Here is a 250762-nt window from a genome sequence, read left to right on the forward strand (position 1 = left end):
TACACGGACGTCCGTTTCTTGAGACATATACCCATATTTACAAAGATTCCAAAATTGTAAGCGCATGTTTCGGATATGATTCTGTTCACAAATATAGCATGGAACGTAATTAACAGTATCATGGTGATGACCAGCATCATGATGATGACCATTATCACTCATTACACTCAAAAAAATTAATCAGTTCATTTTAACAGAAAGCCTGTTGTCTGAGCGATGTTAGAATATATTCTGTATTGCAGTAGATTATTCTGTTAAATATGACACACAAATTCAACATAGGAGTCTATTAAACTAACAGGATATTATGTTGAATATGAAAATATATTATGTTATAATAACAGCATACATTCCAGTATCACTCAGATAACAAACTTTCTGTTAAAATTAACAGGTTAACTTTTGGAGTGTGTTGTCACACCCTTCGACATTTTCATTTTAGTTTTCATTTAGTTGTCATAACTTCACAAAGGCTGACCATAATAATAACTCCTCTATTTATTTATGTATTTATGTATTTATTTATTTATTTGATTAGCGGTTTGCGAAGTACTTAGTTTTACTTTTTCACTAATGCTATGCAGCGGTCAATTTTATGGGTGGGGGAAAACTGTCAGACATAGAAGTACAATACCTAACGTCTTCATTTAGAACCTGTATAAGCGGGCGTGTTTATTTCAACAACGGATATTATCGGTTAGGAGCAACTCGTCTTCCCAGAGAACCTTTTAAGCGGAACGGAGTGCCAAGATATATTAGCGTTGCCAAGGGATCAAGAGCTCTCGCCTATGTCACAAAAAATTCTTTTGCCTCGGTCCCGTATAAAAGAAACAGAAATTGACCTTTAGAATTATATTTATTAGACATAAAAGGCTCCAGAAAGTATACAGTTCCATAAAAACTACTGGCTAATTCAGTGGAATCAGCGAACTCTGAAGCATATCATTCAGCCTGAAAGCTTTGTGAATTAGCATCTTTTCTTTTACCATCTTTCCTTAGTATTTGAGAAACTGGGTTAACTTTTATTCTATAAAATAATTCTTTGTTTCCTGTTAACGTTGCAACTATGATGTAGTCATAGACTGACTCATGCCGTGAAAAGTTGATTTAAAACATATTTATTTTATTACTGGTAGAAAGATAAACGGGGTTAAAACAAACGTTAAGGTGGGTGTGTGAAATGTACATGCAGGATCTAGTCGTAAACTGTTAAAATTGTTCCCGTTGCGAAACTACCATCATCACCATTTAATAACCATGATGTTTTTTTGCTTCACGATTAACATGTTTTGTCTAAAATCTAATGGACACATCAGTTTTCACCTGTGTATTGGGAAGGTTTGGGAAAATTGGTGGAACAGCGGGAAGCGGTTGAGGCTAGGGCCTGGCCAATAATCATCTATGTTGTCCACGATTACGGTCGTGTTGCGGCAGTAACAGAATCTCTTCAGTGTGACATAAATCACAAGCCATATTATAACAAAGTTACATATATATTTAAAAATTAGTGACACTCTTGCATTGCAATGGTTACTGTAATTTGTTACTTTTGGTTTGACAAGTGTACCATCTTTGACTCACTTACAATGCGTTGGTTAGTCTAAAGTATTGTTTTCTTTGACAGATGTTCGGAGAGTTTGGATTTTGCAGGGGATCTAACATGAAGATGAGGGAGCATGAAATGGACACGCTCACAACAGCGCAGAATCAGTGCCTTAGCATTCACACTGCCTAGTGTCCAAACAGATCGAGGAGAACGGAAAAGGAGTGCTGCAAACTAGGAGTTACCGATTTCCCTCACGTATTCAGTTTGTGCAACGAAACGAGACGGAGTAAGGGCTATGTGAAATGTTCGAGGAAGAGGATTTTTCGGCCTTAGACTATATACAGTTGTTATAGTGATCTTATAACAATAATCATGACCATGCTTCGTGAAACGTCAAAGAAAAACCCTTTTAACCTGGGACTTAATTCACATAAGTGCCTAGTTTCCATCACAGAATACGTTGAGACTTCGCTTGTGCCGAGCTAAAAGTGCTTCTTCTCTAACCGGAAGCCATGTTTGCACGGATGGTGTGTGGGAATGGTCGGTTACAGATGGTACCGTCTTACAAAAGAGGCTGTCGTGGATTTTACAGTAGAAAGACGATGATCTTACAGTCCCATTATGACTGCTGTCTCTGGGAAAACCTGTGATAATCTCTCACTGTATATATAAGAAATATATCTCTTCTACTGTGATTTTTTGGGGATATCCGATAAAGAATGCTTTTCACCCCAGTGAACAATGTGTCATAACGCGAAAAACGCGTACATCCTGCATTAGTGTGTTGTTCTTTGTATTGGCGTGAGTCGCTTACCCCGCAACCCTGTGATAAATATTTATGCGCATTGTACCCGCAGAAAATGTTTACCTGTGTAAGGGCTTGCACCAGCATGGCTGAACTGCTTATTGCCCTACACATGCATGACTCAACTGTGCCATATGGATACATCGCCCTGCACCTACATGGCTGAACAACGTATTGCCTTACATCTATATGGCTGAACAATGTATTGCAAGACATCTGTATGACATAACAACGTGTGACGTTACATCTATGTAGCTGAACTGCGTATTTCACGACATTTGTTTGCCTGATTTACTTCCTGACCGACACTTTCTTGGCTGAAATGAAAACCTGACCCTTTTATTTCGTCTTTACCTCATTGTGTATTCTAACTGCATTTTAACCTCAAATCTTAACACACAAGAATTTTGTTGGGCAGTATCCAAAAACTTTGGTCTATAACTAATTAAGGTTTTTGTTAAATTGTTATTGTAATTTTCTGGATACATAGTTACCTGTAATGACCATAGCTGTATATAATAAATAGATTTTATACTCGTAAGACAACGCAAACGGAGAATTTAGTAATACACCCATTCTAATGTATTGCACATATTTTTATGAAATGTATTGCTCAACAATTGTGGAAATTTGATATTTACATGTATTAAGATAAGGGTTTTTTTGTGTAAAGGAGTTCAGGTCCAAGGTGTGCATTCTACAGTTCATTTCTCATTTCTAGTTTCTACACATAACTTAGTTTGTTGGTTAAGTGTTTAACCAAAAGAAAAATTCATAGCTTGTACCTGAATCCCTTTGAGGTAGGAAGACCGTATTGCATGTCGTGTATGTCATGTCCAGTGCGTAACCATCGATGAATGCCTTTCATTAAATTATTCCCATTCCTATTTCAGTACGTATTTGTTTTCTGTTTCTTTTGGTTTTCTGTTGTTGTTTTTTTTTGTTATTGTTGTTGTTTTTTGGATGCTTGTTTTGTTTTGTTTTGTTGTTGTTGTTTTTACATTCTAATGGAATACAAACACATTTTAACCTGTCATTGCGGTATATATTTAATGGCCATATTACAGAATACATTCTGCAAGTTTCGCCGTTGTAAACTGACCATATCAATATAACCGTTTTACAAATTTGTCATAAATGCATTAAAAGGATTAAAGGTACGTTACTATCAATGACTTGGGCAGCTGGCGCCGATTTCACAATTTCAAACTTCAGTTATAATATTTTGCACAATTTTAGACTTTTAATATCTACTTGCCCTAAAATAGTACTTATTTCTATATGTACGGCGTTCAGAAACAATCAAATAAAAAAATAAATGCCGTACTAAATAAAATAACACTTGTTTACGTCAAAGCCGGTTTTGTAGAATAAACCCTTCACACTTACCAACATGAGAAGTGTGAGCCATGAGACATCTAACATTATAACTGGTGACCCTGGTGCCCTTCCATTTGTGTAGGCTTAGATGTGAGATCTGTTTTATTTTTTCCATCTTAACTTTAAAAAATGTAGATATGTTCTCTTCCATTCATTAACCTGGAACCCAAACTTTTCGGGTGTGCTGTCCTCGATATGTCAAAGCTGGACGCTGCAAAAACATGTTTTCTCTAACCCTGCCATAATCTTAATCATTCGGGAAAGATAAAACCATAACCTTTTATCACAGCTGTACCGGTTACATCAGTAGTAAACAAAACTTCATTAACCGCCATTTTCTATTCGAAAATGTCGTCCGGAAAAGAACTCGTGGAATGATTGGATTGAAACCAGTGATCTTTCTGTATCATTCTGTAACGTTGAATTCAACGATCCGTCTGATCTCCATAATTCAACATAGATTTGGTGTAACATATACTGAAAGGCAAGTGTTGATATTTTGCTTCAAGCATGCACTGTCTGCGATATTTCAATCACTTCATATAAAAATACTTCATTGTATGAGAAATTGTATTTCGAACCAAGAATGTGTCTCATGTTATATTATGTCTTGTGCTGTTTACTTGGCTACTGTTTGACTATTACTTCGCCAGTACAACGTAGGCTTTTACCTTGTGTTATGATATGGAGATTGTATCACATTAGATGATAAATCTGACGCAAGCTGTTTAGGCCTACACATTTTGTCTATTCTTCTACCATGTAATGTATTAGTATTATTGAGTGTTACAACTAGATCATAAAGTAGAACACATTTTGTCGGATTTGCTCAACAAACATTGAACCTATTCGCAAACGATCGTCCATATTATACACAACGTACAATCTTTTCACTACGAAACAAGGAGAATTTACTCTCAACTCAATTTTCACTTGAATCATATTAAAATCAACGAGTGTCATAATTAACTATTTTAAACTACTTTGGGGGTGTTTCCTTATGGTACATGTTCTGTACAGTTTCATACAATATATCAAGAGAATGCTTTAACGTTGTTTTAGACTTATTTTTATCGTGCATATGTCAGGACATCCGGGTTTATAAGCTGTTCGAACATTTTACAACACGCTTTGCCCTTTAAAACATATAATATTATCATAACGATGTTTTTGTCATGTCTTTAGTTTTTGATCTGGAGTTTAGAATAATGATTCTTCAACTTTTCAGACACCTGTCATGTGGTCAGAGTGTAAAAGACCCAGATGACACACTGTATAACGTTCACATGGCTTTATTCTGAAGAAGAATGAAAAGGGAATTTCGTTAGGACATAATCAAAACGTGGCGATCGTCTCAAGCATGGTAAATGAGTGCACGATTTAAATAACAACAAATCATAATTAATTTTCATGGAACACTGTAAATTAAGTGAAATAAAGTAATACAGTGTGTTTAAATGAATTGTGACATGAGTTTGCTTTACACCAATATGAACTAAATGAAATAAATCTATATATACTTATACAAGTTCACTCTACAAAACCCCTATACAACAAAAATATAGAAAGTTACAATATATTACACTTTCCAGACACATATTGTCCTTTGACATTAAGAGTTAAGCCCCTTATTTCCATTATTCCAAAAGTAGTCACCCCTGTTGAAAGTATTCCATCAGGAGTTATCCCCCTTGTTTACATACTTTTGACGTCGTACACATTCGTGGATTTCTACTACGAAATATGTAAAGAAATATTCCTCTAAGCCACTCAGGCTTTCTATCTAGCTTTACTGGAGTTACAAACTATTAAAAGACACAACTATCGTTAAATATATTGAACTAAAACTACTGTTATTTCAATCCGAAATCTAGCGAATGCGAAGCGTAACATTACGTAATGTTAATTAAATGGAAACAACAACGACGTCTGAAGGTGACCGATAGACAACTATTTTTTAAGTTTATCTTCTAATTAATACAACGATGTGCTCATACAGGAATCTGCATGATTACATACCTGAAGAAGAATAAAAAGGGAATTTCGTTAGGACATAATCAAAACGTGGCGATCGTCTCAAGGATGGTAAATGAGTGCACGATCCCACAATCCTTTGCGTCTGAAGTCACGCTGTCCTAAACACACGAACACTCATTCCTTATGTTATTCATTACAGGTTATGAAAAATGCTAACAGAAAATTGTGCCACAATGATAGTTAACAAAAAATGTTACAAAAGATGGTTACTTCACTGTGGTGAGATTGCACATGTATATGGGGCCTCACAAGAGCACATTGGCAGTTTCAGAACACGGTGTGGAGACGTCTCCTGGAAAAATTGTCAGTGATTTGCTCCTTAACGTTCTTCAGACCTTATTCATACCCTTCTGACCAGCCTTAATGATTGTACTCAGTGGTAGTTTGCACAGCATCAGAGTAATAGTCCGGAAATAATACATCTTGTAGTGGCAATTTTACCTAATACTTAGCCTGACCAATTACGCTAAAAAAACGACCAACGTTGTGGTTTGCTCCTGGACAAAATGAATGTGTCTGGGCCCAGTTATCAGTGAATTCCGGTTCAATTAGATAAAAGATGTCATACCAATAAAAAAAAAAACGCACTGGGCCGCCTGATTTATCTAATGCTCATTCAATTATAAGGAGAGTATATGGATAACTGTACCACTCAAGTGGTTAATCATCTAATCCTAACATAAGCTGCCAAACTTCACAGAATTCATATCACATTTCACAAGAAAATGTGATCCATTTGAGGTAACAAGCTGCGGGGAATGCAGATTTCAAAAACGCACCCCCACAATCAAGAACAATGACAACAACAGCAGCGTGTCTTATCGTCAAACAACAAATTTATCATGCTTAAACGCTTGTTGTGACGTCACTCTATTCAGAAACTGTACTCTCTCTCTCAGCCATACTTGTCTAAATTCATCTGGCAGATTAGGTAATACATGTCGCCATACATAAAGAATAACAACTACAACTTATAGGTCACGAACTATCTGCGCACTTCGTATTTCCACTCCCATCGCTAAACAAAGGAACTGTTTTTATGTAGCACTTATGCAATTGGTTAATGCGCCTCTTACTTATCCAGGATTGTACACTTACTCGGCCTTTCTCCACGCCAGAATTACCTATAATTTACGCAGTTATTCCACTTCATTATAGCCTAGCTATCCTCTAGTGTATTTAACAAGACAAAGGCAAAGGGTTTTAAAAATATCTTACCACAAGATACCACCAGATGAAGTTGTCCTGACCAATTCTCCTGTATCTTCAGCATAGGTGTGTGCTTATATATAGATAACATGTAACTTATCTAAGGGTAAAGTTCCTATTCAGCATCAGGCATATACATAGACAAATTCATCATCGGCAGTGTTTCCATAATATTGGAATTATATACACTAATTTTCTCATATTATTATTATTAATAATATTATTTTTCTCATATTATTATTAATAAGTTGTAGTAACACAAATGCAACCAAGGACAAAGTGAGACAAAAAGATTATCGATTACATTTACAATTGTTCTTTTTTTTCCCAGGCAGAGGAAAGTTCTGCTGGGAATCGTCGCCCTGACATTCACGTATTTCATTAGTATGGCGCCCTACACTGTTGTGGCGTTGTTGTGCACCGCTGGATTCTCTGACCCCCAAGGCTCGCTCACGGTGGAGATCCCATCGACATTCGCTAAAACTGGCGTCTTCTGGAACCGGATTATATACATCGTCGTCAACTCTACATTCAGGAAGAAAGTCAAAAAGGTTGAGATTTCCACAGTAAAATGCTGGTTTGAGTTGTTTAATTTTAAATGTACATGTAGATAAATCGCGCTTGTGCTCTCCATGTGGACAGTGCCGTTATTATGATAATCACAGTTAATGATATCTAAAGCATTAGGTGAGACAAGACCAGGAACTGAATTGAGGCCTGAATAGCTAGAAGCGGACGATTTGAGTATTTTTCAACGTTATGGTGATTAAAAAGAAGTTCTGAGTCTCGGGCCCACATGCTACAAAGCTGATTGTGCCGTCTTAGGCAAATCTTTGTACAAAGTCCATGATGACAACCTGTTTATATGCAGGGCTAATACAATATTCATAAGTAAGTAAGTAAGTAAGTATGTGTGTGTGTGTGTGTGTGTGTGTGTGTGTGCGTGTGCGTGTGCGCGTGCGCGTGCGGGTGCGTGTGTGTGTGTGAAAGGCCGAGTGAAAATCTGACTTTGCAGAAGTATTCTTTGCAATTTTTTACACCTAGTTATTTAAATCCAAACGCACAGCACTCGACACGTTATGGCTGCACTAAAGTTGAAGTGGCACTAAGCCATAATCGTGCACTGAATCCCATCCCTTTGCCATCAGGGATTCTAACGGAACAGATAATTTCGTCCAAGCAGAACAATCCAAGTTTCTACCAATTGTAGTTTTCTATGGACATGACGTGAAAAGGTCTTAGAATTCTATATAGTTCCCACTGAGTGACAAATGTGATCTTGTTTTACAGTGTTGATATGAGTGCAAATATTGCTGCCATAACGTGGCTATAATTTCCTTGAATTGTTAATTAAACAGCGCAGAGGTCAGACTACAGCAGAAAACCCTATGCATACTCCTTATAGCACCACGGCCGCTCGTTCTACATCACTGCCACCAATTGACAAGCATGACCTTTGGAGCCGGTGGCGGGCTTGTTTAAACTTAACCTCATCACTGGTGTCATCAGCATTCATTAATAAAATTGTTCAGAAGTTGATTTGAATCATGTTGTACACACTTTAGATAGAGAGAATACATGTGTATATTGTATTATCTTATTATATTACCTAAGGCTGAGACAGAGTTTTTATGTTTTCTGACATAATTTGCTGCCAATATCCCTGTGACCCCATGCAGTGACCTCGGCGTTGTTCAAGATTTCAGTACAAAATTTGCTTTTGGTGGGAGTGTTGTAAAATGAACGTAGAAAGCAACGCATGCACTGTAAAAAGTATGAACCCTATGCTTGTGGTGGTCCATTTCACGTTAAAGGATTAGCGTCCAGATTATTTATTCATACTAAACTACCACTGTATATATTGTTAAATTGAGTGCAAAAATATACTGGAACAAAATAGAGTAATCTGAGCAATATGGCATTAAAATCATTAGATAATGAGGCTGGGTTTATGCATTTTTCCGCCAACACTCGGTAATCTCCTCCGAATGACGTCATACAAGTCCAACCTTAACGAGATGTCAGAGCTTCGTTCACTGTTAAAAAGCCATGCACGTGACAACAAGTATGTCTAATTTCTCCACTAAATGGTTTGCCGTTCGCCAAAGAACCTTAGAGATAGTTTTTCCAAGTTTCCAGACGATTTGACCCTCAGGAAAGAGTGGACTCACGGCACAAGAAGGGTTTTATACCCACCAAACACAGCCAAGTCTTTGCCAAATCTTTTAACAGCATGGGCGGGGGTGGGGGGATTAGGCTGTAAATATATGTATATAAACTCTGGTGACAGGGCTTGGTAGGTCTAAAGCAAAGCAGGAGCGCATTTTTCATTAGTTTGATCAATCTTGGGTGTACCGGTAAAGTGAAAGAAAAGTAAACACAACTAAGCGATGGCTTCCAATAAATGTTGCTTTGATACACGCTATCCCATTGGATGTGTCTCTTCTGTGAACCAGTGAGTGAGCTTCTAAAAAAAAATTGTGGACTGGGTACAATAACGCAATGGTCGTTTGACAGCTACGTCACTGATAGCAGTTTCCGACCGGCTACAGACGACGATTAAAACCGAAAACAATGCAAAACTGATCATGTTGCTGGACTGCGTTAATCAAGAGTCAATGGCTAGGGTTGAAAAACTGGTTGTTGATAAATTATTCATGAATGGTGTTTTAATCTCTGATGCAGAATACAAATATTAACCACACTGCATGAAACAAAAAAGGATTAAAGCTACCTTTCATAATTCCTGTTTGACGTGCTTGAGTAAATCTGGCCATAATATGACTAGGAAAATTAAACAGTTGTAAGAATTTGTTTTCAGTATTGCCTTGATTAAATGTATGAAATTTATACCAGCAGACCCATTTTCGAAGTAAATCCACTCCCTGAATAGAATGATATTTATTGCGAAGCGGACAGAAGTAAACAAAAGCAAATATTAAATCTGATATACACAAGAAATGTAGACATACAGTGTAACACCGGATAAGCTATAGCTTACCAGTCCGCATTGCCAGTGTGGTTGGACAAAAATCAAATTAAACTTCTGAAAAGTCTGATGAGATGTCAGTGTTATAAATCGGAACTTCAAAGTCATCCACTATGGGCTCAGATTGATACGGCAGTATATTTGCTTCTATGTAACTAGAATCCAATTCGAAAATGACATCATTTTGATACGAATTCAGAGGTTATAAAGGTCAGCTAGACTTGGGTTGGCCATCTTTGACTTCACCCGTTCAGTTTTACCTGGGGGTCGGCTGGAGTCTAGGGTAGTAATTATTTGAAGATTTAAAAGCTTGAATCCATCGCATGTTCACCTTGCTTAGGTTTCTATACTTGTCTGCACATCTCCTTTAAATGTTGTAAGCATTAGAACATTCAAGAGCCACTTGCCTTCATCTAGCTTCTGAAGCTGGGAAATAGTTCCATTGAGGTGACTTTATCCGTTAATGTATAAAATACTTTGTCATCATTGTGTATACATTCCATTTATTTTAATTAAATCAAAATGTGTAGTTTCTTTGGTTGATAGTTGTACTAATACATACACTGAAATGCTTGAATACCTGCATTAAATGAATGCTTTCGTTTTGTATTAAACAATGCTTTTCCCAATACATCGTATGAGGGCGGCCAGATTTAAGGTGTGAAAACGGAACAAATAGCAGTACCTGAAGAAGTACCTGACAATTGTTCCGACATAAAATTTTCATTTATTGTTTACATAAAGTGATTGTAAATGTAAGATAATATTTATTGACGTTTCTCTTTGAAATGATTAATAAATAAAGTTTGACTTGCCTGTTAAAATGCATTCTTATTATCATTTCAGTCCACACTTCTTGCCACACTTGAAACACCATGACTATATTTCTGTATAACACCGCCCATCTCAGCCAAATTTTGATGACGAGATTCTTTATGACATCTGATTAAATCCAGTTTAGCTGAATGACATTGACAAGTACTCAAAAACTATCGATAACGAATAGAAAATGTCGCAGTTAGATACAAGCTTTCATCGGGATAATTATTACTCCTTTTATTTATTTATTTGATAAATGTTTACTCCGTACTCAAGAGTATTGCACTGGACGGCGGTCGGCATTAATGTGGGAGGAAACCGAGCAAAGCCGGGGGAAAATCCACGACCGACCACAGGTTACAGGCAGGACCTTCCCACATATGACCTGACAGGAAGACAGCCCTAGCTCTAAAACTATATATACTGCACAAGCAAAGAAACGAGACTTGGTAAGGTTTCTTGACCTTTAAGTGTTTGTGACAGAGATTATTTATTTATTTATTTATTTATTTGGAGTTCACCCACGACCATCCACAGGCAGACCTTCCCACGTACTATGATACAGATGATCATTGTATACTAACAGAAATTTTAAATATTATGGCATGCATCGTATAGTTAACGACTGGTTACAGAGTTATCTCACTAACTTAGCGCAATGTATCTCCTTTAATAATTAATAATTTTTAGATGAACTTACTAGTATTAACAACAAAGTAAATGACTCGGAGAACGCTGTGAAATCCACTTGCGAATTTGCGGATAAAGTTGGCTCAATAGGTGAAAGTTTGAAGGTTATGGCCTCCCAGTTGACTGAAGTCCGTGCCGAAAACAATCCCCTTCGTGATAACCTCGATGACATAACAATTCATTCCATGAGGGAGAACCTGCTGTTTCATCGCATCGTCGAACAGTCGGAGGAAAACTGTGAAACCCTCGTGCAGGAGTTTATTACAAAACATCTTGAAATACCAAATGCATGTTACATCAGTGTTGACAGAGACCATCGCATAGATATAAAGAGAAATGACAGATTTAGGCCAGTTGTTACAAAATTCACCTATCATAAAGACAAAGAAGCTGTCAAAAATAAGTCCTTTGCTCGGAGATTTTATTTGAAAGAAGATAAACTTGGGGTTAGCGATCAACTTCCTGGCGAAGTTCACTTCGACGTAAAATGCTCATGCCGGAGTACATCAAGGCCAAGGAACGTAATCTGCATGTACGGTAGCAAGGGAGAAGACTATTCGTACAAAGTCTCGAGATACAACTACCTGGTACGGCAAACAACGGTGGAGAGCGTCATATGAATATGGGGCGAGATCGGAACAGAACAGAGGGACTGTGGGAATAGACTGAAAATTCGTAACTGGAATGTAGATGGACTGACACAAAGAGTTAAAAGGGAATATTGAGTTTTGTGATTTTATAACAGATAATGATGTGTTGTTTTTTTTTTCTAGAAACATGGACAGCTAAAAATAGCAAAGTTGAACTTCAAGGTTACAAACATTTCCATTCGTACCATTAAATATGTACACAAGTGTGCAAAAAGTCACAGTGGTGGCATTGTGGCATACGGTAGAAACGAAATAGCAAGTGGGGTAAAACGTGCGAAGAAACAGGACTGGTGTATCTGGCTGAAGTTTGACAGAATCTCCTAGTTTAAGAATGACGTATATATGTGTGCTTTATATATATCCCCGGAGAATTCAGCTGATTATAATATAGATTGTAATAATCTGTTCGACCTTTTACAAACTGATATAGATCATTTCTCATGTCTAGGTGTGCTAATAGCCGGAGGCCTCAATGCAAGGACAGGTGGTTGCGCGGATCATGTAAACGACGATTGTGTAACATTATTTGATGACATCACCTTGTTGCATAACACGTGTTATCCACCGTCATCTCAAGACCACAAAGTTAACTCATTTGGGACGCAATTAACTGACTTGTGTGAGGCAACCGGTTTTCACATTTCTAGTGGCCGTTTTGGCAGTGATAAAGATATAAATATGTTTACATTTGTGAACTCGTCAGGTCGAAGTGTTATCGACTATTTATCATTTAATCCGAACATTTTTTTCTATGGCGAGTCAATTCAAAATATGCGAAATAACAGAATTGTCACCACAAGCTCCTCTTCATTTTTTCGAATTGCCAGTGGAAGGCCGTATCAATTATAATGATAATGCTGATCATTTAGAAAAAAATTATTTGGAATGATGACCTGCGTGATGGATTTATTTTAAAATTAGGGTCTGTCAGTGATGAGCTTTTGACATATGTAAACTTTACTAACGAAACTGTTACTCTGGACAGTGCAAAACTTAACTTCGCTCTTGTAACATGTTGCAACGCCTCTGTTTAAGAAACGGTTTACCATACGATCCAGTCAAGTAAGTTTCCATAGTTGTGTTTCGACGGACAGTCGCTGGTTTCATTTGAAGTGTAAAATTTGTAAGCCTGATTTTAAAAATGCTCTCCAATAGTATACCAGATCACACACGGATATCGACAGAATTTTGATGTATGGGAAGAAAAGAATATACTGATTAATATGAATGGTTATTTGTCAGGAGATTGTATAGTGGAAGAATTAGTCTTGCCCTGTAACGTACGCTGAGACTGAAATAAGTATACACAACCTTAAGTGTAACAAATCACATGGAAGCGATTTGCTTTTGAATCTGTTTTTCAAGACCAACTCCAATATACTTATATCCGTGTCTGAAAATCTATTTAATAATATTTTTGACACAGGGCAATTTCCCAGTTTATGGCCCGAGGGTATTATTCTCCCGATACATAAGAAAGGTGATACTGAAAACGTAAGTAATTATCGGGCAATAACTCTTACAAGTTGCCTATCTAAACTGTTCACAAATTTTTTGAATACGAGACTAATTAAATGCTCAAATGAGTATAACATTATATCCGATGCACAGTTTGGTTTTATAAAAGGTGCAGGCACAATAGATGCAATATTTGCTCCCCGTGTATTATTGTCATCCTATATTCAACACAATATTTATTTATTTATTTATTTGATTGGTGTTTTACGCCGTACTCAAGAATATTTCACTTATACGACGGCGGCCAGCATTATGGTGGGTGGAAACCGGGCACAGCCCGGGGGAAACCCACGACCGTCCGCAGGTTGCTGCCAGACCTTCCCACATACGGCCGAAGAGGAAGCCAGCATGAGCTGGACTTGAACTCACATCGACCGCATTTGTGAGAGGCTTCTGGGTCATTACGCTGCGCTAGCGCGCTAACCGACTGAGCCACGGAGGCCCCTTCAACACAATAAGCGTGCTTACTGTGCCTTCATCGATTAAAAAAAAGCCTTTGATTCGATTATTAGACAAAAGTTATAGTACAAACTGTTTAAAAGTGGTGCCAGAGGTACATTATCAAATATAATGAAGTCATTGTATAATGACGTAAAGTCTTGTGTTCAACACAATGATATAGTTACAAGCAGCTTTATCTGTGATACAGAGCTAAGACAGGGAGAAGTTCAGTCTCCCATTTTATTTACACTATTTATAGATTTATTTATTTATTTATTTGATTGGTGTTTTACGCCGTACTCAAGAATATTTCACTTACACGACGGTGGCCAGCATTATTTTGAGTGGAAACCGGGCACAGCCCGGGGAAACCCACGACCATCCGCAGGTTGCTGGCTGACCTTCCCACGTGCGGTCAGAGAGGAAGACAGCATGAGCTGGACTTGAACTCACAGCGACCGCTTGGTGAGAGACTCCTGGGTCATTACGCTGCGCTAGCGCGCTAACCAACTGAGCCACTACTATTTATAGACGACTTAGAATTGTATTTACTAGATGGATACAACAGCTACATTGAACTCAGTGAATTGTCTACTTTTCTACGTTTGTGTGCAGATGATTTGATTTTATTTTCTGATTCAGTAGCTGGCCTTCAAAGTTCCTTGAATTATCCACATACTGCAAAGACTGGATAAAAGTAAGGTCATGGTGTTTCGCAAAAGAGGTGGGCTCAGATCTGATGAAAAGTGGACATTTAAAGAATAAAGATTCTAGATTTGCATACTTAGGGTTGATATTTACACCGAATTGTAAGTTCTGTTCTGCACTGTAAACACTAGCAGACAAGGGCATACGAGCATTGTATGTACTTACAAATCAAGTGTGTAGGTTAAAATTAGATTGTAACATTAAATGTGATTTATTCGTTTTACACATTTGTAGGATCCAATTTGAATTACTCTGTGACCTTTGGGGCTTCCATTCAGCTTCTTCTATTAAACGTATATATCGTAAGTTCTGCAAAAGTACTTCAGGAGTAAATGTGTCCACACCAAAGGCCGCAGTGTTCGGGGAATTGGGTAGAATACCACTATCTTATTCGCGAATTTATAGAATTGTGAAGTATTGGTTTAAATTGCTAGCAACATATAATGGTATATTGGCTAATGTGTACAAAAAATTACATTATTTATCGGTTAATGGGTTTGATAATCTTAATGCGAAATGTTGAACAGGTTGGGTTTTACCCAGATATTTTTGTTCCCGCATTCTGTTTGTGTTAACGCTTTTTCTTCCAAAGCTCAAACAGAAACTGATAGATACATACAATGCCGAATGGCACGTACAAATACAAATACCTCAAAAATGATTTTGTCTTTGAACCTTGTTTGAAGAATATATATCAAACTCTAATCACAAAAAGCGCTAACTAGAATCAGAACTTCATCGTACAAGTTAAAAGTAGAGCCTGGGAGACATGGTAGAAATAGAGTTGAGCGTAAGGTAACAAAATATGAGAAATGCAATTTAAATGACATTGAGGATCAATTTCATTTTATATTAGTATGTCCGATCTACACCGATCTCCGGAGATGTTATATCCCGAAGTATGATCTAAAAGCCTCAAGTGTGTTCAAATGTACTGAATTCCTATCGTGTAGTTCCAAACGGGTTCAAAATAACCTTGCAAAGTATATTTATCTTTCAGTTGCATTAAGGGGCGAGTTGTGTTGAGTGAAAAAATATTTCATGTTCATTTAAGTTGTTATACAACAGTCAATCCTCACTTTTGTGTTTAAATAGTTTGCTGTCATTTCTAATGTATCCTGTTCCGCACTAATATTGCTGAAGATGTTTTGGCGAGAAGGATGTCTGCCTAAGCCTGAATAAAATCTATCTATATAATAAAATGCTTTCTATAATCCGGCTTTGGTTCACTGTGGTGTGCTTCAAGGGTACGTATACAGACCTTGTTACCGAGGAATGTAATCGAAGAGGTAAAATAAATTCTAGACTTATGTTTGACAAGATCTCTCATATTATTGTGAAAATACCTCACACAATATTGGTATTCTAAATAATCGTATCACTACATTGTATAAGTGAAATATTCTTGAGTACGACGTAAAACACCAATCAAATAAATAAATATATCAAAACGCTTAAATCACGCGTCGAAAATTTCGCTGTCTGGCGGTCCTGCCACCATACACTCGAAGTTTTCCATTGTCCTCGTTACACATATCTTCATTATGCATATTTTCGTAAGTCTTCTCTTAGTATGTGTTGCTGTGTATGACGTTCCTGATTACCTGAACGGCGTTATTTCTGAAAACAGTTAAACAGGAAATTAGGTTTACAAAATGTTAGGACAGTATGCCCTGATCCTTTACCCGATTACTTGGCCGCAACTGTAAAGTAAGTAGTCACTTTCGTAAAAAAAATCTTGCAGTCATGCAAGCACCTAAAGTTCTGAAGAACATAACACAACAGTGGGGGAAAAATTTCCAAAAGTATTACTTGTAATAAAGAGAGAATTGCACAACTCACATCTCGCACCGCCATTTAAAATGCTGAATTGTCACCATTAACTGTCATATCGAGTGATAGTGAAGTTTCATGTCTGTATTTCTCTTGGATGATCCTCACTTTTTAAAAAGTATGGTAGATTGTCGCATGTAAGTTACACCCTCCGTCTGTATGAATCTTAACAGAAATAGCAAAGGGATGGACACCTGGAATCACTAATTGTCACGTTGTGTGCCCGGTGATGTGACTAATCAGCCTTCAGTAAGGTTCAGGTTTCGAGGTTACTAGAATGATTGACATGTCTATCGTTTGTTACAAAACATGTACCATCATCAGGTGTGGCACAAGCCAAGGCATCTCTAAACAAACACTCCCATTGAAGAGCCTTTGGAACTGTCAAGTTCGGTTTTCTATGTAACGGGCTTTAAGCCGGTAGTTTGGGTATATATATATATATATATGACGCCAATTCTGCCTTGATCGTTTGTCAGTGTGCTACTGCCACTGAAGTAACATGCCGAAGACACCACATTACACTGACACCAGGCCAACCAGTTCTCTTCCCTTGCTCTAACCTTTCATTGTAGAGCGCCACGCGAGGCAGCAAAAAGTACCATTTTTAAAGTTTTTGGTATGACCGAACCCGATTTGATCCAATGTCTCCCGACTTCGAGGCGGACTGTCTAATAATTAGGCCACCGAAGCGGTATTACTCCAATGTCTCTTGTAACATTTGCAAAGGAGATACGATCACTTCTGGTTTTGATGACGCAAATTTCGGTGCAAAAATTAGTTTCGCGACGTAAGTCTATCGCATATTGCAAATTGCAGGTCATTTCATTGTGTGATCGAATATATAACGGAATGACTCTTGTGAAATAAATGACTGTTGAACTTGTATTAAAGCAATGGACTTTTAGTCTACGAATTTAAGTTAGCATCATTCAAAAATCTGTAAAAAAAAAAAAAAAAACCTAAAGACCAAATCAAGGGCAATAATTTGGTTGAGACACCATCATTTTACCTTTTATAGTTTTCATTCGACAAGGCAAAATGTGGCGTCTTCAAAATGGCGGATATCCGGAAATAGATTGAAAACTATGTATTTTAGAGACAATTACATATAAAAGGCTTTTCTATCTGTAAGTTTCGTCCATCTTTCATTTTCTTTTCACTTCAGGTGAAATTCTGATACTTCCGGTAAAAAATACAAACACATGTGGACGAAATTACATTTTATCCAAAGATCAAATTTGGAGCATTTTAGGATAAAGCTGCGGAAATAATTACAAGTGATGCTGCTGACTGCAAAGACCATGAAAATAACTTCATTACACATGCATCACACCCTATTTTACAACATTGTGATGCCAAGACGATATATACCAAGAGGTGGTGCCAAATACCAACCATACGAAATATTTCCAATGGCCTTTCTCCTAAAAGAAAAAATCGACAAAATTTTGAGGACCATATTTGCAATTAAGTTTTCACTTTCTTTCATCTGGTTTTGACGTCATTTTTGTGTTCTTCTCCTTTGAGGTAACGAGTTTATATTGGTACCAGCGTATTCCAAGTTCACACCAAATGAAGGATTATTTTCTACACGGTAACATGCACTAAGGGAAATAACTTACCAATAAATGGAAATAGCCTACTCCGATATCAAGAAAGTGCACGGATCACGTAAATTTCTAGGGCTCATCGCGTCACAATATAGCTAATTCAGATACAGCTAGGTCAAAGCCACATCATGAGATTGTATATTATTTCATGTGCAAGTTTGTTTTTATAATATCGAGACGTCCCTCTCAATGTCGAAGGTACCGGCACCGTAGCCTGTGAAGACTGGGAATGAAAGGTCAACATGCACTCCATGCAACATAGACAATATTTATATATATTGTAGCATTTATTTTTGCGCATTTGCACATTGTCAGATAGAGAATTAATTTACAAGGCTTTATGATAAAGAGGGAAATAATCATGCCTGTGATGTCAGGTGACTGGCTTACGACCTTTCCAACTGGAACAATTTTAAAGCTATACTCGAGCCAAAGTGCTTAGCTCAGAGAAATACAGCAATCATATATGTGACCTGACCGAGATTCAAGATGTTCACTAATAAAAGACTTATACATATCTCCACAAAATACCTCAGGTGCTTCTCTTCTCTTTAATACTAATAACCTAATGTTACCATCAATTGCAAAAGATTGGGAGGAAAGTCAATCCGCCTTCTCCACGGAAATGACAGTCACTTTCAAGAAAATCAAGAAACTGTACTGCTTGACAGTAATTGGCTTATGGCCTTTGCAAACGGCTTTTAGTTGGGTTATACCTTTCTTCTGTGACCTACATCTCGACCTTGAGATACTAACACATCAACGTGATTTATTTATTTGATGGGTGTGTTACGGCCGAAGTCAAGAATATTTCACCTATATGACGGTGGCAAGCATTATGATGGGTGGAAACCAGGCAGAGACCGCGTGGAGAGGGGGGGGGGGGAGCGCTAAACGAGCGTCCACGTCAGGGTGCTGGCAGACTTTCTGCGCGGTGCCCAGAAGATTTTATCATTTACATCCTACGCAGCCACTTAGACGCCTTGTAAGATAAGCGCCTGTAGCTTGTAATGCCTTAGTTTTTACGTTCCCTCAAATGGCTACAGGGTTGTAGTTCTGAAGTTTAATTCAGAAATGGGAGTGAGAAATCAAGTAATGCGAATATTCTCTGAACACATATGAGCCTGCATCATCACATTGTAGAACATCCCTCATGTGATGTTGTTTGTATCAAAATAAATCAGATGGACATGAGCTTTTTTTAGTAGAACCACTTCCAAGCTATAATTTGGGCCAGATTGAAAAGTCATCTCTACCATGTAGTAAATCTTTTATAAGAGGCATAAAATTCATTAAAAGATGTTGTTGAATATTTCCGTTTCTCACAGTTCTGTGACGCACTATTACCCTTTGTCATGGTAGGAGCAAAACAGGAAATGGAACCTAATAATACCCAGTGAGAAAATATCCCATTGAAATTCCACGCGCTTTTTTTGCTTTTAAAACATATCATCGGAAATTTTTGTATTAGCATCCTTTTGAAAATACTTAAGTCAACAGAGGTCGGAAAAAAATAAATGTAGTCTTGCAGGATTCTATTTAAAATTCAATGCACTCATCAAAATCCTCTGAAGTCTAATTTCAGTTTTTCGCTGTCCTGCCTACTTTACTAATGAACCAAAGTCTACAAAACATCAGGGTGTAGTTGATATGAAGGCCTAAGAAATTTCCAATGTCTAAGACAAGATTATTTATTCTTCCATCCAGTTGTCCAGGTCTCCATGGGAATCATTATACCACTCTTGACTGGATGACTCTCTGTCCTCCTAAACCCCAAAACAGATGAAGCGTTAGAAAAAATATGTTCACAAAGTTTTCACATCAGTATTATTGAGATACATTTCGTGCAAGTCCGAATAAGTCAATCGGGAATATTGTCACCAAAGTATGATACACACAACTGTCAAAAAGTGAGAGGGTACCGTTTCAGTGATTTTGGCCTACAATTTTAGTCCAGCAGTCAGTTCAGAAATTATTAACATACACCCTGCAGTCGTGACGTAGCATGTATGCATGAATTTAGGTATACATGCTTGGGGTTATACACCGTATTTAACAATTTTTCAGTCATATCACGAGTCGTTTGATGAGTGTACAAATACTGTGTCTTCTTGTGGCAGGGTGAGTCCATTCTGCCAAATTCATGCCAAAGGCACCACCCAGTAGCATTACGCTGACACCCGACCAATATAATCATTGAACGCTAGGCGAGGCAGCTTATTCTTAAAGTCTTTGATATGAGCCGACCCGGGGCTTCATCCCAGGTCTCCAGACTAGTGGTCGAAATAACTTTATACCAGTAAGAGTGTGAATGGAGAGCGCTAAGCTTATTTCTGTTGACGTCATTTCGAAAATTCTCGACATATGACCGAAAATGTGTATAAAATATAGGGGTAATTTTGATACATAAATTATACCATAATTATTGAACATTTTTGACGGTACAACTGTCTGAATTCTCCAAGCAACCATAAATTTCGTTATAGAACAAATAAAACACAATTATAAAGGAAGAGGACTATGGGTTATAGAGGACAGAAACAAATCATTACCTTGCCTGTAACCTACAAGAATTACACTCACAAGTCTTTAAAACTGACATCAACAATCAAAACTGTGACGTTAAAGAGAATGCAGTTTAGAACATTTACCTTCGCATTTGTGTCTTTTGTATCCAGGTTATTATGCTGCTCAGTGTACAATAGATAGTCTGTCCACGGTTCAGGTTCCACACTACCTGTGCAGTCAGAATTTCCATAAAATTCAATGTTAGAAGATTCCCAGTTCGTATCGGCCTTTGTCTCGATCCCTTCCTCATGAACGCCAAGATCATCAAAACTGTCTTGATCATGGCTCTGGCGAAACAAAATGTCAGAATAGCCCTTGTAGTTCGTCCTTAAACCCATGTAGGTCTATATTCATGAAATTGTCACATTTAGTAAACATCCAATTGAGTTTGTAGCACATTTGGGAAAAGGAACTGACAGGATTTTTAGATCCTAAAACTGGCAATCAAATACAATAATTTTATAAATCTTTAATACTTTGAACATCTAATGAACTGTATATGTAGTTACCTTTTGTGACGGACTGTCCTGGCAGTGGGGCTCGGAGTCTGCATTACATTGATATTTATCAGTGGCTAACGTAAACAGTTTTTCGGAGAGTAACCTGCGCAAGTCACGGGCATTGTTAACCTGAAAAACAAAACAACAAAGTTTTTACATGTGTTCATACGCAAACACTAAGACGAGGATACGGCTGTCGGTACAGAAATTAGCCCGTGCCTGTAAACGACAATGGCGTTTCCGTACACAGTATGTTGTACTAGCAAGCCATTTGTTTCATTTGTGATAACAATCTAAGAGAGTGGTTGCGATTTACTGATTTATTTGACTGCTGTTTAACGTCATATTTGAAAGGACAAGAAAACTCAGGGATTTAGCCTTGTACTATTAAGTCAAAGACATACTGTTTCCTGTTGATCGACAACAGTGTCTTCAAGGGAGTCACATGTAGACGGCCATATCTCAGTTCGCTTTTTATTTTAGGCCAATCATATTTCTTCAGTGTTCAATCTTCCAACTTATAGCTCGTATGTTTCTTGTTTTTACTACTTGGGCCACAAGTAAATGAATTATAAATTTCTTGGACCTCATCAGTTTTTACCTTCAAAATTAGGTAGATTGCAATTTTCATTTAGAGGACCCTTTTTTACCAGATTTTCAAGACTAGATCGATGTTGTTTTTCTTTTCACAAATTTTTCTCTCGTATTCCTTCACATGATCCTCGGCATGCAGTCTATGTCCTTCGGCGACGTCGAAAGCAGACGATATTCCGCTAGCTGGATGAAAAAAAAAACCCATCATCTTCGTAACAACACGCCATCGCAAGCGTAAATCGTCCTCCTATAGTGTACTGGAACACTCGTAGTTCATGGGTAACCCCCTCGCTCAGCACGGCTATCAAATGCACCTATCAAAACAGACTGATTTTCCTTCCAGGGTGACTGGAATGAAAACTTTTGATAAAGGCGTAGAAAACTTTTTAAAAAAGCTCAGATCAAGAGGAGCGAAAAGTCAATGTTTTCTTCAATCTTACTTTAATTGAAAAAAAAAAGAGACTTGAAAATAATGTTTGTACGGTGGATATTTGGTAATAATTAATACCTCTTGGTACTTGTGATCGTAAAGGTATCACGACAATACTGTCTGCGTGTTCACCCAGTTTTTTTTTGCACTCCGTTGAGTACCAGTATTAATGGTTTGCATCGCTTAGACAGATTGATTGTAACATACAAAGAAATAGTGTTGCATCAGTGACATAGTCATACAGGAAATAATAACACGGATTGAGGTCTGCCAGCAACCTGCGGATGGTCGTGGGTTTCCCCCGGGCTCTGCCCGGTTTCCACCCACCATAATGCTGGCCGCCGTCGTATAAGTGAAATATTCTTGAGTACGGCGTAAAACACCAATCAAAAAAAAAAAAAAAAAAAAAAAAAAAAAAAACACGGATTGATTGATGTACTTTCAGAACATATTCTAGAGCGTTACATGATATTGCTTTACTATTTATATGACTAGAACATCAAATTACCCGTTCTATGTACCGTGAACTGTGAACTTATGAACTGTGGCACATCTCGCTAATATAGATTCACTATCTGTTTACATTACAAAAGGATGCGGGCCACGTGGCTTTGCTTCATGTACCGAAATAACACAAATATCGAAACTAAACGAAGCAATAGAAAACAGATATGCAGATTTCTGCTTACTGTTTATAATGACAATAAACACATTATACAACGTACCGATTGATATTTTTCCCACGATCGCTAACAGAGAGTAGAGGAATGATGAACTCGTTATCGCATGGAGGCCGCCATATTGTGAAAAAGGTAGATAACTGTGCGTTAACACTAGAAGCTCAGAACGGAGTTACCTTTCATTCGAGTGCATAAAGTACATAACACTACTTGCTTACGTTTGGCCGTTACAGTAATAATGTTATAAATGAAGATGCATATGTTTAATGAATATATATGCATTAGAATTTGGTATTTTCAGCTAGTAAATGTGTTCAACCTGGATTTGTATCATATTTATATTTGTAATATGTTCATAAATATTATCATAATTCAGATTAAATTCTTGTTTGGAACAACAAACTTTCATTCAAATAAATTTATTAGATATGCATCACATGCTTATTTAGAGCATTGTTATGCTTAGACCATATATACCAACAGGTGATTCCAAATACCGACCATACAAAATTATTTCCCTTTTTCTCCTGAAAGAAAAAAATCCAAAAAAAAAAAAAAAAATTGCCATTAAATTTTCACACTCTTTCATCTGATTTTGGCATGGTTTTTCATCACCTTTAAACAAACGTTTGACACATATACCAGGTTGCATTGTGAAGAAATTACTGGCACGTATTTTCTGTAGCGACATTTTCTGGCAAGTTATCTTTTAAGTATAAATCTGAGCCTGATTTTTATCCCTGAAGGCTTCCGCAATTAGGAAAATGAAGAGAGCGTCCATTTGGATCAAGCTCAGGTAGCAAGTCTCATAGAGAACGCCAACTCCTCCAGACAATGGCGAGAAACTCAGTCAAGCACAGGCTGAAGAAAAGACGGAATATAAGACAGTTAATAAACACGTTATTTGAGAATGTCAATTTCTCAAAGGGTCGCAATGTATATAGCACTGATTAATAGACCACTAGTTCTGAAGGAACCTGACTAAGGTTATGCTTTTGCGTGTCTATGATGGCCCAGCCCTCTTTCAGTAGTTCAAAAAGTGGCTTCAGAAATATGTATCTCGCGATGTTAAGAAGGATTTGTTCTTTCTGTGCAAATTTGACAATATTCTGAAATCCACCCTCAGCTCGGCTTTGTGCTCTATAGGGACAGATGAATATATTGCATGTCTCACATCATGTGATATTCGACGTCCTTCGAAAATTGAATTTATCAACAGAAATTTGAGAATGAGTGTACCGAGAATGATGAATGGTAACAGATCTGTAGTCACTGCCAAGTTACAAGAATTAGAACGAAAACTCATCTCACTATCACTATCATCCTCACTATCTTGCGTGCAACGACGCCACCACACAAGTGAAAGTTGTCAAAGACTCTCTAAGAAGTACCCACCCAGATGTGAACCAATGTTTTACAATTTTAAACCTACAGTACACGTATATAGACTGATAAACCCGGAGGCTTTTGTCCAAACATGTTGCACTGTGAGAAATCTCTCAAGCATACTCGATAACAATGAGCCTCTGATTAATCTTTGGGAAAAGACACCACGGTGTGTCAAACAACATGTATGAATACATGTTTGGGGATTGACATTGTACTCCGAGAAACTGATGCCAAGCATCCATTACAAGTGTGCACAAATATTCCCCTCTCCCCCAGGGAATATCATTCTCACATCTCGTTCTGAAACATGGCCCTCGGCTTAATCTCAGTAAAACACTCTGTGGTCGAAATTTGCCAGCATCAGAGCAAGAAATCGCCGTTTTAAAAGTTAAAACCCTTCTGAAAATTTCTTCTGACGAAGATTTTCTGTCTGTATTTAGAAAAAACCATGCCACAACACTCGATGCGGATGAAACCGGGCTCCGACACTAAAGAGCGCTCATGAGCTGTTTGTAACTGTTTGTAACAGTAAAGACTAATTCCAACAACTTGAGACCGTCACGTTCTTTATCGATTGGGGGTCGATTCCACAGGGGTGCATTTTTTTACACCACATGTTACATATGTCAACACTCAACAAGTGCTATGTTAAATCAAATATACCAAAATTTTACACTCTGAGGCCATAAACTCGAAATTTTAAGCTTTGACTTCAAAGATACATAAATAGGTACTATAAAACGATGAGTGTGGTTTTAATTAAAGAAATATATGGCCAAAAAATATTCATTTTTGAGGCATACTTTTTTATTTCTTAATAACCTAAAAATCGGTTGGTATAATCGGTCCCTGACAATTATAGACGGCTGAGAATACAGTGAGATACACTTTCTGATAACTTGGCAGAAAGCCCAAACTCGCCTGTCGAGGTATAGTGTCTGATTTCCATCTTTTCCTATATGTCACTGATACTTGAGAATGTTGGTGGGTTTTTTTCTGAGCTCATGCAGATGTACGGTATTCTTGTAATGTAATCCACTTTTCCTACCAGCAAAAGGTCATCATCGGCTATTCCAAGTCTCAAGACATACCTGCGGTCCATCACGACCAGCCAAACTAAATGACCTGATGATATTATATTTCCGCACATATTAAGCTACCAGCTTTGCTATCAAGTTCGGATAGACAATAACTCTTTGACAAAGGACCTGTTATCACAAGGCAGGGAATTGGTCTCGGCGCAAAAAAAACTGTCCACTTTAAGGAACGAAGTTGAGTATGGATGTGAATCACAGCTACTAACATACTCACAAGGCCACTACATTTTTGAGTTCTGTTTTACTCCTCTTTTTCTGTTATATAAAAAGCTCCACAGCTCAAAGCTCCAAACATATACTGAAGGGGTGAAACATTTGTGTCAGCGCTGAATAAATGTAAGTCATAAATCGAAAATGGGAAGCCTTTTCCAAAACAATATATATTTTCCAAATATATCTTTGTCTGTGTGGGGTGAAAAAATCTCTGTACCACAAACTTCTTGCGCACGGCGTTTTACAACAATCAAGTAAACAAATAAATAAGAAACATAACTTTCCGCCTATATATTTCCACTACGTATCAGCAGTTAGTGATAAACGATTGCGCGTACTCTCGAACTCATTCGCGCCTAATTTGCCGCGTGTTACATATTAGCATACCTTTAAAATTATCGATTCTAATTCATATGGGGGCCTCTGTGGTTAGCGTGCCAGCACGGAGCAATGACCCAGTGGCCTCTCACAAACGCGGGCGTTGTGAGACTTCCTCTCTGGTCGTACGTAGGAAGGTCTAACAGCAACATTCAGATGGTCGCGGGATTCCCGGGGTTCTGCCGGTTTTCCTCCCACCATCATGCTGGGAAATATTTTCGTGGGTGGCGTAAAATACCAATCAAATCAATAAATAGAACTAATTCATAGTAACAATTATTTAATACAATTAGGCTTATATCTTTACTCATACAAAAGTATGTTTCAATGATGCAAAAGCAGAGCCACCAAGATTTGAAATCTTTCTCAAAGTGCTACTTGTTTTGCACGGTGACTCACTGAATACTATCAAGGGAGTCTTCCCAACTCAAAATAGTTAAAAAATACTTACCTAAAACTTGCCAGAATATGAGAAATCTGTTCACCTTATAATGTTTATGTTTTGCATCGTTCAGTGAAATACTCGTTTCAGCCGAAAAATATCTTTTTAGATCAAGAGTGCATTTTTGGTGGGTTATTACCAAGCAACTATCTCTTCTATGATCACGAGCCATGGGCGCTTCCTTTTATACTTCTGAAATTTACAGAATTGTGCTGTGATTTGTTAAATTTGCACTTTCTTTAATATCTTGCGTAACACAAGACATCTCTGAGTGGCATTTTACCTGCAAAGAAGCAAAACAAGCTTGCCTGAAGTTCTCGTCAGTGCTGGATGTGACAATGGAGAGGATGGAGTCTGTGGTGACTGGAACAGCCTGAGACAAGGTCCGCTCAAACTAAAAATGTGTAGAAAACACGATTTACTGGACAGATTGATTCTCTATTTTAACCACATATCATTCTCATAACCGGTATAAGATTAAACTGAATATCACGGCATTTGCGTAATAATAAAAGTATATGCGAGTGGGTGCTTTCGTTGACTGCGTCCTTTAATTGTTAGATTAAATTCATAGATTAACAAGAAAGAATGTCCTCTTCACAGTTAAGTCGACCATTATACATAAGGTTTAGTTCAAGAGATATAGTATTGGCAGTCCTAAACTATCAATACAGTTCAACTAGCCCAGCATAGAAGACCAGCCCCACGTAACTGTACGTATTATTTACCCACAGAAACTGATCCTTGGGTATTTAGTTTTGCTTACAGGTATCTTGTTTCTGACCATGAACTGTGGACACCAAATGGATTTCACAGCAGAGTCAATTGCCAGCTGAAGCTCATCCTTCCAGAATCTGAACAAGTCAAACAACAAGGCTCTGTGCCCGTTCAGTAAATCTACAAGAGAGTATCATACTAGACACCAAAGATAGCCAAAAAACAGTAACAGATGGTATGTTAATCTGCCCGAATACATTTATCTGTTCCAGTTTTCCAATATTGCATCCTTCCAACCACATCCGGATGCTAGTGTGTTACGAAGTGGAAAATACAAAAAGACAGCAATGCCATAAAGAATTTAACAAATTAAGATCCTTCAATCCAGTGGTAATGAGAACAAATTGTGATACACCAACTTGGTGGTAAGTTTACCCTATCTACACTATCTTTTCTAAGGATTGGTGTCATGATTTATTATTTATTCATAATTAGATACCCTAGTATATATTGTCAATTTGAGGTACGAAGACAAGGTGTATTAACTTGAACAAAATGATATTTAAAATCACTTGATAATTTTATAGTTACATACATGTATATTATACCAATCCGTATTGCCCCTTCAGCTGGAAATGCCTAAACAAAGGTCAAATTCATCGTCCTAACCCAGAACTTGAAATCTGGCCAGGGATGTCATGCGATATCATAAATCGAAACTGCATAGTCGTCCACTAATGGCTCATTTGATACATGTAGATTTCTATCTGCATAGCTAGAATCCATCTCGAAAATGACCGTTTTCATGCAAATATGATGCTCTATAGCCCGGCCAGCCTTGGCTTGGTCAGCTGTGACGTCACCTCTGAGCCCTACTAGGCGGCGGGCTGAAGATCGGCTATGGCAGTAAATATATTTTGAGTGGATTTAAAATCAATTTTTGGTTTTCTCAGATGCCCTATCAGACATATACTGTTTAAACTGGTTACAATCTTTGTAATTACGACAAATACTTAAATATAGACACTAAATTAATCCTTAATGGTAAAAAAACATAAACATCCCAAACTCCACGACTTGCCAAGATCATTTCATAATAACTGAAGGAGTGGAAGTATTTGAATTTTTGAACGTTTATCCGATTAACCTACAAGTAAAAAATGCAAAACCACGTCCACAATATTACCACAGATTAATAATGACGTGAGTTTCCCAGAAACGTTGAAACCATGTATAATCTACCTCATAACTCAGAACAATTTTTGGCTCACATAGTTTGTTTATGCTTTCTTGGGATATGTGTTCATCATTCTTTATATCCAAGACAACGTATATCACGTATGAGTTGCGCTGCATGATGAAGTTGTGTTCTGTGCAAACTACATGAAGCTGTATTGGAGACTGGAATGGACCTGGAAAAATAAAAAAAATGAAAGCTAATAAAGGTTGTTTGACTACAATTTCCATCTCAGATATGCTGTAACTTCTTTGGTCAATTCTATAATTCTCAGAAATTACGTCATCTTATTCCAGTGAACTTGTTATGCATATTTTCCAACAAAGCACTCAGCTTGAATTTACCTAACTTGAAACAAACATGGAAACCAAGTTGTTGCTAATCTTTACAAACATTATTCGGGCTGCCATATACCGCCATATAGGGTGAAGTTTTCTACATGTCGACACTTAAAAGATGACAAATTTTAATATCCTAGGTTGCCGAAATTAGTTAACCATATTATAAATTTTAATGAATAAACATTACATTATAGTTTCCAAATTTTACAATGAAATTAGAACAGAATTTTGTCCATGCACATATGAATAAACAAGGTACAGCTTGTTTCTGGTATCCAGTCGGGTCATAGGTTTAGATGAGGCCATTAGGTAAAGACTATGAACATATGTTCAGACAGCTTTTTCAAAACACATGTATATTGAGACGGGTTCTATAGCAATCAGTTCAGCAACACATTTGACCAACAGAACAATGCTGATTATTAAGCAATATCTGGGTCGACTTACAACCTGCACGTCTCTTCGGCTAAACCCTACTGAGTCTAACCACAAAGATGTGAACAGTCTACAACTAACCCGGATTTTCACAGTTTTGACATTCACAAGAGTGGAAAATGTCTCCCACAACATCAGGCTTCCAGGAGGGTATTGATGTACTGCCAACAGGGATATATCCTGAATAGGTAAACATCAGGTTCAAACAGTCAAGGCCAACAATCACTGACCAGAACGCGTTTCGTATGATTTTTCCAATTTTTAAAGCAGATAAATATCACTTGTGCTGAAGGCCAAAAAATACATTTCTCTCTCAGAAATGTAAAGATGTAAATACGTTTTTCTATAAATGGATTAACCATGTGAGAAAAGAGAAACTGTGTATACATGTTAGAATTACATGTATATTAGCTGAAAAGAGCAGATCAGATGTCCCACATCTTTACCAACATGTTGTTACATATACGGTATGAAATTCTGCTAGACCGCAATCATGATAAAAATAAATGACGGGATAATAAAATTTTTGATTATTTATTTACTATTTATTTACTTATTAATTACACACTTATAGGACGGCGGTTCTTGGCCGAGGAAACCGCGCTAAACTTTCATGTAATGTGCACACAGATTTTCATCCAGAGACATATTTCCATGCAAGAAAACTGCGCAAACAAATACATGGTGTGATATCTGTACTTCTAGCATCAAGACAAGATGTAAACTGTAAAGATCAAGAATGAAGAGCTCTTTGAGTAATGCTCTACCTAAGAATCAAAGGGTGCAATGCTTTTAAAGGAAGGGGCGGTTTAGGAAAGGATATGTTGATGAATCCATGGCTTTGGTCCTGAGCCCGCTGTCTGTGGGGCACCAAAATAGCTGTGGCCTGCAGTTTTGGTGAGGCAAAATCTGTTTGGGCTAGATGCTTCAGTGGTACACAGACACCATGCTTCACATGTACAGGGGAACATGGAACTTCTTTATTCCTGATATCAACATGATGCACAACAAATGATTTACGCATTAGTATCAGCCAAATACTTCACTATATGTGCCACTCTGGAAACGGAATTCATACACACCCTAATGTTAATGGTTTTAAAAGTCTAATGTATGTATCTCGAAAAACATTTACACTGTATTAGAACAATAGTTGAAGTGTACTTCTTTCATTTTATTTTCAATGTTTCAAGCATATAACTGAAAACTAGTATTGGAAATATACAATTTTTCTTTCTTCCTTTCTGTTTTTTTTTTTTTGGTGTGTTGGGGGGAGGTATTAAATTATATAACTCATCATACTGGGCTACTGACATGTACAACTTCAAAGATCACCTTAAAAAATATGATGGTGTGATGACAAGAGCAGGTGGCATCTCCTTCTCGCAGACAGGATCTGTCAAATATTCCACATCTGAACTATATGGGGATAAAAAAAAAGAGGACTTAATGCTTTATGTCGTGTGAACAATTACAGTAATGACAGTATTAAATTCAAAATTTTGGGGTGATTTACTTATTTATTTCATTGTTATTTGTTGTCACATTCAAGAATTTTCCCCTTACATTACGGTCAGTTTTATTGGTACAAAATGGTCGTACGCCGCAGCGGCAAGTAGCTCGTGGGGTGAAATATAACATGGACAGCTCGGTAGGGCAGTGATTACGTATACTATCACAGCCCTGTCTTGTTCCATAAGCTTACCTTGAACACCTCTGTATTTCCCTTGCTGGCTTCATTATACTACTGCTGGGCACCAAAAAATGTATCTGTCCGTAGTGAGTCGTCTGAGCTATCAATTCCAGACAGGTGTTCCCATATGTCATCACTGGTAACAGCACACAAGCATGAAACTATAGTGGAAACAGGATAAATTCAAACGGCCATGTTTGAAAACATACTACTCGCAGTGCGGGGAATCATGAATACAATTATCACTGCTACTACAATTACACAAGACTGACTTTTTCACACATATGGCTAATTCACTAGTAATGACCTAGAGGGAAGCCATAATGAACAGTGATCACTAAAGAGATTTCTCAAATAAATGAAATAAAACTGAAGAAAAGATAAAACAAGTACAAAAAATGCTAGAACTGTCAGTAGTTATTTCCCTTGTGTGGGCTGTGAGGCGTATGTGTTGGAACATGGCGGTTGGAGTTGAAATTTATCCAGTTTCCACTATAATTTCCTGCCTGTGTGGACTTGCTAGTGATGACACATGAGAACACCTATTTGGAATTTATGGCTGAGACGACTGTGGCTAAGTACAGACAAATTATTAGGTGCCCAGCAGTGGTATACTGAAGCCAGCAAGGAAAGTACAGAGGTGTGCAAGTTAATCTTACGGAATAAGACACGGCTGTGATAGTATACGTAATCATGGCCCTACAGAGCTAAGGGGGAAATGCAGCTTGAAAACGCGGTCTAAGAATGGATTATATTTACTGATCCTTAGCCCCGACGGTGTGTGCAACCTTTTATGACGTATCTGTATTCAGCTACCCCATCGGCAATGCTGAGTGGTTACGCAATACTTACTCCCAAATCCACTTAATACATGGTCTGTCCGCAAGCTAAAACATTTACGCGCCCCACCACTGACCCTGACCTTTATCGGATATTTCCTCAGAAAATCTCAATCGAACTCGAAAATAAGGTCTGTGTTGAGCTACTCACCGCGTGATGCCGTCTATCCGATTGACCTAAATGGAGACCTGTCACACGCATGGCAGCGGGGGACCTTGACGTTATTTTATTGACGTTAAATGTTCCTTTCCCATGTAATCATGATGACGTCATATTAATGACAGTACGAAGTCACAACAGAAACCGATACACTGCAACGGCCTACACGTTAAGCTACAATCCATTTTTGACATAACAATGGCTCCACGCCCCTCTTCACACTAGTCACTTAAGATTTAAAAAATAACAAGAACGTTGTTTAAGTATTCCAATCCATGGAACAAAAAAATAGACAACGATGTTGTTTTGAAAGCTTATTGTATGGTCACGTATGATACGCTAAATGCTTTCAAAAAAGATTTTTTTGTCAATAGCTGCACGTGTTATATGACGACGTGGTAAGATTTGTTAGTAGGACTCAAAAAGCGAGATATTATGGAATTACCACTCGGATATGCCACGGAATGAGAAAAAATTGTCAAGAAGACCACGACGCCGTCGGCGATTTTAAAAAATTGTCAAGAAGGCCATGAAGCCTTCGGGGAATTTAATTCATTAGACTATTGTCGATGACATGTGAGTGTTTTGTCGTAACGCGGAAGGCTCTTTTCCCATATACATATTTTATTATGGATAGCCTCTGCGAACTAGACCTTACCCAAAACCTTATAGCTTCTGCGAACTAGACCTTACCCACTTTTAAAATTTCACAGCCGATTTCTTGGCTTTAAAGGGAAATGAAATGTAAACCTTCATGTGCTGAGAAGCCGTGGACAACAATGACACTGTTCAGTTAGCCAGCACAGCCGCGTGCGCATGCTGTATGCTTGGAAGCACGTGACAAATACTAGTCACTCTGCATAATATTTATCAGAAATGTTAAGTCTAAAATTAATTTCCGAAAAAGTCAGGGCTGAATCCAAATGGAGAGACTGTGGTAATCCTCTTCGCGTAGGAAACACAACGCTCACACCAGGAGGTCTCACATGAGTAAACGCTCATGTGCTGAGAGATTTATCAGAACTAATAAACCCAAAATTAACACAGGCAAAAGGTAGTGATCGCGTTCAAATATCGATATGACAGTAATCGTATTCTCGCGACAGCATTACGGCGGCTCTCGTGAGCTAGCAAGGCCTAAAGGCATTTTTGTGTTGATCGCCGCCAAAGTTTGCACCAGCATATATCTTTAAGTGTTAGGCAATTATTCCTTGTTTCATACAGCGGATATGTTTAAAATTACCTTAGATGTATGACTGAACTGCCATGCAGTTGAATGGACGGAATAATCAAAAGAGTGGCTGGGAAGTCGAAAGGTTTAGACAACGGACGAAAGCGAAACTCCAGTCTTCCTAGAAGTGTAATTCATTTACATTTTGAAACACTTTATAAATAAATTATTTGACACCAATACTGTAGCACCCGCAGATGATGCACACCATGCGGTAAAGTGTATAGATATAGATAAATGCGAGATTGTTGTCATACTACATGCATTGCAAATTATGGTTTCCTATGGAAATAATTAGAATTTCTGGAACTTGACCTGGAATAAAGGAAAGCTTTTTAATCTCACTGTCTGATAACAATCCAGTTTTGCTCAACAAAAATATTTAATTTGCTAAGATTTGACTAAGCCATAAACATATGGTATTGATTAAACAACCCATAGCTACATATGCAACTAAAAGCTAAGAAGCATGCAAAGAAACCATTTTTAAAACAATGATTTATGGGATAACACCAATGCAATAATAATGCCAAATGGACCATCAATCAATAATTATAATCCCCTTTAAAAATAACTGTGAGTGAGCTGTCCACCAATAGACAACAGATATGAAGTCCCTTGCCTGTCAACCATCCACAGCCATAATAATGCTGGGTGCGCTACCTTCCAGCATTAGAAATCACTGAATGTTTTCACTGGATGGGCTTCATAATAACCACCCACAATACTGGGTTTGCTGTTAGATGTGGTGTCCATGAACAGTGCTTAGCTACTATGTTCGTGGGCTGCCCATTAACCTTGTACATTTCTTCTGAGGGATTGTTATCTAACAATCAGTTGTACTAAAGATGATGGATAGGCTTTCCATCAACCATTTCCAGCTAAGATGATCATGATACCAATGTTGGTGAGCTGCTTATGGATCATACAATCTATACTAACTCTGACTGGGCTGCAATGTGAGATATCTAGATCTATCAACAATCCATAACTGTGATATTTTGTGAGCTGTCCCATAATGCATTGCTATATAATCATGTTTGTGGCATTAGTTCTCATGAATTACTGACTGCTGGTAGATTATAACTCAGCAATCTGCAACTGATAGTTACTAGGGTAATGTTACTGATAATATTGACTGAAAGATGAACAGTATAACTCTGACGATACCTGGTGGGATACATTGTTACTGATGTAGGAAAAAACAACAAAATAGTCCAAACTTTATACTCATTCTATGAACATATATGTTTTCATTCAGTTCCAAGACAACAGTAATGGTGTTACAAATGAACACTGTGCCTTCCTCGAAGTTGGGAAGCCCTGTGATCAAACCTCGTTCAGGTTATACCAAAGACTTTTAAAATGGTACTTGCTGCTGCTTGCTTGGCGCTCAGTACTCAGGGGTTAGAGAAAGCAAACATGGCTGGTTGCCCCGGTGTCAGTATAATGTGACTGGGTGGGTGTCATGTCTGGTGTCTTCGGCAATGGCAGCAGCACTTTGGCGGCATGGACTCGCCCTGCCACAAGAAGACACTATATATGTAAACACACCGAATGACTCCTTGCCATCATATAACTGAAAAATTGTTAAGTATCACATTAAACCCCCAGCATACATACATACATACAAAACAACATTACACCGTAGCTCATAAAAACATCCCTGACTGGCTATATATTTGAAATTAACAAACTATTCGAAAGTACATTTAAAACATTTCCCCATAAAGCACATGGAACATACCAAACTCTTTGTCCTCCATTACTCATATCACTTACCAAATATCAGTATGATCACAGTATATACCAAATAGATGTAGATGAAATGAAATGTTGTCCTGAAACAATCAAAATACAGTTGGATGTCAGTTACTTATTGTAGCCTTGTGAGTTGTAACAGCAAACAGACCATTGAAACGTGACCTTATTACAGATCATACACAATGGTTAACATTCATACACTGTGCTATGTGATGATGACCTGTTGTTGCAGTTAACAGTTTGAGACTGAGTTTTGCTTCAATAAAATGCAATAAATTCACTATAGTTAACCCTACCTGTGGATTGAACATTTTTACTCTGAGAAGAAAAGAATGAAGCTTTTGGCACTCTCTAGCCATTTGTTCTTTTCCTTGCACAACCTGTTGAAGAGCAATAAAGAATTATCATATCCTGTTGGATACTTCTTCCTTTGGGAAGAATGATAAAAATAAAACAGAAATATTTTGAAAGTTAAGTAAACATGCTTATTTCAAAAATTAAAATTCCACTATACTGCATAACACATTATTCTTGGTAGAAACCCATTATTTTTAGACAACAATGTCAAAGAACTTAAGAGTATAAGTATTTTTCATTGTAAAAATTAAAAGTAAATCTGGAACAGTTTGCAATGGGCCTTACCAACTCGTAAAAATTTCTCTTACTGTCTCTTAAAGTAAACATTTTCATATATCATTTTAAAATGCATTCACATACTTGAAAGCAAATCTTCAAGTAAGCTGAAGGTTTCGTTGGTAGCACTTTAGATTCAAAACACTGTAAATTGCCACTTTCATGAACTTGGAACATCTCCTTTGTCCTATTATGGCTGCCAACTTGGCTCACAACACACAAACAACCATCACCAAACTGTTTCTGATTCTCCTTTATAACAGCGGTCAGGTTTTTGAAGTATCCTATAAAAATAATTTCACAAAACATATAGTAGCTAACATTGTTTGTTAATAAGCCAAACTGAACTTGCAATATATTTAGGCTTTTTCAGCCATAAACAAATACAACAGCTAAAACTCATGTTTAATAATGATTATTAAATATTGCTGGTGAAATCAAAGCAACTACATGTACATCAAGATGACTTCATTGAAAGGTATATAACAAAATGACATAAGAAATCAAGATTAGCATCATTAAAGCCAGAGAGCAAATGATTTTTAATAACAAATACCTTCTGTAAGTTCCTTAAAATCCAAGCCTCTGTTACCAGTAACTATAAAGAGAAACAAGCTAGAAACTGATCAGATGATTAATGTTTTGCTGGAATGAAATTATACAAAAGTATGGGTCTGTCAGCACATATTTTTTTTCCTCTTATCAGTTAATAAATAGGCACTAGTTATGTTAAAATTAAAGGGAATCAAATTTTCATACAATACAATTTATTTTTTAATAAAAAGATGAAATTTTACCTACATTAACACTAGATGTACATGTACATTAATTTTTGCATCTTTATACTGGGATAATATGAATTACGTGAATTATATGTTGTTTTTTTTATTTTTCCGTCCCAGTTTGTTCACATGAAGCTAATAACATTACAATAACTTTTTTTTTTGTTTCTTATTGAGCAGTGACCAACCCCTTATCTCCTTACCTGTAGACAGAACAGGCTAAAAATCAGAAATATTCCGTAAGTGAGTTTCATAGTGAGCAAAACTATTCTTTTCAGTATTGGGTTATTATATTACCTTTAATGCTGTATAGTTGAAGCCTGTCTTCAATTTCATCATCTACACTAGAGATATAAACTTTGATGTATCTACCATTATGGGAATATTTAGATTGGGAATCACACAATAAAATAGCTTGTAGAACCTACAAATTGAACAGAAGTTAAGATCTTGTTAATAGAAAAGATATTAACTTAAACACTGTCAACTGTGTAAACTCGAGTCAATCATTTCTAAAACATTAATATTATGTGCAAGTTTTTACAGTTGTTATGAGATTAAAGTTATCTAGGTATGAGAATAAAATTAATACATGAAGCTTACTCAAGTTACTGTAAATTCGCCTCAGTTTGAGCAAGCTCAACGGACTCAGCCTCAAGCAGATATTCCTACTACAGTATATGACAATGATACCGGTACCTAAAACAGAGTAGACTTGTTGACTTTCAGCTTCACAAACCTCTGTTATTCCATGAAACAAAATCTCTGATTCATCTTCCATCCTGATGGCTACAACCAAAGACGAAATATCTTACGTTTGACCCTCTTTGCATTAAAATGATTCAATGTCAAATCGAGAGATCCTCGCTAATGAAACTTGTTTGTCTGTCTATCGTCTGTTTTCGTCTGGCACAGGAACACAGCGCCGCGTATTGGGAGACGGAATACCAAATCAGGGGACATCACTCTAACAGTAGCTCCAATGTAGATTGCGCATTTGTAAACATGATGTGTACATTGTATTCAGAAGAATCGTTGTTGAATAATACGTATCCGTAAAAACCGTAAATGCACGAAGGCGTAACATACAATTAAAACATACATTTTTTGAAAGTTTCAAAGTTTGAATGCGTTAGGTTCCTGAAAATTTCCAAAAGTGGAATTTGAATACACCTGCACATAAGGTGGGGAATATCTTTTTAGGTGGCCAGTTGTTGCTACACACAATTACTGTAGGGGAGATCACTCTCATTGTACGAGAATTATAAAGGTTTGCTCAATTTACTCCCCTTGAATCGTAAACATAAAAGTTGATGAAGTCTGCCAACAGAGATTAAACTGTTAGCGTCGCGGTAGGCCTGCTCATCCCACCACAGACAACTTTACTAAAGTACTGCAAGAAACCATCATCTGAAGTTTTTATTCTTTTCTTAACTGAATTCCATATTAGGAATTTATAATGTCCATGCCCTACCACTATACAAATTTAAATAAATTAATGTCATATATGTGTTCGAACACTCAAAGATCAAATTATTTGTAGTCGGTAAAAGAAAATAACAAATTCATTTTTATGCACACTTTGTTCCAATATAGTATTCATTCATTAACACAAATCGATGTACTAGAGTTATCTCCAGTTTTTAGTACTTGGATCAGCCATGCAGGCTGCAACCACCTAGACATACTTCAGTCAGTTGCCTCCATCAATATATGTAAATAAATGTAGTTAGCATAATACATGCACAAGCCAGCGGAATTTCAGAACATAGTGTATGAAGTAAATTGTACAATGACAATTTAAAAGACAACTAAAATATAACAGTTTAAAGGCACCAGGTCCCGATTTCAAGTAACTTTTAATAAACTAAAGTGTTTTGCTTGGGCTTAGCAAAAAAACTACCGATTCCAGCAATTTACTGATTGATTGATTGATTGATTGATTTATTCACCATACAAATAATATATAATAATATATAACAGATATATATTCATTACAGAAAGACGGATAACGGCGAGATTAAAGTCATTCAGACTTGTTCTATCCCAAAATATAGAAACATGGAAAATTTCATACAAATAATCAAGGTGTTACATTATAAGATATTATTTTTCTATTAAAGAAACAGACAAAGACAAAAAACTAGAGAAAAGAAAAGAAAATCAAGAAATGTTTGCATAAGCAGACAAATTAGAGGAATGGAAGACAAAAGCAATTGTGGAGATCAATGCGTGTGTACAAAAGTTAACCTGCTGGCAAATATTATTGATGAGCGGATTTAAATAATGATATATAAATTCAATGTTTTTAATATAATAAGGGAGTTTATTCCATTCCCTTTGGCGCTCTTATGATTGCGATAGCTATGAGTGGTAGATTGTAGAGTGAAAAACTGTAAAGATGGATGAGGTAAAAGATATGGGTGTTGCATAGTTTTATGGGCAATCAGAAGAGAAGCATAACGATTTAATTTCGTCAAAGGGATGATCTTCAGGGACTTAAAGAGATGGGAAGTATATGATCTAGTCTGTGCGAAAATGACTTCCATGACACGTTTTTGAAGCTGAACAGCTGGCTGTAAGTGATCGTAGTGTGTACTTCCTCAAAGAGCATGGCCATAGTTGAGAAGTAGAGAAACATTAAAGAAGAGTAATGTATTGATAATGTCCTCTTGTTAACATACTGTCTCACATGTTTTGCCACTCCAATATTTTAGACACCTTCTTGCACAAGAAATTAATATGAACGTGTCACGAAAGTTTGTAGTTGAATGATAAGGCCAAGGAATTTGAGCTCGCCCACTGTAGTCCGAATAGACCCGTCTATGAGATAGCAAATTATGAGGGGCCAAATTAAAATTTAATCGAGAATTATCGATATTGATAAATCATTTAAATGATTTATCAATATCGTTAAATGATTTATCGATATCGATAATCCTCGATTAAATGTTAATTTGGCCGCTGATACCCATCAAGCATGATTGAATCTTACGACGCTTTGTGAAATCAGGCACAGGACTAAGTAATACCTGTATATATGTGGACTATCTGCAGGAAGTTCTCAGCACACATTTGTTGTGCCTTAATTATCATTTACTTGTATTCATGTATCTGAAGAATACGACTGGGGTCAGGTTTGAATCGCTGAACTCAGTGGTCACCGTTGCATATAGCCGGAATCCATCAGTTTGCTCGTCCAGCGCGGGTTAGCTCACGTCTCCATAAATACTACTGAGTTGTTTTGGTACAGCTGTCGTGCCACGGACTATGTTTTGGATCGTGTATATGCCCTTCCTTAATCACTCTTAATTAATATTGCGCTAATCGACTGCGTCAAAGAAGCCTTTGTATAACCAATTCTTATAATTAAAGTTTTCAGCGTATCATGCATATACATCTTTATTTTCGGATGTTTGATTGCTAGTACATAGGTGTGTTGTTAATTTTTTGAGCTCCCGATAAACCTAGCTCCTAACGCATATATACCATATGGTACCAGAACCAATATATCTGCATGCACCTATGCTGGGGCACGCAATTAACCTCATCAAGTAGATCAGGGTTATATTGGCCTTACGTATTCTACATAGCACTCGGTCAGCGAGGGTCAAAGTTATCTAACAATAGAAGCATATATGTTCCCGAAATACATCGAGGTAGTTTATATACAGATCAGATATGTAGTAAATGCATGTCTCCAGTTGGAGAGTATATACATGCCCAAACACCTATACCGGTACCCATATATAAGGTTTGTCGGCATTTATATAGGACCTACACAATCTGTATTTTTAATTCTGTAATTCAGATTGTGAGAATTTGATTCTGCTTTACCATAAGAATAAAATTGAATCCAATTTAGCTCAGTTCACTTTATTTTGCACTGTTATAGGCTATGCCATTTGACCACAGACAAAGACACAGAAAAGACCAAACTATTTATGCCGTACAGGCTTACAATACAGTATTATACATATTTATTTAACTCATTGGTGTTTAACGCCATGCTCAAGAATTATTCGCATGAATATGACGACGGTATATGTATATATATTCCAATAGCTTTGTACACCATGTGACAGCATGCATGGATTATATTCCGGCACTCGATGGTTAAACGTATATCTGTATACGTTGTGTAATGTTATGCACGGAAAGGCGTCCACCAAGGTAAACTGTAAACTATATACATGTACACACAGTTCTGTTTAAGTGGTTTAGAATTCTAGCCATTGACCTTCCAATCGCTGAACATGCAGATTTATAACTGGCACTACTATCATGTTTGTTTTCTGATTCAAGGCTTCATGAATGTCTACATTGTAGACATATACAACTATATTTACAATGCATGAGGCCATTTTTTCTTTTCGAACTTACAGACCTACACAATGCATTATATACCGGTAACGATAATAATTCAAACATTTGTAACTAAATAAGGCCATATATTGTATATTAAGATTTAAAATCTTATTGAACATAAGGCCAGTATTCAAAACAGTAAACAAGCAAAAGCCTAAGAACAATAAAGGAATGTACGTAGTGGTATATCAGCATTTGATATTAACTCTTCATGCAAGCTTATGGATCAAAACAACGTTCTGAATAATATGCGACTATTACATTAGCCTCCCTGGACACTTTTGGGAAGTTTGAAAAATTTATTGTGGGCAGGCCTATATATCTTGACATAATGTAATATGCCTATGACAACATATTTAAAGACTACAGTATATATAACGCAATAAATGATATACCGGTAGGCCTATGACTATTACATTAGCCGCATTTAAGAACACTTTGGAAAGTTGGAATAATTTATTGTCAGCGTATATTTTTTTGAAATGTAAAATGTTTATTAGAACGACTTTAGATTTATGTCTTCTAGCTATAGGCTAATCAAAAACACTTTTTATTTCTATGCAGATCTAATTTAACGCTTGACTAATTGTGGCTACAATGAGCGTTATAAGGTGTCTTTGACATTTCCAGGCGTGAATCACCGGCTATGGTTTAAGCCTACATTTTTGTACCTGTACCAGCACTGCGCCTATATTATGATTTGTCAGTAAGCCCACTGGTATTTATATGCACAGTACCATATTCCTAATATGTCATACATAAATGATTATCAAGGAATAGCTGTTTATGGCTGTAATAAACATAGGGTATGGTGTGATTATTATGACATTTACGGCGTAATAAACTTATCGCCCCAAGGTTTATTTCCGCAGTTACCTGCCCCTAATTACAGGTAAATATTTAGGGGGGTGCACAAATGGGCTTCTCCTATTAAACTTCGAACGTTTTTAATCTTCAATACCTAAGATTTTAAACTAATTTAATGGACAGGCATATTTTCGAGTAATTCGATGCAAAAGCGATGACTTCTGTTTACTACCGGTGATTGACGGACTACTTTTTCTCGCTGGTTGACAGAAACGGAAGTAGGTGTCTCTGTCGGTAGTGAGCCAACAGCAGGTTTACATTTTCATCGGTAGGGTTTTGTCGTCTGTCTCTCCAACTTGAGTAGGCAACCCTTGGTTGTTATAGACTTTCTAAATGAAATATTATGGAAGACCACAGATCCGGACTATACAGAAAGATTGAGAACTGTTTTCGATCTTTGTGACGAGCATAACGAAGGATATATTACTGTGGATCATTTCAAGAACCAAGTGAAGGAACATTTCGGAGATTTTGGGGGCGAGGTAGGTGTTATTAATGATAACACACCTGTCATTTTAACACCTGGCCCGTAATATTTGACATTCATGGGCCTCCAAGTACATGGAAAAGGGGTATCATTGAGATGAAGTGGAATGTGTACCTTTCAATTTGGATATAATGATTGGGTTGCCTTTAATTTTAATTCAAGCTAACTGTGGCTTCATAAAAAAAGAGGTCAGTAACATCGTGGTTTGTATGATGGGCGGATGACTCATGACAGGGATTTACCTGGTGTGTTGATAAGTACACAAGTATTGATCATGGGACGGATCTCTCAAAATGTTACAAATTTAAGAAGGTAACATGTCTGACAGACTAACAACGACATTATTTCATAATATGTCTGCCAGAAGAGAGATATTTCAGAACAGGTACAGTATATGGCAGACTCGGAATGGGCTTTATTTTTCATTGCATATTTATCATTATGGTACTGTTATGAAAGCATGTACATGCATTTAAATTATATGTTTATGGGATAATCTTATATTAAAAACATTGCAGCATTTGCAGTGTGCTGTTCGTATCAAACTGCATTGGGGTTTTGGGGTATGGGTGGGGATGTGGTACTCATTAGTGTACATGTATCTATTCTCATCTCTGAGGCAATATATTTCAACACAGAAAGAAAACAGTTATTTTGTGATATAATTTGTTAATATTATTGCTTGTTTGGGTGTCTAAATTAGTAACGCACTAAATCTATCTGTGGGACCTTTCAAAATTGTCCCAGATCAGACCCTGACTAGGTTTTATTAATATGGATATGGGGGAATACAAATGCATGCAGAGTACAAGCGCATGTTGTCATTACTCTGTAAAGCAGTATCCAAACAGGGAAGTTTTCAATGAAAACTTATTCCCACTTTCAATATTAGAATACTTTGTATGTCTAAGTAAAATTTATGCATACATTGTACCAATAATTGTATGATATAAATACATGCATCTCAGTACATAATGCTGTAAGTCTCACTTTGTTTGTATAATTTCGGTTTTTACCTCATACTGACTTGTGTTTGTGTTCAGCTGTGTCATAATGATATCACCTCAGTAGTTGCACACAAATTTTTTTGAGGACATTTGGCATTTAGCTACGCACTTATTTTTGAGATATATACAATATGTGTAACCTGGGGCCGATTCCACAAAACCATTTCTGACTTAAGTCAAAATTTAAAACGTCTTCACACTGCTGGGTTCTTGGTACTGAAAGTTGAACTTAGGAAACATTTGTATGAAGATAATATTGATAAGCCCAAAAATAAGCTCTAAGATTGTATTTCAAAGTTAAAAATGGCTTCATGAAATTGATCCCAGGCCTATAAGCCTCATCATTTTTGTGAGATTTGAAGCTTTATTTATCAGCAGTATTATTTAACACAAGAAACACTGCTACGGACAGAAAACATGTAATTGTCATATGAGGACATTTTCCATTTCTAACCCAAATTTGACCATATTTCTAAATATTCTATTAGGAGTCTTGCGTAAATCAAGTAATTACTCATACAGTACCTCATTGTTTTTAGGAATTCTTTTAGTCGTCACATTAGCACACAAGTATTTGCAAGACTTACTAAAGTTGCATGAAACTACAAATATAGTACCCCATGATTATGTAAATATATGGAGATAATGTGAATGTACATATAATATACTTTACGGTATAAATTATGATGCAGAGCTTGGTATAAAAATAAGTCAAGTGTGACATTTAAACATCAGCACATGTAATCTATGCCTTCCTTGCTCTTGCCTGGTGAGATTCCTATCTGATTTGACAGATGCGTTGTGATATTTATAAATAAACCAGACAAAACAATAAAAGGTTTGTGAAGAAGTTTGGCAGGGAAAGGTTAAGCCATTGTGGGTGTCATGTAGAGAGCTGATATGATGTACAAATACGCACATCAACATATACAGCGACAGAAGAGTTTCACTTTTGTAGTCATAGGTAAATATTCTGGGTTTGGCTTCTTAAAAACAAAAATCAACCAAGACAAGAAAAAATTTACACAAAGCAGGTTGTCTGGTTTTAAGATCATCATCTTGATATGTACCCATATCTCAATAGCTGAGTCATATATAATAAAGAATCTTAAACACTCAAGCCTTTTAGGCCTTAATAGATTAGTACATGGGGCAAATGCTTAGACATGAAGCTTTCACTTTACCTTTTTAAAACTATCCTCATAAAATGGAGATGATGAAAACTGTGTATGCTACATATACATGTAAAGTATGCCAGACTAGGGAACTGGAAAGATGTTTTGTGGATTTTGTTTCCACTTTTTGACACCCTTTGCCTTCTGTTTGGCAGGGACATCAATGGCCCACAACACCCTGTATGGATTTAAAGTAGATACTTACTAAGATAACTAGTGAAAAGTCTTCTAGACACAATTGTGAATTACATATTAGGCAGTTATATAACGGAAATTTGAGTCAGAGAGGGTAAAAGTGTGACGATTCTTTATGCACAGTATCCTGATTCCTCAAAGCAATCTGGCTGCTACCATATGATTCAAGTGTTAATTAATATGCCACAATCAAGTAAATCTATCTTGTATTCTGCAGTAGTATCATCTGTATGAATTATTGTTGATGGATGAATCTTGCTCAGGAATGGTTCTGTCATCTTGTTACCTTATGCCTTAAAAGATGAACAATTCAACCTTCTGCCAAATTACATGTGCTTGTAATATAATAAGCTCAAGGGGCACTTTTGCCAAAAAGTACTAGTATAATGACAGTGCCTATATATAATAGCAGGGTTTGTTTACTGAGCTAATTGTTACATTTGTATATTGATGCAATTTCTTTTCTTATTTCAATGTTAAATTCTTCAGTATCCCTGTCTCTTGCATAAGCCAAAGAAAAAAATCCCTAATGACCAGCCAAACCTATTTTTTTTTTTTGCTGATTATGTTGTTTTACCCCAACAAATTTTTGGGGTATTTTTAAAGTATGGCCCAATGTTGTACCTGCAACATATGTCATAGCACATCATGACGTGTTATCAATTGGGTACTTTGTCTGATGTTGTTTGATGTCCTGATACATGCTGAATTTTACTGTATGTCTCCTTGTCATCTTATGCAATTTACACGATGTTGTGTCTGAGCACAACACTTTGTGAAAAGCACATAAATCCAATGTCCAGCCTTTACTTCATTGTTAATTCAAACCTAGCCCCTTGGTGCACAGAGTTGTGGTTGTGAAGTGGAGCAATTTTTGAATGACATCTGAGGGAATTTGCATAAGAAAAATTGTCTACATTCTTTCACTGTAAGTTGGCTAGTCAGCTTTATTTTATGATTTGCTCAAATTCTAATGTAAGCAACAAACAATCGACATATCGTGCCATTTGTTTCTGTTTGTTTTTTCCCCTCGGTTGTTCAAGTAGAGTGAACAGTGACTCATATAAGCAGATATGCATCCTGTGCCCTTTCCACAGCATGCAAATGTCAAATTAATTGATATGAAACCAACATCAGGTAATAATTACGTAAAATTAGGCTCAAAGCAGGAGGTGATGAAAGGGCCAACTTGCATGCTTCACCATCATCCAAAGCCAGACTGCATGCGGAGAAAGTACGTGTACTTACACATGTACATGCTAGAAGCCTAGAGTAGATACTGGGTGTGTTAATATTCTTTTTCCATTATTGTATCCTTTTTAATGGAGACAAGTAAACAATGATTGTTCCAGCTTGTTTCAGTGTTCTCGTAGCTTCTACCATTTCGGTAGCTAGTGCTAAAGGGTGTAATTTACTGATGTGGATGTTATGTTAGGGTATTGATCCTATGTATCAAAAAGAGGGAGGAAAGTCAAAAGTTCACATGTGTGTGCACAATAAGCTGAGAGCCATAGGCATTGCCAAGATAAATTTCACACAACGCTTGTTTTCTACACATAACAACCATAATTTAGCTGGGAAATAAGTTTCAGGTGTGTTCAGAGCGATATATCTGTGCCCATGACATGTGAACAGGTATAGTGGTAAGTTGAATCTGTAATGTCATCTTGCAAATGTATAGCTACATGTATACTGGTAGCATGCATCATAATTTCAGGTTATCTGATTTCATTTATTTGACAGATCATGTGTAAATACATTGTAATACATGTACCGGTAGTGCATTTAAATCATAGAATGCTGAATATACATGTGTCTTTTTTATTATTGCATGCATCTAGGACAGGTGTCAAACAAGTACATGTATCCCTATGATGTGATCATCAATCTCTTAACTTAAAAGTTTTCACAGTTTCTTAAATCAATGAAAATATTTCTTGGTGAATGTATAAGCTTTACAATTGTACATTATTGTAATTTAATAATACATGTACTGTCCACGTTATTGAAGTGCAAAGAAAAACAATTGGTACCTGTAGGTTTGCAATTTCATGCATGGTTAAAGTGACAGGAGGTACATCAAGAACAGTTGAATTAATTTGTTTGCCATATTTCACTTTAGATGCATATATCCATATACTTCTTCGTAGTTAAATTGTATATAAATGCTGTACTGCATTGTTGTAATGTTGTAAAGTAGATGTAAAACATTTGTACAGTTTTGCGTATTTGATGTTGAGCTTATGAACAAGAATATCTTTGAACATCATTTGTGTACATGTTGAGAAAAGGAAGTGCATACACTAGTCCACAGTAAAGCAAGTACATGTATGTATCCTGACAAAAAAGTAATTTTCCGAGATCATTTTGTGGTTTTGTGAACAGGATATTATCATGGTTTTAATAGGACATGTGTACATACCTAGTCGTTGTGAACTTATCAGCTCACCTTTCCTTATTACATACATGTATATTTGAAGAGAAAAAACCAGTTTTGTTTTCCATTCCTCTTTGTACTACATGTGTTGTCATTAGATGATGTTATACATGTATGGTATGGCTATTTTGTCAGTTTTTGTTTGTTTCATGATTATTTTTCATTTCCTGAATGATATGTTATCCATAAGGTATTTTTGTGTTTTAAAATATTAGAATTATTATATCCTATGCATACACACACACACACACACACACATATTACATATTCTTAAAGTCAATTTCATCCATTTGTAGTGTAACATGCACTGTACAATGTATGTATGCATACACTGACTAACAGAGTGCCTTTGTTACATCCATAGTAAATATGTGTACTTTGTTTATAATAGAAATTAGACAACATTATTTTTTGACATATATCAGGCAGATGCTGTAGTAGTGAATGACTTGAAAATGAAAAGCTTTGGTACTTAGTTTAAAGCACTTCTATTATTATTTAGAGTAACTTTTGTGTATTCTGTGTCTTTTCAGGAAATAGTTGGAATCGTACAAATTTTAGATCCAGAAGGGAAGGGGAAAATAAATTTTGAAGAATTTTGCTCTGGTGTACAACAGATATCAGAAATACATGCAGGTGAGTCTTTATCAGGTAGTCATATTTTGTTTGCCATCTACATGTACATCAAGTCAACGATGAAATAATAGGAAAAAATTACAATGATAAATATAACTAATGACATATACATTTTTGTGTGTTAAGGATAGGTTTTACAGTTAACTTTTCTTATATATTATCTCATTGTATAAACAGACAAGATCACTTGGCTGCTATTGTGACAGATGTACTGCAATGTTGAGTGCCATAATAACCTGTTATGCATGGTCTGAGTTGGACTTGCTGGAGGATATCGGACACATTTCAAGTACATTCACTCAGTGGGGTCTGTCTTACTTCTGGTTTAAGAGTTTTCTTCCAGTGTGAGATCGATCATAAAACAGAGAGTGTTCCGTTCAAACAGTATTGATTGATTTAATGTACATATGTACTTCTGTCCATCCAGCAAAAGGCATGAATGGTCCTGCCTGATCCAAAATTTTGGCTTGTTTCTATAGTGAACACAATTCACCTCTGATGTCACTTTTTTAAAAATCTTGAGAGCTGATGGAAAATATGCAGAAATGGACATTGTAAATTACAACATAGGAAATACGTTTACTCCAGTAATAAGAAATAACTGTGCTGAACTTGTTTTAATTTCTGTATTATCTTAAGTATTGAATATCACTATTAAACAGTTACATTTCATGAGTCCTTTATTAAAACTAAATGATTGTGACATGGTTTACTATATTTTCCATTACAGTTTGTGGTAAATTTAAGTCTGTAATATGCTGGCTTTTTTCTCCGATGACCAACTGAACACCTCTATTAGTAAAACTAGCTCATGTATATATCCGTCGACCAATTACTTCACAGGGTTCCTGACTGGCCCCTCCTCCCCTGTGCAGCTAAAACCGGGGTGGTTTAGGTCACAATCATCAGAGGACAGCAGTGAGTTCTCTACAGGACTGCTTTCTAACCCTCACCTCACCTGGAGTGTGTTAACACCTAACCGTTTTGAAATGTCTATTAATCTCTCCCCTTTCCAGGAGCTCCGCTGAATGCACTCTCACTTGTACTGACTCAGCATTTGTAATGATCAAGTGACCAGTGCTTGAATCCTTCAGAATTTATAATCATCAGATGATCTGCATCAGTTCGCCATTAATCATTTCAATTTTTAACTACCTACATGTACTGCTAACTTTGTTTTTGAAATAATGCTCCTCTTTAGCATTATACATGTATGTAGTTCTTTATCGGTGTTCAATCATTCAACATTTGTTTGACATTATGTAGATGAATAATTTATCGCTTTGTCTCAGTGTTAATAAAGCATTTTGATTCATAAAATTCATACATATACGTATACATGTATATATTTTACAATAAGGGTGATATAATGATCAAAATTCATTCTGAAATTCTTAATTTTGGTCCATAAAGTAATTTATAAACATCCCCATTTTGGAATATCATATTGCACTACCTGTGTGTATATATATACCATGTGGACTTAAGGTCCCAAGTTGTTTGATGCTGCTTTAAACATGGCCACAGAGGAATGGCAATCAGCATTATGATGTGATGTACTTTGAATGCATTTGTCTCTTTGGATTAGTGTCACACCTGTGTCATGTCCTGGTGTGACTCCGTTCTTGTGCGCTGTTACCTGTACATGTAACTTCTGTTCCATTTTACTGATTAGCATGAAGGAGTATGACATAACTGGTGAAGTTCCGCATGAATCCAAGTTTGAACTCATTAGAATTGACTTGAGATTTGAAATCCACCTTTATGTAATTGAGGAGATTGCATGATAATGGTATTGGAGTGCTTGATCCAATTTCATAACCATTTTTCCAGTGGTTCAGCACCTGGTGATATTGGTGCATGTTGCCTGTCTGTGTTTTCCAATTTACTGTTATGTTTAGCCCTTGAGATAGGAATGATTACGATACATGTACATGTATGCGTGATTATGCCTGCAGAAGGTCTCTTTGAAGTTGAGTGACAACTGTTACATTATTCTTGGATTATTGCCTGTGATAAAAATATAAGACCAGTTTAACCTTCAAGTGTGACAGTGTGTGTGCTGGATATGCAGTTGTTCAGAGTGTAAGCTGCACACATGTTCTTTCAGATAATAAAAGCAGACAGAGTGGAGTTGGCAGTTGTTGACATTGTAGTTGGTAGTTACAGGAAGTACATCAGTCAGTACATGTTCATACAAGGCTCCTTCTGCCCTGGACCTCTTCGTCATACATGTACACTGTACATCTGGTTTGTTCCTGTTATGTTACATGTTTACGCATTATAGAAGGGTAAATGTGATCAAAACAGTAATGTGTTGAAACCAAGTCAAGAAAATAGTACAAAGAACCAAACATTGGAAATAATTTCAGACTCAACTACTAGGAAAACATATTTTAATGTTGCTATTGCTAGGAAGTTTAAATGCAGGACGTAAAAGTGAATATGGTTTGTGATGTTGACTCTCGACTTTGTATATTAGGCTCCCAGACATTCTTGGTGATTTTAAAGGTAACTCTTAACACTGGATCCAGTTTTAGCTTTTATTTAAATAGTGGTTTAGTTTGCAGTAGTACATTTTTGTGATTGTAAACGTAGCATCTTATGACAGTTGGCCTAATATCTGTCCTGTACAATTGTATATAACAAGGATTGAAGAAAAATGTTGCGATGTAATGTAAGTGTAACAAACATGACCCTGTCTTAATTTGTTACACATGTATTGCATGAAAAACTCGTCCAACAGTTGCCTAATGCACAGTTAAAGGGATTTTTTTTTTATATCTGTTGGTGTGTAACAGCTAGACATTTACATGTAGTCATCATATGAGCTATTATCTTTATATAGTCATGTACACAAATAAATTGACCTGCTGGTGTACTTATCCTATAAATTTATCATCTGTGGTAGGCCTACTGCACCAATTTAAATTGATATTATTCATGTGGTGTAATAAGACAGACACCAGTCCTGGATATTTTACACGGTTCAGTGACCTCTTCATTTAATTAAACAAATTCATATCACCATGTACATGTAAGTGTTGAATATGTATGATGAATAGATGAGGATTAATTTACAGGTTTTGAATGGATAATAAGACTAATCGGCAAAATAGAATAGATCATTGACTTTGATGTGTTTGTGTATGGGACAACACTAACACACTATTTACATTATCATATACATATCTCCATACTTACTTCAATGAGATGTATATTCACGAGTTAACAGGAGTAGATATGTATGCAAGTCAACTTACTATAATAAAGCATTAAACACTGAGCACCATGGCTTGTTCAAATGTTTTCACCGTGGTGTCCCTGTGCAAACAAAGCAATTTGACGCTTACATTACACACGCTTCCTGATGTAACACAGTTTAACTTGTGAATTTCCATAAAAATGCAATTCCATATCTTTTTTTGATAACTTTTTATTAAATAAACTGTTATAGACAGATGTCAGTGAAGCTTAACATGCATGTAAAGCTCCATTGGTGTTTGGGTAGTATGTATATACTTAATTTTTTGACCTACATGTACTTGTAAATGCCATGTGGCAGTGCCCAGGGCAACTGTGCACATGCATCTTCTTTCAGCTTTGTCTGATTGCTTTAGACCGAATGATCAGAGTGTTCTTGTGTTAACACCAATTTAACCAAATGTACATGTAATGTGTGTGCAATGTTTATGCACATTGTGCATTCTGTTACAAATTATGAGATTTGTGTACTGTACATTTGTACCTGTGTGTAAACGGTGTCACACAAATTCTTCTCAGCCCCTTATTGTGTGCTCTCTTTTAAAAATGGCAGGCAACAGAAAGGTCATGGAAAGAAACAATGACAAGAACATCCCGTGTATGTATTAATGGCCCATTGTTTCAATGGCCTTCTGTTCCAGTTTTTCACTTGCCTGGCATATGTTATTAAATGTCCATGTAAACTGATGTTGTTTTGTCATTTCAGCTCACCCCCAGTCTTTTAACCGGTTGTCAGAGTCTGACAGTATAGATACTCTGGTGCCAACACAACTCAACCATTCCCCAAGTGTGAGTTTCTCCTACTTAAGTCAGTGGTACATGCACATTTTATACTGCTGTTATAAATAAGAATACAAGTATGTGTTGAGATTTCATTTTAAGATTGTGTGGAATATTAAAAGGAGTAGAAATTGTCATAGTCTGTGTTGATATTTACTAAAAGGAATTACACAAGTTTGATAATTGACTAGGTATTTGAATGTTTCCAAAGAAAACACATTCTTTTTAGTACATACATGTAGTCTCTGTATTATGTACTTGAGCATGGCACATTGCCAAAGTATTGTAAGACATGTTTAAATATAGTCTCATTAAGAGTGTGGATGGCTTAGTTGTAATAAATTAATGATGAAGTAGCAGGCTTATTAGCAGTGTTGGCATTAGTGTGAATTGGCTTACACCTAAGTTTACATGTATTTTGTATATCATCATTTTGTATTGTGTACTAAATAAATAAACAAACCTGTCTTCTTAAAATACAATAACCTTTTGAATGCTCTAATTCCTCAACCTTTTCACATATGAAAGAGCAACTTTCAGTGCAAGTTTTGAACTTGATTTTGGAGATAAAACTACATTGGCTGGATTTGCCAATTTCAGGGCTTCAAAAAAAGTATAATTTTTATGAGTGTACAGGGAATAATGCCTTCAGAATGTGCTTGAATAAACACCATGCAAACATGCAAAAAGATGGAAGACTTAAAGTACTAGTTCATGTAAGTGGTTGCACCATTTCCTCATCTGATGTAATAAATACATCAAGTACAACTGTGTACATGTACATCAGAATTCTATTTTGTGATCTCCAGAACACTTACAGTGGCTTTTTTTTTTCCTGAAAGAGTAAACCTCTGTTATGCTATGTGCCTTTTGTCACACTGTTTCAATTTACATGTATTTTCATGTACATACTTACATGTATTTGATATATTTCAACTGTTATTTCAGACATTTGTAACTGTTATTTCAAACATTTGTAACTGTTGTTTCAGACATTTGTAACTTAAGGCCCCATACTGAAATATGCATACTTAATCTCATGCTCATGTAATGGAACATATACATGTAGGGCTACTGTTCTGTGTGAAAATAAAATGTCCCTGTTCGGTGTTGCAAGCATATTAATATTTGGAAATGCTTTTTAGAACATTTTCCTAACAATAAAATTTCAGTTCGAAAGTTTATTTTTACTTAATTGTACCTTAATATGATACTTGAGTGGATAAAGGTGTAAGCAGAACATTGTCAACTCACAAGGCTTCTTCATTTTAATTAGCTAGCCTTGGGTGCATTCTTGAATGAGAATAATGGGCTTTTCTGGCTCAGATGGTTAAAGCGCAGGCTAGCTGCAACTATCAGGCCTGTGGTTAATAAAGCAGTGTGTTGGAATCCAGCCGTCTCTCTTTCAGTTGCAATTTTTAAGTCAGAAGGTTTGTCACGTACATAATGAAGATTCAGTGTTTTATTCCAGGCACTATGGTTCCCCCTACACATAAACTCTACCCCTGTGGTATATGTGAAAAGTTCTTCAGTGTGGTATGAAATACAAATGAGTTAATAAATAAGATCCTTAGAATGGTAGAATGTGCACAGACTTCTAATAAAACATATTATGTGCATTGTTTCTGTATACATATTTATATGTTGACAGGTTACAGAGTTCTCAGAGAACAGCAACGCCACCTATAATGAATATGATACAGCCACTGATGAAGATGCCTCTGCTCTGGGTTTGAGTCCAATCGAGTCCACACTACCTGTCAATAATAAATCTGTCATCAGTGATCTAGAGTTCCTTAATCTACCCACACACCTGTCAGAAGATGATCGAGACAGTGCAATCAGTGGAAGATCATCAGAAGTCAATAGGTGTGTATGGCTGTCTTTTTTCACTTGAAAGCATAAAAGTCTATATGTAATATGTAGATTTTACTTTCACTTCACAACTTACATTGTGTAATTATATCATATATATTTTGTGTGTATATTATGACTTTTTTGGCCCAAAAAATGTTGAAATTTGAAGTTTACAAGTACATATAACTGAACACTTCTGACTACATGTTTTCGTTGTCATGAAAAAAGCTTGTTGTAAAATGTACCGCACGCTGTTATTTTCACTTGTACAAGTTCTAAACTGTTTAATCAGTGTGTACATGTCAAAATGTCTTTCCATGCATGTAGGTATGCACAGCTTCTTTTTCCACACCGGCATGGAATGTTCCAGTGGTATGAAATCCATTGTATGAAAAGATTATTCTTACCATAAATCAGTTCACTGTGTACTACATGTCCAATAGGTTTGAGTGTAATAGATTGTTAACAAGGTACGTTTTAGGCTTCAAATGTCGCACCGAAGTGGCATTAGGTAGTAATCCTTCATTCAAATGTGACATGGTCTACACATCATTCTTCGTGAACACACAAAGGTTACTTGTGAGTGACAGATCACCTGCAACATGTGATCTAACTGTACAGCTGGTGTGTTTGGCAGTCGTCAAGATATCACTGATGAGGAGAATTATGAAGACTTTGGAGAAGCTGGAGAAGGTGACTCAGAACTAGAGCCTCATTCACACATATCAGACAGCGACCTTCCACTACATAACAAGTAAGTTCACCTTTAAACTGTATGTGTTCATAAAAGTTATGTGGAATGATACACCTCAGTTAAATTTATGTCTTGTCTTTAAACTGTTCACTATTGAAATCTTCAGCCTTTTGCTGTTACCTGTATTGTTGAACTAATATGGGGGTATGGTTCAATTCAGAGCAGTAAAAAAAAATTATAGAAGCCTGTTTCCATTTTAGCAAACCAACCATTTTATACAGCCTTATGTGTTGGATGTTTTATGCACAACTACGGAGTCACATGCGCATGTGCCAGCCGATAGAAGCTCTTGTTGACAATGTACCAGTCAATAACTTGTCATTCCTTCATTTTCAAATGATTCAACAGTTAACAACATGTGGAAAAACTTCTTGTAACATCTTTTTGAGACAATTAAATTTTGAGACCCTTCCAGATTGGATCAGAAATTACCAACTAGCAGTTCACCTCAGGCAGGTATTTTCTCATAGCTCAACCAAGGTCGTGAGCCTTGCTGAGTGCTCTTCTTATCATGTGAAGAGTTGTGTCATTTGTGGCTGCACAGAGGCTGAGCATTCACAGTGTTAAAGTGACATTGTAGATTTTCTATGCCAAATGATGGGTAATGCGATATATTTCTTATGGTGTAAAGGGATGGCCAATACATTTTGACTGACTTTCTGAACCATGAATCCATCTACTTCTCTACGTGGTATATGGACCATGCAGACAAATTAACAGCTTAATTAAAATGTTCAAAAACTGAACAGTGGTGTTGGCTGTAACATTAGGCTTGGACAGTTAACTGAAAATTATGTCAGTGATATGAATTCTGCATTGGTCAAAATTATACTTTTTCTAGTATTATCCCAGACATGCCTCTATTTATTTCCTTATTTATCTGTTCATTTATTATTATTATTATTTTTTTATTTATAGTCCTCTCCCACATGAATTTATCTTTTCCTTATTTTGCTATTTTAATGTTAAATAGCAAGTTATTGAAGTGGTCTCTATTTAATAACTGCTTTTTTTTTTCGGGTGTAGCTTGATCAGTTGCTTTTTTTTGCCAGTTTGTACCTTTGTACCTCATTGTGAGGTCAGTTCTTTAAATGTAATGGCAGTTATTTAATTTCGATATTTCTGTAATTTTAACACAATCAACATGGGTAAATGAAATTTCATCCAACCCATTAGCTCTGCGTGGTTGTATTGGTCAGGTTTTTAGTGGGTTTTATTATAGCTTTGTTTAAGGCAAGCCCCTCCAAACTTTGTTTTCCTGATGCAGTATGCAAATGAAAATGGCTGTTACAGTGTCCAGTGAATCTTCAACTATATAAAGAGTGTACCTGGCTCTGTCGTGCTCGGCAGGTCTTCTGTTTTTCGTGGGTGTGTTATGCAAACAGCTAATGCCCCCACACTGTGCGCCTTGTGTTTGATCCATTAAGTCTGGGTTGGTGCCAATTTTAAGGTTTCAGTCTTAAAATAGCCTCCACCTTAAATTACAAAAAAGAATTTGCACCTGAAAATGAGTAAATGTACCACAGGTGTTTCAAATACGATTATGGTATTTGAAGACAGCCATGTTGATATGTACCCAGAATGTTCTCAATATCATTTACTCTAGTTGATTTCCTACAAACTGAAATTGAACTACAAGAATGATAATGATAACGGAAGAAAATAAAATCTTTATGTTAAATTTTTCTTTAAACTGACCTTTGTATTTCAAGCTATCCTGAATTTTTCCTGTGTAAATTGCAGAAATTCAAGCTGCATTTGCAAGATTCCGAGAGAATTAAGTTGTTCTAATCCGGCTATTTTTAAAAAACCTTTGTGGTTCTAAAACCGTGGAAATCAGATGATGGATTACTTATCTCATGTTAATTGGTAATGTTTGTGGTTAGAAAGTTATGTTAGAACGTGATTGTTGTGGATTGCACACAGAATGTTAACATGGATCAGGTTTGAGTAAATGCATTCCAGTAAATGAATGAATGAGATAGGCTTTTAAATGACCATCCCGATGGGTGTCCTGTCTAATTTTGTGTTCCCCACTCAACCCATTACTCAATGGGTTAAATGTAGGGGCCTTTGTTCCTCTCCCACCTGGATTCTGATCCTTTGTTCTGCTCTGTTTAGAACTGGTTTAGTATTTAAAGCTGCATATCCCTGGGGCATCTTTTGTCTAGTAGCGTCAGCTGGGAAGGGCATGTATGCCCATGTGTTTGTCACCAGGGGTCGTGCCCAGTAGGTTCAGACTATGCTGTTCAGACATATTGCTGTTAGTGGGAGGAAAAAAAAATGAATACATGATAATAAATAGGTCAGTAAATGCATAATATCATGACAATAACTTGACCTTAATACAGCATTGTTTGTCTTGGCTGACATGTATGTTTTTTCCTCCTCAACTGTTGATCAGCCTGTTGACCTGTATTTTATCGAGCCTGTATAGAGTGAGCCTGTCTTTTCTGGGGGGTCAATATTTCCCTGATCTAGCCTGGGATGTGCTGCCGGGCCAGTTTACAGTGGCTGTGGTGTTAGTTCTAGAGGCCCAGTGATTGTGTGCTGGACGCCCGGGGCTGGGGTTCTCACGACCTGCACCACAGACGCGCTCTATTGATTCTCCCAGACTTGTTGACTAGAAAGGCTGGTGAGAACCCAGCCCTAAACCCTAAGAAAGTTAGGAAAAAATAGAAGACCCCATTGTGTAAGAGATGGCCTCCAAAAAGTGTGGCATTGTGGTGAGCAGAGGCGTTGACCGTACATGATTATCTCACTAACACTAGAAGTAACACCTAACAAATATATAATACCTTGTACTGTTCTTGTTACAGCTCAGGTCTTTGTTTCTGTACAATGCCGGCATCTTGTTTTCACCATGCTTCATAAGCCCTACAGGTTATGTGATAATCAGGCTGCATACTCTTTTTTTTTTTTTTTTTCGTCTTCCTTCCCTGTGTCAACAGTAGCCGTGACAGTGCGTCAAGTCGCAAAGCCCGGCATCGCGACCGCAGAGACCTGCTCTCCCGCCACAGACGATCGTGGTACAGACCTCCTCTCATCCAGATCTCATATCATCCTATCTTTCTCACTCTGTTCTAAGCTCTGCATGTGTTATGGGATACCAGAAACACAAGACCATTGAACTGAAATCTGGTTTCTTGAAAACATGTTTGATGTAGACAAAAGCCCAAATATTCATCAAGTCAAATATTATTACTAACCACACCCATGTCATAAGATCAGAATGGCCCATGTCCTTATAAGCCTCATGTACGCTGTTCAAGGAGGGACATGGTGACATTTTTCATGGCTGTTGTATTGACATTTCGTCTGGCGGAATGAGGAAGGGTGCAGTGTGTTGTGAACTGGTTAAGTTCACTGTTTTATCAAGCTTGAGCACCATGCATTAATCATTTGAAGATAACACTTGCCTTCAACTTGAAAAAGCCTTATATAAATGTTTTCCATGTTCATACATTGTACATATATATATATATATATATATACACACACATATATTACGTAAATTTCCAACTTGAAGTACAATAACTTTCAGTCAGTTCAGCTTCATTAAAGGATGAGATATGTTTATACAAATAGTCAACTTATTAATTGTGAAATTGCCAGTGCACGCAACTAAAAGTTATCAGTAAAATATTTACAATTTTGATTGTAATCGTTGAAATACCATCAAACTGCTTTTGTTTGTAACGTCCTCTTTCCAAGCATGTCACGAAAAGCAGGTCTCCATGACATGTTCAAGAGGCAGTTCCAGTTCAGTGGTCTTATTGCCTATGTGCATGGTGGCATGGTGGTTGTAATAAAGCATGGCTTTGTGTAACCCTCTCTATCGCTGTGTCCTACGCTATATCTTTTCACATCCTGTTTTTATGATACAGGCTCATCCTATTGGAGAATGTGTGTTTAGCTTTTAGAACCTGGTGTGTAGAATTAGTTCAAGGCTTATGATATATTTCTTTTCATTTCCTGTCTGCTCACATTATGTTGCACATGTCTAGCTGGATTAATTCTAGTTGTGTCATGTCCTCCTTGTGCCCTGACTAGTCTGGCACTTGTGTCCTAGACACTGAAATCTGCTGCTTTTTACAATGAGAAAGGCATATACACAGGTGATCGTGAGAAAATTTCTATCAGTACATGTATAACCATGCATACATATGTACCACAACAAAAAAGCCTGCTTTTCTTTGTTCTCTTCCTATCTTCTTGCAATACAAAAATCACAAAAAAATCAATAGCTATTTGACAGATTATTGATATGCAAGTACATTAACTCTTCATGGAATCACTTTTTTCCAGCTCTTTCCTTCAGTGTTACTAGACATTTAGAAGCTAATTGTATTCTAAATTCTGTGACATAAATGTAGGTCTGGTGTCACTTATAATGTGGGATATATTACATACATGTACATGTTGATACATATGAGATCTAATACACATACATGTATCATGTATGATCTAAAACTGCACAAACCATGTACATTGTGTGTGGTTATGTTTAAAGGAGGAAGGCCGATACATGGCAGTGAATGACAACCCTATTGTTTCACTTTCTGTACAAAACTTGTCTAATCCAGACATGTCACAGAACTGATAAAAGTGTTAGTGTTTCAGTGTTCTTATAAGGAAATATATGAAACCAATAAGCCTTTAGTGTGTTACTCGTATAGAAGAATATGTATGTAATCTAGCACTACATTGTCTATTATATGTTTTCATCTTCAGTGTATAAATTATGCTGTAACTTTGCAAACTTAAACCTTTCAAACAGCTGTTCAAAATTCATATCTAATCCACATTAAAGCATATATGTGTATTATAAACTTGTATTACATCTACTTGTACATCTTTCTTCTGTCACTGCTTCATCATGACTAGGATCATTACAGTCAATTTCCCTTTGATACAAAAATTCTATCTGCTTAATTTATTGCCTTAATCTTGATTTGTAATGTGCAAAGTTGTTCTATTTTTTGCACCCAGATCCTTTTCTTTATTTTTGTTGATAGTTTCTGATAATAGTTTTGTCATGATTTATTGTTGTAGTTCTATTCTGTTGATGATAAATCGATTTTTAATTGGTCACTAATGATTAAGCCTTAAAAGAGAAACAGAATCAGTGGTGATTGGCTTTTATGGGTAAAATAGTCTAGGTTAAATTGGTGGTGCTTTGCATAAGCTCATAAAATGGCTTGCTGATTTTAGTGTGACCAGCTTCATATAATATGCAGGTCTCTGGTCTCCACTGCTAGCCAATCATTGTCTGTCCTGATTTCCTTTAATGTGTCCCCCACCCTCCCCTAAGCAAAAATGATTTAGAGATTTCACAAATAGTGGTTGGCCAAGGGTCATACTGATGCATCTTGATGTTTTGCTTATTACAGTTTTAGTTTTTCATAATGTACTTGGGTTGAGTTTACCTTGTCCTCGTGATTTAGCTGCTTTGGTTGTGGTGCTGTGTATGTGCATGTAATAAATAGTTGAAAACAAATCCAATATGTCAGTCTTATCCCTCACAAGATGCAACAGTATTAAACATTGTTTGTCAGAAAATTATGGTACATATAATTAGGAAAATTGAAATTAACATGTCGTCTAGTGCACAAAGGGAAGATATATGTACTATGTGAAATGTATGGACATATTACATTCATCACATAAAAATACATGAAGTTTAAGAAGTCTAATTTTCACACTTTTCCACTCTTATATATTCATGTATTTGTTAATTTATCGTCTGAAATTTTACTGAATATAGATTTATATATTACCTGTATTTTTTCCCTTTCAGTTCAAATAGAAGAATAACATCAACAGCCTATGCAAAGTAAGTGTATGGAATAATTTTCTATGTATTTGATATTAGATGAAGTTTTTAAAGTAAACTTGAAACATTTAACATGAACCTTTTACTTGCAAGAATCGGTGAAATGCAATCAAAATGCACATGACTCATGTTGGAGTTGTAAACTACACCTTAATGTACATCTGTATCTTTGCATTATCCTAAAAAAAAAGCTTTCTGTAATCAGGTCACTTTGAAATTTCAATTTAAAAATTGTTTTCCAGTCAACTGCACAGGAATTCCCCAGCAAGGCGAAACAGTTTTGAATCCGATGAGATATTTGACAATATTGACGGCAGTTTTTCAGAGGTTAATGATAAGGTATGGCTTCCATAATCTTTCCCATGATTGATAATACAAGATTTGTGATAATTGGTTGGAAATCACTACATCAAGCAAATAGTATCTACATTATTTCAACTGCAACACTGCTGTGAAGATGTTTTACCCTACACATTATGAAAGATATGAAAATAAAGGAAGCAAAAAATATATGATATGCATGCAGAATAGATGTAAAATATTCTTACATTGTTTACTTTTTTTCATACAAATTTTTGCTGTGCTTGAATTTTGGCATCAAATTTTGTTTGATCTGTGAATTTAATATTTTTGTTTTCACAGATCCACTTTTTAGAGAAGCAGATCACATTTTTAACTGAGATTCATCAAGAGAGTGAATCCAAGCACAACCGTCTGAGGGAGGAAAACTCACTTTTAGTCAGAAAGTAAGGATTTGATCCAGAAAAAAATATCATTTCAGAAATCTGATATTTTGCCAAATTGATTTGTGGTGGGTTTTCTGCATCTCTATGTCATTAGCAATCCATTATAGGTGGAGAAGTTGCTTTGTGTTGTATCTTAAAATAAAGAAGTCAAGAGTATTTGAATTGTTAATCTCCCCTTATACAGTTTGATGAAGACTGTATAAGTTGATAAAGACTGTTTTAGTGAGTTAACTTCTGTTATCTTTTCAAAGTGCCAGAAAATTTACGACATGTACATTAAATGTTTTATGTGCTATCGTAGTCTTGAAATTCAGGAAAGAATATATTACAAGAAAAAAGATTCTCTGAAAAAATGGTCATGAATGCAAAATACATGTTCCTGTCTGCAAAGCTGGTTGACTAGATGTTGATGTTGTTGTAGAATCCACGGGTTGGAAGAGCAGGTGAGGGAGATAGAGATCAGATCAGAGGAGTCCCTGATGGATGAGCAGCGCAAACAGAGAGAGCATGTTGTAAGTTGTAATGTTCAGATAGCAAAAGATAAACAGACTTTTAAATCAGGGCGGAAAGGAGAGATTGTGCAAATGTAAAATACATGGAATGAGTTTACAGTTGTATTTTAGATTTAAAAGTTACTGCCCCTCTTTTTTGTGTATGAATCAGTGTCTTGAAAGAATCTTTGTGACATGCAAAAACACTTTTGTCAAGAATTTTAGTTTGGCCATGACTGAAGTCTTTGATCTAGTGTGGAACAATAAGGTATCATCAAACCATCACCTGGTGGGCATATTAATTTGTGGAGAGAGTAATTATTTTAATAGCTCTGTACACAGCTAAGATTTCCAGGGGTCATTTTCACACAGTGGCATTCAACATTTTTTTATTATACATTTGTCATACGATATTTTCAGTGTCGCTATTAACATACCATTGTTTTCTGTGTCTAATCCAGCCGTACGTGGTAAGGTCTACCAGCAACCTGGAGGTGGTTGTGGGTTTCCCCCGGGCTCTGCCCCGTTTCGTCCCACCATAATGCTGGTCATCATCCTATAAGTGAAATATCCTTGAGTACAGCATAAAACACCAATCAAACAAGTAAACAAATCTTTGTCCGATATTGAACCAGTACTTTGTGAAAGTGGCCCCTGGTGTCTAATGCAACTGATTTCTCTTTATAGTCAAGATATGAGAGAGAAAGATCTGACCAGATGGATTACCTCACACAAAGGTATGATTGTCTAGATTACCTGTAAAAATAGCTTAACACAGAGGATAACAAACATTCTTACTGTAAAACTTACAATGTTTATGTTCTATTTTGTGTGGTCTTGAATAACCTCCCATTTAGTTGAGTTCTGTGTAATAGGTGAAACACTGTATTAAGGGGTATGATTTTCTCAGCAACTGTTGAGTAACTGTCAGAAATGCCTCTGTACCTGAAGACACATGCACACTGTGTTGTTTATTGTTTCATCTCATCAAAATCGACTCATGTAACAAAAATAGGTCAAGTACTGTTTCATAAATTGCCTTATTCTAAAAATTCGATTAGTTTTGTTCAATTAGTGGATTTCAATGGATCTATGCAACAAATTGTGGCATGTGCATGCAGCTTTATGGATACGCCATTGGCTATAAATGTAATGGCCAAGTAATAAGAAATTATCCACAGAAGCCAATTAGCTAGCAGTCATATTAAGTTTAGGTATACATTTTTAGGAATTTATGCATAAATTAACTTGTGTTCTGAATGTGTTTCAGGTTACAAAGAATAGAAAAAGACCATGATCAGGCCCAAGATGAGCTGACAAGATTACGTGCGGAGTTGGACAAGCTCAAATTGGTGAATATACATCACAAATTCAGCCACCAGTTTTTCTAGCTATTGTTGCGGGAAGTGACTTCATAGGCCTATGTTCAAATCCAACTGTCACTGGTTTGTCAGTGGCGTGAAAGTTTCTCGAGTCCCCAGTAATAAGCTATTGGTTACCCCAGGCACTCCAATTTCTCCAGTCCACAACACTAATTGGTGTTAAACTTGTGGCTAAATGCAGGAATTTTCATGAGAATCATTATTTATTTATTTATTTATTTGATTGGTGTTTTAAACCGTACTCAAGAATATTTCACTTATACGACGGCGGCCAGCATTGTGGTGGAGGAAACCAGGCAGAGCCCAGGGGAAACCCACGACCATCCGCAGGCTGCCATGAGAATCATTATAAGTCTTATTATCATTTACATGTACTGTAACTCACCATAAAGTTCACCCCAAAATGTGCATTTTTGGAGGCAGACAAATGTCACCATGTATTACTTTTAGACCTGAAACTTACATTTCTCTACAAATCCTATCTTCTACACTAACCTCATACCACCTTTCTAAGATCAGTAGAACTATCAGAATCAGGTAAAATAAGCAACTTGGGCGTGGATGAAATTTTAGGTCATTTACGGAATTTAGCTTACTGTGTTTAACTATATATGCTGATGTAAATAATAATGACTAATGGTTTTGGAGTTAGACTGCTATGGATATTAAAAGAGTGTATGTGTTTGTCTTCAGGACAAAGCAGAGTTACAGGAGCGATTGTCAGAAAGCCAGTATGAGAACACAACCTTGAGAGAAGAGGAGGAGTTGCTGCAGGAGAAGATCCGTAGGCAGGTGGAGGAATTTAATGTGGAGAGACAGGGAGCAGCACAGGTAATCTACATGTGTAATCTTCTTCTTCAGGATGCTTTCATATTGTTCATAAAGGTTTTTAAATATTTTGCCTGAAAGGTAGTTAGCTGGTTATTTTATCTTATGTTGAACAAAGCATGTATAACAAGGAATTGTTATTCATTTCAGCTCATGGATGAGATGGGGAAAGAGTTAGAGCATCTACGAAAATATAAAATAGAAAATGAATTGCATCGAAATCGAGGCGATAGCATAGGAGATCTGCCGAACAAGTACAAAGATTTACAGACTGAGATCAAACAACTACAGGAGGTAAGAATGGCTCATATTCTGACGTATTCTGTAGATTAAATGCTTCACCTGTGTGATCTTTTCAGCTTTGTATGGCTTCATGCCTTTTCATACAGTATTGCTTTTCTTAGCTCTTCTCAGCTCACACTGTTGTACAGCTTCACAATTTCTATGTGGTACCTGTAGGAGAGCCAGCCTTATATAATGCATGGCTGTAACTGTTGAGTTCAAATCTTCCCTCTACCCAAAGGAGAATTTTGTTTTGGGATCTAGTTTTTCAGGAATTGATGATTGATTGATGTCACTTGATGTCAGAAGGCTTATGGGTTACTTGTGTTGCTTTTATGTAAATGTTCACTGATGGTCTCATCATAGAATTTGAGGAATACAGTTGTTTAGTTGAATAATCTGTAGATTTGGCCAGATCTTTTTCTCATCTGTTTAACATCACACTACTGGTGATTTTGTTTAACATTCCAAGATCTGTATATGGATTGAAAATCTGTGATAAAATAAGTTGTGATCTCTTATTACATTTTATCTGGGTATTTCAACTTTCATACATATTATGGACCTAGACATACATCCTTTGAATGTTAGAAGCCTGGTCTTAGCATATGGTATACAGTTAGTGATAGCCCAGTTCACTGTATAATGACTTATAAGAACATGGAGTACATCTCTTGAGATTTAGTCTATGGTTTGTTACACCTGTATTTTTAAGGTAATGTGGGCCGAGTGGAAGCTAAGCTGGCAGGTGTGTATGATGTTTGAATGCTGTTTCGAGGTCCTGACTTTACCTTCTCTTCCGTTTCCTTGTCCATTACTGTGTCTATTTTTGTTGGTAGTGTCTGTTACACCTTCTGTAGTTGAGTTGAGTAGTTTATTTTTTTATCACCGATATGGCCATGTTGTTTGCTTATGTTGAATATAAATACGCCAATAAATGAAAAGAAAATATTTAAGTTGATAATAATTCTGTGGTGATACTGATTATTTCAATACCACACTACAAGAGGAGACAATGTCTATCTGTCCATCCAGAATAAGTTTTCCAGACTTTGTTCAAAGCATTTCATTGTAAATTGAAACTTTATACATGGCTTTACCTTGATGAGTTACAGATGAATCTCAAGTCTTGGTTAGTTTCGTTCATTCCTGACAAAATTATGGTCTTTTTTTATTTTTCCTGTTTTATAATTTTCCAGACTTATTTTGTAAAATGGTTTACCATATTGAATTGAAACTTGGTATGTGGCTTAGTCACTGATCAAAGGATTAGCAATACTTCCAAAGGCTTGTTTTATTTGTAGATAAAGAATATTTATGGGTAATTTGGCATTTCAAAACAGACTCTTTTTACTTAAAGGTGGTTGAAACTTATGAGGCTTAAGAAGAAATCAGTGTAGTTGCTTTAGTTTGTACATGTAGCTTTTGGTTCAGTTTTGTGTTATCTCTTTGGTTGTATATTATTGGTTTGCTGTACAAATTTAAAATCTTGTATTTTGCATATTGATGTTGATAATGATACCCCTAGATTTTGAAATACCAGATGCCATTGAGAAACCTTTTTCATGTCAAAATCTTTCCAATATCTTGTTTAAAATGCTAATTGCTTTGGCCAGGGGATTCTGTTGAAAGTTATGTTTGCAAACATTATCTGATTCACTATACAGCCAGAACTTTCAGAATGAACTATTTTTGTGTTACATTTGAATAGATTAGGGTGCATTTCTGGAGTTCAGACTTCAGTATAATCTGCTTTCTTTCCATATTTTGTGTTGTAAACTCAGGAGAATCTTCAGCATGTAGGTGGATTTCATACTTAAATTGTTAAAATAACAGATCAAGGAAATGCAGGTCAGGTTAACACCATGTTCCCTTCTCTGTAATGTTTATTGTTACAAAGCTTATAGTGGGAACTATGAGAAATATATTAATGTTTACAGCTTTAACATTTTTTTTGGTATTTTTAATTCATTCATAAATGAAAAAGAAGTGAAAAGAAATCAATTTTGCTTTATAAAAGTTCACTAATATAAGATAAGAAAATTATTTTGTAGTTAGATAGTTTTGAAAACTATTGCAAAATTCTTCTTTGTCTGTTAGGAATAAGTTTAGGGCCTAAGAGTGTATCTGGTTGAGATATCTAAGTATCCATGTATATATAACATGTCGTCAGTGAACTATCACTGTTAGGTACAGATTATCCTGGTTTTCCTTGACTTGAGAGTTGGTTATTAATGAACTTGCTCCAGGCAATTCAGGGGCAGAAATGAACCTAATTATTTTCAAAACAGGAATATTAAGAACAAATGCAACAAGCTCTATGTACGTCCTTATTACTTTATACAGTTGCAACCAGCTGTGTATGAAGCTCCTGTATAACTGTATATCTTCTCCTTGCTGGAATACATGAATATTGTGAGAAGGATTTTGGAAAGAGAGAAAAAAAAAGCAGAACATTCTCTTTGTTTGGGCAATAGAATTCTGAAGATTGCTTAATTAAGATGAACGATAATTGAAACAAAAACATACGTAGTAACCGGAAATACAGATCAAGATAGCTTGGCCTTTATTTTGATGACTTCATGATAGAGCAATAAAGATCACTGGAAGTTCAATGTACGGTATATGCCTAATGCTCTGTGCTTGTGATATAGACATATTTCGCGCAATCTTTGTAATTGTTTGCATAAATTTTGGTTAATAAATAATGCCTTATACAAAAAGTGATGTGTAATTGTAGTTACAATGTAACATAGTTGCAAATTAATGTACCATTGTAACATGTTCAAAATGACAAAGTGAAAGAGAACTATTTCTGATAAGAAAGAGCGTATTTTAAGGCCTTTTGTGTGACGACTGTTGTATGCGAAAGCTATTCATATGGGAAAAACATCTATATTCATAAAGTAACTGACACTAAAACAGCTGTCTAGAAACAAAAAAAAAGACTTGCTCACCTCAAGCATATAACAGTCAATTTAGATTGTCTAGCCATCAGTGCCCAAGCCATAATTTCAGAGTAGCCTGGCCATATTTTATGTCGTAAATTGTTTAAGGTGGATGGGGTTATACATTGTAATATCATGTAAACTAATGAGGTCATTCACTGTTAATCTCTGCAGGAGAATCGCTCATTGATGAGCTCGAATGAGGACCTAAACTTACAGCTTCTGAGTAACTGTATGAAAGAGGGAAGGTCACTGCTAGAGAACCAGGAAGGAATGTCATTAGCAGAGGAGATAGAACACATGGACAAAGATCAGGTGAGCAAAAGGTTTACATACATATACGATACAATTTCATCTGCAGGTAATCTATATTCGTTGATTATGCTTGTTAAGGTTGATAATTGATAGTTTTTGTTTTGAAATGTTTAATTATTTGTACCATAAACAAAAGAAATTAACGATAGTGTGGTGTATATACGCCACAGTGAAAAGAAATCAATTTTGCTTTATAAAAGTTCATTAATATAAGATAAGAAAATTATTTTGTAGTTAGATAGTTTTAAAAACTATTGCAAAATTTCTTCTTTGTATGTTATGAATAAGTTTAGGGCCTAAGAGTGTATCTGGTTGAGATATCTAAGTATCCTTGTATATATAACATGTCATCAGTGAACTATCACTGTTAGGTACAGATTACCCTGGTTTTCCTTGACTTGAGAGTTGGTTATTAATGAACTTGCTCCAGGATGATGCAGTAGTATCCTGAATCTCAATATACGCGTGGAAATTTAGCTTTATATTAATCAGTGTTCTTGTCTGCACTATAAAAGTTACCACTACTGATTCTACTGATGCATTGAAATGTTTGGCCCTATGTCTTTCACTCGGATAAAAGAGCAAGCAGGGACGGCAGATTTTAATCTTGCTTGTATCGAGTGTACTGCTTGATGATGCAGTAGTATCCTGAATCTCACTCTCTTTTCCTGAATCTCAGAACAGTGTATATTCCATCCCTTTCTGTGCTGATATAATGTCTTCTAATGATAGCGTCAGTGATAACTAATGTATTGACATTGACAGTTGTCTCCCCCTGATCAACCTGCCAAACCGGTGAGAATGAGAACAGGATTTGTCAAAAATTTTGACCTGATACATTCAAGATTTACTAACATATTAATCTGTTATCCAACCCATATATGATAATTTCCATTTGGCTACTAATGTTTCAAATTTCCCATTAATGTTATTCATGTTTAAAACCCAATGTTCACATTTTCTGGTTAAATGTATTTTGTATACCTGTACCATACAACAAAAAAAGATTTCAAAAAATTAATATTATTTTGTGGTATAACATGTTTGAGAGTCAAACGACATGTACCTTCTAAATTTATTGTTCATAGTAAGGTATCACACGTTACAAAAGGTGTTTGTTTCACCTTCCCATTGCCATTTCTTTACTTCCTTTTATCAGTTCCATTTTTTAAGCCCTGACCTCAAAACTATCCATATAGGTGTTATTTGCTAATCCATTGTCAAATTGTCCATTAATTTCTCCCAAAAGGCATCAGTGAACAGCCTTTTTCTCTCATATGAGGATTCATGATGTGTTATCTCTACATGAAATGTGAATCACTTTGATAAAAGTAAATCACTCAACACTTCAAGTTGTCAGCATTGAGTACACGTTCATCTTACCGATATACATTGAAAGTGTGGAATTTTTGTAATTTAAATCACATGTATAGTATGTAACTACGTCAGCTCGGAGCATCTGGGCTGATATGGAGCTATTGGAAGTTAGCTTTTAAGTCAACTGTTGCCTACCATCTGCAGAAATTATTTCTGGAAAGATTTCACGAAGCAGTCTTAGACTTTCATGTATGAGAGAATTTGAAACTTCTGGAGGGGCATTTTCATTACAGTGATATGGTTCAGATGCAATTTGTCTGTTCCTCATAGTAATGTCTTCAACTGTAAGTTCTGTGTCCTAACATTATGTGTCCTGATTGAATTTTTTTTTTTTTTTTTTTGTCCTTAGTTTAAGTTTGCTTCATGAAATGTGATTCTCCTGCTTAGTCAATCCAATGTTAATACACACCAGAGCCCACAGCTTAGCAATTCACAATGTACCTTGCCCTGGGGTCATGAAGAGATCTTAGACTTTAGTCAAAATTTCATTTATTATAAAACTTGGTATGTTTCTTTCCATTATTTAAGTTGAAATTTGTTTTGTAATAACATACCCAAAATTTATTTTGTCAATCAATATTTTGACCTTGTTATGTAAGAAGTAACAATTTTCAATTAATTTGAAATTTTGACTGAAGTCTTAAGATTGCATCGTGATCCTTGGGTCTGGTTTGTTTCATACCATCTCCATCACCCTATCTCCTCTAAAGTGCAAGAGACTTTCCAGAATAGATGGCTAATAAGATTTAGCTGAAAATGCTGAATTAAAGTGTAAAAACCAAAAAAAGAAGCTAAGATCATGAAGCTGTTTTTTTTTTTTTAATCAGAACTTTGTTAATTTAGTGAGTTTTTTTAGCTGCAGTTAATCGTGCACAACTAGTTGAACAACAAAATTGAACCCATTGCATTTTAACTTATCGTCATGAAGTAAAGATACTGTAAATATCTCATTTTCAGACAATCGGCCTGTGTGACTTCAAACCTCTATCATCACTAAGAGAAACTAAAGTGATATGTGTTTGTACCTTTCAGTTGATGTCCAAGTTAAAGGAGCAGCAAGACAACAATCGTCGTCTGAGTCAATATGTTGACCGAATCCTTCTGACCATCTTGGAGAAGAACCCCTCCCTGCTGGAGATACCCCATTAAACCCTGTCCAGCGTGCAACTGTGCTCGTACGCCCCCCCCCTCCCCCCCTCCCTCCCCTGCCGTGCAGGATTTGATACAGATATTCTGATGTCCTCTTCATTAGAACTCATTGACAGCTTTACATTGTGTCCATGATAGAAACTTCCGATACTTCCTTGAGTATCACCCTTTATCAACTGTTCAGTTTCTGGAGGCACAAATGAATGATTCTTGAATATCATGAAGATCAACATATGCCCTAATGATTGACTTTTGCCCTATTTGGTGGATTTAAAGGTCTGCAAATGACCCTGGTCACATATATATGACTAGTTAAGCTTGAAAGTCTGAAGTTGATTTGAGGTTGGTTTTAAAGTAGGAATGTGTTTTACCGGAACATCAACAGTCAACCATCCTGGTTCATTTCTGTTGTAATTACAGAAACTAGGACATTGTTTGATGCCGTACCAAAGTTGTCTGTGATAATCAGGATTCTATGTGCATTGAGAACAAGTTTTGTTGCATTGTTTCCAGAACAATTACTGTTTAAGCAAATGTGAGAAAGAAAGGTTGCCATGATGTATGTCACAGACATGTGTTGCATTAATTATGCTCTTAAATACATGCATCAGCCTCTCACAAACACACGTGACAGGTTACACAGGCTAATGTTGATTTGTATATACTGATGATGTTATTTATGACATTTTAACAGTTTGTTAAGTCTGTTATTGTACATGAACATATGTAAAATCTTACATCTGCCTCCATGTGGCATCTGGTACAATATACGTAAAGGGCCTTTCCTAGTTTGCTGTTATAGGTACACGTATATGAACAAACTCTTCCTTCTGTTATACCCTGTAATTAGTGTGCTTTCCAATGTGCATTTACCTGTGGTCATGTATGAGAGCTCCTACTTTCCACAATGTGGAAAATCACTTGGAATGGAGAAATCTTTGAATGTTATTTGCAGTGGAAGTGGTCAAGGCCCATTATATGGTGCCTTTCCAGAGAATTTTTTTTGTTCTTGTTTGCTCAACCAGAAACGTTTTGGCCTGTCTCTAGGTTTCCACTTGGTGGAATAAATTTAGCATACATGTGGTAGCCTTGTCTTTTCAAAATCTCTAAATGTGAACTTAAACTGTTACAAACTGTGAGTTGAGAAATGATCACATGTGATGGTGTTGCTCCAGTATCCTGAACGTTAACTTAACCTGTTACAAACTGTGGGGGCCTCCGTGGCTCAGTCGGTTAGCGCGCTAGCGCAGCGTAATGACCCAGGAGTCTCTCACCAATGCGGTCGCTGTGAGTTCAAGTCCAGTTCTGGCTGGCTTCCTCTCCGGCCGTACGTGGGAAGCTCTGCCAGCAACCTGCGGATGGCCGTGGGTTTCCCCTGGGCTGTGCCCGGTTTCCACCCACCATAATGCTGGCCGCCGTCGTATAAGTGAAATATTCTTGAGTACGGCGTAAAACACCATTCAAATAAATAAATAAATACAAACTGTGAGTTGAGAAATGATCGCATGTGATGGTGTTGCTCCAGTATCCTGAACGTTAACTTAACCTGTTACAAACTGTGAGTTGAGAAATGATCGCATGTGATAGTGTTGCTCCAGTATCCTGAACATTAACTTAACCTGTTTTCAGACTGTGAGTTCAGAAATGATCGCATGTGATGGTGTTGCTGCAGTATCCAATAAATTCTTCCATGTTTCAGCCATGAGGGATGTATTATGATTAGTGTGAAGAGTATTTCCCCTTTGACCTCACATGTGGCGTTAATAATTCTTAAAAGCTTGCCTAGGTGTAAAGGACTTGCTGTATATTTCAGTATCATTTGGTTGGATTTCATATTCTTGTATATATTTGATATGTCAGTGGAAAACTTAGATTTACAGTTGAAGATCAAAGCAGACAACTTTGAATAAAAGCCCTGTCTTGATATACATGTATCAACATATCTCATCATGAAAAATTAGATTATATTTTGGTGTTGCTCATGAGCAAAAAATATATCCATGTGTCAGATGCTGCTTAAGTCAGAAATGTTTCCAGTTCTCAAAATGCCTGTGTTAAAATTGTTTGTTGTGGTATTATATTGGGAATTTTGAAAATTGATTATGATATACTTACATTCTTCAGAGATCAAGGGCAGAAAGCATGTTCTCAAGTATGAACATATCTCATCTTGTTTATGTGAGCAACAACAATTATTTTGTTTTCCCAATATAACGTAATGACAGTAACAGTCATATCAATGTATTTGTTTGTTTTGGCATATCAAAAGATAATTGATACACATTGCAAGATAATTAGTAGGTATCTACTGTAGATGTAGACTTAACATTGGTAAAACCTATTACATGCTGAGGATAACCTCATGCCTGTTTGTTTTATGTAAATGATGCATATGTTTACATCAGGTATTCGTCCAACAAACCATGTGAATTCAAGATTTTTTTATTTTTTTGTCACACAGAACACACACTTTTAAGTGGTTTAATTGTACTCAAATGCGTGTCACTCTCTTAAAGACTCACAATATGGAGTTATAGTAAATTAAGACTAAAGTCTATTTTTACACAACTTTTCCATTGTCGAGAGACGGTATGAGTGTGTCTTGTGTTCAGAGTAACCGTCCCTTGTAGTTAAACGACCACCAATGTTGCCTTCATTTTGCAGACAATTGTCCACAATTTTACAGTTCACATAATGTGCACAAGATAAAAAATATATTTCTGAATATGAATCTTTCCTCTTCACATGTGACCTTTTTAGTAAAGTTTACACATGTAATCCAAGTGCAGATTGATATGCAGTGTCTTTTTTAAATACTGACTTATTATGTAAAATCAGGAAAGTTGTTTTCTATGTGTATGTAAAACTTGTTTCAACCTGAAGTACTTGTCATATGATGATAGATTACCTAGGTAATCTGGCCTAATGGTGGTGATGGAATTACCATTTCATATTTACCCCATCCTTAATGCATAGAAGTGTCTTTTCTGCTTTGTAGTACAGCCTTCCACGTTTCCAACTAAAATACACTAAATCAGTGTACTCAAATGTCATGCTGATTATTAGCAAATTGAAAGACCCCATTTAAGAGGTTTTATGTTCATGCTGAAACTAAGACATATTTTGTAAGGCTAGTAAAAGTACTTTTGAGTTGGATCTTGTTGATCTCCTTAAATGTTCAATTAAAATCAATAGATGAAAATTCCCTCTACTTTCCCTGACATGTAGATACTTTATATTACTGTAGTAGTAACTAAATGCTCTAGTCATGGTATGGTTTTGTGCATATTTGTGTACCACCACTTTTAATGTGTGGATGATATTTCACTCTTATGTCTGATATGTGTGAAACATGGTCGGAAGCTGTTTTATTGGTGTCACAGTTTTGGACTAATAACTTAAGGCCAGGGGATTGTACATGTTGTTCATTTTATCGGACTAGCCATGAGAAATTTCTGACATTCTGAAAGGCTGGTTCTTTATAATGGTTTACTAAAAATGATGTTGGCACATTATGTTAGAGAAGTGACAAATGATATTCCTCATGTAATATTATAAAGTACAAAGCAGTCAAGTCATAAGCTAAAATCAATTGTGTAAAAGAGATCGTTGAATCTTAAGATTCTAACATTACCATTGTGATTTTCCCTTGGTACGGATAAAATACTGCCCATGTTGTGTTGAGTCGCAATAAATCATTTATCCAAAGTTTGATGTCAGAATAATAAAGAAAAAGCATGTGTTCCAAGTGATAACAGTTAGTGGTCTAAATAGCAGCATGCATATGTTTGCATAGTCTGTTTATACCTTTATACAAATTATTCACTATATACAGATTATACAAACCCTTATTTCATTTATTACTACATTTGCAAGTTTTGTAAGTAATCCTTGATGCTAATTTATTTATGATTTTAGTAAGTTTTGAATTTTGGGTTATATTTTATCAAATATGTGAATGCCAAGATAAATTGTACATCTCATATTGGGTTTGTGGTAGAAAGCAAAGTAGTCATCAAAATGTTTTGTCTGATCACAGTTGTGAAAAATGCCTTTTTCCTTCAATTTCACTTTCCTTCAATCTGACTGTGTACTCTTTTGTGCACTTAGATAGGCATGATGGTGTAAAAATATTATGGCATACATCTTTCAAAAGAAATTTTGGTGAAATTAACTACAGATTAAATTTTAATTTCATTCAGCAAATTGCTGGACTGTAGCCTTCAAAGCTTTTCCTCATTACTTATAAAGCACTGCTTACCATATTTTTTTTCGAATACTCAGCTGTGGCATCTGCTTGGCTAAGGAACATTTTGTGTCTTGAAATGTGCCTGTGCTTGGTTCAATGTAAAGCCATCTGCGCAATACTCAAGTAGGCTTGTTTTTTGTTTTGCTTTTGTTTCAGTGTTAATTTCTAGGAGTTTTTTTCTGATAGCACTTTTGGTCTTCTTTTGATCTGAAATCAGATCAAATCAGTCCAGTTAGCAAACTTTGGTGATTTAGTTGATTATCACAACATTGTAGGAGCTGTCAAAAGATTTTACGATTGCCATTTACATGATGTATTTAAAGATTTTTAGATTGACAATGAGGTAAATTGTAGAAGGAATGCTGTTTTGGGGGCAACAAATTTTCACAATTGTACAGACTCTACTGGGGAGAGCTTTTTTTATTGTTTGTTTTATATACCCTGGTTATATTTATGGAGGTGTCCTGATGAGTGTTGAAGAGACCAAGCATTCCTTTTGTCCCACCATATCTGGAGTTGTTATGAGCCGGTATCTCCATACCAACATGTAATTGTTTATACATATGCAACTTATCATCTGTCTGAAGGTATCCTTGCATGTTCAGACAATAAAGTAATCTTTGTTAAATTCAGTGAGTTATCTTTTTGGTACTGTATAGACATTGCCCTTTCCTGCGTACCTTGTTAATGGTAAACTGCAAAGGTTTTTGACCTGAAACTTAAAGTAATCAAAATAAAATATATGATTATGATTGCATTAGATTTATCTGCTGTTTTGTATTGGTGTATAAAATAGGCAGCTTATACTTGGCCAGAAGTAACCTTCAAAAATATGGACATTTTATTATGGCTCAAAACACCATGGCTTGCTTCCCTTGGATGTAGGAACGTCGACATAAAAGTGGCCAAGGTTTGTTCATCTGGCTGTCTACAGCACAACAAAAGCATTTTCGTGAAAATTGAATGTGTTGCATTTCTCCTTTAAGGAAGTGTGAAGGTTACTCATCTATGTGGTCATCAATGTGGTGTGAAAACACTTCAAACAAAGCATACTGGTATGTAACTTTACGAAGGACATTTAGATACATACAGTGTGCAAGAAGAAAAAGTGAATTACATTATTTTAGAAATGACAAGTGCTTTTAATTAATTTTCAATTATTGAAGTTACAGGTTTTGCTATTCCATGGCTGTGGAATGAAAGTTTGATTTAGCCTGCATATTTTATGGAGTTTTGGGCGTGCTTTATTAGTTGTTCTTGATGGTTTGTACTGTAGTCTGGGTGGGCTTTGATAGTTGGATCCACACCTTCGTCAGACAACTGGATGGGCACGACTGATTGTTTCGCTGTTGTTTGCCTCATATGGAGAACTCAGTGGAAAAAAACAGCTGGACTGTGATCCATGCCTTCCTCAGACAACTGCATGGGCTTGGATTGTTTCGCTGTTGTTTGTCTCGTATGAAGAACTCAGTGGAAAAAAACAGCTGGACTGTGATCCATGCCTTCCTCAGACAACTGCATGGGCTTTGATTGTTTCGCTGTTGTTTGTCTCGTATGACAAACTTTATGGACAAAAACATCTGGACTGTGATCCATGTTTTCCTCACAGAACTGCATGGGCTTTGATTGTTTTGTTGTTGTTTGTCTTATATGAACAACTCAATGGACAGTAACAGTTAAACTGTGATTCATGCTTTCCTCAGACAACTGGATGGGCTTTTAAAGTTTACATTAATACAAGCTTGGTGTATTAAGCAGAGGCCTGGGTGAGTGCCATTTCTACAGTCCCACTGTCAAAGCCCACCCAGACTTGACACTGAGTGCAGTCACACTCTCAGAGATACTGGCCAAATGCAAATAGTCTGGGCTGTCTATAAAACATTAAGTTTTAAACAGTCACTGATTGAAGTATTTGAATTAAATATAATTCAAGTTCATATATTTAATCTTGATTGGAGGTTAAACAGGTTTGAATTTGATGTCTAATGAGTTGATGTATTGAAGAGTAACGTTTTGATGACGGTCGTAAAATCGTTGTTTAGCTTAATAACACTCCATCTGTGGATTAAGTTTCCCTGGATGGTACCTCCTGGACCAGTCAGATTAATCGATTTCTCAATATTGTACACTAAACAATTCCAAAGCAGTGTTTTTAAGAGATTACTATTTACAACCGTTGGAACAATATGGTTTCAACTAAGCTCCCTACTCGACTGAAAGAATGCAGTGCATAACAGCTATATAAGCATACTGATTACAATCCTAATGCCTTCTGCTGTATTTGTTCAAAATGCTTTTTTTCTTTTTCTTTTTCTGTTTTTTTTTTTTAACAGTCTTGCTCAGGTAAGATTATTGTTCTTGAAGGAGGGTTAGTGCGTCCATTTTAAGTGATATTTAAGTTTTGTTTAGCCTGTGCTTTATATTGTGTTTAGCCAGAGTGGTTAGAGTGTCCGCCTCGAAGTCGGGAGGCAGGGATCAAGCCCGGGTCGGTGGATACCAAAGACTTTGAAAATGGTACTTTTTTGCATCCTCGCCTGGCGCTCAGCACTGAGAGCTTAGAGCCAGGAAACAGGATTGGTTAGCCCGGTGTCAATATAATGTGAGTGGGTTGGGTGTCACATTTGTTGTCTTCGACATTATAATTCATTGGCAGCAGTGCTGAAGACACAAGATATGTACTAACACCTATTCGCTTCTCGTCGTCATATGATTGAAATTGTTAAGAACGAAGTTAAATCCCAATCATTCATTCATTCATTCATTCATGTGTTTAGCCAGTGCTTTATGTTGTGTTTGAAGTGGTCCAGCTTGAATGTGGTGTTCACAAAGTTATAAGCGGTATTATTATCTTTACTACGTAGAACTGTGTGGCTTGCTGTAGGCTACATGATTAGACCTTATCTCCACCTCCTATGCTTATGTCAAATAGTAATGAATTCGAATGAGCACTGGTCAAGCCGAGTCTAAACTTAACATTTTAGAAATTAATATTTTTTGTGCTGTCACTACCGGTAATCGTTTTTGTCAACAGGATAACGCACAAACAAAATTTTGCGTATATATATATCCTAGAATAGCCTTAAAATATGCAAACATTTTTATTCCTTATGCGTTTATTTTGTTAAAAGTAAAATGTACTTTTTTCATCTTCTCGAAAGGAACTAGAGGACATCGGGTGGGAAGGGGATGCACATGTATAAAGTACCTGTACAGATCCCCAGTCAAAATGACCGGTGAAATTTGTTTATGAACACTAACACGTCGTATGGTATACGGTTTATCGTGCACGAACATTCAGGGGTGACTTTGTGTGCACTTCATGTTTACATGGATAGGATCTGTGGTAGTACAAAACCCTCTCTCTGCCAGACAGCTATTCATATTTGCACACATGAGAGATTCTAGACTGTTTATTTGGCAGCATAAATGCGCCAGGGTCCTATAGGGAAGTATAATACTGGCTGTCCCCAAACAATCCGACTTTCTTCATCAATGGACGAAAAAAAAAAGATAGCTATCGACTTTAGTCAGGGTACAAGCACAAGCTGCATACAACCTTCCCCAGATGAGCACGTCACCCCCAAAAGTATGCGGCTAATACAAAATACAAAACTCACCTCCATCCTGTATTCATCATGTTTACGGCGTTTGCCCTTTCATGGATTTACTGGCTTTCCGTCCATGTCTGTTCGTCCATATATTGTCAATATAAACCATGCCATATATACCCCCACGTGCAAAACAAGCAGCTCTGATCAACATTCAACATTTGCAATACATGCTGCAGTAAAATGCATTTATGTGTACTTTAATGTGAGCTATCTAACTGTTCCATTACTCATTCATGCTTATTTAGTCGTTGACAAAACTAAATGTTGGTGCAACACCATAAAATACAGCACATAGGTCCCACACGACATAATTTGTGCGTTATCCTGTTGACAAAAACGATTACCGGTAGTGACAGCACAAAAAATATTAATTTCTAAAATGTTAAGTTTAGACTCGGCTTGACCAGTGCTCATTCGAATTCATTACTATTTGACATAAGCATAGGAGGTGGAGATAAGGTCTAATCATGTAGCCTACAGCAAGCCACACAGTTCTACGTAGTAAACATAATAATTATGTGAAGAGTATAGTTTTTAGTGTCACAAAATTACCCAGGAATCTCTTAATCCAAGGGCCAGACCTGAAAGCCTTTCTCACTGATCGTACGTGCATAGGAAGGTCTCCTGTGCAGCAACAATCGGATGGTCGTGGGTTTCAACCAGGGTCTGTTTGGTTCCCTCTTACTATAATGCTTGTTGCCGTCGCAAAAGCGAAAATAGTCTGGAGTACGGCAAAAAAACAAACTTGAATATAACATGATGAGTACAGAAGAAAATTCAACTTGCCATAATAGCAGGTTGGCTCCGAAGTTCCTTATAGCTAATATATGTGTTTATATATATATGTACACGATCTTATATACAACAGGTGTTTCTCATCCAGTCATAACATCCAGACAAAATGTCAACAGTGGCGTTAGGCCACAACCATTCATTTCTGTCATATACCATTATACCATGTCGATTTCCGCTCAAAAAATCAGCATTTTAATACTTAAATATTCTATATAATCATAAACTTAAGATCGTCAAACTGCACTTCTTCAGATTTAATTTGGTATCAAAATATGTTTTATTTATATTTTATTAGTCCCGCTGGGGATGATGGATTCATGGAGTTCATCAGTGCTCTTTCAGAGTTGCTTTGGTTATGAAATATGTTGTGTTGAGAACTATTCAGTGGATCGTACTGGAATTGGCGTGTGTAACAATCAAATATGTACTGTGATCAACAGCCGCTGGTGATGATGGCTTCATCGAGATCGTCAGTATGTGCTTCTTCAGAGTTGCTTTGGTTATGAAATATGTTGTGTTGAGAACTATTCAGTGGATCGTACTGGAATTGGCGTGTGTAACAATCAAATATGTACTGTGATCAACAGCCGCTGGTGATGATGGCTTCATCGAGATCGTCAGTATGTGCTTCTTCAGAGTTGCTTTGGTTATGAAATATGTTGTGTTGAGAACTATTCAGTGGATCGTACTGGAATTGGCGTGTGTAACAATCAAATATGTACTGTGATCATCAGCCGCTGGTGATGATGGCTTTATCGAGATCGTCAGTATGTGCTTCTTCCGAGTTGCTTTGGTTATGAAATATGTTGTGTTCATAACTATTCAGTGGATCGTACTGGAATTGGCGTGGGTAACAATCAAATATGTACTGTGATCACCAGCCGGGGTCGAAAATGTATACGACGTATATCTATATTATACAGTACACAAGTGAAAGGTCCTGCGATGTCAACAGCAAGCTCAAAAAACCCCAAATCGCTGACTGAATTCTTTTTGAAGGAATTTGGCTCCATATTGTTTTCGTACTCGTTCCTTCCTTCTTCGACTTTTCCCCCATCTACATAGACCTCTCCACCATTATGAATTCATCCAAAGTACCGGGTACTGCAAGCCTTATTAAGAAGCTAATCAACGTATATGCTATACATTAAATATCTAATTATATAAATTTTTATGAGTTTTATTGCAAAACACGCATACAAAATGGCTCTTCAAAAGCGTTTTCAAACAACAGGCCCTATCTGCCTAACATATTTAACTCATGTGATTATCCTCCCAAATACGTGAGTACACCTGTATGAGAGGTGTCCCATAGCATATTCTGGTTCCACGCACTAAAGGAGCTGACATCCAGTATGTGCCAGTAAGACATGTTATAGTCCGGAGCACCGAGGCGTGGTTTTTGTGTGTGATCTGTATCTATATTATCGCGTTATTTTGAATGACACGATATATTAACTGAAGCATACCACACACCCTTAGCACCTTGGTTTCTCTTCTCTGTCAGTCTGCATTCTTCGTTCATTCTTACACCTACAAAATGATCAGTTAACCAAAATCACAGCATAAAGCAAATAAATGAGAACAAGGGGAATCTTGGGGGTAACTTGTGATTTCAAACATTGAACACGGCTGGAAAACGTAGATAAATAACCATGAAGCTGTGAATATATTCCCGCAAGGCGACAGACATCTTAGACATCCCTATTCCACAACACAAATACTGTATGACTAGATAGGAGCCTCACCATTAACATTCCATGTACAGTACATGCGTAATAAACTGTAAGAGAAACTTATTTGCACGGAGTAATGATTAATGCGATTTGACATTATCAGCGTCTCTAGATTTTCTCCAATACCCAGATCCAATCTGTCTTATGCACATTATTTATATATTTGATTAATGTTTTACGCCGTACTCAAGAATATTCCGTAGTAAAGCACATTATGGCCACTGCCCATACAGATCATCTAGTATGTCCAGTTAATATTCACATCAACTAGTATGTTCAATGCCCAGATCTAGCATATCCAATACTCAGATCCTTCACGACCAATGCCCGAATCCAGCATGCTCAATGTCCAGTGCCATTATGTCTATTGCCAAAATCCTGTACTTTTATTGATTTCATTGGTGTTTTTGCGTCATACTGAAGATTATTTCACTTATACCAGCTCCAGTACGCCCAGTGTCGTGATTCATTACATCTAATGCCATAATACCCAGTTATCCGTTGGCCAGATTCAGTTTTTCTAATGCAATGTCCAGATCCAGGGTGTCCAGTATCAACATAAAGTATGTTCAATACCCAGATCCAGTATGTCCAATGTCCAGGTTGGGTGTGTCCATTGCCCAGATCCAGTATGTCTAACATCTAGATCCAGTACATCTAAAGTTCAGATCCAGTATGACCATTGCACAACATGTCCAATGCCCAGAACCAGTATCATCCAATGCCCAGATCAAGTATGTCTAATGTTCAGATCCAGTACGTCCATTGTCCTGATCTAGTATAACCCATGTTCAGATCCAGTATGCCCAATCCCCAGATCCAGTTTGCCCAACGCCCAGATCCAACATGCCTAATGCCCACATCCAGTATCGTCCAATACGAAGATCCAGTATCTCCAATGTCTAGATACGGTGTCCAGTGTGTAGAACCAGCATATTCAATGCCTAGATCCAGTACCATCCAACGTCCAAGTATTTCCAATAAGCAGATAGAGTATGAGCAATGACAGCTTTTGTATCAGTGATGGGCTATGGCTGTCCTGATAGAAAGAACAGAACCCCATTGGAGCAATCTGCTCAAACTTTTAAGTAAGTTTTCTAATCGATATATCATGTACATGTTCTGCAACACAGCCTAAGCTCTACTTGGGAAGAGTGACATTCGGATTAACTTTGACAATTTTTTTTAAAAGTTTATTTCTGGTGCCCGTGCTCAAGCAATACACCTAATTGCTTTGCATGTTTTAGTAAATTTAATTGAGCGTATCATTGATATATAACCTATACAACCTTTTCATGCACGAAAACGCATATATCAACATGACCCACATGCCATATAATGTTTTTATACGAGGGCAGGTACGTACATACTTTTACACAATCCAACATGGAAAGTGTAAAGCATGCATGCATGTACCGCCCGATGATTCTGTGTACGTAGCCGCAAACACAAGTTTGAGATTGTGTCCTTTCCAAATAATGCATACAGGACATTCGATTGTTTTAATGTCTAACAAATGTGCTTAGTTTTGGAGAATTTTCCAACACGACGCATCTATATAGTCAAGCGGAGAAAAATATATCGCTGAAACAAGATCCAGTGTGTTTTGAGTGCTGATAAGATATTACCTTTGACAAGCTAAAAGATTACAAAAATATTTTGTTTTGACATATGAGATAAGGCGACAGTTATCCCCCGCATCCATCCTTTCCTCCACCCATAAAACTGACGGTCATCGTGTGATTAAAAAATTCTTGAGAGTAGCATTAAATTACATTAATCAAATAAGGCTGAAATAAACCATTTCATATTTCCACTGACCGCATGGTTACAATATATACACCATGCATGCACTACAATAAATTTCCAAACGTTCTTATTCCACTGTATTATAACACATCGGCTAAACTTTGCCTGCTTTATCGGTTTGTATAAACATTTGGAGCGACCAATATAAACATTTTGAGTTTGAAAGTATATTCTTCCGGCAGCAGTCATAACCCACATATAGGCCTACATGTATGTAAGTTATAGTCAGAGCTGGGCTTTTTAGCTTGCGTACAGAGCAAACATTTTGGGGGGGTTATCATTCTCCGACGCGACATCGTCTTGAAAATAACATAAATAATGCATGCCTCGAGCCTACTATTCGTACACTGGGCCTTGCTGGCATAAATTAGCGAGTGCAAGCATGTGTGTACAGTCTGACGTTCTTTGAAAAATCCACTCGTTTTCTAAATAAATACGTAAGTAACACTCAAGTGTACCGATATTTTAAACGCCAGTTAAATGATATTGGCTAAACTAATTTAGAATCAGCCTAACCGCATGCCTACGCGGGTTTTTGCATGCCTAGATGAATACAAACATACTCTTTCCATTGCTGATTGTGGAATCTGGTCATTGCAGTTACTCGTTCACTAAGAGGATAAGGTATATCCTCACATGTATACGTTGACCTTATGAAGACAACACGCGCACCTGCTAATCTACATACATGTCCATGCTGGTTTCTGCTTTCAGATTATCTCCCCTTGAATACTTATTTATTTATTTATTTGATTGGTGTTTTACGCCGTACTCAAGAATATTTCACTTATACGACGGCGGCCAGCATTATGGTGGGTGGAAACCGGGCACATCCCGGGGGAAACCCACGGCCATCCGCATGTTGCTGGCAGACCTTCCCACGTACGGCCGGAGATGAAGCCAGCATGAGCCTTGAATACTTAAGTTTTGATCATACATGCGTGAAAGTTGTTGGGATATAGTATATAACATGCTGTAATATACAGCATGTTATTAGAACTCCATGTATCCAAGAATAGAAAACCTTCAAGAGAAACAATGCATAGAAACAAAATATAATTATATTTCTTTTTCACCTGCAATGTGCATGGTTCTTTCAAAACAATTACAGCAGCTGGAGAATCAGAACAAAATAATTATCCTCAAACATATAGACCTATATACGCGAACACAAAACACATATGTACAAGTCTATATAAAGTCGATTCGAAAAATGGTGTTAAATTGTTTAATTTTTCTTCACTTAAACACTTTCAAAACAGACAAATACATTTGCTGCAAGTACTCCAGGTCAAAATCACAAAGCACCTGGGTTCTGCATGGTTATAAAACAACCCGAGGCTGGAACTGAAACTGTTATAGGACATCATATAAAAGCGAACTTTTAGTGCCAAGCAATAAACTGGGATTTATGCATATCTTTGTAATAGTAATTAGGCAGCAAATATTTATAAATTTTAATTAATGAATATTTATGAATTTTAATATTTAATTTAAATTTAGAATCCAGATGTATACATAAGCATCCCATTTGTAATCTTTTAAATAGATATCTATACCTACACAACGTCTGTTGTCTATTTGACACGTATGTTGAATTATACCCTGATAGATCGATTGATTGATTAAGTGCTATGATGGATTTTTGCCGCATTCATTTCATGTTTCATTTTGTGATGGCATGAATGACTAGCACATTGCTATGTATATTTTCTTGTCGAATAATTGAGTATATATATATGTATATATATAGCTGGTGGTTATGCTTCATAATTGATTGATAGATATATTTGTACATGATTAAGCATTTATTGATATTGATTACGATTCGATATTTTTCGATGCATTACATACCTAGCCAGCTGATTTATTTATCGCCATGATTAATTGATGAATCCATTATTGCAATAACTCATTCTGAGCAATGCATGACTCGTGCGACGAGATATCTGCATATACATGCATGGTGTCAAACTGATGACGTAATAGGCCTTTATAAATATGCACGTCTTTCATAGTAATATGTAGGCTATAAAGGACACTTCCCTGAAAACAACATGTATAAAGTATTGCATGGTTTAGTTCATACATACCCTAATTCCTCAACCTTTTTGCACATGAAAGAGAAACTTATGCACATTTTTGATTTGAAGACAAAAATAATTTTTTTGGATTAGCCAGTTTCAGGGCTTCACAACAAGTATAATTTGAATAGTGAACACAGAATAATACCTTCATAATACAGTTGGATACACAACTTGCAAGGATGCGAAAAGGTTGAAAAATTACAGTAGTTTATTGCAATCCCATGCAGCAGAAAAATGGATGAGATGATACCCTATAAGCAGTCACACGACATGGCAATCCCATGCAACAGAAAAATGGTAGAGATGATACCCCATAACCAGTCACACAACATGGCAATCCCATGCAGCAGAAAAATGGAAGAGATGATACCCTATAACCAGTCACACGGCATGGCAATCCCATGCAGTAGAAAAATGGAAGAGATGATACACTATAACCAATCACACGACATGGCAATCCCATGCAGCAGAAAAATGGAAGAGATGATACCCCATAACCAGTCACACGACATGGCAATCCCATGCAGCAAAAAAAATGGAAGAGATGATACCCTATAACCAGTTACACGGCACTGCAATCCCATGCAGCAGAAAAACAACCAACAGTTTCTTGTGCGCATGTACTTTCATAGTGGCACGAATTGAATATACATTCAACCAACGAAATTCCTATCTATACTGTTTTTTTCTTGTAATTATAAGACGTTGTCTGTGCATGGATTGGACAAGAAAAGCTATTCAGTATATTTACACTCCTTATAAAAACATACCCCCTTTGTTCTGTTTCAAAGGGTCATAACGTATATGCGTCCCGTGGTTGATGATGACATCTGGGAGCTCTGCAGGGGCTTAATCTGTTAAATACTTCTGATGGGCGAAACCAGGTGGGGTCCAGAGACCCCACTGTCTCTTTCCTTTCCAGACAATACAATTGGAACAAAGAGGAAATAAAAGCAATACACAATATTCTAACACGTTTTAATTCATGCGGGTGGGGGCGTTTTAGGCTGTCGCACCGGTGGCCACCCCATGTTCTGTAAAGTGTCCCCATCCGTACATATAACAAAACAACACCTCACGGAGACACGAGAAACACCTGGCATCACCTTTCTGAGGACTACTATGTATAACGGGTTCTCGCGCAAGGATACATATATGTCTACATAATCAGTTGTAGCTCGTTCAAAATTTGTCACCTTTGATGATTTAATATTTTGAATTTTTCGTCTAAGGAAATATTATATAATATTTAAGCATTCATGGATATGTTCCATGATGTAATGCCCACACCCTCGTTAATTTGTTTTAGTTTTGACAGCCATTTATTTCAATTAATTTCATGATATTTCAAGTTATAGATATCATGCAATATTATAGAGGCCTACATAGGTGACTATGGCGAAATATACATGTCGGTCAAAATGAACAAAAATGTATACATTCGTACAGCTCAGGGTACAAATGCACGCAGTGAAACTTTCACAACATACATAGGCCTATGGGTTTTTCATTACACTCTTAAACTCGGTGTGTCACAAATACATACTTGGATCTGAAACATTGTCGGAACCAGTGTTGTACATATCAGTTCAAGATGGTCTCACACTGGCTGAAAATCAATAGGCCCCATGTCATGAGTTCTAATACATACTATATATAGTATTTTCAGTGCTGGTTGCCTGCATTTATTTATAATTGCCCTCGACTTGCAATGAATTAAGCTTACTTCAGACCAGAGTCTGGCCCATAAAGTTTGTATCTAATTGTCCTAAGGTTAAGTGTCGCTTCCGTGACTGCATGAACCAATGTCCCAGTGGCATGCGTGGACCGGGGAGAAATCGGTTCAGTCGTTGGCAGAGCATTGTGTCATCGGTCAGTGGCGGTTATTCAGAGAAAGTCCCGCGTAATTGTCATACACGACTGCCTCAATTTTTTCCACTTTAATCCCTTTTCTAAAGGCTCCCCTAGGCACGTGACAAAGCAACAAGTGATTTCCAAAGGCTGGAGGATTAAACACAAACACGGCTACCAGTAGCCTTTTCCGCCTCTTTTATCCAAGCCATTATGACTTCCATGCAACAGTTCTGAAGGCTACCGGTATACAGCTAGTCTGGTCATCTTAAGTGGGAAGGCACGCTATAGGGCCGATCGAGCGCTGAGATCTCATTTTAGGGCCAAGGAAAGTTTTCGAATTAGCGTATGAGCAGAGGTGAACTGTTATGACCTTATGGGACTATGCACATTTCATAAATCCGAAGCCAGTCCATACCTAACTCTGTATTATGGCCACGTTTTATTGGCTTAATAATAATAATAATAAAGAAATAAAATAAACAAATACACAAGCTAGGAGAAGATCTGTTTAAATGCTCTAGTGCCAGCATTCCTTGAAAGGCATGCAGGCCTATTTACCACAAAAGATGTCCGTGTATAGGCCTACCTACATATAGGCCTACACAATGGCTCCACGCCTCCATGTGAAGGATATATGAATCAGATTTAAAGTTACTATAAAAAATTCTGAACTTTGTCCTTTCCATTGTCCAAAAAACAAAAAGAAGCGAAGATATACCGTATTCAATTTTCCAAAAGTCAGCCTGAAGAGGTAAGAAAAATACCATCAGAAACCGCTCCAGACGGGGTTTATTTGCTTAAGGTGTTAAATTTCAAAATTCATACCAGGATGAACACTGTCCAGGCAAACACACCATGAGTTTTTCTTCTGTTTATTATGTTACGTAAAATGTACAGAAATTACAGAATCAGCGACAGAAACCCAGGCCACGTCTCAAATTTATCAAAGAGAAGATTCTAAAGCCACAGCTCAGCTGGGGGCAAACATAGCATTACTCATAACCGGAGGCCGGAGTGACAGTGTCACAGCGCGCTTAGTCAATGAGAAAATAGTTCCTTGTGTGTTTAACAGTTTAGCACTTAAAACCTTAAAGGACAGTTTTTCTGGCTAACATCAACTAGTACGCACAAGCTTAATCTTGCTGAGTGTGATTTAACGCCCAGGAATCAAGCACAGTTACGGACATGCGGTGATGCGGTCGTCGCGGAAGGATAGCTATGAACTACTGTTAAGCAGAGCAATGCTGTTCAAAAGCCATTAGATTCGCGCGGGTTGTAAAGGAGCGAGCGGTTGTAGCCAGTATCCCGTGAAATTCGATAGTTGTAACACCATCTGGTAAGTTGAATACTTCCAACCTTTCGCTAACATGTTCTGTTTCCCTTCCCGTCTGCTCCTTGTCTACCGTGCAGTTTGAAGGCCGGTTTTATCGGAGAACAAGTTGACCTCGTTACCGGTTCACGCTGAAGAAGCCGACTGACTGCGCAAACACTTCGGCTTTTAAAAAATCGGTGCAGTAGTTTTTATGGATTTTTTATGTTTGGCTTCCAGCATGCAACATTTCGTAAGGACGTAAGACCAAGAGCTACCCATTACACCGACCACATCACCATCATGTTCAAGTTTTTCCGAAAATCCCAGCCGAAGGAATCGGAGAGTCGTGAGGCGCAGAAGAAGGAATTATTTCAGTTCACAAAGGTAAAGGAGAACAATGGTCGAGCATGCTTTCATTAGCATATCTAGTTTGTAATTAACCACCGTCATATTACGCTTAGTGGACCCAAGTCATTAATCTAGGACAGAAGAACGAATTGAGGTCGCCCTTAGAAATACACTCAGCTTGTCTGGGGCAGGTTATTTTTTTTTATTCTTACACTCGGTGAGTCACGAAACACGTTTTGGGTTTTATGTAGAATTCCCTCTGCAAACTTAACAGCTCAAACTGAACGATTGCCCGTCTACGATGCTCGTCACACATCATGTCTACAAATAGCTTTTCCTTGGCATGCACTGCAGTGCACCTTCAGATGCAAGTAGCATTTCCGCAGTTAGCATCGTGCAAATTAAACTGTGCATGTTCAGAAAAAAATAAAAGAAAACTACTGATAGGCCCTATCTTAATGTTGAGAATGGAGATCTTTAATTGATTGGAGACAGCAGTGTTTCCTTTATGCAGTCATTAAAGTATGTGCATTCTTTGTTGAATATGTGTACCCTTGATGTAAAAAAACTGAAAGAACAGAAGCAGCAGTGTAAATTATGTCAACAAGTGTGAATGCTAACTAACACAATGTTGGTAGAAGTAGTGCTAGGATTTGAAGTTATCAGCTCATAATAGGCACACTTCTAGGATTCGTGTAAGTAGTACTAACAAATTCCATGAACCATTAGTTTCCCATTGTTCATAATACTTAGCTGCTTTATATACATGTACATAACGCTCTCAGCAGCATAGGGTTCTTAAAGATACATGTCGGTGGTATTAATTTGTTGTTATTTAGACCTGTGTAATTGTGAGTAGTAAAATTTGACTTTCAGTTTTGTGCTCGTGTGAAATTAGCTGTGAATTTTCTGCTGTATATGTGCCTACATACAACAGTTATATGTTAAACCAGACCAGCACATTTAATTCTTGTGATGAATTTCCTTTAATTAAAATAGTGAGACTAAATCTGACCATTATATTAAGAATGGGTTATTTCTTTAGAATAATAAAATCTACCTTATAAAGTTTTAGTATTTTGTCATTAATTCACCTTGTTTATGTGAGAGAAGATGAAGGCAGCCCATTTCTTTGTGATCTATTGTACTGTTACAAAAAAAAAAAAGACCTCATCATGACTGAAATTTACAGTGTATAACGTAAACCCTGTTGTGATTCTGAGTAAAAGGTCATTAGAACCTCATGGGAATAATAAGCAGATTTTCTTATGATCATGGTAATGTGGACATCTATCTAAACAATTGAGATGGCATGAAAGTAAGAATGTATTACATTTCATGGGAGTACATAATCAGGGGTTTGGTTTCTAATGCTTTCAAGGACCGCTTCACTTCTCTGTTTCAGTGTGTTGAACATGGTTTCCCAAGTAAGCCAAGTGCCCTGGCTTATGACCCCAAACTGCGACTGCTGGCTATTGGAACAAAGACTGGCGCTGTCAAAATGTATCCTTTTTCCAAAATGATTTACAACACTGACATTATAGGTTTAGGACTACATGTATGTAGTAGACTTCCATAAACCAATACATAGTATACTAGCTTGGATTTTGTAGAGAGTATTGACTGTCCTGCCAGCTGACTGTGCTAATCCAGTTATCAGGAGAATTTCCAGCATCTGTTCCTAGCCAGCTGTTATACAGAGAGGTTAAGTGTCAGACTGGACTCCGCAATCCTATCAAATAGGCACCTTATAGGTTTTCAGTCATGTACATGCATTGTGTATTCACCTCTTCAGACACAAATGTGTAGTAATACATGTAGCTGGAGTTACAGGTCAAGCTTAGCCAAGTACAGATAAATCACATGAAGAACATGCCTACCTTAGTTACTCTAATTTTTGCGCTAACCTAACCAATTTTTGCAATATTAGAGTTGAAAATTATCATCGGCTTTGTTGTGCATCTGTGAACAATTTTATGTGTTTTTGATATAAATTGACAGCCTTGTAGTGTACAATTTTTGCTTTCAGATTAGAACAATCACAGCTGGCAGAGCTATTATCTGAGGGTCTCCATTAAGCTGTGAAGTCATTTAGCGGTCTAGCAGAATAGGGTTTAATTGGCCGATAATAAAATGTTTCACACTACTGACCTGTGGTCATCACAGGACAATAGGCACTACGACTATGGCCGTTGAGTGGACATAAATGAGCTGCACACAATGCCGTTTCATTGCTACACAAGGTGTCTAGTTAATCTGAATGACTGAGTAATGGCATTCCTCAAAGAGGCATTTTCATGTGCATGTTTCATTCAGTTGATGAACACGGGACTTAAAAAGGGAATTTATTCATTCTGTTTAAAATATGATTGTATTACGTGGGCAAGACTACATATCAGATAATCTATACTAAGAGGTGAAAAATCACCAATCTGGTTACATTAATCTATAGAAAGGACATTGACACAGATTCTAGTCAGGTAATCTGACCCTAATACTAACACACCCTCTACTGTCATGTGTTTTATAAGGATTGGGTGACTTCAAAGGAGTTTGTGATAATATATGCTAGGAAAACTACCCTTTCCGGGACTTCAGGAAAGCTGATAAGATCTAAACAAAGGGTGACCATGAAAAATCTGTTTGTTGTAACACTAATTTTGCCTGATAATGGAAAAAAATCTATTCAGGCAACAGTTGTCATTCAATGCAAATTCTATGTTGTTAGCTAAAAGCTAAAAGATCCAGGGTAGTGCATTACAGGATATCGTTCACATATTTACATGTAGATGGTGTTTAGCAGTGGTCAGGGTGGGTGTAGCTGCAATCCGCAAATGTGTGATAAGTCAAGATCTTCAGAAGCAGTTAAGCGAGAAGGTTGAGTTCAGGGCGTGCACTCTAGAAAAGGTTAGGCAAGAATTGTTTCTTAACACAGACTAATGTTGACCAGAAAAAGTTTCTTTCTGGACAGCTTCACTAGAATACCAGTCTTCCTTTGCGAGGCATCTGGCTAAACCCATTGCAGTTCATTCAGTGCTTAAAAGTTATGTGATACAGACCAGTATGTATGTATCGTGCATGAGGTCGCATAAAAATACTGTGTTACTGGTATTCTTGGAGTACATCATTGCATGCAATTGGGTAATCTAGAATTGTATTTAAATGCTGGTAATAGTTTTGTATTGGACCAAAATAAGTTAGTAAAGCTATACCATTGAAAGTCTAAGAACTAGCAAGCTTGGGCAGACACATGTTGATGTGTATGTCAATAATGAACTTGATAATTTTTTGTTTACTGAGAGCCTGTGTGGCCGAGGAGTTAAATGGTTTAACAATGTCAGTGCTGATGACCTCAACCAGGAAATCTAAGTGCTTGCAAAGGAAGTTACATACACGTCAAGTCTTTTGTATTTCAAACACACACTCAGTATGCGGCAGGGGGGCCTCAAAATGCAAACTGTTGATGATCCATTATCAAGTTGCATGTCTTTTTAAATGTGGTTAACTGGTATTCTGATTGTTAGTATATTTCTTGAATAGTATTAAGTAATATAAACATGATTGTAAAGGGGATGTGAGTGATGATATGTACATGTACAGAAGTAATCTAAATTTGAACTAGGGATTGCCTTGGCTGCTGGGTGTGAATGGCTTCAAGATGTGATGAGGGATATCTAGTGGACATGTAATGCTGTATGAAAGACATGTCTGCAATACACGCTGGCTTTAAATGTGGTTATTGACCGCCCAGCCCAGTCCTAAGCTTGTTCAGAAAGTCATTAGCTGTCTGCCTATACCTTTCACAGGTTGTTTTATTGCGATGCCAGCACACGACTGTCCTCAACACCTAATTTATTATGGCCACTTCACCTTAGCAACTGCATTTCTGAGCCAACAGACGTGTTATTCGTCGGGTATCTGGGCTCCACTTATGCACAGTGGCACAGAATTGAATATGATGAATTTATGAAATGCAGCGAGTAAGCACATTTCCACTGAATTGACTGTAGGGTTAGAGCCCTGTATTAAGTCTACAAGACAAGTTTAGAGCTTTGTAGTGTAGATGTTACATGCACACCTCCCACTGTTAGCTGTCAGTTTGACATTTGCTGAGCAAGTCATGTGAGGCTAGTAACAAGATTGCCAGGGCTTGGTGAGGATTATTCACCTATGGTTGGAAACTAGTTAAACCAGCTCTTAAGTTAGGCCGCATGTTGTTCTTGAATGGAGAGCTTCCGCCCCCACTGTCACTTCACTTTACATCTTTCTAGTTTTTTTTGCAACAATTAATTCAACTCCTAAACTTTAGTCAGTGCATTATCGCAAAGGTGAAATACTGGATATTTGTTCATCTTAATTTTAAATTCGGCCAAGGTGTTAGCTTAGTACCGGGATTTATGGCCTTTAATTCATTTAGACTGTTGAACTGAGAACAAGTGTATCTGTTTTTTTTTTGTAGTATCCACAGAAGACTGTTGACAGATTATTATATAGTTTTCTCTTTGTAAGTTTGCATGTACAACTGTATGTAAATAAGAAATAAGGTACATGTAATTTATCCCAGTGTTAAGTATGTGCTTTCAATCTGACCGTTGTGGACTGCACCTTAAATCTCTTGCACATGTGTGTGATATAGGATGTGTGCTTAACTGATGTGTTGTTCATAATATTTGACAGAACAGGACACTGGAAGTCAACATGGTTTAAAAATATGTGTATTTTTTTTTTACCAAAATGGATCATGTCCTATGTCAGCTGGCAACATTTTTTAACAAAAGATTTTACATATGTTTTGTGACATTTCGAGAGTGAGGCCTAGTGTTGCCACCATATTGCGGATCCTAACATAAACTGAGCTTTGAAACTGAAAAAGTGCTGAAGAAGCAAGTAAACTAAATGGAAATATGCAACTTTTTAAAAACTTTTTGACATCAAATTTCATATGTGAATAGAACACTGCTTTGTGTATTGATATGTGAAATCAGCAATTAATTGTATGATCTAAATATTTTTGTCCTGAAATCCTTCATTCTGAAAACCTAAATCATAAAGATTAGTGTGGACGTGAGGCACATGTAATTGTCATCGCCTGCATATATGTATACAGAATGCACAGTGTTGAATGCGAGTCCGGCTTGGTCATTGTTCAAAGTTTTAGGACCATTTACCCCTTTTCACTGTTTGTATTGCCTTAGTTTTTACTTCACGTTGCTTTGTACCTGCAGCACCTCAACATTGTCACATAGCTGGACGTGTGCAGAGGCAGCCCAAGGCAATTATGTCATTTCCGTTCATGGTTTAATACCCAATTAGCCGTGCACTGTCTGGTTTGCACGACCCTGATAAAATGTCACTTCTGTCTTTCCACATTCATTCACAACTACATATAATTGTATAATTGGCTTTGGTCAGGCTTTACTGGTATTTCATCTATAGGCTGCACAGTTGACAGGATATTTGCTGTAGACTCAGTTATCCCAATAGTCTTTCCCCTCACCCTAATTTCTCAACCTTTTCGCATGTGAAAGAGCAGCAATTTATGCACCTTTTAAATTTGATTTTGTAGATAACACTACATTGGTAGGGTTGCACAGTTTCAGGGCTCCTGAACAGAATAAAGCCTTCAGAATACGCTCTAATAAACCTCTTACAAACAGGTGAAAAGCTGGAAGAATTATTTTTACTGTTAAGCATTGCATTGCCAACGTGCCTTGCTTGTAAGACACATCTTCATTTGCAGTATATCATGCCCATGATTTGCATTATGATCTGCTTGATCTCCCATTTAATTACATGTTACATGTACTGTGATGCATGCAAGGATTTTTAGGAACATGTACAAGCAACTAGAAGATTTATCTGTTTGGGAAATTATACTCAAGGCTTGTTTCTTTGCTGTTGTACAACCAAGAGAATAAAATGTCTGATAAAAAGGCACGTAGGAAGATCCACTTACCAAAATAATTTTTGATCAGTCAGATTTGATGTTACAGTGAGCCTTAAAGGAATACAATAAAGGTGTTGAAGTATTAGCAATTTTAATTTTGCATTTGGAAATGTGAATTAAGACACCCTGCACATTTATCCGTTAAATTGTAATGTATAGATTTTGGAATAGTGCTTGGCTGAAGGCGTATCTTGTTCATCTAGATGTGCTTTTAAAGACCAGCATTTACACATACAGTATCTGTGTAACAAGCATCTTGATTCTGATTTGTGGTAACTTGTATAGCAGGATGCAAAAGGATGCAGGATGTCTTGTGGTAGTTTGTCAAGAGAAATTTGTCATGGAATGATTTTTATGAGGTTACAGCTCTATGTAGTCCAGATTTGAGACCGTACTATTCTCACACTGATACAGCTTGGGGCTTTTGGTTAGATACTGGTACTTATGTTATGGCTAAGCCAGGACCTGCAGATCCTATTTCAACAGGGCATTCCTCTATGTCAGTTTGTCTTGCTTATAACCAAAAGCACATGTGAAACTGTGACAGTGTGCAGGAAATCAGCCATTAGAATCAGCGGCCTAGATCTGTGACTGAGTCTGGTGACTTGCCAGGCTTTTAGTCTGTAGACAATCTGGTCACCCTGCAAACTTTAAGCTGTCAGCTGGGCTGATACAGTCCTTTCTGGATGAAGGAGTGGGCGTTTACATACCAAGGGTTGACCCCACTCATCTGCTAAATGCTGGTGTCTTATTCCCACCCATCCCCCCCCCCCCCCTGCTGTACTGTGTCCGAAATTACTTAAAACTACTCTAGTTTTAAGTACACATTAGCTCCATACCCATCAGATTTCAAACTGTTAGTAGGCAAAAGCCACATCCTGTATTATTTGGATTGGCATGCACATGCAGATGAGGCTGGATGAACTCGATCAGCATGTGGAAAGTAACGTATGCCAGTCCCCTATTTTTCTATATTTTTTCCCTTTGTCAGCAATACTACATAACCTCTGACCCCCTGGCATTTTGTTACTTATACCCCTGGGTGATGTGGGTAGAATAAATACCAGCCATGCTAACAATGGTCACCTGTCATCTGTGAATGAACTAGAGTCTTGTAACTTAATGTTTTTGTTTAGGCTGCAAAGTGGGTTATAGTATGATAGCTATGTGTGGTGAGTAATAGAGCAGGCTTGCCTACATGTAAATCTACATGTGACAATCTGTCACAACCAGACCTACATGTACATTGTACATAAGGTTGCAGCATAGTGAGGCTTTAACCTCCTATCTGAACTCCCACGTAATCAGGTTTGGTCTGTGGATGGATGTGTAGGTTGTACCTACTCTTGGTAAGTTAGCCTCAGACTCTGGAGGAGGCTGCTGGGCTAGTTCCCAGCAGGAGATAGCAGTGACATTTAGATATGGAATGTGAGAGTGTTGTGCTGCAGCCCTTCAGACCATGTGTGGATTAGCCTGGGGGGCTGTGCAGCAGGTGACCAAGATCCGCAAACACATGTACATACAGTAGACCAATGCAGACTTAGTACAGCCATCTACCCTTAGATGAGGCACATTAGGGCCTTGTATAGTCTCCCTGTTTAGCACAGCAGCATCCAATCGATTCATGTCTCGTGGCCTCCCCTTTGAGACACAATAATCTGGTATGTTTCTCAACCACTAGGGCTGTTCATTAGAACATTAACCAGACTTCTATTTTGTAGACTAGTGCTTCTTATCCAATTTTGTGACACCAGCGTTCACTTTGTAAACTAGTGGATATAATCTGATTTGTGACCACACCCATTTTATATCAGTGTAATATGTATGCAACTGATTTACACCTCCTGCTAGTAATCCAAGCCCACTGTCTACATATCAGCATGACATGCACTGGAACTACAGTGTGTCTGACCTCGATTGTTCCCGACTTGTGAGTTGCATTCACCCTGGAAGAGCCCCCACACTGTTATGACCTGTATATCACACCCAGTGTGCCTCACCATACCTGACAAAACATTTACACAAAGATGCTGTAAAGCCTTCATTAAAACCCTATTCATCCAGGTCAATTTCATGCTACATTTAGGCTGTCACTTTTTATCTGTTAACATGAACTCCCCAGCCACAATTCTGGTTGCATCTCTAGTTTTTACCAGCTACAGTGGAGAGAAAAGTAAAGGATACAGGAGAGAAAAAAGTAGAGAAATGCTTCTACACCATGCTGGCAGATGGCTGTCAGTACATTATTAACGTGTCGACCTGTTTGCATAGAAAACACCAACTTCCCATGTAGTCTGTGCAGTTATTAGATTTTGTTTGGTATGGGAAGTTTTTCCAACTTTCATGATAAAATATTTTTGTAAATAAGTATAAAAATAAGTACAAAATAAGTATACAGACAAAATCAGGCCTGGCTATTGCGAATGTGCATTATTGTCTACTTGTACATGTAAACTTCTGTGTGTTTGACAGGAGCACCAGGATGTACATGTAGATTGAATCGACGCTGAATTGGCAAAAAGTAGACGTGCATACTTAGGGAGTTTATAGGTAGATGCGGACGTATCATCTAATGATCAGATGAAGTCATTCTTCATTCTTTTGTCTTCATTAGAACACTCCATGGAAAAGGTGCAGTGCTATTACTTAGTACTTAACATTTTAGTGTGTACAAAGTGAATTCATTGAAGGTTTCTCTCTTGAAGATGCTGGTAGCTGCATGTAAAAAACTACACTTATTGACTTGAATGAAACGTGTACTATGGCACAATTGTTCTGTGTAAAGTGATGTGTGTGCAGAATGTTAAATGTGTATGAACCTTGACATAAGAAAGCTATGGCCGTCCCGGGGTAGAGATGAGTGGTCTACACCAGGAAGACGTACAAGTCAACCAGCTCTTCTTCCTCAGTGAACAGGTCAGTTCTTCTTCACAAGTCATTCCACTTGGAGAATGTTTTTTGTGTTTAACATGTGATTTTTACTTAATGAATCACCCTAACTTAAACTGTATTATACCCAACATTCCTTTCATGACTGTTGGTAATTTTTCAGAATTTTTGAGAGATCTAGTGACCAAAGAACTGTGTTGCGAGGTGTATGTAAATATGTATCCTAGTGAGAAAAAAAATATTAGTTTATAACCTTATTGGTCTCTAAAAAATATTGGTCTCTTCAAACGATTTTTCAGGGCAAATACTGCAGGTAATATTACATAAATGTGGTAAAATAGAATGAATTTTCTCATTTACGTGCGATATGAATAAAAATACTGTATATATTTAAGACATACTGCAGCAACAACTATCTTCATGCCTAACCTGTTAATAAATCGTTTGCTTTTAGGGCCGCCTCATCTCCCTGTGTAGTGATAACAGCCTGCACTTGTGGGAAATCAACATCAGAGATAACACCGCTGTTCTTGATGAGGTCAAGCATTATAACATGGAATCCAGGTGAGGTGATAGGGTATTACTTTTATGTGCAGTGGGGAGTGGAGGTTGGGTGGGGTGGGGTTTGGTTTACTCACATAAATAGGTGCTAATTGGAGCAGCTGTACTTGTGAAATGGACTGGTCTGATTTGAAGATGTTGAATGATTTACTGTATAAAGTGATTTATTTGATCATAGCACGTCCTTTTGTGTTTGAATTAAATGTTAAATCACCAACAAAATTGACTGGAGGGGTGCCACGCACTTGTGAAGTTATTTGCTGAAGTTATAAAATAACCCTCAGAGTTGATAACTTTCGTCTTGTGGACTTCGATGTAGATTAGGCTATTTCAGTATATTTGATCACTGAAGCTAGATTGAATTGAATGATTTGAAACTTTTTTTGTATTAATCACTGTCCTTATATTTGCTTGGGTAATGCATTTAGTTTGTATTTGGTTGACTTCTTTTAACTTGCTTTCACACCTGTTTTCTAACTGATTCATCTAAGCTGTTATCTAAACTAGATGTAATACAGTCACTCAAATTACACCCCAATCATGAGGGCAGTCATGGAGTCTTCTGCACTTCATTCATCTGTCTTGTCAGAAGCATGGGTCAGTCCAGAGACTGCAGCTGTAATTCTAACCACCTCGTTATCTGTGCTGATTGTTTCTGCAGCAAGCTTAAGAGCATCTCTGCCTGCTGTCTGAGTTCTAATGGAAGCCAGCTGCTGTTGGGGACAGAAGGTGGTAACATTCTCCTGTTGGATGTCAGCAACTTTACACTACTGGATCAGATAATATACCAGGATGTTGTTATGCAGAAGTAAGTCCTTGTTTCTCTTTGAAGTTCCCGGAACTGTAAGTTAATTGTTTCTCGTGACTCTAAAATCTGAGGGAAAATAATTAAAATTGGTGTTAGATTGGCATTTCAAAATGTACTTTTCTTGGAATTCTCATTTTGTTTGGAAATGAGTTATTAGTAATGAATAACTATTGTATTTAGCATGTGATGATAAACACATAATTAGTTGAAAAGCTAATACAAGTTCAAATGGAGAAGATGTTTTTACATGCCTTTGATGGAGGAGCTATTGGAAAGAGTCCCTTTTGCGTAGTCCAGCATTGCCTTTGCATACTAATGCATGGTTATTTTTATGAAAACTTTAGTGTTGTCAAAGACAATAAATAAACGTTTTTTGCTGCTCCGTATTTAGCTCAGAAATAAATTGTACCTTTGAGCTCTGACCTCATAATTGTATCACGAGGTCAGTCTAACTAAGTGCTATAATTTTACTATCTAAAACCTTTCAGTTGAAAGCTGAATTTTTTTTGACAAACTCTGATTCATGGTTAAGTGTAATAGTCTGTTGAATTTTAAAGCTAATGATGTAAATGCTGTCAAATAGGAAAGTAGAGTATGTAATTGTTGATGCTTTGCTCTCTGAATACTGTATGAATATTGCAACAAGTGGGTAATTTGTTAGAACTGGATGGTTAGAGGAGGCATTGTTGACTCGCATAAACTATTGGGTTATCCCCTGTCAAAGTGTATTGGATGGGAATACAGAGACACGGATTGGAGCCCAAATCTCACAGCTGTGTAATTTGATCTCTGCTTTATTCAATCTTCATCAAACTCTGGAGCCAGTCAAGGAATTACAAACTAGATAGAAAGATTTGATTGTGGTTGGGGACACAGACAGCTGTCTGTGCTGATAACCAGATTAAGGGGATTACAGCCCAGCCAATTTATACAGAGTCAGTCCATGCAAAGACCTGGCCAACTGGACCATCTGTGGCTGGTTAAGGGGTGTTTAGTGAGGGTGACTTGCATAGCCCCTCCCCTCTTCTCGATCTCACCCATCTCCTGTGAGTCCTCTAAGTTCTCACTCCTCACTTCAACCAGTCATTGAGCCTGGACTATTGATTTTCACCCAGTATAATATGCTCTTGTAATATGACAGCCAAAACCATTTGAACAGGGATTTATCACTTGGGCTTACTGCTCCAGCAGGCTGTTTCTCTTCAGCCAGGCACATAAACATTCCCCAGACAGCTGTTTTAGCCAGAGGAATTACATTGTAAGCTAGGAATTAACTGCTAATAGCATCGTTAACCTATGCTTTAGTTAGGACCAGTGAAGAAATGGCAGCCAGTTGCTTGCTACTTCGATGTGATAAGTTGCCATAGTTTCCCTCTCGTTCCTAAGGTGTTGAAGCATGATTTGTCCTTCAGCCTTTTTGCACTGTTTTGAGGCATGTCGTCTTCAATTTGCCTCTGATTGCAGGCATGATCAATCAATATATATATATATATATATATATATATATATATATATATATATATATATATATATATATATACACACACATATATATATGAAACACGTCCTGATCTTTATAGTAAATTAGCTACCTTACTCTTAGGTGGTATTTTAGACCTAGGCTATCAAACAATATTGATCAGTATCTGATAAGGGCTTGTACCAGTGTAAATATAACAGGGGCATTTGGTACATATGAGAGGATAAAGGAGAAGCACTTTTTAATTGCACTATTGAGTGCTTGGCTTGGACACTTTTTATTGGGAAAATCTGACCTAGGAGTCATTACTCAGTCTTTCCTGCTTCAGTCTTCTACACATATGGATATAGCTGAGGTAAATGTAACACTGAAAGGGCTTTACATAACAGATCACACCCGATATACAGTGAACATACACAGTGGGAGTGCACCAGCCCTGTGATATAGACGAATGATAATAAAAGGGGTCAGGTACCGTTCCACTAGACATACATTTATATGGGTTTACAAAATGAAATGTTCTAGGTTGAATGGCCAACAGTAGGGCCTTCACAAAAGGCATAAATGTACTGGTCCAGACAAACAAATTTCCCTCCAAATTTACCACATTATGCAGCACACAAAGCAACTTTTTAATGCATATGAATAAACATTTATTTATGGCAGTAGTGCATTTACACCAGTCTGTCTGATAGTTTGAATAGTAATGTCATCAGTAATGTGAATGATTTGTTGCAGTGTGCCAGATGATTTCAAGATCAACCCAGGTGCAGTGGAGGCCATTGCTGTGCACCCTACCAACCCAGACAAGGTAGTGCTCATTTTGTTATCAACCGTTCTACATACGGTAGATGACCTAATATGTTGCCCAATAAAGCGCAGTTCACAGGCAAATAAATACCATAAAATGTTATTTGTGGTGCTGAAACTTTCATTAGGAAATTATCCTACCTTCTAACTGACCCATGAAAACTCCTTTCAAAAATCAAAAGAACTCTCAAAATCGGGCTAAGTGTGCAACGTTGTAATGGTCAAAATTTTAGGTCATTTACCGTATATCACAAATATAGATCTTCAGATTGGGCAATAATGCCTTTTGTGTTATGATCCTATCTTCCTTTGTTATAAAATACCCATCCTATGTTCTCACTGTTTAACTGGATTTTGTGTTCAACTATGTTACAGTCAGTTTTATGTTTCAGTTTCTCATTGGTTACAATCGTGGTTTGATTGTACTGTGGGACAACAAGGAGAGCAATGCTGACAAGACCTACAATGCTACACAGGTATGGACCTTTAGTAGACTAACTATATTTACCTTAAAATATGACCTGGAAAAAAAAAAGTGCAGTGTTACAGGCAAATGAATGTGACAAAGCATTAATTTGGGGGCTGAAACTTTCTGGTATCATCCTGCCCTCTGAATGTCTGTAACACCTAACCAACATGGAAAGGACTGCCTGTATCGGGTAAAACTAGTGACCCAAACCATTAGTGGTTAATTTAAATGGCTTTGGTATACAAGGCAACGTTACAAATGTTAAATGTCATTGATACATCTCTTTGAATATACCTAAAAAAAACTAATCCAAATTTGTTCAAGAAGAAGCTTTCAACTTAAAAATAACTGTGCAGAGAATTTATGATGTTTTCTTTTCTGTAGCAATTGGAGTCTCTGACTTGGCATAGGAATGGTACAGAGTTTGTCAGCTCGCATGCTGATGGTAGTTATCTCGTGTGGAGCTCCACAGACTCTTCCGGACCAAAGGAACCCGCAGCTTCACCTTATGGTAAGAACTCAAAAATGATGTTGGCGTTACAGTCACACTAATCATCATGCTGTACCCATTTGCTGAACAATCATGTGAACTTTGGGATTAATAGTTTGAGATCATTTCATATGATTATTTTACCAGCTATTTGGACTAACGTGAAAAATCCATAAAGTGTAATTTACCATCTACATTTTTTTATCATTTAAATAGAAGATGTAAATATTTTGGCTTTTCAAAATAACTGCCTTGGGTATTATTAATAGAATTATGATGGCTTTCATTGTCTAGCATTTCATGATGTCTTAGTGTTAGCATTTTAATAGGGTATACTTCCTTTTTTCAGGCCCATTCCCTTGCAAGGCAATTAGCAAAATCCTATGGAAAACCGCCAAAATGTAAGTAGAAATAACACTAAGTGTGAACATTACTTTTAACACCCTAAGCAAAGTCCATGGCAGTTCCCTGGAGAATCCGGGGGTGTGACCATGTATCTTTGGTCATCCTTACTAACGAGTTGAGCTGTTATGACAGCCAACTAACTTGTACATATCTGTGTATGCACGCTGTTTATTTAAATCAAACCATTTTCTTAAAATTATTCCATTATTATTAATATTAATATTCAAACTCGCCTTTAACAGATAGCTCTCTGTCCCAAAGTAGAATTTATTCAATTCACAATCCTGTATCACACAAATGTCAGTAGAATTTATTCAATTCACAATCCTGTATCACACAAATGTCAGTAGAATTTATTCAATTCACAATCCTGTATCACACAAATGTCAGTAGAATTTATTCAATTCACAATCCTGTATCACACAAATGTCAGCAAAGATTAATTCACATAATTAAATTCTGCAGACAAATTCAAACTGTTTGTTTTATTCCCTCAGTGATCCCGAGCCATTCATCATTTTCTCTGGAGGCATGCCACGTGCCAGTTACGGTGACAAGCACACAGTCAGTGTGATGCAGGGCTCCAATCACACCGTGTTTGACTTCACCTCCAGAGTCATTGACTTCATTGCGATCACTCGGGGAGATGAGGATGACACAGAAGAATCTAGAGCAGGTAAAAAGTGCACTGGAACTTATGGCAGTGAAGCTATGTCCCAAACATACCAGTAAATCTTGGAGAATTTGCGAACACTGCAGTAAATCTGAAAGATCTCGCAACATCACAGCAATTTTTTAGCAGCTGATCAGGTGTGTTTTAATAACAATGTTTTGATTATTACCTAATGCTGTTGACAGAGCACGATGACCCTCACGCCCTGATTGTCCTGGTGGATGAGGAATTGATAGTCATTGACCTGGACACCCCCAACTGGCCACTCTTCCGCCTGCCATATGTGAACAGTTTACATTCCACTGCCATCACATGCTCCCAGCATATAAACAATGTACCTGAACAGCTCTGGGAGAAGATTGTGGATGCTGGCCAGGCTCAGAACAACGCTTACTCAGCCAGGGTGAGGCTCATTACTGACCTGTCTTAGTTCACCAGCTGTTTACATTCCATGCATACCAGAAGGCTGGACACATGGTAGGGACTCAGTCAGGCCTGCCTTAAGTGTGGAGAATGTCAGAAATCTATCCACTTGCTAGTAATTAATCAAAAGAGCCAGGTGGTAGCTGAAATAAGTTGACTGCTGCCTGTAGGCTGTGAAGCCCATGGAGCCATTACTTAGTACAGTATTTCTAGGAGTGTTGATTGTTGAAGTCTGGAGTTCAAATCCAAGACTCTGCAATTTGTAAGAAATCATCTAGGAAGGGATTTGAATTTAGGTATGTGTATTTTACAAGAAACCCTTTTTGTTTTCAGTAGGATATTACACATATGAAAACCCAAATCTCAGATTATGAAAGTGACACATTCAACTGGTAAAACGAAGTTTTGTTTTCGTTTTAAATTCATTTTAGTGAAATACTTTTTTGGATTTCAGGAATGGCCAATAACTGGTGGAAAGGCCTTAGTGGACGCTCCGGTTTCCAGAGATTTGCTGCTCACTGGGTAAGAGATATTTTTCATTAATTCCTACTTAATTTTTTAGGCCGTTTGTTGTATTGTAATGTAGTGCAATTGATTCCCCTAGATTAGAAATATGCTGTTAATAAGCTGAACATTACAAAAACTGTCCCAGTCACTTGCAACTTTTTACTAGAACGGCCTTTTTGTCTTTTCTGCTTCTGTGAAAAAGTGGCTGAGACATGTATCCTTACAATGCTACCTTTATCCTTCCTTTTTGTAAATTTTTTAATTTGCCCTTTTTCCCCCACCAACAGCCACGAGGATGGCGCAGTGCGCTTCTGGGATGCCTCTACCACAAGTCTACAGCTGATGTACAAGCTCACCACTGCACCTCTCTTTGGCTCTGATGTTGGGTCTAGTGACAATGCTGCTGGAGAGGAGGAAGAGTGGCCTCCCTTCAGGAAGGTAAGTCAAACTTATTGTAATATACATCTGTCTGGAGGTGGTAAATCTAACACAATTTTCATTTTATCTTCACTAATCAAATTATATTTTAAGTAAAGTATTTAAGTTTGCTAATGTAGCCTATACAAATCAAATTTTGATCAAATTATTATTGTCCCTGCCTGCCCATTATGTTTTTTGATTTTCATTATTTACATGGTGCCTTGATGTTTGATTAATCACACACATATACTATGCTCTACTTCCCAGCAGGCCAATATTTATGTCCCTGCCTCGAAAATGTCTTCATTTATATTTGATCATTCTGTCCCTGTGCAGGTAGGAACTTTCGACCCATACAGTGATGACCCTAGACTGGCCATTCAGAAGATCGCACTGTGTTCTCTGAGCGAGACCCTTATTGTGGCTGGAACTGCAGGTCAAGTGGTCATCCTACAGATGGAGAGAGAAGAGCGAGAACAGGAGGTCAAGGGCGTGAATGTCAACATTGTCGGGGAGAGAGACAACTTTGTGTGGAAAGGACACGAAGCCCTGACCCTGAAAGAAGGAGATCAGAAGTTCGCCCCAGGATTCCAACCCACCTGTGCTGTACAGTTATGTCCCCCTGCTGCCTGCACCGCTCTTGCCTTCCAATCAGAGTGGCAACTGTAAGTACACCAGAATTTTGTATTTATTCACTTTTTTAAGTGACAGTACACAGCTTTGGTTAAATCACAGTAATTCAAATAAGCGAAGTGCACATATGAAACTGGAGTTACTTACCTAGAAAACTACTTCTGCTTATTGTTTATAACTCTTTTAACAGAACTGTAGGAGTGAAGACCCTATGTATCTGGTTGTGAAGTCCTCGGTTAAGTGACCAGTGGTTTCCAACAAATTGTATATGTTACACGAATCTACCAAACTTTCTTGTGAACGTTCTGATGACCCAATTAATAAAGCCTGTATCGGTCTCTTGCAGTGTGGCGGCTGGTACAGCACATGGATTTGCCTTGTTCGATTATCTCCAGAAGAAAGAAGTGGTGACAAAATGTACTCTTAACCCTAACGGTAAGCGATAATTTATTTGCACAGCCGACCTAACCCCATGGGGGTTTTATGTTATTTTAGCTGTGGCTTTAAGTTGGAAGGTTTAAGTTGCCTACCATAAACCTGACCACTGTTGTAGAAGTCGAACATTCTGATGTACGCCACTAAACACCAGAAGCACTCTTTTGATGAGGTTCTTTTATCATTAGAGAATTACTGTATTTCATCTAAAGTTTGGTATGAGAAAACGCCTTTTCAAAAAGCAAATAAAGGCCTTAAAATGATACTCTTATCATTAAGTTTTATTCATGAGAAAATTAATCAAACTTCATGAAAAAAATCTTTGAATTGGCCCTATAAAGTGGATGAGCCAATCAGAATAAAGCAGAATGTGTCAGTTGAATAATGCTTAACTAGAGGTGAAATGCAGTACTAAGACATTAGTGAAATCAATTCAGCTTGAAAAACTTTTGATGTGAACAGATTTGACAGGGGTTGTTCAAGACACGAGCATGTCGAGAAGGAAATCCTTCAAAAAGTCACTGAGGGAATCGTTCAGACGGCTGAGAAGACGACGATCAGAGCGCCGAAGGGCAGAGGAACAGGGCAAGAAAGAGGGCACAGAAAAGGGCATTGAGCAGAAGGACACCACCCCACCGGCTGAGGCTGGAGCTACTGCTTCCCCTACCCCTGCTGCGGACCCAGAGGCGGGTGCAGCTGCCGCTGCTGTGGAGCGCAAACCTGTGGAGAGACAAGTGGAGGCTCGCAGTACAGAAGATTTCAAAGCCTCTCTTGTTAGATGCCTGTATTTTGCGGAGACATTTGTCTTGAATGGTATGTTTATGATGGTTGTCTAGCCTTGTCATGAGTAAGAATCCATGCTTTAATCCATATTATATAGCTGCTTCTAAAAGTGGAAAAAAGGTCATGTTAAGATTCATTTCATAATGGGGTAAGGCAGCCCTTGTTGGCTCAGTGGTTTAATGTGCTTGTTCATTTTGGCTATCACCCCTTTGACAAGCGAGGTCATGTGTTTGAATCCAGCTTACACTGCTTTGCCTGTGGTGAGGTTTCTCAGGTATTTAGCGAAGGGCAATAGTTAAATTTAGGCACTCTAGTTCACGCTGACCTGACTGCTGTGATATAAAAATTGTTGGGCGATTTTAAATGCTAATCAGAAGTATGTATAATAGGCTGAAGACATTGTGATTTCAGTGTTTTACTTCTCTTGTTTACAGGTTCACAGCCAAGCGCTACTCTCTGGGCTGGTACCAACTCTGGCACAGTTCTCATATTTACCATCACCCTTCCCGCCAGTGACAAACGAGCCGTAGATGAAATCTCTGCAGTGCTGGCTAAGGAGATTAAGTTGCGCCACCATGCCCCAGTTATCTCTATTGCCGTGCTAGACAAACAGAATCGTGTGGTGCCCGCACCGCTAGAAGTGCAGCATGAGCGTGCCAAGGCACCGGACATGTCAGGCGATCATCATGTTATCATCTGCTCAGAGGAACAATTCAAAGTAACTTCCTTTTCTAATATTCCCAGATGTAAATTTTCAACTGAAGAATTACAATCAGTTGTTAATAGAGCGTCTTTTTGCATGTAGCCAAGCTACTCTACTGTTTTTAGATGAAAATATCAAGTCCTCGCTTTTAATATTTCTATCAATATTAGTGTTGTGCAAAGGGTAAAATCGTCAATAAATGAAGGTCAAAATGTATGCCTATTTTAATTGCCTAGTTACAAATATGCTGTTACATTTGTAGTTGTTCAGTTTGCCACATCTAAAGCCAGCTTACAAGTGCAAGTTGACGGCTGTTGATGGAGCAAGGGTACGGCGACTTGATTTCGTCAATTTCCGCAGCAAAACAGGTAACTGGTGTTCATTGTGATAATTGTCATAGAAAAATAAAATGGATTGCTTGTTATAGAACTGGATTGCTTGTCATAGAACTGGATTGCTACTACTCCATGTAACTAGAACTAATTTCAGCCTTTGCAAATCATTTACAAACTTTTTTGCCTAGAGCATTTTGGAATTTCTCAACATATCCATTAGTTTGAATTGAAAATGAAATATGTTTGCCTTTCAGATGAAAACTACAATGAGTTTGACATTGCTTGTTTGACCAATCTAGGAGATTTAAGTGTGTATTCAATTCCTAACCTACGTAGACAGCTCATGCAATCAGGCTGTATAAGGAAAGAGGATATCAAGTAAGTTGCTTTGTGTTTTGTAATTTGATAAGGGTAGAAGCAATATTGAGAGAAAATAAAAAATCAATTCAGGGAAAAGTTCATTGCAAGTGTTCTCATAAAACAATATATGTAACTGAATTTGAACAAAATATTTTCCACCAAAATGGGCGTACAAAGTTATATCCCAGATGTCTTTGTCAGTATTATTACTTTGAAAACACTTTATGTAGTAAGTCATGCCTTATTTTTGCTGATTGCCCCGACTATTTTGTGTGTATCATTCTATGCCATTTGTCTGACCTGTGTTCCAACAATTTCTCGTCCTCTGTAGTGGCATTTCATCCTTCATCTTCACACGGAATGGCCAGGGCTTCTTCCTGAGCTCAGCATCAGAGTTTGTGCGTGTGTCGCTTTCAGCTCAGCTCATCACACTGCCCCTGTGTGAGGTAGAACTGAAGGAGGGTATGAGGCCGGAGCCAGAGCCTGAACCTGAGGTGGCGGCCTGCCCTGAGGCAGGGACACCCGCCATTCAGGTGACAGCTGCTGAGGATAGCGAGACAACTGGGTGAGTGAGTTGTGACCAAATGTAAACTGTATTCAGTTTGTAATTTGAAATGCGCTTTAAAGGAAGTTCTAGACTAACCCCTGTAACATGTAACAGTATATTTGCATTAAAACTTTCTAGAGGCATATTCAGTGCTGAAAGACACATTTTCCACAGCACGGTCCTGAAAATATCTTTCTGAGGTGAATAGAAATGGGCAATTTGAGTAAGTCATATTTTGAAATTTTAGGTCAAATGAAGTAGTTCAGGGAATTTGGAATATTAAATATTCCATTTATAAATTTTCAGAAGAAATCACTCTTCCTCTTGACTAAGCTGGAATAAAAGCTGCATTATTGGTTGAAGGGAGTACTTTTTGGAGTGTTCATGTTCTTTTCCTGTGACATTTTCAGAGCTGAAGGAGCTGTTGGTGAAGGAGAAACATTAGAACAGTCGGCAGTAGAGGACCACAATGACTCCCGAGCTGATACCACAGCTGACATCACAGTGGACAGCGTTACAGTCAAGTGAGTGGCAGTATTCTCATTGTAACACAGTCTTCTCATAGTAACACAGTCTTCAGCTTTAGACTCAATAATTGTATGCTGAATAATCCTGTGTTGCTCTTAATGAAAATATAATCAATTAAAAATGCCTAAAAAGATTTTACATTTCTCTACTCTTGTTAACATTATCTTTTTCATTATAAACTAGCCCAAATTTAAGATTTCCTTGAATTCAATTTAGCTCTAGGGCTGTCTTCTGTTCTACGTGACATTCATCGATACATGAAATGTTTTCAGTCCTGATGTTGTTGGAGACACAAGTACTCAGAGCGCAGAGGTGGTTACTACGGTTACAGAGGTCACAGTTGGTGGAGGTAAGTATTAAGACCTCGTCATGACCAGAATGTCCAGGCACTGATAGGTTACCTTCTAGGTCCCCAAATAAATGTGGCGTGGTATTCACTATATCTTGACTAAAAGAAGAAAAAAAACCAATAAAAAACCACTTCCATCATTGGGACGGTCTGCTATACATCCGTATTTGAATTACTCAGCCACCAACTATCGACACTAGTGTGCATACATGGGGTGATTAAGATAGTTGCTTCTCCATTACATCTCAACTACTCCATTAATGAATCTCATGTCATATCCACCATTAACAAGACCTCCTACTAACAATTTGAACTGAAGAGCTCAGCATATGAACCATTTCCTGGTTGTTTTCCAGTTACCAAGGAAACAAATGCTGATGACGACACCAAGGCAACTCAAGAACCCCATGAAGAGGTGAGGGAAACCCCCCCAGTACTCACCATTAAGATAAACCTGGACATCCCAGCTTAAAGCTTATTAATCTCTAATCCAATCATTCAGTACAGTCATTCACTGGGTTGTGGTTCTTTTTTCATCTTGCACAGTAAATGGGTTAGAATATGTATGTGTATCTTTTCCCATTTCCAGTCCCTAGAACCTGTTTATGTAACCATTTCCTTGTACATTTATTTTAATTTTTAAACTTTTCAAATGTATTCTTATTGTAACCCTTTGTATGATGTAATGTATTTCCACTGTATACACTAGTTTGTTTCAGTCTTTATGTTAATGTCCTTTATGAACATTGCATCAGATGCTGTTTGTTCTTGCATTACAATGTAATTTTCCAAAAGTTTTGTAAATCAGGGATGAAATACACTTCAGTGCACTTTACCATAAAGTCCTGAGGTTGGTCAGGTTATAGGCAATGAATATTGAAAAAGAAAACGTGTATTTGAAAATATTCATACCGTTTGTGTTGAATTGACATTTCAATGAACAACTTTTCTTAAAATTAAGTCTTGTAAAAAAAAAAGTTACTGTAATGCTTGTTGTGAAGTTTTCAGGAACAAAAAAGGCCTCATTATTATGTAATAATATACATTATTAATATACTTGTATATTCGTATGTATATATGCACTTGCCTACTCTGTCACACCACTGCTTGCTTACTGCTCATCCCTTCACTAGACTGCTTTTTGCTAGATCAGACTGGGATGTCAGTCAAAGGTGATGTACTGGGGGTGACCACACCTCTTCAGGGAAATTGACCAATCATTACTGACCTAACAAATCTGTACCCCAACTAAAGGAATATGTGCGTAATCCCAGTAATCAAGAGATTTCTTCTGGGACAATGAATGGAGTAGGAGTTTCAGGTCAGATGTGAACATTTTATCTTTAACTTCGCTTTCTCTTGATTAAGTGTGTGTTTGCTTTTATGTTTGCAGACTAAGGGTATCATAGATACAGCTACAGATAAGCTGGAGGACTTGAAGATCGAGGTCAAGGATGCAGTTCTGGAGAAGGTCAAGGCTGTGGAGGGAGAGAATGAGAACCATGTTGTTGAGGCTGTGAATTAAAAACTCGCCCATGGCGCCAGCTCTAATTATGCTCAATCAGATCTGTAGCTGCTTTGTTGTTGGAGTAGATGTAATGTGTTGGGGCGGTTTTTAGAAGTCTTCTACATTTTACCAGTTTTTAATTGGCTGTGGATCTGCGTGCGGATGTGTGGACTACGCAATTGTGTATTGTTTTTGTGCAATTGCAATGCACATCACTGCTCCCCTTGGACCTGCTCATCTTCCTGTATTCCTTCATCCCTCATCATTATGATTGGGGACAGCATCGCTGATTTTATGGCCAACAGTATTTGTTGTTGTAGTTACTAGTGGTTTAATGTCTAATGTTGAAAAGTATCGACTGTAGTTATTGCTGTCAGACGAGGCATTTTATTGTAACTCTTCGGGCTTGATGCATTTATTGCTTTATGCATATATTGATGAAATGATTTTAAAATGATGCTAATGTTACTGTTATCTATGCGTAGTACAGGCTGATTGGACCAACATGTTTTCCATAATGTACTGATTGGAATTGTTAATGATGTGGTGGTGTCCATGGTATTCTTGCTCCATGCCTTTGTGCCTTGTACATGACTAGCTTTTAAACAACCCCTTCCCGGCCCCGCTCCGAGTCTTTACATTGATGTGTTTTCATCATGCCATGTCTCATTGTCAGTTGTTTTTTTTTTTTTGTTTTTTTTTTTTTACAACCCACTGATTTCATTGTTAACATCAATTTCATTGTTAACATCAATTTCATTAACCACTAATGGTAAGATTATTTTGTCACAAATTTTTAATTTTATCATGAACAAATTTAATAAATGTTTTGCCTGCAGCCTATTAAATAGGTCTCCTGTTATACCTGTTGTGTTGGAATTAGCTGGCCAAGCATTTTAGACTGCCAGAGTTTGAAACATCCATCAAAACACCATCAGTCACCTGCCCAGTGAATTAGCTTGCTTGCTTGCTTAGCTACGGTCCTGGAGAATGTGGTACATAGGGATGATTTCCTCTCAGCCCTCCTATTCTCTGCCCACCTGCCATTAACTGAAATGTTACTCAGTCTGTCACAAAGCACCTGTTAATTACATGCAGGGCTTTGCGTGGAAAGAGAGTTGATAATTTCACTCATTATGCCTTTCCTTGTAAAAAGGCCTCCGCAAATTAATCTACTTGTAGCTTTTATAACTACGTCATGGGTTTTTTTCGGGTTGAGTGTTTTTACTGCCATATTTATGGCTGCAGTCTCATACAGGAAATGCACTTGGTTCTGCATGTTCATCTGCAATTATAGAGATGCTGCAGGACAGAAGAAATCCAGTTACTAAAATTCCTGTATTCGTGACCTCTACGCTGAGGATGTTGGGGAGATGTATGTGCAGATATTATGAGCATCCATAACATCAACTTGATTGACAACTTCCATATTGAATGTCTGATCGCACGCTGTGGTTGGAACCTGATTATTTCCAAAATGGTATACTATGTCTAATCTGGTGCACTGTTAAAGCTTTGCATGTTGGGTGGTATCCATGGATGGTATGTTCTACTCTAAAACCAACTAGTATGAGAGCCTGGGCAGACTGCTCTGGTGAGAGGGCAAGGTGCAGTGGTTTTTCTAAGATGCACTTCTGGCTTTTCTCAGCAAGGTAGACAGCGTGACTCAAGAGATTCTCCTGTGTAGGTAGGAACATTACTGATCTAGAGGGCCAATGCATGAAAAGCTGATCCAGCAACCAACTCCCTAAAAGTGTAACTGGTTTTTGTCACAACAGGCCATGTACCAGTTGAATCTGTTTGTGGATGAAATTTGTTTATTATCCAGCTCTCACTATGAGACCTTAGTAACAATAGGTGACTTCTTGCACAATCTAATGTTCAATTAACACCACTTGTCTTCTACATTAAGATGTGCATATCCGTAGGTCATGTAGGAAAGTTGTTAACATGCCCAAAGAGGATGGTTTACCTTGGGCATTCCAGATTTCTAAAACTGACCGCAGAACGGGTTTATCACAAACCACAGAATATTGCCCCGACAATACATCTTTGCCACTCACATAGGTTATGATTAATTATGTAAAAAAAATCTTTAACTTTTGTTATGCATTTTCAAGTGCTGTAGGAATAGATGTGAAAAAATCTTGAGTATGGCATTCAGCAACAACAAATATTTGTGGACGATCTACATACATGTATGTACAGTGAAAAGACTGCAACACAAAAACTGGGCGAAGACTTAATTTATTTGAAACGTGCAGCAGCAGTCCAGACATTTGTTATGAAGTACAGTTGATGGAATCTAGAAGTCTCCTCTGAAAATGTACAAGGTATGGTGAATTGAAGCTTCTGTGAAAGGTTTTCCAAAATTCTCATTGGACGGAGACTACACTAATCACAGAATATTAGACACAAATATACACTGATATTTGCAGACTCTCCTCATTTATTCAAGGAAGTTCATGCATGTAATGCTTGACTGAATTCGGAAGTTTCATCAGTGAATATAATACCATTTCAGGGATCTGAATTTCGCACCATCTAACTATAACTCGATTCCATCAATCAATCCTCTCATAGCCAGGACATACCGCACATCTGCTATTATACGCACAACTGAAGGCCCCATTATACAAAGTGATCGCCAGTTAACCGTAACTACCATGACAACATGCGTTTGGACATTTTTTTTTTTTACTGTTTAAGCAGCCACCTTTGTGGAACATGGCCAATTGTCACAAAACTTTTCTTTAAAATAACGTCACCATAATGTACAGCTAACACAAATTACAAAGCAGTTAATACAAGAAACAGGACTTAAGTTTTGAGAAAGTCTTCATCTACAGGAAGGTACACAATGTAAATAGCTGCCTAGTGGAATGAGGTCCTCAGGCTGAACAGTTCAATTATTAAAGGCACTTCTACAGTGATTTAGTGCATTTGAGATGCAGCAAGGGAGACATGGCCAATGTATCTCGTGAGAGGTAGAAATTTGGAGGTTAAAGAATGAAAATCAATTCATATTGCATACTGTTGTCTAATTCTAGAGGACAATAATTCCCTCTCAAAGATATATTTGGGCCTAATTAAACAGTATCTACGTATGCAGAAGATAAAACTAGCCTGGTTTTCAGGTTGAAAAATCCAACAAGGGATACCCAGCGAAGTTTATAAAATCTGATGCATTTAACACCTAACATGGATGTACAATTGACTTCAGCTTCGCACAATGACAAATACACACGTTGAGATACAGCACTGATCCTGTTTAAGTAATAAGAGCATGAAACTTATTAAACTATTTGAATAAATCTAAGTATATAGATATATATATATCTAACCACACGTACGGCCATATGTGAAATTTGCATCATCATAAAAAGATAGTGAAAGGAGAGGCTTTGGAAAATATGATCATTATTTTAGGATTAATCAGACTATTTTGGACTACTTTGGATTTTAAAGATATTTTTCTTTCTAGGCAATTATTGAGTAACCCATGACAGTATAAACCTCCGTTACCACTAAATTAAAATGAAGCCTCTAAAAACTCTCAATGCCCAGTGCTGTCCACAACATGGTTACGGCGCAAATGCCTTCCAACCAATAAATCTTTTCAGTGGTGAGCAGGACTTGTCTTTGACAGCTGTGTCCCCAATGGAACGGTTCTGCTAGTAAAGTTGAGCCACAGAAGACTGGAGGTGTTTTCTCAGCTTAGCTGTAGCATAACATGTGCAGTTCATGTTTCTGAATCTGGCCGAGGAAAAACAAGCAGCAGTATTTTCACAGCTGTTTTTTTTTTTTTTAAATTTTTTTTTTTTTTTAATGTTTTTGTGAATAATTACAAGTAAGAAATGTCAACATTATTTCAAGGAAGAGTCAGAAGTTTGGATCATACATGTACTCGCCTAACTGTGTAACCCTTGTACCCAAACTGAAATCCAATAGGTCTACTGTTACCAAATTACATAATAATAACCTTAGAGGAATCTCTAAAAACCACTTCCTATTTTTGTCTTTTCTACTTCACCTAGATCTTTGTATATCAACAGATGATATACAATTTATATAAAATATAGGTTAATTTTATATACATGTACTTAGTTTCTGGGTCTCATAACTCTTCCACTGTCATGTCTACCTACTTATGAAATAAATACATATCAACTCTTCACCACTAACAAAATAATAAAATTAAAACTAATATTTTGTACAGTATACATGTACCTTATTTATGTTCAAATAACCAAAGCTGAAAATATACGGCAAATAATCCTCTTTCCAGGCAGCTGTAAATGGCATCATAGCTCCTAATCTCAAGCTGTTATAACCAATGAGTGAACAGAACTGTTACACAGCAATATAACACAGTATTGCACAAACATATAAACATATCCGCGTTCATCCAAAGCTTGTACAATTTGTATATATGAACTATAAATGAAAATATAGTCCTAATGAACATGTGAACTGAAATAATGTTTTAGAGATACATATTCTTTCAGCAAAACGAACATCACATAGATTGCACTTTCCTCACAATTCTTATGTTATTTAAAATATGTAGTATTCAGCCAATACAAAGTTTTGAAGAAAAGAAAGACTGGAGTACACCTTTAGCTGCCAAGAACATTAAAACAAGAAAATCAATTAACATCACCTTGTGCCAGGCGAACACAAAAATTGCTAAAAAGCCTACAGATATGAAGCTTAAACTCTGTACAATAGCCCAGAGCTAAGCCAACAGGACTTCCAGGTCTGATAAGTACTTAGCTCAGGCAAGACAAGATAAGACATAGAAATACTGGACAGTGTCCTGGAGCTGGCTTGACCTTGACCTGGTATCCACCCAAATACTGACTATTCTTCAAAACGCTTTCCTGGCTACAAAAAGTTGGCATTCTTCAAAAAGTTATGACGAATCATTAAGATAGCTGCAGACTCTTGGTTCTTAATGTGTACTTCTTTTAACATGCTGTTATACCAAAACCTGCATCACATCTTCATTTGTTCCTAGAGTGCCACAATGACGTAATACCGCCCACTAGTATGATTAATAATTTACATAGAGTTTTTGTCATACATTTGGCTAACAGGTCAATGAGTCAAGGCCATTCTGATGTAGTCACATTCTGAAAGACAAGGGTCAGCTAAAGGGTGACAATTCTGACAGATTTGGATGTTGATATTTACATGATACTGTACATGTACTGCAAGTCTCGAATAATCACCAGAAAATTTAACAAAGCCTTATGATGCTATCCTCTGCACATGCTCTTCTCGTCTAGCAATAACATCTTTACTTCACAATCATGTTTAACTCAATGTTGTTCCACTAATCAACCGCAGGTTAAGTTGAATGTAACTACCATCGTAATGCATTTTACAGACATACATGTTGCCATGATAATAATTAGAATCAACTTAGCCTATGCAGAACCAAAGACAAAAATGGAAATTTGGAAAATTTTCAAAAACAGTAACACTCCCACGGGCACAGTGGGATAAAGTCATGGACTTGTTGGGCATGCCTCTTAGTCCTCTAATGAATGAATGGATGATTGTGGCTTTGTGTGACACTGGCAATATCCCAGCCTTGTTGTGGTGAGAACATGTTGCGGTGAGAACATGTTTACTCATTGATTTCAGCCCTTGATGATCATGATGTCATCCTGGCCTTGAGGTCCTGATGATCTTGATATCCTCCTGGCCTTGAGGTTCCACCAATCATGATGTTCTCCTGACCTTGAGGTCCCACCAATCATACTGGCCTCCTGACCTTGAGGTCCTGATGATAATGATGTCCTCTTGGTCTCGAGGTCCTGATGATCATGATGTCCTCCTGGCCTTGAGATCCTGATGATCATGGTGTCCTCCTGGCCTTAAGGTCCTGATTTTCATGATGTCCTCCTGGCCTTGAGGTTGTGCTGAGTATGACAGGCACCTGGCCTTGAGGTCCTGATGATCATAATGTCCTCTCGGCCCTGAGATCCTGATGATCATGGTGTCCTCTGGCCTTGAGGTCCTGATTTTCATGATGTCCTCCTGGCCTTGAAGATCTGATGATCTTGACAACCTCCTGGCCTTGAGGTCCTGATGATCATGATGTCCTCCTGGCCCTGAGGTCCTGATGATCATGATGTCCTCTGGCCTTGAGGTCCTGATTTTCATGATGTCCTCCTGGCCTTGAGGTTGTGCTGATTATGACAGGCTCCTGGCCTTGAGGTCCTGATGATCAAGTTGTCCTCCTGACCTTGAGGTCCTGATGATCATGATGTCCTCCTGGCCTTGAGGTCCTGATGATTATGATGTCCTCCTGGCCTTGAGGTTGTGCTGATTATGACAGGCTCCTGGCCTTGAGGTCCTGATGATCATAATGTCCTCTCGGCCCTGAGATCCTGATGATCATAATGTCCTCTCGGCCCTGAGATCCTGATCATCATGATGTCCTCATAGCCTTGAGGTTGTGCTGATTATGACGTGCTCCTTGCCTTGAGGTCTCACAGATCATGATGTCAAACCTCCCGTGTCCTGTATGTACTCCTCCAGTGCCCTCAGAACACTTGCCCCCTCCACAGACTGGCTGACCTGCTGCTCTTGTTGTGTGTAGGATAACAGGATCTTTCCATTTCCACATGTCTTCAGAAACACATAGGCCCTGAGGAAGGAGTAACAGCATGTTCAATTCACAGAAGAAACAAAAAGGACAATTTTTCAGTTCCCCACATGTTTATTCTTGTCCTTGTGAAAACTTGCATGGTAAATTAGTCCAAAAATGCTCTGACGCTAGGTTTGGCAAAATTTTGTTCAGCCAAAGATAGTCCCAAATCAACGTCAGAGTGCACCTCATTTAAAATTCTGCAGTTTTGTGAGCATGACCAAGGAATGTTGGGGCCCATGCGGTCTAGGAAATAACACATCACTCTTGTGCTTGCGATAAATCGAAAGACGAAAACATAAGGAATATATTTACAGCGTCTGCAAACTTAAGGCCACGGAGACATCTTTCATAGATAAGTTTTACTTGACACTGTGACACTTCATCAGGTTCTTAAATGGAGCCCGCTCTCACTTTGGTTTGGGGCCAGCCCAACAAAATTTTGCCAAACCTAACCTCACAGCAATCTGAAACCAGTGAAAACTGGGATTACCATTTACTGTCTCTATGAAAACTGGGATAGAAAAACACGATGGCGATGACAGCTATGAAGATCGGAAAATTTTACAGTTTGTAACACGAGGTTTGGATATCAGACACCACACTGTGATGTTTCAAAAGTCAAACGTTCTGCTGCTGTTCAGTCATGCTTTCCAAAGGTAAAATGTTGCAAATATGAAACTCTAACACAACGTACAACCAAAAGTACTTCATAATGCAAATGGCTTGTCTTCTGCAGATAAACGAAAAAAAATTGTTTACCATTTATGAATATAATACATGCCAAGTTAATATTGTTGTTGTCCCTTACCTGTACAATGCATAGAAGTCATTTTCTGCCAGTCTGATCAGCCTTGTCAGTGAGTTCACATCCTGGATACACTGAAACAGGGTTAAAACATTTTAACACAACCCCTATAGGTGGGGATACACCAGAACAAAATATATGACATTTATTGTTTAATCCATGCAAATTAATATATTATTTCAGAAAATTATGCATTGTTGCCAATTCTAAATTCAGACAATAAAATGTCAAAATGTCAGTTGTTGAGGCCACTTTCAAGAACTTCGTCAATCACTTTTTGATAAGTTTTCTTGTAAATCATGTTGCCTTATAGCAGTATGACCCAGACAACATCTGTTATGAAAAAATGTTATGAGAAATATGACTTACAAAGTTTTGTGAAGAGGTCCCAGATCTAAATAGTTTGAAAATTAGGACGATTTTCAATATCTAATATTTTTTGCTATGCAACCACGGTGACGCAGACATCTGTCCATTTCTCATTTGTGTGCATGTATACATATTAGTGTATACTTACTTTTAGTTTATAAGACTCAATAATCCGCCTGAGGGAGGCAGAGGACTGGTTACTTCCCCCTGCCAGAGCTTCTGACCAATCCATGCAGAACTTGGGAAGATCTGGTTATTTAAAGTCATATACACAAACATGAAGTAGACAAATTTGAAATTCTTTCAGGTCTACTGTCCCATTATCATTATTTTGGTTGTATGATTATCACACCAGCATCTATGTACATTTACTTTTAAGTGTCTTTTTGAAACTATTATTCTGAACTGAAAGAGAATACAAAAATGTTGTTTTCATACACCTCCATTTACCTTGTTTATCACATTCGTAGGTATTGCCTTCTTTCCTCAGCACAATGGTATTGCTGTTGTCCACATGTGTCGTCACCATTTCTGCACTATCACTGAGGTCTACCAGGACAGGGGAGGACTCGTGTTTGTCAGACACGCTCGAGTGAAGTAACTCGGTCAAACCACAGCAGTCCACAAACCTGGTGAGTAAATAAGGGTGTCATAAAATTAACAAGAACTTCAGAACCTCAAGATATGCATCCATCATGGCAGAGAGAATAGCGCACAATGCTAACCCTATTTAAAACTTTTAAGCAGTTCTTCAAATCCAGTCATGATGTGAAAAAACAATATAATACTAATAGGGCATAAACTTTAGAGAAACATTCTCTTACAATTTGAATCACAATAAGTGAGACTGTGAATTTTAGTATGTTGGTTTTTTTTTAGGGCTGATTCACTCATGGTGAAGACATGACAGGAACATATCTGTATCTCTCATCTATTAAACTTCACTTTGACTTATACCCTGAAAATCGAATGCTTCCTACTTTTACATCATTAACACAGAGAATTGTGTGAGGTGGCCATCTTTAGTTCAGGCATGTTTTGGAGCAGAATGAACTCAGCCCACCCAAAACATGTCCTGGACTTGAGCTGAATGAATGTATCATCCCCTTCTATACAACATAACACAAAAAGTAGACAACACTTTTACTCTGGTGTATACTGATCATTGATATGCGTGTACCTGTGGAAAAGAGCCTCTGTGTCTGCATCTTCACCCTTAACCTTCAGGGTGTTGCCTGTCATAGCCTGTAATGAAAACAAACACCATGAACTCATTTGCATCAAGATGCCACATCACAAATTTGATCCATATTCAAACGGAACACCTAAATTGGAGGCAAAGTTTTCCATACAGCAATGTTAAATCAGCAATCTGTAAAAAGACATCTGTTTACTTCAAATCACAATATATTCATTACATGTATTTTTCAGAATGTGTACTGGTAAGTAAACACTTATACCAGTGTATTATTTTTATTCATCATGACAGGAAATTAGGATATATCAAATAGTCACAGAGGGATTGGTCTATGTGCTAATTTAGTTCCACTACTGCTGGTATAGTTCAGTTTTTTTCTATGATGACTGAGTGAGTGCTTGGGATTTAAGGTCGTACTTAACAATTTTTCAGTCACATGACGACTAAGGAATCCTTAGAGTGCATGTAATGTGCTTCCTTGTTGCAGGACGGATTTCCACCGCTCTTTTATCTAGTGCTGCTTCAGTGAGAAGCTTACCGAAGGCAAATGAGCCGCCCCGCCCGAGCTATTATACTGATACGGGTCAACCAGTTGTTGCACTATCTCCTTCATGCTGAACGCCAAGCGAGCAAGTTACAACTTCCTCTAATTAAGGTCTTAGGTGTTACTCGACCCAGGACTGACCCTGTATTTACCTCTCCCCAAGCGGACGCTCTACCAACTGTGCTATCGGGCCAGTTTCTATGATGAGCATGGCCAGAATTTAGTTCAGACTTCCTATCATTCCTAATGGTTCTAATTCAAGAATACAAATTGCTAACATTTGCACAGAAAGTAAATTAACGCCCAGTGTGTCAGTAAAACTTACACAGTATATCAGGAACCTGGCTGCCTGTCCCAGTGTGTTGACACACTGCTGGATATACTGTATAGCCACGTCATACCACTTCTCCAGGTAGTCACGGATACCTGTGTTAATCTCTGTCAGCTGAAATTAATCATGAGACATAAATCCTGTGCCAGATACATTCATTTACTACTGTTTGATGCCACACTCAAGGATTTTTAACTTATACAATGGCGGTCAGTTTTATCGGTGGAGGAAATGGAAGTGCCAGCGGTACACTACTGATTTTCCATGTGTGACGTACACATATGCCAGTCATATTTTTTAAGGCAGCCCAAAAGTTGGAGATCACATGATTGGCGAAAACAAAATGGCCACCTTATGTTAAAACATAGGGAAAACGGACCGTGTCTGCCACTCTGCCAGTGACATGTAAGCCCCGCTTGCACAAAAGACATCACATAACCTCAACAGAAATACTCACACTAATAATTTTCTGGAAAATTATACAACTTCAATGAATACACTATCACCTTCAATATTTTCCTATGTTTTAGCAGATTAGGGGGACAACTGTTTTTGCCCACACCGTCTATTGCTGAGAAGATCACGCAGTCTCTAGTCCTAAAGAATCGGTGGTAGACAAGTCATCTTCAGTAAATGTCAGGATGTGAAAATGGCCACGCAAGCATTGCAGGCCGCTTACAGTCACCACGGCCTCATAAACACTGAAAGCATGGCGTGCAATGTTCCCAATGTGGTCACTGGGAGTTTAAAGTCCAGCTCATGCTGGTGTCCTCTCTGAACGTGTGCTTGAAGGTCTGTCAGTAACCTGCGGATGGTCATGGGTTTCCTCCAGGTTCTGCTTGGTTTCCTGTCACGATAAAGCTGGCCATTGTCGTATAAGTGAAATATTCTTTAGTAAAAACATCAGGGTAAAACATCAATCAATCAGTTCAAATCCTATTTTTGACAACAACCTGATTAGAAATGGCAAAATGTATCTTGCAAGGTTTGAATACATGCAGCTTTAAAGCAAATCATTCATTGCAGAGGCACACTAAAGTCTTTGCATTTAACACATGTAGAAGCAAGAAAATCAACTAGACACATGCACATATAAACAATGTAACATTAATTCTACACAACACCTCTAAAATCCCCAAGATTTACATGTGACATGTGAACAAGTCTATCTGATAACATGCAAATCTTGCTCTAAAACGTGCTTTTGCCTTGCACAAATTTTATGCCATAATTTCTTACAGCCTCCCTGCAGATATAATAAGATTGATAATACATGTATTAATAAACTCCACCTGAATATTTTAGTGGGTTTATAGAAGGCAGGTATTAAAAATGTCACAATGTATACAAATACACAGGGCCTTGTCAAAATCAATCCAAATTGAAGCTGAAATCCCCCTTATTTTGACAACTGAAAGGTGAAAACATTTAAGTCACAAATCTAAAACCTTGGGAGCTACCCTCTACAAAACTCCAATTACTATCCTTTGCTAAGTACATGCACATGTTCAATAGCTTCAATGCATCTCCAAGCCTAATTATTATTGAGGGGCTGATTTGTATACTGTTACCATAAGTCAGCACTGTAATATACACACTTACATATTGAAATCACATGCCAAAAGAAAGTCAGTTTTTATTTTGCTGTTCAACAAATGGAAAACAAAAATACCTGTGACTTGGAAGTGTTTTCTTCTGGTTTAACTGCCTCCCAGCCCTGAAGAGTTACAACATGCAATCAAAAGTGAAACTAAAGTAACACAGGAATAAGAAGTGAAAAGAACAATTTGACGAATAACACAGCATGCCATGAAGTCAAGCAACACAATACTTTTTCACAAAAAGGAAAAAGGAAATCACAAGCACAATATTTACTGACATCTTGTATAAACAACATCATAACAGTGATGGGGGGAAATTATATGCCAATAAAAAAATCATATAAAATAAAAAATACAGCAAAGCAACATGACTGAATAAAAATCATTTTCAACATAGGCAAGACCATCAATAGAAATATGCTCAATGGGCATAACCCATCCGTCCCTCTAAAAGGGAACCTAATCTGAAGTTTTTATTGGATTTTGATAAAATGTTAATTTCCTCAAAATCTGTTTCTTTGACATCAACCAGAGGGAGTTCTCTACAACCCTCACTTTTTATGACAGGGTTGGGTTATGCCCAGCAAATAATTTTCTAACGAATGGCCTAAAATAGTTCACAGTGACTATAGTGACTATAACAGAACAAACATGGTATGTACACATGTGTACACATGTGCCAATGAAAACACGAACATTCAACAAGACTCAAGTTATTATGCTACAAATGCACAAGGCATGTTCCTTCATGCATGAATATTCATGACACGCTGACTGTTTCAGATTCTCACCTCGGCATCAATCAGCTTTAACAAACCCTGGCTGTACTGGTCGAGTTCCTTCTGAAAGCTGAACTCTGTTATGGTACATACATCAAGAACATGTCTAGCTGGGAATCCACTCACATTACATGTATTGTTTTGTTAAAGGGTCCATGCAGGTAGTCCTACGGGACACCTACTTGTTCAGATTATTATTATTATTATTATTCTACCGATTTTGGGGAAAACTTACAGCCCAGACCGTTTAACCAATTGACTTAAAATTTTGCAGTAAAATTCCCCTGTACTTGAAGTAGTGTTCTGGGACGTGCATTTTTTTCTAGGTCAAATTGTAACATTGTACTAATTTTGAAATTTCGTTTCTTTTTTACATATTCTGGTGTACTTTGGGCCGCTGATTCCGAATCCACTTCTGTTTTTTGTTTACCTTTGTAACTTTTTAAAGATATAGTCAGTTTAGTTATGTAATTTCAATGGCTGTAACCACGAACTATGGGAGCTAGAAATCTGAAGCTTTCACTAAACTGTAGCCCAAGACATGCTCTTTCTCAAGGTGGAGACCGATTTGAGTTCTGATCAATAGTTTTCTCACTAGATGAGTTTAAATGGCACAATCGTTTTTTTGAAATGTAAATATTTCAGCCTACTGCTTTAATATTGATTCAGATAGAAACTGGGCTGATTTAGTATGATAGAGTACGATGGAAATTACAACTAATTACATGGACTCTAGCCGAAACTGCTTTGAAGTTTACTATTAAAAGATTTATAGAAATGTAACACATTTAACATAGTGTGGGTTGGCACTACTACATATACCAACATTGGCACGTGTATTTGTTGTAAATAACCTCACTAAACTATATTTACCTGTGAAAAGCAGCTCTATAAGTTCTAAGGTCTGACTATAAGTCGATGTCTGTCTGTTTGTTGGTCCAATTTTTTAGATTCTGTCTTTTAACAAGGGTACTGAGTGATGGACAACATTGACTCTTTGCATAATGCCATAGCTATTGTAAACTTCTTTTTTTCCTTGCACCAAATAGAAAATAGTGTATCTTGATAATTTTACAAAGGATACAGATCCAGGCCATCTTCTGGGTCAGCAAGAAAGCAGAGCACAAACTCTCTGGAATTAACTCCCTTCCCATTACCCTCCTGTGCTGTCTGATCTAAATGCCGCAGCAGGCTGAAATACATCTGACAAGAGAAGGCCACAGAATCGTCTGCATCACTGAAAATAAAGTTGCAGGAAACTGAATACACATCACTGTATTAAATAAAACAGTGACAGACATCCACATGAATGTAATTTCTGCAATTTTTTTAACAATACATGGTGCTGCTGGATACCAAAAGCACTTTTGGTAAAGAGTAACAATTTCTACCTTTAACTGGTGATTATGTAGCGATATTTTAAGAGCACTAATAAAATCACACTTGTTTGGTACCCTGCAATACAGTGGGTATACAGGATACGTTCCTTCCATAAACTAACTAACCACTACGCTCAACAGTGATGGCTCAGATCAGTGATGTTAAGGGGATGAAATCTATTTGGTTAGAGTAGCTCACTGATGATGCCTGCTTTTGTCCCATTTTGATGACTTTTACAATGAGATGTAGTAAGCACAAAGCTTAAGGAGTTACGGTGCACGTGTGTACATTCAAATACATCTCACTATTGGAGGCGTTAACGGGGAACCCAGAGAACTGCCTGCATTTCCATAGCTGCTTCACCTGAAGTTCAGCATTTTTCAAGTGGCACATCTTCCTTAATTCTGTTTGATTCATCCACCTTATTGTTCACTTAATAGTTTTTTTATGAACTTTGATTAATTTATGAACAGAAAAATTTGAGTGTTGACATCAAAATTATCATTTTCAGGCTTTTATGTGCTTCTGAGTATGCACTTTTACTTAGCAAACTTTACCAGAAATACAGTACTCCATGAACCATACACCCCTGATACATGCATGTTGCAGGGTCCAGGCTGCACTATACATGTACATACCTTAGATTTAGTGATACAATACTGCCAGTCCCACTGTACACAGCACCACGGGAGATCTTGTGAGCCAGACATTTTCTGAGCCCTGTTTCTTTCTCTGCTGACAAGTTGGTCGATACAACTGAAAGACTAAAAATAAGCCAACATGAGTTACACAGATATTAGGGGGGAGTGGTACATGGTGTCATGCTCACCATCTATTCTGAATTATACACATAAGTGTCCAGTACATACAATGGCCTGGAAAACAGAAATACTACAGGGATAACAATTTTAAAACTAAAAAATGAAAAGAAATAAGTGCTTACCTGAATCACTCAAACTTGCAATAAACAAGCTGATGAAAGAAACACATAATACATCTTTACTTCCATACATGTATGTGATTGGTGTTAGCATGCTGAGTAAACACACAGCATCTGTATGCCTGCAGCCATTGTTCTCAAAGCCTTGGAGGTAATAGGCTGTCCATAGTGCTCTCTTGTGTGGTCTTGCATGAAGTAGCAGGAAGCAGTCAACACATGTTACTTAACAATTTATAGCACCAAGTAAAGTAGCGGTTAACTATTGTATGAAAGCAAATACCTGAAGTCTCCATCAGCTGTAGCCTCTGCCTGTAGGAAGTCTGATACTGACAACTCTTTAAACAGGTTATTGTCCTTTACAGAGTCATCCTTCTGACCAGATCTCTGAAATCTAGTGAATATGTATTTCTTTATTCATTTGATGATGGCAATCATGTTATTATTACTATATGGGTAGAAGAATCCACTACTGTACACAGCCACTGCACCTCAAACTGTTTGCCTTCAAGTCACAGCCAAAAGAGTTTAGTAAATTTGCACTACCTCTGAGCATTTCTTGTGTAGAACTTTCATGACAAACATTACGCCTTCATTACTGGTCGCTATGGTAATTACGTATGTGTGCACTTGGGGTTCATACTAACTGTTGTGTGGAACAACCCAACAGATGGCTCTGTTTGATAACTGAGAGTACCGGTACCAACAGAATTACATCACTGTTTATCAACCTTTATGTCACCCCTACTGGGGTTTTATTTTTAGATTAGATTGAGATTTATTTATTTATTTATTTGATTGGTGTTTCACGTTGTACTCAAGAATATTTCCTCGGTCATTGCGCTGCGTTAATGTGCTAACCAACTGAGCGAGCATAATGAGAGTACTAGTATTTAGCTTAAAAACACACTGATGCTCATTTTACATAGGCCTTACATGTATATTAAATCCACACAGACTGCTATTTTCAGGATATAAATTTGCTTTCTCCTCTATTATTCCACCATGTTTACTTCACTATAGATTTTTCAAGACAAACATGTTCCGTTTTGTTAGTTTACCATCCAAAGCATATCCAGTTAGTAATAAAACCGTTTTATTGTCATATTTACAATTTGTTCTAAATGACAGAACTGTGTTTTGACAATTCTGTCTAAACAAAACATAAAAAATAATATGACACTTGCCTGTGATTAGGAAATCCCCAAACAATGTTTTGTGACAAGGAGTTACATACATATACAACGATGTCCCCTAGTAGAAGGATTTTACTAATTCTAACATTAACAGACTTTGAGCTGCCTCAGTGGAAGGCCATGATAAGGATACTAGAAAAGGACACCCCCAAATCACAGTTTACTCTACACTGACATGGGTTTGCCATTAATTCCACTAACCCATCTAAGCATCAAGACTGAAGATCTTTATTTTCTATCAGTGACAACTTTGGCTTTCATAAAACACGATGAAACTTTCACTCAAAGTGTCCATTTGGAAGCACACAGGAAAAACAGCACAATATTTCACAGCCTTCTCATACTCACTGTTAATGCTAATGAAATCTGTCTCTTCATCCACACTTGAATTTCACTGTTTAACTTAACAAGATATTGATTCCTGGTCCATCAAGGTTGAACTAGCTGTTCTATCAGGGGTAATTTATATACATATAGGCTCAGGAAAATGAATACAATTATCTAACTGTTATTCATAGTCTAGACTCTGAATACAGCTTACGGCAGATATTGTGATATCATAAGCATGACAGCATGCTGCAGTTTTAGTCAGAATTAACTCCATTTAAAGTCATTAAGAGTTTCAATGTGTATGACCTGTTTGACAGAAGCACTCCATGTGCACACAATGGCAGGTGCAAGTCAAGCGTGAATCGAGAGATGTTGAAGATTTCATTCATCAAAATATTGTTCAAAATGGACTTACCACGCAACAGCTAACAGTGGACAAGGAAAGAATGACTGTAAATGCTTGGATGTAGGTGAAACAAGACAAGGTGGGTAATTTAGTGCTAGCAACATTTGGAAACTCTTAATGATTTAATGACTTTTGACTAAAACTGCAGTATGCCGTCAGGCTTTTCACAATATCTGCTGCAAGTTCTGGTCAGAATATTTGGACTAGGGCCTATGTCATTCATTTATTTATTTATTTATTTATTTGATTGATGTTTTACGTCGTACTCAAGAATATTTCACTTATACAACGGAGGCCAGTAATTTGGTGGGTGAAAACCGGGCAGACCCCAGGGGAAACCCACAACCATCAGCAAATTGCTGACAGATATTCCCACATACGGCAGGAGAGGAAGCCAGTATGAGCTGGACTTGAACTCGCAGCGACCACATTGTTGAGAGGCTTCTGGGTCACTACACTGCGCTAACCGAGTGAGCGTCATTCACTAAATTAACTGTTATTGTCAGTGGTGATAATTCAGGAAAATGCTCTGATCTGGCTCATACTTATCACCACAGCCACAGTAAAACATTGATGTTACCACTGGGATCCCGAATTTCGTGAGAGTTCACAAACATTACCTGTGAGCAACATACGAGTACAGAGCATAGAAACGTTTGTCTGACTCGTTCGTCTTTGATGTCGATTTATCAAGTTCGTTTTCAATAGATTTTTCACTGTCCAGACTGATACCGCTATTAGATTTGGCACTCTGCGTATCGTCCGCCATCCTCCCACCACTCAACTTCCGTCTGTCATCTGCTTGCGGTGGGGCTTACCGACAGGCTACAACAAAGCGTACAAACACTCTCCTCACAGCGACAAAGTCGTGGGTGTTGACTCTGCTCTTGAAGTTTTGGTTCTACCAAGCTCTTTCAGCTTCCGTCTGCTCACGGAGGCTCAGTTGCAGGCTACAAGGCGTAGCAGACAAGGTGAAACGATCTCCTCATAGTGATAAACTCGTAGATGTAGACACTGCTCATGAAGTTTTCCGCTTTATTTATTTGATAGCAGTTCTGGGGGCTATTCACACATAGAAAACTACTACAGACCTGCCATGTTAAGGTACTTGTTATAATTATGTACTATTATCATTGGATCCCACAGAGGCAGTTGCCGCAAGTGGTTGTCCCCATGTACTAGTACCATCATTGGTAAATCCACACGAACCTTAAACTTAAAATTCCAACACCAGCCATTCATTTTTATATAATAGTGCCTTTATTTCCATCACATTGAAAAATACGGAGGATGTTCTTTCCCGTGACCATTTTATTGGTTACTCCAAGAATCTTGCTGACTTGTCAACTGAAGTTTGTCAGCCATTCAGTCAGCGCATGTGTCAGTTTAAAATACTTTTATTTTCTGTCTCCTATGTTTAAAGTTCTCAGCAGACCTGATTCGAAAACAATCCCATTGACTCAAAGTTTAATGCTGTCCACTGGTATGCCCTCCTTCACTCAACTACCAGTATTAATGAACTAAAAAGATTTCAACGTCTTCATTTCACAAGTGTTTTAGTACCTTTGTAGATTTCAAGTAGACCAATAAAAACACCCACTTCTGCTTTATTAGGGTTTTGTATAAGAAATCTTCCAGGAACTATACATTCTTGGTCATTAGGCAACGATTTAAATTTAAAAAAGCAGACCACTGTACATTACATAGAATCTGACCCACAGAGGTGCATTTATAGAGGTAAATAAATGCCATAAGGCCTTTTTTTGTTGGGTTTTTTTTTTCTGTTGGTGTGCTGGAACATCCAACTTTCCAACACACCTGGAAACATAATTCTGAGATCAACAGCACTCTCAGGAAACCATGAATCAGGGAAAAATAAGCAACTTGGTCACGGAGAGTCTTAATTCATTTAAGGTAATTGGTGGTCAGGAATGTTGCAAACAGCGTAAAGCATGAATGACACAATGCCTATAATCCACCGCTAAAGATCAGACAAAACTAAAAATCACTTGCTTCAAATTCACTTGATTTATTCAGTTTAATAATTTGGAACCTGTTTCGCCCTAAAATACAGGCTTGAAAACTGTACAGTTTAAACACATTTGTTTTGTGCCATCATCATATACCCAGTGTTCCACCCAATCCTCAAACCACACTGACAGCTAGAGCCTTTAAATCGTACAGCCTGAGACTCCACCAAATACCATGACTGATTATGAGAATATTTTAGCCATTATAATCATAATTTATGTGAGAAGAAACTTATTTATTTCATCGGGGTTTTACGCCCTACTCAAGAATTTTTCCGATGACGGTCACAATTATGGTGGGAGGAAACCCATGACTATCCGCAGGTGGCTGTCAGACCTTTTCACGTACAAATGGAGAGGAAGAAGTATGAGATGGACTTGAACTCGCACGGCATAGGTGAGAGGCTCCAGGGTCATTGTGCTGCACTACCTCGCTAACCACTATGCCCAAGACGAAAAAAGGTGTATTCTGTACTCTAAATTACAGTACAAAAATACCTGACAATCAGACTATGAAATCCAGGAAATTCTCCAGCAATGAGGCTGGAGAATCAGAGACATGTTTATACCAAATATAGTGGACAACTTTCAACAAAACAGCTGCACCCAAGCCAGCAAGAAGTAAATTTATCTCTGACAGAATAAAGCCATCAGGTAAAATGTGAGGCACTCAGGCATATAGATAAAAACCTGATTTTTTTTAATGAATTATAGATCAAATTACTTCAATAATTGTAGAAATTTAAATGGCACAGGAAATATAGGACAATAACTTTAGGCAAGACAGAATGCTATGCAGCCTCTGGCAGATGCTGGTGTGCAAGGACAAACTTCAGAAGACTAACTGGTTACATGTGATTAGCAATAAGCTGGACTACAAGATGAAACACATTTAAGCATACAATGAATGACACAAAGCCTAACGTGAAGCCTGAGATTTTAAACAACAGTCGTACAGTCACTGCATTGGAATACCATATATTAACCGTGGCTCACTTGGCCATGCACTCAGTTGTGCTGCTCAGGTTATGTCATGAGCTGATATAAACGATGATAAGCATAGTCAAAGAGTCAATAGGACCAGGCAAGTTCTTGATATAAAACACAATGCCACTGGACTATGACAGCATTAGCCACCAATAATCCACGAAAACTCCTCCTTTCCATCCTGGTTGGCGTGAACAACGCAGTGGACATTCCTTGGACAGACTCACATCTCAGCCAGAACACCCTCTACACCCACAATTTACACACTCCACAATTTTTCCCTGCAAAGAAAAAGCGTTAAAGCTACACCATGAATTCAATCTTTCAATCATTATTTGTGAGGAAAATAGCTGATCACTTCCCTCCTAATTCAATATATGCAAATACAGAACAACCTAGAGAACCGTATGCAGGACTAAATTAAAACTTTGGGTTTACAAGACAAATTTCCTTTTTTCTATTTATATAAATGGTGTTTAAATACTCAAGAACATAAAAAAACGTCACTTTAATGTATAGATGGTTTCCTCCCATCGTAATTCTGGCCGCCACTGTATGAGTAAAATATCCTTTAGTACGCCATAAGACCCCAATCAAATAAATGAAATATACTTTAGACAAAGGGAACGCGCATGTGTATAACATATTATTACATCCAAAGATTTAGAGTTTTTGTGTCTTCTGACATCACTTCGTGCTTCATCACCATGACGCCGGCGCCATTTTTCAAGGCGTAAGCACAAAATTTGCTAGTAGTGGCAATGTAAAGTTAACGCAGAGAGCGGCACATGTGCTGTAAGGACTATGCTATGCGGTTGATCCAGCCAGGGCCTGTTTCTACTCAAACACTGAAGTTTAAACGTTAGCAAATTGCTGAGACAGGTTAAATTGGTAAAACCTAGGTGATTGCTTCAGTCATTCTGTACAGGTACCTGGAAGATATGTAGTTGACACAAGGCCAAACACAGCTTTGTCAAAAGCTTTTGAATAGAACTGTTGGGGGATTACATGTACTTCACATGTATAAAGGTCCAATCAGACGAATATGTAAATACACATGTTCCTTGTCCAAACTTATTATTTTGTTAAAAACAACACACCTCTTCTAGTTTGCTCTTGGGTACTCTACATACACAGTTTGTGGCAAAGTTTGTATCTCTGGTCTGTATACATCGCAAACAACACAGATTCTCATAGCCAGGCTTTTTCCACTTTGCAATGAGGTTTTTGTCTGCAATTCCTTCCTTCAGGCAGTATTCATACAATTCTGCAAAAGGTAAAGTTCATCAACTTTCAAATGCCTTTAACAAATTAACAGGTATATAGTAAGACTTCTCTAATAACACGGATTGCATCTGGTGACAACTACATTATTTCCAAAGTAATCATCCTGAAATATCATGAAAGGATCATTAATGAATCAAAAATGTTGAAAAAACAAAATAACAAGTTTTCTTTTTCGACAAAAACTTACCTGTGTGTAAAACTGTACTTTCAAAAGCAAATAATGGCCTTAAAACCATACTTTTGGTACCAACACTTGAGTTTTTTCTTCCCAGAAATTAATCAAACCTCACAAAAAAATTGTCACCATATAAGACTGAAGAATCAATCAGAATCCAGCAAAATGTCTGACTTGAAAAATGCTAAATTTTAGGCAAAATACATCATCTATATTGTCTTAAATACATGTAGTTAAAGTTTTTCCCCATAAACTTTGAAGAAAGACTCTGCAAAAAACAAAAATAAACATTAAATATTGTAAAATATTATGAATTTGTCTGTGTAGGTAACACAACGCACAGATAAAAAGGTAACCAATATTAACAAGGAAGACTGATAAATTTTCACACCTCTACTAATAGCCTTTCTGCGATAAAACAGATCAAAGATGTATCTGGATTTTTGATGATGAATGCGAAAAATTGGCCACAATCCTTCCACTTTTCTCTTTCCTTCATGTGGATCTGTTTCAGCTGTAAAAGAAAAAAAAAATTTATTGATTATTAAACAAAGATCCTCGAAATTGAACAGCTAAGACCACTTTATAAAGTTGTTCCAGGAATCACAAAACTCAGATATAAAATGATAAAGTTAAGCTCTTCTTTTGGTACCACTATCTGTTAGTTACTGATTTAGCGAGCTGTTAGACCACTATTATTGTGGAAAACGCCATGTTAATACACTGATAAGTTTATGCAAAATCATAAGGTCAAGCAGCATCTTGCATTATTAAATCTTCAATGTTTCCCATGTCAACATATCTCAGCACATAAATGAAAGGCAACTTTTGTATTATTAGTCGATTATTAACTGTTGTTGTTGTACTACAAAACAAGTAAAGCGCGATATCAGTTATCAGCAGATTGTTTACGATCTCACCTTCTCTCATTTTCTGATCAAGTTCATCTATTGTCGGTTCTATTAATTCCCATCCATCTGGAGGAGGTTTCCTACTTCTTTTTACTTTAGGCATGTTTCCTGTTCACGAGTGGCGATAAAAACAACAAACTTCACTTGCCAAGGGAGATAATCAAAAGACGTAATTGAAGTGTAGTTAAAAAGTAAGACCAGTAAAAAGGAACTAAGGCAATGATAATACTGTATTATATATTTTTGTTCTCTTTGAGACTAATAGTGAAATGACAATATAATTTTATGATAGACCAATGTCCAAGCCAATATGAAATGATAACAATCCGTGTACTGTGCATTTTAACTGTAGGAAACTTGAATCTTTTTCCGCTTTTAGTCAGTGTGATATATTCATATCAAAGTGATTCATACACTTCCGGTTTTGGTTGATGCAAGAAAGAAGGAAAACCTGTGATAAAATTATAAACTCACTTAATTGTTTATTCCGTCTTCTCTTTCGTGAAGTTCACACAGCTGTCACCATGCCGAGAGGTAAGATTCTTTTTGAGGTATGCTAATGCTTCATTTAAAATTTACTGCTAGGGAAAATTAGCTGGAAGATTATAATATTAGCCTATTGAGAAGCAGCGCCATCGAGAAGGTGTTTTGATTGTGGTCGCACATTTTCTTCCCTCTTGAGCGTCTTTAATACAGTCGTTTCTTTTCCTTTTACTGAGAATAATATAATTATTAAGAATAGCTATACATTCAAGTTTTAAAGGATTCACACAAAAACCATACTGTGTCGAATTGTTATTGTAAAACCTGATCAACGAGAAACCCATATGTTTGACAAAGAAAAACAATGACTGTTCATTAAAACCAAAAGAGATGACAAGGAGATGACTGACAGTCGGATCTTTGAACCAGGTCTAGATTTGTGAACATAAAATTTAAAACATGTAAGCAAACGTTTGTTGTTATTAACTTAGTTAACATTTTCAATTTCAAATCACTCCTAACAATAGGTTTTCAAATATTAATTATTCCCAGTATTTTATCAAAGTGCCTTGGACATAGTATGAACTTGGTGGATTCATGACAGGATAAGAATAATTGGTTTAAGCTAGTTGGCATAAACATACATTCTGACAATTCTGGAAGGTAGTAGGAAACAAGGTAATGGTATGCATCCAACCTCCAACAACAATTCAAGGCCTGCCTCGTCAGATGGCCTTATAAAAATACATGTATCACTTAACTGAAATTGATATTTAACTGAAACTGGCAATCAACAGTATAATATGTTTAAAATTTGTCATAAACACAGGGGGCGGACGAGGTAAAAAGAACTACAAAGGCCAGAGGCGTCATTTTACAGATGAAGATGAGCTAGCCAGGCAAATGAAAGAGGAGGAAAAAAAGAGAGAATGGAGGGTATGAAGGCAGTGACTTTCAATATTACGTTTCTTTTTTTCTTTTTTTTTTTTCTTGTATTCTGTGGAGATTGTCTGTAATACAGTTAATACATGTATCTTCTTTAAAAAAAAATGGTCACCAAGAGAGTAAATTATTAAGTGGTTAAAACCATAGTCTATAGTGTGCCTACAGTCCTGTAGATCAAATTGAGGTGTTGCCCTATCCTTTGCCCTATCCTTTGCCCGATCCTTTGCCCGATCCTTAAGGCGTTTGCCACATGGTTGTGACAGTGGTATTGTGCCAATGGACCAGTCATTGCATTAATTAAGAATTGGAAACCTAAATATTTAAGGTGCAAGAAGTTTTTGATCTGAAGCTGAAATTACATAGTGATGATTTGTTGTGTTACATAGTTTTATTATTTTGTATTCATGTATGTAATATGTACCTTGTTTTAACTGGACTATTGAATCAGTGTGTACATATCTAAACAGCCTATAATTTGCTAAAACGTCACTGACTTGTTTTAATTGGATTATTGAATGTCATGACATCATAGTGGATTTGCAATATGGTTCATTCATCTGGGAAAGTGAGATGCCAAGTGACATTCACATTTAAATATAACGCTTGATTCCAGTACAATACAGTTGGGATACAGATACATTGTGCTTGGCTTTTGCCATACTTGAAAACTAAACTTCTTTGTTTGATCAGAAGAAGCAAGGCTTAAGTGATGAAGAAGCTGGAGCGTCAAAAGGTGCTGATGGATCAGGTTCTGGATCAGACTCAGATTCTGAGTCAAGTAGTGATGAAGATGTAAGTTGTGATCAAATGTCATTTTCCCCAAAATGTTTATGGATGTATTTTATTGAGTGACAAGTCAGTACTTCATGTGTTAAAATTACGATACAGCAGACTCTCTACAGATCTCAGTATATGAATTGCAAGAAATAGGTTATTGTTTTGAAAAATATATATTTCTTTAACTTCATCAAATATCAATCTGAGATGAAAATTAAGTGTTGAAACTAAAGATATTTCCTCAAATGTATGTATACTGCCAAAAGCACATGTACTATTATATGCATGACAAGACTTCGAAAAGGATATTTATTGGTCATTTTTTTAATAGATACTTGAATTAATAATCTTGTTATAGTAATTATTGCACAGAATTGATCACTTTTCCTAAGGTGTAAATAAATGTGATATTAATATTAACATTCATAAAATTCTGTTGTTTTCCAAAAGAGTAAACCAAAGGGAGTGTCGCATCTTATAGCGATAGAAAATCCTAACAGGATTAAGAAACAGGCAAAAAAAGTCACAGAGTTAGATACAGGGGATGCAGGGGCCAAACCATCATTGTCCAGAAGAGAGAGGTGAGTCCTGTAGACTGTTGGTTGGGCAGGTTGGTTGGGTGGGGTTGAATGGGTTGAAGGTTGGAATGGTTTAAGGGTATACAAGACTGTACGATTAAGGAGGAATCACAAGTTCTGCAAAATTCTGCCAAGCTGTAGGTCATCTGGCAGATTTTGCTGTTATAGGGGAGTATCAGGCTGTGGAAAAATTTTCCAATAGTAACCAACACTATGACACCACACAAACACATGCTGTATTTCACCTGAAGTTTAGCATTTTTCAAGTGACACATTGTGCTTGATCCTGAGTGATCCATCCACCTTAGAGGACCACACTTAAGTATATTATATGAAGCCTGATTAATTTCTAATCAGCCAAAAATTCAGTGTTTTCATCATTTTAAGGCCTCTCTGTATGCTTTTGAAAGTCCATTTTTCTTTAGAAAACTGAATGTGTAATACAGTATATCTGATGCTCAACTTAGTTTTGGGGATACACAGCTCTCTTCAAATCGGCAGCTCCAACAGCAACACCAATGTATTTGCAACAATCCTTGGAATACTCTCTTCACAGTGCTATCAATATATACACACAGCAACAGCTCCAACCATGTGAAAAAACAAAAATACAAACTCTTTTGATGCTGTGGTTCCAAAATGACAGCAAAGAAGATTCATAGTTTTACCTTATTAAGAAGGTCCCAGACAGCTTCTACTTAATTAGGGGATAAAAATTTCAAGAAAAAAGGGGGGAAAATAAAGTTCAGGAAAGGGCATCCCTACAGAGCTGCATGCAAGGCTGCTCTGATTAATCCTCTTTGCGAGTGAGATTTTTCATCTATAATGAAGCTACCGGTGTGTTATATTATTTTTCTCCATATAACCCTTGGGATATCATGTCCTGTCAAAGCAGGTTTAAACCAAATGTACATGTATCTTGAAGTTTGTTTGAAATGTTAATGCACAGTGATACGTCTTGATTGTCAATAGACATGGTGTAAAGACAATTGTCAAAACACACCAGTACCATGCAGGCAATTTGCATTACCTGGACATGAATCTGACTGGGGCGCATTTCAAAATTTGAATTCAAACTTGTCACTCAGTTTCCAAAAATTTGACCAATAATAAAATCATGACTAAACTTACCTGTATATTGTTTCCTTCATCGGATGTCCAAGTGTTCAACTGTTTCATTTATATGAAATATCCCCTACTTTCTTTGAATAGTATATAATGTAGCTCTGTCATTGTCACGGGTCATTGATTTATTAATGAATGTGTTCGTGTTGACAGAGAGGAGTTAGAGAAGCAGCAGGCCAGGGTACGGTATCAGGAACTTCACCAGCAGGGCAAGACTGAGGAGGCTCAGGCAGATTTAGCCAGGTTAGCCATCATCAGGAAAAAGCGGGAAGATGCGGCAAAAAAGAGAGAAGAGGAAAAGAAAAGTAAGTACTGTTGTTTACATATAAATTTTTTTAAACACGTAGGTCTCTCACTAGACAGGGTCACATGCAGTCAATTTTTCTTACCATTAATGGGTGCCAAACTTAAAGGCCACAGGACAAAAAACCCAAATTAAGAGGAATTGTAAAATGTGTATATTTTAATTAATTTGATATTTAAATGGTGCAATTTGTTAATTTTTTTTTAACTTAATCAATATCCATATTACTCAGTTGTATATTTAGCCTAAATATTAGACATACCAGTAGTTGCACAATACCTCAGCTTTATCCCAGATTATGAGATTTTGAGATCAGCCAAATTAAAAAGCTGTATTTGACCCTGCAAAATTCTTTATGTACTGTCAGTGAATCATTGTTGAGATGTATGTACAGTATAATGCCATTGGAAGAGATCAGGGCAGACTGACAGCTGTCAGTATCTAGAACTAGCAGTTTGATGAGGGAAAATACGTGAACATAATGTTTCTGCTTTTAACTCGTTGGAAGTACATGTATAACAGGTGCTCAAGTCGTTACGAATCAATACAGGTTTGATTGACTGTGAAAGTGATATGTAGTCCTCTGTTTCACATTCCTTTTTTATGCCAGCAAAGATTTACAGTATACATCATCTGGTGTATAGTCCAGAAAATTATCTACAAATACAGTATATGTACCTGCAAAAGATGTTATCCATTTGTGCTTGATTTTAATAATTGATAAAATTTAAAACGGTGTATACAGGTCACCTACTGGAATTCTTCAACCTTTTCGTATGTTTGCAAGGTGTTTATTGAAGCATATGCTGAAGGCATTATTCTGTGCTAACTGGTAAAATTTCACTTTTTGTGAAGCCCCGAAATTGACAAATGTGTATAAATTGCACTGAAAATTGCTCTTTCATATATGCGAAAAGGTTGAGGATAGTATAAAATGGTAACATACCATCTAAAGGTAAAGGTCATAATTGGAATACTGTATCTGAAATAATTAAAAACACTAAAATAATAATATAACCTTGCCAGTGTTATTTTCTCACCATCCTGATGGAACATTACAGGTTTCTGCTATTGTTACTCCATTATGACTAGCTTTTATGTTTTGCTTCATTTCAGTAAAAGATGCAGCTGCTGCCAAAAGCAAGTCATGATAAGAGGTCATTTTATGTAAAATCTGTGTCTTATGGTCTGCTGCAAGCTGCCTGTCTGTTGGTCTGTTTATAGATGTTCAGATGTGTTTGATACAGTCAAGATCCCAATATGTTAAAGCAAGGAAGGCTTTGAGTATTTGTAAGGCAAAAGGCTCAAAGAATCAATGGCCAGCATCATGTCCCAGTCAGGCAGTCTCAGCCCTTAACAGTTCAGACTAAATCTTATAAAAATTGCTGAATATATCTGTTAAATTTGAACTTCAAACATATATAGAATCATAGTGGCTTCATGGTGAATGCATGGCTGCACGCAGTATACGCATCTCTCACAGCTAGGCTGGTGTGACATCAAATCTGATGTAGCAATTGTGGAAACACTAGTCTAGAACCAATATGTTGCCAAGGTAGTTTGGTCAGCCATGATGTTGCTACTGATCTTTGAGAACAGTGCCTGATGTGATTACAGATGTTGGCATGTCAGTGTTAGGTATGATATCCTCTTTATAATGAGCATGTTAAAAGTGTTTCTGTTTTATGGTGAAGGTATTGTCATTTCGTTATTCTGAGTTTTATCTCGGAACCTCAGTCCATGTGCTGTTTGTTTTATACATGTAGCTCTTGAGCATTTATTGTTAGCTGACTATACTGACTCACTTGAAAATGGAATAAACCTGTTCGATTTAACAATACATAATCTGGTGGCTGCATTCTGCCTTGAAATCTTTGGAGATTGGCAGACTTATCTGTGTATGAAACTTGATCTGTTGGTTGGGGTTAAAACTTCAAATGATGCACACCTCCGGAACATCGAACCATAGTTTGCCCATTTAAATTAATTCCCGCAAAATTGTCACCTGGAGGTAATGTCCTGGTTTATTATCTTTGTGCAAATTTCTAGCTAAATACATTTCAGTGTTGTGAGAACAGTTCGTAAAGCTGTCATTGCAAATGGCAAGAAGAAAATGCTATTTGCAGTGTACTGCTGTGTGATTTTACATGGTTGTGGGAGAGGACCCTTCATGCTATGATCAACAATTATAAAATCTAAACATTAAAGAGTTTAATAACTGGGAAGCATTATCTATTTTCGAATTAATAAATATCAGCTGGAATTGTTACCATTAATCAGTTAAGGGTCTCCCCATGAAATTTGTTTTAATCTGCTTGGAAGACTTTTTATGGACGCAAAGAGCAGTATTGCTGTTTTCTAACAGCCAGTCTGATTGGTGACAAATTGTTCAAAAGGTGTCAATCCTCTCAGGTTATTGTGGTTAAAAATCAAATTATGACTGAATTCTGCATGAGTATATTAACATGGGTCTAGGCATTGTATTTTACTGCAAATGAGATATTTCCTGAAATGGTATTTAAAAGCTAAGAAACAATCATATAAAGAATCAGGGTTAGTACTGTATAATATATTCGAGGCAACTTAATGACAGTTTGTTCTGTTCTTGGATCTGCAAACTAGACAGAAAATCAGATGTTAGATCAGTTGAATCAGATGGTTTAATAGTACCATTTTCTATCCTGAGATTAAAATTTAATGTAGACTTATTATCCAGACTACTGCATTGTTTGTTTTGTTTCTCCTGCACCAGTCTTACACAAAACACATCTCTACAACCCCAGTGAAATGAATTGTACGGTTTGTAAGGAAGAACTTGTGGTTAATATAGTCGTTCACATGTAACAACCTCATCATCGTTTTATGAAACTTCATGAGCTCCCATGTGTGCACCCTTGTTTTCATGAGCAGCTTTTGAACAATTCCAACATTTTCTCCTGTGGTTGGCTACTCTCTTTGTCTGAAATAAGTAGGTCCTGTTGATACTGGAATGCACTCTTTTATTCGTTTCTGAAATTTTTCGGTTTTATATTCGTTTTGCCCACAAATAGGTAGCGCAACAGCAGAGAATGGTGTTTTTACACAACTTAAAGCCGACTTGTTTAGACTGGAAGTGATTCAAAGATTTCAGTGGGATAAAGGAGAAGTTCAGTATTTCACAGCACATTAATCGGTGTATAAAGTGTTCTTTTCGCCTAGAACTGCATAACTTTGAGATATTAGGAGTGTATTAGTGTTTTTCTCACATGGAATGTTTGTGTCCTTATCAAGTAACAAGGAACCTTTTTCAATGCACGGCATTGACCACTGTTCTCATGCAACACACGTCCTGTGTCACCAGTTTGTCTATAAATCGTCATCACAAAAAGCAGAAGTGAACGATACATTAAACAGTTTTGGGCCGAATTACTTCTGGTGGTAAAGGTTCCCCAATAGCCTCAAAGGCTTTCTTCTAAGGCACTTTTAGATTTGTTTTTGAAAATTATTCTGCTCCAATGATAAATGTTTCACACTGGAATACAAGAAACACTTATATCTGACCGATTTCAACATCCACCAAGTGAACAATGTAACTTAAAGAGGAATAACAATCAGAAGTTTTCAGGTTGCTTTTGTTCATGAAGGAACTGTTGCATCAGTTGTGGCAAGAGACTTACAGAAAAACATATATTACTTGAGTGACCAAAAATTCTGATATTTAAAAAAAAAAAAAAAGTCAAATGTGATTGACAAGCTTTATAACTCAACACTAAGCTCATGAAATAAACGATTGTTGTATTTATCCACTGTGTTGCTTTGTTTTTAAATCTACATTTTTATATTTTCATTTGTTTAATTTTTAGCCACACATTTACTTCAAAATTTTTATTATCAGACATGATTTGTTGATAATATAACATCCTATTGAAGTAAGTAGGGTTATTTTCCAGTTCATGCTACTTTTTGTATTTATTTATTTGATTGGTGTTTTATGCTGTACTAGCCAGCATTATGGTGGGAGGAAACCGGGCAGAGCCCGGGGGAAACCCACGACCATCCACAGGTTGCTGACAGACCTTCCCACGTACGGCCGGAGAGGAAGCCAGCATGAGCTGGACTTAAACTCACAGCGACCACATTGGTGAGAGACTCCTGGGTCATTACGCTGTGCTAGTGCGTTAACCAACTGCTACTTTTTGAAAACTTTGATTTTTTTTTTTTTTTTGAATGGTGTTTTACGCCGTACTCAAGAATATTTCACTTATACGACGGCGGCCAGCATTATGGTGGGCGGAAACCGGGCAGAGCCCGGGGGAAACCCACGACCATCCGCAGGTTGCTGGCAGACCTTCCCACATACGGCCGGAGAGAAAGCCAGCATGAGCTGGACTTGAACTCACAGCGACCGCATTGGTGAGAGACTCCTGGGTCAATACGAGAAAAACTTTGATTTTGTATAAATGTGGATGAATAGGAATACAGTTAGCCTGTTCCTGCCATGTCATGATAATTGTTAAAACTTATCAATACTATGCAGGCATATTGCATGAGGTACATGCGAGTCTGGTTAGGGTGCATTTAAAAAATTACCAGTCAATTTCCATACAGTTGACTGATTAAATCAAGACTAAAACTTCTCCCTATAAACCTTTGTTTGACTGACCATACTGAAGAACTTTTCACATCACGACACTCAGATAAGTCTGTATTTATTTATTCATTTGATTGGTGTTTTACGCCATACTCAAAAATATTTCATTGCGGCCAGCATTATGGTGGGAGGAAACCGAGTAGAGCCTGGGGAAACCAGAGCAGAGCCTAGGTTATGTCTGCAAGATACCTGGATGCTTGGGGTGCCCACTGACGAACTTTCCCACATATGACACAAAATTCCATGCCGTATTGATAGAAGGCAAGGCGCCTTCAATGAACACCAGAATGTGCAAATGGCTCCACGTGTGCCACAGACTGCTTGTTACCATGAATCCATCAAAGTGAGAGCAGGGCAGTCTATTAATTCCTTGTAAAGACCTTCGTTTGAACACCTATGCTCATTGCTGGGAGGGGCTACATATCAATTTTGAGCACATCACCGGCAATGAAACGCAGGCATCCCATTCATTTTGGGATGGATGCTCTGCCTAGCAAGTTTGATGTCTTCAAACTCAATATTTTCTTATAACAAGGAAAATACAGGGCCTTTCATTTTCTAGAAATTTGAACGAGTCAACAGATTTTCGTACATAAACTGTATGCAAATAGCACCAGACACTAAAGATCTAGGCAGAAAAGAATACCAATTTGCTTTTGTGACTCTAAAACTTTCAGATCACTTTTACAAACAAGTCTTCAAAAACACTGGGAATGAATGATGTTTATTTCTTTCTTTTTTTCCCCCCCTAATGTTTAGAGGTTTTCATTTGATGCAAGGTAGATCTGATCTAGATGAATATAGCACTGTTAAGAATGCTTATCCTCAGGTAAAAATATGTTCTCCTGAAGAGAGATAAACGAGATGAGAGCACTTACATTTAACATTATATATCACACATAAAGGGAACAAGGACCTTTAACTATGCAATGGAACATTTAACACTCTAGGACATCCTTCATACACTAACATGCAGAATAATATTCTGGCATTTGTCAACTTTGACACACATAGCCACTTTACCATCAAAACACTCTTAAATATGCCCTAAAATTCATTATTTTAGAACGGCGATCAACTGAACTCAATTTTCAGACTGAAACATTCATAAATGTCATCGGAAACATCTTCGTAAACATGAGCTTCTTTGGCACCTGAATTTCATTTTTCTTCTCTTGTTTTTCGTTAAATTAATCACAGCCGTTTAACGTTAGTTAAGTGAAATTAAGACATCCATGTGTTCTACTAAGCTTGGAGTTTGTGAATTCTAAAATAAATACATGAACCTGAAATGTTGTGAAGTTAATACACAATACAACATGTCAACTGTTTACTCGGTGTACAGAAAATATTCCATGACATTAATTCTTGCAGAATATTCAAACCTTCCTCGGGTGATAACTGTAAAAAACTGTGTTGATGTTGGAAAAGAGGCACTGGAGAGCGGTATGAAAGGGGGGTAATTCAGCGTGGCAAAGAGCAAATTTCACAGGTAGTTTTGTCAGAAGAGTTTATGTAGGTGCAGTGAGCACAGGTCCAACTAGCTTCTACTCCACCTATAGAAGCCTGCTGGGACCCCCCTGATCCGGCATAGGACGTCTGGCGAGAGGTGGGAGGTGATGGTACTGAAAATAGTAAACATATGGATAATACTAAGATTAACATTTCCAAGGCACCACTTCATCTCACAAGCTGTTTTACTCACACCACAATAAAACCAAAAACAGTAAACGTGTCTTAACCTGTAAAACTCTAGGAAACCAAATGGTGGATACTTAAATTCATTACAATGTTATTCAAATATGCCAAATCAAAGATTTTTGATTAAATCTGGTTTCTGCTGATGTGATGTAAGTCAAACAATATACATGTGCAACTACATTCAAAAACTGTCAGCCAAGTGTAAAACTTGCTAGTAATGGAGACATGACCAAAAAGCGTGTTCTAACACAGTTCTATCAGACTCAAACTGTTCATCATCATCCACATAAAACTGGCAAATCATGGTTTCTGGAGTGTTGTCCCAACATGTAGTCATCATCAATGTACAATGGATGTATATGTTGTCACTTTCAGTGGACTGTCACTGCATTTTCATAGCGGTTAACCCGCTCACACAACACAGTGTATATGTAGGATTCTATCAGGATGGGCAGACAAACATCAGGATGCTATCAACATGTGTATAGGGTGTGAAGTTAGAATCTGTACATACTGTACTTCTACCATATAATCTTGTCTTAAGATGGCGATTCTTGCTATTGAGACCTTGCTCAACAGTTTACATCTGACGTCAATTTTATAGGTTTTATGTCAAATAAATCCGTAAGTAATGTTAATTAGTCTTTGTCTAACACACCACCTTTCCACCACAAAATTTGTCTTAAGTTGCAGATTCATAATTAGTATGATTTTCCTCACTATGTAGCATTGTAGCATATGTCAGGTAGGTCAAATAAAACTTAAGTGGGGGGTAGTTAGAAAGAGCCCCACTACTCCACCCACCACAAAACAAAGCTTTTATAACTTTCATGTCAAATAAATCTCAGTCACCTCTTGGACCAACAGACATTGCCTGTCTTAATACTTTCTTCAATTTCATTCATGGGTATCTTTAGAGATGTACATGAAGGCCTACTAGCCGGGAGATCTGCACACTTCACTATTAGTGACTTGACCCCATGTGGCAAGGATTAGCAACCAGAGCTGCTAAGTGCCTGGCAGGGTAATGGAATGGGCAGGAGGCTAATCACTCTCTTCTATCATCTTGCTGCCAACTCAGATTGTGCAAAACGACAGAAACCCACACGCGAAACATTAGGTCATTTACCATAATAACACCTTACCATGAGCAGCCATCATTTCTTCAACAGTCGCCCAATTCTCTGTTTTCTTGAACTTGCGAGCCAACTCTTCATCTCTAGTTTTCACAGCTTCCAAAAGCATGGGGATCTTGTCCTGTTTATGATACAATAAAACACCCAAATGAGCAGACTTTTTTCCTTCCAATGTGAATGGATGTACATAAATAAAAATGAATCTGGTTAGCCCAAAAGAATCTACAAGGTATTCCAAAAATATCTGTTTATTTAGGATTTGGTGTCTCCCTGCATTTCAAGGCAAGCTGATGAGCAAGTTATGCCAGTATAAAAGCCCTGGTCTAGTCCTTAAAACACAAGACAGGCCAAAACTTATTTCAAACAAAAGCAGAATACTCAAGGTTTCTAAAATGTATCATACTTTATTATTTGGATGAGATTTCACTGTATACAGAAATGGCTGGTGGGAGTTGTGACAAGCCACGTTGAGAATTTTATCCACTCAAACACATTACTGTCAGATTGCTCAGCCTAAGCTGAAACATAGCCTTTGCCCATTCACTCCATGAAGTGACTTATGACAACACAGAACTACTGCATAACAGTCATCATTTTGAGCTTGTTTTCAACGGTTTAGTTACGGGTATAGCCATTTCACAAAGTGCTGCAGGGCAGGTCTGTATCATTTATGGAACATCACAGATGTAAAATCAGTTCATTTACAAGCTGTGTAATATTAAAAGACGGTATCACAAATTATGTCTGAGAGAAGCATGAAGTCTTCGCTCAAACCCCCAAATCTCCCCAAATACATTTTTTGTCATTCATTTTAGCTTTCAGTCTGCAGTTTCTGAATAACAAATACCAGAGTCAACGCAAAATTCATTAGGGATGCCAAAGAGTTTATGGGAATGAGAAGATGACATCTCACTGGACAATGCTTAAAATTTTTTAAATCCAAATATATAAATGATATAATTTTTCTCTGAATTTAGTACAACTGAAAAACTTAAATTTTGCTCCTTTGTCTTTCTTGCATACAATGGATGTTTTTTCTGTTTTCTTTTATAAAATGCAGTAAAATTGTTGAGATGCCATGTTCATGACGAGGTGCTTTCTTCGACGTCTGCAATAGGTCAGCACTGCATTCATTTTAGAAGACACTGCTTCAAAACTGAAGCATAAAATCCAGCGACAGGCTTAAAGAGTTCCTTCTAAATGATATAGCAGGCCTATTGTATCAACAGTTCAAGCAGTGGAAGAAACATTCTTCCAGTATACTCAGTTTGCGAGAAAACAATATGTATCATCTGGGCCTTCAGCGCCGAAGTCCACAACTGCCATAGGCTACTGCTTCGACTATTGTATGGAAAATACCTTCGATGTTACAGAGCTAGAGTAAACATTACGTTACCTTGCTCTCGATAATGGAGATGTGCTCAAATGCCGATTTAAGATATTTTGAATGGTAGTCTATCAGTGGACATAAACATTAGTCGGGTGCTCTCTTTGACTTTAAAGTACGTACAAAATGTTGAACAACTGCTGACCTCACAAATCTGTTCAGTATATGAACTGTACTTTAATATGTATGGGGGCCTCTGTGGCTCAGTTAGCGCACTAGCACAGCATAATGACCCAGGAGCCTGTCACCAATGCTGTCGCTGTGAGTTCAAGTCCAGCTCATGCTGGCTTCCTCTCAGGCCGTATGTGGGAAAGTCTGTCAGCAACCTGCGGATGGTCGTTGGTTTCCCCCGGGCTCTGCCCAGTTTCCTCCCACCATAATGCTGACCACTGTCGTATAAGTAAAATATTCTCGAGTACATTGTAAAACACCATTCAAATAAATAAATAAATTAATTAATTACATGTACGAGTAACTATAAAGTGATTTAATACAAAAGCAATGCCACAAACTAGAAACACCTACCACTGTGCCAATGTTGCAAAAGGAGTCTAATAGTAAACTTCTCTATACATCCTGTATAAATTACAAGCTGAACATTATAAATGTATGTCATTTTGTATTTGAGTTAATGGTCTTCTGTACAGAAAAAACATACAAGACCATGAGACCACAAGTCTACTTTTAAAGTCAGACTGCACCACTTGAGATAATGTCGTGGAGTCCTCATTACTAAAAATTGTTAATATATTAAAGAAAGCATAGTTGAAGAACTGACCTTAAGCGGTAACATGTCTGATGTACTGAGGAAAACCAGTAGGTGAAAATCTGTCATGGCTTCCAGAAAACGATCAGGTGCAAACTGTTGCATGTAGTGGATTAAAGCACCAAAATCCTTAAAAAGGAATTAACCAATAAATAAACACATGAACAATTTACGAACAAGTGTGTGTTTTGCAGTAATAATAACTAATAAAGTTCACATGAAAGTATACATAAATTACTTAAGAATAAATTACAGCTTAATCTGATCTCTGCTGTACTGCATCCATATTGTGGAAAATTCACTTTAGATTTAAAACACATACATACATTATGTGATGCAAGCGCATTCTTGTCTGAACACCAGGGTGTTTATTTTATTGGGGAAATTATTTTACCTGAACAAAAACAAAATTTAGATGGAAAGGAACCCTTGCTCGTATGGCCATAGACAGCCCTTTATATTAAGAGGAACAAATCTTTCTTTTCTTCAGCAAATAAGTCCAATGCAGTTTTACAATGGTTTTCACCACTGAAATTGGTGCCAAGACTACTTAATAATTACTATTACTAAAGATTTACAACACTGATATTATGAAGGAATACTGTGCCTGTATTTCCCCGACTTCTGTCCTGTTTTCCACAGGGAATGGTTTTATAGAATCACAGACAGGAAAAGTGAACTGAGGCTCTACGGGAAATGCAGCAGGAAAGTCTACCAGCAGGTACTCTACAGGCAATGGCCTGCCCAACTGGGTCACCTCATTACCATAACTATCTTTCTCCTGGGGAAAAAAGATTAATTACAATTTTAGAAATTTTACCTTTATCTTCATAGCATCTCCAGTGTGCAACTTTCTGATTATTTAGCAGTGAAAAATATTTATCAAAATTTACACACATGCACAATGTCACTTCATGTTTTGCATACCTTGGTCTTGGCCCAACTACTGCAACCAATATTATGAAGTGTAAATATTTATGACAGATTTCTTACTGGTACATCTGCTGGTGTCAGTAAGCAGAAATGTTGGCATTACCATTTTTTGCATTTTGGCTTTTTGCATTAACCTGTTATATATATGTATCAGTAAGCTCTCATTGTGCTCTCCTTAAAACTGAGTGGTTAAACCACACATCTCGTGTACTAATATGGTAAGTCAAGTGAAACTGAAGAATTAATCCCCATCCAGTTCACAGCTCTTTTTGCTAATAATCATTTGATTTATTTTAGATTTTATAACCAAACAATTTAAAGCTGTTACCTTATAGAATACATCTGGCACATACTGATCGTTGCTGGACTCCTTGATATAGCCGAGCTCTGGTACATCTTTGGTGGGGATCAGGCAGTCATCCCGAACTAATGCCATACACTGATTTGACACCTGGTAACCCTCAAAGTGAATTTGGTTTGTGTTGTCACCTACAATGGGACAGATGAACAACACATGTTTTGTTGTCAATTGGTATAATTATCAACTATCACTAATATTCAAACTTCATGGGTAACTAGTGGAAGCCAATGTTTCCACCATGGGTCACAAATATCTTTTTCAGTAAAATTTGACCATCTAATTTTCAGCTGGGCTTTACTTTGCTGTTGGCCATTAAAATCTAAAAGGCAGAGAAATAAGACAAGGCAATGTGCAGTACCATGGAAGAAATAAAACCTTAGAGAATGGTTTATTTATTTATTTATTTGATTGGTGTTTTACGCCGTACTCAAGAATATTTCACTTATACGACGGCAGTCTGCATTATGGTGGGTGGAAACTGGGCAGAGCCTGGGGGGAAACCTACGACCATCCGCAGGTTGCTGACAGACTTTCCCACTTACCTCCGGAGAGGAAGCCAGCATGAGCTGGACATGAACTCACAGCGACAGCATTAGTGAGAGACTCCTGGGTCATTACGCTGCGCTAGCGTGCTAACCAACTGAGCTTAGAGAATGGTACCACAAAAAAATAACACCTTAATGAATTCTACCACCGACGAAATAACACCTTACAGAAAAAAGTTACATCTTTGAGTAAATAAGTAAATAATTTATACCTTGTTCATAAACCGCACCATTTAGCTTCAGAACACGTCAACCAAATGCTCTCAAAATCCCATATACAAACGCATGCAGAATAAGCTACATATTTCCCATCACAACACTGCCTCCTTAATTTAAATTTGTTAAAAAAGTTACAAAGCATGATTACCTGTTACCACAACTGTAACAAACTTTGAGCCAAAATGACCTTCTGATGATAATTTACAAGGGTTTGGAAATCTGTTCTGGAATTCCCCTGCCATGATACACTCCTCAGCACTCAGAAAGTGGGTGTCCTGTTCAAGTAAGATATTGTCAAAAGGTTTTAAATGGAATGGTATCATTATATTTCAGTCAATTAAATGTTCAAGAGAAAGAATATTTAAAGCCAGAGATAATCCAGAACAATTTCAAATAACAGCTAAACTAGCAAGTACCTTGCTAACACTATTGGAAGAAACCTCAACTTCATTACTGGTTTGCAACTTTGTGAGAACCCTGAGGCAGTTCATATCAACTGTTCTTTAATTATGACCCAATGCACAGATTTTAGCATCCATTTGCAAATCAAATGTGAAGTATCACTTATAAACAGTGAATTATATTAAGTAACACTTCTACAGTGTTAAATTTAAGTATTTTTTTGTATGCAGTGTAAAATTTCTATAAAAGTTGAACACAAAAACACAATATAATTTGTGATCAATGATTTACCAAAAAAGGTAACCAATGTAGCTTGGACAATGATGAACTGATGAATGCAAATCAACTGGTTGCACATCATTTATACGGTAAATGACCTAAAGTGAGTGCTTGGGGTTTAACGTCGTGCTCAACAATTTTTCAACCATATGACGACTGACCTAAAGTTTCGCTCTGGGACTTGGAAAGTGTATCCCAGGATTCACTGTGATGGTTGTGGTAGTCACTGACTGAGCGCTGCAGCAGAGCATCAGGGGTGGTCAGGGGATTATAAACTCACAGTTTAAGAATGTAACAAATAAGTTGAACTGAGCAGTTAGTCTACGCTCCTACCACCAACAGTTCATGTTTTCCTCAGTTTCAATCATAATAACTTTAGTACATGCACTTCGCAACAAATTGATTGTTTCATTATAGTTACTTTGTGATATATGAGAATTTGGGAAAAAACTCTGTGGAGATTCAGCGTGACTACCTAGTATGCATGTAGAGTGTCATGTTAAATGTCCATTTTTAAACTGCAAGGTTCTCCTTATAAGAATAGCAGAATTTAGCAAATTTAAACGTGTCTACCCATCAATCACATTATATTTGCTAGCGAAAGGCTGAATAATAATCTGTCGCAGACGACACATAAATGACGACTGGGCAAAACTGTATACAAGAAATCATAATCATTTTGTTGATAAAACCAGTGATGTCATCGTGCGAACTCCAAATGTGATAACTCAAACAAATCCTGTCTCCTGATATGCCCAACTCGCACACAGTGCTACTGAAAAGGGGTAAAGTAAATGGTGGTGGTTTTCGGAAGCCTTGCGTATGTTTTCTACGTTTAATGGAGGTTCCCAATATAAAAACGCGGGAAAAGAAACTGTCCTGCAACAGGAGGACAGATCCGACCATTAAAAAAATGTGAGTGTAGACTGACATATTAAATTGGAATTACATGGACACGGGAAGCTGATCACAGGTATTTCTCAGTGAAATTCGTAGCTAAAATACATTTGTACACATATTCATTGCATGTTGAGGGCTTTCAGCAGACAATGGTTCACCAAATAACAGTGTGAGGCGACTTCCAGGTAGGCTTAACCTGAATAATCGGTTTGTCTGCAGTGTACACTGAGCATGTACATTCCTTGTTTTGTGTTGTCATGCTTTCAAAGAGTACTTGGAGTTGAAAGATTTGTAATAGCCATCTCCTGTCTAAATACTTTCTCTGATTCCAATTATGGGTATATTTAGACATGTACATGTAAGTCTACAAGTTAGGAACCGGCACACCTCACTGTCAGTGACTTGACCCCATGTGGTGAGGATTAGCAACCAGAGATGTCGAATGCCATGCTGGGCAATGGGAAATGGGCGGGGGGATTAATCACTCTCTTCTGTCATCTTGCCACCAACTCAGATTGTGCGAAAGTAAACGACACTAACCCACATGCGAAACTTTAGGTCATTTGCTGTACACATAAGGATTGAAACTAACCACATTGCCACGTATGTTTTTCACAGTGCCCATCTGAAGGTTTTCAGCCACCAAGTCTGTGAAGATCCAGCCCACTGGACTGATGCCCAGTTTCTCTGCCACCTGTTTGATCACTTCTGCTAGAGGTTCATCTAACAGCTGTATTCTGTTGTTTGTACACACCTGATGATAACATGGAAAAACAAATGTTGCTTGTGAATGCACTGCTAATGTGGTTTTTAAGGCACTCTCAGGCTTGCAACATAAACAATTCTTCATACTACTGTATGTGCTGATAAAAAAAAATGTATTTTCCTAAATCCTTAACAAATTTGACTACCAAACTATAATTTCAAATGCAACTGGTAAACATTATTCATAAGATACTGAAGACTAAAATGTGTTGTTAAAGCACCTAAGAAATTCCAGAAATCGTTCAATAACCTGTCCAGATCAAACAACATTCTTTTAATATGCCACAACATGCACTATGTATGTAGTCAAATTTATTCATGGTTTAGACTAATTCAAAAAGATTTAAAAGGAAAGAACACATTTATACAACCTATACTATGAGCTATTAAGTATAGCTCATTCATTTACGGTATAGGTTGTATAAATGTGTTCTTTTCGTTTAAGACAATTGACAGGCAATAAGTTTCAAGGAGAAGTTAGAAGCTTTATATTTCAGTGGTTTGATATAGCAGAAATATAATGGTAAATATTCTGAACTGTTTCCCGGTTCTGCACAAAATACGTGTACAGGCACAAATAATCTTACTGGTTCAACAAGGTATAATTTATTCAAACAATACATGAATTCCTTTCCAAAATTGTTTTATACATGTGTTTGAATTACAATGAATCTCTATTGTTATATTTAATAGACACATGCAATTTAAAACTTGAAGAAAAAAACAAACATAGGCCTAATCTATCATACTGATGAGACAAGATACTCCTATTCTTACTTGTGGCGGCTCATATATGGCAGCGACGGTAGCTTTAATACCGAGGGGTACGTCTTTATGAGGCTCATAACGACCATACAGAATTCCCAGTCTCTGATTGCCAGTCCTCCGCCAGTAATTCAAAAACCTGTCTGCTATGGCTGGGTTCTCAAACATCACATTGTCCACATGTCGGTATGTCTGCAAACAACCAGTAACAAGAAATGATAATCACATACAGCAGATATTAACAGTACGCAAGTATTCCACACTGGCGGTGTCTTATTATTTGTAAAGCTGCATTCAACAACATATGGTGCACATCACTGTTGAAAGACTTCCTCTAAGCCACAGGCTGGCCTGTTTGCATGTAGATAACTTAAAATAGTTTCTACTGTTTTGTGACCCTAACTGGGTGTTTATTACTTCTTCTAATAGATAGGTCTAAAAAAGAAAGTAATTCCATGGCATCCTTGACCAACATTAGGCCATGAGCCATTACTTGCCTGCCTGTTCAATGTAACAGCATTGGGCTGACATTTGGTGCAGATTCCCCCAGGCCATGGCGGATGCTCCTTGCAACCTGGCTTGATTCTACAACTGATATTTTCTAGAGAGGCAAACTTTCCCCTGGCAAAAAAAAAAACACAATAACATGTGGACAATAAAACAAAGCTGGGTCCAAAAGTCATAACAACAAACCTTAAAACATCTTAATCAGATCAAGAGAACTTTCAGAATCAAGTAAAATGCACAGTTGTGTCCTGAAAGCAAAATGTAAGTCAAGTACAGTCTATACAGACAAGGGCCAACAGTATTCCAAAAACTGTTTATGTTTTACATTAAGACTTGCAAATTTTAAGCTTGATAAATAATTTGGGATATACAAGACTCTACAATAGGAAACAACATGTAGTTTGTCTGATATCAGGGCTAAAAAAAGGCAGCCTGCGAATGGTGAAAAGCACGCTGAAAATTTGAGATAGCAGGACAACTTAAAACAGGCCTGCCAAAAAAAAAATCAACAAATAAAATCGAAGGCCAAGAGTGAGATGTCAATGTATGGACAACTATAACTTCTGCTTTCTAATTTTTGGCCACATGATAAAGACACAACAACTTCATTTTTCACCAAAAACGCAGGAAATACCATTCGCACTGGTTGCAAACCACAGAGAGCTCTTACAAGAGATAACTCTGTACTGAAAGTAAATTAACAACAAAAATGATCTCCCTTCTCCTGTGCTCACAAATGCGCTCCTATCGTGGCCATGCACTTCTGTTTTAAGTCAACTAGAAGCGAATCAACTTCTTGTGTCGATTGAAGATAACATGATCCTTTGAATAACTCATACACATTTAAATCCATTAAATAAATCAGACAAGTTATATGCAGAAAATCTGACTTTTCTCGCTTCAAAATCCAGATTGTATCTCAGGCCACAGGCAGAAAACATGGATAACGAGAGTATGAGACAGCTGCGGAGATGATAAACGAAACCTGCAAGCCTTGACTGAAACCTTTGGAGTTGACTTTTCATGTTCAAATGACAGGGCAAGTCGTTCTGCCTATTTTTAATCCAAGATGACTGATGAAAGCATCACTAAACTTGTCATTTAAGGCTGCCTGGTCCTGTTAGATTGATTTCCATATCTTTTGGCACGAGGTTTTGAGATTTTAGTAGACCACACTCGCCATGACTGCAAAATATTATTTTTAGAAGTGAGAAGGCCCTATTCTCTTCTGCTTTATAGTGAAATTAAAAGCCCACTTCGTTCAGCAAAGTGCTTTCCGCAACGAGCTGACTAGATTTTGGAATTCAATGATTAAACGTTGAGGCAAGCAGATATCAGAAATGGTTGAAATAGACCTCAATGTTTAATTTAACTGAACTAGTAAATTGGCCATGTTTGAAAACTGCAGGTCTTCTGCTATTTGGCCTGCTAAAAATTTATGACTGGAAAACGGTTGCAGGCCACAGGAGATTTTCTAATTCGAGCGCTGGAAATACAGCTATACACACCTGTCCACCCCTCCTGTGATCTTTCTTATGTATGAATGAAATGACAGAAACTTGATGGGAGGATCACAACTCTTGAGAAACTGTTCATCATAAGGCTGAAAAAAACAAAACAAAACAAAAAACAAACTTTCATGGACATAATGTTATGTGTGCACTTAATGTATTGATAAGAGAGTATTAATAAAATACATGGACTTCTTCAGGTGACACGTGGTGTAAAATTAATGGGAAGAACACATCTATACAACCTATACCATACATGAAAGAGCTACAGTTTAGGTTAAGCCAAGTATCTCAATATTCTGCCAGCAGTGCTTGTTATTTGCGTATTTAATAATTAAACATCAAAGGTTTAGAACACTCCTTCAGGCGGCCATTATAACAGATTACATACATGTACATCATCGTGCTTAGCTTTGCCCAGGAGCTCTTCAGGGCATGGCATTCCAGACACATTTTGGCAGCCTACAGCCAGGCATGTAGGCATGCACCTCTCTAGTACATCCCAAACTCTTCCGTTTTAGAGTTGGCTTTCACAAGCCTATAAATCCACGATTATCATGATATACTGAGACGATTTCGCTAAGACTAGAAATGCACGTTAATAATACGGTAGGAGTAAAACCTTCAGCAGAGTGAGGTAACAATGAATATTCAAGAGGAAGAAAGGAGGATTTTCACTGGACAAGTCTAGAGCATGGCGGGACTTTCAATGTGCCTTGGATTTTGTAGAAAATACAAATGATGTTTAAAACTGTTTTTCTCCCTTGCAAAAAAATGTAAAAATCTGAAAAATTAGATTTCTACATACATGTAGTTTGCATAGCTCTTTCATTTAAGGTATAGGTTAAATAAATGTCTTCTTTTCTCTTACTTATACAACTTATTCCACAATATTCAAAGGTTTTCAATATTTCATATGAGATGCATCTAAAATGTGATAATAAAACACTACTCGTTTCTACAGTATTTACAAACAACTGTTATGCACATTTCAGCTGGAAGATTTTTTATTTATCAAAGATTGAAATATCCATACCTCAAGTGGAACACAATGTAAACACTTCCCTGAAGGCCCATGTCGACATCTGAAAAATAACCCATACCATACTTCTTGAAAACATTCAATAAGTAATGTATAAATGGCAAGGAAAACTTGAAACGCTGTCAGTAGTGGAAACACTTGGTCTTGATATTGCGTATTATTTCTCTTCTCTTGAAAAACATGAAAGAATCAATTGATTAAAGCCACTTTGGCAGTATTGTAGCCACATCATGGATAGCAAAAGATCTATACATTATCGATCCTTATACATTCACAAAGGTTTACACGTGTATATTATATAAATTGCATATACATTAAACGCAAGTAAAACAGACAAATAAATTACATGTATTACATCTCATGTACTACATGCACAAAGTTTTCTGAAGCCCTCTGCAGTATTATGGAAACATACACTTGCTACAATTCCAACTTACAGTTGCTCATTTCTGCTTCGGTGAATTCTCCCATCTTGTTTTTCTAAAAACTTGTCCACCTCATCGAGCGCCACATCATTTGAGAACCTGCGAGTTACAGCTGGTTTGGCATCTACCTCCATACCTGCTCCATCAGCCACCTCATCTCCCTTTGATTTGACAGCTGATGTCCCTGTCACCAGGAACAACATGTCTCCATGTCTGACAATATAGCAAAACACTTCTACCTGTACCCCAGTAAAGTCTAAAAATGTCAGTGATAAATCATATTTTTGAGTAAGTGTTTTTGCAACAGTGTGCAGCCTCACTTATTTTTTCTCAACGGCACAATTTAAAATGACTCCTGTGAAGAACACAATAAAAACTTTTTTAAACTGAATATTTATGTGTTCAAATATTTCCTGATTCATGTAAAGCACTTTACATCCAGCACACTTACACATAAATACAAGTATCCTTATCAAATGCCACAAAAATAATCACCAAGGCTGGTTTTCAGTGGCTATTTGTCGGCGCCCATGTGCAAAGAGACTTACTTAATTCCTTGTGAATCTATTGATCGGCTTCTGGAGTGACGCACAACACCTGTCTTCTTCAGTCTGTCCTTACACACACTCCATCCTATATCTCCTAAACCAAATTCTTTTTGTACCTGTGGATGAACAGACAAACCAAGAAAATACAGACAATATTAAAGGGCATTGTTTGTCAAATGATACTATGTGAATTTTTCAATATGCAAAGCTCAGTTCAAAAAGGTTTAATATACAAAATCAGTGAATGGTATTAACTTATAAAATTAACAGATACCTGCAGCCCAGTAATGTATCTTACAAGCCTACTTCTGATTAACCATTATGCATCAAGGTCTTTTGTTATATGCTGTCAAAAACCATTTAGACTTTCAATTTCAGTTCTAAGTACAGATATACATACTTTATCAAGAAAAGATGCCACTGATTCTGAGGCCTTCACTTCCACTCTTTTAGTGCCATGATCGGCAGACTGAACACGAATAACCTGTCAATGACAATCATAGCTAATGAAACAAACATCACCAAAAAAGTGGCAAGTTTATACATAATAATGACAATGTAATGCTTCAACTCCTTGAGGAATGAAAGTTTTAAAAGGTATAGAATATATTAAAAATGCATTTGCACGTAAATCACTCTCTTTTTCAATCAGCAGCAGCTCAAAACATGACCTTCAGTGAAAAAAAAACCCAAAAAAACACTGCACTGACAGGGACGCGCTTTGGAAAAATACGGCCAATTCACTGTGTTTAAATTAATAAGACTAAACGTGACAGTTGAGGACCGTTTAAATTGGTTACATGGCTACAATAATCCAAAACATGAGGAGAAATATATAACACTATCAGTGTTCTGTAAGCCACCTGGGCTTCTTCTAATTCAGTTGTATATGCGTATCTTTGTTTGACACCTTGTTGCTCATGAAAAAAATAAAGTGAAACAAAGCAATTTATCCATGTCGTATACATTTGGTTCACGTTAATATTTTCGTCTCTTTCAATAATAACTACCTTCATAACCTAAGTACATTTCAACATCATGAACATGACACTGTTGTTGTTGTTGTTGTGATTTAGCTGAAAATAAAGCTGAATCATGAACACATCATCTCAGTCGCCATGCTTAGGAATTCGTTAAAAACTAAGAGATGTACCCTGATTGCACAGTAAAGATGGGCTCGTTAACACAGCTACACCTGGTATATACGTACAATTAACTTGGACATCTTGCTTCGTAATTTACAGACGCTCTTTCGAATGACAGAAAAGTTCCATACAACTGGCAGCCATGTCGTCTGTTGTTGACATCTCACATATTCGTGTTTTCACATGATGGCACTTAAGTCGAACAAAAAGGAAACAGTGTTGTTGAAAAGTAAAGATTTAATTTGCATGTCGTTAAAAGCTAATAGAAAATGTAACAGTTATTTAATTTTTGAGATTTAGGAGCCGTTGCGAGGCACGTGACTTTGGTAAACAACATGGAGACGTTGGGAAAGTATGGCAGTGCCAGTTTGGGCGGAAAAAAGAAAGGTGTGCTGTTATTTTCCGAAAGGGAATTGGTAAATAAATAAACGGCAGCATAAGAAAATAAATCCAGTGTCTTAAACAGAACACTTTATTCTAAATATATCTTTAGTGGTGTGCAGATATTACTTCAGTAACTCTCAGCTAGTATTCCTTCCAATGCATGTTGGAAGTCCAAACCCACGAGCTCTCATTTACTCCAACTCAACTTTAGGTCTCTCAACATATAGTATATAATAATTTTTGAGAGTCCAACTGGAGTACGAGTAGATGAGACTCCTGTCTGCAAACCCTGGTGACAGTAACTATTTACTTCACAACACCAAATGTCGATCCTGCAACACATTGATTGGACAGTTTATGAGACTTTTATCGCCATATGGCCTACACATTCTGTGAGCTGTTTTATAGATTTGTTTGTAAATCTAAAAGAATAGAGGGCACTGATTCCCATAGTCCGTTCTGATGTTAGGTTTTGGCAACTGGAAATTTTGTTCGGCCAAGGATATGGCCTAGCCCAAACCAACGTCATAGCGCGCTCCGTTTAAAAACCTGATGCAGTTGATGTGGCAGAGTGTCATGGCGTTCAAGACAACAATTATCTATCCATGACTTTAAATTTGCGTGACACTTATGTTCCTTATCTTTTCGTCTGGTGATTTATGGCAAGCACAAGGCTTATCTGTTGTTCCTAAACCGCATTGATTTGAGATTCCTTGCTGATGTTCAGCGAACGGCTGTACTGACAGCCTTGACTTATTGGACAAGGGCAGGTAATTACATTAAATGGAGATTGCTCTGATGTTGGTTTGGGACCTCCTTTCTTTATACTGGACTGCATACTAATACTAAGTATATCATGCTTAAAGGACAAAAGACATTCGATTCCTTTTTTTCCATCAAAGTATTTTGGAAAACCAGTGTGGATCGCCACACAATTTCCATTTTTTTGTTAATTTTGGTTAAAAATGAGATAATAATCTCCACATACAGAGGTAAATATGACATGCCAGTGGTCACAGGAAGCAAAGAATCCATTGTGCTTTGCCTAATGACAATATGTTTAAAAACTTCTCTTATGAGTTATAATTTAATAGTTGAATTAAATTATTGCTGATTTCAGAACCATTACAAGCTTTCCTGAATAAAGAATTGTCAATGACATCCCGTTATGGTGTAGCTCCAATGCGACCAGAGAGAACACAGAGTGCTAAGGGAAGACTAGAAACACCCTTTGATGCAATCCAGAACAGAGAATTTTGTAACCACCTCAATATTAATGGAATTAATGATGGAAGCTCAGAAGCAAAGAAGACTCATTCCTCTACAGTCAAGATATTGCCTCGCAGACCTTTGTCAGCTGTTTCAAGCAAGGCCAAGTCACTGGAGGAGGATCGAAAAAAACAAAGGCCCAAGAAAAACGCATCAAAATGTCTGAAGGCGAAGGCGGATCTCTCTGATGACAGTGGGGATATGTTTAAGTTTGAAATCCAGGGTGCATCGATTCAGAATTCTTCAACAAGAAATGCTGATAACTCTCAAAAATCCAGTCAAAGCAATACAAGTAATTGTGCAGAGGATGTACATGCTGGGTGTAACAATAATGAGAAGGAACAGCCCAAGTCTAGCGCACTTTGGTCGAGTTTAATGCAGAGTGAAATAGGTGACCTTGTCAAAGAATCATGCGTGCAGATCAGTGAAGGTGACAGTTCATGTTTTCTGACTGCAGTGAGAGATGAGCCTGAAGATGATTCAGAAACTGTCCATGTCCATATGCCTGGTGATTCTCGATCAAGAAGAAGCAGAAAGAGCAGTAGGAGTAGAGCACTGAGGCATAGATCTGCCACAAAGAGTGACTGGTTCAGTGTAAAACCTTGTGTGTATAACATGGAGTTAACAGAAGAATCAGCTGACAGTTCAAATGTCAGAAAGGATGAAGGTGACTTTCCTTACAAACTGAATGCACAACCCAAGGCTGAAACATCAATTGTGCCCGTAGTCAGCGATTTGGTGGAGGATATGACCTTAAAGTCTCACCTAGGAAGGTAGGCTAAATATGGGACAAGTAAAGTTTAGCAGTCTGTGGCAAATTTTCATTGAAATTCGCAAGTCCTGCCTCCTTTTAAGGCATGAAAAGGTATTATAAAACAAAGAATGTGGTTTTAACAAAAATGGAGGAAGATATGCATAAAAAGTTAGAAAAAAATTTATATGTCTTAATAACCCCTCTGTTTTATGCATATTTTTCAGTGATGTCATTTTGACACCTATCACTCTTGATTTCACCACAGCAGGCTACTTAATTTATGGACTGACCACTATGGATTTAGAAAAACTGTATAAACTGTTTACATCCATTTTTACACCCAAAGAAGAAATCTGAGATGCTTTTTTGTTTTTGTTTTTTTTTTTTTTGATTGGTGTTTTACGCCGTAATATTTCACTTATATGACGGCGGCCAGCATTATGGTGGGTGAAAACCAGGCACAGCCGGGGGAAACCCACGATCATCCGCAGGTTGCTGGCAGACCTTCCCACGTACGGCCAGAGAGGAAGCCAGCATGAGCTGGACTTGAACTCACAGTGACCTCATTGGTGAGAGGCTCCTGGGTCATTACGCTGCGCTAGCGCGCTAACCGACTGAGCCACGGAGGCCGCCCCTTTTTTGTACTTTTATATGTAAGACCATGTTCTAAACTCCATATTAAGAATTAAAAAGTAAGTGTTTCATGCATCCTTCAACTAATTTGTCAAAGTTAAATTGCTATAAAGTGCATCAACATGTAGTGTAGACATTAAGATAAAAATTATATTAATTTAATAAGCACCTCATGGAATTGATTTGGGCTATTTTTTAAATTTAATTGAAAAAATGGACAATATGATAATAAATTATTAATTCTTTAAAACTAAAATCATTGTCACATAACTTCTTTGGACTGTGTTTTGAAGAAAACTAATGTATATAATTATTTAAATGAATAAGACCATGTATGTAACATGAAGTCATGTATGGTCCTTCAGTGACATTGTTTTGTTCATTGCATGGTAGATCAGCAACTCCTCCACTTACAGACCTAACTAATGTTGTGAAACTAAAATGATGTCTTGTTATCCTTGGAACATAAATCATTCAGATAATAACAATAATATTTGTTGAAAAAGTAGTGGGTTAAAAACATTAACTACTGACCAAGCAAAGGAAATGAAGATTGTCATTCAGAAAGGAAATCATAGACTTGAAGTAACTATGCATTGTTTCTGCATTGGGACCAATTTGTTTGAAGGATTCATTTTAGCAATATGACTAAAATAATGCTGAAATTCTAGTGAAACTCCCAATAAGACAAGACAGTAATCATATTGTAATCATCATTCATTAATTTTATTTATGTTTTTTTGTTGTTGTTTTGATCAGACCAATCCCACAAACCCTTGTACCTTTGAAGGAATTCATCCAGGTGTGTTCTGCAGAGAATGAGAAAAAATTACAGTGTTTAACAGGAATAAACTCTGACAACTGTCTGGTATTTCTGCCTGACTTAGACACCTATGATTTAGCCATCATAGATGAAGTACCGTCTGTACAGCATGTGGATGATGACCTACCCTACAAAGAAAGAGTTGTCTCCCCTAAACTATGGGTATGGCTTAATCCAGTTTGATATTAAGCTACTTTAGTGTGCAAACATCTATGTCCTAAAGGCAAGGTGAAGTGATAACGATTGAGATTGTCGGCATTGCTTTCTTAAATTGTAGAAAATATGCATTGTGTTAAAGCCATTGTTATCAGTTCGAGAGGATAAGATGGAAACAAAAGTTTTCTGCCGTTTCCACATTTGTCTGGTGTGACGTCATGTAAGGACGTATAGCATGAAATGAGGTAGTAATTTCAAACGCGCATGACATCATTCCAGCTTAACTGCCTTACTCGACGTCACATCAGCCTGATTCATCGTCACATAGGGAGTATTATTACGTCACATCAGGAAAATTTTACAGAATTTGCTGAGGATTTTGTTTCTTAGATATCTTCACTTATTGCGGTTAAATAGCGTTATTCAACGTATACTTTTTTTCAACCGTGGTGCTTGCTATACTCCATCGGGTATCCTTCATATCAGTTTAATATTTCAACCTGGCCTCTCTTTGGACTGAAGTAGCACTTTAATATGAATTATAGACATTATAGAATATATATGTAATTCCCAACTGGAGTAAGATATTATTACACAAAAGCAAGACTGGATCTACTTCCTGCCTTGATCCAAATAAGATTCTGAATGTCGGAATAGGAGGACTAATGAATTGAGTTATTTGTAGTTTTTTCCTAAAAAATCATTGATTTGCCTTCCTGTTGGATGTTCTTCGAGTATATTGAATAATGTGCGCTCTTGATTCCTTCTTTGAATTTGGTAACTTACTGACAACACTTATTTTGTTGAATGGATGTCAGCTTTTCATTACTTGCTGACTTGGTGTAATCTGCTTTAAACAACCTACTCTGACCTTCAAACATCCACATACAGATTGTTCTGAAATATTGCATTCACCATTGCACACATAATGACTGACCCCTGACATCAAACAAAGTTAAACATGTGACTTTTTCTGTAAATATGGACCTATGACAATAATTAGATGAAAGTTTTTTTTTCAAAAGTAGGTTTGTTTTTAAGACATGCCATTTCAGTATATGTCATGTGAACAGCAGAGTACATGTTCCTCACTGTCATGCCAACTTTGTGGAATTCTTGAATTCCCTGGAGGACAAGTAACAGTTTATACATGAATGTGGCATTGTTCGCATTTGAGTATTAAAGCAATTGAAAAGAGGTAACTGATTTAAAATACGGAAAATGTTAATAGACTGTCACATGTTGTAAGGTCACTTTTCCTTTCTTGGAAGTCATTTTAAGAAGAACACTACCATAGATACCAAAGAAAATTCTAAGATTTGGCATGATGCTGTACCCGTAGCCCATAAACATAAAATATTCTTGAGTATATCTAAGGGACCAGTCAAAAAATATTGAAATGAATCTATTTACATGTACATGAATATAGACTTTAGTCTTAATTAGGCAAAGTCTGCTTGCCTAGGGTTGACTCTTAATAGTTTTCATTCTTGATTTGCAGGCTCCAAAGAAATATGCTCATACGTTTGTAAGTATTTCTGCTGTACATGAAGTTTTAAATTTTTCTAAGCTTTTGAGAGTCCTTTCATCTCAGGGTGGATTGTACCTTTTTTTCGTTAGTTTTCTTCATGTAAGAAGTGCAACGTATATGCATATTAACAATTGATGGCATTTACTATTTTATCATGTTTTGAAATAGTATTATATATATTCAGAAACCAATTGACGTACCAAAATGGAAATGCAATCATAATAAAGGTCATACGGAAAGCTCAAGGTAGGATCATTATTTTGATTGGAATTATTACAAAATTCTAGAACTACAGAAGTAATGAATACAGGCTGGTTTGAAACACAAGTTGTCTGAATTTTAACATTCACTTACTACGTTCTTTCATATAAATTTTGATACAATTTCATTAACAGTTGTATAACAGTTCAGTTAGGTAGCTAATCATTGATGACATGCAGTGTGTTGGATTTACTTTCCACTCCATACTTCCAGGCAACATTTGTTGCTATTTCTGAGCCCATGAATATGGTTGTTAAAACTTGAATTAGATTTCTTGTTGGTTTTTTTGGAGGGGAAATTGAAATTTGGAAGTCATCAGTCATTTTTTGGGCGAGCTCAACAGATTTATGTGGTCTGACAACACAGGTATATTGACAGAGACAGAAAGAGAACAGTTGAACTGGTCAGGAAGGAAATTCTGGAGTTAGAGGAGTTGCTAAAAGGTAAAAATTTCCAGTCATACTATCAGATATGTCTTATCAGGAGTTCTTGAGTGATTTTGAATGAATGATTTTTTTCCTGAAGTTATAAACCATTGTCTTGGCCTTATTTTCTATTTCGTACTACACTTAATTTTGCTAAAGACTGATTAAATTAATAAAACTCAGTTTCAGTGATGGATGGATATATAATCTATTGATAACTCTTTTATTAATTTCTTTATAGGTATTGCAGTAATTGATAGCGAATGTTTGATGGCCCTGTATCAAGCAGATATTACCAAATTACAAGCAACAGTTAAAGACACCCTAATGAGATGTCCAGAACGGTATGTTGATGATAATGAATAAAACACCAATTAAATAAATAAATTGATGATAATGATTGGTGCATGCAGCAGTACTGATGCGTATAATTTAACAATCTTTCGGTGACTTTTTAATGGGCCAATATGGCCATGGCCATTACTATTTTACAGGTAATTATGGTCGTATTTTAATAATTTATCATGATTGACAACATAAAATATGGGTCTAACTTGTGCTGTTACATTTATTCACTTATTTGATTGTTTAATGCCATTCTGAAGAAGTTTTCACTAAATTAATGTGATTGTGGTCAGTTTTATGTGCCCTGGTTTAATCCCCAAGCAAATCCTTGGCAAACTACTTTCTGTGTGACATGCAGAAATGTGACATGCATATGACATGCATATGACATGCATATGACATGTAGATGCGAATGCTTTATTGGTGGTCTTCAAGGAATGTTGAGCAGCGCAAATTGCTCAACGAGAGCTGGCAACCAGTTATTATCACCAAGTTCACACAAACAGTGATGTCAAAGGAATGTAGAAATTTCTTGTCGAAGATCGGGATTGAACATTCACCTTTTGTGTCCTGACTCCTACTGATTCAAACATCTTAACCACGTGGCCATAGCTTACTCCCAACTAAATGTTAAATTTTGTTCTGCCCCTCAGGATCAAGCCCCGAGAAAAGCCAGATCATGTGAGTATTTTAGTATACATACTGATGATACATCACACTAAATGAACTTTCAGTATTGTACTTTAACTGATATCTTCAGTATAACAAATTGAAACGGTGCTCAAGATAATAATTTGCTTGCTCTGAGTGTTACTGTTTGAGGAAGTGTTTCAAAATATTGTATGAAGTGTGATCTGGAACAAGTTCGGAGCAAAGCTCTCCTATACCTCTTTAACTCTCATTTCTTCAGCCTCTTTCATATGTGAAAAGGTTGCGAAATTAGGTTAGTGCAATATTGCAATAAACTAGAACAAAACTGATTTCAGTGCATCTTTTGATGGGAGTTGACTTCCAAATGGAGAATATTTCATTTATACAATGAAGGGCAGTTAAGTTCATGGGTGGCGGAAAATAGGCAGACCCCTGAACTATCCCCCTGAACCAGCTGCTAACAATAATCATACATGTTAAGTCGAAGCCAAAATGTCATCGTGATAAATTCTCAAGGTTGATGTGGAGGACAAGTTTGTGTGGGGAATTTTAATATTTATCTGCATACAGTTTCAGGAGATGTCACCAAATAGAAGTTATTTAGCAAAATGGGTTGAAACAGACCTTAGCGGCCATAGACATGTTTATTTGACATGCTTGGTAGCTTTAGAAATCAAATTTTAATCAGGAATTTTTATAAGGCCATGGGATGTGACATGTTCTAGAGCAACAGGAACACGATCTATTGTCCCTCGAAGAAGCCAAACAGGGTTCGGGGCTGCGGAAACAGCAGCGGCTTTGGGTTATAGACATAACCCGCGCCTGATTCGTTAAAACCAGGGACTAACGTAATTGTCATATTAGACCCAGTTAAAACTGATAACATGGCGGAGCTTTAGAATGTCGTAAATTGTGCGGTTTTGCTTACTGTGAACAGCTCTTTTAGTACTGTATGGTATTGAATTTTTATTCTTCTCTGGTTTCAGTTTGGATGGCGAAAGTTCCACAATGATCATGAAGTTATTATTAAACGCATTCGGGAACAGCACGCGGTCTGTCTCAAGGAGTTGGCCAAGTTGGAGGAAGAGGCGGACCTTACGGACGAGAGGAGATATTTCTCCATACAAATGAATGCCGTTGTTACTTGTGATCAGCCAGTGTAAGGACGACCTTATGAAAACTGGAGTGTTCTAGTCCAATGTTTAACCGTCTAAGGGTATCACAGGGATATGGAAATCTGCGAATTGAACTAAAGACTGTTATAGCAGTGCTTCGTTTAATATTCGTTTACCAAAGCTTGTGGTTGGAAATTTGTTGTGAAGTTTTTTGACATCGGGAAGTCAGGTTGTGCTATTGATTGAACAAAAATATTAATAAATGCCATTGATAAGCGATTTTTTTTATGTTCATCTGATCAGGAATGTCAAGAGAAGTGTGACTCTAATGTACTAATTGTCTTGCTGAATTTACTTGCTGACTTCGTCTCCGGTCGTACGCGGGAAGATCTGTCAACAACCTGCGGATAGTCGTGAGTTTCCTCCCACCATATTACCGGCCGGCGTGGGCACCGTCCTACAATTAAAAAATATTCTTGAAACACCAATCAAATAAATAAATAAATACCGGTCAGGTAGAATTCAGTGGGCTACAGCGATAATGGTTTGTTAACCCAGTTCGTTTGATGGCTCAGTGAAAATATAATTCTCAGAAAAAAAAAATGTCTTGTCACCCGTAACTGAGACGACACTGGGACATATTGTGTCAAAACTACCCCGTAGAAATGATACATAAACTTAGGCTACTACAAATGTCCGTTTGGGTCGGGTCATTACAAAGACTTTTAAAATGCTACTTGTTGCTGTCTCGCCACTGAGAGGTTAGAGCAAGGAAATCGGAATGGTCTGCCCAGTGTCATTATAATCTGACTGGGTGGGGTGGCATGTCTGGTGTCCTAGTCCTGATGCTGTAGTGTTTTTGTCAGAAAGGAAGAACAGATCCATCAGCTGTTTAGATGTGCACCACACCATCATTTCCATCCGTCCCGTTAGTGGGACATGTGACTATAAGACTTCACATTTGTCAACCGTCCTAGCTTTATTCTTAGTTCACATATCCATGTAACAAGCTACATGAGTGTAGCAGCCGATTCCACAAAGACAGCTTTGATTGAAATAAAAATTTGAAATTGTAATTTTACGTCCTTAGACATGTTTGCTTATATATTATAGGAAGCTTTTAAGTTTTGACTTTAAATTCGCATTATGGCGATTATACCTGGTCGCAGTACATGTTGTGACTGCGTGGGACGTCATGTATGCATGGCGTTTCATTGTTGGCGTGACACCTACATGAAATGCGAAATGCGAGAACGTATATACAGTGCACACCACCATCTTGTTGCTCCTGTTCCAACACTGCTAAAGAAAAGATTGAGAAATAGCTTTGGCAAATGTTGCGAGTCACTAAACGCTTTAGTATGCTTTTGGAGTAGCGACACCATTCTTTACAGGACTACTGTATAGGTGCCTTGAAGAAAAGCGTTTCTTTGCCTTTGATTGTGCTTACCTCGTTATAGTTTGAATTCAATTTGGGAACTACTTAGGGACTTCAAATCATTATAAATAATGTGGAGAATTATAATTTATGATAACCGTTTCATCGGCTGAGACTGGGAGCATGTCGCTGTTAAACTGGGATATGAAGTATGCGGCTGTTATGAGAGAGATGATAAGTGAAACCTGTAAGGGGAAATAATCGCGACACATTTTCATTCTTCGCTAAATTCACCGCTTTGGTAACCTTACTTCCTTTCCGGCATATTGTGCTTCATTTAATTCGTATGTGACTAGCCACTGTCAACCCCACACAACATCAAAGGTCGAAAAATGACATCTTACAAGCTGTATTATTTCAATTACCCGGCGAGAGGGGAACTTCCCCGAATCATCTTGTTGGCTGCAGGACAGAACTTTGAAGATATCAGGTTTTCCAGTCAAGAATGGCCAAACTTCAAAGCAAGTTGCTACAGCAGAACAACCTACAGTCACCCATGCATGTCGCTCATCAAGCTCTGTGCCTCATATGATGACACAGCCTTCATTTTGTAAATGGGTTACGTTTAGGTAACGTATTATATTGTACAAAATGCAAAGATCTGGAACCCCTTGAACATTCTATTAATAGAGCATTCTGCTTAAGCATTGTAATGTATAAGATGTGTTAAGTTTATGACAACTAGAAGATGGTATATGCACATTATACTGAACACAGGTTAACTAGTATACATGTATATGGTCGAATGCAGGCCATGTTGCCTTTCCAACACCAATGTCGTGTTTGGCGTTTTAGCGTCGAATGTTGAAGATGCTTAAACGCTGGAAAATGACAGGCCCTACTCGTAATTACATGTATATAATACATGTTGTTATCTGTGGCCCGAAACGATCGAAGGATATCCAAATAGTCGGCCGTTGTCCATCCGTCTGCTCTTCCAGGCGCCCAATTAACTGAACCACCCAGCTGCTGACCGACTGTATAGCTGCTGTATTATTATGAATGTCGATTCCCAACATTACACCGATTCGCATCTCGGAACAACAGTGATTAACCTAAGCAATTATTAACTGGTCATTTCCAGCTATCAAGTATTCTTTGTTCACCGGTTTGAAAAAATGCTGTCCCATATTCTATTATAAGTAGGTCTACATACATTTATATACACGTATGGATAGGAAAACGCCTCTTCTCATCAAGTTCCTGGCAAATTTACTTACTTAATACTGCTGCCTAACCAGTATGATTGGCATTTTTTCGAATGCTGGACCTCACTTTTTTTCACGGATACTAGTGTTGAATACAATTTATACCTAAACGTTTTAATTTTAGGTAAACTTTCTGGCTTGAAATGGGATAATGAGAACTCCTCATACAATGAATGACCCATTTAATTGTGAATAAATTGTGAAACATATCGCTTCATGCAGTTACTAGTTTTATGACAGAAACATGTACCTATTCTCAGCTTGTTGTATTACCTACAGTTCCTGCGCATATCACCGCCTTTTTTCAGAGATGCCGTTTGATCAGGTGTCCGTCCTGGAGGTAGACGGCCAGATGATCGCTCAAGAATACGCCATCTCTAAATTCCTGGCCAGGCAATTCGGTATTTGAATTTATGGAAAATAATATGGGAAATAAATGAAAGACTTCGTATCTGATTTTAATCTATCGAAATGCGTTATTTATTTGTTTGTTTTTTTATTTATTTATTTGATTGGTGTTTTACGCCGTACACAAGAATATTTTACTAGTACGACGGTGGTCAGCATTATGGCAGGACGAACCTGGGCGTTGATTAAGGCAGTAACTAAGGTATATAAATTTCAAATATTCTTCCTAACGCAGTAATAGTTTATACATCATGTAATGTACGCTAAGGTCATGAATGTATAAATGTATTCAAACTCATCCTCTTGTTTCTTGTCAAATTTTCACAAAACTTTTTCCAATTAATTTTTCATCTACTGGACACAAAACGATAATTTTACAGGACATAAGTCACTTTGATGGGGAATATCGCTATTCGTCCCCAAACATTATGGATTTTTTCGTCACCGGCAAGAATTTTTGTTTGCCGTGAGATGATTCTTACAATCAGTATATATAATAATGAATTCTTTTCAGGTTTCTGCAGTAAGGACAACATGGAGCATGCCAGGGAAGACATGTATGTCTTCTTGTCGGAGGACCTCTGTGGCGAAGTAGAGCCTTTGTTTTTCGAGAAGGACAAGGACAAGCTGGTATAGTGATTCGATTTCTCCCAATATCATGTGCTGATGTCATGGCCCTGTCTGAATGTTATGTACACGTACATTTAGTAGTAAATTACATGAATCATATATCCTTTACAGGGTGTACTACATTTACATATAATATTTAACGATAAAAAATAAACTGATCAAAGATTGGTGTCCATTTTGGTTCCACCGGATGGTGAGTAATTCGCAATATTACTTGATATTTAATTCGCCAGTCAAAATGACGGAATCTTTATAATTAGGTTTCTTAGAATTCTCCCAACAATCAACAACAAACAGATCTAAGTGGGAAGATTTGCTAAAACAAGTAATAGAAGTTTGCATACCAACCGTCAACCTGAAAAGAAAGTTGACAAACCTATTATGTTGGATTCCCTTCCCTTTGTAGGCAGTGATGATGAAAAAGTTTGTGGAACAGACTGGCCCCAACATACTGTCCAGACTGGAGACCGCCTTAGGTAACTGTACATCTGGTTACCTGCTTGGTGACAAGGTATGTACGGCCAAGTTGTGGGAGCGTCCGCACCAAGTCGGGGGATCTGGGATCACACCCAGATCTGGTCATACCAAAGGCCTTAGACATGGTACACGTTGCACGTTGAAAAATTGTTCAATACCCGTGTAAAAACCCAAGCATAGATATATGTACATACGTACATGAAAGACTTATTATAGTTGATGAGGGGCCTCCGTGGCTCAGTTGGTTACCGCGCTAGCGGAGCGTAATGACCCAGGAGTCTCTCACCAATGAGGTCATTGTGAGTTCAAGTCCAGCTCATGCTGGCTTCCTCTCCGGCCGTACGTGGGAAGGTCTGTCAGCAACCTGCGGATGGTGGTGGGTTTCCCCCGGGCTGTGCCCGGTTTCCACCCACCATAATGAAGGCCGCCGTCGTATAAGTGAAATATTCTTGGGTACGGCGTAAAACACCAATCAACTAAATAAATAAATTATAGTTGATGACTAGGGATATAAATGGTCGGTGACAGAGTATATAGTTTAAATTTGTGTGAAAATGTTTGATGGCAAGGTACTTGTATACTTGTTCAAGTTAATGACAAACTGAAAATTGTTCGCGATAAGGTACTTGCATAATTCTTTAAGTTTAGAGCTTCAAGGTCACGAAGAAACTGATAATGGTTTGAAAGTGTGAATCTTCAAAGTATTTTGATTTGCTCATCTTTTAGTGCATGGTCAAATAAACGAGGTGTTGATTCAGTCCCAGTTTTGAACGAGGATGTTTCACCGGAATGATTTCCCACCCGGGGACTATAAGCGGCCGATGATCTTCATGAAGAGCACTTGTCTTTCATTAATGTGACATACACACTTCCGGTTTCCTCCACACATGACGTTGGCCGCCGTCCTTGTAAAAAATATTCAATAATGTAACATACACACTTCCGGTTTCCTCCACGCGTGACGTTGTCCACCGTCATTTTAGATAAATATGCATTAATGTGACATACACACTTCCGGTTCCCCCACACGTGACAGTGGCCGCCGTCATGTGAGTTAAATATTCTTGAGTACGGCATTAAACACCAATAAATCAATTAATCAAGCAATATCCAAGCTTTGATCAATGGTTTCCTCGAAGCCGTTCCTCATTCCGTCTTACCCGTGTGCATGCGTATATGCTACACGAGAGGGGATTCACTTCGTTAACGCGCTCAACCTGTGGTACCGTCAGAACTGCTTGCCCGACATGGTATAATTACACTCTAAAGTGAAACTGTCTTAAACTTTCAATTGACGGGAAATTCCTTTATCTCACAAAATGTAAGGAAGACTTTAACCATCGTGTGGTTTGTTGTACATTGTCTTTTTTATCATTGCAGATATCCTGGGCTGACATGGCTGTGTTTTCGAATGTAGGGGCGATGGAGTACATTATACCAAATGAGTCTGTGACACTGCTGAAGGCTTACCCTAAACTCACGAAGCACCTAGACTTGGTCCGGTCTCACCCAAACATCAGCGCTTACCTCAAGAAACGACCCACCCCCTAGTGAACTTCGTAATCATGAATGCATGAACATGCATACAGATGTACTTTTTGAACCAAAAGACAGTTTAAGGAAGTTTTTTTTTTTTGTTTTTTTTGAAGACAAATTTATTTGTTTGCGTTGCCACCTTAAATCGAATTGCTATGTATTAGTCTGTAGATTGGTGCTCTTCATATAGTGATACTGAACACAATATTCGCGAAGCTGTTCATACTGCATGCTTAAAGAGGTATGGTGCGAACACTTAGGCTTTTAATTTCCAAAATGTTTATTCGATGTTCAACCACAAAAATGCATTGTTAAAAGACACATGAACAGATATACAAACCAAGAGTATGTGTTTAGGGAAATGAAGAAAGATGTGCCAAAAAATAATGTGAAAAATATTCGTATTTGAGGCTTTTTTCATATTTTTTAATAACCTCTCTATGTTTTGCTAATTTTCCGTCAATGGTCGGGGATATTCGGAAAAGACGCCATCATTGAACGCGGGACCAGCTGACGATCCCAATTCCAGCTCTCCTCCCAACAACGTTGTTTTGACAGCTATCGTCGCAACAGCAGGCTACTTTTCGGACTGACCACTGGGAGGAAACAGTAGTTTAAAGACATTTCTACAAGGAAGCTGAGAAGCCAATTCATAATTTAATATATGTTTGACCACACCCTAAACTCCGTATAAAGAAATAAAAACCAAGCGTTTCATGTATAATTGAAGCCTGGAACAAGCATTTAAAATATTAAGGTATTTCTATTCAATGGTCTTGCCTGGAGTGCCATGTCAGTATATTGTTCCAACAATCACCGTGAACGAGAATTTCTTACGTGGTTTGTTGCCGAGAAGAACCAACTTACCCCACAGGCCTACCTCCAACTCTCGGCGCCCTTGGCCAAAGAAAAGGGATGGTATTTATGTTTCATGACCTGTTTCCACGAACAATTGATTGTGTTTGTGACTACTCGCCCGTTACTTCTTCAGAAAATGGAATTACATAAATACGCTGTATGACTTTTTCAACGAACTCTGGACTTCAATAATAACAGGAAGTAACGCAAACGCGATGGCATGTCCTTGGAAACATAGGTTTAACTTGGATTACACGTGTCTAAACTGACGTCTCGTACACTGCATCGTGTAATCCTTGTGATTACACATCTTCATCAACATCAACACGCAACATATATCGTTACGCTTTATGTAAATCTACTGTCCATTATTGGGGAAACTAATGTTTGATCGGATACTGTATATGTATTATACTATTCACCAGCTATTCAGTCGAGTGCCTATAGATCGGTTATCCCTGTCTGATGGATCAAGGCAGTACACATAGCTCTGTGCAAAATGTCGGACTTGGTAAAATGAAGATGGTCAAATATGAGCTTACCTATATACTAATACAGTGCTCCTTATACATGGTGCAAACATATGCAAGTAAGGATATAGAGATATATAATGTTTTTTTTTTTATATGCGAGGTCATTCATAGAAACATGGCTAAGCATAAAGAGTTCAATGTCAACGTGATCTGGTGTAGGTTTTATATATAGGATGTATTTATGTATGTGTGTAGGCTGTGGATTTTACCTCGTACTTAACAAGTTTGCAGTCATATGTGACTTTATGTATAAAAGTGGCTTGGATAAATAGAGTGGTATAAATCTAATTAATAAAGAAAAATAGTTCAACGATTAGAGCTGATCTGCTTGTGTCCCGGCAAAGTGAAAAACTGTGGTGTTAAGTCAGCAGGATTGTGAAGTAAATGGGACAGGGCGGTTCCCTCCACCCATATATATATACATATATATATATATATATATATATATATATATATATATATATATATATATTGTGTGTGTGTGTGTGTGTGTGTGTGTGTGTGTGAAATAACCCTAATGGGGTACGTAGAAAGGTCTTCAGCAACTGCGAATGGTCGTCGGTTTACCCCTATCTCTGCCCGATTTACACCCACCATATAGCTGGCCGCCGTCGTATAAGTGAAATTTTCTTGCATGAGCACAGCATAAAACCCCAATGAAATAAATAGGTAAGAAATAATCAGCATGTTTACGGTACTACGATAGAGCGTGTGTTATAAGCCTGCTGGCATACGCTATAATGCGGAGTCACAACGTTTTCGTGCGTCGTCCGTACGTGCTTGCTGTACATGTCACTCTGCTTTTCCGACAGTCTAAGCTCTAGTATACTAGGAGACTGCAGTACTATATCATAGCGCAACGTGAACGAATATGCCCACCTACAAGCTGTACTATTTTGACGTGCCAGCGAGAGGCGAGCTTCCACGGATCATTCTATCGGCGGCCGGTCAGCCCTTCGAGGACATTCGTTTTTCTGGTCAAGAATGGCCCAAGTACAAACCAAGTAAGATGCCATTCATATTATCGATAAGATCCTATTTTTGTTTGCTCATAGTAAATGTATGTGGACATATGCTGATGCTGAAATTGGGACAAGACTTAAACTCTGTAGGCCTATATATTGCCCTTTTGTCTGCAGATGGATGAATACATTATCTTATATCGACTGAAGCAGTTACAGGGTTAAATTAAGTAACTCATATATCATATATCTGGAACATCCTACTGGACATAGGATTTAACAATAAGTTACCGTCTTATTAATTTATATCCAGCTTATCGAATTTCATGAACTCCGGTCTAAGATTCTTTTCGTCTCCGTAAAAATCACACATAATGTGTGTAGCGTGATGGAGATCTATTGGGTCAAGTAGAAAGAAGGATGTCTCGCTCCACTGCGCTCAGAGGCAATTCACGGTAGGTACTTTGCTCAAAAGTACACAGTTAGGGATGCATACGCCTTACAGCACATGCGCCGCTCTCTGCGTTCGCTTAACATGTTGGCCACACAGCCCCATTAGTTTTCCATAAGCGACAATGTTAACGTTTAGCGCCGTATCTCAGTCCCAAACATTCCGTGGCCAAATAGCTTTGGTACATACCTGGCCCAGCCTGTGAGAAAGAAGCCATAAAAATCTTGACATAGGTTGACCTTTCTATGCCGGCAGCTGGGAGGGGGTGCCTAGTCACGCCAAGGGGACGTCACTTGCAGCCTCATCACCACCTGTCTCCATGTTTCCTCTCGCCCAGAATTTCAAACTTTCATCATTAAAACTCATACCGGCAGGCTGGCAGCAAAAAAAGGCTTTACACCCTAAAATACACAGAATTAGATTCGTCCGAAAAACGGAAGTTGTAATGGGGGTCTGTGTCCTGTTGGCAAATTTTGTATAGAAACCTTGAACTACGCAGAGGTCACAGGGGTCACGGTTATGAGACAGGAAATGATGTCAGAAAACACAAAATAGTCTACTGTATACCTGATTCTAACCAACACCTGAAACAATTTCATTGATGAATGCTGATTAAATACTTCCGCGCGTGAGTTCTCACTAGTGGTGAGGCTAAGCGTAAAGAAGCCTACGAACGTGCATTGCATAGGCTGCAAAGGTCAACCTTACCTTCGCTAGTCGTCCCAGTGAAGCAGCACTAGATAAAAGAGAGGTGGAAATCCGTCCTGCAGAAAGGAGGCACACTGCATGCACTATAAGGACTCGTTCGTCGTCATATGACTGAAAAATTGTTAAGTATGGCGTCAAACCCCAAAAACTCATTCTCTTATCCATAGAAAAGAAACGTAAAGAATCAGATATACCGAACAGTATTTTTTTCTTACTGTAAGGCTGTTCATCCTGTACCTCAAGTGAGAACTTTGGAGCAAGAAAAGGTCTCGTAACATACAATATGCCTGTCAGAGGAAGTCAGTATACAGTTGTTCTGCCTCTAGAGTAGCGTTTTTATTTATTTATTTATTTGTTAAATTGATGTTTACGCCGTACTTAAGAATATTTCATTTTTATGGTGGCGGCCAGCATTATGGAGGGAGGAAATCGGGCTCGAGGAAATCTCGTAGGATCGGAGAAACCAGCGTGAGCTGAACTTGATCTCCCATCGATCGCATTGGTGAGAGGCATTTGGATCTTTGCTCTGCCCTAACCACTCTGTCAGAGAGGTCCACGGTAACTGTTTTAGATTCTAATGGTGGTCTGTCCTCTCTCTAAGAATAATTTACATGATAATTTACTGGTATAGCATGATACCATAACTCGGTCAACATCCTGTAGTATTGTATCTTGGTCGATGTCCCCTAATACTGTGTCTCGATCGACATCCCGTAATACTGTATCTCGGTCGACATCCCCTAATATTGTATCTCAGTCGACGTCCCGTAGTACTTTATCTCGATCGACATCCCGTAATACTGTATCTGGGTCCACGTCCCGTTACACTGTATCTCGGTCGACGTCCTGTAATAGTGTATCTGGGTCCACGTCCCGTTACACTGTATCTCTTTCGACATCCCGTAATACTGTATCTCGGTCGACGTCCGGTAATACTGTATCTCGGTTGACGTCCCGTAATACTGTATCTAGGTTGACGTCCCGTAATACTGTATCTCGGTTGACGCTTCGTACTGTATGGGTGGGCGAATCTTCGTCGATGCTATATACACAGTCAAGACGTCACTGTTCTCGGTATTATAAAAACACTACATCCTTCACACCACGTGTATAGTATCGAAGCATGACAACGACTTTTGCCAAAGGACAAGAAATTGCTACTTTACGTAATGACAAAGGAATGTTAGAGTAATTAGACCTACGCACATACCCGTGTTCTGCAGAAATGTCATATTAAATGCGCTGGCACAACTCGGGCTGAGTGAGTTACAAAAAATTTGTATGCGTACAGTATCTGTGGTGATGAGGGAATCTTACATCTTGGACTAGGTCGACACATGTGGAAGCCGGATAACGCCATCTCCAGAACTTTGCAAGATAGTATAGTGTCACCCCACCCACATAGCCCCGTTTCCCTCCAATGCATGGGAGCACAAGTGGGAGATGTCAAAGTTACATCGTGGGACGACCAAAGCACCAAAGCTCCAAAGCTATGGCACCAACGTCTCGTGGCTGCTTTGCAATCGCTTCGTATAACATTGTCCCACGAAGTTGTCATCGCTCCCTGACGCTTCCATCACTCTTCCACTGCTCCCTGAGACGAAGCCGTACTGACCACACACCCCCATTAACTTTCCATAAGCGACAATGTTAACGTTTAGCGTTGTAGCTCAGTCCCAAACATTCCGTGGCCAATAAGCTTTGGTGCATACCTGGCCCAGCCTGTGAGAAAGGAGCCATAAAAATCTTGACATAGGTTGACCGTCAAAATCTGGACCTTTCTATGCTGGCAGCTGGGAGGGTGGCCAGCAACGGGTGTCCTCTCGCCCAGAATTTCAAACTTTCATCATTAAAACTCATACCTGCCGAGAGCTTAGACAATTTCCATCATTTTGATACCAAGCATGCACCTGTACACCAAAAACGACAGGCTGGCAGCAAAAAAGACTAAAATACACAGAATTACATTACTCCCGAAAAACAGAAGTTGTAATGGGGGTTTGTGTCCTACTGGATGGAATGGAAGCGAATGCTCTACGTCTTTAATTGTATTTCTTTGCTTCCTGTGGTTTCTATTGCACCCCAATGCTCCCTGACTCTTCTATTCCAGTGCTTCCATTGCTCCTCGACGCTTCCATTGGCGCGCGATGCTTAATGCATCGCTTTTCGATGGATCCATCGGCCCTTGATGTTCAATTCTTAGCTGCCCGATGCTTTCATCTCTACCCGATGCTTCTATCACTTCCCGATTCTTCCATCGGAGCTCGATGCTTAATACATTACTCCTCGATGCCTAATCCATCGCCACCCGATGCTTCCATGGCTCCCAGATGCCTCTAAAGCTCTCAGTTCCGAATCAGGCCAGTTGTACGATGTCTCTGAATGTGTGAATTCATTTTTTTTATATAAATCAGGTAACCCCAGTCATTACCAGAAAAGAATGTAAAAGGCGTGCTTTTTCCCGATTATACAATAATCTTATCTCTCAGGGCGGTATTGGGAGACGGGTGGGGACGATGAAATCTTAGGGGTGGGGGTGATGAAAGAATTGGGGAGGGGTGATGTGAACTAGTCTCGTGAGGCGAAAGAATTTGAAGCAGAGTTGCAGACAAATTCGGAGGGCGAGGAACGATAGACGTAACGGTGGGCGATATTACACTCATATCGAAGGAGGGTGGAGGAGGGAGGCGATGACAAGATCGTTGTGCTAAGCGATGTTGCTGCGATGTGATGTAATGATGGCCATATGTGAATTCCATACTGTTTCCAATAGCAAACCATGAAGGAAATTTTGCACAACGTTATAATTATGGACGGGAATGCAACACAGAATGACTCGACTGGTAGATCTATATTGTCGCCCGTGTCGGTTACATATAAAATCGTAATCTGTAGGATGACAACATTACATCCCTGCCAACATTTGGAAATAAAGCATGAGATCTTAGTCATCATAGATCTGTTATTATACACACGATATAAATCGAAATATCAAAATTAACTGTCCGTATAGTCAAGCTCTGAGTCTTAGGCTTTGAAGAACAATGAAATGTTAAGCACCCTGTATACTGTGCTTGTTAATAATTAAAGGTACAAATTAAAAGTTCAAATTGTTCATTATTGGAGGGCATCAATCAGAAATGTCAATCACGAGGATATATAGTCTCTGAAACGAACCAGTGGCTGTCGTCCACGACTGGAAACTCGTGGTTGAACTGATTCATCATGACTGTGAGCGGGAGTGGCATCATCAGCAAGGTCGTCGTCATCAAGGTCAATGTCACTGATGTGATTGTTGGTGGTAGTATCTGAACATGTGTTATTAGATCTCAAAACTTTCATAAATGATGAGTTTCTGGTGATAGAGTGATCTCCATGTTTAACGGTGATCGTTGATCCTTTCACTGCGTGGACTCTATACGGGTTGGAGCTGAACAGAGGTTTAAGTTTACCCTTTTTCTGGTTGCGTTGTAGTACGATATCACCAACACGAATGGTCGCTGACTTAGCCTGTGCGTGAAGATCAACATAATACTTCATTCTCTGTTTGGCGCTATCGTCTTTAACCTGGATGTCGGATTGAGATACTGGTTAGGCAAGTTGTGGTAAAGTTGTGCGGTACGGTTTGTTGAATAATAGTTCAGCAGGTGGTTTGTCAGTTGAGCTGTGGGGCGTTGCACGGTAACTCCTTAAGAATTTGTATAGTTCCTGTTTCCATGGCTTTCCTTCAGCTTCAGATGCACGCATGGCTTTCTGTAAGGTCTTGATGAACCTTTCTGCATCACCATTAGCTCTTGGCCAGTACAGCGTGATTCTCCGATGTTTGATAGCTAGGTAATCGAGGAACTGGTGAAACTCTGTACTATTAAATGGAGGTCCATTGTCATTTTTCAAAACTGATGGTATACCATGTGTGGCAAATATCTTGTCAAAGGCGGGAATGGTGGATCGCGCAGAGGTACAAGACACCTTTTCTACTTCAGGGTAACGGGAGTATTCGTCATAGACAATCAGTAAGTCTCCAGAGGGTAATGGCCCAACGAAATCTGCACAGACGTTTTCCCATGGTGCTTGCGGGAGTGCAGTCATCTTGAGCGGTTCTCGACGGGAAGAGTTTTCAGAGGTTACGGCCTGGCACAGGATACAGTTATGAATGGTTGTCTCCACGAGTTTATTGATACCAGGGAACCAAACCTTTTGACGAAGCAGTTTCTTTGTTTTGACAATACCTTGATGTCCAACGTGGGCGAGGTCGCACACTCGCTGTTGAAGGCAGGTTGGTACCACAATGCGGGAACCAAACAGGAGGATATTTCCGTCAGAGTTTACTGATAACTCAGTGTGCACTGTAGCAAAGAACTGAAGCTGTCTTGCTGTAGCGCTGTCAAACTTTGCGTTAACATTTGGTTTGTAGGCAGATTTCCATTTGTTGCCTTTAACTAAGCCCATTACAGTTCGCAATAGTGGATCGGCCTTCGTGGCGTCTTGAATTTTTGCGAGTGTTAGCGCTTTCGGAACTGCATGCTGCGTTAGAAAGTTTATGTGTTCCTCAGCCATCTTTTCTTCACAGCTTGGAGCGTCTGGTGACTGAACAGGGTGTCTGGACAGAAAATCAGCTGGATTGTCATGTCCTGGGCGATATGTTATGTTGTACGAGTATCCTTGAAGCTTTAATATCCAGCGTTCAATTCTCGCAGGAGGTTTCGAGCTGGCTTTGTTGAACAATAAAATCAGGGGTTTGTGGTCTGTAACAACTGTAAATGTTCGTCCATAGAGACAGAGATGATTGTGCAGTATTCCCCAGGTAAGACCAAGTTCTTCACGCTCTGTTTGACTGTAGCGTTGTTCAACAGGCGTGAGACATCGACTGGCATATGAGATTATCTTGGTGTGGGAAGAGTCTTTCTGAGTGAGTATCGCTCCGAGTCCTACGGGACTTGCGTCAACTATGAGTTCAACAGGTTTCGATGGATCATAATAGGCTATAACACTTTGGTCAGTTAGGCCAGCTTTAATGTCCGTAAATGCCTTCTCTTCTGCTTGGGTCCAGAAGAACACTGTGTTTTGTCTTGTTAGATCACACAGTGGCTTCGACAAGGTCGCAAGATTGGGGATAAAGCGAGCACAATATTGTACCATGCCGAGGAAGCTTTTAATTTCAGTTGCATTCGGGTGGTGTTTTTGATGGCTTGCACTTTCTGTGGATCAGGAGAAAGACCATCCTTTGTGAACAAATATCCGAAGAATTCAATCCTCGATTTGCTGAATTCACATTTCTCACGGTTCATAGTGAGGTTAAGTGCTCGCATGCGCTGTAAAGTTGCCACAAGTCGTTGATCATGTTCTTGTTGGTCACGCCCATGGAGAAAAACATCATCACTAAGGTTAATAACGCCTGCTAGTCCTTGAAGAGCCATTTTGATGTGGTTCTAGAAGACTTCGGCAGCTGAACACACCCCAAAGTTCAAGCGTTTGTATCTGAAGAGACCCATATGTGTAGAGAACGTTGTGAGGCTGCGGGATTCTGGGTGAAGTTCGATTTGGTGGTGACCAGCATTCAAGTCGAGTTTGGAGAATATCGTAGATCCATTCAGTTCAGATATGATATCAGAGTGGGAGTTATGTGTCGTTCTCGCTGAATTGCCTCATTTGGTGCGCGCATGTCAACACAAATTCTGATCTGAGATGGATTTTTAGGTTTCTTGACTACACGGATAGGGGACACCCATGGTGTGAGTACATCACCAACTGGTTCGATATTGTCAAGTTCAAGTAGTCGTTTGAGTTCTGCTGTCGTACGTTCACGCAGATTAAACGGGAGACATCTGTGGTGGTGAGCGACGGCTTGAACACCTTTCAATTTACCAAGTCCAGTAAAGCAATCCTTGTACTTAGACACGATTTCATTGGTAAGCGATGTAGGACTGTATTGTATTTCACAAACACACTCTGTGATATTAAGAAGTCCAAGATCCACGCATATGCTGTAGCTGAGTAGAGTGTCGCAATTTCTTGGTGTGATGTAGAAGGTTGTTTGCACAGATTTATTTCCGGCTGTGACAGTTGCTGAAAATTTACCTATTTCTAATGACTGACTAGTGTTATAGGCAAATATCTGCGGTAATTTGTCCATATCACGTGCAGGCTGTGGAGTAAGCTGTGTGAATGTTGTCTCACTCAACATGTTTACAGTAGCACCTGTATCGATTACAGCTTGGAGTGTTTTTTCGTTGACAGCGACAGTTACTATTGGTTGTTTTGTGAAAATTCCATCACTGTGACCGTACACGCTGAATACATATTCATCATCTGAACTAGAGTCAGCAAGGTGTGCAGCGCTTCTGACTTGCTTGACAGATTCAAATTTGCCAGTGTCATGCTATTGACGTTTTTTCTGTCGGCAAACGGATTCAAAGTGATTAAATTTATGGCAAAATCCACACGCCTTTCCCTTAGCTGGACAGGTTTTTCCTTCTGGGTGGGGATATGTTGAATTCTGCTGGAGCTACATCCCTGTATAAGCTGGCCTTTGATTTCTCTGTCTTGATCCGAGAATTGGCATGTAAGGGCTAACTGGAGCAGGCGTGTAGCGTACGTGTCCATTGTTTCGCCTACGTTATGCTTAGTGCTGCGAAATACGTATGTTTCATAGTCAATGTTTCGTCTGGGCTTGAAGTGAGCATTCAGTTTCTCTAGAGCTACTTCTAGGTCCTCACCTGTGTCCGGTAACGTATCCAGAATATCACTGACTTCTTCGCCGGCGTAATGGATTAACAGGGCTCTTTGGCGCTTTTTATTTGCGATATCCATAGCAACTAGAAGATTTTGGAAATGTCGGACACATTTAGTCCATCGTTGAGCTATTGATGAAGGGTCACTGTGCACGTTGAACGAAGGCAATGTCGGCAGTGACTGGGCCATCGTTATGTTGTTGTTGCAGCCGCCTGTGATGTGCGCCACAATAGCTGAGTGGAACAAAAGTGACGTAAAATTCACTGGTTTAGAGTTATTTTTCAGTAAAAGGTTAATTCCTGCGTGTTTTCCGAGTCACAAAATGTCTTACTGATAACGATGTGTCCATTCTCGTCGCCAAATATAATGTTGTGGGTTGTAATTATGGACAGGAACGCAACACAGAATGACTCGAATGGTAGATCTATATTGTCGCCAGTATCGGTTACATATAAAATCGTAATCTGTAGATTTGACAACATTACAAACGTCATGTTCAGCCGATGAGAAAACGAAAAACACTTTCTTAACCTACTTTTCTGTTATCACTTGATGCCTTCCGCTTTGCCCAGAGTGCGCACAGCTTGGTTGCAACAGAAAAAAGTAAAGCACTATCTTTATGATGTTGAACAGTTCGCCCATAATATCACCTGGTCTGTCACATAATAAATTAACATTTGAGTATAATATGATTACACATACTCGTTGATATTATGAGCGCAAGGGATCACTCAAAAACGCCAGCTCATTAACCAATCGGCCAGCGCTCTATTTCTTTTTTAAATTCTGTTTTATTCTTATTTTCCTGTTATGTTGCAAGAATGCACTGAAGCAAGGTAGGCCTAGGCCTATAGCTCATAAAATCGAAAGATTGGTAGCTTGCTTCAGTAATACTGAAATATCTTTTTTTGCATTAGACAAATGTAACTTTCAGAAAAATTCTTGAGCACGAATTTATACACCGATCAATTAAATACATGCATATATGATGTTCAGCCTTCCGTTACTCAAAACATGCTAATGTTAATGGCAGCTAGAGGACATGTGCTCCCAAGCCGGATTCACGTATAATTTCGCTATAGTTGCCACACATTACGTAATACCATGGCTTAACAATTATCCATTCTAATTCATGATAACATTTACTGAATGCAGTACAGCGTACATCTCTACTCACACAAAAAGTATGTTGCTAAAGAAAAAAAATAAAAACACTTCCTCGAAGTAAAACCCTGTTCTTGAGTATGACTTGGTTAGTTCACTGTACTATGAAGGATGTCTAACATGCCATCATGAATTCCAGCGTGACGGAATCACATTTGCAAAGGTGTCGCGGTTCTTTGATATGCGCTACAACGTTACCGCACACTGATCAGAACAGAAACTTACTGTTTTTAACAACGACAGTGAAATTCCCAACATTTTATTGAGAAACCTGTGTCATATACCGGATTTTTTTTATAGGCCGGAGTTCTGAAATCTCCGTGACGGGATCACATGACTTGGAAGTGCATTCTGTACCACTAGTACATTTCACCCAAAATGTGCGAGCTGTGACCAGGAATCATGCAAACAAAGTATTCATTGGCAGGCGCCAATGAACTGCCGAGGTATTAGAAGCTTTTTGTATAGAAAACAGACCAAACAAGAAAAAAAAACTGAGTATACCGCTGTGACGGAATCACAAAATTATCGTGACGGAATCACGAGTACGATTTTATCATAACTATGGGAATAAAATTAGTTCTCGCAATTATTCGATACATTTATTTGAATTTCATGCTGGACAAATTATCCTTACCACCCAAATAAACGTCTTTAATCGGATACCACCTTAACTATAAACAGCAACAATGACAAATTGCACTCTGAAGATACCAAATTTAACATGTATTTAGGTTATGAGATGGGTGAGTATACACACATGCAATAAATTCTTAGAAAATGATTTCATCTGTATCATTGTATTTATCCGTACAATTATTTCTGAAGAGCGTAGCACAACGACAGTTGGGATTAGATACAGAGTTCGCATGTGAACAGATCATTGTCATCAATAATGCCACTATCTTCAGCGCATGACTCGTGAAACCATCTATCACAAGGACATTTCAGCCAATCTTCCGCCTTTTTCGGATCATCGGAAGAGCCAAAGATCCAGCCACATTTCGCACATGGATACTCCACATTTCTGGCTGAAAGTTGGGCAAGGGGAATATCATCAGATTCAGATGATGGTTCCTGGTCAACTGCCTCTGTCTCCGATTCATGCCCGGCATCAGATCGCTTGGCAATGTTGTGTATCTTACTATCCGGTGCTGAAGTGTAGAATTTTGATTTAGTCATTCCAGTCCCACATGTGGTAACATGATGAATGTTGATGGTACCCGGAACTGTTGGCGTCGTTGACCAAACCGTGTCAAGATCAAGCTGTGAACACCTGTCATCTATATTCTGCTGAGTCTGTACGGTCACCTGAATTTGCTGAGTGGCAGACATCACTGCTGTGGCAAATGATCCTGCGTCGCTGACGACTGCTTGTCTGTTCAGAACTTTTCTCTGCACTATTCGTTTGACATTTCCACCGAGTCCATCATTCGGGCCTTTGCCATGACTGGTTGCAGAATAGTTCCAAATGATTTTGAGATCGAGTTCACGCTCTAGTTCCCCAATCAGCGAAAAGATGTACCTGTTTTTAAACTGGCTACTAGGTCCATCTGTCTACATAAGCACTGTCTTCACGTAGGGAAAGTGTTGTTTTATCTGCTTCAGAGCTAAATATGTATATGTTGATACTGCTCTTTTTTCGTGTTCTTTCACATCTGAAACAATCACTGACGACCTAATAACGTCTCTTGCCCATGTCATGATGGTGAATATAGAGAGCTGTCTCTGTCGCCAATGGGCCGATTGTATTTCGTCTTGAAAAGATGCCGTAAAATTTTCGGCAAAGTCCATCTGGAGCATACATGTTGTGCTATCTTGGTGTTTAGCAATAGCTTTATCTTGCTTTGGGGACAGCTGTAAGGTGTGCCTGAACCTGACGGTGTCTCTGTACTAGTCACAGTGGTGTCCATATTCCTTTCCCTCCATGCTCGGGTATTCAGCATTGTTTTATTTCGCAGAGTTTCCAACTCAGCAGTTGTCATCCGTGCCCTCCGCGCCTGCTTCCGTAGCCTGTCATTCTCTTGGTACAATTCCAATGCTTCAGCATCACTTTTCAATCGGTTCCTTCTATCCCTCTGTCGTTCTGCGGCTGATTTAGGCATGCTGCAATATAACTAGATTGAGCTTTGAACAGATACATAATTGTTGTTATAGTTTGTTTGTATTAATCAAACAGGCCTATTTTTTAACCTCAGATTTGTTCAATGTGTACTTTTGTCATCATATATGCTAAACGGAGCTTTTTAAAATTGCACAACAATACCGTATTTATATTCTAATTAAGTCCTTCGCATTGTAAAGCGAAAGTGACGGAATCACATATTGGTAGTGATTCCGTCACACGGTTTGCGTGATTCCGTCACGGTTATGTGGGATTTGTATTTGTCGTTAAACTCTCGATTTTTTATGTAAAAGACCCTTAACACCGACTTGCCTTTGTATTTTAATCCTCCCTTTAGTAAGACTACTGCATGAACTGCAATATTTAAAAAGTAGCACTTTTCGTGACGGAATCACCAAAATCGCACGAATAAACAAGGATATTCACGTAAACTTTTGGCTAGCTAAGTTGCTTTTTGAACGAATGTTTGACAAAATAACATAAAGTGTGAATTTATCTACAAAATGAGCCATAAATTAGGGCTGAAAACTATTACCTTGCTGAAGATGGGTCCAGATTAGCGACTGTAAAATCTCACCATGCGTACGCCGGCCTCGTGACAAAGGCCTACAATTTCCGGTTGAAGTTTTCAGCACGCGTAAGACAAATACCTCATGCATATTCAAAAGCTACAGTCAATTTCAGGGCTTTAGGTAGTGCTCTGTTTGGATTTACTACAAGAGTTCCAAAAATGTTATTTTGAAATTTGGCTTCAGTGGCTCATTTTACGTGGAATTCATGCCATGGCAGAAATACGGATTTTAAAGTTGACAAAGAATGACAAAACTGATCACATTATAAAGTTTATTTTTTACATATGAAGACAAACGTTAATCGAAACGAAACTTTAACAGCATGTATAAATACACGAAGGAAAGTTTCAGTAAAAGATATTTTTCCGGTTAACGTTGATCTTCATACTATAAATTAAAAACACAATGCCTGGTCTGAACGAAAAAATGGCGTCTTTGATCGAGAGTGCATTTTTGGAGGGTTATTACTAAGAAACCATCTCTTCTCTGGCCATATAACTTTCATGAGTGCTTCGAGCAAGTTTTGTATTTCTGATTCGGAAATTTATAGAATTGTGCTAAAATTTAGAAATTAGCACTTTCTTATCGTACGTCTCTGGGGCCGATTCTCCGCCTGACAGTACCAGGTCCTTTGAAGCGTTAACTAACACGATGGTCGCAAGTATACTAGCTGACCCAGTCCTACTACTGAAATTGGATGTTACGTTTAAATGCTTTCATACTCCATTGCTACCTTTCAGAGATGCCGTTTGGTCAGGTTCCCGTCCTGGAGGTAGACGGCCAGATGATCGCTCAAGAATACGCCATCTCCAAATTTCTGGCCAGGCAATTCGGTACTTTGCACAAGTATTTGTGTTTTTGAAATAAATGCTTCTTTACCTAGCTTGAACCGTATTTTAATCTATGTGTGTGCTCGTAAGACTCTTTCACATACAAGGCCCCTTTATAACACGGCATATATTCACTCACTTATAAGTACTTTGTATCCAGTGTTTCTGTCTATCTTACCAATATGTGCAGTCCCTGAAGTACGAATAGATGTTATATTTTTGAGCGCTTTGGATCATGCATTGGTAGATACCAGAACCCTTAGAGAGGCTTGAGCTTACGTGGAGAAGAACGTAGGAGGTACACGTATATCTCTCATAAGAGCATTGCTTTGGTGGTGGGAAAATGTTTCCATAAGAAATAAAAATGCCTGGAAAAAGTTTCCCTTGGCACATGCCATTTCTAATCATGAATGCCTGTAGGAAGGAAACTAAGTAAACATGAATTGTCATTTTCTTCAGGTTTCTGCAGCGAGGACAATCTGGATCACGCCAGAGAGGATATGTACGTCTTTTTGTCTGAAGACATCTATGTCAAAGTGGAGGAAATATTCCACACGAGAGACGATAAGGAAAAATCGGTACTGCACACCTCTTAAAGTGGGGTTTAATTTTACCTGAAATTTGTCGATATTTAGACAGAATTTGAAACTGGAGATATCAATTTCAAGTGTTTTCAGATTTATGTATATTCTTCTGTATTTTTCTGGTTATGCCATCGTGTCGCTTTGTTCTTGTCACGACGTATATATAGTTCTAGCAGACATGTCTTCCTTAGTTTCTAAACACATGTTGAGACGTATTTCTTAGTTTATACACAATACACATGAGTGAGTAAGTGAGTGAGTGGCTAGGGTTTAACGTTGTAGTGAACAATTTTTCAGTCATATATCGAAGAAGGAGTCCTTAGAGTGCATGCACGTGTAATGTGCCTCCCTGTTGCAGGACGGATTTCCACCGCTCTTTTATCTAGTGCTACTTCACTGAGACGACTTACCGAAGCAAAGGAAGCTGTCCCACCCGAGCCATTACACTGATACGGGTCAACCAGTCATTGCACTACCCCCTTAATGCTGAACCCATGCAAGGAACCTACACTTCCTCTTTTATAATGTGACCCGACTAACGGTCACCCCGGATCTGCCGTCCCTGAAGCGGACGCTCTACCAACTGGGCTAACCGGATGTTTGTCTTAAACTGGCTATATAGCATAAAGCATAGAGCGTAAAACCAGAGCAGGGACAACAGTTTGATAGTTGACAAATGGTAGGTAACAAGTAACCCTATGAAATACGGCTTTTATTTATTTACCTCAGGTAGGGTTTTATTCTAACAATTCATGTAAAAAAAAAATGGTAGCAAAGAGCACGCATCCTATCAGCGTGGCTTAAGCACATTGAGGTGAAACAAATTCTATTGATGTTAATTGCAATTTATCAGCTGTCACTGGCCTAGAATTGCTAAATTATAGGACTCATTATATAGGTGTCGGTTCAATACTAACCTCTAACAAGGAATCATCGGTATCCCTTCGATTCCGTACACTATTCCAGAGGCTTTAGTGCATGGCCATAAGCAATCAATGGCGGTATTTATTTATTTGATTGGTGTTTTCGTCATACTCAAGAATATTTTACTTATACGACGATGACCAGCATTATGGTGGGAGGAAACCGGGCAGAACGCGTGGGAAACCCACAACCATCCGCAGGCTACTGGAAGACCTTTCCACGTACGGCTGGAGAGGAAGCCGGCATGAGCTGGACTTGAACTCACAGCGACCGCATTGGTGAGAGGCTCCCGGGTCATTACGCTGCCCTAGCGCGCTAACCAACTGAGCCAGGAGGCCCCTCCCTCCACCCAACCCCGCCATTGGCGGTAGTATGGCCGTTTAGATTGTCGCACACGGTGAAATTTGCGGGAGATCACTTGCCCTCCTCCATTGACTCGATGGGTACACGGATTTCACGGACTTATAAACCCCAATAAAAACGATCAATAAATATAATTTACCACATATAAACAAATAGAGAATATTTGAAATGTTAAACTGTATTCGTGCTAATAATTGCAGGAAGCTTTGAAGAAAAAGTTCGTCAATGAAACCGGCCCTGTTATGTTGTCAAAACTTGAACAAGCGCTGTCCAAAAGTGCATCAGGCTATCTGGTCAGGGGCAAGGTATGTGGAAGTCAGTTTTCTAAACTAATTCCTGAATTATTACATCTTCCTCCAAATTTACAATTTCTACATTTTGTGTATGTGTGTAGGTGATGGCCACTCTAAATGTGATACATCTTTAAAGTCAGTTTGTTATAGGCCCTGTACCTGTGTTAGACTCGTAACCAATTCTGCATGATGATCAGTTTACTGACTATAGTTCTCTATAGTTTCCTTCTGCCAGATATGATCTACAGTGCCCAATTCACACAAGAGGAAACATTAACAAAGGCAATGAACTTGTTGGCTGTCCATTGATATAGTGGCGCTTAATTATTGAGGCAAGGTCATTTGAAATTCACGGTCATCTCATGTAATAATATGTTTAATGCCTGTTTGTTACTTTTGTTTCTTCATACCTGTTACTGTTTTTATGAAATCAGCTATTCGTCGATTTTTTTTTCTTCGTTTAACTTTTCTTCCACAGTTGTCATGGGCTGACTTGGCCGTGTTTTCTAACCTGGGTGTGATGGAGTTTATTTTGCCGACAGAATCTGTGAATCTTCTGGAACATTGTCCTAACATCAGGAGGAACATGGAACTGGTCAGGCGCAACCCGAATGTCAACACCTACCTCAAACAACGCCCAAGTCCCAATGCATAAACTCTAAACTCTTTGGTATTTTAAGACATTTTTGTTGGTAAAATCCACCCATTTATTAACACTGTATAACCAAACCTGGAAAAAATAGTCCAATTTGTATGTTGTTAAATGAAATAAAGGAAATGGTATAAGCTCGACTTAAAACTCCAAACATGTATGGCGTCACTTTCTGTCACAATTAAGATTTTCGATTATTTAAATTATTGTTGACTTGCTTTATTTAAAGTTAAATGTCATCGCACTTAACCATCATTGAGCTGTGATACGTGTTAAGACCTGATAAATAGTGCTTATTTTTTCCAGAGCTATGTGTTTACATGGTATGCACTTCAGGTTCTAAGCACCATGTACTTGTAGTAATCGGAATGATCAACCACACGGCAGCGAAACTTATACAACTATCCTTTCTGAAATCGGTTCTGAAACAGACAGTTATAGATTTCACCCTCGTGTACATTTTCTTGAGGTTTGAAATGATGGGAATTAAAGATTACCTCATACATAGCACCGAATAGGTGGCTCTATGGTTTTCACTTGCTACACTCGATGTACACGCAGCGTAATGTATTATATCTTGTACGTCTATAACAAGCATGTATACATTTTAACAGCAACATGGCCACCAGCGACAGCAGGGTCATATTTAAAAGGCATCTGTACCTACTCACGCTTAGGTTGGCACATACTCAACAGTTGGAGAGCATTTGGAATGTTTAGATACGAACTGATCCTAACACTGGTGATACGTGACACCAGGGATACAGCTACATATACTCAATGTATTTACTATATGCATCGATTAATCTTCAAAGACTTGCCTGGCATGACTGTACTGAATGGCAGTTTTGCTGGCTGGCATCGCTTATGCTAGTCTATATACTACATTAATTATTGATAGATACTTTTACAAATACGAAAACCACATCTGTAGATTTAAAATGACACACAGGTTATCAAGACCAGGCCTATTACCCACAGGCAACTTAATTCATAAGGCTCTCTACAACCTACTGGTACATCTCAATGACTGCGCAACTCTCTTTACAGCCTCATACTTAGTTGACGTTTGGATATTGTAGTATGCAGGTTACTAGACATACAGCTTCACTATATCTCCGTTATTGACAAACAATAGACCTACACTTGCAACTATATCAGTTCCTTACTAAAAGCCTCTCAAGGTCGTAAGTGGGACAATGATTCAGCAGAAAAGATGATGACTAAGCTAATGCTGCTGTCTGGGATGCCCCATTTTCCCAGCTCATAACACACGTTGCTGTTTGTATACGTATACATGCCTTTATTGTACAATCCAATGTGCCTAGAAAACCTGTAATGTCAGAAAACTTCAACCACTTACATAGACTGTGTACGTGATCAGTGTGTGAGACGTACGTGTAAGGTAATTAATCATCCTGTTAAATGAATGTGGTGTGTATGCTACATGTGCAATGTAAATAAATTTTATACATTCACATAATTATATTCACAAGTTGTACACTTCATGCTTAATTTATAATTACCAGTGTACAAGTACAAAAGCAGCATACCGTTGATATACATTAGAATTCTACATTTGCGATTATAATTTTTAAACGTCTGGAGTTGTTGTTAGAACATATTTTACAAGTGAAGTCAAGTGATTAATTTTGAACTAAAGTGCTAATTTTCATTTTTGTCATGGAGGTCTAAGACAACTTTAAGCATTAAAATAAAAATTCTTCATTTGAATCACAATTTTAGCGCAGTACACTGTTCTGAAATTTAGACAAGTTTCGTGGTCCTGGAGTATGAGGATGAAAGGTAGATAATCCACGTTGGTTGGTTCATCACGATACCCTTGCTTGGTGGAGTGCCCGTGTGCGACCTCATCAGCTTAGTTAAATATAGAAAATGATTTTTTTTACGTACATGTACTTGGCAATGCACCTCCTTCACTTTGCCCCCAGCAGGAAACTCGACAAGAGTGAATTCGACTGAATGAGTCGATGTATGGTTGCGGAGAGAATCTAATGACAGAAATATAGAGACAGCAGGATAGACATACAGATTCCTTCCTTAACATTTATTTATAGATGCTACCATATTGTAAGAACTTCATATTATCAATCGTATTTAAGATTTTATCGTAAAGAATATTTGCTTGTTCAGCTTATCCCAATCAATAAATTATGCAGTCCGGGGCCCAGTTTCACAAAGCTCTCTTACAAACTCGCAACTACCATGACGACGTAATGCCTACAGTACTGTTTGCCGTGGTAGTTCAGTGAACGTGACGTTAAGATTGATTTGCTGAGACTTTGCTGAGTCACTGTTTGGAAGCCCTTTGTAAACATCGCTCTTTCTACCCTATGTATACAAGGACACATTAAGGAGTGACAACAGTTGAGTTGTGCAACGTGATGGCGTGACGGAGCGAAAGCTGCAGAAAGCTGCATGAACAAGAATAGAGTAAGAATTTCACTGTTGCCAGGCCAACTAGTAAATGAGATAAACAATGTGGGTCATATGTGCCCATTCATGCTCGAGCGGAACCTATGCTACATCAATAAACACAACACTTCAAGTAGGTACAACCCTCGTTTCTCTTGTAGTCAAGCTATATTTATTAACTGTGTCAGTGGAGACGTACAGTACTGTAATAGATGTAACCAAGCTGGGCTTATATGGTGCTGAATACCCCTTGCTGGAATGAACCAGTAAAAAACAGCAGGCATTAGGTCGCCATGGCAGTTACGTGCTGGTAACGACAAATATGGGTTAATTCGTGTAAATGGAGCCATATGCACTCGAATGAAGGTTCAAGTTGGTCGCTATATCTGGTAAATGTAGTTTTGTGCCCAGGAAAGTTTGGTTCCGTTATGCTTCAGATTGCACGGTTTCCTTTTCTGCTTTCCCCTGCTGCTGTCATGTTACAACAATATTCTTCAGCGCAGCGTAAAAAACCTAATTAAATAAAAATATTGAACAGGTCAGCTCAGGTTCATATACCGCTACGTAGATAGAATTTCTTCTATCTCTTCCACCTGATAAATTTCCATCACTGAAACAGCCATAATGAAACATAAGCGAGGTGTACATATGCCTTTCAAAAAGTTGTCAGCCAGCCTTCAGGCTAGCTACTCTACCAAACCGTTTATTGGTAGATGTAGGGAAAGTGGTTTAACTTGCACAGCTCTTCCATTCACAAAGGGGGGAAAATGACTCTGTTGTGACAGGGGTCAAAGGCCTCGGGTCTTTTCATTGAGTCTGACACCTGTATACTACTTATGCGGTTCTCTGCTACCGTAAATAGCACGTATTTTATCAGCTATTGGCAGGCGTTGGTGTATCGCGTGTAGGCCTAATTGTCACTATACGAATATGTATGTTCGTATAATACCTTCTGGTATAGCTCCGTACATAGGTATTATTAGACCCACTTAAAGGTTCACGGTTAACATACTCATGTAGATGCTTACCCCTAAAGCACGGTTTTCCGAATACCAAGAAAAAAGGATCTGAGGAAAAAAACTAGTAGAATGCATATAAATTCTTTTTGCTTGAATTGGGCTTTTTGCGAAGATTTTGTGTCTCGAAACACACGAGAAGTTCGTCTCTCCCTGAGCGACCAACTGCATCGGTTATTAAGGACAAGGGCATCACTTATTATGGAATTAGCGGCATAAGATGTCAAGGATTATCAGTTATCAAGGACAATGCCATCAGTTATCAAGGACTTAACCACATCAGTTATCAAAGGTTTAACCACATCAATTATGGAGGACTTAACGGCATCAGTTTTACAAAGAGAACAACATCAGTTACCAACGACTTAAACACTTCAGTTATCAAGTACTTAACCATATCAATTATCAAAGGCCTAACCACATCAATTATCGAGAACTTAACGGCATCAGTTTTGCAAGAACAGCATCAGTTATCAAGGACTTAACCACATCAGTTATCAAGGACAACGGCATCAGTTATCAAGGACTTAATCACATCAGTTATCAAGGACTTAACCACTTCGAAGACTTTACGATATCATTTGTCAAAAACCTCATGTGTTCTCATGGAACTGGAGACGTTTTATACTTCTAACCCAGGGAATTCGAAGCGCACGCTTCGAATTTATTGCTCGCGGTAGATTGAATAGCGTCATCTTTCCTACTGTTGTCTTTAACCACAATCCAGGATGATGAAATAAAATGACTACGAAATGAATGGTTTGATGACTACATTCATCATGAACATTCATTAAACATTCAATAATACTGGATTAGTGATTGGGCTGTTAGTTTTTCTTAGTTATCTTATATGATTGGTGTTTTACACCGTACTAATGAATATTTCACTTACACGACGGCGGTTAATCTTATGGTGGGAGGAAACCGGGCAGGGCCATCCGCAGGTTGAGGGCAGACCTCCCCAAGTGTGACTGGAGAAGCCAATATAAGCTGGGCTTGAAGTTAGAGCGACCGTGTTAGTCAAAGGCTTCTGAGTCATCTTTCCGCGCCAGCACGCTAACCACTTTGCAACGGGAAATTTTTGTCCACATGATTTAAATTTAATCTGAACAGGTCAACAGTGTAACATAAATGCAAGAGTCAAAAAGGCAAATCTGATACAATCTGAAGAAAAATGTCGCATGAAATGGTGTTAATATCGGTCACCCTCCTCATCTCTTTCCCTCATGGTCTTGAATCTTATATGACATGGACTTTTCACTTTCATGCCACATCTGAATCTCATCCGCCTGATGAACACCACACCAAACTCTACACCCACCTCCATTATCGTCCACACCCCGTCCGCCTGATGAACACCACACCAAAATCTACACCCACCTCCATTACCGTCCACACCACACCAAACTAGACCCGCCCATAACACCATCCACGCCCAGTCCGTTTGATGAAAACCACACCAAACTCTACACCCACCTCCATTACACTCCACACCTCATCCGCCTGGTGAACACCACACCAAACTCTACACCATCCCATAACCAGCATCCACACCCCGTCCGCCTGGTGAGCACCACACCAAACTCTACACCCACCTCCATTGCTATCCACACCCCGTCCGCCCGGTGAGCTCCGCACCAAATTCTACACCCACCTCCACTACCATCCACAACTCGTGCGCCCGATGAACACCACACCGAACTCTACACCCACCTGCACTATATACTATCCACACCCCATCCGCCTGATGAACACCACACCGAACTCTACACCCGTCTCCATTACCATCCACACCTTGTCCGCCTGGTGGACACCACACCGAACTCTACACCCACCTGCACACCCCGTCCGCCTGATGAACACCACAGCAAACTACAACCACTCCGAGTAACATCCACAAGTCTATACCACGATATCACGCGACGTTGAGTGCGGTATCTAATAATCTAGTAATCACAGGTTAACGATCTTTCGTTTATTATAGGTTTATTTTAATACAAAGAGAGTCTTTTAAAGTTATAAGACCTCGTGAATCCAACACTATAATTATATGACACGTGCTGTTGAGCGATATATGACAGGTGTATGATATCTGGGATGTTAAATGAAGCACATCGTCTCGAAACTCATGAAACTTCGTTATCACATCATAGAAGTCAGGATCAAATGACATGTCCGCATACATCTGAATGTTAACGTGTATTGGAGTGGATGCCTCATTTCTCATTCAGCTTAGGCAAAAGCATACATCTCAGTCAACCCGAAGTTAAACGTGTTAAATGAGTTACTACGCAATAGGCACATCTGTTAATTATAATGACCATGCAGTTTTATTCCTATTTGTATGCAGAGTTGAAGGAAAACAGGTTTTCATGACTTCAGTTTATAATTTCATGTTGTGTAATTCTGTAGTAGTGCACGCCAAAAGAGCAATTTTACCTCAGCGTATCTCACTGCATATAAATATATGAGTCACTTCCCGAGAATACTCTCTCTGCTACCGCATTCTTACGTATGAGCATCCGGCGTTCTATCTCGTTCTACGTACTGTTCTACGTACTGTGCAGAACGCGCCTCGGGGTCATTCAGCTGATTTAAGTTGAAATACATACTGCTGTGTGTTGTGTTGCCTGTTGAGTGATAAAAAAAATTATTTTTCAGGTCCATTTAGAGAATTTAATATTGTGTTTTTATCTAAACATGGAATTGTCAGTTCGTGTAGGTTTTCTTCATTGAGTTATCTTAAAACTGACTTTTTGGCGTTCACATGATGGACCTGTTTGTACGAATCTCAGACTAACGCACCAACGTGGAATTAACAAAATGACACTTAAATATAAGTCATTCCTTAGCTGTAAATTAAAACCCCCTCCCCGGCCCCTCTAACAAATACATTGAAACATCTACAGCTATAAACACCAATGACGACATTCTTGTGACTTTGCACAATTTATCAGGAATAAAAAATCTTCCCTTAAAAACAAACAGTTACAGGTTATGCATGAAAAATTCTTTTTAACATTGTTTTAAAAGTCATGTTCTGGAAACATCTAGCGAATGGGTAAGCGCTACAAGCATCATTTCCACATATATAGTGACCTAATCAACATTATATATGGTCCTGTTCGTCCGAATATGAAAGTGTATTTACAAATGGATTTATTTTTGTTGTTTGATTGGTATTTTATGCCATCTGAAGAATACACTTAAGGCTGATTGGCTTTCGGTGTCATATTAACATTTGAAGGAAACCGTACGGGGCCAAGGGGAAACCTCTAAGTAGATCTTTTTTCATCTCTTTGTATCTGTCTACAGAACCAAGGGGTATCCATTCTAATATATTTGTAATCACGTTTTATATATGTCTATAAATTGAAAAGAGCCATGGAGAAACCATCCAAGCACATTTTTAATCGCACCATACCTGTCCATATGAACCGAACAGATCTTTGGGGGAAACATCCCAGAACAATTTTAGTCACGCCATATCTGTCCATACGAACCGAACAGATCTTTGGGGAAACTATCCTAGAACAATTGTAGTCACGCCATATCTGTCCACATGAACAGAACAGATCTTTGGGAAAACCATAACAGAACAATTTTAGTCGCGCTACATCTGTCTATATAAGCCATACAGATCTTTGGGGAAACCATCCCAGAAAAATTTTAGTCACGCCATATCTGCCCGTATGAACCGAACAGATCTTTGGGGAAACCATCCTAGAACAATTTTAGTCGCGCTATGTCTGTCTGTATGAACCATACAGATCTTTTGGGAAACCATCGCAGCAAATTTTAGTCACGCCATATCTTTCTTTATGAACCATACAGATCTTTTGGGAAACCATCGCAACACATTTACGTCACGCCATATCTGTCTATATGAACCATACACATCTTTGGGAAACCATCGCAGCACATTTTAGTCACGCCATATGTGTCTTTATGAACCATACAGATCTTTTGGGAAAACATCGCAGCGCATTTTAGTCACGCCATATCTTTCTTTATGAACCATACAGATCTTTGGGGGAAACTATCGCAGCACATTTTAACTCACGCCATATCTGTCTATATGAAACATACAGATCTTTTGGGAAACCACCGCAACACATTTACGTCACGCCATTACAACATCTCTATAATGGATGAAATTGTAGAACAGAAAAGTTTAGAAATGTTTAATCTTTCCCAGTATGAAAGACAGTGGTAAAGGCATGCATATGTAGAAAAAAGGTTGAAACAGAAGCAACTATCTGTCGCTCAGACGCACGCTTCTGTTGTTTAATTACGGCAGATATATCCAAATTTTTCAAATTATGCTCAACATACACTTTGAAACAGAAAATGTCCTTTATAATACATTTGATAATCACAGGTTAAGAAAGACAGATCCAAATAAAAAAAACATCCAAATTTTTCAAATTATGTTCAACATACACTTTGAAACAGAAAATGTCCTTTATGATACATTTGATAATCACAGGTTAAGAAAGACAGATCCAAATAAAAAAAACATCCAAAATTTTCAAATTATGTTCAACATACACTTTGAAACAGAAAATGTCCTTTATAATACATTTGATAATCACAGGTTAAGAAAGACAGATGTTTGTGATATATCCTTGGTGGAGATATAGAACTTAACAATTTCATGGTAGCGCCTTCATATAAAACTATTGGTCACATGCCTGGCAGGTGTATGTTTCACCATATACAAACCTGACAGGAATCACTTTGCACGCACACCTGTTCAATGTAATGAACAACCACATGGTGATATTAATACATGACGTGTTCGATGCATTAAGTCTCGATCGAGAATGTGTATATTGTGTAATCATTATAAACACGATTTAATGTTTGAGTTGTACCATTACTTCATTTTGATTAATACTATTACATATGTTTAATCATAATGTCCCTCTGGCCTGTAACACACAACGTTAGGGACACAACACTACGCTTTCTTCGGTATTGCAAACGTGAAGGTTCCATTGAGGGTGTACTCTAAAACCTTATCAAAACACTAGGTACTGTGGCTAAGCAAAATGCTTGTTGAAATTTCCGCCCAGCAAATATTTAAGCTCTGTGAGATCTATTTTTGGTCGCGGGTTGACCTAAACAATGACTTAACATAAATCCTGCTTGGTAAACTCCGCCCATGTATCCATGTGACCTGCGAGCTTCTGGACATATAAAACGCACTGGCTTGTGTGACACAGGCAGCTAGTCGAAAGACATCTACACACCGGCATCTTATCCCCAGGTTTTGTGACAAGCCATATCAACAGATATGCCTACTTACAAATTGACTTACTTTCCTCTTCGTGCCAGAGCGGAGCCAGCACGCCTGATTTTCGCTTATGCCGGGGAGAAATATGAGGACATCCGAATCCCGTTCGATGAGTGGCCGAAACACAAGCAAAGTGAGTAAATTTATGCCTTCATGTGTTTATCCAGTATTAATGGTAAAAATGATAAAGTATATGTAATATTTATGTAATTATGAAAGATGTCTGTAGGATATAGGCCTAGTATCGTTCCACATGGCGAATCCGGGATAAAGAAAAACAACTAGCTGTTTGCGCAAATTTGAACATGCTCTCAGCTGCTTTTATATGCTGAACTGGTGTTTTTATATACTTGTACGCAGCACTCAAAATTAAACCAGTAAGGTATATAGTGATGTATGGTGAGGTACAAACAGTGATATACTGGAGCCAAGGTACACCCAGGGTTTGCAGGGATTGTTGGGGGTGGCGGGGTTACCGTACCTCACCTGGACGCCTCACGACGTGAAGCCACAGCTAAGGGATCAAAAGCTGGATTCGAACACGCAACAGTCGACGTCATTTATCCTTTTGTTGTAAAAACAGTTTGTGTAATTAAATGTCTTTTTTTTAACTCATTTTTCAAGAGCTTGAACATGCGAATCTACAGACAACTAAAGGGAATACACTTTATATGTGTTTATTTACAATGACACTTAACACTGCAACCACGTCAAAAAATAGCGCACCCTGTCCTCTAACTGACAGTGTTGTATGTCAGGACAACACCATGGCAACATGCGTGTAGCTAAACAAACTGATAACCTGATATATGAAGAAGATTATTTTATGCCGGAAGACGTTCGTGTGTGGCATCAGTCATGGTTGGGTATATCGACAGCCTCTCGGTACGCCTATTCACTGTGACTCTGCACGGTATAGGACGGTGCTCTGAACCAGATATAGACGCCATGGTTATTCACCTCTAGGTCACAGTGACAAACCATTTCTTTTGCTTGAATTTACAGATGCCGGCGTTTCACGGGCATCTATATATGCTCGCCTGTACAAATGAGGTCGGGTAGCCAGGCGAGTACAGGGATGTACATTGCATAAAGGTCACAGTGTTAACCATATAAAAGCAGCGGGGAGACACTGCACTCTACACCCGAGGCAGAAAAGTCGAGCCTTTTTCACTTTGTATTTACTTTTTTATTTGATTGGTGTTTTACCCCGTACTCTAGAATATTTGACTTATACGATGGCCAGTAATTTAAAGTCGGAGGAAACCGGGCAGAGCCCGGAGTAAACCCAAGACCATCCGCAGGTTGCTGACAGACCTTCCTACCCAGGGCCGGAGAGGAAGCCAACAATAGCTGGACTTTGACAGACAGCGCTGGTGAGCAACTCCTCAGTCATTGCGTCGCGCGTTGGCACGCTAATCACCTTGGCTCCTTTCTCATCTTTCAGACAACATTATGAACTGATTATGCAGTATGACATGTACATGTTTTATTCATTCCTTGTTATAGCAAAATGTAACGAGACAGCATTTTTGTTATAACACCTCTATGAATTTCCATGCAATGGTATACGCCTATGTTCGTTTCTGTCGTTGTGATGCCAGTATATATTGGCCTGTTACAATATCATCACACCACTAACTCACTGACATATACATGCATTGGGGAAAATTGAGGGCAATGAAGCAAACGGATTTTTTAAAACTCAATTCAGAAAAAGATGTCATTTAATTATTCAACAGTTATTATAGAACTGGACAAAAAGTTTAAGAAAACAGACAAAATATGTCTGAACTCATGAATACTAATTTAAAAAACTTCCCCACCAAGTACACATTTGGTGCTCTAAGGAAAAACGAACTGATTTATTTCTAGTTGAATGTCAGCCGCATAATTTCTGCACCTTCCCCCCTCCCTTTTCCACACATCCTCACACACCCACCCACATCCCGAAAAAAAGGAGAAACTCCATTGCTGGCTTTACCATGTACATATCGGCTCAATTAAAAAACACGGTGATAAAAATTCATGGCCTTGTAAAAGATTGAGGTCAAACATATTCAGAACACTGAATGTCCCGGAGCAGTGCGCAAAGCGCTCCTCTTTGGTGGTGGGTGTTGAAATAAATAGTAGTTACTCCTGGATGTGACAAATGGGCCCGTGGACGCCATGTCTATTAAACCTTGTTCTGAACTAAACATTTTCTTTCGCAATAGCAGCAAGCTTACACCAGTCCACTAGAACCTGTGCTAACACCATCATATGCGGTCTCACGTTGGCCTTTACAACAAATTATAATATTACTGACATTTGGAATGTCAGATCACAAGTGATGAGAATGTACAAGACACGGCTTACATTCTCCCTCCGGCATTGCTATAGAAACACCAACATTCTGCATGGTCATCGAATTCTCCATCTATGTGTTCACACCATCTATGTAGGTCAGGAATGCCGCAAATAAAGTGGCGCGGAGAGTGTCTGTCCTGTTGACCCTGAAGTCTTTAACAAACAACGCACAAATTTTAGATTAGCGGTCGTCACCATCAGTACTTGTTCTGCTGGTTCAGTGAGATGTATCGCCGTAGATACAAACAGATCTGGGATATAAGGTCAAGGGCAAATATCCCCTGCCATGTGGACGCATTAAATGTGCACATTTGTGTGATCAGAGGTCGGGGCAAGGTATCGGAAAGCTATACAGCAGCCGTAGCCATACTGTCCATGCAGTCGTTGAAGGCATATTCAGCATAGCAAAATCAAAACATACCATAATTAAAAAGGCGTTATATTCGGCTGTAAGGAAGACTAAGAACGTTTTCTTTTACATTTTTGAGTAATAAGATATTATTACTGATTAAGTTGAGATTGACCTTATGACGTCATTCACGCTCCGTCACAACTGATAGTCATGGGTGTTTGACAAAATATCCGATTGTTCATGCTTAAAGTGTTCAAACTCACAACGTAAAGTTAAGAAAAGATTTTTTTTTGTATTCTGAATACTAAGAAAAAAACACTTCTTTGTAAACAGTGGCTATACAACATTGGAACATGTCGCCTTCATTTTGGCTATAGTCCAGAATTATTGGGTCAAGGAAACCGAACAAGAGAACCAAAAACTATTCGCAGGTGCTGGAAGGCTTTCCCAGCATGAGGATGGGTTGGAACACGAAACGGTCGCTTGCTAACCACTCGGCCACGGATGCCACTCTAACCAAAAAGTTAACAGGCTGGAGTCAAACTTTCCCTGGTTTAATAGCGGGCTTAAATCGGGACGTTTGTCAGGTACCTGGAGAAGGCCGGTGACGTGATTAGGGGGATGACTCCGGTTTCCTCTCCCATATATTCACGAACACGGCACTAAGTGCCATGCAGTATAGCGTTATACCTTCATTTAACAGTACTACACAGTTTGGACCCTGGTATTCTCCAAACAAATTATCTTCAGTAAACCACTTTAATGCAGTAACTAAAGGCGTGAATTAAATTGTTCAGTGACAGGCACTCGGTAAGAAATTTCCATCAAATTCATTACCTGTGTTATAAATGTCTCTTGGCTTCATTTACAGAAATGCCCTTCCGACAATTGCCTGTTCTAGAGGTAGATGGGAAGCAACTCTCACAGAGTTACGCCATTGTGAGATATCTGGCCAACGAATTCGGTAAGTTGGGACGTATATATGCTGGGACGGTTAACGCTGCTTTGATCGGAATCATTTTGGCTAGTTTGTGTCAAAATAAACTAGGGCGTCTACGCTGTATCTTAACCAGTCTTGTTGTGACCAGTATACGGCAGTTTTGGGTGTTGGAAACAAATTCAAAGCACTCTGTTAATCCTCTTTTTCATTGATAAGAGGCGCTTTGCACATAACGCCAAATGGAGTTAAATAACGTGTCTAAGAATTCTTTCCAAAAAGTTAATTGTGGGACGAAATGTGGCAATGTTAGAATTCCAGCTGCAATACATATATACAGTGAACTTATTTTGTTAATAACGCATTGGTCCTTGTTTAGCGTCAAAAATGAATGAGTATTTTCCGTACAATTGCTGACAGGTTTGGGCGGTAAAAACAAATGGGAAGCAGCCGAGGCGGATCAGTACACAGGAGCTATCGAGGATTTGTTTGTCGCGACTGCAAGGATACATTTTGAAAAGGACGCGTCTCGAAAGGTATGGGTAACTTGTGGAAATCCTCCAGCCCACATTAGCCACGTATATTCTTCTGTTCTCTTTCTTAGAACGTCACACGTTTTTGTGTAAGTGTAAACTTCACATTCACTGCAAAGTCACAGCAAAAACTAAAAACTGCCGTGTTTTCGCGTTGCAGGGTTGGGCCATCTTGACCTGGCCGTTTAACGTTTCCATTTGTGAGACAAGTTTGAACAGTGAAGGCCATAGCTTGACAATGATTCTTTTTCAAATTTAGAATATATGTTGTTCCTTTACCCGATTTTATGACGCAGTACATTAAACGGTTCACGAGCAAAACGTCAGCAAATTGCCAGTTGCCAAATACAAGCTACAAGCACAGTTTTTTTCCGGTGTATATAAATGTTGCAATGGTATTTTATCATATTTTCCTAAATTACTGTATGTATATAGCCTTCCTGTAAAGGTTGAAATAGTTCATGAAGTGGGCAGAGGTTTTGATATAGTGATATATTATGCAGAAAGTTGATGGCGAACATAGTGTTTGTGAGCTTTGCGGGGATTACAAGTGGGTTGTAGTCTCTATTCAGAGCTCACACATTTGGATATTATATTCCACTTGCTACTTCGTTATCTTTCATTGAGGGCAAGAAGATAAATGTAAATTCCGTCGAAAACAATTAGACATCGGCATATGATTTTGTTTCTCAATATTTCTTTGTCAGGCTGAGGATTTAAAGAAGTATAAGGAAGGGACTGCCTCTGGTTTTCTCCAACCTTTTGAGGCAACATTGGCGAAAAGTAGCTCGGGTTTCTTGGTTGGCAGTGGGGTATGTATATTGTAAAACATTCCATAAATTACTGAAGGATTTTCATGCATTAAATCAAGAAGCTCACACGCTCAAAAACCTCAGTCCTGTCCATTACATTTAAAATTGAGACCCTGCATCACAGACCTAACCATGAATTGCGCAGACCTGATTTGGTCAGAAAGAACGTAAGCCTGCACATGTGAACAGACATACTGAGCTTTATGCAGAGTTAAAGGAATCGTGTGGACTTAAAAATAAAAGAAAAATAATGGTCACAACCCCAGAAAATGTGTAGTCATCTTCAGTCTGAATGTGGACACATCACATCAGATGACAAGTCTGTTTACAAGTCTGTTTTTAACCATGCATGTCGCACTTACACGTAAGGTTGACGAAGAAAAAGAAAATCTTGTTGAACTTCTTTAATGACGATGCTATCAGTTTAATGATCGTGAGTTCTTTTGCTTACCCTCTGTGACAGTATACACATACTATACTTAAGACAAAAACTGATATAAAATTCAATTGTAAAAATGACCCATTTCAACGAAATATCAAAATTTCTCGTCAATCACGGGATCCTCGCCTTCTAAAACAAAATGGTGTGAATTCATGTAGTTCCTTAACTACAGCGTCCTTAGACACCATAATTACACCTTTCATCTATTTAAGGAACTAGTCCAATTCGATTCTGTTTTACATTTCAGTTGACCTACGCGGACCTTTGTTTCTTCAACTTGTTGGGATTCATGGAAGGCATGCTGAAGGAGGACGCCAAGGCTATTACATCCACGTTCCCAAACATCCAGAAGCATCGTCAGAAAATAGAGTCTTTGCCAAAAATTGCTGAATGGATTAAGAAGAGACCGGCTAATGATTTCTAGATTTTCCTGTTTAAAATATGATGGCATAATACCGTGGATATCCATAGGCGTAGATCAGACCCTAAAAACAAGCATTTGACAGAATACAAAGACCCACCCTTGCTACAAAGCTTGGCAACTGTAACCAAAGAATGGCAGCATGATGACGAAAACCACGTTTTTGTTTCCAGCGGAACATTGAGTGACAGATGTGTCACGAAAGGGTTTAAAGTCTTCGAAATGTATTGGTATTAACAAGCATCGAGACTTTCGGTGCACAGTCGTCCATATTTTCTTTACATTCTGATTCGTATATTGATGTACTGAAACATGTAATAAATCAATCGTAAAGGATCGTGTAATCATTTTTTGTTAATTATTTCTGTTGGAGTCTTTGTTCAAGAATTCACTTTCTCATAAATTCTGTATTCGTGCCTCGCATATACCATTGCCTTTTTATTTATAGCACTCGTTCATTCGCAAAACCTGTTGTGTCTTGTGGGATTTTACGTGGGGTAAGGAGGATACTATATGACGCATCTGTAAATGACTTACGGTATAGAGAGTAAAACCAGAGATGCGACGACAGTATTGACAGTAATTGGCAAATGGTCACACGTAACCAGTGAAGTATGGACGTCTGTCAATTGACCTCAGTTAAGGTTTTATTCTAACAGTTCATGTCAATGCTTAAATGGTAGCAAATCACACACACCCTAACGCCATGGCTAAAGCAACATTCGGTAAAAACAAGGAGTGATGTTAATTTTAATGTATAAGACGTCATTGGTCTAGAATTACTCACAATGATGTGTTTTCATCACATTTAACATAAATAAAATTAAAACAATACTAAAGAATGACATCTGGCAGTTGATTAACTTTTAGATAAAACTACTGCCACACTGTGGTGAATAAAATACAAAATTAGGCCCAATGAACACAATCACGTTATACTCTCATACACAATGCATTTTTCAATTCAAGTGGCACTTTTGGCGATATGTTCATTCACAACACTTAAAGCACTTGGCGTCCACTATTCGGTGGACTTAATTCAAAATTGGCTACAGGAGCTCAGTAAGCTTTTCAGTAAACTAACTCGTACCCTTTGGGGGCCTCCGTGGCTCAGTTGGTTAGCGCGCTAGCGGAGCGTAATGATCCGGGAGTCTCTCACCAATGCGGTCGCTGTGAGTTCGTCCAGCTCATGCTGGCTTCCTCTCCGGCCGTATGTGGGAAGGTCTGCCGGAAACCTGCGGATGGTCGTGGGTTTCCACCGGGCTCTGCCCGGTTTTCTCCCACCATAATGTTGGCCGCCGTCGTATAAGTGAAATATTCTTGAGTACGGCGTAAAACACCAATCAAATAAATAAATAAAGCGTACCCTTTGTATTAATATATGTACAAGCAATTTCTCAATGTTTGATGTATGCTTTATATCAAACATGTTGCATAAAAATGACGAGACGAAGTCAAGTAGCAATTATTTACAGGCATGCGGATATATCGGGTGGGCATACAAAATGGGCGGTACTTTGACGCTGCATTGCTCCATTATCCTTTGTTCAAACCCTATTGAACCTTAGACAGTCAAATGGCTTAAGTAGTCTGTACACAGGGTTAAAACATAGCCTCAAAAACGCGCGTTCCGGTGACCCACTATATATATATATATATAGGTGCAGCGCGCGCTTTACTCATGACACCTGACAGATGATGCAATGTGGGTCACCGGAACGCGCGTATATATATATATATATATATATATATATAGGTGTACGTATTCATACATGAGTTATGTAACTCCGACACAAACAAAGTATTACTCTAGACGTTATATCAAAACTCAATCATAACAACCCGTACTAATAACAGTCGTGGGATTAGATTGTCATCAGTTACACAAGCCTGTTATAACATTGGTGAAATGACTATGCAGAAGTCATGCATCATTCTCACGGTCTAAAACTCCATTCATCTCCAGATATAGCCCTTCCACCCCATTTCATCTCCAGTCATGCTTAGACTTCAAGACTGTATGTATGCATTTTTACCGTGTACAGGAACTATATTGTTTTTTTCACTACAATGCCCGTTATACATCCACGTTCAATCCATTAATTATTTATTTATCTGACTGAAGTTTTATGCCGTACTCACAAATAGTGCCAGCATTATAATGGGAGGAAACCGGGGAGAGCCTGGGTGAAACCCACGACCATTCGCACGTTGCTGCAGTACTTGCCACGTACGACAGGAGAGAAAGCCTGGGTCATTCTACTGTGCTAGCGTGCAACAAGTGCAACAAATCATGCAACCTAACCCCACCATCAACCCCCAACCCCACCCCAACACCACCACCCACTCGCCGTTCCCAAACAACACGCACACACCCTCCATTCAATCAAAGACTCGTTTGTCACGTGCCTTCCAGGAAGCCAAGTGACCAATCTCACCCGCGTGTCGTCTGAGATTTAGCTTCGTTGGCAAATACCCATCCCATTTACTAACTTCAGCCTAGTTTCAATTAATCTGGCAATAAATTTCATCTGAATGTCTTAATGTACGTGTTGTTATAACTTATTCTGAAGTCTGTTACTATCTCTGTTGAATTCGTAGAAAGATTAAATTTAATTTTAGGATTAGTTTAGGTCAGGTTAAACTAAATATAGGGCTAGGACTTAATAAGGGTCAAGTATTCATCCAAGATTCTTTTCGTGGTTTATGTTAAACCTTGTTTTGGAGTTAATTGCAATTATTCCCCCGCAACGTTCATTATGGCTGACAATTTATATAGCAATGTCTATTTGCACGACTAGATTGACATATCAGTCAGCAGGGTTGTCAATGTGTTATTGCTGTTCAGTTAGGCTCACTCCCTCAACGACACATGTCGCGTCAAGTGAACATCACACTGTTACCACCATCAGGAACCACAGGAAAACACCAATGCCAGGCCATGTCACAAGAGGTGAATGATTTTTGACAGATAAATATTTTTTTATCCTTTTTTTTTTGTTTTCATTAGACAAATCGATATATATAGGACAGATAGCATCGTGTGAACAAGGTTTTAGATGTTTGTTCAGTAGTGCAGTTTGAGTGTTGTAATGAACTCTGAACGAAAAAATGTTATATTTCATATAACTTCCATTATCACTAAGTTCAAAAACCGATAGACATTTGTATGTATACCTTGCTCAAATTATTTTATCAGCCGCCTAAAAAATGCCTATGGACTGATCTACAAAATGGACCTTTTGCAAACTGGTTGCATAGAAAACAATCGCTAATCATAATAATCTTACTCTCCAAGATATTTAACATTTCCGCAGAAAACACATTGGATCATCCTAGATTCTAGCCTAGACATTTTTGAAAACCTATTTATAAAATCGAGTGTGTGGGGAGAGAGGTGGGGAGGGAGGATACGTCGTAGTTAACATTTTTTGGTCATATGACGACGAGGAGTCATTCGGTGTATGTACATATAGTGTGTCTTCTTGTAGCAGGACGAGTCCATGCTGTCGTCATTGAAACAGGCCAATTTTTTTTTTTTTTACAAAATTCGGTTTTAAGCATGCGGAATATTTGTGGTTTACTTAATTGTGCATGGGCGATCAGTGATGTGAGGTATTGCTTCAGTAGTTTTCACTTCGTAGCAGATGCGAGAGTCGGTAGTCAACACCCTGCCTCTGTATAAGTCATGTGGATATTAATGCAGACACCTCTACTTCGACAATGAAAATTTTTACTCGCTTGTCAAGGTGTTTTGCTCTTTAGCATAAGCAAATTTAGTAAGTCTTTAGTACGACCCGACCAAGATTTGATCCCAGGTCTTTTTACTTCGAGGCGGACACAACTGAAGCGGTCCCATACCAAACGCGAAGTAATTTTTGCTAAACCTTGGATTTAAACACCAAATATCTCTGTTCCTACTACACAATATCAAGAAATGTCTGGATCCGTTATAACGTATTGTCGCATCCAGCTTCCGTACATAATGCGACCTAGATCCGCTCATTATCATCACGTGACTAGAGGCTTTCGGCTTGGACTGAGGACAAGCTGTCTTTCTACACACAGCAGCCAGCCAGCCAGCCAGCCACGCTGATCGACCATTTCCCTAAAGATTTTGAGACTCGAGAAACATGCCTTCTTACAAACTGTACTATTTCCCTATCAAAGTCAGAGCGGAGCCAGCACGTTTTGTGTTTGCGGCTGCCGGCGTCAAGTATGAAGACATCCGCATCTCATTTGACGACTGGCCAAGTCACAAGCAGAGTAAGTATAAACCATAGGTTATCCGGGTTTTCAGGTATATCTGAAACGCTTAGTTACATGTGAGAACATAGCACACGTTAGGTTAGCACACACCCGACGCGTCAATAGGGGCTACATGCGGTACAGACAAACACAGAGAGACGTAGACCTAACAGCACCTGCTAGTATAAAAATTACACTCCCAAGTATTCGTTTAGAATGGGTAAGACACGTTAGTCTGCGGTTTAATCACCTGCGAGACTATCTTACGACGTGACTAGCAAGTATTAAATGTATGCTGGACAAAGAAAAGCAAATACTCTGCTGGGTTTTTACAAATGCCACGGTCCGATATTTATTCCGTACAACAGAGTTAAGCGGTATAAATGTAAGACTATGTATGTATATGCATATAAATAAGTAAATGTTCCTTCCTTCCTTTTTTCTGAGTTTGGAAAGCGTTTTCTCCGAAGGACTCACAAGCAGAAGCAGCCTAAAGGGAAATGTCTGGCAGTCAAGACGGTACAGCTAGTGAAATCTGTAAAAAAGGACTGGCTGTAATCATTTTCAAAGAGTAAATAGAACATAGTTCTCAAAGACTAAATGGAAATACTATATATATTATGAAAGGCAAGTTATACCAGTTAAGGTGCTGAACAGGAGTATTAACCCAACTATATAATTTTGTATACTAATCATGTTACATGTGTGGCCACATGTATACACAACGACGAGATAACTTACATGTAGGTCAAAGTAGGTCGGCATGTAACGTTTAAGCGTAGCATCTTGAAACCAAGTGACATCATGCTAATAATGATTACAGTATAGTCAATTCTGGAGAGGACAAATATCACACAGTTACCGGTATCTTGTTTAAAAGAGGCTTCTAAACATAATATCGAGTACGTTGCCAGGCGTTTAAAAGGCGAGTGTGTATTAGTGTATTCACATAATGGGATACAAATGAATTTTATGATGCCAGATTATATCTCATATATAACCAGGTATACTCGTCTATGCCAGCTGACCTTCACCTCCAACCAAAGCAAAACATTCCTAAATTACTCTTCCGATCATTTAACATGCAGGTTACAAATCAAGAGCACAAACTAATGTTTGCAATAATAATCCTTATTTTCCAGATTAATTTAATCCCAGTAGTCACTTTTGAAAACTAATGAACTTTGATGAGTTAATAGCTTCAATGTGGAAGTTTAACCTAAACTAACACAGCTAACCAAATTGTAAACCGGTGGTTAGGAGAAACAATTATCACAGCTATTTCGCAGAGTAAATTCCTAAGATCAATTTAGCCAGTCCTTTTAGAATGTGTTTAGCTCTTTGAAAAGGTTGCACTAACTACTGGATGGCTAACAGAAGTAATAACTTAAATTACTAAATAAAGATGAAGATATGCATAATATATCCTATATGGCACAGTCAGTTAGGTACAAATATAACGACAATTACATAAATCAGTTAAGGAGAATGTTTTGAGACCACAGGATTAAGGTCTTACCTGGATTAAATGTATCAAAGGACTGGTTGTGATTTTGGTAAAATACGTTTTGATTGCTCGGTTGTCTTGGCGGGAATGGAGTTAAACAAAGGGCCATATTGAAGGGCTTGGACACTCCCTTGTCAGACCTTGGGCACTCCTCACAAGCATAAGGCTTGATTACTGATGTGTATAGCGCACTGCTGAACACCCAGAGCAGATCTGGCTTGGGGATTCAGGCAGATATGACCTAGGGGTTTACAGATGCTCACAGGCAATCCGTGGTTCAAAACTTCCATGGCCTGGGTGGCATCTGTTACCTTATTCATTATTTATCAGTGAAGGACTTCAGACAGAACCGCGGGGAAGCCACCACATCGGACCATGAACCCGACAAACTTCCCAACATAATGCAACAGATACTGTGTTATACCAATCACTACCTATGTCACTCTGATTGCAAACAACCGTACACAGTCACACTTAGAAAGATTTAATTCTGTAAGATATTTTTGCTCTAATTCAACTTCTCTATATAATCCGTTGAGTTTTAAAAAACCTCCACCATGATGATGCAAAAATAAGCCAGTGAATAACAAGGTATACAGAGAGTATTGACTTTCCCATCACCCATATGAACTGTGAAATTCACCCCGTCTTGCAAACCAGCGGACGACGTGACATTCGCGGCTGTCTGGGATAAGCTTGTACACACACAGTTCTAATCGCAGAACTTGGGCAGAATTATATCAGATTACTAAAATAGGTTAAATCAACTGTAATTAGGCTGTAATTACACAACGGATGACTGGCAGAAATTCTATAGCTTGGACATCGGGTAAAGTGAAAGAAAGCTAAAATATGAAGTAAGGTTCATCATACTGACAACTTAAACTATGTGTAAGAATACTTTTATTTATAATTTCAGATTATTTTAAGACTGTTGAAAGGCATTCAAATATTTGAATACTATGGTGGGCTTTATAAACTATAATGACGTTATCTAGGAACTCTGACGTCACATCACCGTCCAAATAAACAAACAAATCAAAAATTGATTCGTGAACACATTTATTCTCTTCTTATAATTAATTGAAAGAAACGGAACACACAATGCATGCAACCTTTTAAGTACAGCGAAAATGATTGAACAAGTTGCTTTCAAAATTCGAACTTAACATTTATCATAATTCACTATTTGAGATAATCTGCTCAGAATTCATACAAGGAACCCTTACTGAGCATGCGTCAAAAATCTTCTGTTCATATTTAGTTGCAAAGTATTTGAGATCAACTTCATTGATACAATTTATCTGTGACTAAAGCTGTACCACATATGTATGCTGTACGTGGGAAGGTTTTCCAGCAACCTGCATGCGGATGGTTGTGGGTTTCTCGCTGTCCGCCGTTGTATAAATGAAATATTCTTAAGTACGGTGTAGAACAAATATAAATAAATAAATAATCGCACATAGGAACGCAGTCACGTCGACTCGTTGGTCAACCGATATCTTGGTAGCGCTATATAGATGGCGCATGTGGGACATCTCAAACTGACTCTCTTTGGGTTAACTGATACCAGTCAGGACCGTGTGACATTGTATGATGTCGACAATACAACACGCCTCCACATATATTGACGTATTGTCGTGTTGGAGATTATCGGTGTGGGCTGAGTGTTGTATCATAGTGGATAGGAGACCTGAATAAGGCATACAAGCTGTTTGTTTCGGTTAACCCTTTACCTATAAGGTGGTCCGTTTACGACGTTTACATTTTTTTTGTAACGTTTTCTTTGGTTTTGACCTGAGTGGAAACAGTTTTAAGTTGGAAGAAAGGGTTTTCACCTATATACAAATGTTTTTACATGGGTAAAAAGGTTTTCTCCGGTATAAATAAAGGTTTCTACATGGGTTAAAAAGGTTTTCACCTGTGGAAATAAAGTCATAACCCAGGTAGAAACGTTTTTACCCAGGCGGATACGACGGTGTACCAGAAGTCTTGTTCTAGTTCGACATTGTCCAAAGATGTCGGAAAACAGCGTCTTTACTCTCTCCACAACAGACCATTGGAATCTATCGAGACGAAAGGCTGCGTACTTTTGCACCAGGAGAGTAGTACACGTTGTGACAACAGAAATGTTTTCATGCTCATGTGTCCAAGCAGTTTGTTTTCTCTTATTTAGTATGTATGCATGCATAAAATCTCTTTGTATACCATCTTCATACCATCAGTTTAGAGAAACAACGAGACCTTTTCGATTTGTATTACATGAGTTTCTGTCTAAATTTTAATTTTTTTCTACATTATTTCAGTTTGCTGCAAGTAGGATATTATACAGGAAATTCGAAATGCTAATTTGTATTAATAAACAGCAAAAATAAATCGAGCGCGATATCAGAGGGTGATTCTTTAATAACTAATCTTTGGAGTAATTATCACATGCAATGTCTAAAATTAAAAATAATAAGCCAATCTACATGCGCCAAATTCACAAATTGAGCTTGTTATCCCAAACGACCAGCTTTTTAATTTTGGCCTAAATTTTTACTCCAGTGTGAACGTTGTAGTGTTATCCCAGATAAATAGCCGCTATATCGTTATACATGTATTAATGACTATGAAGGCGGATCCTGCATGCGCGTAGTCTCTCAGGAGGGTAAAGTACTCTTTTTACAGAAGCATGTCAAGTGTAAACTCTATATGCATTTAAATTAATTTTACTCTCCCCATTATACTAGATTCTTTTACTCGCAAGTGCAAGACATAACAGTTGTTTATTAAATGCTTGTAAAGACCAGGTAGTCCATCATGCCCATCGAATCTAATTGAAGAGAGCACCGGAGAACACAGCGGTTACCATTACTGAACAGTTGCATCACTTACTGCAAGATCCAAAAATAAATGGATGTTGACCATTAGTATCGCTTGAAAAGCGAGCTTAAATGATACGAAGACTTAAGTGTTTGTCTATGGTGATGTATAGTGATATGCAAATGATTTATGGCTCCATCATTGATGGCACTGTTTGTTCATCATATTATCTATCCATGTGGTGCTAAGGCGGCGATGAAGGTAACGATGATATATTATTTGATATTGCATCCACAAATGAGGCATATTGGTATGGGTGACAAAGCATATATATCAACTGATGTCTCTGCGTCAAGTGGATATTACTGTTTTTCTCAATTAATATTACTTTGATCTTTGCCGTTCAACCACATTTAAAATGGTAGACAAACACTCGGAGTTATACTTACTTGTGTAAATTGTGTTTGGCATCGATATGCCTTGCAGTACCATACATAGAGTCAAAGTAGACATGGACCTGCACAACGAAAATCAGAAGTATACTTTTGGCTCCTCTGCATAATACACTTGTGTCCAGAGTTGGAGTTTAAAGGTAAGGCTTAGAAATCCTGACTGCATTAATTCGTTGATTTCGCTTGATTTAATTAACAGAAATGCCTTTCCGGCAAATGCCTGTACTAGAGGTCGACGGGAAACAACTCTCACAAAGTTATGCCATTGTGCGATATCTGGCTAATGAATTCGGTAAGTCAGTACTCCATCTGTTTTGGTTTTGAACGTGGCAAAATTCCCATAAAGGAGGACGAAAACACAAGTACATGTCTCTTTGTAAGATATGCGGGAGTCTTAGGGAACATAATCATGCAGCTATAATATATACACGTGCTTATCAACTAATTCATTGACAGTTAAATTCAACGTACTTTATATCAACGTTCACCATTCCTTCAACCGTTTCTATACATGTGATTTGCTTTGCCTTGTCAATGTATGAAACCCTTGAATGATTCCGCAGCCAGTGTCCGTGTGCTAGCGGTGTAGAATTGAATAGTCATGTCCAGGGAGAACTGTATGAAGAAAACATGCTTATAGTCTGAAATAGGCACATAATTTGCAATGCAAGGTGGCATATGTCTTATTGATAATGTGTACTGCTGAACAAAAGAAACTATACATGTTAAATTCGATGAGTTAAGTATCACCCTTCCATACATCTGAACGTGCGTGTGTGCATTAAAATTGAAATGGAAACATAATTAACAAATACACAGAATTCGTCGAATTTAACATGAACAGCGTATTTTGCTCTTTCGTATATGCAATGTCGTCTTATTTAAACTCCATGTAAATGTGGGTGTTTCCTTGAAATTGTTCAGGTCTGGGCGGTAAAGACAAATGGGAAGCAGCCGAGGCAGATCAGTACACTGGGGCTGTAGAAGATCTCCTTGGTCCTGTAATTAGGTTTTATTTTGAAAGCGACGAAAAAAGAAAGGTATTGTGTTATGTAACGACCACAATGTTGTATCCCCTCTTCCCGTGCTATCCCCTTTCCCCCTATGGAGTATCCCATTTCCCACTATTACATATCCCCTCTCCCCCATTGCATACCCCCTCTCCTCCTATTATATAGCCCCTCTCTCCCTATTATATAGCCCCTCCCTCCCTATTACATATCCCTTCTCATTTGCCAAAGCAAATGTCTACCTATGCAAGCATTTGAATGTCATATTGTATAAAGAGTACTGCATATAAAAACGTCAACGTCTTAATGGTGATAAACAAAGGAACGAATGGACTGACGTACTCCAAACAGCTTCAAATCAGATCAACTGGTAGCAACTTGGCTCATCTGATTGAACGTTAGTTTATGTCCATCTACTCTAGCAGTTGCTCGGAGTTAGCTCAGAGATGGATTTGCCATGTCCCCAGCTTAGCTCCGGCATTAACCGCTCTGAATCATTGTATTCACTAACCCGAACTCGAACCTTTGCCTGCGCTGTCCTCAAAGTGCCAATACTGTACGTCACAAAAAAGAGATGTCCCTTGATCTTAAGGTAATTCTTAATCCATATTATGCGGGGATAATAAAGGCCATAACATAGCAATTAGCACAAACATATCAACCGACAGCATACTTCGCAAACCGCCATTTTCGAATGTCGTCATTACGTTGCTATGATGGACTCGGCTGTTTTTCAAAAAATTAGATCTCCTTTTTTCACAATAGTTGATTATAGTTCCTTTTGTTCATTATTATCACAAAGTTTAAAATTAAGAGTTCCAAACTAGTTGTCAATTGCCCTTTCAAAGGTGAACATATCCATGGTTTCAGTCCAGTTCCACGAGTTTATCCTTTTCCGGACGACGATGACGACTGCGGCTAACTCAAACTGAAAATGGCGGCTAGCGAAGTTTTGCTTGCTGCCAGTGTGCCAGGCACATTTATGATAATTGTGACGTTGTGGCCTGTATTAAAGACGAATAACTACGTGATATGAAGACAGAATTAATGCAGGGTTACAGAAAACATGTTTTTGTAGCGTACTTCTTTGACATATTGAGGACAGTACATGCACTCGAAAGACCGAGTTCCAGGCTAGTGAAGTACAGATTTGTTTTTCTGATAGGCTGAGATTGTTCTGACGTTAGGTTTGGCAAAATTTTGATGGCCACATCGGTTCCATCAGCCCAAACCAACATCAGAGCGCGCTCCATTTAAAAACCTGTTGCCATGGACCATTTTATCCCACAGTGTTTTGCTTAATTTATTCGCCAGGCTGAGGGTTTAAAGAAATTTAAGGAAGAGAATGCCCCCGCCATTTTGCCAGATCTTGAGACAGCGCTGGGGAAAAACAGCTCAGGCTTTTTGGTTGGCAGTGGGGTAGGTATTTTCAAAACGTAAAAACTTTACCTAGGTTACTTTCCTGATCAACTCTTTAACTTTAACTGTTTAACTGTTAAACTAAAGTGTGATAATAACACTATACAGCCGGGTTCCCATGTGAACTAAAGTGTGACAATAACACTGTACAGCGAGGTGCCCCTGTGAACTAAGTGTGACAGTAACACTGTACAGCGAGGTGCCCTTGTGAACTAAAATGTGATAATAACACTGTACACCGAGGTGCCCCTGTGAACTAAGTGTGACAATAACACTGTACAGCGAGGTGCCCTTGTGAACTAAAATGTGATAATAGCACTGTACACCGAGGTGCCCCTGTGAACTAAGTGTGACAATAACACTGTGCAGCCCGATGCCCTTGTGAGCTAAAGTTTGACGATAACAGTGTACAGTTAAACCTCCAATCAAAAATTTTAGAAAAAGAAAGAAAAATCACAGAGTAAGGTTACCAATGCTCGATTTTCCAATTTTAACCATGGCTGCGAAAAATTAATTATTCTCATCTTTTTTACTTTCAATTCAGCTGACCTATGCAGACCTCTGTTTGTTAACTCTACTAGAGGTCATGGATGGCATGCTGTCAAAGGAGGACGTCAGTGCTGTTTTATCGTCGTACCCAAACGTCCAGAAACATCGCCAGAAAATCGAGTCTTTGCCAAAAATTGCTGAATGGATCAAAGCTAGGCCAGCTACTGATTATTAGATGGCGTTACTATATGGTGGTATCAGTACATTCCGATAGCCCTATACTTAGGCGGGACGCTGTGTAGCATACCCTATTTTTCCTAAGTTTTTAGGACAGGTATTAGTAGTGCTGAAAGCAAAGAAATAATTTCTCCTTCAGTTTTTTTTTGAAAAGTAAAGACATGAATATGTTGTGCATTAGGTAGGCTAACCATGTGAAAAAAGAAAGAATCTAAATACTCCAAGGGAAAATTACATGTGTTTTTGCTGAAAAGAGCTGACCAGCTGTACCAAAAATTAGGAGAGTTAGGATAGCTCAACATGTGACACTGCCCCAGTAACATGGTGACTGATGATACAAGACGCTACAGAGGAGCTTGTTAACCAATGCAAGATTCTGGTTTGATGTCGCGACCAAAGGGTATGATTGACGCAATCTTCATGCGTGTCGTAGACCGTGAAAAATTTCTCTTAAAGCTTTAAATACTTTTTTTAGTATGACTACTGAACGCATTTACCAACAATATATCTAAAATACCATGTTTTCATGTTACACTTCGTGTTGTTTTTTTTTTCATTCATCTCATGGTCTTGGTTTGGGTTTTATTTCTTGGCTACTTGGTTTACTGTGTTTGTGCCTTCCTTTTGTATTCGCTGCAAAACCGTTTATGTTCTGTTTTCATCGATTGGCAAACCATTGTACCATTGTTTGCTACAATGACCTTACGCATCTAGGCATCGGAAAGCCCTTCTGCCTGAGAACTGTTAACTCCGCCGCTTAGAAAGGAAACCACTGGGAGGTTCTGGCAGTTGTCGCAAATTCCATGACATATTCTCTCTTTCTCATAGTACTTTGACCGGCCCGGATAGCACAGTTGGTAGATCTTCCGCTTCGGGATCTTGCATGCCGTGGTGAGAATAAGCGTGTGACCGTAAGCACAATCTGATGTTCTTTGAAGATCACTCGTCCTCCACCAATAAAGCGTATCTGTCACAAGTGGGAAAATTAGTCACTAATTTGCCAATAATCGGTGGCTTTATTCCGGTTTCCTCTACCCATAAAAAGTGGCTAAAATCGAAGTTTTATCCCGAGCACTTCAATTTCCTCAACCCATGCATAAAACTGTCACAATAAGTGGAATATTCGACTGCGGCTTCAAGTCAGAAGTTTTCTCAGGTAAATGACCAAGATCGGTGGTTTACTTCCGGCACTCTGGGTCCCTCCACTCATAAACCTAGCCACCGTCATGTAAGTGAATAAATCTAGAACACGTTAAACACTATAAGTTGATTAGTATTTTTCAACGCCCTTGTTATTCAGCTTGTGCAGAATAGCGCACCGATAGTAATGGCCTGCTGTAATGCTAAAATACTGACAACAGGACAAACTAGCAAATGGACAAACATCAAAAGTCCATGAAATCTAAGGTCCTTGATATTAACATTTCAACCAAATTAGCTGAAATTCGGGCCACCTGGTCTGGAGATATCGAGTGGAAAAGGTCATTGCCAGTGACAGAATGTCAAAATACTGGCGAAAAGACAAAACAGTGTGAGGCCCCATATACATGTGCAATCTCGAAGTAACCATCTTTTGTAACATTTTTTTGGTTAACTATCATTGTGGCACAATTTTCTGTTAGTATTTTTCATAACCTGTAATGAATAACATAAGGAATGAGTGTTCGTGTGTTTGGGACAGCGTGACTTCAGACGCAAAGGATTGTGGGATCGCGCACTCATTTACCATCCTTGAGACGATCGCCACGTTTTGATTATGTCCTAACGAAATTCCCTTTTTATTCTTCTTCAGGTATGTAATCATGCAGATTCCTTTAGCCATATGATAGTTGTTGAATGCATAGTTACTTGTATAGTTATGCCGAATGAGCACATCGTTGTACTAATTAGTAGATTAGCTTGCAAAGTAGTTGTCTATTGGTCATCTTCAGACGTCGGTGTTGTTTCCATTTAATTAACATTACGTAATGTTACGCTTCGTATTCGCTAGATTTCGGATTGAAATAACAGTAGTTTTAGTTCAGTATATTTCAGGATAGCTGTGTATTTAATAGTTTGTAACTCCAGTAAAGCTAGATAGAAAGCCTGAGTGGCTTAGAGGAATATTTCCTTACGTATTTCGTTGTAGAAATCCACGAATGTGTGCGATGTCAAAAGTATGTAAACATGGGGGATAACTCCTGATGGAATACGCTCAACATGGGGCGACTACTTTTGTTGGAATAATGGCAATAAGGGGCTTAACTCTAAATGTCAAAAGACAATATGTGACTGGAGAGTCTAATATATTGTAACTTTCTTTATATTTGTTCCAAAACTGTATAGGGGTTTTGCAGAGCTAACAGTTGTATAAGTATATATAGATTTATTTCAGTTAGCCCAAATTTGTGTAAAGCAAACTCATGTCACAATTCATTTAAACACATTGTATTACTTTATTTCACTTAATTTACAGTATCTCATGAAAATTAATTATGATTTGTTGTTATTTAAATCGTGCACTCATAAGACATAACACAAAACAACGTTATTCAATTATTTGAAAAATTGTTAAGTAATTGCTTGTTATACATTAGCAAACTCCAGACGAAGAGGAGAATTAACAGGGCGACAGAGAAATTACAAAAGTTGGCCATTGCCACAAAGTTTCAAATCGAGTTTCATCAAATTACGCCCAACATTTCCGCAAATTTAGCACCGATACGGACGACCAACGCGCAGAATCACAAACCGAAAGAAATTTGAAGAATGTCTTGTAGAATGAAAAACTTCCTTGATCGTCGCGCTTACATATATCGTTGAGTATAATCAAATAGATATAAAACTTACTTGTTTCCTTCCACCATAATGGTGCCCATCGTCGTATAAGTGAAATATTATTTAGTACGGTATAAAACGCCAATCAAATAAATAAATAAATAAATAAATAAATCACAAATTACTTCAAAATGCGATGAAATGAAAAAGATGCAGTATATATGAAGACAATAAAGTCTGATTTATTCACTGCCCATGCGGCCCCTGTGAAAAAAGACCTTGTACATCCATGAGTGAACAATCATGGAACTAAAATACAACTCTATCCGATCAGTACCGACATGTAAACACAAAGCAAATTGTTCCTCCAGCCGTCTAGTCTCTAACAGAGAGTATATTTGCGAACTTATATGCTGTATTATACTGGCATTAATATTCCATGTAAAAAGAAAAGAGTTCAGTTTGTGTAGAGTTATGTTGCGGTCACGGGACGTTTGGCAATCCACGCGGCTATTTTGGGTAAAGATTCCACTCGTTTGCCGTGCTCCTTCACATGAGAGTACTTGGTGGCGAAATCCTCAGGGAGTTGACTCCAAATCCAGCTCATGAAATGCATGAGGGTGAAGTCCGCCCATGTGACCTGAAGAAAGAGGGTAAGCCGTTAGAGTGTATAGCATGCCTCCAAACGACAGCTAAAAAAGTGTTTAATGTAAGGTTTGTATCATTATTGCAGTAATACCACAGAGCATGCACCAGTTCCAAAGGTACAATCTTTGGATTAATGGCGAAATGTTCTTTCCAGGAAAATAAAAAACACATAGAGTTAGTACATGTATAATGTCTCTAGAAACGCCAACAATGATGTTGTATATACATATGGTACAGAATTCCTTAAAGTGCTGCTTCAATGAAAATGTCATGTGTGACAAACTCACAAAAACGAAGGAACCAGACTTACCCCATCTCCGACCAAAAAGCCACTCTTGTTTTCCGCAAGGGTCGACTCGAACTTTGCCAAAAATTTAGGAGCGGTTTCTTCTTGAAACTTTTTAACCAACTCTGCCTGAAATAACACAAGAAATAAGTTCACAGTACTCGAGTACATGCATGCAGTTAAGAAGAAAAAGACAATTAGGAAAGGGTTTAGATTATGACCAGAGTAAAAATAAGACTGTGCAAGACTGTTTGATATATTTTACACCATTTTGTTTCATCCCTTCGTGCAGAGACGAGCAGGACACACAAAATTGTACCAGCAGAGCTGAAACTCTTCCGCAACATCCCAGTATTTTGGGACATTCTTTTCCATCCCGATGCCAGCACGTGCCCTGACCAACGTTCTCCTCTGACCTTAATCATCGCAATTCACCTAGACGATAGAACGTTTCTTCCAACGTTTACCCACATATATCGATAAATCGTCATAAAATTTTGCTACACTGGCATCTGAACTCGGATCTCTTGATAATCTAGCAATCTACCCACTGAGCCAAAAGGAAATTCCAACTACATAGCTATACTGCTATAAGTACGGGCTACCGAAAAGCTCTCCGCGTTGCTTCCAGATCCGACGTGGTATGTATTCTTACACAGACATTCAATAGTGCTGAGAGAAGGATGTTACTCCAGTGATTAGATTAGATTTGATTTGATTGGAGTTTTACGTCGTGCTCAAGAATATGTCACTTATACAATGGTGGCCAGCACTGTGGTAGAAGGAAACCGGGCAGACCCCGTGAGAACCCCCAGCCCCTTCCAAAGTGATTAGGTTTTCCTCATATATAGCGCCGCCATTTTTACACGATCTGATTTTCAGTAAATTCCTGGAATAATTGGAAAACTTTGACTGATTCGTTCATATCGTTATAACTTTTGTGATATACCTTTTTCTCTCCCTCCGCGTTATAAATGTCAATGGTTGGCTTTATAAGATCGTAAGCCGCGCCCGCAAACATATCCACTTGAGCTTCCTCGATCCGAGTTTTCCCAGCCAGGCCTGGAAGACAAAATCAAGCAGAGATCCAGTCAGTGTTTGTTGATTCTGAATTTTGGAAGTTTACAATGTCAAGACTTAACGTGTGGAGCAGTCGGGAGCTAATTTACATAAGAATTCTTTAATTCCAGTGTCGTGATAAAGATACAATCGTTTGAATTCCTATCAGAAAGATGCGTATGTCTTCAAATATTCCTTCCTTCACAGCACATTGCAGTGATGTCCTTGAGAATACGGCAAAGGCTGCGTTTCTCTTTATGTAGAAAAAATGTACAAAAGTATAACTAATGATGCATTCTTCAGTTGGAGAATCGCCTATAACGTACCAAACTCCCTAGCCAGATACCGGGCAATGGCGGCACTGTCAGCTATTTGGACACCATCGACTTCAAGGACCGGGGCCTGTCCGAATGGTGTGTCTGAAATAAAGTATACCGTACTACAAGTACAGATATATCACTTGATTCCAATATGTCATTTCCACAACATCGGGCATGGAGGAAAAGCTGCTTAAATAAACTGAATGTTGCGTTTGCAAAGGAAAGTAAATCACATCTTCCCTGTTTTTATGTATAATTTAACATACTTGGAATAAACTTTAGTTATGGTCATTTCAGTTTACACACAAAAAAATCTCCAACATAATTGTTGTATTTCTTCAGTTACACACAAATCTTTACATCTACATTAAAATTTCAAGCTTTATAGCATCACGCTTTTACTTTCATTCGTTTAACCATACCGATATGTTTAAAATGAAAAGATGGTTTCACCCATAAGCCCGCATGACAACTGTGTGTTTCACGCACGTGTTACAAGCACCTCATGCATGCGCAAACAATTATGAATGAAAGAGAGACAACTATTTCATCGACGGACAATAATAAATAAAAATTAAGATGAATAAAAATGATACAAGCAGTCATGCTCAGACAATGATGAATGAAAACGATACAAGCACTCATGCTTAGGCAATGGTGAATGAAAATGATAAAAGCGCTAATGCACAGGCAAAGATAAATGAAAATGATACAGGCACTCATGCTCAGACAATGATGAATGCAAATGATACAAGCACTCATGCTCAGGCAATGATGAATGAAGATGATACAAGCAATCATGCACTGGCAAAAATGAGGGAAAATGATACAAGCAGTCATGCACAGGCAATGATGAATGAAAATGATACCAGCATTCATGCTCAGGCAATGATGAATGAAAATGATACCAGCAATCATGCACAGGCAATGATGAATGGAAATGATACAAGCAGTCATGCACAGGCAATGATGAATGAAGATGATACCGGCACTCAGGCTCAGGCAATGATGGATGCAAATGATACAAGCACTCATGCACAGGCAATGATGAATAATAATGATACAAGCACTCGTGCACAGGCAAAGCTGAAGGAAAATGATACAAGCACTAATGCTCAGGCAACGATGAATGAAAATGATAGAAGCACTCATGCTCAGGCAATGATGAATGACAATGATACAATCGATCATACTGAGGCAATCAGGCAATGATGAATGAAAATGACACAGGCACTCAAGTTCAGGCCATGATGAATGCAAATGATACAAGCAATCAGCACAGGCAATGATGAATGAAAATGATACAAGCACTCACGTCCAGGTAATGATGAATGAAAATGATACAAGCACTCGTGTTCAGGCAATGATGAATAAAAATGATAGAAGCACTAATGCACAGGCAATGATGAATGAACATGAAACAATCGATCATACTGAGGCAATCATGAATGAAAATAACCTACATGGTTTAAATTTCGGCCATTCATCACGCTCAAAACGGACGTCTTCATATTCAACTCCGGCCTGGGCAAACACCATTCGGGCCATCTCTCCAAACCCACGGGCATTGAAGTAAATCAGCTTGTATTTTGGCATCTTGGCGATTGCTTAATAAACGTGCAGAGCTCTGTGTGTAAACAATGGTATATTCTTAATTATCTGTCATAAAAATAAAATAAAACACATATGGAACAACTGAGTCCTCTATGAGAACTAGTGAGTCTTCTGCCTTATTCAAGTATCCACGCGGTCCGTAACACAAGATCTTGACGTGTAGGGCCTACACCTATACAACCTGACAACCCGTGGATCTACAGTTATATGTTTGCTAATCTGGTAGTTGATGTGACCTTATATGGCCTTTGCACTGTTTCATCATCTTCAAACTTAGCCTATTTTAAACATGCGGCATAAAAGCGATGAGCCATAATTTTAAAAGAGGGCAGCAAATATTTCGTATACAAACTTTCGAGAAATTTATTTCGGAACATCCTACTTTCCCCTAGACGTTTACAACCAAGGTCAATTAACATATTACGAGAACCTCTGTCAACGACTGGGTTAACTGAGAAAGAGTAAATGATTAAGCGATCATCTAATCTAGACAGAACTAATTCACCTCAAATTGCAGCAAAACGTGTAAGGCCAGATACAAAAGTTATCATTTGTTTTTGTTGTCATATTACAAAACTAAGACCACTCTCTGGGCATGTGTACTTAGAATGCATTCTGGAGCTAATGAACTACCCCATTTCTCGCCCTTCTCCCCAGTGTTATGGTCGAGTATTGTCCTGGCATTCCAGAATACTTTTCCGTTCGACTTAAGTGATATGATGAAGTTTATCTCCTTCGTTTGCCTTATTGGGCACTATAAAGGAGAGAGTTTATACCAGCATATTCTATTTCAGTCGACACATACCCTTTTAATGATAAAACCGGACACAGCAGAAGACCGTGAATGTGCATACACGGACGTAGTGTAAAATGTGATTCGTGATGAATTGTTTACACATGGACACACGAATTCACGGGCTATAGGAGCTGGCAACACTAAAAAGTTCAACACTACTGGAACGGTGGCTTTTCAATTGGCGTCAGCTATAGAGTTATCTACCTTGACTAGTTTTAAGATGCATACATTTATGTTGATGAATAATATAAGCACACATAGGTCAATATATAGGTCACCGCCAACTGGTAGGTGTAGTAAAACAACATAAATATAAATATCCTGACAAAAACCTGACTGCCGCACACAATTTCCACCGGCTTGTTTGGTCTTTTCCTTAACTAATTATTGTCTTAAAAATACCACAGATTGGGTGGCTACATGACCAGCATAAATGAGATGTGGTTGCTACAGACGCAACTGGGCATAAATCCCAACTGGACATGTTATAATTAACAATCGTCCATACTCGACATCGCCTTTCGCCACACGCAGTTCTTTTATACTTACATAGTAACAAGTCTGGACCTCCCACTCAGGCCTACTATGCGAAGTCTGCACACTAGACGTTCCACCGGCCGACTTTGTGCACCGCGCGAATAACAGACTCCAACGCGAGGCCTAGCCCGAGTATGATCTCTGCCCCAACTCAGGGGCTACTTATCGTTTAGAAGAGTAGGCCTACAGATCTGAGCCCTTATCATTGAACGCAGTGTAAAGGGTGGACACAACATACGATCCAAAAAAATGCATTTGTTGGCAATGTATAAATGAATATTAGCAGCATTGTGATGAGTGTCACGCTTGAGGGTAATCTTTATGGGTGTTGATGATAGGTATGTCGTTACCATGACAACCACGCAAGTGGATAAATGTGTCCATTACAGACAGAAACTTTATGCGGAAAACACTTGTTGTAGCCCGGACACGAAATCATTCTATTTGTATACTATATATAAGGAAAATGGCTATCTGGTTACCATGACAGCCGCGAAAATGGACAAATATATGTCGCGACACGTCTTCATCTGTGTATCTATATATGTATCCACCAAAAATTAAAACTCTGTGTGGAAAACTGTTGGAGTTATAGCCCGGACACAAAAACATATCTATTTATATAGTGTACACAGGGAAAATGGCAATCTGGTAAACATGACAACCGCGTAAATAGACAAATGTGAGTCGCGACACATCATCATCTGTTCATGTATGATTCACCAAGAATGAAAACTACACGCAGACAACAGTTGGAGTTATAGCCCGGACACGAAATCATATCTATCTATATAGTATGGTAAGGGAGACTGGCGATCTGGTAACCATGACAATCGCGGAAATGAATAAATGTGAATCGCGACATATCGTCATTTGTGTATGTATGTATCCACCAAAAATGAAAACTCTACGCGGAAATCAGTTCATCATCAATCATCATCTGTTCATGTATGATTCACCAAGAATGAAAACTACACGCAGACAACAGTTGGAGTTATAGTCCGGAAACGAAATCATATCTATTTATATAGTATATATAAGGAAAATGGTTATCTGGTTACCATGACAATCGCAAAACTGGACAAATGTGAGTCGCGAAACATCGTTATCTGTGTATTTATGTCTCCACCAAAAATTAAAACTCTTATGTGGAAAACTGTTGAAATTATAGCCCATACACGAAACCATATCTATATATATAGTGTACATAGGAAAATGGAAATCTGCTAACCACAACGGCGGAAATGGACAAATGTGAGTCGCGACACATCGCATCTGTGTACGTATGTATTCACCAAAAACTCTGTGTGGAAAACTGTTGTTGTTATAACCTGGACACTAATACAGACACACAGACGGACAAAGTCGCTACAACATAATACGCTCCGGCAAATGGCGTGGACATATAAAGAGACAGATAACTCGAATATACCAACATTACGAAACTGAGCAACGACCTACTCCGACGTGTGCATCACTTTATATGTGTCTAAATTCATTTAAACTTTAATTTGAAGTTGTTACTGAACAAGTATGTACTGTTCCAAGTATATAATAGAAACCTGGTAAATTCCACGCAGTTTGCCTGTGTTTATTTCTTAAAATTTTTCTTCAGTTTGTGTTTCACACATGTTGTTGTGTTATATAAGTGCAGTATAGCTACGCTATTCCTTTGAAGTTGTAGGTTTGATTCAGTTCATCCACATGTAGTGTAGGCATCATATATATCTAACTATGAATCTCAGGATGCAAAAAGCTCAGTTATTTATTCTAAATAATCCATCAAGCGCGTTGTTAGCGCAAATGTGTTATACCCAAGAACATTTCACTTACACGTGGGAGGCCAGAATTTTGGTGGGTAAAACCAGCGCAGAGTCTGGAAGAAACACATAACCATACGTAGATAATGCATGACTTTCCCACACACGACCGGAAAGGAAGCCAGCATGAACTGGATTTGAACTCAGACTAACGGTGACTCCATAAGTAAACTGGCAGCCTTGAACATTTATTCCAGTTTATTAAGCGCGTACGTGTAACATTAAATTGTACATGAATACATGTGATCGTTACAATGGTGTCCTTTGAGGTCTCCTATTTAAAGAGATTTTTTTCTATATCCTATGTGTGATTGTGATTTCAATCAACGTCGCAACTTATTACTGCAAAAACTCGCGTGTCAAGAGTATCCCTTTACTCTTAGTTTCTTAAGTTTTATAATGAGTATAATTCTCTTGTAAGTAAACACAGGCAGAGCATCCAGAGCCCTGGCACTCATGATTATGTCTAATTCCGCTTAACCCGGGGCTAGGGGCTAGGGGCAAGGGGGAGAATTAAAATAGATCGCCATCATTGAAAACGGTTGAATCTATGCCAGCATTCATATTCCAACCGTCCACCAAGATGGACCTTCTAGGTCTATAATCGCAAGGCCAATTCCCAAAATGACATTTAACACAAACTACCACAGAACTGAGAAAAATATATAAAGTATGAGAATATTTATTCATTTATTTATTTGACGCCGGTGTTTTACGCCATACTCAAGAATATTTCACTTATACGACGGCGGCCAGCATTGTGGTGGGAGGAAACAGGGTAGAGCCCGGGGGGAAACCCACGACCATCAGCAGGTTGCTGGCAGACCTTCCCACTTACGACCGCAGAGGAATCCAGTATGAGCTGGACTTGAACTCACAGCGACCGCATTGGTCAGAGGCTCCTGGGTCATTACGCTGCTCTAGCGCGCTAACCGACTGAGCCACGGAGGCCCCAGTATAAGAATAGGACGGAATCATGCAAAGAAAAGCAGTCAACAATTTTCAGTGATGGTGGAAAGGCGTATTTTCTTGGCGACTGATTGAAATCTAAGTTTTCGATAATAAAACATGTATCTCAGTTGCGCTTTGATTGCAATTATTCATATATGCAACGTGATATATCAACACGATGAATATACCATCCCTAGACACAATCATGAAGCACAGTGCTTTGGTAAAATCTGCGAGAGAGGAAATCGTTTTGATCTTTGAACAAATATATGTCCAGATAAGATGTACCATCTGGAGAGTGTATGGTTTCCTTTAAATCCAGCGAAAAAGGATACATATTTTTCACAGCCTTTGCTATATATGGATTGTTTAAAGCTAGCAGACCATCAATATACCGTTTAGTGAATGGGAAAGATCTGGTCTGATGTGGATTTCTCTTTAACAGTTTCTGCATATAGTCATTTAGTCATACGAGAACAGGCATACGTCAGCCAAAAGCGGGGCACAATTTGCACTCGGTTATACACTGTTGATATATGGTTTATATAGAAATATAAGCGTCATGTCCGGCATTCGTATACCATTTGTAGTCCGTAAAGGGAGTTCCAAGTCGATAATCGCAAGATCCATTTCCAAAACAACGTTTAACACTAGCTCCCAAAGACAAAGGTATGTAAGAAATTATACAAATAGGAAATTATACAAAAGCCGGTAACACACAACAGAAAAGCGGTCATCAGTTTTCAATGATGCCGGGCAGACAGTGGATATTCCAGACATGAATTCCATATCAAACTTCAAATTCGTAGTCCATGAAAAGCTTTGCCTTTCAAGTTTAAGTAGCGGCGAGCAGCTTAATTGAACACCGATACAATTAATTACGAAATCCTATCAATTAAATCTATGAGGTATATTAGTATAGACATTAGAGATATCTCAAGTAGAGATCTCTAGATTACTGTACTTCTTGTAATGCCTTCGTTTAGAGTGTAGTTGAAAGTTTGGTGGTACAGCTTCTTGATCCAGCAGTAAAGCGAGCTTTATATGGGGATTTATGCATTTTTGGAATCCAGTAAAGATCTGAGCCCATTTGCACGAAGCCCTTTTAACGTTAAGAGCACGTGACATGGCCATCAGTACTTTGGGCATTAGGTTGTCATAGTAATTACATGCTCTTCACTTTAAGAGGGCTTCATGCAAGTGAGTCCTGGCATATCAGTGTGACGGGAATGTACCGATACACATCTGTGTTTGAAAGTGATTTTTTTTAAAATAGTTCCCGCAGAGTATAGGTCGTTATAGAATACGCTGATATTGAGGCATATGTTATAGTTAAGCTCCTCTACAAGAACTGGATGGTACTAATTCTTGCAGACAATAGAATATTATAAGGAGTTTGGTCCACAGAAATAATACTGTATTTTCTCTGAAGGTCATCAAGTACATTTCGCATGGTATGGCATCCTTCAGAACGTGTTTGTCTGTCACATTAGCATTAGTAATGATATGGTCCATTGCATACACAACCTTTTTCAACAGTATATTTATTCATTTATTTATTTGATTTTACGCCGTACTCAAGAATATTTCACTTACATGACGGTGGTCAGCATTATGGTGGAAGGTAACTGGGCAGAACCTGGGGAAAACCCACGGCCATCCGCAGATTGCTCACAGATCTTCCCACGTACTGCCGGAAAGGAAGCCAGCATGAGGTTGGCTTGAACTCACAGTGACTGCATTGCTGACAGACTCCTGGGTCATGGCGCCTGGCTGGCACGCTAACTACCTCGGCCACCCTATTTCTTCAGTTGCGTCAGGACGTCCGTTACGATTTATTCATTGCTTATTTCATGCCCAGGTGAATAAGAGGTTTAAAACTTTAAAATTATATAACTGTATGTAGCACATCTTAAATTATGGGGCAAAAGTACAACGCGGTCTGATTATTATGGAGTAAACAAAATAATTCTTGTTCAAGTTGTCTTGACTATGCCATGTGTTCACTATCACAGAGCATATACATGAGCGTTTTCGTATTACTAATACATTAGTAAAAGTATTAAAAGTAAGTGAAACGCTTTGTAGAATTATGCTGCAATCACGGACGCGTGGCAATCCAAGCGGCTATTTTGGGTAAAGATTCCACTCGCTTGCCATGTTCCTTCACATGGGAGTATTTGGTGGCGAAATCCTCAGGCAGTTGACTCCAAATGCAGCTCATGACACGCATAAGAGTAAAGTCGGCCCAAATCACCTGAAAGTGTAAGTAATTAAAGTAAAGCATGTCACATTCGACAAGTATTCTAGTCCACAGCTTCAATTATGAAAGCCAGTAGCGGTCAGGCCTGCGTGTTTTCGTCTTTACTGCTGATTATTTAGACAAGAAATAATTGCGAAAAGACGAGGCAAAAGTAGGATGCGAGGTAAAAGTATAAAAGGACGAAACAAAAGTACAAAAAATGTGAAAGTGCGATGTGGCAAAACCCAGTTGTATTGTTTCGCTCATTCTTACATTTACCCCACATGCACTTTGGTCTCTTCCTTTCGTTGTTTCATACTTTCGCATCTTTTTTTTTCTTGTCTAAATAAACAGCAGATATGACGAAAGCTCGCATTGCCGCTACCCTCTTCCATAGTAATGGTATTGTCGTATTATTCCACTAATATCATACAACCCACTAGCACACAATAATTTCAGGGAACTGATCATTTGTCCACTAGTGTTATAAATAACCACATCAGAAAAAGTTCTTTCCAGGAATACAAGGACGCGCAATAATGATGATCTTGCATTTGAAAAGGCAGACATATATCTACATATATTGTTACATATACGGTGGTGTCAAACCCAACTTACCCCTTCTCCAACCAAAAAGCCACTCTTGCTCTCCTCAAGGGTCGACTCGAACTTAGCCAAAAATTTGGGAACGGTTTCTTCGTGCAACTTTTTAACCAACTCTGTCTGAAATAAACACAAGAAATAAAAAACACTGATAGCTCCTTATTTAATCTGAAGAAGAAATGAAAGAATATGAGATCGATGGAATGAAATCTACTTTGCCATTTTTCCTGCGTCAACACAGAAAGAACAATGACCTGGCGGGATATATTTTTCTAGACTAAATGAGGTTAAAAGATGCCGACAAGACTTCGTGTAAGCCGATTACTCTTAGTACTGCAGGACGCTGGTTTTGGTTATTACAGCTTTAAAAACAACTTTATTACGGATAGCACCGGAACTGGGGGGGGGGGCGCCAAACTGGTCCCGCGTCCCCACAATGTTCATCGATGACGTCAGTACCGAATATTCCCGACCATTGACGGGAAAATGTGCATAAACCAAACGGGTTATTAACAAATATAAAATATGCCTCAAAATTTTTTTCTCATTTTTATTGGCATATTGGCATATCTTTCTTCATTTTGCTAACACCATACTCTTCATTTTATTGTCTCATTTCATGCATGCTTTGAAACACATGATCACTACAACTTTTGTGATCTACCTTTTTCGGTTTCTCTGCATGTTGGGCTTCATATGTGGATTTGGCCAGGTCATAAACCGCGCCAACAAACATATCCACCTGAGCTTCCTCGAGCCGAGTTTTCCCAGCCAGGCCTAGAAGGCAAATCAGACAGAAATGTACGTAATGAATGAATGTTAACGCGCAAAAAGGTAATGAGTGATTCAAAACTTCACGCCTTAGCTGTGTATAGAAATAAACTTAATCACTGAATGAATGTATACACTATGAAAAGTTCCTTTTTTATTCCAGTGTGTAAGGTGATAAACATACAAACATTGCAATTCCTAGAGGAACGAAGTTGGCGTTTCTCTCCATGTAAAGAGATGGACAATGTTATAAACCAACGATGCATTTTGTATCACACGGGAATTCCCTGACGTACCAAACTCCCTGGCCAGATATCGGGTAATGGCGGCACTGTCAGCTAACTGTACACCATCGACTTCAAGAACCGGGGCCTGCCCAAATGGTGCGTCTGAAACCCAAGCACAATGTAACAGCTCATACAGTACAATCACGCGTATATCGCTGGTGTCCAGCATGTCATTTTTATCCCGAATGAATGTGAACATTAAGTTTTCAGAGTATATCATGTCTTCCTTATTTCTATTATTTAACACATCACAACTAAACTAATACTGCATGCTTTATTTGCGCCATCGCTGCAGTAACACACAAAAACTGTCCGATACAAACGTTGTATTAGCTAAATATATATATACATCCAAAAAATCGATTTCGACACCGATTAACGTTTTGAGCGTAACAGCATTACCATTTTTTCTCATCTGAAACGGCATTGTGCTTCCTCCACCCATAAAACTTAGTTTTACGTATGTGATTTGCATACACTGACAATGGTAAATGATAACTGGTACAAGCACCTCACATGCAATGATAAATGAAAATGGTATAAGCACCTAATAAACAATATTTGTGGAAATGGTACAAGCACCTCACAGACAATGATCAATGAAAATGACACGAACACCTTACAGACAATGATAAACAAAAATAGTACAAGCACTTCGCAGACAATGATCAACTAGAATCCGGATGTCTGTAATACCCTAATTCGATCCTTCAGTATTTCCAAGAATGAATTACGACATGAATTGCCCAACTGTATTTAGACTTAAGCATGCAAAAGATTAGATGTTAAGAACAACTTACGCTAAGTTTCATGTAAATATGTTCAGTTCTTTAGGAAGAGTTGCATGGATAAAATCTGAATACAAGGAAAAGAAGTATGACACAGGGTCTTAAATGGGGGGTAATTATGAAAAGCATGCACAAGTTCATATAATATGGTAAGTTTCATCAAAACCGGCACAGTGGTTTGAGAGGATGTTGATGGACAAAATCTTGTCTACAGCCAGACAGACAGAAGGACGGACGGACGGACGGACAGACAGACAGACAGACAGACAGACAGACAGACAGACAGACAGACGGACGGACGGACGGACGGACGGACGGACGGACGGACGGACAGACGGACGGACAGACAGACAGACAGACAGACAGAAGGACGGACAGACAGAATGAAAGAAAGTGTGATTCTAGTGTATCCCCATTAAATTCATTGATGAGGGTATAATGGTACAAGTACCCCACAGACAACGATAAATGAAAATGGCACATAGCACCTCACAGACAATGATACATGAAATATATATATCAGACACTGATAAATGAAAATATAAATGAAAAGGACACATGCATCTCAGAGACAATGATAAATGAAAATGTCATATAGCACCTCACAGACAATGATACAGGAAATATTACAAGCACTTCACAGACTATGATAAATGAAAGTATAAATGCAAAGGACACATGCATCTCAGAGACAATGATAAATGAAAATGGCATATAGCACCTCACAGACAACGGTACAGGAAATATTACAAGCACCTCACAGACTATGATAAATGAAAGTATAAATGCAAAGGACACATGCATCTCAGAGACAATGATAAATGAAAATGACGCATGCATCTCACGCACAATGATAAATGGAAAAAGGCTTACTTGGTTTATATTTCGGCCATTCTTCGGCTTCACAACAGATATCTTCATATTCAACCCCGGCCTGGGCAAACACCATACAAGCAAGCTCTGCAATCCCACGGGCATTGAAATGAATCAGCTTGTACTTTGGCATCTTGTTGATTGATGGTTCAGACCTGTATCAGGAGATAGTAAACAATGACATATTCGTAACTAGTTGTGGTACTTGTGAGTCCTTTGTCTTATGTACGGTCCACAAACCAAAATCTTCCCATGCAACTCCACAACATGCGGGTCGACCACTATACCACATATTCCGCCAGTAGTCACATAATACAGCCATTGCAGTTATACAGATGACCTGTCGTATAAAAGTGAACACCCTTTAAACAAACATTTTGAAAAACATACTCCGTAACGTTTGACTTCCTCATTATACATGTGGCACAGTCACAAGGTTTCATGTCAGCACGAATAGTTTATAATCACTGGTCCGTGTAGCACTTTGCATGCCAGAACAAAAACTTAATAAAAAAAATACCGCTTAACTCATCTAACACAATATTGTTTGTAAATAATTGGATGACAAAATATATACTATTATACTAATTCAGCTCAAACGCAATACATGTATGTCCAATCCAGAAATATTCCACAGCGATTCCATCCATAACACACGTTTCTTACCGCTTTTCTTCTGTCATATTACAACGTTTAGCCCACTCCCAGAGAATGTGTATACAGGGTGTAGTCCATAAATAAACTAGACAACCCTAACGATCGATCGTATATGGGATATTTATTTATTTATATACTTGATTGATGTTTTACGGCTTACTAGAGAATATTTCACTTACACGACGGCGGTCAGCATTATCGTGGGAGGAAACCCGAGGGAAACCCACCACCATTCACAGGTTGCTGGAAGACCCATCCCCCTACGGCCGGAGAGGAAGCTAGCAGGAGCTGGACTTCAACTCAAAGCGACCGCATTGGTAAGAGGCTCCAAGGTCATTACCTCGCGCTGGAGCGCGAACAACCTTGGTCAGGGAGGTCCCCATTTAAAGCAATAAGTTGTGGTTGCTATAGACACAAGCAAGTATCACGCAGTCTATTCATGATGACGAGTAATAATTCATGGCCGATAATACTCCATCAGTGACATTTGAATACACGCAGTTCTAGCTGTCATACTCACGTAGCTAAAACAAGCCTGCTATAGGGGCCCTTAGTTCAACCCACCTACTTTTCTGCACTCGATCTAAATGCACCCACCGTCCTCAATAAAGATCGGTCCGTGCATACTGCTTACAGAGAATGCGCGGCTGTCTTTGCTCGCTGTGTAAACATCACTGCCATCTCTAGCAAAATGTGTGCAGAACTCTTGAGCAACGCCAAGGTCACTGGGTCACAGTGATGAGGCGAGAGGTGACCCGGACGACACTAACACTATGTCTCAACCCTTTTTTCTATTCATACTTGACACATATACATTCTTTTCATCTAATGTAGTTTCTACGCACAACATGAATTCAACACCTCAAGCAATTCTATTCCTGAACGCTAATTATAGGTCCGCGCGATAACATTATAGTACTGTAGTGGGGAGGCTGTGTAAACAAGCCTACGTTCGTCGCGCAGGCCGAAAGGTCAAGCTTGTCTGCGGCAGTGGCTGTGATGTAAAGTCATAAGGGAACGGCACATGCGCTGCAAGGAGTATGCCGCATACGGTTAATTCTTACAATGCGTATTTTCTTAGGGTATTATCTACTGTAATGTATGGTGAAGCAAATTAGCTAGGCATCCATGAAAGGTTTAAGTAAAAGCAGTGAAGAGTGATTTGCATTAGCCTTGGTCGTCTCAATGCTGACGGTGCTAGTGTTGAAGTCTGTCACTGGTTCATTACTAGCCGGTGTCTTTCGCAAGGTTTCAGGTAACCCAAGTAAGGTAGCAAGTAATGTCAGTATGTTATTAGACCATATTGATAATGTGGAGAGTGTTGCTGTGGAACAGAGCTTTCGTACGAAAATAAAGCTTTTGAGTATATATAAAGAAATAGAGAAAGATTCCCTGGTGAAAAAAGAATGGATGGGACGTCTTCGTCTAATGGTTTACTAAATCCATTGGATATACTAGTAAATTTCAATAGCGACTTGCAAATACAGCGCTTAGGCGAATGGCTTTAAAGTTCACAATGTCTCTCAACCCTAGCAAGTTCTCCAGACTAATCAACCTACATCGTGTAGGACACATCCTGGCTTATGACACGGGATAAATGATTCCCGTGTGAGACGCGAATACTATATAGTTTACATGCTCCTAATAAGATTATCCTGATAAGTGCCAGTGGGGTCAACAGACGGGGGCTGAGGGTGAGCGCCTTGCCTAAAGCCTATGTTGACCCAACGTTTAACCATCTTGGTCAGCGAGGTCCACAACATTGCGTAATAACACCGCCTATACAATAAACGTTGTAATTATTTAACAATATGTCATATACGCACAAAGCCACACTTTACATTTATTCCTCTGTTGCCAAATAATGGTGAAATGGTCTTCATAACCGTCCGCGACCCAAGAGTTTCCAGGGTCTGTATGTAGTTCTGCTTGGACCCTGCCTTATGGGCTATGAGAGTCGACCTCAAAACCCCAACATGGCGACGTCCTTTGTACCATTCTATACAATGATGACATAAAAGGGGTACGGGATGAGTCACTTCGTCAAACATATTTAACACCAATCATCACAGGTGGCGATATCTTCTAAGCATACTGCAAGTAGCCTAACGCTTGCAGAACTATTGCTGGCTCAATGTTGCCCATGTAAAAAGTTTAGAAAATTTAGTATACGACGCTGAATATAATGTCGGTTTACCAGAAATAACTTCAGACAAGATGGCGAGAAAAGAATAATATCATGAGGCAGTCGTGTTACAATTTATTTACTTATGTGCCAGGCAGCCCAGGCGGACAAATAGCTTAAAGCGTGACAAGTACGAGTATGTTAAACATCTTAAATGACGGTGTAAAAGTACAACATGATCTGATTATAATAGAGTAAACAAAATAATTGTTCTTCAAGCTGTCTATTCACTATATCACAGAAAATATTTATGAAGTTCTATTATAACACAAGGCCTAAAGTTCCATGGAAAAGGGAAAAAGAAATGAAGTAGACATTTGTGTACAGTCATGTACTCGTCACCGGACGCTTGGCAATCCATGCGGCTATTTTGGGTAAAGATTGCACTCGCTTGCCGTGTTCCATCACATGCCAATACTTGGTGGCGAAATCCTCAGGGAGCTGACCCCAAATCCAGTCCATGAAATGCATGAGGGTGAAGTCCGCCCAAGTCACCTGAAGAAAGGGTGATAAGTAGCTAAGTATAACATATGTCCGTATATATGACATCTATTCCAACATTGGGTTTGTACCATTCATCCTATAAATTAATACAGCAGTCCAGAAGGATACAAACTTTGCAGCGAACCAATAATAATCTATCAATGTTACATAAATAAGCAAAGCAATACCTTTCTTTTCAGGAATACCAAGACCCAAATAATGTGTTTATGTTAATCTTTCCCCTGAAATCACAGACTCACATATACATCTACAGCTATATAGTAGAATCAAATCCAACTCACCCCGTCTCCGACCAAAAAGCCACTCTTGTTCTCTGCAATGGTCGACTCGAACTTGCCCAAAAATTTGGGGGCTGTTTCTTCTTGAAACTTTTTAACCAACTCTGCCTGAAATAACACAAGACGATATACAGTGTACGCAGAAGAACGCACAGTTGCAAAGATGAGAGCACAGTTGTGAAGGAGAACACAGAGTTGCAAAGAAGTACACTCCCGCGAAGATGACCGCATAGGAAAATGTGGTACAAGAAAGTGGAATTCCTGCAAAACCATTCACGGCGGCCGTTCCACAATACATCTCACATAGCATCAAAATTCTTTCATCTGGAAGAGTTTTTTTTGACAAATGAATGGAATTTAAAATCTCTACATTCACCCTGTAGCATTACCATAGTATACAGATTAGAAGCTCAAATATGGCCAAGAGCAGTTGGAACTGTAACAGTTGACTATTTGTCATACGATCGTACAGGCTGAGAGTGACCAGTTAATCCACATCTTTCTCAGGAGTCTACAAATAGCCAACTGTTACAAAAGAGTTCCAACTCTGCTCTTGCTCATTTTTGAGTTTCTAATCTGTATACTGTGGTAAGGAGGAGAAATCTGTATGTCAGGTCACCGACTTTTCACCGGCTAGCGTGAATTCCTACTCTTGCATACGCCGTAAAATAGTATCTTTATGGCTAGTCGTTATAGAACTTATTCCTTAATTCTGCATATGTTCAAATTTAAGAATTATGCCCAGTTCTTTGTTTCATATGTATAGAAAACGTATTATTTTACAAGTTGACAAACCTTTTAAACATATGTGACATTATTTTGTGAAATCTTTTGTACATTTGTGCAAAAAAAATATTTTACATTTGTACATAAGTTATACACACATACATGTACAGTCAAACCTGTACCTACGGCCACCTGTAATTAGTGTCCATCTGCCGTAAGCGGCCACTCTCTGCCGCGACCAAACAATTTTCCATGTTAAACGACTTTTAATATGCGGGTACCTGTCAAACGCTCCCAGCGGCCAATATATTTTGCCACCAAATTCTATATCTGCCTGTCCTGAGCGGCCAAGACTTTCAACAGTAATGATGATTGCCGCATCGGACATTCAAAAATTTCAAAATGGTGACCACCCGACTTCAATAGTTTTTGCGGTGATTAAAAGTTGATGGGAAGAAAGTTCTTCTGTCATGTGTGCCCTCACCTGAAACTCTTTCTGTAATCGCCTGTTAAATGCGTGAAGCCCATGTCTATCCCACAAATCTTGAAATTATTGAGTTAATATTTTACAACAATTGTTATATTTCTATGAAATTTATGTAACAGAACAGATTAGTGCTGTAACAATTATGTATAAGATTATTATGTAGGCCTACATGTGTACATTTCCTGAAACTTAATCCAGTTGTGATTTGGCTTGGTCTTCACAACCTGTCTTATGTGGCCAACTGTCATATGCGGCCAGTTTTTACCCCTTCAATTTTGTCCCTTCAATGGCCGCATACAACAGGTTTGACTGTATCTCTACAAGTAAAATGAAGCTTTTAAACATGTGTACAAATATTTGCATAGATAAGGTACAAATTAATTAGACATGTGTTCAGTTGTATTAACATATGTGTAATTAAAAAATATATACCGAATCCGATTGCCATACAGACATCTCCGCATGGTTTGTATGTTTTTTATTGGATATTCAATTTGAATATATGGGAATTTTTTTTTGATCCAGGACGTTCTGTATTCCAGCTCTAACCGATTCTGTTTCCCGTTGGTACAACTATTGTGATGAATACCTTTTTTTCTCCTTCAGCATGAAAGATTTCAATCATGGGCTTTGCCAGATCATAAGCCGCGCCCGCAAACATATCTACCTGAGCTTCCTCCAGCCGAGTTTTCCCAGCCAGGCCTAGAAGACAAATCAGACATGAGGATAATTCGTGTTTGTTGACTCAAAACTTAACCTGTGCACTTCAAATACTGACAATACACTCTTGACTATACCGAATTTCAAGAATAGTGAAATAATAAAATTCATGTTCCTTTGAGAGGCATGAAACTATGTTTTGTATGAATGTATTACTGTATGTAAAAGCTTCTTTCTCATTCCAATGTAGTGATAAATATACAATCGTTGGAATCGTATAACACGTATATATATATCTACATTATCTTCGTTCACAGATCGACTTTCTCGTTCTTAAAAGAAGTTTGCTTGAGAATAAGACTAATAATGATAACATCTCTCTCCATATAACAAGATGGTGCCTTCCACATCTGGCCAATCCCCTATAACGTACCAAACTCCCTGGCCAGATACCTTGCAATGGCGGCACTGTCAGCTATCTGGACACCATCGACTTCAAGAACCGGGGCCTGTCCGAATGGTGTGTCTGAAATCCAGGAACAATTTAACAAGACATAAGCATACAGTACACTTATCGCTGGTTTACATCATCATCATATAATCCTTACAGCGCATGCGACGCTCTCGACCTCGATTTTACATCAATGCCACCACAAGCAAATTTTGTACAGTAATTTTTTGTAAATTGCTGTATTTCTGGAAGGAACTTTTATAATTTGACAGCATTTCACAATATTTTTTAATGATGATTTATGGCATCTTTTGCGGCTTTCTGCCAACATAAACTTTGCCGTCTTCGTTGAAGGTCTGCCAGCAATCTTCGATCGGATGGTGGTGGGTTTCCCCTGGATTCTAACCGGTTTTCTCACACCATATAATTATGGCCGTCGTCGTGTAAGCGAAATATTTTTCAGTGTGCCAAAAAGTGATGTTCATACATTTACGCCATACTGGTAGAATTTACGAGTCAGACATTCGTATTCAAACAGACATTCGTAAACAAGCCGTCAACCAACAAGGACGTTCCGGGTCAATAATTGCAAGGCCAATTCTCAAAACGGCGTTTAACATAAACTATCAAAGAACGGAAAAAAGGACGGAATCATACAAAGATAAGACCTTCAACAGTTTTCAGTGATGTAGGAAAGAGGCAAGGTATTTTCCAGGCGAATTAGTGAAATCAGTATTCAAACCGCGTACCATGATAGAATATAAGTTTTCCATAATAAAATACGTATATCTGTTGAACTTTGATTGCAGCTGTTAATATATCCAAAGTGGCGATCTAATTCAAAATGATGAATATACAGCGTCTAGCTCCGGGTTAAGCGGAATTAGATACAACACACAGATACAACACACAGAGTCTAACAAATGCTACAAGGCGAGTTGTGTAAACGCGATATGCAGGACCCTTTGGCATAATGCTGTCCAAGTAAAGATAATTTACAATGTCAAAACTGAAACTATCCCTCCTGTCGTACAGTCTGCGAAAGAAGAAACCGTTTGGTTTTTGAACAAATATAGGTCCAGATAAGATATACAATCTGGAGAGTCTGTGGTTTCCTTTATAACTACAGACAAGTTGTCTTCAACTTATCTCGCATTCTGGAGATGCGACTTACAATACCCACGGGTCCAAAATACGAGAGTCAAAATTTAAAAAAAAACTGTGCGTAAAAAAAGCGCGAGCTTATTGCTAATCTCCACTAACTGCTTTGTGACAGGACGCGCGAATCGAGAACCCGAGAAGTGAAATCGTGCGATATCTTTGCTAATCGCGCACAGTCAGTCAAAACCCGAGCATGAAATATGACTGCAGAAAATCGCGCTGTTTTTGCTAATCTCGAATCTTAATAGAACTCGCACCTTATACAACCCGCTTACAGACAATGATATACAAGTCACCTACTTGATTTATACTTTGGCCATTCATCACGTTCAAAACGGATGTCCTCATATTCTACCCCGGCCTGGGCAAACACCATACGGGCCATCTCTCCAAACCCACGGGCATTGAAGTAAATCAGCTTGTACTTCGGCATACTGGTGATTTCTGAATAAAAGTATAGATCTGTATGAAGCAGAACACTATACATAACGCTCCTTATTCGTAATAAGATGTCCTAAAAAGTGAACACAAACATAACAACTGACTATATGAGACAACAATGTATTATGCTAATGTCTAAATTACAATCAACAAACAGAGATCGTCGAATGCATGCACGCCAGATCACTTTTTTCCCCTCTTATATGTGCCATGGACGACCGTTTTGGTGTGTCATATATAGAGCATGAACACCGGTGTGGGCCTGCTGTAAATACGCAATAATACAGACGCAGTATTATATACACAGCAGGTGCCCGTTTTATTGAAGCTTACCATTGAAGTAAATGAACACATAACTTTGGTAGTGCTTCGTTTTTGGAGGATATGATTTAACATGTACTTGTCAAGGATACAATAGAAGAAAGATTAAACCATTATCTGAACTAAATCGTTACTAATTCTACACGGCGGAAGGCTTTTGTTATTGTTTTTCTTTCTTCTGCCAAGTAACAAAGTTTATTCCAAGTGCAGGTGTAATTAGGATGCTGTCTGTAGCAAGTAACTACCGGTACGCTATCCCCTTCTGCATGAACGTCGCTTAAGGTGATCATCATATCCTATATCATAGCATCGCGTTAAGGTTGTACGAAGCGATGGTGAGATAGTACCAGTCCATGGAACGATGGTACAACACGATGGCGAAATAGTACCGATCATCGTGGGACGATGTTACGACGCGATGGCGAGATAGTACCAATCCATGGGACGATAGTACGACGCAATAGGGAGATAGTACTAATCAATGGGACGATGGTACGAGGCGATGGCGAGATGGTATCAGTTCATGGGACGATGGCACGAAGCGATGGCACGATGGTACGAAGGAATGGGAATGAGAACATAGGATGATGTTCTCTAATGTAACAACAGTACTCATGCCATCTTGCCATCGCTTCGTGCCATCGTCCCATGAACTGATACTATGGTTTTGTACCATTGTCGCTTCATTCCATGGTGCCATCTTTCCATCGTTATGCGTCATGCATGGTCAAGGGATACAACGATCAAACGATTCTACGATAATGGCCATAAACGGCTTCCATACGTACAGGATTGATCGAGAGAAGAGGGTGGTTCGATCGATCGGCCTCAGCTCGTGCGCATGCTGTGTAGAGTTATCTACCTTGATTAATGCATTGAAATGCTCATGAATAATGTTAACACACTTAATTTATAAGCTATGCATGTAAATAGCCGTTTGGGCCACTAGCAATCGACAGCTAATATACTCCAAATGCATTTGCATCCTTACAATCTAACTAGCATTTACAATCTCCTCTGAACTTCTTAATCCTTTCTTTATCGATTTCTAAGACAGGTCAGTGTAGCTTTCATGACGCAGCAATTCGGGCCGTACAGCTGCACGAAGCAATGACATGCACATGGTTAAGATAATTAAAATCTGATTGTTATGATCAATGATCACTCAGAAACCTGCTAGGCTGTCCACATACGCTCCGATATTCTTACCTTTTCACAACAAACCCGTAACTCCCTCTGAGACTTGCTATGTGTGATCCAAACACGTGAAGTGTGACCTACTTTTTGCACTCTGATAAACTACACACTCCCATGTGCGGACGCCCGGTTCACATATCACCTCTGCCAAAACTCACGAACTATAGTTGTCATGCTGAGCGAGCGAAAAGATAGCCTATATCATTGAGTCAAGACAAATTATTGACACATAAAGACAGATAAGCGATAATACAGTCTATCCATGTTTATAATAACTAGGAGAAAGTATACAAATTTAATGACCACGGTGAAATTTGCAGCTCTAAATTATTACATTAGTGAACACTTTGTGTAGTTTAGGTATTTATTTATTTATTTATTTGATTGGTGTTTTACGCCGTACTCAAGAATATTTCACTTAACGCAGTCAAATAAATAAATAAATAAATGCATGTATATGTAAATAGGAAAATACGAAATTCAGCCTTTTCATAGTATACCCAATATGATATATGCTAGAACAAAATCACTGGCCCCTATTACGACTCTACATTATAAAGATTAGTGCATTCATCTAGTTTACATAGGCCTATATATGCACCTTTTCTCATTTCAGAAGTCTTATAGTGAACGTATAATCAGGAATCATTCATATATATAGGTAAAGCAGTGAATACCCTCTTGCACCCTCGTGAGTCTTCGCAATCCTGACTCGACGCTTGTGTATAGACTCATTAGACCCAAACACAATTGTCTTCTACAATATGAGCATATGTATACGTCACATGTAAGAAAGTTCGTTAGTATAGTGATTTACGCCGGACATGAAATCTGCTTTTCTGTTATATCTGATAACAGATATAACAAAGCTGATCGTCATCGAATATAATTTAAAAAAATATCAAGTATGGCAATAAACAACAATCAAAAAAATAAATAAATATTCCATATCTGAAAATATATAAAGAAAAAGAAAAGATATCACATTATTGTTGTTTATCACTATATCAACATGGTACACAATTAAAATCCGTGGAACCCACATGCTAGCATTTATATTGTTCCATGGAAAAATGCTTCAGGCGTTGCTTTTACTTGTATTTCTAGATATGATTACATTGACTAGTAGTATAGGAGGGGCCGAACGTGTCCGATTGAGGAGGCGTTTTTGGGGAGGCGCAGGTGTGTCGCAGGTGTCACCAAGAGTGAGGCGAATGCGCGTGACATCACACGTCATGCAAGGCGCACCAACGGACCAATGGCCGCAGCTCCCTCAGCTCCTTCCGCAGGCGCTTGACATCACGCGTGACGTCAAGCAAAAAAGCAACTCCTTCAGCTCCATTTCGCGCCAAAACTGACCAATGGGTGAGATCCATTTTGCGCCAAAACTTATGTCACGGATGAGAATAGCTCCTTCAGCTCCATTTCGCGCCAAAGTTCACCAATGGGTGAGCTCCTTTTCGCACCAAACGGACCAACGGGTGAACTCCATTCGCGCCAAAAATGACCAATGGGTGGCCGAGCGGTTTTTGGGCCTGAATTTCGTTGACGTCCGCTTTGACGGGATAAAAAGAAGGTGTGTGAAGAGAGTGAAGGTACTCGGGCTATCCTACCTGCCTAGACAACACCAGACCACGTTCACCCCGAGAGACGCTACGCTGCCATCATGGCTTACGGAGGAGGAAAGGAGGAGGAGAGGCTTCGGCAAAGGGGGAGTTTACTTCTCGGACGTGTGCCAGGCACTTTTCTAGGCTGAGAAATTACCTGCAGCATGAGCAGACACAGCACGCCGGGCAGCAGAGGCCCCAGTTTATTTGCAGCACGTGTGCCAGGCACTTTTCCCGGCGGACAACTGGCTGCGGCAGGAGAGGACGTACCACGCGGAGGACAGAGGAGCGAGTTCACGTGCCCGACCTGCGGGCGGACTTTTCCCCGCCGTGGCCATTTGGTTCGGCACCAGCAGGTAACACACTGTGGTAAAAGCTGAACGGTTTGTACCACTCGGCTACGCAACAGCCCAAACTTCTGACAAGCTCACGCGCAGTTTGTATTCGATGCAAGTACAGGTGTTCTCCATACTAGGTGCATGTTCCTCGCAACGTTACTACCACCATCTTTCGAGTATATATATATATATATATATATATTGTGTGTGTGTGTGTGTGGTCCCTAGCATGCCACACGACACCTCGCCTATTCTTTGTGTACTCTCTCTCTCTCTCTCTCTCTCTCTCTCTCTCTTTCTCTCTCTCACTCTGTCTGCAGATTGCTACATTTTTGTTAACCGCACACGATGCCCAAACCTCACAGACACACCGGGGGAGCGATCTGAGTCTACCATATACCCTACACAGGCCGCAAAACACCAGGTAGGCGAGCGCTCGGTACCTCCATGTGACAAAGTTCTATGTCATCTCCTCACCGGAGAGACGCTGTGTTGCCACACTCTACACTATTCTCGGGTTTGACTCTAGGGAAAACGGACTAATGGACTGAGGTGTGCTATTCTTGTCTAACGCCGTCACACACAGAGCGGACTAGCGCTAAGAGTGGCTTAGGTTAGCCGTCCTTTACGACAAGCTGCCTATAGAGATCGGGCAAAGTTGCCGTCTGGCCTGTAAGACACCATCATAACCTTTATCGGTGCGCCGATACGGACGCTCGTGCCGTGTCTTCAACATCTTTTCCCTGGGGGCATGACCCTTCACGCACAGCCCCCGAGTTCTGACATTCACCGTCCCACTCTTCTTGCCATACTCCCCAGCTTATACATAGATCCTGCAAAGTCGCCGCCTGGCCTGTTAGAAAAAATCGAAAACTCAATCGGCGAGCCTACGGACGCTGAGTTCGTAGGCACGCACTGCTCGCGGAGTAGAGTGCAGCAACACAACCCCACACCCCAAACCCCCGCACCCTCCCTCCAACTGACATAGTGTTTTTTCTTCTTCTTCTTCTTTCTCTAGGACGGTCATTTTAAAAAACTTAGACCCGAATTAGCCGCCGACGAGCCAAGGATTTTATTTTTTTGTTTCATTTTTATTTTTTTAGTTTGCCAATAAAGATTGCCAAATACAAACATGTGCCAATACAAGAATAAGAATGGTGAGGAAATTTGTCTAATACAAATATGTGCCAATAAAAGATTACCTAATATTAGCAGTCCATCTGGACAAGGGCGGAAGTCACAGTATAGACCGTACCGTGTGTGTGGTATGAGTATATAAAACACACCGCCCGATCTCGGCTATAATGTTACCACCACAACAGGACCGATGTGATTGTTTGATATAAGTGTACCAGCTCCTCGCCGCCGACTTAACCATACAGAGAAACAGATAAGGGATTGCAATTTCATGGCTCGATTCTTTGATAAGGCTGACTGGCAGTACCACGCTGCACACAGAGGGGAGATGCCGATTGTGTAGGCTGAGAAGGGCAAGTTGGAAGAAAAAGAGTGACTGATCAGTTTGGTTAAGGAACCAGTACGAGGACACATGGGTCAGGAGTGATAGTCCAAGACGCAAGCTCAGCTGGTGGAGGCTGTCGTCCAAGGCACTGACTGACAGTACGATGTCGCACACAGAGGAGAGATGCCGATGATGTAGGCTGAGAAGGGCAAGTTGGAAGAAAAGGAGGGACTGGTCAGTCTGGTTCAGGTTATCCGTCTGTTGATATCTTCTTCGGGGTCTCACCCTGACAGAGAATCCGGTAAAATGGCCACCTGTCCCGTTAGACTAAAAAAATTTATTACGTCGTCGGCAAGCCTCACGGACGCTGGCTGACGTTGTGCGCGGGGTGTCGCGGCATCACCCCTCCCCCCCCCCCACACCTTTTAAGCCCAGTCACCGTGTTATGCGACCGTACTATCACCCTACCGTAGTTTTACAATAGTATAGCTATACAATATTATAGTTATCTTCTACTATATTTATACTATACTCTACTCTACTATCCTATCTACTATAGTTATATTATATTATTTTTTTAAAGATGGATGAGTCGAACAAGAAAAAGTGGAAGATCCCCAGCGAGCCACTTCCAACCTGACCCAACCCAACCCCATAGACTATGTCCTGCCAAGCAGTGAAAGTGAGAGCCACTTCCAACCCGACCAAACCCAACCCAACTCCTCGACTATCTCCTGCCTAACAGTGTATCTGCAGCACTGGCGTTCCATTCGCCAGCATTTCTATCGCGGCAAGCCGGTGCAGGACCTCTACAACTGCCGGTGCAGCGATCTCGGAGCCATCCCCGCCTATCTGAACGCGATTTATGACGATGAGCTCACCGCATTCACCGTCAACTACATCTTTGGATATATCCTTCGCCACAAGGAGACGGGACAGGTGCGTTACTTTTATCCCAGCGGCAATAGTTCCCGGGTACTCGGTGCTCCGTACCACGTGGCAAGTCGGGCTGACCCGCGTGAACTCCTCGCTCATCTCCACAGCAAAGATCCACTCACCTGGGCGCAGCAATAACGTCCCAGCAAGAAATGGATCGTAGATCTCTTGACTAACGTGTTGTTTTTTTGTGCACAAACTACCCCATCAGCCTATCGGTGAGAACGGAGTAACGTTGCCGCCTTACCTGGCGGATAACAAGGGGCTCCACACGTTAGTAGGCGGAACTGATGGACCTTATAGGGACCATTTGTTTCGATGTTTAGCTATCCATCTGGCCAACCCTCAGAAGTGCGAGAACCAGGCTCGACATCATCACCGAATTTATATGGAGGCAGTAGAGATGGAGCCCAGGCATTTCCGCGGTGTACCTCTCAGTCCGCTGGACACGGTGGTGAGCCTATTTAATGTGAACGTTTCAGTGTACTAGGTCGTCCTCATGGATAACTTTTACTCGGCTAAACTCTTCCATCGCAGTGCACAGCGCTATGCTTCTTCCACCCTGCGGTTAAACCTGCATAACCAGCATTTCAGCTACATCAAGGACATAGGGTGTTGGGCTCAGTCTTGCACGTGTCAAGTGTGTTCTAAGACGCTTAATAGGCCTTATAAATTACGACTGCACGATCAAACGTGCACCGGCACCATTCGCCGAAAGTACCCATGGGGTGTATTCCACAATCAACCCACTGTTTTCGAAGTCTTGGCAGACATGGGTATTTACCTCCTGGAAGGTGACGACGGAATATTCCCTTACCGAGCATGTTACGACTTCGAAGCTTACCTGGCGCCCGTGGACAAAGCGATGACCGGCTCAACGGAATGGACGTCCCAACATATCCCCTTGAGTGTTAGCGTGACTCAAATGTGCCGGACAACGACCAGCCCGTGTGCTTCATCTCTACCGGCGATCCCCACGCGCTCGTCGAACGGATAATGGCTTACCTCAATACCATTAGCGAGACCAATAGCGCATATCTTACCGAGTGTTATGCCTACATCCTGGACGAGTTAGACGAGCGCATGGATCCCAACCACACCAAGCCGTCTTACACTCGGCGGGTGCAGCTCCCCGTCCTCGGCTTCAACTCGGTCAGCTACGACCTGAACTTGATCGAGCACTAGCTTTACCTCCACCTGGTCAAGGCCGGTGATTTAGAGTGTGTTATCAAGAGTAACAATAACCAAATGGCCATCAGCACGCCCCAGCTGAAATTTCTGGACATTCGAAATTACCTGGCCCCTAAGATTTGTTACAGCTACTCTCTCGCCCAGCTGGATGAAACGGCGCTCCCACCCCGCCAAGCTTTCGATAACGATCTCACCCACCACCCGTGCACGGACGCCGAGTACAAGACCCTGCAGGAGACGTGGACGAAGCACGGCATGCGCACCGTAAAAGACTTGCTGCGGTGGCATAACAACCTGGATGTGATCCCCTTCATGGAGGCGGCGAGGAAGATGGAAGATGGCTATCAAACCACGCACGTTGACGTCTTCAAAGACTGTATTAGCATACCAGGGCTCACCCTCCGTTACTTCTTTCAAGATTTGCGCTCCGTGTTCACGCTCATGGTAAGAAAGACAAAGACATGCACCACTGCCTCAAGAAAAACACGAACGAGTCGTGACACGTATACGCGGAGGTAAGCTATGTCAGCATTGTACTTGCTTGACTTGCCTTGCCTCGCCCATGAAGGCGGGTCACTACATCCGATGGCGACGTGACGGGGAGAAGTTCGTTCTCTCCGGCACCGCGACGCGTCTGGCTGAAGGATGGCTCGACTGGCAGTCGCACCAGCTGGGGATACCCATCCGCCTCCGACTTAACCATACAGGTTGGTAACAGGCAACTCCCCGTAGACGGGTTCGCCCACATCGACGGACGTCCCACCATCTTCCAGTTCCACGGTTGCTATTACCACTACCACGGCTGGCATCTGAATCACCCACGCCAGAGTGAGCTGCGCTACAACGACTGGCGAGGGTTGACACCTGAAGACTTGCGCCGGGAAGTGGAGAACAACGAAGCGTACGTTCAGTCCCGGGGTTAGAGCTAAAATCTATATGGGAGTTCGAGTTTCTTCACCTGCGGAAAACGAACCCGCCCTTGAGCGCCTTCCTGCAGCAGTACGGCTTACCCCCGTCACAGCGACAGCCCAAGACGCAGGGTCAGCTGGTGGAGGCTGTCGAACAAGGCCGGTTGTTTGGCTTCGTCGAATGCAACATCCATGGGACGGACCATCTAAAAGCAGACTTTGCGGATTGTCAACCCATATTTAAAAACATCGATGTGAGCCCGGAGGACCTAGGCCCCACCATGGCGGAGTTCGCGCGGGTGAGTGAGATTATGGCCGGTTCCAGGCGAATGCTGATCGGGAGTATGTTCGGCACGGAAATTCTGCTGGCCACCCCGTTTCTGCAATGGTATCTCACTCACGGGCTGGTAGTGACCCTCGCGTTTACCAAGTGATGGAGTACATGATGAAGTTGTTGGGAAATTCCTGCTGTGGCAAAACCGTGACAAACCAAGATCGGCATGTGGATGTGAAAATCTGTGACTTGACGAAGACGCGAAAGTTACTGGAGAGTGTACGGTGCCGTACCCTCGACCAAATCGAAGACGACACCTTCGAAGTGGAGCAGCAAGAGGACCATTCGTTATAACCTACCATTTTAAAAAGGATGTATGGTGAACCAGTATGCCAAACTCGGTATGTTGGAGTTTTCCTATGATTTCATGACTCGTTTTCTTAACAAGGCTGACTGGTAGTACTGCGAGATGGACACGGACTCCACGTACATGGCGTGGTCTAACCCGGATTGGGAATCCTTGGTTAAACCTGAGCTGCGGCTGGTATACGAGGCGGAGCGAGAAAAATAGTTACCTCGACCCGACCACTACGACTTTTAAAAACGTACGCCGGGGCTCTTCAAAGTCGAGTGGACTGGTGACGCTATCGTCAGTTTGTGTTCGAAGACATACTATTGCTACGGCGGGGAGTCGAATAGTAAAGACTCTCCTGCAAAGGTGTTAGCACTCGGGGGGTGGAGAAGGACTTTTACATCTCCGTGTTGTGCAACCACCAAAGCGCGAGTGGTTTGAACCGAGGTATCCCTACACACAGCACAAAGACGCTTTCACTCATTTTTACATGTATAATTGACCTGACTTTAAGGAAAAAACCCCACTGTATGCGAGTGTCATTTTCTCTTTATTCATTTTTATTTCATAACATGTCGAACAGGAAGAAAAAACATGGAAAGAACACTCCACTGGCGTCAGCACCACTTTACCGCGTTCAAATGCGACGGGTTGGCCCGTATTGTTTGTAATATCAATTTCCACCGTCGAGAAATGCTTATGCCGCATGGGGATGTATTCCACGTGTTGGAAGGTCTTGGAGATGTGTTGCCCGTATTTCCCCTTCGTGGTGACCAGCCGAAGCAGCGGCGCCAGCGTGTCTCCCACCACACGCTGTTCGACCATGTCCGTGTACACGTAGAGCGCGGGTGTGGTGGCATGTAAATCTTCGGCACCGATATGCAGCAGATCCTCCGGCCCCATGAGCCAATCGTACGATAAATTCATAAGCTGCTTCATACGCGGGCTGAAACTGAGCCCCAGTTGTTTCTGAAACCGCAGGTTGTATTTGCGGTGCACATCTTCGAAACTAAATGTCAAATCACCGGCGTGAGCCTTGAGTAAAGGATGTGTGTGCTGGTCAACAAGTCGGTCAAGCCCTTGGCGAGGTCTTTGGGTGAAGGGTAATAGCCTGCTGGCAATGTTAAGTTAAGCTTAGCGCGGTGCGGGTCCGTATTGGGGTCTAAGACATACCAAACTTCGTCTTGCCGCACGTTGAACCAGGTATGAGGGTACTGTATTTCTACTAACCCACATTCCCAGTCACCTGTCAAATGCATGGGCTGTGGCAGTTGGGTGGTGAAATGCGTTAAGGTATTGCCGGGGAAGTAGTCGAGCTAGCTGTTACTGGGCAGCTCGACGTAAAATATGCTGGTGAGGTGATCTCCTTTGGGCAGACTGACCGTCTTTCCATCTTGCGCCGGTATTTAATACATTTATAATAATACTTTAGCGAGGGTACGATGGCTGAAGACGGGCGAAGTCCGGGTAGCCGGTGTTGTCGTCCCTTGGGTCGGCATGGTGTGGTGATGTTGTGGTTTTGGTGGTAGTGGTTTTGGCTGGAGGTGGTGGAGGAAGAACGGGTGGGCAAATTGTGATTCAAAAGTAACGGACGATTACGTCTTTCCCGTTAATATGTAAGGATCTCATACTACAAGAGGCGCCATCTGTGATGTTACACATGACATGCTGGTCTGTATAAAAGATGTCTACAAGATAGGCGATTACACTCGGCACCCAGCGCCATCTATGTTGTTAAATAGAACGGGATAGATATGCACATAAAGGATAACAGCGCCGTCCATGTGGTTGATCACAATGCAGATCGCCAGAGATTCTGAACGCTCTGTCCATACCTGCCAACAAGAGTGTTATACTCATTGTAAAATGTGAGAAAATTAGAATGAAGGCGTTTGATGGAATATCTTTGACAAACTAGTTTTTAAACTAACAACTTAAGACGGTGATGTTGGGTGGTTTTTTTCCGTCTCGGCTGGTGTTTCCATCTTTCACCGCACCCAACTGCGCCAGCGATCGTGTGATCACTCGGTGTCGCCCCAGAGCAGAGCAGCCTTTCGCCGTAAAGCGACGGGGACGCTCTCTAAAATGTGGAGTCGCAGGTGGTCGGGTGTGGCATGCTTGAAATCCACCAGCAAATAGCCGTGAGGTTCGGCGGTGGCATCCTCAAACGCCTCACGCACGCACTGCATCCGCCCCGGAGCCATCTGTTTAGCGATCGTGGTTTTTGAGACGCGTCTCGCGGGTTTTTGAACAACACCAGTCAGTCTGAAAGTAGTGTGCTTTCAGACTGATGGTGCGATGATCTTTGGTTTTCTTGAACAAGTATACCACGCTGACATTGCGATGGTAGCTGCCTTTTGTAAAGAGTTTTGTCACGCGTTCGTCCGCTTCGGCCATCAAATCGTCCACGACGATTAACGTCCGCTCTCCCGGGTCGAACGCTGACGGGCTGGGCACACCTTCTTCAAAGTGAACGTTCGGTAACGTGATGTACAAAGGCTGCTACTCCCTGTAACACCAGACGACGCGTTGTGGGGGTGGGTATATCAGAGCTTGAGAGTGTTCCACCACCCGTTTCACAAACAGGGGCTTTTCAAACCCCGTCGGTCCGCTGACGATGCAGGTAAACGGATGCTCCCATTGAGTACCAATGGATGGAGAAGCTGGGTGAGTCATTTCGGCTGGTCGTATGGGTGAGGGTGAGGTACAGTGCGGGAGGTCACTGCCGTCACCGCTGCCGTCACCGCGAGCGGGGAGGGCGAGGTAGACGGACTGCTACTGCTGCTGCTGCTGGTTGCCGCGGGTGAGGAGGGCGAAGTAGACGGACTGCTACTGCCGCTGTTGCTGCCGCTCCGCGCCGTGTTGGATGAAGAATAGACGGGTGTGGAAACGGTGATCGGTACCGATGTATTGTTAGGGAGCCATGATCGGTGACGCCGGCGGAGTTGGGGTGACCTGGGAAATCCCGTAAACTTTAATCGGGGAGTGATGGCTTGGTCCATGGACGCGTCCTGCTCGGCGGTAAACGAAGTGGTGGGTAGCGATGTCACTCGGCGACGACGGTGGTGATGGTGGTGGTGACGGCGCCGGCGGCAGCGGGAACAAAGGCTTCGCGGACCAACGGAGGAGAGTCTTGTTCAATTGCCCTTGTAGATATCGAATGGTCGACTGGTCTTGGAGGAGCTGCACGCTGAGTTCCACGGCCAGTTCACCCACTAAAACTCCAATGTACTAGAAAACTCCAAGCACGCCTGCCACGGTGCCTTTATTCTCGCGCAAGCTTTGTATCCACTGATCCATCCCTTGAGGTAGGTCGATAGGGAGTGACAGTCACCACCGTCATCCTCGGGGTTAAATACGTTTGACGTCCGTGTCTTAAAGCTGGGTGGATAGCCGACCCACTTCACCCAATAGCACAGTTTTCCTCTGCGGTGTTCCCTTTTTATGATCTTTTCCACCTGATAAAACTTCTCTGCCGCGGCCGTTACCGGTTGCATTTTGGTCTCGTAAAACGTCCTTAGCAACCGTTCTCCGTTCAAGTCCTCCAGTGTGTACGCGACAGGCTGACGAGTGTGGGTGCGGACGATGCGGAACATTTCCGTGCTTCAATTCACGGAAAAGACCTCGCTTTCGTCTCCGCATTTGTCAACAAAATTCAGGCGCCAAGACCGACCGCGTGATCACCCATGGGTCAGTTTGGGCGCCAAGGAGCTAAAAAAGCTGCTCAACCCCAACATACCAAGACCGCGCGGTTGTTTATTGGTCCGTCACGCCTTATGAGCCGCCGAGACCGCGTGGTCACCCATGGGTCCGTTTGGGCGCCAAGAAACTGAAGGAACTGCTCTCGCGCGTGACGTCACGCGACTCATTGGTCCGTTTTGGCGCGAAAGAGCTAAAGGAGCTGCGCTCATTGTTCCGTCACGGGCATTGCGCGCTCATTGGAACAACACACCTGCGCCTCCTCAAAAACGCCCCCCCCCCCCCCCCCCCCACTGATATTGAATGGTCTTTTTCTTGAAAACATGAATGTCAACGGATGTTATTTCGGTATATATTATGGCCTTGGTTCTTTTTTCAGTATACTGGAGTCCTGTATACATAGACCGGTCTATATACTTGCCTGATCGACTGGATAACTCCAGTCCTCATGTTAATCATGGTGTTAATCAATATTTATAGGCCGTAATTCTCATAGTCTTTT

At 38.6% G+C, this 250762-nt stretch overlaps 16 protein-coding genes across 21 annotated transcripts; 8 read left to right on the forward strand and 8 right to left on the reverse strand.

Moving 5' to 3' along the window:
* Window positions 1-17789: 17789 nt before the first annotated feature.
* LOC135478126 (uncharacterized) lies at window positions 17790-27424 on the reverse strand. 2 transcript variants are annotated; one of them, XM_064758400.1, is made up of 5 exons: window positions 27302-27424; window positions 26813-26923; window positions 21316-21435; window positions 20890-21093; window positions 17790-20004 (listed from the first exon to the last, which is right to left on the reverse strand). In XM_064758400.1, exons 1-5 carry the CDS (start codon window positions 27314-27316, stop codon window positions 19930-19932), a joined length of 525 nt encoding a protein of 174 aa, XP_064614470.1. In that variant the 5' UTR covers window positions 27317-27424; the 3' UTR covers window positions 17790-19929. The 2 variants fall into 2 exon arrangements, 1 of the variants encoding a protein (XP_064614470.1); XR_010445260.1 differs by lacking the exons at window positions 26813-26923; window positions 27302-27424 and adding an exon at window positions 21957-22588 and having other exon boundaries at window positions 17791-20004.
* A 1001-nt stretch (window positions 27425-28425) lies between these two features.
* On the reverse strand, window positions 28426-37222 carry LOC135478108 (uncharacterized). Of its 2 annotated transcripts, none has more exons than XM_064758382.1 (9): window positions 37101-37222; window positions 36136-36785; window positions 35664-35863; window positions 35243-35326; window positions 34965-35023; window positions 30595-30678; window positions 30083-30245; window positions 29341-29458; window positions 28426-28658 (listed from the first exon to the last, which is right to left on the reverse strand). In XM_064758382.1, exons 3-9 carry the CDS (start codon window positions 35754-35756, stop codon window positions 28429-28431), a joined length of 831 nt encoding a protein of 276 aa, XP_064614452.1. In that variant the 5' UTR covers window positions 35757-35863; window positions 36136-36785; window positions 37101-37222; the 3' UTR covers window positions 28426-28428. The 2 variants fall into 2 exon arrangements, with proteins under 2 accessions (XP_064614452.1, XP_064614460.1); XM_064758390.1 differs by having other exon boundaries at window positions 37061-37216.
* Window positions 37223-38762: 1540 nt separating this feature from the next.
* Window positions 38763-74465, forward strand: LOC135482271 (rab11 family-interacting protein 4B-like). Its single transcript, XM_064762174.1, has 19 exons — window positions 38763-38771; window positions 41869-42078; window positions 47431-47533; window positions 48377-48451; window positions 51504-51586; window positions 53229-53446; window positions 54072-54188; window positions 57140-57217; window positions 59989-60024; window positions 60267-60363; window positions 60667-60770; window positions 61192-61282; window positions 61949-61998; window positions 62532-62613; window positions 63337-63474; window positions 63622-63765; window positions 64469-64501; window positions 66876-67016; window positions 69426-74465. The coding sequence occupies exons 1-19, from the start codon at window positions 38763-38765 to the stop codon at window positions 69540-69542; spliced, it is 1926 nt and encodes a 641-aa protein (XP_064618244.1). The 3' UTR covers window positions 69543-74465.
* A 12423-nt stretch (window positions 74466-86888) lies between these two features.
* On the forward strand, window positions 86889-110242 carry LOC135461709 (lethal(2) giant larvae protein homolog 1-like). Of its 2 annotated transcripts, XM_064738910.1 has the most exons (25): window positions 86889-87019; window positions 87233-87379; window positions 88749-88846; window positions 96125-96206; window positions 96634-96743; window positions 97402-97548; window positions 99767-99839; window positions 100231-100314; window positions 100692-100818; window positions 101147-101198; window positions 101700-101878; window positions 102061-102278; window positions 102753-102820; window positions 103093-103243; window positions 103562-103890; window positions 104205-104293; window positions 104756-105106; window positions 105511-105794; window positions 106042-106147; window positions 106369-106492; window positions 106806-107039; window positions 107432-107545; window positions 107822-107898; window positions 108255-108313; window positions 109292-110242. In XM_064738910.1, the coding sequence occupies exons 2-25, from the start codon at window positions 87296-87298 to the stop codon at window positions 109421-109423; spliced, it is 3372 nt and encodes a 1123-aa protein (XP_064594980.1). In that variant the 5' UTR covers window positions 86889-87019; window positions 87233-87295; the 3' UTR covers window positions 109424-110242. The 2 variants fall into 2 exon arrangements, with proteins under 2 accessions (XP_064594980.1, XP_064594981.1); XM_064738911.1 differs by lacking the exon at window positions 108255-108313 and having other exon boundaries at window positions 109292-109430.
* A 2968-nt stretch (window positions 110243-113210) lies between these two features.
* On the reverse strand, window positions 113211-126724 carry LOC135471583 (protein Njmu-R1-like). 2 transcript variants are annotated; one of them, XM_064750874.1, is made up of 12 exons: window positions 126566-126724; window positions 124297-124407; window positions 123715-123840; window positions 122781-122933; window positions 121709-121766; window positions 120989-121033; window positions 119311-119430; window positions 118424-118488; window positions 117694-117872; window positions 117392-117492; window positions 116878-116948; window positions 113211-116066 (listed from the first exon to the last, which is right to left on the reverse strand). In XM_064750874.1, the coding sequence occupies exons 1-12, from the start codon at window positions 126712-126714 to the stop codon at window positions 115916-115918; spliced, it is 1329 nt and encodes a 442-aa protein (XP_064606944.1). In that variant the 5' UTR covers window positions 126715-126724; the 3' UTR covers window positions 113211-115915. The 2 variants fall into 2 exon arrangements, with proteins under 2 accessions (XP_064606944.1, XP_064606952.1); XM_064750882.1 differs by lacking the exon at window positions 120989-121033.
* A 483-nt stretch (window positions 126725-127207) lies between these two features.
* On the reverse strand, window positions 127208-131482 carry LOC135480186 (protein BUD31 homolog). The gene is made up of 4 exons (XM_064759955.1): window positions 131345-131482; window positions 130816-130938; window positions 130063-130229; window positions 127208-129243 (listed from the first exon to the last, which is right to left on the reverse strand). The coding sequence occupies exons 1-4, from the start codon at window positions 131436-131438 to the stop codon at window positions 129193-129195; spliced, it is 435 nt and encodes a 144-aa protein (XP_064616025.1). The 5' UTR covers window positions 131439-131482; the 3' UTR covers window positions 127208-129192.
* Window positions 131483-131767: 285 nt separating this feature from the next.
* On the forward strand, window positions 131768-139328 carry LOC135472499 (28 kDa heat- and acid-stable phosphoprotein-like). Its single transcript, XM_064752027.1, has 6 exons — window positions 131768-131869; window positions 132648-132754; window positions 133454-133555; window positions 133991-134121; window positions 135397-135548; window positions 136664-139328. The coding sequence occupies exons 1-6, from the start codon at window positions 131860-131862 to the stop codon at window positions 136696-136698; spliced, it is 537 nt and encodes a 178-aa protein (XP_064608097.1). The 5' UTR covers window positions 131768-131859; the 3' UTR covers window positions 136699-139328.
* Window positions 139329-140890: 1562 nt separating this feature from the next.
* LOC135475206 (nuclear protein localization protein 4 homolog) lies at window positions 140891-155660 on the reverse strand. Its single transcript, XM_064755017.1, has 15 exons — window positions 155580-155660; window positions 154770-154853; window positions 154370-154485; window positions 153834-154034; window positions 153391-153439; window positions 152352-152446; window positions 150834-150957; window positions 150349-150528; window positions 149399-149560; window positions 147374-147500; window positions 146429-146589; window positions 145775-145948; window positions 145180-145296; window positions 143024-143135; window positions 140891-141802 (listed from the first exon to the last, which is right to left on the reverse strand). Exons 1-15 carry the CDS (start codon window positions 155592-155594, stop codon window positions 141642-141644), a joined length of 1878 nt encoding a protein of 625 aa, XP_064611087.1. The 5' UTR covers window positions 155595-155660; the 3' UTR covers window positions 140891-141641.
* Window positions 155661-155866: 206 nt separating this feature from the next.
* On the forward strand, window positions 155867-164892 carry LOC135475215 (uncharacterized). The gene is made up of 9 exons (XM_064755029.1): window positions 155867-155930; window positions 157019-157940; window positions 159314-159539; window positions 161035-161061; window positions 161249-161310; window positions 161692-161768; window positions 161992-162094; window positions 162749-162776; window positions 163733-164892. Exons 2-9 carry the CDS (start codon window positions 157054-157056, stop codon window positions 163907-163909), a joined length of 1587 nt encoding a protein of 528 aa, XP_064611099.1. The 5' UTR covers window positions 155867-155930; window positions 157019-157053; the 3' UTR covers window positions 163910-164892.
* A 1925-nt stretch (window positions 164893-166817) lies between these two features.
* LOC135482277 (glutathione S-transferase 1-like) lies at window positions 166818-169573 on the forward strand. Its single transcript, XM_064762187.1, has 4 exons — window positions 166818-166908; window positions 167430-167545; window positions 167952-168056; window positions 169403-169573. The coding sequence occupies exons 1-4, from the start codon at window positions 166818-166820 to the stop codon at window positions 169571-169573; spliced, it is 483 nt and encodes a 160-aa protein (XP_064618257.1).
* Window positions 169574-171704: 2131 nt separating this feature from the next.
* LOC135480539 (glutathione S-transferase-like) lies at window positions 171705-187385 on the forward strand. The gene is made up of 5 exons (XM_064760396.1): window positions 171705-171953; window positions 184404-184496; window positions 184953-185071; window positions 186565-186669; window positions 187136-187385. The coding sequence occupies exons 1-5, from the start codon at window positions 171821-171823 to the stop codon at window positions 187310-187312; spliced, it is 627 nt and encodes a 208-aa protein (XP_064616466.1). The 5' UTR covers window positions 171705-171820; the 3' UTR covers window positions 187313-187385.
* Window positions 187386-195967: 8582 nt separating this feature from the next.
* LOC135480549 (glutathione S-transferase-like) lies at window positions 195968-202243 on the forward strand. The gene is made up of 5 exons (XM_064760407.1): window positions 195968-196193; window positions 199633-199725; window positions 200119-200234; window positions 200939-201043; window positions 201733-202243. The coding sequence occupies exons 1-5, from the start codon at window positions 196061-196063 to the stop codon at window positions 201907-201909; spliced, it is 624 nt and encodes a 207-aa protein (XP_064616477.1). The 5' UTR covers window positions 195968-196060; the 3' UTR covers window positions 201910-202243.
* A 3724-nt stretch (window positions 202244-205967) lies between these two features.
* Window positions 205968-214605, forward strand: LOC135479345 (glutathione S-transferase-like). The gene is made up of 5 exons (XM_064759172.1): window positions 205968-206172; window positions 211118-211210; window positions 211843-211958; window positions 213243-213347; window positions 213892-214605. The coding sequence occupies exons 1-5, from the start codon at window positions 206040-206042 to the stop codon at window positions 214069-214071; spliced, it is 627 nt and encodes a 208-aa protein (XP_064615242.1). The 5' UTR covers window positions 205968-206039; the 3' UTR covers window positions 214072-214605.
* A 2445-nt stretch (window positions 214606-217050) lies between these two features.
* LOC135482269 (glutathione S-transferase 1-like) lies at window positions 217051-222141 on the reverse strand. The gene is made up of 6 exons (XM_064762169.1): window positions 222103-222141; window positions 220607-220770; window positions 219150-219242; window positions 218714-218826; window positions 217789-217893; window positions 217051-217470 (listed from the first exon to the last, which is right to left on the reverse strand). The coding sequence occupies exons 2-6, from the start codon at window positions 220737-220739 to the stop codon at window positions 217303-217305; spliced, it is 612 nt and encodes a 203-aa protein (XP_064618239.1). The 5' UTR covers window positions 220740-220770; window positions 222103-222141; the 3' UTR covers window positions 217051-217302.
* A 4286-nt stretch (window positions 222142-226427) lies between these two features.
* LOC135461494 (glutathione S-transferase 1-like) lies at window positions 226428-231654 on the reverse strand. 2 transcript variants are annotated; one of them, XM_064738621.1, is made up of 6 exons: window positions 231603-231654; window positions 230426-230580; window positions 228774-228866; window positions 228371-228483; window positions 227722-227826; window positions 226428-227118 (listed from the first exon to the last, which is right to left on the reverse strand). In XM_064738621.1, the coding sequence occupies exons 2-6, from the start codon at window positions 230556-230558 to the stop codon at window positions 226963-226965; spliced, it is 600 nt and encodes a 199-aa protein (XP_064594691.1). In that variant the 5' UTR covers window positions 230559-230580; window positions 231603-231654; the 3' UTR covers window positions 226428-226962. The 2 variants fall into 2 exon arrangements, with proteins under 2 accessions (XP_064594691.1, XP_064594692.1); XM_064738622.1 differs by lacking the exon at window positions 231603-231654 and having other exon boundaries at window positions 230426-230671.
* A 1675-nt stretch (window positions 231655-233329) lies between these two features.
* On the reverse strand, window positions 233330-239599 carry LOC135461254 (glutathione S-transferase 1-like). Its single transcript, XM_064738259.1, has 6 exons — window positions 239506-239599; window positions 237835-237978; window positions 236356-236448; window positions 235852-235964; window positions 234053-234157; window positions 233330-233762 (listed from the first exon to the last, which is right to left on the reverse strand). The coding sequence occupies exons 2-6, from the start codon at window positions 237965-237967 to the stop codon at window positions 233595-233597; spliced, it is 612 nt and encodes a 203-aa protein (XP_064594329.1). The 5' UTR covers window positions 237968-237978; window positions 239506-239599; the 3' UTR covers window positions 233330-233594.
* Between the last annotated feature and the right edge of the window lie 11163 nt (window positions 239600-250762).

Source organism: Liolophura sinensis, chromosome 1 (assembly GCF_032854445.1).
Source record: "Liolophura sinensis isolate JHLJ2023 chromosome 1, CUHK_Ljap_v2, whole genome shotgun sequence".
NCBI lineage: Eukaryota > Metazoa > Mollusca > Polyplacophora > Chitonida > Chitonidae > Liolophura > Liolophura sinensis.

Bases quoted from the DNA above. Each gene is read 5' to 3' on its own strand.
- LOC135482271 (XM_064762174.1), top strand. The intron at 60,025-60,266 runs GTAAGTGTATGG...ATTGTTTTCCAG, and splicing joins ACATCAACAGCCTATGCAAA to TCAACTGCACAGGAATTCCC. The intron at 60,771-61,191 runs GTAAGGATTTGA...ATGTTGTTGTAG, and splicing joins AACTCACTTTTAGTCAGAAA to AATCCACGGGTTGGAAGAGC.
- LOC135475215 (XM_064755029.1), top strand. From the start codon at position 157,054: ATGACATCCCGTTATGGTGTAGCTCCAATGCGACCAGAGAGAACACAG. The intron at 157,941-159,313 runs GTAGGCTAAATA...TGTTTTGATCAG, and splicing joins TTAAAGTCTCACCTAGGAAG to ACCAATCCCACAAACCCTTG. The intron at 159,540-161,034 runs GTATGGCTTAAT...CTTGATTTGCAG, and splicing joins TTGTCTCCCCTAAACTATGG to GCTCCAAAGAAATATGCTCA.
- LOC135471583 (XM_064750874.1), bottom strand. From the start codon at position 126,714: ATGGCGGACGATACGCAGAGTGCCAAATCTAATAGCGGTATCAGTCTG. The intron at 121,767-122,780 runs GTATCCTTTGTA...AACAGAGTTCAG, and splicing joins CCAGAAGATGGCCTGGATCT to CTTTCAGAAGGAACTCGACC. The intron at 121,034-121,708 runs GTGAGAATCTGA...GTAACTCTTCAG, and splicing joins TAAAGCTGATTGATGCCGAG to GGCTGGGAGGCAGTTAAACC.
- LOC135479345 (XM_064759172.1), top strand. From the start codon at position 206,040: ATGCCTTCTTACAAACTGTACTATTTCCCTATCAAAGTCAGAGCGGAG. The intron at 211,211-211,842 runs GTAAGTCAGTAC...GAAATTGTTCAG, and splicing joins ATATCTGGCTAATGAATTCG to GTCTGGGCGGTAAAGACAAA. The intron at 213,348-213,891 runs GTAGGTATTTTC...CTTTCAATTCAG, and splicing joins GCTTTTTGGTTGGCAGTGGG to CTGACCTATGCAGACCTCTG.
- LOC135478108 (XM_064758382.1), bottom strand. From the start codon at position 35,756: ATGTTCCAAGTTCATGAAAGTGGCAATTTACAGTGTTTTGAATCTAAA. The intron at 30,679-34,964 runs GTAAGTGATATG...ATCCCCATATAG, and splicing joins TGTGATCATACTGATATTTG to TTCAGATGTGGAATATTTGA. The intron at 29,459-30,082 runs ATATCCTTTCCT...GACTGTTTGAAC, and splicing joins AAAGCCATGGATTCATCAAC to CTGATGTTTACCTATTCAGG.
- LOC135482277 (XM_064762187.1), top strand. From the start codon at position 166,818: ATGCCGTTTGATCAGGTGTCCGTCCTGGAGGTAGACGGCCAGATGATC. The intron at 166,909-167,429 runs GTATTTGAATTT...AATTCTTTTCAG, and splicing joins ATTCCTGGCCAGGCAATTCG to GTTTCTGCAGTAAGGACAAC. The intron at 167,546-167,951 runs GTATAGTGATTC...TTCCCTTTGTAG, and splicing joins AGAAGGACAAGGACAAGCTG to GCAGTGATGATGAAAAAGTT.
- LOC135461254 (XM_064738259.1), bottom strand. From the start codon at position 237,967: ATGCCGAAGTACAAGCTGATTTACTTCAATGCCCGTGGGTTTGGAGAG. The intron at 236,449-237,834 runs GTAGGTGACTTG...CCTGGATTTCAG, and splicing joins ATGGCCAAAGTATAAATCAA to ACACACCATTCGGACAGGCC. The intron at 235,965-236,355 runs GTACGTTATAGG...TTTGTCTTCTAG, and splicing joins GTATCTGGCCAGGGAGTTTG to GCCTGGCTGGGAAAACTCGG.
- LOC135480549 (XM_064760407.1), top strand. From the start codon at position 196,061: ATGCCTACTTACAAATTGACTTACTTTCCTCTTCGTGCCAGAGCGGAG. The intron at 199,726-200,118 runs GTAAGTTGGGAC...AATTGCTGACAG, and splicing joins ATATCTGGCCAACGAATTCG to GTTTGGGCGGTAAAAACAAA. The intron at 200,235-200,938 runs GTATGGGTAACT...TTTCTTTGTCAG, and splicing joins AAAAGGACGCGTCTCGAAAG to GCTGAGGATTTAAAGAAGTA.
- LOC135461709 (XM_064738910.1), top strand. From the start codon at position 87,296: ATGTTCAAGTTTTTCCGAAAATCCCAGCCGAAGGAATCGGAGAGTCGT. The intron at 103,244-103,561 runs GTAAGTCAAACT...GTCCCTGTGCAG, and splicing joins AGTGGCCTCCCTTCAGGAAG to GTAGGAACTTTCGACCCATA. The intron at 107,040-107,431 runs GTGAGTGAGTTG...TGACATTTTCAG, and splicing joins GAGGATAGCGAGACAACTGG to AGCTGAAGGAGCTGTTGGTG.
- LOC135480539 (XM_064760396.1), top strand. From the start codon at position 171,821: ATGCCCACCTACAAGCTGTACTATTTTGACGTGCCAGCGAGAGGCGAG. The intron at 171,954-184,403 runs GTAAGATGCCAT...GCTACCTTTCAG, and splicing joins ATGGCCCAAGTACAAACCAA to AGATGCCGTTTGGTCAGGTT. The intron at 185,072-186,564 runs GTACTGCACACC...TAATAATTGCAG, and splicing joins GAGACGATAAGGAAAAATCG to GAAGCTTTGAAGAAAAAGTT.
- LOC135480186 (XM_064759955.1), bottom strand. From the start codon at position 131,438: ATGCCTAAAGTAAAAAGAAGTAGGAAACCTCCTCCAGATGGATGGGAA. The intron at 130,939-131,344 runs GTGAGATCGTAA...TTTCTTTTACAG, and splicing joins TGATCAGAAAATGAGAGAAG to CTGAAACAGATCCACATGAA. The intron at 129,244-130,062 runs GTGTGTTGTTTT...TTTTCTTTGCAG, and splicing joins CCAAGAGCAAACTAGAAGAG to GGAAAAATTGTGGAGTGTGT.
- LOC135482269 (XM_064762169.1), bottom strand. From the start codon at position 220,739: ATGCCAAAATACAAGCTGATTTACTTCAATGCCCGTGGGTTTGGAGAG. The intron at 219,243-220,606 runs GTAGGTTATTTT...ACTTTATTTCAG, and splicing joins ATGGCCGAAATTTAAACCAT to ACACACCATTCGGACAGGCC. The intron at 218,827-219,149 runs GTACGTTATAGG...TTTGTCTTCCAG, and splicing joins GTATCTGGCTAGGGAGTTTG to GCCTGGCTGGGAAAACTCGG.
- LOC135475206 (XM_064755017.1), bottom strand. The intron at 154,035-154,369 runs GTAAGTCTCTTT...CTATATTGTCAG, and splicing joins ATAGATTCACAAGGAATTAA to ACATGGAGACATGTTGTTCC. The intron at 146,590-147,373 runs GTAATCATGCTT...GTCCCATTGTAG, and splicing joins TGTTACAGTTGTGGTAACAG to GTGACAACACAAACCAAATT.
- LOC135461494 (XM_064738621.1), bottom strand. From the start codon at position 230,558: ATGCCAAAGTACAAGCTGATTCATTTCAATGCCCGTGGGATTGCAGAG. The intron at 228,867-230,425 runs GTAAGCCTTTTT...CTTGGGTTTCAG, and splicing joins ATGGCCGAAATATAAACCAA to ACGCACCATTTGGGCAGGCC. The intron at 227,119-227,721 runs GTAAGTTGGGTT...TTACACTTTCAG, and splicing joins GCTTTTTGGTTGGAGAAGGG to GTGATTTGGGCCGACTTTAC.
- LOC135472499 (XM_064752027.1), top strand. The intron at 133,556-133,990 runs GTAAGTTGTGAT...GTTTTCCAAAAG, and splicing joins AGTCAAGTAGTGATGAAGAT to AGTAAACCAAAGGGAGTGTC. The intron at 134,122-135,396 runs GTGAGTCCTGTA...TCGTGTTGACAG, and splicing joins TCATTGTCCAGAAGAGAGAG to AGAGGAGTTAGAGAAGCAGC.
- LOC135478126 (XM_064758400.1), bottom strand. The intron at 21,436-26,812 runs GTAAAATGCCAC...TTTGTTTTTCAG, and splicing joins CTTGTTTTGCTTCTTTGCAG to GTTAACAATGCCCGTGACTT. The intron at 20,005-20,889 runs GTAAATGTTCTA...TTTGGGGTTTAG, and splicing joins CAAAAGACACAAATGCGAAG to GAGGACAGAGAGTCATCCAG.